General features: G+C 47.2%; 1 protein-coding gene, 1 non-coding gene and 1 pseudogene across 2 annotated transcripts; all 3 read right to left on the bottom strand.

Moving 5' to 3' along the window:
* Positions 1-20,654: 20,654 nt before the first annotated feature.
* Positions 20,655-20,774, bottom strand: LOC134946889 (U5 spliceosomal RNA). The gene has a single exon (XR_010182462.1). It is a non-coding gene; the product is annotated as a U5 spliceosomal RNA (small nuclear RNA).
* Positions 20,775-24,944: 4,170 nt separating this feature from the next.
* Positions 24,945-142,524, bottom strand: JPT2 (Jupiter microtubule associated homolog 2). The gene is made up of 5 exons (XM_063934636.1): positions 142,325-142,524; positions 44,645-44,793; positions 33,130-33,272; positions 29,034-29,082; positions 24,945-27,020 (listed from the first exon to the last, which is right to left on the bottom strand). Exons 1-5 carry the CDS (start codon positions 142,378-142,380, stop codon positions 26,845-26,847), a joined length of 573 nt encoding a protein of 190 aa, XP_063790706.1. The 5' UTR covers positions 142,381-142,524; the 3' UTR covers positions 24,945-26,844.
* Positions 142,525-152,070: 9,546 nt separating this feature from the next.
* LOC134947347 (5S ribosomal RNA) lies at positions 152,071-152,189 on the bottom strand (annotated as a pseudogene).
* Between the last annotated feature and the right edge of the window lie 92,286 nt (positions 152,190-244,475).

The following is a 244,475-nucleotide window of genomic DNA, read 5'->3' as shown; positions in this document are numbered from 1 at the left end:
TGCTGTGTGATTACACAGGACCCTTAGTGTTACGGCTCATTATTAAAGTATTATATAATAAGTCCTAAACTAGGGTAAGCAAAAAACAAACCTGTAATAAAATTCCACTTAATGTAATTGTGCCAAGATATTGCCTTTGCAGTAATCCTAACCTGCCCCTAGATGGCATTGCAGCATCCAACAGTTATTCTATTGTATGCTGTCAATGCTATCAAGTGTGCCTGATGCATTACGGAGACAATAACATATTTGAGAAGTGTTCAGGTCTTGGTGTGAAAAGATGGGTTTACTTTATTTTCTTACATTATTTACATAGTGCCTAAACATTCAGCAGTGCCTTTCAGAGAATAACGCACATCCGTCTTAGCTCTGCTTATAATCTCTATTCTCTACCACATGGTTAATTTTGGCAAGAGCCAAGTAATCTAGCAGCAGGTCTAATGGGCCCTACAGACATGGCGATCTGGCGCCGAGCTGCCCGACCACCGATACGGCAACCTGGCAGCAGGGGAGGAGTGAAGTTTCTTCACTCCCCCCGTCTCCATACAAGTGCAGGCAAATATGGAAGAGATTGTCCATATTGGCCTGCATGCACAGCCGACGGAGCACTAGCGATGAAAGAGCGCGGGGCCACACATCGTTCATCGCTGGTGACTCCACACTGAAAGATATGAACGTTATCTCGTTCAATAATGAACGAGATCGTTCATATCTTTGAGGAATATCACCCAGTGTGTAGGGCCTATAAGAGTGTTGGAGGAAATAGATGTTGGGTGCAATCATAGCCATGACCCCACTGAAGTGTGGTAGTAACGCTAATCACTGTGCCACCATGCTGGGATTTATATTACCTATCAATAACTACTACTGCTAATACTTGGGCAAGCCAGACTTACCAAGGATAATTATTAATGGCACACCAGCATAGTCCTGCAGCTGCAGGCAATGCAACTTGTTTTTTTGCAGAGGGGACTGTAAGAACCTTTTGCTGGTTACATGTGCTAGATCCTACTACTCAGCATAAAGACATGACTCAAAACACTAGCCCAACCCAGGAAAGCCAAGGGACAGTTTACAGTCAGTATTGCTGTAGTAGAAGTTTTATCTGCTGTGAAAAAAAAAAAAGCACTTTACAGTGATATGTGTGAGAAATGCAGGGGAGAATTTGTCCTGTCCCTATAACGCCCATTGGTTTTACACTACATGCTCTGGAAGGGGCATGTTCTCACCAGTACCTGCATTGCTGATATGGAGGGGAATCTAAGCCATCTCTCTACTAAACCTGGGCTGAAGCTTGTCTCCCTGTCTACACTCAAGTTGGGTACACATTAGCCGATAATGCCCCTCCCCGTCAGCAAGTGTGTATGCCTTTACTGAGGTTGGCACCCTTGCTGGGTCTCTTGCTACTGATCTCGGTGGGTACACAGTTTAATTTTACCCAGCTTTAGATCCTGAAAGCTTCATCTTAACTTCCAGGACTCTTGTTCTTAGGGAATTTGGCGCCATGGTTGCAATCCTGAAGTCAAAAGCTCCAACAATCCTGGTAGAGCATAGCAGAGGCACAGGTCATTAGAATCTTTCCAGGGTTACTGGCCCCTGCTCTCCACTTGCAGCAGCATCTGTCCCCTTCTCGCACTCATCTTCTGGTATTCCCTATCTGGACTTCTGTCCTCAGGATGGTAGAGTGCCGCCCACTCACCAGAGGGGACTGTGAATCAACTGAACCAGGGGTAGGCAACATCGTTCTCTTTGGTTGCCAGGCATTCAACACATACTAGTATTTATAAAAGTTACAGATAGGTACTAAAGTGGTAACCCTTCCTAGTTTGCTCAGATTAGGTTGATTAGCAGTCTAGAGATGAAGACCTGCTTTAGGAGCTTGCCAATCCCTGCAATATGTAGGTGATGGAAGGATCCCTGCCAGTGTCCTAGCTTACACTACTGTATAGGGAGAACGGTCAGTCACATGCATTCTGTAAGCAACCGCCAGCCTGCAGAATATTGATGATTATGAACTATAGAACCACCAAACTACTTTCTGCAGAGGAAAGCTGAACTCTGCTGCTGCACATTTATAGCATCTGCCGAGTTCCTGTACAACATGGCTGCCAGGTAGGGCTCGCATCTATTCTGAACATAGTTTAGAAAATAACCATAGGCAGGCATGACTGAAAGCCATTTAAAGAATACATTTGCAATTTTATTGTTAGCAAGAACAGCCATCAGTTTGGGGGTGTTATCTATAGTGTAGGATTGGGGCAGGTTTTTAATCTGCGCAGTGTGCAGCACTTTGCTATAAAGTGGTCACCTCTATCGCATGATCTGTGGCACAGGTTCTCAAACTCTGCCCTCATTACCCCACACAGTGCATGTTTTACCGGTAACCCAGCAGGTGCACAGGTGTATTAATTACTCACTGACATTTTAAAAGGTCCAGAGGTGGAACCAATTATTTCACTTGTGATTCTGTGAGGAGACCTGCAAAACATGTACTGTGTGGGGTCCTGAGGACCGAGTTTGAGAACCTGTGATCCTATGGGGAAGGTCTGTGACAGTCAGGCCTGGCACAGGACAAGTGGAGGTGCCATTTAAGGAACTGTGATAAAAGCATTAAGCACAATTCTCGTAAAACCCATTGCCCATTAATTTGTGTTATTTGTTTTGAACGCCCATGCACAATATTTCTCTTACGGCCTAGAGGATGCTGGGGACTCCGTAAGGACGGGCTCCACAGGAGACATGGGCACTCTAAAGACTTTAGAATGGGTGTGCACTGGCTCCTCCCTCTATGCCCCTCCTCCAGACCTCAGTTAGATCCTGTGCCCAGAGAAGACTGAGTGCACTGCAGGGGAGCTCTCCTGAGTGTCCCTGAAAAATACTTTTTGTTAGGTTTTTTATTTTCAGGGAGCACTGCTGGCAACCTGCATCGTGGGACTGAGGGGAGAGAAGCAGACCTACTTAAATGATAGGCTCTGCTTCTTAGGCTACTGGACACCATTAGCTCCAGAGGGTCGGAACGCAGGTCTCACCCTCGCCATTCGTCCCGGAGCCGCACTGCAGTCCTCCTCACAGAGCTGGAAGATAGAAGCCGGGTGAGTATTAAGAAAGAAGGCTTCAAAGGCGGCAGAAGACTTCAGATCTTCACTGAGGTAACGCTGCGCGCCATTGCTCCCACACATACACACACAGCGGGCACTGTGAGGGTGCAGGGCGGGCGCAGTGAGTGTATTTATATATTTATATAAAAGCGCTGTACTAACTGGGATTTTATACCAGTGTCCGGTGGCGCTGGGTGTGTGTGCTAGCATACTCTCTCTCTGTCTCTCCAAAGCGCCTTATTGGGGGGGGGACTGTCTCCATATAGATATATCCCTGAGTGTGTGGGGGTGTCGGTACGTGTGTGTCGGCATGTCTGAAGCGGAAGGCTCATCTAAGGAGGAGGTGGAGCAGATGATTGTGGTGTCTCCGTCGGCAACACAGACACCTGATTGGTTGGATATGTGGAATGTTTTAAATGCAAATGTGTCTTTATTACACAAGAGACTGGACAAAGCAGAGTCCAGGGATAAAACAGGGAGTCAATCCATGGCTTTGACTGTGTCACAGGGCCCTTCAGGGTCTCAGAAACGTCCACTGTCCCAAGTAGCAGACACTGATACCGACACGGTGTCTGACTCCAGTGTCGACTACGATGATGCAAGGTTACACCCAAGGGTGGCCAAAAGTATTCATTATATGATTATTGCAATAAAAGATGTTTTGCATATCACAGATGACCCCTTTGTCCCTCACACGAGGGTGTGCATGTTTAAGGAAAAGAAACCTGAGGTAACCTTTCCCCCATCTCAGACACAGCAGCCCTCAAGGATCCTGCTGATCGCAGACAGGAAACTACCTTAAAATCAATTTATGCACATACGGGTGCCTTGCTCAGACCGGCAATAGCGTCGGCTTGGGTTTGTAGCGCTGTAGCAGCTTGGGCAGATACCTTGTCAGCTGACATTGATACCCTAGATAGGGATACCATTTTATTGACCTTAGGTCACATTAAAGACGCAGTCTTATATATGAGAGACGTTCAGAGACACGTTGGGCTGCTAGGTTCGAAAGCCAACGCCATGGCGAGCTCTGTGGACCCGCCAATGGACGGGTGATGCCGACTCAGAGGCATATGGAAGTTTTGCCTTACAAGCGTGAGGTTTTATTTGGGGAAGGTCTCGCGGACCTGGTTTCCACAGCTGGTTCCTGGTTTCCCTAAACCTGTACTTGAAAAAGTTCAAATTCAAGATGAAGTCGCTTCGGGCAGTTATCTCCAGCCTGGAAAGGGGGGGGGGGGAGATTTCTCTGACGTCCTAGTGGATGCTGGGACTCCGTCAGGACCATGGGGATTAGCGGCTCCGCAGGAGACAGGGCACAAAAATAAAAGCTTTAGGACTAGGTGGTGTGCACTGGCTCCTCCCCCTATGACCCTCCTCCAAGCCTCAGTTAGGTTTTTGTGCCCGTCCAAGCAGGGTGCAATCTAGGTGGCTCTTCTAAAGAGCTGCTTAGAAAAAGTTATTAGGTTTTTTATTTTCAGTGAGTCCTGCTGGCAACAGGCTCACTGCAACGAGGGACTTAGGGGAGAAGAAGTGAACTCACCTGCGTGCAGGATGGATTGGCTTCTTAGGCTACTGGACACCATTAGCTCCAGAGGGATCGAACACAGGCCCAGCCATGGAGTCCGGTCCCGGAGCCGCGCCGCCGACCCCCTTGCAGATGCCGAAAAGTGAAGAGGTCCAGAAACCGGCGGCAGAAGACTTTTCAGTCTTCATGAGGTAGCGCACAGCACTGCAGCTGTGCGCCATTGTTGTCAGCACACTTCACACCAGCGGTCACTGAGGGTGCAGGGCGCTGGGGGGGGGCGCCCTGGGCAGCAATGATAATACCTTGTTCTGGCTAAAAATACATCACATATAGCCCCTGGGGCTATATGGATGTATTTAACCCCTGCCAGGTCTCACAAACACCGGGAGAAGAGCCTGCCGAAATAGGGGGCGGGGCCTATCTCCACAGCACCATTTTCCTGCACAGCTCCGCTGCGAGGAAGGCTCCCAGCACTCTCCCCTGCACTGCACTACAGAAACAGGGTAAAAAAACAGAGAGGGGGGGCACTTTTTTGGCAATATTGATATATTAAGCTGCTATAAAGGAAACACTTCTGTAGGGTTGTTCCTATATATTTATAGCGCTTGGGTGTGTGCTGGCAAACTCTCCCTCTGTCTCCCCAAAGGGCTAGTGGGGTCCTGTCTTCGATAAGAGCATTCCCTGTGTGTCTGCTGTGTGTCGGTACGTGTGTGTCGACATGTATGAGGACGATGTTGGTGTGGAGGCGGAGCAATTGCCGGTAATGATGATGTCACCCCCTAGGGAGTCGACACCGGAATGGATGGCTTTGTTTATGGAATTACGTGATAATGTCAGCACGTTACAAAAAATCAGTTGACGACATGAGACGGCCGGCAAACCAGTTAGTACCTGTCTAGGCGTCTCAGACACCGTCAGGGGCTGTAAAACGCCCTTTACCTCAGTCGGTCGACACGGACACCGAATCTAGTGTCGACGGTGAAGAAACAAACGTATTTTCCAGTAGGGCCACACGTTATATGATCACGGCAATGAAGGAGGCTTTGCATATCTCTGATACTGCAAGTACCACAAAAAGGGGTATTATGTGGGGTCTGAAAAAACTACCTGTAGTTTTTCCTGAATCAGAGGAATTGAATGAAGTGTGTGATGAAGCGTGGGTTAACCCCGATAGAAAACTGCTAATTTCAAAGAAGTTATTGGCATTATATCCTTTCCCGCCAGAGGTTAGGGCGCGCTGGGAAACACCCCCTAGGGTGGATAAGGCACTCACACGCTTATCAAAACAAGTGGCGTTACCGTCTCCTGAAACGGCCGCCCTCAAGGATCCAGCTGATAGGAGGCTGGAAACTACCCTGAAAAGTATATACACTCATACTGGTGTTATACTGCGACCAGCCATCGCCTCAGCATGGATATGGATGTGCTGGGGTGGTTTGGTCGGATTCCCTGACTGAAAATATTGATACCCTGGATAGGGACAGTATTTTATTGACTATAGAGCAATTAAAGGATGCTTTTCTTTATATGCGAGATGCTCAGAGGGATATTTGCACTCTGGCATCGAGAGTAAGTGCGATCTCCATATCTGCCAGAAGAAGTTTATGGACGCGACAGTGGTCAGGTGATGCGGATTCCAAACGGCATATGGAAGTATTGCCGTATAAAGGGGAGGAATTATTTGAATTCGGTCTATCGGATTTGGTGGCCACGGCAACAGCCGGGAAATCCACCTTTTTACCTCAGGTCCCCTCCCAACAGAAAAAGACAGTCTTTTCAGCCGCAGTCCTTTCGTTCCTATAAGAACAAGCGGGCAAAAGGACAGTCATATCTGCCCCGAGGCAAAGGAAAGGGTAAGAGAGTGCACCAAGCAGCTCCCTCCCAGGAGCAGAAGCCCTCCCCGGCTTCTGTAAAGCCCTCAGCATGACGTTGGGGCTTTACAAGCGGACTCAGGGGCGGTGGGGGGTCGACTCAAGAATTTCAGCGCACAGTGGGCTCACTCACAGGTGGACCCCTGGATCCTGCAGGTAGTATCTCAGGGTTACAGGTTGGAATTCGAGAAGTCTCCCCCTCGCCGGTTCCTAAAGTCTGCTCTGCCAACGTCTCCCTCAGACAGGGCGACGGTATTGGAAGCCATTCACAAGCTGTATTCTCAGCAGGTGATAGTCAAGGTACCCCTCCTACAACAGGGAAAGGGGTATTATTCCACACTATTTGTGGTACCGAAGCCGGACGGCTCTGTAAGACCTATTCTAAATCTGAAATCTTTGAACCTGTACATACAAAAATTCAAGTTCAAGATGGAGTCACTCAGAGCAGTGATAGCGAATCTGGAAGAAGGGGACTTTATGGTGTCCCTGGACATCAAGGATGTTTACCTGCATGTCCCAATTTGCCCTTCACATCAAGGGTACCTCAGGCTCGTGGTGCAAAACTGTCATTATCAGTTTCAGACGCTGCCGTTTGGATTGTCCACGGCACCTCGGGTCTTTACCAAGGTAATGGCCGAAATGATGTTTCTTCTGCGAAGAAAAGGCGTATTAATTATCCCTTACTTGGACGATCTCCTGATAAGGGCAAGGTCCAGAGAACAGCTGGAGGACGTAGTAGCACTAACCCAAGTAGTGCTGCAACAGCACGGGTGGATTCTGAATTTTCCAAAATCTCAATTGACCCCGACGACACGTCTGCTGTTCCTGGGAATGATTCTGGACACGGTTCAGAAAAAGGTGTTTCTTCCGGAGGAGAAAGCCAGGGAGTTATCCGAACTTGTCAGGAACCTCCTAAAACCAGGAAAAGTGTCTGTGCATCAATGCACAAGAGTCCTGGGAAAAATGGTGGCTTCTTACGAAGCGATTCCATTCGGCAGATTCCACGCACGAACTTTTCAGTGGGATCTGCTGGACAAATGGTCCGGATTGCATCTGCAGATGCATCAGCGGATAACTTTGTCTCCACGGACAAGGGTGTCTCTTCTGTGGTGGTTGCAGAGTGCTCATCTGTTAGAGGGCCGCAGATTCGGCATACAGGACTGGGTCCTGGTGACCACGGATGCCAGTCTGAGAGGCTGGGGAGCGGTCACACAGGGAAGAAACTTCCAGGGAGTGTGGTCAAGCCTGGAGATGTCTCTTCACATAAATATATTGGAGCTAAGAGCGATTTACAATGCTCTAAGCCTGGCAAAACCTCTGCTTCAGGGTCAGCCGGTGTTGATCCAGTCGGACAACATCACGGCAGTCGCCCACGTAAACAGACAGGGCGGCACAAGAAGCAGGAGGGCAATGGCAGAAGCTGCAAGGATTCTTCGCTGGGCGGAAGATCATGTGATAGCACTGTCAGCAGTGTTCATTCCGGGAGTGGACAACTGGGAAGCGGACTTCCTCAGCAGACACGATCTACACCCGGGAGAGTGGGGACTTCATCCAGAAGTCTTCCACATGATTGTGAACCGTTGGGAAGAACCAAAGGTGGATATGATGGCGTCCCGCCTCAACAAAAAACTGGACAGGTATTGCGCCAGGTCAAGAGACCCTCAGGCAATAGCTGTGGATGCTCTGGTAACACCGTGGGTGTTCCAGTCAGTGTATGTGTTTCCTCCTCTGCCTCTCATACCAAAAGTACTGAGAATTATACGGCAAAGGGGAGTAAGAACGATACTCGTGGCTCCGGATTGGCCAAGAAGAACTTGGTACCCGGAACTTCAGGAGATGCTCACGGAAGATCCGTGGCCTCTACCTCTAAGACGGGACCTGCTTCAGCAGGGACCGTGTCTATTCCAAGACTTACCGCTGCTGCGTTTGACGGCATGGCGGTTGAACGCCGAATTCTAAGGGAAAAAGGCATTCCGGAAGAGGTCATCCCTACCCTGGTAAAAGCCAGGAAGGAGGTGACTGCACAACATTATCACCGCATTTGGAGAAAATATGTTGGGTGGTGTGAGGCCAGGAAGGCCCCGACGGAGGAATTTCAACTGGGTCGATTCCTACATTTCCTGCAAACAGGATTGTCTATGGGCCTCAAATTAGGGTCCATTAAGGTTCAAATTTCGGCCCTGTCGATTTTCTTCCAGAAAGAATTGGCTTCAGTTCCTGAAGTCCAGACTTTTGTAAAAGGAGTACTACATATACAGCCCCCGGTTGTGCCCCCAGTGGCTCCGTGGGATCTTAATCTAGTTTTGGATTTTCTCAAATCCCATTGGTTTGAGCCACTCAAATCGGTGGATTTGAAATATCTTACATGGAAAGTAACCATGCTACTGGCCCTGGCTTCAGCCAGGAGAGTGTCAGAATTGGCGGCTTTATCGTATAAAAGCCCATATCTGATTTTCCGTTCGGACAGGGCAGAACTGCGGACGCGTCCTCAGTTTCTGCCTAAGGTGGTTTCAGCGTTTCACCTGAACCAGCCTATTGTGGTGCCTGCGGCTACTAGCGATTTGGAGGATTCCAAGTTGCTGGACATTGTCAGGGCATTGAAAATATATATTTCAAGGACGGCTGGAGTCAGAAAATCTGACTCGCTGTTTATACTGTATGCACCCAACAAGCTGGGTGCTACTGCTTCTAAGCAGACGATTGCTCGTTGGATTTGTAGCACAATTCAACTTGCACATTCTGTGGCAGGCCTGCCACAGCCTAAATCTATCAAGGCCCATTCCACAAGGAAGGTGGGCTCATCTTGGGCGGCTGCCCGAGGGGTCTCGGCATTACAACTCTGCCGAGCAGCTACGTGGTCGGGGGAGAACACGTTTGTAAAATTCTACAAATTTGATACCCTGGCTAAAGAGGACCTGGAGTTCTCTCATTCGGTGCTGCAGAGTCATCCGCACTCTCCCGCCCGTTTGGGAGCTTTGGTATAATCCCCATGGTCCTGACGGAGTCCCAGCATCCACTAGGACGTCAGAGAAAATAAGATTTTACTTACCGATAAATCTATTTCTCATAGTCCGTAGTGGATGCTGGGCGCCCATCCCAAGTGCGGATTGTCTGCAATACTTGTACATAGTTATTGTTACAAAAAAATCGGGTTGTTATTGTTGTGAGCCGTCTGTTCAGAGGCTCCTACGTTTGTCATACTGTTAACTGGGTTCAGATCACAGGTTGTACGGTGTGATTGGTGTGGCTGGTATGAGTCTTACCCGGGATTCAAAATCCTTCCTTATTGTGTACGCTCGTCCGGGCACAGTGTCCTAACTGAGGCTTGGAGGAGGGTCATAGGGGGAAGAGCCAGTGCACACCACCTAGTCCTAAAGCTTTTATTTTTGTGCCCTGTCTCCTGCGGAGCCGCTAATCCCCATGGTCCTGACGGAGTCCCAGCATCCACTACGGACTACGAGAAATAGATTTATCGGTAAGTAAAATCTTATTTTTATGATGTCACTAGACAAAGGATGCATAGCTCCATGTCCCCATATATCCCCCTCATCAGGCGTACCTGAGATTCGCTGTACAGGACTGTCATTACCAGTTTCAGATGTTGCCGTTTGGGCTTTCCACGACCCCCGAGGATTTTCACCAAAGTAATGGCGGAAATGATGGTGCTCCTGCGCAGACAGGGAGTCACAATTATCCCGTACTTGGACGATCTCCTGATAAAAGCGAGATCGAGAAATCAATTGCAGAAAAGCGTGTTGCTCTCCCTGAGAGTACTACAGCAGCATGGCTGGATTCTAAATCTACCAAAGTCACAGTTGATTCCAACGACTCGGCTATCTTTCTTAGGCATGCTTCTGGACACAGAACTAAAGAAGGTTTTTCTCCCAATGGAAAAAGCCCAGGAACTCCAGAACATGGTCAGAGACCTGTTAAAACCGAAAAGAGCGTCAGTCCATCAGTGTACTAGAGTACTGGGAAAAATGGTGGCGACCTACAAGGCCATTCCCTTCGGCAGGTTCCATGTGAGGACGTTTCAGTGGCACCTTCTGGACAAGTGGTCGGGATCCCATCTACAAATACATCGGAAAATAAGCCTGTCCCCCAGGGCCAGGGTGTCTCTGTGGTGGCTGCAGAGTGCTCACCTTCTCGAGGTTCGCAGGTTCGGCATTCAAGACTGGGTTCTGGTGACCACGGACGCGAGCCTCCGAGGATGGGGAGCAGTCACACAAGGAAGAAATTTTCAGACTATGGTCAAGCCAGGAGGCTTGTCTACACATCAACGTACTAGAATTGAGGGCCATATACAACAGCCTACGACAAGCGGAGAATCTTCTTCGCGACCTACCGGTTTTGATTTAATCAGACGTAGTCACAGCTGTGGCTCATGTAAACTGCCAAGGAGCAGAGTGGCTATGGCGGCAGCCACCAGGATTCTTCGCTGGGCGGAAAATCACGTAAGCGCTCTGTCAGCGGTCTTTATTCCGGGAGTGGACAACTGGGAAGCAGGCACGATCTCCATCCAGGAGAGTGGGGACTTCATCAGGAAGTTTTTGCAGGAGATAACAAGTCAGTGGGGACTTCCACAAATAGACATGATGGCATCACACCTCAACAAGAAGCTTCGGAGGTATTGTGCCAGGTCAAGGGACCCTCAGGCAGTAGCGGTGGACGCCCTGGTGACACCATGGGTGTTTCAGTTGGTCTATGTATTCCCTCCTCTTCCGCTCATCTCAAAAATACTGAGAATCATAAGACGAAAAAGAGTGCAGACAATACTCATTGTTCCAGATTGGTCTCGAAGGGCCTGGTATTCAGATCTTCAGGAAATGCTCACAGAAGATTCGTGGCCTCTTCCTCTCAGGGAAGACCTGTTGCAGCAGGGGCCTTGCGTGTTCCAAGACTTACTGCGGTTACGTTTGACGGCATGGCGGTTGAACACCAAATCCTAGCGGGGAAGGGTATTCCGGAGGAAGTCATCCCTACTCCGATTAAGGCTAGGAAGGAGGTGACGGCGAAACATTATCACCGCATCTGGAGGAAGTATGTATCTTGGTGTGAAGCCAAGAATGCTCCTAGTGAGGATTTCCATCTGGGCAGTTTTCTCCACTTTCTACAGACAGGAGTGGATATGGGCCTAAAGTTAGGCTCCATTATGGTACAGAGGTTGGCCCTATCAATTTTCTTTCAGAAGGAATTGGCTTCTCTCCCAGAAGTCCAGACTTTTGTAAAGTGAGTGCTGCATATCCAGCCTCCTTTTGTGCCCCCAGTGGCACCATGGGACCTTAACGTGGTGTTACAGGTCCTAAAATCTCACTGGTTTGAGCCTCTTAAAACAGTTGAATTAAAATTTCTCACTTGGAAGGTGGTCATGTTGTTGGCCTTGGCATCTGCAAGGCGGGTGTCCAAATTGGCGGCTTTGTCTCACAAGAGCCCCTATCTGATTTTCCATGTGGATAGAGCAGAATTGAGGACTAGTCCTCAATTTTTGCCAAAGGTGGTTTCATCTTTTCATATGAACCAACCTATTGTGGTGCCTGTGGCTACGGGTGACTTGGAGGATTCCAAGTCCCTTGATGTAGTCAGGGCCTTAAAAATTTATGTAGCCAGGACGGCTCGGGTTAGGAAAACAGAGGCACCGTTTGTCCTGTATGCAGCCAACAAGGTTGGCGCTCCTGCTTCTAAGCAGACTATTGCTCGCTGGATCTGTAACACTATTCAGAAGGCTCATTCTACGGCTGGATTGCCGTTACCAAATTCGGTAAAGGCCCATTCCACTAGGAAGGTGGGCTCTTCTTGGACGGCTGCCCGAGGCGTCTCGGCATTACAGCTTTGCCGAGCGGCGACTTGGTCGGGGTCAAACACTTTTGCTAAATTCTACAAGTTTGATACCTTGGCTGAGCAGGACCTCATGTTTGCTCAATCAGTGCTGCAGAGTCATTCGCACTCTCCCGCCCGGTCTGGAGCTTTGGTATAATCCCCATGGTCCTTACGGAGTCCCCAGCATCCTCTAGGACGTAAGAGAAAAGAAGATTTTAAACCTACCGGTAAATCTTTTTCTCCTAGTCCGTAGAGGATGCTGGGCGCCCGTCCCAGTGTGGACGAAATTCTGCAAGACTTGTATATAGTTATTGCTTACATAAGGGTTATGTTACAGTTTTGATCAGTCTCTGGCTGATGCTGTTTTGTTTCATACTGTTAACTGGTTCGTATGTTCCAAGTTGTACGGTGTGGACTGGTATGTATCTTGCCCTTAGATTAACAAAAATCCTTTCCTCGTACTGTCAGTCTCCTCTGGGCACAGTTCTCTAACTGAGGTCTGGAGGAGTGGCATAGAGGGAGGAGCCAGTGCACACCCATTCTAAAGTGCCCATGTCTCCTGCGAAGCCCGTCTATACCCCATGGTCCTTACAGAGTCCCCAGCATCCTCTACGGACTAGAAGAAAAAGATTTACCGGTAGGGTTAAAATCTTATTTTATAGTGGCTAAGTGTGAGTGGAGATGGAGGCAACAGTTCACTGACAGCTACATACATCACTGAACAAGTTAAGTTAATATTTTATTGTTCTTACAATGGGGATATAGTCACAATGTTGACATTTTGCACGGAGCGGCAGCAGAGAGTCAGTTGTTGGTACTTGGAGCAGGGTTATCCATAATCACCTCAAAGTGCCACCAGAGTTCATCATGTTCTGAAAAATTCCACTCGAACCACCTGACTTATGCTGGGTACACACTAGGCTGACAGATCTGCCATCCGGCAGAGCCACCGACGTATCTTGATGATCAATAAGTGCATACACACTTTCCAATGCGTTGTGCCTAATGTCACAACGGGGCAGATATTTATATGTGCTCCCCTACTTGTGCTGTCAGTCACCAGCAGCCTTTACAGACATTTCATGAAGAATGTCAACCAAAATATACCACACCCTTACAACGGTGTTTCTCCATAACAGATTAATGAAAGCTGGATAATACACAGACAAGCAGCACGTGGACCTCAGATCAGGCACGGATACAGAGGGGGGCGGTGGGGGCGATCGCCCCCCCTAGCACACTTCTGCCTACAGACAATCTGTCTGTGAAGTCCTGCTCCTTAACCCCTTCCTATCTCAGCTGGCCGTCAGCTATAGTCAGTCAGCTATAGTCAGTGGTGTGAGTCGCAGCAGCTCACAGCGGGTGCCCCTTCCTCCTCACTCACCCTTTTGGCCTGCACGGCAGTTAATCAATCAACATAGTTTGTTGATTGAGACTGCTTTCATCTCCCCAGCGTCTCCTTGCTGATAACAGATCCAGGAAGTGTGGCTGTGTGTTGGGGGCGTGGCTTCACTTATAAGACAGGCTAGTGGGCTAATACAAACAGTATACTATAGTGTGTTTACTTTTTTCCACACTGAGAGCATGCTGCATTCCTGCACCCAGAGACCAGCCAGAGGGACTTTCCTGCCAATCTGTGCCATTGACCAGCCTGTGGAAAAGGGACCATCTTACCAGCCTGTTGCAGAGGAACCAGCCAGTAAGAGATCTTCTTGCCATATTCCCTAGGCAGGGTATTACAGGTTGAGTCTCACATATGTGCGATACAGTAGAACAGAGGATGTCTGTAGTAGATGCACTTATAGGTTTTAAAATATTCCTTGTATTTCATAATATTAAACATTACATATCATGTCCTGTCAGTGAAATACTAAAATAATAGAGAGATGCGTGTAAAAGTACAGAAAATGTGTATAAAAATGCTATACAAGAAATATGGTGTATGCTAATCTGTCCTCTATTTGGTTACTTTCTCATAACACCATACTCCTTCTACAAGGTATCAACTCGGAATTGTCCTCACCGTGTAATTCCCCTACAAGGTGCCCTCACTATAGCCTCACAAATGAGTATTAACGTCTTCAAGTTCCTGTATAGCATTGGTCCTATAATGTGCATCAGTTTATATATCAGTGGGAGAGAACCCTTGATTATAAATGGCACCCTAATAGCTGGTAGGGATATATTGCAAGATAAGCAGGTAAAGGATTTGTTAGTGGGTGTTTGGTATAATAATCACTTCTACAACACATCAAATCAAAGTCCCCCAATATAACATCTATCCAAATCCCTAGAAATATTTCAATTGCTTGATATGGTGCGTCCTCGGGAGCCTCACTCTCTTATAACTGATGTCATTACAGACAAGGGGCCTAATTCACACCTGATCACTGCTGTGCATTTTCTCACAGCAGCCGTTCAGGTTTGAACTGCACATATACGCTGGTGCATGCCAGACAGCCGACGGCCATCTCAGCCCTGCCAGGCAGAGGCGGACGCTGGGCAGGAGGGTGCGGGCCGGTGGCGTTTTGCTGCCTTTTTAGGGGTGCGGTCCAGGCAACGCAGGTGTGCCCGGACCGTGCGGGGGGCAGGCTGCTGCGTGACGTCACACGCAGCCGCTGTGACCCGGTCAGTGACTAGTAGCTCCCTGCCTGTGCGCAGGAGCTGCGCTGGTAGGGAGCTACTCATCAAGTACAAAAGCATTGCCGCTGTGCGATGGTTTTGAACTTGTACGGTGGGGAGTCAGACATGCGGGGCGGACTAGCCTTGTGCTGGGTCCCCCCCCGTCCCCCCCCCCCCCCCCGCATGTCTGAGTAACTGATCGTAGCTGCACGGCTACGATCAAGTTTGAATTATGCCAAATGTCTTGTCACTACTGTTGCCACAAATGCCGTATTTTGATGGCCCTCTATTATACCATCCATATGTTCATCATAATTTATGACACGTCCTGTACAGTTGTGATACCTACAGTATACAAAGTTGTAATTCCCTAATATTGGGGTATAACAAAAAAATATTAAATTAAAGCAGAATGTCTGGATTAATTATGATTGACTTATTCTATATCAGCACCTCATATTAACATGAGAAACATTAACAATCTGATAATAGATTTATAAAATAGACAATCCTAGCAGTGCGCACAAGCAGAAAAAAAGCAGCTCGGTGAGCTCAATATTTTACTTAAAGGTATCCTCACATCTTCACCAAATATGTGCCAAAAAAGGTTGAATAGAAGTTATCCAGCGCTACTGCATACAGTATGTAGGTCATTCATAAATATACCACTTCAGATACAGCAGATGTCATATCTCACAGTATACTTCTTATTAGGCTCATTCAGATATACCCAAAATGTAAGAGATAAGCAATTATAGTGAAACACTGTTTAATAATTGTAAGATTTAATATGAGAAAAACGAAAACATATAAACTCCACACAGATCACATGTATTTCCAAGTGGCCAAATTTTGACAATTCCAGCTAGACATGAACTGTTATTTAAGCAGTTCAGAATGCACTTGAAACAGTGCAAGTCCTGGGTTCTCCCACTGGTGCAGGCTCAGGTTTGGCTGAAATTTACAATTATTAAACAGTACTTCACTATATTTGCTTATCCCTTTCATTGGAGATAGCTGAATGAGCCTAATAAGAAGTATGACATCTGCTGTATCTGAAGTGGTATATTTATGAACAACCTACATATGCAGTAGCACTGGCTAAATTCTATACAACAATGTGATAATACCTATAATTCCTTAAATTAATTGTATCAATCAGATAACTATGGTATACTTGCAACATTTTTCTGGAAAAAAAAGGGTGGTGGGGGGATTTCCCAAACCTATGTGGCACATAGATGCAAAAGGGATTTTAATCTACAGGTGAACTCCTGCGAGTATTACGTACTCTCACTTAATCCTGGTTAGTCTCAAACTCCATTATTGGACAATTACAAATGTGGAATTCATCTATTAGGGTTGGCAAGTGTTGAGTACTGTGTGGGATTATCAAATAATTGGTCTAACCCCCCAAGACTCTGTGCCTAAAATCCCCTTGGTACTATTCAGCAGTTCCCCTTATTATAATAATATAACAGGGTATTATAATGTGTCTTCCATTCCTGGTTCAGTAACACATAAAATGCCAGTTGTTACCATTTGTATCCATAAAAGTTGCTAGTATCCCAAAGAAAGGAATTATAGGTATTATCACATTGTTACTGTTTCTCATTTTAATATAATGCGCTTATATAGATTCAGTCAATCATCAAGGTTTATGATAATACTGTATTTCATAACGACGTTGACATATAAACCTTGATGATTGACTGTCTCTATATCAGTACCTCATATTAAGATGAGAAATAGCTGCAAATAATTACTCCAGACATTTTGTTTATATTTAATTTTCTTTTGCTATACCCCAATATTAGGGGATTATAACTTTTTATACTGTAGGTATCACAATTGTACATGACGTGTCATACATTATGATGAACATAAGGAGGGATTTGGATAGATGTCATATTGGGCAACTTTGCTTTGATGTGTTGTAGAAGTGATTATTATACCTAACATCCACTAACAAATCCTTTACCTGCAATTATACCTATTTGTGTGATGGATGAATTTGGACGGGAGAGGGGAGGAGTCAAGATGGGAGGGGTCAAGATGAGAGGGGTGGAGTCAAGACGAGAGAGGGGAGGAGTCGGGACTGGAGAGGGGAGGGGTCAAGATTAAACCGTAAACCGCCCCCCCTAAAAGAAAAGTCTAGATCCGACCCTGCCTCAGATGGTAGGCAAGTGTGACATGCTTCTCAAAGCATTTAGGGGACTCTGGCTGTATAACTCAACATGGTAATTCATAATGGTTAGTTATACTGCCAGCAGGGGTAAAATGCTTTAAGTAGCATTTCCCCCCCTTTTGACATTCCAACACCATAATGCTTGTCAACATACGGATAGTAAACAGGCAAACTACATCCCACATATAGACACCCAGCTGTTACTGTAATGGGCTGCATTGCAGAGGTTTTCCTTGGTTTTGTAGTATCATACAGATGTGTCCTCATACATCTTGCCTCAATACACCATGCAGCAGGAAAATGCCTGGCGTGAGTCAGCTGGCAGCTCCGCTAACAGCATCTTATTTACATCGCTGTGTGACTAGGATGCACAAGCAGCTTATGCTGATTAAAATGATGTGGCATGTATATATTCTGTATGCGTCTGCATACTGAAAGCTACGTTGCAGTGATTTCCAGGAAGACACTAACATAGGATTTCGTATGCAGATCTGCAGTCAGACACAGAATATCATTGTAATCAACATAAGCTGCTTGTGTCCTAATCACATAGCAATGCGACTTAGACACATTTAAATGGAAAAAGTTGCACAAAGACTATCTGTGCTAGAGTCACGCTACATAATGGTGTGACTAGAGGTGCTGTTTAATGTAACTGCAGCAAAAATGTAGGACACATCTGTATGTGTAAATAATTACTATTTTGAGACAAAAAAAAACAAGTACACAGTGTAGATTACTTATTGCACAATAGTGTTCTCTTCTGAGACTTGGGTCAAAAAGTCTGCTCTAATGTAGGGTGATCTCAATTTCATATTTATTACAAGCTAAAATGAGTGAGCAGAAAGCCGTTAACAGGTGAGTGTTGCAGTTTCCATCAATACAATGCGTTTCATGGGTTGCTGCCCACTTCATCAGGTATGGAAAACATACTATAAATGTGATTGTACTGCTGTCATTCCAGAAAATTGTTTAATTAGAACTGTCCACTCCGTTACCTTATGGTTTTCTACTCTTCTTTGACCCAAGAGTCTCCTACAAGAATTACACAAAAATAACCTACCCCTTATACTTGGACTGATAGGTGCAGTTAAATCAGGGAACCTAGGAGAATATTTGCTTCTTGTTTTATCTAAGGGAATTCTGGATTCCCCTTTATCTATAAAAGGCAGCAACACCAAGTAGGACGCTATAGGAGTGGCATGGTGCTCATATCCTAATCACTACTAATAGCACCATTATAAAAAAAAAAATAAATAAAAAAAAATAGGATTTTGGTACTTACCAGGTAAATCCTTTTCTTTGAATCCATAGGGGGCACTGGAGTACTCTTGGGATATGGACGGGCGTAGCCGAACAAAGGCACTGAATATTCAAATTTAGGACTCTCCCCCCCTCCATATCCCCAAGTACCTCAGTGTACTTTGCCAGTGTTTTTTACTGAGCGAACAGGATATAGAGAGGTTGACAATGGAGAATACCTATAACATAACGGACAACAACAAAGTTGACCTATAACCTTATTGTCAACTACACAGTTGACACCATAACCATAACATAACGGACAACAACAATGTTGACCCATAACCTTACTGTCAACTAAACAGTTGACCCCATAACCGATAGAACTTTATAATTTGAACCAATCGGTGAAAATGTGTTATTATAAGCTCCTCTGAGCTTAATATCAATGAAGTAAACTTGTTACCCTAAGCTCCCTTGAGCTTAAAACAACCCAGGTAAAACTGCTCTGGGTGGGCGTCCAGTGCCCCCTATGGATTCAAAGAAAAGGATTTACCTGGTAAGTACCAAAATCCTATTTTCTTTATCATCCACTAGGGGTCACTGGAGTACTCTTGGGACGTACCAAAGCTTCCCTCGTGGGCGGGAGAGCTGTTTGATACTTGTAACAGTAGGCAGCCAAAGCTAGATGCTGACGGCGCCACCATTCATAACGTGTAAAAGTGCACAAACGTGGTGCACTGAAGGCTATGTAGCCGCGTCGTAGACGCTCCACGACCCGCTGGGTCTGACATTCCCACAGAACCTGTGGGATGAACTATTACTGACGTAGGCGATTGTAACTTAGCCTTAAAGTAAGCCTGACTTGTAGTCATTATTATCCAACTGGATAATGTCTGCTGAGAAACTGGCTAACCCCAGTTCGCAGTATCATATAGAACAAACACCGTATTCATATCACGTACTGTAGACGTTCGGTACATATATAAACGCGTAATGCGTGTACCACATTCAGAATTCTAGAATGTGCTGTCCCCACAGGAACCACTATTGGTATATTGATGTGAAGAATACGAAAGCGGATTTCGTCCGAAGATCTGCTTTGTCATGAGAAACTCAAATACGGTGGTTTGGAATACAAGGCACCCAAATATGAAAACAAAACCCTTGCCGAAGCACCCTTGCCGACGACAAGGCTAGAAGAAAAATGTTTTCCAAAGTGAGAAACTTAATTCTCATTTGTTGTAAGGGTTCAAAAAATATGAAACTTAATTCCCATTTGTTGAAAGGGTTCCAAAATATGAAAACTGTAATAAATCTGAACCCAACCTCAAATCGCCTGGCGCTGTAGGTGGGATAAATAGAGTCTGAACTTTGGTGACACCTTGTAGAAAGATGTTTACCGACGCAAATAGAGGCAAACGTCTTTGAAAATACGTTTACCACACAGATACCTGCACACTTAGTGCAGATGAACGCAGTTTTCCATCCCACCCTGTTTAACAGAATACGGGTAACTTGAAGTATGATGTTGGAAACTTCCGAGGTTTACAACCTATGTAAACACACTAAATTTTTTTAATAATGAGCTGCCTTAAGCGGCTTACTATTTCGTAACATGGTTGGTATAACCGATACTGTAATGCTCTATTTTTTAAGAGGGCGGTCTGAACCCTCACCCCGTCAACCGCAGCTGCGGTACATAGATAATAAGTATATAGATAAGTATGGGTAAAAGAACGTTCCCTGATGTAACAGGTTGGACGTATTATGAGCGGGCCAAGATCGTGTGCAAGTATTCCTTGAAAATTCGAGAAGCAAACTTCTACGAAATCCATGAGATACCACCAGTATGACTGTGACGAACTGTCTTCTGATCCGTTTTGGCAACGGAGAGAGAAACGGAAAATGGCGGAGCCAGATACACGATGCTGAATGACCCCATGAATGTGAGAGACTTCACCGCCACTGCCCTTGTGATCTGTTTTGTACACATACTGAGCTTTTGTAATTGTGGCGAGATGCCATCATGTATACTTGAGGGTAACCTCCTTCTGTGGACTCAGATATGAAACACCTCTGGATTTAATGTCCAGTTTTGAAGATCCAAATGCTGACGGGTGAGATCATCTGTCTAACAGATGTCCACTCACGGATTGATCTCTTGACATTTTCACATAATGGCGTTCTGAGCCATTGAAGATTTGAGTTACCTGCCGCATTGCCATGCGGCTTCTTGGTTCTCACTGGTTGTTGTGTATGCAACTGCCGTTGCTTCGTTTGACTGCTTAAGGCCAGCGTGAGCCAGGCATGAAAAAACAAAATTACATGAAACTCACGGTCGTTTCTCTCCACGAAAATCTTTAGTAAAAAGCGAAAGATTTATTCGTTCTGAAGAGAAACCAGAGTCTATCCCTGGTCAGACTGAAAGTGAATCATTTATTGCATTGTAAAATGCACAGAGTTCTAGGACATTTATCGACAGCAATCTGTCGTGTTTTAGAACCTTTGCGTTGATTTTAACTACAAATCCTGACTCTCTGTGACTGTCGTCCAGAGTATATGCACCCTTGTCCCTCTGTGGGTACGCGAGTGAAGGGTGGCGAACTAAATTGAAAACACATCTTTATTCTTAATAGATGAATACACCAATGTACCGCTAGTGTGCGTGTACTTTTGTTCTTGCTGGTGTAGTAGGTAAAAGTATTTGATTTACCGTATTCATAATGTTACCTAGGAATTGACATCGTTTAGACAGACTTAGATGCGATTGTTTTCGAACTTGATCTGCTACCGCAGTATACCTTAGTAGCGCAAGCTAGAGGAACTTTGTTGATACATAGTTTTTATGTGAGATGAGCTATCATCCCAACATCACTTTGGTAAATACCGGGAGCGATAAGCAACGGTAGAAATGAAATGGTTAATGGTGATGAAGAAACCGGACTGGGTAAATACGCATTGTGAAGATCAAATGCAATTATACAATTTTGTGGCTCCAATAAGCAAAAACTAACTGCAGAAAATCCATTTTCTAACTGTAGTAAATGACTTGCTGATTGATATTGCAACGGAGCTGTTTGGTTTTGCCCAAACAGAGGAGAATAAGTAACTCTGACTGTGTTGGCGTACTATTGCCTGGTTTATAACCCAGCAAAGACTAAATGACAACCTGCCAAACCGTTCGACAGAAGCAGTTTTGTACTCTAAGCTGTAAATAGCTGAGACATATATGAGTTGAAGTCCTGAAACCTCGCAAATGTAACATGAAAAGACGCGCTTCCACAATTGTAAAAGAGGTCATCAAACCACTGGCTTGCTGACTGTAACGTCATGTCGTTACAAAGCGTGACTGTTTCGTATAAAGGTATAAAACGCCGTTACAAGTATACTGTATGCGCTAATGGCTGAATATCCTAAAGGGATAAAATGCCGTTACCAGTATATCAAATGTAGGAGCAAACAAGCTCTGGCCTTGTCGCGCTTAACTAGCGACCATGAAAATAACCGGCGTTAGCAGAAGCTTTACAGATATACTCTGCAGCTTCTTTTAACAGTGATCGGCATGGTTTCATACATAGATTCTAGTGACCCAATGGGGTTTTTATAATGTTTGACAGAAACGCATATACCAATGGCGGATCGCGTCCTTTTGGAAACGATTATGTATGGTTGTCCAAAACCCCGCACTATCTGCGTGCTGGACTAATGTACCCTTCTCACTCGTAGTTATCTGTGTGAGATTTGACATAGAATCGTGCCTTAAATTATAAGACCAGTGAAATAAACACTCTGGTACCCAAAGGAAAATTGGCCCTTCGGAAAGACTGTCTTTTGTTAGCGCTGGCGGAGTCATTCCGAGACTCCGATTACCGCTGTTTTAATTTGAATTGCCAATGTTAACAATTTTAGTCTGCACTAGAGCCTTATCCGCTATGTAGACAGACATCATAATAGGCAACAACCAGACACTTGCACGACTTAATAAAGTTATTATATGGCATATATATCTATATATATATGTTATTGCTGAACAGCATATTTATTAGGAAACTAAAATGTTCTTTATGTGAAAAGCAGTTCACATGGGCATGAAACCCGAACCAAATTCCTACCAACACCCCTGCGCCTTCTGGTGGCTTAAAGATGTAGGGCAGGAATGTTCTAGAATAATCCTGAACTAAAAATTCCCACTAACACCCCTGCGCCTCCTTGTGGAGCAGAGGTGTATGGGCGGAATGTTCTGGAATTATAAGCTGGAAAAACAGCAATGATTAAAATGGCCCTCATGCCATGCTTTCACAGAAAATCACAGTACAGGTTACCTGCTGCAGTGTTAATATAGGCTGAACAGCCTATTATACAGTTATTATAGGCTTAATAGCCTATTATACAGTGATAACACAGGTGTAGGATACAGTAAAATACATGCATTTAGTTAGCCTTCATTAATATGAACACTGCCTGCAGTGCTATTATCTTACAGCCTTAACAGAAAATATGGTTAAACCTGCAATAGGCTATGCCAGTGATAGCCTATTGCCAGCCAAAGCCTCATATATATATTATATATATCAAATGTGCTTAAACATATAATCACAGGTCATACTGATATCATGCCAGCAAAAAGCTTCATTATATATCATCTATATAAAAATGTGCTGAAACATATATAATATACATAGTCTACAGTGTTATAACCCATGACACTGTTTACAACGCTGCGCTGCTTGTGAGGTAGCTGAGCAGCCTATTTAGTAACCCATGCAGCCTTTTGCTGCTGCTATGGCCATTACTTCCCCTCCCCCCCCCCCCCTGCATCCCCATGTTACCTGCAACGTACGGGGATCGGGTGCAGGGAGCAGGAGAGCGCTGTATATAGCGTCCGGGGATCGAGTGCAGGGAGCAGGAGAGCGCTGTATATAGCCGGGAACCGTCCGGAAGAGCGGGCAGCGCCTTCCTACAACAGTACACAGTCCTGTGTCCGGCATCAGCGGCGTGCGGTGTTCCTGGCAGAGCGGGCGGCTTTGTTATCACACGGAGCCCTTCCCCTGTCTCGGCGGCGCCTCTGTAGTGGTGCCGGGCAATCAGCGCTGTGAGAGCGGCCGGCGTCTGAGTGACGTGCGGCCGCTCTGCGCGTAGTTCAGTGGGCCCTCAGCGGCGGCTTCAGCGGCGGCTCCAGCACACTTTACACACAGCAGGGCGGCAGCGTGAGCTGACCGCCCTAACATACCTTGTTCCATGTGACGGCTTTTCTCCTGGCTGTGACGGGGCTTCTCTCTGCAAGCTCCGTTTCAGCCTCCAGCTTCACATGTTGGCTGTCACTGGGCTTCTCTCTGCAAGCTCTGTTTCAGCCTCCAGCTTCCTTTCAGCTCTCTGTCTCATCCTGGCTGTGACGGAGCTTCTTCCTGTAAGCTCCGTTCAGTTTGCAGGAGACAGTGGCTGCCTGTGGCTGTGAGGGTGCTCTTTGTGAGGACCGACACGCCATGCGCTGCCTTATAGCGCCTGTGGCTGTGAGGGTGCTCTTTGTGAGGACCGACACGCCATACGCTGCCTTGCAGCGGCACCATCCCGGACCCATGTTTTTCAGAAACTGGGTGGGAAGTGTAAAAATTAAAAAGAAAAAGAAAAAATCTTCTGAAATGTGGGCTCATTCCCACAAGCCGATGTTCATCTGTGAGCACCGAAAAAACACTGGCAAAGTACACTGAGGTACTTGGGGATATGGAGGGGGGAGAGTCCTAAATTTGAATATTCAGTGCCTTTGTTCGGCTACGCCCGTCCATATCCCAAGAGTACTCCAGTGACCCCTAGTGGATGATAAAGAAAAATGGGTTATTAATCATTCAGTCATGGAGCAGAGTTTCACGAATACCTCAGCAATAACACCAATGGGGGGTAATTATGAAATCTAATGGTGCTACCCAAAAACAAAAAAATACAAAATTCAGTTTGCAAAATAAGAACATAGTGGCTATACCCCAGACAAGTTTTTTTGCAGTGGGATTTTCATAGTTTCCTAATTCTTTATTATTAACATTTATTTATATGGCGCCACAGCGCCTAAACAAAGTACATAAACAAACGGGCAAAACAAGAAAACAGTGCCTTACAGACAATGTAGTACATTGTATATGAACATTACTGCCGACATGCAAAAATAAGCATCAGGGTGACAGAAACAAGAGAGTTATGTGCTATTGTAGGGCGTATGGAATACAAAATAGTATAAGTAAGGGAAGGAAAAGCATGAGGAGAGCGAGAGAGAGGGCCCTGCTGTTTATAGCTTACAGTCTCAAAGGAGATGAGCATACAGGGGTGACACAGATGTGTCAGACAGTGAGCATGGAACAGAGGGTTAGGAGAAGACAACTGGGTTTGATGAAGAAGTGGGTCTTGAGAACCTGTTTGAAGTTTTGTAGAGAATTCCGGAGACAGGAGGAGGTAGGCAGGAGCCTAGTGAAAAGGGCAGACACTTGGAAAACTGCCATGAATGGAGTGCATGTGATCCTATTATGTTATTTTAGGTAATGTTATACAGGAAAGTTTTTCCCCCCCCTAAATAAAGTTACTTAAAACCATTAAATGTTGCATTTCTTTTTATTTCTTAAACTTGACATTTTACACAAGCCAAAGTCATTAACAAAATACATTGTTTATTAAGAGATGCATTAAGGAAACAGTATAAATGGCATCGATTTGATAATGCAAAAAGAGATGAAGCCTGCTGCAAAACCTCATAACGGCAGGACCTGTACATTCAGTATATAGAAAAGAAAGATAAAACCCTATACCAGCCCAGGGAGTCTAAGGCCTCAAACTGAACAGATGTGTACCGGCTGCAACAGCTAGGTGGTGCTGTATGTTATGTCTTGGAAAGGGCTGGTTTGTATTATTGGTATAGAAATTCCAGCGTAACAACTGAACCAATGTTTGCTCTTTTTAGAAACATCTACAACCACATTATGTGAGGCATTGATCCGAACAGCCAAATCACATCCTTGTAACAATCTCTACTGCCCCACAATGTTGTTATACTTTAAGTGCTGAAGTCAAACAATCCTGCTTGCTTAAGTCATTTTACAAAAATCCCCCTTTAAAAGTGAAATTAAATAAGGGATATCATTTTTAAAGAGCATATGCATAGGTTTTATAATAAATAATTTTTGCTGGAAAAAGTAAAAAAAAAAAAAAAACCCCCATGACTCCCTATCCTAGCACCATTGCAGCTTTACTGGCTGTACTGTGACGCCATCAGACTGTATAAGGACTCCTTAAATAGCACTATCTTGCAAGAAAACATACATTTACTCATGGAGGTGTTTCAGCATTTCCCTGTACTGGTGCAGAGAACAAGTGAGGTGTCAGACCAGTCCAAAACTGGCTATATACATTCTAGTCTCCCACAATGTCTACATTTACTACAACATCAAACTCCGACAGACACAGCTTCAAATTTCTAAAAACAGAATTGCTAGCAAAAGTGGCACCTTAATATTGGCATTTAAAGTAATCGCTATGATTACCATGTGCAAATGGCCAAGCTCCAGTTTCCTGCCAAGTGGTGATACGCGCTCAGATCTGGAATCGCACACAAGATTGTGATTTCCTTTCAAAAGACAATATTTTAACCAAAGAATGATTCATTGTACAGTCTCAAAAACCATTTACCTCAAACCTACACAGTGCAGGCGGCCATTTTGTGGTTTGAACCAATATTCACTGGGACAGCGAGAGTTCCCTGAGGCATGAGCTATAGGATAACTCAGTCACTGCCACTACTAGACACTTCTGCATTCTCATTTAGATTGGTCAAGCCCACAAAATGGCTGCCTTCACAAAGTACACTTTAATGTCAGTCATCATAGATTCCCCAACACCCAGGCATCACTTGGGTATAATTTAGCAAAATTAAGAACCAGTCATGTTTTGCCATCAGAAACTTTGAGATCTTCGATTTATATCTGTGGTCACTGAGTGCTTGTGTTGTTGGGAGATCCTCAAGGAGTATTAATGCAGAGCCAACAAAATGGCTGTCCACACTACGTATCAGTAAGAGATCACTGACAATAAGGGAGAGGGAGGGGGAGGAGGAGGGGGGGGGGGGGGAGGAAGGGGGAGGGAGAGGAGGGAGGGGATTCAGAAAGCTTCTGTAATTCTCCTAAAACAATACACCGCCACAGGACTGGATAACACTATGCGTCATGGAAAAAAACAACAAAAAACAAACAGTTGCGTAATCTTCGCCTGTTTGCAGCCATAACAAGGGTCCCACAGTACAACGCTGAGCTACAGTGTGGATTGCTGAAAGAAACTACCGTATAATTTGAAGGAGCTTTCATTTGGTGGCAAGTATGTCTGCATTTGGAATTGGTATTTTAGACTGCTAATGGACCCTTCAAGCCCTCTCGTGATCTAATAGAGGTACAATGCGATCGACATGTGTAGGGTCATCCTGTTAACTCCGTTACACCCCGGCAGTTAATAGAAGGTGACGCTGGATTTGCCGCCTGGCGGGTTCAGAACTCTGTTGTGAGACCGTGGCCTCGGTCCGAGGTGTGGCTCGTGTGCAGCGAGGGCCGGGTCCGGCACCACAACACGCTCTTTGGCAACGGGCGTCTTTACTTCCGGTTTTGGAGCAGGCGGGTCAACTTTTACTGCAAGAGCATTGACAAAAAAAACCTAGCTGTTATTCGAGCATAGGAAGAACCATCACTAGGCCGTTGCCAAACACACAGCACAATAAGATGATACAGCTAGACACAAATACATAGTTTTGATACATTCAGGGAGTCACAGCAGAAAACATTAATGTTTTATAACCAACAGATGGTAATTTATTTTTTTTTACCTAATTTTCAAGAAGCTGCTATGTAACACGGAAAAGTTATTGTTACCATATGTGCAGCATGCAATGGCGCTGAGACCGTAAGATGTGGGGATATACTGAGTGAACCAAAGTGGTTTGGAATACAGTACATTTATTACAATAAAAATATATGGACATGCATGAACAATTAATGGGTTAAAAAATTAAAAACATTTGGACAAATAAAGTACATCATGAGTGCAGCTTGGACTGGGAGACAGTGTCTTTATCAAAAGTGCTCGTGCAATGAGATGGTAATGAATCTCTCACCATCTGTTGGCCCCGCGGTGGGCTAGCTTTAAGAAAAGCAATGCTGGTCCGGCGCTGATATAGCCCGGCACCACCGCATGGGGCAGTAATCAGCTTTTGGATCCTTTACCACGAAGTCACCGCTCCTTTGTCCAGTCCTCAATCCAGATACTAGTATCTGGATTGAGGACTGGACAAAGGAGCGGTGACTTCGTGGTAAAGGATCCAAAAGCTGATTACTGCCCCATGCGGTGGTGCCGGGCTATACAGATGGTGAGAGATTCATTACCATCTCATTGCACGAGCACTTTTGATAAAGACACTGTCTCCCAGTCCAAGCTGCACTCATGATGTACTTTATTTGTCCAAATGTTTTTAATTTTTTAACCCATTAATTGTTCATGCATGTCCATATATTTTTATTGTAATAAATGTACTGTATTCCAAACCACTTTGGTTCACTCAGTATATCCCCACATCTTACGGTCTCAGCGCCATTGCATGCTGCACATTGTTGTCATTTTTCAAATTTATAGGGATTTGTGTGTTTATCCCCCCCGATGCAGTAACAAGGCTGCTTAGTCTGTTTTTATTGCGCAACTCTTGTCAGTGTACACCCATTTTTCTGTCATTGTTACCATATGTGGAAGAATAACTACTCCATACTCTATACTGATAAAGTTCACAAAATGAGTTCTGGGCCTGATTTCTTCACAAAATAGATCTACAGGTCTGGAGCATATAAAATGGCTGCCTCAAATAGTGCCCTTGGTGTGCTCTTTCTGAGCAGGTCCAGCTATTATAGACTGGATATATATTCACCTATTACAGCACACAGTCTGATTACATAACGCTACAGGTCTTATAGGGCCCTGGATATGTGCCCTATAGAGAGAAAGTTTCACCAATGATGCTTTTATTAAGCTTCTACTCATGCAACACACTGCCGATTACTGCAGCAAATGTAAAATATGGGAGAAAGGACCTGTAAGTCTTCAACATAAATATGTAAATTCTCACCAACTTACATTAACAAGGAAAGGACAAAGCATACAGAAAAGAGAAAATGCAGATGCACACTAAGTACTAACACTGCTAATCAGAACAATTATAATTAACTCTAATTTAACATGGAGTGAAATTGAGGTTCTTAGCATAATTTTGGCCAAACATGGGTTCATCTACCACGACCAGGTGACTTGATCAGGTGGGTCCCTAACATTTTTAAGTTAAGTCCAGCGCGTGAGACTTAACCTTAGGCATGTTGGGGACCCACCTGATTGCAGTAGGTGGGCCCATATTATTGGCAAAAACCTCGATTTTACTCCATGTTAAACTACATTTAATTATTATTGTTCTGATTAACAGTGTTCTTAGTACTTTGAGTGTGCACCTGCATTTTCTTTCTTCTTTGTGGTGCTACAAGTCCAAGCATTGTAGCGCCTCTTATGTTTAGCAGTGCAGCCCCCCAGAACAAAGCAGAGCGATTGTATGCCCTAAACAACCCAATGACACTTACATGTGTGCTAGTCAAGAGGCAAGTGGTACCTACCTGGGGTTGCTGTTTTTGTAACTTCTGGTTCTTTTAGAGTGATGTTATCCTGCAAAATACAAGGAATCAACATTTTGTAAGTGAAGGGGGGGAGGGAGAGAATCAACAAGTGCAAAAGGTTCTAACAGTCACGCATGTGGCTATGGATGGAAAATGCACTTGGTCTACTCACTACTCATAATAGGATTTTAAATTACCTACTGGTAAATAAGTTTCTCGTAGTCCGAAGAGGATACTGGAGTCCACATTAGTACCATGGGGTATAGACGGGTCTACTAGGAGCCTTGGGCACTTTAAGAAATCAATAGTGTGCACTGGCTCCTCCCTCTATGCCCCTCCTACCAGACTCAGTCTGGAAACTGCCCAAGGAGACTGACATATCCTGAGGAAGGATGTAACAGAACAGTGGTGAGATTCGAACCAGCACACACAACCAAGAGGAAAGCCATGCTAACCAAACTTGAACAGGAACAGCAACAGCTGAACTAAAAACATTACTTAACGAAGTAACAGTGCAGGAAGAACGAAGCACTGGGCGGGCACCCAGTAACCTCTACGGACTAGGAGAAAACGATTTACCGTAGGTAATTAAAATCCTATTTTCTCTTATGTCCTAGAGGATACTGGGGTCCACATTAGTACCATGGGGATGTACCAAAGCACCCAAATCAGGTGGGAGAGTGCTGAGGTTCCTGCAGAACTGATGAACCAAACTGAAGGTCCTCAGAGGCCAAAGTATCGAACTTTTAGAACTTAGCAAACGTGTTCGTACCCGACCAAGTAGCTGCTCGGCAGAGCTGTAAAGCCAAGACACCCCAAGAAGCCGCCCAGGAAGAACCCACCTACCTAGCAGAGTGGGCCTGTACTTTAAGAACCAGCAATTCTGCCATAGAATAAGCCTGCTGGATAGTAAGTCTGATCCAGCAAGCAATAGACTGCTTTGAAGTAGGACACCCAATTTTCTTGGGATCATAGAGAACAAACAGCGAGTCAGATTTTCTGTGACGAGCTGTCCGCTTCACGTAGATGTTCAAAGCCCTCACAACATCCAAGGACTTTGAGGTAGCAGAGGTGTCAGTAAGCACCGTAACCACAATAGGTTGGTTGATATGAAACGCAGATACCACCTTAGGAAGAAATTGCTGACGAGTTCCGAGTTCAGGGCTATCTTCATGAAAAATCAAATAGGGGCTTTTCTGAGACAACGCCCCCAGTTTCGACATACGCCTTGCCGAAGCTAAGGCCAACAGTGTAACAGTCTTCCCTGTAAGAAACTTTGTCAACCTTCTGTAAAGGCGCAAACCATTCCGATTGTAGAAACTGCAACACCACGTTAAGATCCCAAGGTGCCGTGGGAGGCACAAAGGGCGGCTGGATGTGCAGAACACCCTTCAAGAACGTCTGAACTTCAGGGAGGGAAGCCAATTGTTTCTGGAAGAAAATGGATAAGGCCGAAATCTCGACTTTCAAGGAGCTCAAACGTAGGCCCACATCCACACCTGATTGTAGAAAAAGGAGAAAACGTCCTCCACTGCTAGAAATTTCCTGTTTTCACACCACAAGACATTTTTTCCCAAATACAGTGGTAATGTTTAGACGTTACCCCTTTCCTGGCTTGGATTAAGGTTGGAATAACCTTGTCCGGAATGCCTTTCCGGGCTAGATTCTGACGCTCAACTTCTATGCAGTCTAACGTAGCAGTGGTAAGTCTTAATAGACGAAGGGCCCCTGTTGCAGAAAATCCTCTCGAAGAGGTAGAGGCTACGGGTCCTGTAGGAGCATCTCCAGTAGATCTGCGTACCAGGCCCTTCTTGGCCAAGCCAGAGAAATGATAATTTGGTTGAACCTTTTCCCTTTTTATTCTTTGGCTCAAAGGAAGAGGTGGAAACACGTAAACCATCTGGTAGACCCATGGAGTCACCAGAGCGTCCACCACCACTGCTTGTGGGTCCCTCGGCCTGGAACAATACTGCTTTAGCTTCTTGTTGACACAAGAGGCCATCAGTGGAGTTCCCCACCGACGTGTTAAGGACTCGATCACCTGTGGGTGAAGGCCCCACTCTCCTGGGTGGAGGAAGAGTCTGCTGAGGAAGTCCCCTTCCCAGTTGTTTACTCCCGGAATAAAGATTGCAGACAGCGCCACCGCGTGTCTTTTTGGCACGGCAGTGGTGCGTGCGTTGAGCAAGCCAATTTCCTTTACGGCCTCCACCATAAAGTTAGCAGAGTCTTGAATATGCTGTAGGAGTAAAATTATCTTCCCCCTGGGTAAGGAATCTAATCAGTCAGTCAATTAGCAATGCCCTTCGTGATCCAAGCACAAGCAATAGTGGGTCTCTGGGCCACCCCAGCAGCAGTGTATAAAGATTTGAGAGTGGTCTCAATCTTGCCGTCAGCTGTGTCCTTTAAGGATGCGGCCCCAGGAATAGGTAAGACTATCTTACGCGACAACCTAGACACCGATGGGTCCACAATCAACGGGTTTTCCCATTTCTTTATATCTTCCAGAGGAAAGGGAAAGGATGTAATTAATCTTTTAAGGATCTGAAACTTTTTGTCAGGATTAGCCCAAGTTTGTTCAAACAGGGCATTCAATTCCTTTGATGCAGGAAAAGTTGCTGAGGATTTCTTTTTTTACATTAAAATAAGATTTCTCCTCTACCTCCGCCACCCTGTCAGGAATGTACAGGACATTTCTGATAGAAGCTATCAGGGCCTGTATTCCCTGTGACAGGACAGCATCCCCCTCACTCGCATCCACCTCACCCTCCTCTGGGTCTGATGTATCGTCATCAGTATCAGCCTGCATGAGCTGGGCCAGAGTACGCTTTTGTGGGCAAATGGTGGGAGCCTGAGACACTGATATGGAAACTGAATCTCTATTCATCAGGTCCATCCATAGACTGTCTTAAGAATTGCGCATCTTTCTCAGTATGGGATAATTTAGTAGAAATACTGGATATCATCCCTTTAATGGAATCTAACCATGGGGGTTCAGCCCCACTAGCACAAGAATGTGCACTATCCTAAGTACAGGGTAGTGAGTCTCCGGGAGAGGACAGGCACTCTGCTGTGCAGGAAACAGTCCCTGGACATGGTAACATGAAGGGACACACACAGAAGGTGAAAACACAGGTTTAACCCACACAGAGCCCGCAGGGAGACACAGAAAATGGAGCCAGCCACACAGGGCCCTTGTAGCCAAGTAAAAAACAAAAACAAAAAAACTCAGCTGGGTCACCACACTAATAGGGGTTAGTACACTACAACACCCCCCCCCCCCCCCCCTTCTAAGACCCCCTGGTACCGCTGAGGAGCCGCGGAGTCTTTGTGGAGGAGCTGTGGTTCCTGTCAGTGTAAGCTGCAGAGGGAAAATGGTGCTGGTGAGCTGCTGGATCCGCTCATAGTGAAGCCCCGCCCCCGTAATGGCACGCAGCTTCCCTTTTTTTTTATTTTTATACTGGCCTGAGGTATTAGTGTGCATAACAGAGGGTTAAAACCAGTTAGGTCTGTTGGCCAGTGTGGGTAATCATTGGTGGCTCAGCGCGCCCCTCACAGCGGGACACAATTTTGTGTATATCCTCCTGAGCCCCCTGTTTTTCTCTATAAGACAGACCTTATTAATGTGTTCGACACAGCATATGGTTCTGAAAACTGTGCTAGAACCTGGGTCGCATTCATTTGTAAAATGAAAGCAAGGCTGTCCACTATTAGTTACACACATTTTTATAGCAGTCACAATACTTACAACTTTCCTACTCGTTTCTAGGGGATCAGTAGGTTATCCCAGCGGTCAGGATACAGATGCCAGGAACCAGACATCCAGAATCCCGGAAGAGCTGGCGGGCTCGCCACGCTTTGAGCCCAATGGCGACTATTTCCCCTTGGGTGGTTGCGTGGACCACCACCCAAGTGGGAATACCGGGCTTAGGTCAGGATTCCAACTGCCAACATTTCCCCAGCTGTCGGGATTCAAGCGTCGGTATAGCCAGTAATTTAACCACATACCATTTCTAGGCATACATTGGGGGTTTCCTACAATACCCATTACAGAGGGACCCTTAGAATGAAGGGAAATGATACAGTAATTAGGGGATACCTTAGGTTTATTTGGATGTGCCTTGGGGCTCGTTGGCATCTGTCCTTCACCAAAAATGTTATTGCCCTTTCCTCCTGATGGGTTCTGCCGTGGAGCTGCATGTACTGGGCCTGGGTCCTGGAATATACCACTCGTCTTCCCACCTATGGAAACAGACCATAAACACAAGTCAGGAAGAGCTCCTTCCTATTCAATAACATATTGCATTTTCCCATCATTCAGAAAGTCACAAGCCCCCTGAACAAAGCAACTACAGACACTTTTTAAACAATTTGACAGATAAAAAAAAATACAAACAAGAAAAGCAAAAACAATAAAACATAACACTGTCAGTCTGCGTGGTCTCGTTCATTAAACAAAATACTCAGTACTCCTTTTACAAAAGGTGTACACTCCAATATTCATCACTGGAAATCAGACTGCGGCTGGCTGTAGATACACTTCAGCCACGTAAGACAATTGGGGGGTGTGGGGGTAGTCATTACGTGCAAAAATATATATCTACATATCTTACCACTTCACCCCACAGCCAGCTCTAATGATAGACGTTATGAACCAGCGGAGTGAGGAGAATCTAGCCATTTAGCCTGGATAGACAAGTATTTTTTCTCTGCCTTTCTGGCTAGGTACACAAATTTCTCATGCAAGACTTTTTTTTTTTTTTTTTAACCAAGGAGATCCAAGATTGAGGGGGTCGGGGTTTCTTTAGCTAGTCAGAGCCTGGCAATACAAACCTTAGCAAGTGCACACGTTAATAAGATATCGCCTATTCGGTGCATCAAGTACCTCTTCATCAATAGCCGATAATGTACAAGCCATGGGTGTGAAAGCATCCCTCAGAATACCAGTATTTACTATAGGGTTAATTATACTATCCCAAAATAGAACCAGTTGGGAACATGACCACAACAAGTGCCAGAAGCTTCCCTTGGGGGCACATTTAGGACAGATCAGGGTATTAGTATCCCCTATACGGCACAGCCATTCTGGTGTGATCTAGATCCTATGGAGTATAAAACATTGAATTTGTTGATACCTAACTGTTGTAGTTGGAGGAGCGCGGGATACCTAAAGCGGTTTCTTAAGTCCGATTCATTTAATTCTAAGCAAGGGCAGACTATTTTATTACCAGTTATTTATATAGCGCACACATATTCCGCAGCGCTTTATAGAGAATATTTGGCTACTCACATCAGTCCCTACCCCAGTGGAGCTTACAATCTATATTCCCTACCACATGTACACACACATTTAGGGTTAATTTTGTTGGGAGCCAATTCACCTACCAGTATATTTTTGGAGTGTGGGAGATAACCAGAGCACCCGGAGGAAACCCACGCAAGCACGGGGAGAATATACAAACTCAACACAGTTAGGGCCATGGTGGGAATTGAACCCAAGACCTCAGTGCTGTGAGGCAGTAATGCTAACCATTACACCGTCCGTGCTGCCTATCATAGTGCCATTTGAATGGTTAAGTAAATACCGGAAACCAAATGACAGTTTGTTCTATCTTGCAGCATTCATTTAACTGGAGAGTCACTAAACACTGGAGGAGCCTCAATAAATTGTGCATTAATAGCATGTCTCAGTTGGAGATATCTGTAGAAAAGAGTTTGGCACAGAGAAATCCAGCTGGAGCTCCTGAGACGATTTGAAGACGCCTCCATTATATAAATTCCCAAGTGTATGAATACTCCATCGACCCCAGGTTTCTCTAACTTGCAGGTAGAGAGCTCCAGGAGCCCATATGCATTATTTAAAAGGGGAATTGGGATCCCATCCCTGACCATGCATCACAATATGTGTTGACTTCCAAATACAAAATTGCTTGTTTGATTATAGGGACTTTAGACAAGTTAACGTTCCCACAAAGCAGTACCTGCAATAGATTCAGACCCGGGAGGACCTGCGCCAGCATCTGACAGTGCAAGGTTGAGGAATCAGACACATTCAGCCAGTCCCAGAGGTGTGCTAGCTGGGCAGCATAGTAACTACAGACACTTTTGCAGACCATTATGTTTCAGTCCCCTAAGGAGTTAAACATCTTTAGGATTGCACCTTACTGCTCGGCTATTGGTAGATAACCCTGCCCCTCTCTCCCTCTATCATTCCACAGGCTGAAATCCATCTACAGACAGTATATGGATCTGTCCCCACTTTATGGCTCCCATGATATCTGCACATCTGGTCAGTTCCCTGCCTGCATTACATCCAACCACATGTCCATACACCGGAGGCAATAGGATGCAATGTTTGTGACATACATGGCACACACCAATGTCAATGAGAAATGTACTGCATCACCACTCACCGCTCACACATTGCCGGTTGCCCCGTCAGTCACCAACAAGCTGCAAGCATGACTCCGGTAATGCTGCAAATTGTGTCAGGTAAAACGTACTCCACTTATTTAACCTGACAGCAACCCGATAGTGGGAATTATTATACACAATACCAAACAGATAACACTGTAGATACATCATTCCACATGCAGGGGACTAATCACACAGTGTATGACACATGCACTGGGAACAAGTCCATCTTCCCTAGCGGCGCAAGACCAAGTTTCGGATAGCCCTTCCAATCCCCAGCTGTCTGCGGCACAGCCATCCCTTCACCACCGGGAAGCCACACACTGAGGGATACCAAACCTGACCTCTTAGCACAGCGCGCCTGTGGCCGACAGTAACCCAGGCCACCAGTGGTTATCCTTGTTTTTTGCTTGACCTACAATTGACAGCATGCCAGTCTTGCAGAATCACAAGGAGAGGCAGCTTCAAGTATACAGCATCCCTCTGTCACGGGAGCCTAAAGTCAGACAACAACATTGGGGGCGACTCAATTGTTTTTTTCCCCCAAATGGGTTTTTTCCCCCCTGTTTGCAACGCACCCAAATAGACCGGGTTTATCCGCAGAAGCAGCTAACCAGTCTACACTAATGGGCACGACACAAAATGTGCTGTTTGGGCAGCTAAACTGGCGACTTCACACATAGCCAGCTTGTCACCTCAGAAGACTGAGAGTTGAAATGATTCCCCGCCAACCCACTCCAGCTATTTGAGCCTGAACAGAGCAACAATTGAATTGCTCCACACAGCGCCATTTAGTGGCAGCTGCAGAGAAAAGCAATTGAATTCCCCCCATTTAATGTGCTCTGTATGCAGGGAACGGATAGACTTTACCAGTGAGTACATGTGGAGGCTTCTGACAGCTTGGAAGACAAAGCCGAGGCCTTATCATAAGGGATGTGCAGTAACATTAACCTAGTACAGGAGAACAGCATCTGCAGTAATATGTACTACTTCCCCAGAGCCACACCTAACATACAGGATTAAGCGCGACAGAAGACCCTTCTCATGTTACTACACAGGCTAGTCCAGTCAAGTCTTCCTCACAGATCATTCAGCACGGTCATTTATCCAATTTGTTCTGAGACAGGAGTGTCATTCATCTGCATTCATACCAGGAAGCACCTTTATATAAGCCCTGTAGCCCTGCTGCATCTACTGTATGAGGTGGCTTCCTAAGGCATTGAATTATATCCAGAAATAGCCAGCTTGCTAAAGGTGGGGATCATTATATAACTAAAAATACGATCATAGCTAATAAACAAAACCCCCAAATGTACAGTCATGTAATGGGCCCTATACACTGGCAGATAAAATGCACGATCTGAACATTCTCGTTCATTAAATGCAGTGCTATGGAGCCGGGTGATGAGGGGGGGTGGGGGAGGGAGAAGTGAAGAAACTTCACTCACCCCCGCCGCCGGATTGCCAGTCGGCCGTATCCACCATCGGGCAGCTCGGCGGTGGATTGGTAAGTGTGTAGGGCCCATAAGTCTGGGTTTACACAAACTGCTGACACTCATGGAATTGTACTGCCCCTAGTTTTACCTGCTGCTTCATATAACGCAGACACAGAAAAAAAAAAAATAAGAATTTACTTACCGGTAATTCTATTTCTCGTAGTCCGTAGTGGATGCTGGGAACTCCGTAAGGACCATGGGGAATAGACGGGCTCCACAGGAGACTGGGCACTCTAAAGAAAAGATTAGGTACTATCTGGTGTGCACTAGCTCCTCCCTCTATGCCCCTCCCCCAGACCTCAGTTAGGGAAACTGTGCCCGGAAGAGCGGACATTACAAAGAAAGGATTTTTGGAATCCAGGGTAAGACTCATACCAGCCACACCGTACAACTTGTGATAACCTTACCCAGTTAACAGTATGAACAACTGAGCCTCACTCAACGGATGGCTCATAACAATAACCCTTATTTAAGCAATAACTATATACACGTATTGCAGAAAGTCCGCACTTGGGACGGGCGCCCAGCATCCACTACGGACTACGAGAAATAGAATTACCGGTGAGTAAATTCTTATTTTCTCTGACGTCCTAGTGGATGCTGGGAACTCCATAAGTACCATGGGGATTATAACAAAGCTCCCAAACGGGCGGGAGAGTGCGGATGACTCTGCAGCACCGAATGAGAAAACACAAGGTCCTCCTCAGCCAGGGTATCAAACTTGTAGAACTTTGCAAAGGTGTTTGAACCCGACCAAGTAGCCGCTCGGCAAAGCTGTAAAGCAGAGACCCCTCGGGCAGCCGCCCAAGTAGAGCCCACCTTCCTTGTGGAATGGGCTTTTACTGATTTTGGATGCGGCAATCCAGTTGCAGAATGAGCCAGCTGAATCGTGCTACAGATCCAGCGAGCAATAGTTTGCTTTGATATATTTGCAAAGCCCTGACTACGTCCAGCAACTTGGAGTCCTCCAAGTCCCGAGTAGCCACAGGCACCACAATAGGTTGGTTCAAATGAAACGATGATACCACCTTTAGGAGAAATTGGGGACGAGTCCTCAATTCTGCCCTGTCCATATGGAAGATCAGATATGGGCTTTTACATGACAAAGCCGCCAATTCCGACACACGCCTAGCCGATGCTAAGGCCAACAGCATGACCACTTTCCACGCGAGATACTTTAGTTCCACGGTCTTAAGTGGCTCAAACCAGTGGGATTTCAGGAAATCCAACACAACGTTAAGATCCCAGGGTGCCACTGGTGGCACAAAAGGGGGCTGAATATGCAGCACTCCCTTAACAAACGTCTGAACCTCAGGCAGTGAAGCCAGTTCTTTTTGAAAGAAAATGGATAGGGCCGAAATCTGGACCTTTATGGACCCCAATTTTAGGCCCATAGTCACCCCTGACTGTAGGAAGTGCAGGAATCAACCCAGCTGGAATTCCTCTGTAGGGGCCGTCCTGGCCTCACACCAAGCAACATATTTTCGCCATATACGGTGATAATGCTTTGCTGTCACGTCCTTCCTAGCCTTTATCAGCGTAGGAATAACTTCATCCGGAATGCCTTTTTCCGCTAGGATCCGGCGTTCAACCGCCATGCCGTCAAACGCAGCCGCGGTAAGTCTTGGAACAGACAGGGCCCATGTTGCAGCAGGTCCTGTCTGAGAGGCAGAGGCCATGGGTCCTCTGTGCGCATTTCTTGCAGTTCCGGGTACCAAGTCCTTCTTGGCCAATCCGGAACAATGAGTATTGTTCTTATTCCTCTCTTTCTTACTATTCTCAGTACCCTGGGTATGAGAGGAAGAGGAGGAAACACATATACCGACTGGTACACCCACGGTGTCACTAGGGCGTCCACAGCTATCGCCTGAGGGTCCCGTGACCTGGCGCAATATCTTTCTAGCTTTTTGATGAGGCGGGACGCCATCATGTCCACCTGTGGCAGTTCCCATCGCTTTGCAATCTGTGTGAAGACTTCTTGATGAAGTCCCCACTCTCCCGGGTGGAGGTCGTGTCTGCTGAGGAAGTCTGCTTCCCAGTTGTCCACTCCCGGAATGAACACTGCTGACAGTGCTTGCACGTGATTCTCCGCCCACCGAAGAATCTTGGTGGCTTCCGCCATTGCCATCCTGCTTCTTGTGCCGCCCTGGCGGTTTACATGGGCGACCGCCGTGATGTTGTCTGACTGAATCAGCACTGGCCGGTTTCGAAGCAGGGGCTCTGCTTGACTCAGGGCGTTGTAAATGGCCCTTAGTTCCAATATATTTATGTGTAAAGAAGTCTCCAGACTTGACCACAGCCCTTGGAAGTTTCTTCCCTGAGTGACTGCCCCCCATCCTCGGAGGCTTGCATCCGTGGTCACCAGGACCCAGTACTGTATGCCGAACCTGCGGCCCTCGAGAAGGTGAGCACTCTGCAGCCACTACAGAATAGACACCCTGGCCCTTGGGGACAGGGTGATCAGCCGATGCATCTGGAGATGCGATCCGGACCACTTGTCCAACAGATCCCACTGAAAGATCCTTGCATGGAACCTGCCGAAGGGAATGGCTTCGTATGAAGCCACCATCTTTCCCAGGACTCGCGTGCAGTGATGCACCGATACCTGTTTTGGTTTCAGGAGGTCCCTGACCAGAGATGCTAATTCCTGGGCCTTCTCCACCGGGAGAAACACCTTCTTCTGTTCTGTGTCCAGAATCATGCCCAGGAAAAGCAGACGCGTCGTAGGAATCAGCTGCGACTTTGGAACATTCAGAATCCAGCCGTGCTGTTGCAACACTTCCTGAGAGAGTGCTACGCTGATCAACAACTGCTCCCTGGACCTCGCCTTTATGAGGAGATCGTCCAAGTACGGGATAACTATAACTCCCTTCTTCCGAAGGAGTATCATCATTTCGGCCATTACCTTGGTAAATATCCTCGGTGCCGTGGACAGGCCAAACGGCAACGTCTGGAACTGGTAATGACAGTCCTGTACCACAAACCTGAGGTACTCCTGGTGAAGTGGATAAATGGGGACATGCAAGTAAGCATCCTTGATGTCCAGCGACACCATAAAATCCCCCTCTTCCAGGCTTGCAATAACCGCTCTGAGCGATTCCATTTTGAACTTGAATTTCTTTATATAAGTGTTCAAGGATTTTAAACTCAGAATGGGTCTCATCGAACCGTCCGGTTTCGGTACCACAAACATTGTGGAATAGTAACCCCTTCCCTGTTGAAGGAGCGGGACACTGATAATCACTTGCTGGAGGTACAGCTTGTGAATTGCCGCCAGTACTACCTCCCTTTCCATGGGGGAAGCTGGCAAGGCTGATTTGAGGTAACGGCGGGGGGGAGTCGCTTCGAATTCCAGCTTGTATCCCTGAGATACAATTTGTACAGCCCAGAGATCCACCTGTGAGCGAACCCACTGGTTGCTGAAGTTTCGGAGACGCGTCCCCACCGCACCTGGCTCCGCCTGTGGAGCCCCAACGTCATGCGGTGGACTTAGTGGAAGCAGGGGAGGACTTTTGTTCCTGGGAACTGGCTGCATGGTGCAGCTTCTTACCTCTACCCCTGCCTCTGGCAAGAAAGGATGCGCCCCTGACCCTCTTGCCTTTCTGAGAACGAAAGGACTGCATTTGATAATACGGTGCTTTCTTAGGCTGTGAGGAAACCTGAGGCAAGAAAATCGACTTTCCAGCTGTCGCTGTGGACACGAGGTCCGATAGACCGTTCCCAAACAATTCCTCACCCTTATAAGGCAAAACCTCCATGTGTTTTTTAGAATCAGCATCTCCTGTCCATTGCAGAGTCCATAAGACCCTCCTGGCAGAAATGGACATAGCATTAATTCTAGAGCCCAGCAGGCAAATGTCCCTCTGAGCATCCCGCATATATAAGACGTCTTTTATATGGCCCAGGGTTAGCAAAACAGTATCCCTGTCGAGGGAATCTATGTCGTCTGACAGAGTATCTGTCCATGCTGCTACAGCACTACACATCCAGGCTGAAGCAATAGCAGGTCTCAGTAGAGTAACAGAGTGTGTATACACTGACTTCAGGATAGCTTCCTGCTTTCTATCCGCAGGCTCCTTTAGGGCGGCCGTATCCTGTGACGGCAGGGCCACCTTTATAGATAAGCGTGTCAGCGCCTTGTCCACCCTAGGGGATGTTTCCCAACGTAACCTGTCCGTTGGCGGGAAAGGGTACGCCATCAGTAACCTCTTCGAAATCACTAGTTTCTTATCAGGGGAACTCCACGCTTCTTCACATAATTCATTTAATTCATCAGATGGGGGAAAAGTCACTGGCTGCTTTTTCTCCCCAAACATATAAACCCTCTTGGTATTAACAGGGTTAATCTCAGAAATGTGTAATACATCTTTCATTGCAATAATCATGTATCGGATGGCCTTGGTCATTTTAGACTGTAAATGTGCCTCATCATCGTCGACACTTGAGTCGGACTCCGTGTCGACATCTGTGTCAACCATCTGAGATAGAGGGCGTTTATGAGCCCCTGACGGTTTCTGAGTCGCCTGGGCAGGCGCGGGCTGAGACCCCGGCTGTCCCAAGGCTGCAGCGTCATCAAACCTTTTATGTAAGGAGCTTACATTGTCGTTTAAGACCTTCCACATATCCATCCAATCAGGTGTCGGCCCCGACGGGGGCGACACCACACTTATCTGCCCTTGCTCCGCCTCCACGTAACCCTCCTCATCCAACATGTCGACACAGCCGTACCGACACACCGCACACACACAGGGAATGCTCAGACTGAGTTGAGGACAGGACCCCACAAAGTCCTTTGGGGAGACAGAGACAGTATGCCAGCACACACCACAGCGCTATATAACACAGGGATTTTCACTTATAATAAGTGATTACCCAATAGCTGCCTTATAGGTTTTATTTGCGCCTAAATTTATGTGCCCCCCCTCTCTTTTTTACCCTTCTTGTACCTGGATACTGCAGGGGAGAGCCTGGGGAGCTGCTTCCAGCGGAGCTGTGAAGAGAAAATGGCGCTGGTGTGCTGAGGAAGAAGGCCCCGCCCCCTCAGTGGCGGGCTTCTGTCCCGCTTTCTGTGTAAAAAAATGGCGGGGTTTTTTACATATATACAGTGCCAGACTGTATATATGTATTTTTATTGCCAAAAGGTACTTCAATTGCTGCCCCCCAGTGCCCTGCACCCTACAGTGACCGGAGTGTGTAAGTGTGCTGGGAGCAATGGCGCACAGCTGCGGTGCTGTGCGCTACCTTAAATTTAGACAGGAGTCTTCTGCCGCCGATTTCGTCGTCTTCCAGCTTCTGTTCTTCTGGCTCTGCGAGGGGGACGGCGGCACGGCTCCGGGAACGGACGATCGAGGACAGGTGCCTGTGTTCGAACCCTCTGGAGCTAATGGTGTCCAGTAGCCTAATAAGCACAAGCTAGCTGCAAGCAGGTAGGTTTGCTTCTCTCCCCTTAGTCCCACGTAGCAGTGAGTCTGTTGCCAGCAGAAGCTCACTGAAAATAAAAAACCTAATAAATACTTTCTTTACTAGTAAGCTCAGGAGAGCCCACTAGGAGCACCCAGCTCTGGCCGGGCACAGATTCTAACTGAGGTCTGGGGGAGGGGCATAGAGGGAGGAGCCAGTGCACACCAGATAGTACCTAATCTTTTCTTTAGAGTGCCCAGTCTCCTGCGGAGCCCGTCTATTCCCCATGGTCCTTACGGAGTACCCAGCATCCACTAGGACGTCAGAGAAATAAAAAATCTTTACTGCAAACAGTCTACACCAAACAAGCGTACCGACACCACACACACAGGGAATGCCCTTTTTGAAGACCGTTCCCCCACAAGGCCCTTAGGAGGGACAGAGAGAGAGTATGCCAGCACACACCCCAGCACTATAAACCCAGGAATAACACAGTAACTTAATGTTAACCCAGTAGCTGCTGTTTATATATTGTTTTTTGCACCTAATTATGTGCCCCCCCTCTCTTTTTACCCTCTTCTACCATGTATCTGCAGGGGAGAGCCTGGGGAGCTTCCTCTCAGCGGAGCTGTGGAGAAAAAATGGCGCTGGTGAGTGCTGAGGAAGAAGCTCCGCCCCCTCGGCGGCGGGCTTCTGTTCCGCCTAAATATGCAATTTTTGGCGGGGGCTCATACATATATACAGTGCCCAGCTGTATATATGTTTAACTTTTGCCAAAAGAGGTCCCAAATGCTGCCCAGGGCGCCCCCCCTGCGCCCTGCACCCTTACAGTGACCGGAGTATGTGAGGTGTGTGGAAGCAATGGCGCACAGCTGCAGTGCTGTGCGTTACCTCCGTGAAGAACGGAGTCTTCTGCCGCCTGTGAAGTCTTCTTTGCTTCTCATACTCACCCGGCTTCTGTCTTCCGGCTCTGCGAGGGGGACGGCGGCGCGGCTCTGGGATCGGACGGCGAGGGTGAGATCCTGCGTACGATCCCTCTGGAGCTAATGGTGTCCAGTAGCCTAAGAAGCAGGACCTAGCTTCAGAGAGTAGGGCTGCTTCTCTCCCCTCAGTCCCACGATGCAGGGAGTCTGTTGCCAGCAGAGCTCCCTGAAAATAAAAAACCTAACAAAATACTTTCTCTCAGCAAACTCAGGAGAGCTCACTAAAAAGCACCCAGCTCGTCTGGGCACAGTATCAAACTGAGGTCTGGAGGAGGGGCATAGAGGGAGGAGCCAGTGCACACCAGAACCTAAATTCTTTCTTAAAGTGCCCATGTCTCCTGCGGAGCCCGTCTATCCCCACGGTCCTTACGGATTCCCCAGCATCCACTAGGACGTTAGAGAAAAAATATATCCTTACGCTGCTTGGTCACTTCTTACCAGCACATCGCGCACAGAATCCCGTATAATTGCTAAAGGTCTATGGTGTTGCAAACACTTTCTGAGATAACATGAACAGGTCAGGATTCTTGTTAAAGCTGGCACCAGTGAATTAAACAAACGCCCTTATCCAAGCAGTTACCCTATATGACCCTGGAAAACGTTACCCTGTGGGATTATTTCAGGGAAGTTTTCAGAATCAGTTTTCATACAGGAATCTAGAAAAAAAAAAAAAAAAGAAGCGACAGACACAGCTTGGTCTGGTGGTAACCATAGCTATAGGTGTGTCCCATAAAAATGCTTGAATTCTTTTACCGTACGAATCTTCACATTTCCTTCCTTTAGGTGAAACACACTCAGCTCATACAGCCTATGTACCATCTCAGCAGTCCTTCTCTGAAATTTAACTCATCTCCACCTCAATCCTCTTCATCTGTTCTTCATGCTCACTCTTTCCCATTTACTCACATCTTCACTTTCTTTAAGAAAATTGTCCATCTCGCTCTTTTTGCTTTGAAAATCATGATGCTCATTTAGAGTTGGGAGAAGAGAAGAGTTCAAGCAACAGTCTATACCTGGACAAACCAAGGTTTCGCCAATATGTAAAGTTACTTGATTTTCCTGCTTTGCTAACAGCTCAGAACCAGACCCCACACTTGTCTTCGCTGCTGTATGTAATCATGCATTTCTGGAGGCTAATGCACTATGGCTGCACTCCCACCTTCCACCCTGCCAGACTCACGGAAATGATTTCTCAATCGCCTGAAGTCAGATTTGATAAAATCTAACACCTAAGTCTTGTTGCAGTACTTTAGAGGACTCCTTACCTGGAACTTCTGTTCTGTAAGTCATAGGGTGTGAGCAGCCTTTCTAGAGAACTCACCTGGTGGGTTGGACTTCCTTGGTGCATTTTCTTGTTCTGGTGCTGACCCAAATATATTGTTTGACGCCTTTTGCTGTCGTCTTGGTGCAGAAACTTCCTCAGCATTGCCAAAAATGCAGCTTGAGCCCCCACCTGGTGGCTTCAACACCCTAAACAAGGACATGAAGGAAACACGGATTAATCATTCTGCAACGTTGGGTATAGATAACACATGAATAATTTTGCAGTCACACTGAGCGCTGAGAGTTCTTGGGTGTCAGATATGAATATCTAAATGTCCTCCTCTATGTCGATAAAATCACAAGAAAAATCCATAAAAAACAGAGGCCAAGTGCTGAAGAGTACTGAATGGACCAGCCATGCAGTTGGTTTCTCAGCCATCTACAGACAAACACAACAAAATGCAAACTAACTCTCAGAGGGGAAAAACCATGACTTACATGGTAGAGAGATGGCGGCCACTCCTACAACATAGAAATCAACTTTATACACTATACTTGCTTTCCCATCAGCTGTAGTTCGGGGGCAATTCAATTAGCCCTTAAACTGGATTTCTTCCTCACCCTCCTGAGGTGCAAACAGTTATCCACCAAACGTGCAATAGGCCATAGTGCCAAGGTTAGGTGCCCAGAGCTATGCAATTACTGTCTGCAGTAACATTGCAACTGGCACCGGAAGAACTAGCTACCGTGGATAACTATTTGCACCTCAGGAGGGTGCGGCACAAATCCATGTTAAAGGGGCAGTGAGCTTAGTGCTAGCAATAACCAAATAGCTCTGGGCACTTAACCCAAGAAGTAAAAGTATGAGGTAATTCCCGTGGCTAATTAAATTGTCCCATAGATTATCATGAAAAAATAAATAGATTTTAATTACCTACCGGTAAATCCTTTTCTCGTAGTCCGTAGAGGATACTGGGGTCCACATTAGTACCATGGGGTATAGACTGGTCCACTAGGAGCCTTGGGCACTTTAAGAAATCAATAGTGTGCACTGGCTCCTCCCTCTATGCCCCTCCTACCAGACTCAGTCTAGAAACTGTGCCAGAGACAGACCTATCCTAAGGAAGGATGTAACAGAACAGTGGTGAGATTCAAACCAGCACACACAAACAAGGCGAAAGCCATGCTAACCAGAACTGAACAGGAACAGCAATAGCTGAACCAACAATATTACTTAACAAAGTAACAGGGCAGGAAACACGAAGCACTGGGCGGGCAACCAGTATCCTCTACGGACTACGAGAAAAGGATTTACCGGTAGGTAATTAAAATCCTATTTTCTCTTACGTTCTAGAGGATATTGGGGTCCACATTAGTACCATGGGGATGTACCAAAGCTCCCAAACCAGGTGGGAGTGCGCTGAGGTTCCTGCAGAACTGATTGGCCTCTGAGACCTTCAGTTTGGTCAAAGTATCGAACTTGTAGAACTTAGCAAACATGTTCTAACCCGACCAAGCAGCTGCTCGGCAGAGCTGTAAAGCCAAGACACCCGGGCAGCCGCCCAGGAAGAACCCGGCGACCTAGTAGAGTGGGCCTGTACTTTAGGAACCAGCAATCCTGCCGTAGAATAAGCATGCTGGATAGTAAGTCTGATCCAGCGAGCAATAGACTGCTTTGCAGCAGGACACCCAATTTTCTTGGGATCATAGAGAACAAACAGCGAGTCAGGTTTTCTGCGACGAGCTGTCCTCTTCACGTAGATCTTCAAAGCCCTCACAACATCCAGGGACTTTGAGGTAGCAGAGGTGTCAGTAAGCACCAGAACCACAACAGGTTGGTTGATATGAAACGCAGACACCACCTTAGGAAGAAACTGCTGACTAGTTATGAGTTCAGCTCTATCCTCATGAAAAATCAAATAGGGGCTTTTGTTAGACAACGCCCCCAGTTCGGACACATGCCTAGCGGAAGCCAAGGCCAACAATGCAACAGTCTTCCACGTAAGAAACTTAACATCAACCTACTGTAAAGGTTCAAACCAGTCCGATTGCAGAAACTGCAACACCACGTTAAGATCCCAAGGTGCCGTGGGAGGCACAAAGGGCGGTTGGATGTGCAGAACACCATTTAAGAACATCTGAACCTCAGGGAGGAAAGCCAATTGTTTCTGGAAGAAAATGGACAAGGCCGAAATATGGGACTTTCAAGGAGCCTAAACTTAGGCCCACATCCACACCTGACTGAAGAAAAGGAGAAAACGTCCCAGTTGAAATTCCACTGCAGGAAATTTTCTGTTTTCACACCACGAGACATTTTTTTCCAAATACGGTGGTAATGTTTAGACGTTACCCCCTTCCTAGCTTGGATCAAGGTTGGAATAACCTTGTTCGGAATGCCTTTCTGTGCTAAAATCTGACGCTCAACTTCCATGCCGCCAAACGTAGCCGCGATTAGTCTTGATAGACGCACGGCCCCTGTTGCAGAAGATCCTCTCGCAGAGGCCACGGGTTCTCCAGGAGCAACTCCAGTAGATCCGCGTTGGCCCTTATCGGCCAATCTGGAGCAATGAGAATTGCTTGAACCTTTTCCCTTTTAAGTCTTTTGAGAATTCTTGGGATCAGAGGAAGAGGTGGGAACACGTAAATCATCTGGTAGACCCATGGAGTCACCAGAGCGTCCACCGCCACTGCTTGTAGGTCCCTCGACCTGGAACAATAGCGTTTTAGCTTCTTGTTGAGACCAGAAGACATAATGTCTAACTGTGGAATGCCCCACCGACTTCAGGATTCGAACACCTTTGGGTGAAGGCCGTGTCTGCTCAGGAAGTCCGCTTACCAGTTGTCTACCCCCGGAATGAAGATTGCCGACAGCGCCACCGCATGTCTTTCTGCCCAGAGGAGAATTTGTTACCTCTGACATTGCAGCCATGCTCTTCGTTCCACTTTGTCGGTTTATGTACGTTACTGCCGTCACATTGTCTGACTGAACCTGAATAGCTTGATCTTGAAGAAGTTGCGAAGCTAGAACAAGGGTGTTGTATATGGCCCTTCGTTCCAGAATGTTGATCGGAAGAACGGTTTCCTGACTTGACCACTTTCTTTGGAACTGTTCCCCTTGGGTGACTGCTCCCCAACCTCTGAGGCTTGCGTCCGTTGTTAGCAGATTCTACTTTTGAATCCTGAACAGTCAACCCTCAGTCAGGTGAGCAGTCTTGAGCCACCACAGAAGAGAAAATAAGATTTTACTTACCGATAAATCTATTTCTCGTAGTCCGTAGTGGATGCTGGGGACTCCGTCAGGACCATGGGGATTAGCGGCTCCGCAGGAGACCGGGCACAAAAATAAAGCTTTAGGATCAGGTGGTGTGCACTGGCTCCTCCCCCTATGACCCTCCTCCAAGCCTCAGTTAGGATACTGTGCCCGGACGAGCGTACACAATAAGGAAGGATTTTGAATCCCGGGTAAGACTCATACCAGCCACACCAATCACACCGTACAACTTGTGATCTGAACCCAGTTAACAGTATGACAAACGTAGGAGCCTCTGAACAGACGGCTCACAACAATAACAACCCAATTTTTTTGTAACAATAACTATGTACAAGTATTGCAGACAATCCGCACTTGGGATGGGCGCCCAGCATCCACTACGGACTACGAGAAATAGATTTATCGGTAAGTAAAATCTTATTTTCTCTGACGTCCTAGTGGATGCTGGGGACTCAGTCAGGACCATGGGGATTATACCAAAGCTCCCAAACAGGCGGGAGAGTGCGGATGACTCTGCAGCACCGAATGAGAGAACTCCAGGTCCTCTTTAGCCAGGGTATCAAATTTGTAGAATTTTACAAACGTGTTCTCCCCCGACCACGTAGCTGCTCGGCAGAGTTGTAATGCAGAGACCCCTCGGGCAGCCGCCCAGGATGAGCCCACCTTCCTTGTGGAATGGGCCTTGACAGATTTAGGCTGTGGCAGGCCTGCCACAGAATGTGCAAGTTGAAATGTGCTACAAATCCAACGAGCAATCGTCTGCTTAGAAGCAAGAGCACCCAGTTTGTTGGGTGCATACAGGATAACAGCAAGTCAGTTTTCCTGACTCCAGCCGTCCTGGAAACCTATATTTTCAGGGCCCTGACAACATCTAGCAACTTGGAGTCCTCCAAGTCCCTAGTAGCCGCAGGTACCACAATAAGCTGGTTCAGGTGAAACGCTAACACCACCTTAGGAAGAAACTGGGGACGAGTCCGCAGCTCTGCCCTGTCCGAATGGACAATCAGATATGGCTTTTGTGAGACAAAGCCGCCAATTCTGACACTCGCCTGGCCGAGGCCAGGGCCAACAGCATGGTCACTTTTCATGTGAGATATTTCAAATCCACAGATTTGAGCGGTTTAAAATGTGATTTGAGGAATCCCAGAACTACGTTGAGATCCCACAGTGCCACTGGAGGCACAAAAAGGGGGTTGTATATGCAATACTCCCTTGACAAACTTCTGGACTTCAGGAACTGAAGCCAATTCTTTCTGGAAGAAAATTGACAGGGCCGAAATTTGAACCTTAATGGACCCCAATTTGAGGCCCATAGACACTCCTGTTTGCAGGAAATGCAGGAATCGACCGAGTTGAAATTTCTTCTTGGGGCCTTCCTGGCCTCACACCACGCAACATATTTTCGCCACATGTGGTGATAATGTTGTGCGGTCACCTCCTTCCTGGCTTTGACCAGGGTAGGAATGACCTCTTCCGGAATGCCTTTTTCCCTTAGGATCTGGCGTTCCACCGCCATGCCGTCAAACGCAGCCGCGGTAAGTCTTGGAACAGACCTGGTACTTGCTGAAGCAAGTCCCTTCTTAGCGGCAGAGGCCATGAGTCCTCTGTGAGCATTTCTTGAAGTTCCGGGTGCCACGTCCTTCTTGGCCAATCCGGAGCCACGAGTATAGTTCTTACTCCTCTACGTCTTATAATTCTCAGTACCTTGGGTATGAGAAGCAGAGGAGGGAACACATACACCGACTGGTACACCCACGGTGTTACCAGAACGTCCACAGCTATTGCTTAAGGGTCTCTTGACCTGGCGCAATACCTGTCCAGTTTTTTGTTCAGGCGGGACGCCATCATGTCCACCTTTGGTCTTTCCCAACGGTTCACAATCATGTGGAATACTTCCCGATGAAGTCCCCACTCTCCCGGGTGGAGGTCGTGCCTGCTGAGGAAGTCTGCTTCCCAGTTGTCCACTCCCGGAATGAACACTGCTGACAGTGCTATCACATGATTTTTCGCCCAGCGAAGAATCCTTGCAGTTTCTGCCATTGCCCTCCTGCTTCTTGTGCCGCCCTGTCTGTTTACGTTGGCGACTGCCGTGATGTTGTCCCACTGGATCAATACCGGCTGACCTTGAAGCAGAGGTCTTGCTAAGCTTAGAACATTGTAAATTGCCCTTAGCTCCAGTATATTTATGTGGAGAGAAGTCTCCAGACTTGATCACACTCCCTGGAAATGTTTTCCCTGTGTGACTGCTCCCCAGCCTCTCAGGCTGGCATCCGTGGTCACCAGGACCCAGTCCTGAATGCCGAATCTGCGGCCCTTTAGTAGATGAGCACTCTGCAGCCACCGCAGAAGAAACACCCTTGTCCTTGGCGACAGGGTTATCCGCTGATGCATCTGAAGATGCGATCCGGACCATTTTTCCAGCAGATCCCACTGAAAAGTTCTTGCGTGAAATCTGCCGAATGGAATCGCTTCGTAAGAAGCCACCATTTTTCCCAGGACCCTTGTGCAATGATGCACTGACACTTTTCCTGGTTTTAGGAGGTTCCTGACTAGCTCGGATAACTCCCTGGCTTTCTTCTCCGGGAGAAACACCTTTTTCTGGACTGTGTCCAGAATCATCCCTAGGAACAGCAGACGTGTCGTCGGAAACAGCTGCGGTTTTGGAATATTTAGAATCCACCCGTGCTGTCGTAGAACTACTTGAGATAGTGCTACTCCGACCTCCAACTGTTCTCTGGACCTTGCCCTTATCAGGAGATCGTCCATTTTCTTTGAAGAAGAATCATCATTTCGGCCATTACCTTGGTAAGGACCCGGGGTGCCGTGGACAATCCAACCGGCAGCGTCTGAAACTGATAGTGACAGTTCTGTACCACGAACCTGAGGTACCCTTGGTGAGAAGGGCAAATTGGGACATGGAGGTAAGCATCCCTGATGTCCCGGGACACCATATAGTCCCCTTCTTCCTGGTTCGCTATCACTGCTCTGAGTGACTCCATCTTGATTTGAACCTTTGTATGTAAGTGTTCAAATATTTCAGATTTAGAATAGGTCTCACCGAGCCGTCTGGCTTCAGTACCACAATATAGTGTGGAATAATACCCCTTTCCTTGTTGTAGGAGGGGTACTTTGATTATCACCTGCTGTGAATACAGCTTGTGAATTGTTTCCACTACTGCCTCCCTGTCGGAGGGAGACGTTGGTAAAGCAGACTTCAGGAACCTGCGAGGGGGAGACGTCTCGAATTTCCAATCTGTACCCCTGGGATACTACTTGTAGGATCCAGGGGTCCACTTGCGAGTGAGCCCACTGCGTGCTGAAACTCTTGAGACGACCCCCCCACCGCACCTGAGTCCGCTTGTACGGCCCCAGCGTCATGCTGAGGACTTGGCAGAAGCGGTGGAGGGCTTCTGTTCCTGGAAATGGGCTGCCTGCTGCAGTCTTCTTCCCTTTCCTCTATCCCATGGCAGATATGACTGGCCTTTTGCCCGCTTGCCCTTATGGGGACGAAAGGACTGAGGCTGAAAAGACGTTGTCTTTTTCTCCTTTATACGGCAATACTTCCATGTGCCGTTTGGAATCTGCATCACCTGACCACTGTCGTGTCCATAAACAACTTCTGGCAGATATGGACATCGCACTTACTCTTGATGCCAGAGTGCAAATATCCCTCTGTGCATCTCGCATATATAGAAATGCATCCTTTAAATGCTCGATAGTCAATAAAATACTGTCCCTGTCAAGGGTATCAATATTTTCAGTCAGGGAATCCGACCAAGCCACCCCAGCACTGCACATCCAGGCTGAGGCGATCGCTGGTCGCAGTATAACACCAGTATGTGTGTATATACTTTTTAGGATATTTTCCAGCCTCCTATCAGCTGGCTCCTTGAGGGCGGCCCTATCTGGAGACGGTACCGCCACTTGTTTTGATAAGCGTGTGAGCGCCTTATCCACCCTAAGGGGTGTTTCCCAACGCGCCCTAACTTCTGGCGGGAAAGGGTATACCGCCAATAATTTTCTATTGGGGGAAACCCACGCATCATCACACACTTCATTTAATTTATCTGATTCAGGAAAAACTACAGGTAGTTTTTTTCACACTCCACATAATACCCTTTTTTTTTGTGGTACTTGTAGTATCAGAAATATGTAACACCTCCTTCATTGCCCTTAACAAGTAACGTGTGGCCCTAAAGGAAAATACGTTTGTTTCTTCACCGTCGACACTGGAGTCAGTGTCTGTGTCGACCGACTGAGTTAAAAGGACGTTTTAACGCCCCTGACGGTGTTTGAGACGCCTGGACAGGTACTAATTGGTTTGCCGGCCGTCTCATGTCGTCAACCGACCTTGCAGCGTGTTGACATTATCACGTAATTCCTTAAATAAGCCATCCATTCCGGTGTCGACTCCCTAGAGAGTGACATCACCATTACAGGCAATTGCTCCGCCTCCTCACCAACATCGTCCTCATACATGTCGACACACACGTACCGACACACAGCACACACACAGGGAATGCTCTGATAGAGGACAGGACCCCACTAGCCCTTTGGAGAGACAGAGGGAGAGTTTGCCAGCACACACCAAAACGCTATAATTATACAGGGACCACCTTTATATAAGTGTTTTTCCCTTATAGCATCTTAATATATATAATCATATCGCCAAATAAGTGCCCCCCCTCTCTGTTTTAACCCTGTTTCTGTAGTGCAGTGCAGGGGAGAGCCTGGGAGCCTTCCCACCAGCATTTCTGTGAGGGAAAATGGCGCTGTGTGCTGAGGAGAATAGGCCCCGCCCCCTTTTCGGCTGGCTTCTTCTCCCGTTTTTCTGAGACCTGGCAGGGGTTAAATACATCCATATAGCCCCAGGGGCTATATGTGATGTATTTTTTAGCCAGAACAAGGTATTCTCATTGCTGCCCAGGGCGCCCCCTGCAGCGCCCTGCACCCTCCGTGACCGCTGGTGTGAAGTGTGTGACAACAATGGAAAAGTCTTCTGCCGCCGGTTTCTGGACCTCTTCACTTTTCGGCATCTGCAAGGGGGTCGGCGGCGCGGCTCCGGGACCGGACTCCATGGCTGGGCCTGTGTTCGATCCCTCTGGAGCTAATGGTGTCCAGTAGCCTAAGAAGCCAATCCATCCTGCACGCAGGTGAGTTCACTTCTTCTCCCCTAAGTCCCTCGTTGCAGTGAGCCTGTTGCCAGCAGGACTCACTGTAAAATAAAAAACCTAAAAACTTTTTCTAAGCAGCTCTTTAGGAGAGCCACCTAGATTGCACCCTGCTCGGACGGGCACAAAAACCTAACTGAGGCTTGGAGGAGGGTCATAGGGGGAGGAGCCAGTGCACACCACCTGATCCTAAAGCTTTATTTTTGTGCCCTGTCTCCTGCGGAGCCGCTATTCCCCATGGTCCTGACGGAGTCCCCAGCATCCACTAGGACGTCAGAGAAATCCTGGCTTTTGGCGACAGACATATCCTCTGGTGCATGTGGAGATGCGATCCGGACCATTTGTCCAACAGATCCAGCTGGAATGGACTTGCATGAAACCTTCCGTACTGCAGAGCCTCGTAAGAGGCTACCAGAAGGCGAATGCACTGATGCAGATACCCGGGTTAGTTTTAGGACATCCCGCACCATTGACTGGATTACCAATTCCTTTTCAAATGGAAGGAACACCCTTTGTTCCTCCATAACCAGGATCATTCCTAGGAACGGCAGCCTCTGTGTTGGTTCCATGTGGGATCTTGGCAGGTTTAGAATCCACCCGTGATCCTGGAGAAGTCGGGTTGAGTGGGCAATGCTGTCCAACAGCCTCTTCCTGGAAGGCAATTTTATCAGCAGGTTGTCCAGGTATTGTCAAAGTCAGAAAAATATCACGATGCACACTGCCATATTTGCACCTCATACATGTCCGCTCTGCGCATGCGTACACTCTCCCGTGCGTGCGCATACACGCAGTTGCGTGCACCCGCAGGCGCACGGTATGGGCATTTACGGTAGAGATTGTATGCGTCTAGCGGGCGACTCTTTCGTTACATATTTTCACCATATAATGTATTTTGTAGATTATGGTCCCTTTGATAGAATCTGAAAGTTTGGTTAATGTAGAATGTTCATGGACAGAGAAATCCCTCTTTGTTTGATACGAAGGGTCAGACAGGAGTAATACAGTGGTGTTTAGTATCCATCGGAAGAGTATTTAATTAGCAATATTCCGGTGTTGGTTTGAAGCGGATTAATCGCTCGTGCGAATAGTTATGGACATAAGAAGTTTATGTCCATTTACTATTATTTGCACTTACTTATCCATGCGGCGGGAAACCTAGTTTCCCACCCACCTGAGCAGTTGGAAATCGTCACAGCCCACCTGTATGAATCAACCTATGACCTTTTGTTATAATGCGAGGAGGAATTCCTGTGTCCAATGAACAATGAGATTGTAGGGACCATTGAATTGTATTGTGTGTGGGGCATAAATAGACAAGCCGATCACATCCAGCTCACTCTTCAACGGTTCTCATTGCTGAAAATCGGGAGCTGGATGTCCAGAGGCGCATGCGATCGTTTCCTTTGTGCGTAAGTTTTCTCCGCAATCATATTGTCTTTCTTGTTGTTGTGGGCCATTTCTCTCTCTCTCTCTTCTCCCCTTTCTCTCTTAATTTTCCTGCAAACGTAATTGTATTATATTGTATTTCCTGTGTAGTTATCTGGTTAGTTAGTCTATGTTATATTGTAGTGTGTGACTTGTATTGTTTTATTCCTTTTGCAAGTATAACATTCATAATATATATATAAGGCGTTGGACCCTAAGCCCAGGTATCTGTGTATTTCTTATAGTGTTAAGTATTCTCAGAGCGTCGGTGACGCTCAAACAGCTTTTAAGTTAATAAGGTTACACTGTGTTGCATCTACACCCTATCTCTACACTAAGGTTTTACTGCACATTACATTGTTTATGGTTTAGATATAAAGGTTTAACATTGTGAGCGTCTGCGCCGCTGGTGATCTCCTCGTGGTCCCGAGCGGCCGCTACGCTATAGCGAACCATTACGTTAGTCAGCAGCCAATAGAGTGCCTGCCTGTGATCTCTTGGCCATGAGCGAACGTGACGCTTGAGCGTCTCGACCACGGCTAAGCGATTGTTACGCAACGTGCGTACCCTTACGGTACTCCATACGTGAATTGCGTACAGTGTTCTTAGACCTCATAAAGGGTTTTATATAAGATAAATATTTAGCTTTATCAATTGGCGGCTCGTCCTGTCCTTCACATATCTCTGCTAGGTAATTTCAGCAGACATTATCCATCAGCAAAGGGCGGGAGATCATATTCTTCGCAGTGCTGACGGGATAAGCGTCTGCTTCGCTTAGTAAAGGGTGCTGAAGGAATCCGGAACCGGAGGTAAGAACAACACACTAGTGTCTTTTAAAACTGTTTATTTCTGTCTTGCGTACACACGCACATATCTGCATTTCTTTTTCATTCGTGTATTTTCATATATCACTCTCCTGTTTGCCATTTTATAATTGATAAAACGTGCTAAGAGAGATTTGTCGCTATTTCATAGTTAAAGTGTAAAAGTAATGCGTTAAGGGATAAAGTGTAAAGCACAAACGCAGCTCTACCTAAAGGTAAAAGGAGAGATTGGTGTGTTGCGCGGTAGACGATCGAGGATCATCTACATTGATAAACGTGTTAGTTGTGTTACGGTGGACATTGGTTTTGTGTACACGTGTCTCTAACAAAGGGCTGAGACTCGCGTACGCAAAGGCCGACGCACGCAGCGTAAATTATGCAACGGAGCGTCTGGGTACGCCCACGTAACTCAAGTCACACGATAGTGTTGATTTTTAAAAAAGGCGATAAATAGCGCAACAGGCGATAAATAGCGCAACAGGCGATAAAGAGCGCAAATCTATTTTAAATCCGAAATTTAAATTAACAGATCCTTCTCCAAATTTACAACACATCTGGTCTAAAGAAAAATTTCTGCGCAGAAATAGAAATAAAAGTGTGTATGTGGTGAGTGTTTGTTTTTACAATTTTGGGGATTGAACCACAGAAATCATCGAGTTCTCGTGAAGGTACATACGTGTAAGTGACATACATGGTGGCTAGGGAGGCATCTCTGGTTAAACATAAAATTTGAGCATTAGAGTGTAGCAGACCAGGAGGTCATACTGTAACACACCAGGAGGTCAGACCAGGAGGTCGCATAACAGACCAGGAGGTCCAGGTACAGCAGACAAGGAAGTCCGCTATAGAGACAAGGCACAACACCAAGAAGGGTTGGTGCAACACCCATATAGGCCATAAAGCTCAGGCTGAAGGAATTCGCAGCTGCTGAATGTCGATTCCACTGGTCGCTCCGTACATAAGATTAGTTGCTTATGTACTGAACGATTGTACCGCACGTAATTGTGTGCATTAGTTAGTAACCTGACCAGTACCATTTGTGTACAAACCCGGTCATAAACGCTATTTGTACATTCTAACGTGATTTGTGTAATTTTTTATTTTATCAAAAAGGGAAGTTCGCTGGTCACTCAGGAATTATCCGACAACCCCACCTTTACTGGAAAGGGTTAATGCTCTTCGGATCACACTCACATGTTCCAGTAAACGAAGGTTAATAGGGGCCCTGGGTCGAGTACGCCAGCACTATATCAGTGTGTGGGCATATTGGTCGGCGTGGGCGAGTGAGTGAGGTGCTCGGTAAACTTCACCGTCAGCCTATCTTTGAATATTTTGGTTTTTTGTAAGGGTTCGCTGAAGACCCTGATATAAAGGTCAGAGGTAGAGCAAGCAACACCTGCAAATTATGGGGGCCAGTTGTTCAGGAAGGGGGCGATCAACCTCGGTTCGGGTTGATTCTGTAAACCGACCAGTCGGGTCGGCAAGGTATGTAATGTGTGAAAAATACGGAAGGCACACAGAAATTTTATGTGATGAATGGGAGAAAATGACTGTACATGACGGGGAGAAATTCCCAAGAGTAGGTAGCTTCAGCCCAGAAGTGTTAATGAATTTAAGGAGAAGGATATGTCTCATTAAATCAACAAAGAGACGAATCCAACATTATGATTATTTGCAGCTATGGCAACAGGAGGGTGAAATACAGAGAGGATTGGCTCAGGCGGCAGGATCTGGTCCTATCAAGAAACTGATAGCCACGGCCCCGCCGCCACCATACATATCAGGAGAGAAATTGGTTGCGGAGAATGACGCATTAGGGTGTAACAAACAGGCACTTAGCAACTGTATAAATGTTAAGGATAATGTTAATAAGTTAACCAATGCAAGTATTAACCCGTGCAAGTTGTACCCTGTTTTGAACTTTCCCCAGGAGTGTGATCAAGAGGACGAATCGGCAACAATATCGGCGCTCTCTCTAGCAGCCACCGTATCAGAAACAGTAGGCACGGCCCAACCCATAAGATTAGTAACAAAGCCCCCTAGCGGAGGGACAGGTGAGGTCGTATCAACGGGTAAGTACGGCACCATACACTATGCTGAGACTATTTCACCACAGGCTGTAGAACCTACACAGAATGATGTTGTTAGAATTAATCCTGTTAAGGTAATAGTAGTGCCAAATGGGAAAACGGACACTCCAGGAGTCACTCCTGTTAGGAACATTGCCATGTACAGCCCGTTTTCCCGAATGGAATTAAGGACCATAGTGTCTGAATTCCCTGACCCCAGAAAAGATTTAGTTGCTAGCCAGAAATACATCAGAGACCTAGGAAACACTTTAGAGCCCAATAACAAAGATTGGCAGGTATTGCTGAGGGCTTGTTTACCCTCCAATGTCGACGCAGCTCAATTTTTAGCTGACTGTGGACTGGATCAGGATGTACCTCTTACAGATGTGTACAACAAAGATAACGTAAAAAGAATAAATTCACAGTTAAAGGAGTATTTCCCAGCTGTAGCCAAATGGAATAGAATTTTTTCCATTAAACAAAAAGAGTCAGAAACAGCTGCTGATTATTTTCACCGGGCATTATTAGAAATGGCAAAATACACTGGATTAGAGGACATTAGGACCAATGCAAATCATCAAGAAGTAGCAGTATCTGTGCTAATGGATGGTTTAAAAGAGGCATTAAAGACCAGGGTACAGACCACACAACCATGTTGGCGAGGTCTGTCGGTGGCTACTTTGAGAGAGGCTGCTATTGATCACGACCGGAATATCACCAGACACAGGGAATCACAAGGTGATAAGTTAATGTCAGTAAGTATACAGGCCCTGACCACAAAACAAAACAGCCTGTGTTTATCACCAAACCCTGTGGGTAAGTCAAATGTGGTAACATGTTATTTTTGTCATAAACAGGGACACATAGCACGAGACTGTAGAGCGAAAAATTCGCAAAGATCATACCAACCCCCTAGACAACGACACGACACACGACATTGGGAGCAAGGTCCGCAGAGACTGAGTTATGAGCCACATACAGGGGAAACAAAAAGATACCCCCCGAACAGAGACTGGCAAGCCACTGGTAGTTCCCATTTAACCCCTTCACAAGTAGTTGCTGCCAGCGGGATTCAGGGAGGTCACCATACCCAATAGGGGTGTGGCCATACCTGTAATCTGCAGCCAGTAAAATTGATTGCAAGTCTTGGAAGTGAACCCGAAATTGCAATCAATGTAGCTGGTAAATCATTAAACTTTCTTGTAGATACAGGGGCGGCCAAATCAGTGATAAATTCGACAGTGGGCATGAGAACCACTGGTAAGACAATTCCAGCCATGGGAGTAACAGGAGTAGTCCAGCACTACCCTGTTAGCAAACCAGCCGAGATTACAGTAGGGCCGTTACATACCAAGCATTCCTTTTTGCTGGCTGCATCGGCACAGACTAATCTCCTGGGAAGAGACTTATTGTGCAAAATGGGGTGCGTCATTTATTGTACTCCTGAAGGTGTATTCTTGGACATACCTGAGAATCACGCTCAGGAAGTGCGAGACATGTTAGACTCCCCATCAAAATTAATGTCACATACCATTATGACAAATAGGACTCCATCCCAAGTAGAGGAAATGACATCCCAGATACCAGAGTCACTTTGGACTAAAGATGGACAGGACACTGGATTAATGGCAAACGTAGCTCCGGTAGTTGTACAAGTAAAAGATGGTAGGATAGCTCCAAAAATCCCACAGTACCCTCTGAAGCCAGAGGTGGAGTTAGGAGTGTATCCCGTAATAGAGCGCTTGCTACAACAGGGCATTCTGGTAAGAACGTCCAGCACTGCCAATAGTCCCATCTTCCCTGTGAAAAAGAGTGGGGGGAGGGGTTACCGGCTAGTGCAGGATCTAAGGGGGATTAACAAAATAGTTGAGAGTCAGTTCCCCGTAGTGCCAAATCCAGCTGTCATCCTTATGCAAATCCCTCCCACTGCGAAATTTTTCACTGTTATTGACCTCTGCTCCGCCTTCTTTTCGGTACCTCTGCACCCTGACAGCCAATATTTGTTTGCATTCACATACAGAGGAGTCCAATACACATGGACTCGATTACCACAAGGTTTCATAGACAGTCCAAGTATATTTTCCCAGGCTTTGCATGATTGTTTACAGTCTTTCCAACCAGAGAGTGGATCAGTATTAATACAGTACGTGGATGATCTACTACTGTGTTCTGATTCATTGGAAGCATCCCTGAAGGATACGAAACAGCTCCTGTTTCATCTTTCAGACACAGGACACAAGGTTACCAAAGACAAGTTGCAATTATGCCAAACTAAGGTAAAATATTTGGGACACTGTCTAACACAAGGACTGAGACACCTGACCGCTGATAGAATTCAAGCAATTAGAGACATGACTCTGCCACAAACCCAGCAACAGATCAGAACATTTTTAGGAATGTGTGGGTACTGCCGTAACTGGATCCCAGGGTTTTCCATTCTAGCGTTACCTTTGCAGGAGATGGTTTCCTCAAACAAACCTGATCGGATTTCGCATACAGACGAGTCCGAGATGGCATTTGAGAGACTTAAACAGTGCCTAACGCAGGCACCAGCATTAGGTATGCCAGACTATGGGAAACCCTTTGAGCTGTACGGAACAGAAAGTGCTGGTTGCGCGGCAGGCGTCTTAACCCAAAAGCACGGTGATGCCAGCAGGCCAGTAGCATACTACAGCGCTCAGCTAGACACGGTAGCGCGATCCCTCCCCACATGCTTGCGAAGCGTTGCTGCGATAGCATTGCTAGTAACGAAAAGCGAAGATGTAGTGCTAGGTCACAACCTCACAATTCATACACCACATGCAGTGTCAGCCTTGCTAAATTCTGCCCAAACCAGGCACGTCTCATCAGCGCGGTTTACAAGATGGGAATTGGCACTAATGGCCCCCGTAAACATCACCATAAGGAGATGCAGTGCATTAAATCCTGCAACATATCTCCCAGGTGTGCCTGGACAGGCACAAAGGGTGGAGGATGAGAGTGGTGGGGAAGGAGAATTTAACACAAAGGAAGACACACATGATTGTATGGAATATTTGACCCAAAATTTTACCGCAAGGCCTGACATCAGTGACAACCCACTGGAAGATGTAGATCTAACTTTCTACACGGACGGTAGTTGTCACAGACAGTCAGACTCGGGAGATTTGTGTACTGGATACGCAGTCGTAGATGACCAAGGCACCATAGAAGCGGAACCGCTAGGCCCACCTCACTCAGCCCAGGTTGCTGAACTGGTCGCCCTAACCAGAGCATGTGAATTGGCTAAGGGCAAATCAGCCAATATCTACACCGACTCTAGATACGCATTCGGGGTAGTCCATGATTTCGGAGCCCTATGGCGCCTCAGAAATTTCATGACGGCAGCTGGTACACCGGTAGCGCATGCAGCTCACATCAAAAGGCTTCTAACAGCGATACAGGAACCCGACAGAGTGGCTGTTATCAAGTGTAAAGCACACACATATAGCCAAGACCCAGTATCACTTGGTAACAGCCGAGCAGACGAAGCAGCTAAGTTAGCAGCTGGGACCCCCAGACAGACAGACACCACACAACTGATGGTATTTAATACCATCAACACACAGAAGTTGTGTGAAATGCAAAATTTGTGTTCCACACAGGAAAAGGCAGTCTGGAAGGCAAAGGGATATGGCCAGGAGTCCTCAGGACTCTGGACGGATGGACAAGGTAAACCGGTGGCCCCCAGAGCATATCTTCCATGTTTAGCTGAGGCAGCACACGGGCTGACTCATCTGGGCAAGGAAGGAATGTGCAAGTTGGTAAGAGCATATTGGTGCGCCCCAGGATTTTCATCTCATGCAGGTAAGAGAGCAATGTCATGCCTTACCTGTTTGAGAAAGAACATCGGAAAGGCAATACCAACAGAACCATCTCATATCCCACCTGCAGGCGGCCCTTTTCAGGTAATACAGATTGACTTTATTCAATTACCCCCTTGTCGAAATTTGAAATATGTACTTGTTTGTATAGATGTGTTCTCAAATTGGGTCGAAGCATTTCCTGCGGCCACAAATACCGCTATGTTTACTGCTAAGAAAATTGTGCAGGAATTTGTATGTAGATATGGTATCCCTAGAATAATTGAAAGTGATAGGGGTACCCATTTTACAGGTGATGTCTTTCAAGGAATGTGTAAGTTGATGGGAATTAATAGCAAGCTGCACACTCCATACCGTCCACAGGCGAGTGCGAAGGTGGAAAGAGTGAACAGCACTATTAAAAAATAAACTGAGCAAAGTTATGGCAGAGACAGGATTGACATGGCCAGAAGCTCTACCCATTGTACTGTACAGCATCAGAACCACTCCCAGGTCCCCTCTTAATCTGTCTCCCTTTGAAATCTTGTTTGGTCGACAACCGCATGTTATGATTAACCCTCAGGATGATTTGAAGTGTAACAATGAAGTGACTGTAAAATACTTGATTAACATGAGTAAACAGCTAAGGAATCAAAATGATAATTTGAAGTTAGTGATTCCTGATTTACCAGATAGTAATTGTCATGACATTGAACCTGGGGATTATGTAATGATACGGAATTTTCTACGCTCAGGTTGCCTTATTGACAGATAGGAAGGACCATACCAAGTCTTATTGACTAGCACTACAGCATTGAAAGTTGCCGAGAGAGAGACTTGGGTTCATTCGTCCCACTGTAAGAAGGTTGCTGATCCAGAGAGGTCCCGTGATAAGGAACAGACGGTAGAGGAAGTTGTATCACTGGAGTGTCTGTTCCAGGAGGACTGAGGCGGCACCTGAGCATTGAGAATCACAAGATCAAAAGCAGTTGTCGATTCCCTGTTCCCTTTTATTGTTTTTCTCCACTTCCCATCCCCTCTCCCTCAAATTATTTTTTCCCCCCTTCTCATTCTTCTTCGTTTCCTCCTATAAGATGGACTTGCCCCAAGAGACTGTGATCCGGATTTTCCTGTTGACCATGATGTTGACCAGAGCAGTCTGTTCCGGCGAGAGTACCATGGAGGTCAAGAGAGGTTCTGGAATGGGTTCTGATGACAGAGATGGAGGCGTAGTTTCCCAAGAACAACATAATCAACAAGCAAAGGCGAGTATCAGAAAACGATCCGATAGCATTGACCATAGAAGGAATTGTGAAGGATTGTTAGCTGAAGAAAACTGTATCTGTAGGCTCTGTGACAACGTAGTTGAGGATGGGTGCATCAAGAAATGCCAATCCAGTTTTAATATCCACATGGACCGGCATCCCTTGAGTGACTATCACTCCTTAGTGGGTAGTGTGCTAAATCAAACAGATTGTTGGGTATGCTCTCAAGTACCTCAAGGTCATAGCAAATCAGGACTAGTACCATTTCCTTTAACGATAGGGGAGGTACTTGAGCTAAGTGGTGGGAGGCCGGTGGACAGGAGGTTTAATATCTCCAGTCCTCCTAGTTTGAAGCTCCACCAATATCATGTGGATAGATCCCTCATATGTTTTAACATTTCCAATCCCCGAAAGCCGGGAAATTGGGAAGTGTCATGGAGTAACCAAACCATGACCTTTTCATATAGAGCAGATAGAATGCCGACAGATACAGAGCTTATACGCCACATAGCCAGTAGAGGAAAATCTTTCCGATATAGGTATACCCTAGGAAATAGGATTACGAGAGTTGGAGAGGTATCACCAGGATACTGTGCACATATCGTACAAGCTGATACGTGTACTAGACAGATGGGAGAATTAGGGTTAGGAGAATTCACATGGAAGATGTGTAATATGGTTATGTCCTACTCCGTCCCATATGTTCTCCCCGATGATGCATATTTCATATGCGGGAGGAAGGCGTATAAGTGGCTTGCCCCAAACTCTGAAGGATTGTGTTATATTGGAAAAGTACTGCCTGAAGTAATGACTGTATCACATGCCAAAATGAAAGATATACACCGTGTTGCCCAAGCTCCTTATACTCACACCCATTACGAGCACGTAGTTAAACGGCACCTGATAGAAAGAACAGAGCATCCGGCCTCTGACATGATTCATGAATCCACCGGGATTCAGTTTCTAATCGCGTTAGATTTCACTCGCACCGCCAGAGGAGTGTTGAATTATAAATACATATCTGCGCTCGCAAATTTGTTAGACAATATCACAGAAATGTATGATGACACTTTTAGGTATACTGGAAGAGAGCTTCAAGCTTATAAAACAGAACTGGTTCAGCATAGAATGGTTCTCAATTATCTCACGGCAGTGACAGGTGGATATTGTGTCACACTGGCAACGCAGTACGGCGTGAAATGTTGCACATATATTACAAATAGTACCGAGGACCCGGTCGAGGTCATAGACCAGAAGATGGACGATATTCTCCAATTGAAGTGGGAATTTCGCAGGAGACACAATCTCACTCTTGCTGCTGTAGGTAATGAGCTGACTGGTTGGGTGTCATGGTTGAACCCGCGAAATTGGTTCTCTGGTTTAGGAGAATGGGCTCAAGGAGTCATAATGGATGTTGGGAAGTTTCTCCTATGTATCTTAGGTGTTATCATAACGATTGGCTTGATATTTAGATGCGGTCAGGCTTTAACGAAGTGTAAACGAAGTACCAGGGTGATGAGTTTAAGGAGTGAGGAAATTGTAATTCCAATGGATTTGATTTATGACCCAAATGTAGAAACAATGATGTGATGAAAATGCGATTTCTACGGTCCGTTTCTTTCACCTGTTTTTCCGTTTTCTCCAAGGTAAAAAGACCCACTTGGACGAGGAATTTGATGATCCTGTATACAGACAACTGATGGATTAAAGAAGAAGTTTTGACAACCTTATACACAGATATTTGATGAACTTTGCCATAGACCCCCAGTTTCCCTAGAAATTTTAAAATTACGCTAGCCCAACACTTTTGTAAGTCTATGGACATTGACAAAGCTTTTTGCCCACACGCCTTTTGGCAAAAGCACAAAGACGACTGCATTCAACAGACACCGAACAAGACTTCAACCGACAAATGTTCATTTACCTGACATAGAATACCACTGCATTTACCGTAATTATGTTTCTCTGACGTCCTAGTGGATGCTGGGACTCCGTCAGGACCATGGGGAATAGCGGCTCCGCAGGAGACAGGGCACAAAAGTAAAAGCTTTAGGATCAGGTGGTGTGCACTGGCTCCTCCCCCTATGACCCTCCTCCAAGCCTCAGTTAGGTTTTTGTGCCCGGCCGAGAAGGGTGCAATCTAGGTGGCTCTCATAAAGAGCTGCTTAGAGTAAAAGTTTTGATAGTTTTCTTATTTTCAGTGAGTCCTGCTGGCAACAGGCTCACTGCAATGAGGGACTTAGGGGAGAAGAAGTGAACTCACCTGCGTGCAGGATGGATTTGCTTCTTAGGCTACTGGACACTAGCTCCAGAGGGACGATCACAGGTACAGCCTGGATGGGTCACCGGAGCCGCGCCGCCGACCCCCTTGCAGTTGCCGAAGTAAGAAGAGGTCCAGAAACCGGCGGCTGAAGGCTTTTCAGTCTTCATGAGGTAGCGCACAGCACTGCAGCTGTGCGCCATTGCTCTCAGCACACTTCACACCAACGGTCACTGAGGGTGCAGGGCGCTGGGGGGGCGCGCCCTGGGCAGCAATGTTAATACCTTTTCTGGCTAAAAAGAATACATCACATATAGTCCCTGAGGCTATATGGATGTATTTCACCCCTGCCAGGTCTCAGAAAAACCGGGAGAAAAGCCCGCCGGAATAGGGGGCGGGGCCTATCTCCTCAGCACACAGCGCCATTTTCCCTCACAGAACTGCTGGTGGGAAGGCTCCCAGGCTCTCCCCTGCACTGCACTACAGAAACAGGGTTAAAACAGAGAGGGGGGGCACTTATTTGGCGATATGATTATATATTAAGATGCTATAAAGGGAAAACACTTATATAAAGGTTGTCCCTGTATAATTATAGCGTTTTGGTGTGTGCTGGCAAACTCTCCCTCTGTCTCCCCAAAGGGCTAGTGGGGTCCTGTCCTCTATCAGAGCATTCCCTGTGTGTGTGCTGTGTGTCGGTACGTGTGTGTCGACATGTATGAGGACGATGTTGGTGAGGAGGCGGAGCAATTGCCTGTAATGGTGATGTCACTCTCTAGGGAGTCGACACCGGAATGGATGGCTTATTTAAGGAATTACGTGATAATGTCAACACGCTTCAAGGTCGGTTGACGACATGAGACGGCCGGCAAACAAATTAGTACCTGTCCAGGCGTCTCAAACACCGTCAGGGGCTTTAAAACGCCCATTTACCTCAGTCGGTCGACAGACACAGACACGGACACTGACTCCAGTGTCGACGGTGAAGAAACAAACGTATTTTCCTTTAGGGCCACACGTTACATGTTAAGGGCAATGAAGGAGGTGTTACATATTTCTGATACTACAAGTACCACAAAAAAGGGTATTATGTGGGTGTGAAAAAACTACATGTAGTTTTTCCTGAATCAGATAAATTAAATGAAGTGTGTGATGATGCGTGGGTTTCCCCAGATAGAAAATTATTGGCGGTATACCCTTTCCCGCCAGAAGTTAGGGCGCGTTGGGAAACACCCCTTAGGGTGGATAAGGCGCTCACACGCTTATCAAAACAAGTGGCGTTACAGTCTCCAGATACGGCCGCCCTCAAGGAACCAGCTGATAGGAGGCTGGAAAATATCCTAAAAAGTATATACACACATACTGGTGTTATACTGCGACCAGCTATCGCCTCAGCCTGGATGTGCAGCGCTGGGGTGGCTTGGTCGGATTACCTGACTGAAAATATTGATACCCTTGACAGGGACAGTATTTTATTGACTATAGAGCACAGAGAGATATTTGCACTCTGGCATCAAGAGTAAGTGCGATGTCCATATCTGCCAGAAGATGTTTATGGACACGACAGTGGTCAGGTGATGCAGATTCCAAACGGCAATTGCCGTATAAAGGGGAGGAGTTATTTGGGGTCGGTCCATCGGACCTGGTGGCCACGGCAACAGCTGGAAAATCCACCTTTTTTACCCTAAGTCACATCTAAGCAGAAAAAGACACCGTCTTTTCAGCCTCAGTCCTTTCGTCCCCATAAGGGCAAGCGGGCAAAAGGCCAGTCATATCTGCCCAGGGATAGAGGAAAGGGAAGAAGACTGCAGCAGGCAGCCCATTCCCAAGAACAGAAGCCCTCCACCGCTTCTGCCAAGTCCTCAGCATGACGCTGGGGCCGTACAGGGCCCCTGGATCCTACAAGTAGTATCCCAGGGGTACAGATTGGAAATTCGAGATGTCTCCCCCTCGCAGGTTCCTGAAGTCTGCTTTACCAACGTCTCCCTCCGACAGGGAGGCAGTATTGGAAACAATTCACAAGCTGTATTCCCAGCAGGTGATAATCAAAGTACTCCTCCTACAACAAGGAAAGGGGTATTATTCCACACTATATTGTGGTACTGAAGCCAGACGGCTCGGTGAGACCTATTCTAAATCTGAAATATTTGAACACTTACATACAAAGGTTCAAATCAAGATGGAGTCACTCAGAGCAGTGATAGCGAACCAGGAAGAAGGGGACTATATGGTGTCCCGGGACATCAGGGATGCTTCCTCCATGTCCCAATTTGCCCTTCTCACCAAGGGTACCTCAGGTTCGTGGTACAGAACTGTCACTATCAGTTTCAGACGATGCCGGTTGGATTGTCCACGGCACCCCGGGTCTTTACCAAGGTAATGGCCGAAATGATGATTCTTCTTCAAAGAAAATGGACGATATCCTGATAAGGGCAAGGTCCAGAGAACAGTTGGAGGTCGGAGTAGCACTATCTCAAGTAGTTCTACGACAGCATGGGTGGATTCTAAATATTCCAAAACCGCAGCTGTTTCCGACGACAATTTGCTGTTCCTAGGGATGATTCTGGACACAGTCCAGAAAAGGGTGTTTCTCCCGGAGAAGAAAGCAAGGGAGTTATCCGAGCTAGTCAGGAACCTCCTAAAACCAGGAAAAGTGTCAGTGCATCATTGCACAAGGGTCCTGGGAAAAATGGTGGCTTCTTACGAAGCGATTCCATTCGGCAGATTTCATGCAAGAACTTTTCAGTGGGATCTGCTGGAAAAATGGTCCGGATCGCATCTTCAGATGCATCAGCGGATAACCCTGTTTTCAAGGACAAGGGTGTTTCTTCTGCGGTGGCTGCAGAGTGCTCATCTACTAAAGGGCCGCAGATTCGGCATTCAGTACTGGGTCCTGGTGACCACGGATGCCAGCCGGAGAGGCTGGGGAGCAGTCACACAAGGAAAAAAATTTCCAGGGAGTGTGATCAAGTCTGGAGACTTCTCTCCACATAAAACAATGCTCTAAGCTTAGCAAGACCTCTGCTTCAAGGTCAGCCGGTATTGATCCAGTGGGACAACATCACGGCAGTCGCCCACGTAAACAGACAGGGCGGCACAAGAAGCAGGAGGGAAATGGCAGAAACTGCAAAGATTCTTCGCTGGGCGGAAAATCATGGGATAGCACTGTCAGCAGTGTTCATTCCGGGAGTGGACAACTGGGAAGCAGACTTCCTCAGCAGGCACGACCTCCACCCGGGAGAGTGGGGACTTCATCGGGAAGTCTTCCACATGATTGTGAACCGTTGGGAAAGACCAAAGGTGGACATGATGGCGTCCCGCCTGAACAAAAAACTGGACAGGTATTGCGCCAGGTCAAGAGACCCTCAGGCAATAGCTGTGGACGTTCTGGTAACACAGTGGGTGTACCAGTCGGTGTATGTGTTCCCTCCTCTGCTTCTCATACCCAAGGTACTGAGAATTATAAGACGTAGAGGAGTAAGAACTATACTCGTGGCTCCGGATTGCCCAAGAAGGACTTGGTACCCGGAACTTCAAGAAATGCTCACAGAGGACTCATGGCCTCTGCCGCTAAGAAGGGACTTGCTTCAGCAAGTACCATGTCTGTTCCAAGACTTACCGCGGCTGCGTTTGACGGCATGGCGGTGGAACGCCGGATCCTAAGGGAAAAAGGCATTCCGGAAGAGGTCATTCCTACCCTGGTCAAAGCCAGGAAGGAGGTGACCGCACAACATTATCACCACATGTGGCGAAAATATGTTGCGTGGTGTGAGGCCAGGAAGGCCCCACAAAGAAATTTCAACTCGGTCGATTCCTGCATTTCCTGCAAACAGGAGTGTCTATGGGCCTCAAATTGGGGTCCATTAAGGTTCAAATTTCGGCCCTGTCAATTTTCTTCCAGAAAGAATTGGCTTCACTTCCTGAAGTCCAGAAGTTTGTCAAGGGAGTACTGCATATACAACCCCCTTTTGTGCCTCCAGTGGCACTGTGGGATCTCAACGTAGTTCTGGGATTCCTCAAATCACATTTTAAACCGCTCAAATCTGTGGATTTGAAATATCTCACATGAAAAGTGACCATGCGGTTGGCCCTGGCCTCGGCCAGGCGAGTGTCAGAATTGGTGGCTTTGTCTCACAAAAGCCCATATCTGATTGTCCATTCGGACAGGGCAGAGCTGCGGACTCGTCCCCAGTTTCTCCCTAAGGTGGTGTCAGCGTTTCACCTGAACCAGTTATTGTGGTACCTGCGGCTATTAGGGACTTGGAGGACCCCAAGTTGCTAGATGTTGTCAGGGCCCTGAAAATATAGGTTTCCAGGACGGCTGGAGTCAGGAAAACTGACTTGCTGTTATCCTGTATACACCCAACAAACTGGGTGCTCTTGCTTCTAAGCAGACGATTGCTAGTTGGATGTGTAGTACAATTCAGCTTGCACATTCTGTGGCAGGCCTGCCACAGCCAAAATATGTAAATGCCCATTTCACAAGGAAGGTGGGCTCATCTTGGGCGGCTGCCCGAGGGGTCTCGGCTTTACAACTTTGCCGAGCTGCTACTTGGTCAGGAGCAAACACGTTTGCAAAATTCTACAAATTTGATACCCTGGCTGAGGAGGACCTGGAGTTCTCTCATTCGGTGCTGCAGAGTCATCCGCACTCTCCCGCCCGTTTGGGAGCTTTGGTATAATCCCCATGGTCCTGACGGAGTCCCAGCATCCACTAGGACGTCAGAGAAAATAAGAATTTACTTACCGATAATTCTATTTCTCGTAGTCCGTAGTGGATGCTGGGCGCCCATCCCAAGTGCGGATTGTCTGCAATACTTGTACATAGTTATTGTTACAAAAAAATCGGGTTATTATTGTTGTGAGCCATCTTTTCAGAGGCTCCGCTGTTATCATGCTGTTAACTGGGTTCAGATCACAGGTTGTACAGTGTGATTGGTGTGGCTGGTATGAGTCTTACCCGGGATTCAAAATCCTTCCTTATTGTGTACGCTCGTCCGGGCACAGTATCCTAACTGCGGCTTGGAGGAGGGTCATAGGGGGAGGAGCCAGTGCACACCACCTGATCCTAAAGCTTTTACTTTTGTGCCCTGTCTCCTGCGGAGCCGCTATTCCCCATGGTCCTGACGGAGTCCCAGCATCCACTACGGACTACGAGAAATAGAATTATCGGTAAGTAAATTCTTATTTTTTTCTTCATCTCTACAACCTTCAGGTAATTACACACATAGTATAGGGAATACAGGCACAGATATCAGCAATCACATATTCCGCCATTCATGTATCATCAACTAAAATGTGCTCCCCATTTTGTTACAACCACAGCCGAAAAGAGCTCGGTAAAGTTTGACAGCCCATCCACAGACCCGTACCACGGGATAAGAAGGAATTCAAATGTATACTTCGCAATGCCTCGAAGCTTGATTTAAAACACGTACGGCACGATGATACATGACCCCCAAGCACGGATTCATACCCACATGCTTCTGCTATCTCACTAGGTCATACCCTTTTCCTACCTTCTCCTCTCCTCCCCTACCCAACCATGTAAATGTATTAACCCCTGACATATTTTTCTCTTTTTGAAATGTTTTAGGAAGTGGCAGTTATTGTTGACTGCCAAAGGGTGGACTGTCAAAGTCAGAAAAATATCACGATGCACACTGCCATATTTGCACCTCATACATGTCCGCTCTGCGCATGCGTACACTCTCCCGTGCGTGCGCATACACGCAGTTGCGTGCACCCGCAGGCGCACGGTATGGGCATTTACGGTAGAGATTGTATGCGTCTAGCGGGCGACTCTTTCGTTACATATTTTCACCATATAATGTATTTTGTAGATTATGGTCCCTTTGATAGAATCTGAAAGTTTGGTTAATGTAGAATGTTCATGGACAGAGAAATCCCTCTTTGTTTGATACGAAGGGTCAGACAGGAGTAATACAGTGGTGTTTAGTATCCATCGGAAGAGTATTTAATTAGCAATATTCCGGTGTTGGTTTGAAGCGGATTAATCGCTCGTGCGAATAGTTATGGACATAAGAAGTTTATGTCCATTTACTATTATTTGCACTTACTTATCCATGCGGCGGGAAACCTAGTTTCCCACCCACCTGAGCAGTTGGAAATAGTCACAGCCCACCTGTATGAATCAACCTATGACCTTTTGTTATAATGCGAGGAGGAATTCCTGTGTCCAATGAACAATGAGATTGTAGGGACCATTGAATTGTATTGTGTGTGGGGCATAAATAGACAAGCCGATCACATCCAGCTCACTCTTCAACGGTTCTCATTGCTGAAAATCGGGAGCTGGATGTCCAGAGGCGCATGCGATCGTTTCCTTTGTGCGTAAGTTTTCTCCGCAATCATATTGTCTTTCTTGTTGTTGTGGGCCATTTCTCTCTCTCTTCTCCCCTTTCTCTCTTAATTTTCCTGCAAACGTAATTGTATTATATTGTATTTCCTGTGTAGTTATCTGGTTAGTTAGTCTATGTTATATTGTAGTGTGTGACTTGTATTGTTTTATTCCTTTTGCAAGTATAACATTCATAATATATATATATAAGGCGTTGGACCCTAAGCCCAGGTATCTGTGTATTTCTTATAGTGTTAAGTATTCTCAGAGCGTCGGTGACGCTCAAACAGCTTTTAAGTTAATAAGGTTACACTGTGTTGCATCTACACCCTATCTCTACACTAAGGTTTTACTGCATATTACATGGTTTATGGTTTAGATATAAAGGTTTAACATTGTGAGCGTCTGCGCCGCTGGTGATCTCCTCGTGGTCCCGAGCGGCCGCTACGCTATAGCGAACCATTACGTTAGTCAGCAGCCAATAGCGTGCCTGCCTGTGATCTCTTGGCCATGAGCGAACGTGACGCTTGAGCGTCTCGACCACGGCTAAGCGATTATTACGCAACGTGCGTACCCTTACGGTACTCCATACGTGAATTGCGTACAGTGTTCTTAGACCTCATAAAGGGTTCTATATAAAAGATAAATATTTAGCTTTATCAGTATGGTATTATGTTTACTCCCTGCTTGCAGAGGAGAAACATCATCTCTGCCATTACCTTGGTGAATACCCTCGGTGCCGTGGAGAGGCCAAATGGCAGGGCCTGAAACTAGTAGTGACAGTCCTGCAGTGCAAACCTTAGATACGCCTGATGAGACTGCCAAATTGGAATGTGAAGGTACGCATCCTTGATATCCAGAGACGCTAGGAATTCGCCCTCCTCCAGACCAGAGATCACCACTCTCAGAGACTCCTTCTTAAATTTGAACACCCTTAAATACGGGTTCAGTGATTTGAGGTTGAGAATGGGCCTAACCGAACCGTCCGGTTTCCAAACCACAAACAGGTTGGAGTAATAACCCTGGTTTTGTAGTTGAAATGGAACTGGGACAATGACCAGAGTCTGAACCAGTTTTTGAATTGCTGCCTGTAAAGACACACTTGCTTCCGGAGAAGCTGGTAAACCTTATTTGAAGAATCTGTGAAGTGCGAGTTACTGAAACTCTAGTCTGTATTCCTGGGCGATAAGATCTATGACACAGGGATCCTGGCAATATGTTGTCCAAACGTGACTGAAATAACGTATCCGAGCTCCCACCTTCCTGGAACATACATAACCAGTTAACAGTATGAACAAACAACAGTAACGGTCCAAGACCGATTCCAACTGTAACATAACCCTTACGTAAGCAACAACTATATACAAGTCTTGCAGAGTTTCCGCACTGGGACGGGCGCCCAGCATCCTCTACGGACTAGGAGAAATAGATTTACCGGTAGGTTTAAAATCTTATTTTTTCTTACGTCCTAGAGGATGCTGGGGACTCCGTAAGGACCATGGGGTTTATACCAAAGCATCCAATCGGGCGGGAGACTGCGTATGACTCTGTAGCACCGACTGAGCAAACGCTAGGTCCTCATCAGCCAGGGTATCAAACTTGTAGAATTTAGCAAAAGTGTTTGACCCCGACCAAGTCGCCGCTCGGCAAAGCTGTAATGCCAAGACGCCTCGGGCAGCCGCCCAAGAAGAGCCCACCTTCCTAGTGGAATGGGCTTTAACTGAATTTGGTACCGGCAATCCAGCCGTAGAATTAGCCTGCTGAATCGTATTACAGATCCAGCGAGCAATAGTCTGCTTCGAAGCAGGTGCGCCAATCTGATTAGCAGCATACAGGACAAACAGAGCCTCTGTTTTCCTAATTTTAGCCGTTCTGGCTACATAAATCTTTAAGGCCCTGACTACATCCAGGGATCTGGAATCCTCCAGGTCACTTGTAGCCACAGGCGCCACAATAGGTCGATTCATATGGAATGAAGAAATCACTTTAGGCAAAAATTGCGGACGTGTCCTCAATTCAGCGCGATCCACATGAAAAATCAAGTAGGGGTTCTTGTGTGACAAAGCCGCCAATTCAGACACTCGCCTTGCTGATGCCAAGGCCAACAGCATGACCACCTTCCAGGTAAGAAATTTCAACTCAACCTTGTTAAGCGGTTCAAACCAGTGTGATTTTAAGAACTGCAACACCACGTTCAGGTCCCATGGTGCCACTGGAGGCACAAAAGGGGGCTGGATATGCAGCACTCCCTTTACAAACGTCTGGACTTCTGGAAGAGAACCCAATTCCTTCTGAAAGAAAATCGAGAGGGCCGAAATCTGTACCTTAACAGAGCCTAATTTCAGGCCCATATCCACTCCTGTCTGTAGGAAGAGAAAACGACCCAGATGAAAATCTTCCGTAGGCGCATTCTTGGTCTCACACCAAGACACATACTTTCGCCAGATACGGTGATAATGCTTAACAGTCACCTCCTTCCTAGCCTTTATTAAAGTAGGGATGACGTCTTCCGGAATCCCCTTTTTCGCTAGGATTCGGCGTTCAACCGCCATGCCGTCAAACGTAACCGCGGTAAGTCTTGAAATACACAGGGCCCCTGTTGCAACAGGTCTTCCCTCAGAAGAAGAGGCCAGGGATCTCCTGTGAGCATCTCTTGTAGATCTGAGTACCAGGCCCTTCGAGGCCAGTCTGGGACAACGAGTATTGTCTGTACGTTTCTTTGCCTTATGATCCTCAACACTTTTGTGATGAGAGGAAGGAGGAGGAAACACGTAGACCGATTTGAACAGCCACGGTGTTATCAGAGCATCTACTGCCACTGCCTGAGGGTCCCGAGACCTGGCACAATACCTCCGAAGCTTTTTGTTGAGGCGTGACGCCATCATGTCTATTTGAGGAGTTCCCCAAAGACGTGTTATGTCTGCAAAGACTTCATGATGAAGACCCCACTCTCACGATGGAGATCGTGTCTGCTGAGGAAGTCTGCTTCCCAGTTGTCCACTCCCGGAATGAAGACAGCCGACAGAGCGCTTACATGATTTTCCGCCCAGCGAAGAATCCTTGTGGCTTCCGCCATCGCGACTCTGCTTCTTGTCCCGCCTTGGCGGTTCACATGAGCCACTGCTGTGACATTGTCTGATTGAATCAGAACCGGTAGGTTTCGAAGAAGACTCTCCGCTTGTCGAAGGCCGTTGTAAATGGCCCTGAGTTCCAACACATTGATGTGTAGACAGGACTCCTGGTCTGACCAAAGACCCTGAAAAATTTTTCCCTGTGTGACCGCTCCCCATCCTCGGAGGCTCATGTCCGTGGTAACCAGGATCCAATCCTGAATTCCGAACCTGCGACCCTCCAGGAGGTGAGCACTTTGCAACCACCACAGGAGGGACACTCTGGCCCCTGGGGACAGAGTTATTTTCCGATGTAAGTGCAGATGGGACCCGGACCACTTGTCCAGAAGGTCCCATTGAAAAGTCCTTGCATGGAACCTTCCGAAGGAAATGGCCTCGTAGGCCGCCACCATTTTTCCCAGAACTCGAGTGTATTGGTGAACTGACACCCTTTTCGGTTTTAGCAGGTCTCTGACCATGTTCTGGATGTCCTGGGCTTTCTCTATTGGGAGGAAGACCTTCATTTGTTCCGTGTCCAGTATCATACCTAGAAACGGTAGTCGAGTTGTCGGAATCAACTGCGACTTCGGTAGATTTAGAATCCAACCGTGTTGCTGGAGCACTCTCAGAGAGAGCGCCACACTGCTCAGCAATTTCTCTCTGGATCTCGCTTTTATCAGGAGATCGTCCAAGTATGGGATAATTGTGACTCCATGCTTGCGTAGGACCACCATCATTTCCGCCATTATCTTGGTGAAAATCCTCGGGGCCGTGGAGAGTCCAAACGGCAACGTCTGAAATTGGTAATGACAATCCTGTACAGCGAATCTCAGGTATTCCTGATGGGGTGCATATATGGGGACATGAAGGTATGCATCCTTTATGTCCAGAGACACCATAAACTCCCCCTCCTCCATGTTGGCTATTATCGCTCTGAGAGATTCCATTTTGAATTTGAATCTTTTTATGTACAGGTTTAGGGATTTCAGATTCAAAATAGGTCTGACCGAACCGTCCGGTTTCGGGACCACAAATAGGGTTGAGTAGTAACCTTGATTATCACTTGCTGTATACACAGCGTTTGAATTGCAGCTAACACTATATCCCTTTCCGATGTGGAAGCTGGTAGGGCCGATTTGAAAAATCGGCGCGGGGGCACCTCCTCGAATTCCAATTTGTAACCCTGGGAAACTATTTCCAACACCCAGGGATTCAGGCCCGAACTGACCCAGGCCTGACTGAAAAGACGAAGACGTGCCACCACCGGTGCGGACTCCCTCAGGGGAGCCCCAGCGTCATGCTGTGGGTTTTGGAGCAGCCGGGGAGGACTTTTGTTCCTGGGCACCTGCCGAAGCAGGTGCTCTTTTGCCTCTGCCCTTACCTCTGGCGAGGAAAGGATCCCCGACCTCTTCTGGACTTGTGCGACCGAAAGGACTGCATCTGATAGGGTGTTACTTTCTTTTGCCGTTGGGGAATATATGGTAAAAAATTTGATTTACCTGCTGTAGCTGTGGAAACCAGGTCCGTCAGCCCATCCCCAAACAATACATCACCCTTATAGGGTAGTACTTCCATATGTTTTTTGGAATCCGCATCACCCGTCCATTGGCGAGTCCATAAGGATCTTCTCGCCGAGATAGACATGGCATTGTCCCTAGAAGCTAGCAATCCAATGTCCCTTTGAGCATCCCTCATAAATAAGACTGCATATTTTATATGGGCTAGAGTTAGGAATATAGTATCCTTATCCATATTATCAAACTGATCTGTCGGCTCATCTGTCCAAGCTGCAATTGCGCTACACACCCATGCCGACGCAAATGTCGGTCTTAGCACAGCACCCGTATGAGAATAAATACACTTTAAGGTAGTTTCTTGCCTGCGATCTGCAGGGTCCTTATGGCCGCTGTGTCAGGAGACGGTAGCGCCACTTTCTTGGACAAGCGCGTCAGGGCCTTGTCCACAGTGGGGGACGATTCCCAAATCTCCCTGTCCTGCTTAGGGAAGGGGTATGTCATAAATTCCTTTGGGGATCTGCGGTCTCTTTTCCGGAGTCTCCCAAGCTTTTCCAAAGAAATCATTTAATTCATGAGATGCGGGAAAATTAATAATCTGTTTCTTTCCCTTAAACATGTGTACCCTTGTGTCGGGGACCGAGGGTTCATCCTCAATATGCAACACATCCCTTATTTCCACAATCATACACTGAATGGTTTTAGTCACCATAGGGTGCAATTTTACGTAGTCGACACTGGAATCAGAATCAGTGTCGGTAGTAGTGTCTTGTGTTAAGGGACGCTTTTGAGACCCCGACGGGCCCTGTGAGTCGGTCCAATCCGAGGATTGACCCCCTGATGTCCCCCCTAATTCAGCCTTATCAAGCCTTTTATGTAAAGATGCCACACTTGCATTCAACATATGCCACATGTCCATCCAATCCGGAGTCGGCACAACCGACGGGGACACACAACTCATTTGCTCCACCTCATCCTTGGAGAAGCCTTCCGCCTCAGACATGTCGACACACACGTACCGACACCCCCCACACACACAGGGAATAACCTATAAGGGGACAAAACCCCAACCAGGCCCTAAGAAGAGACAGAGAGAGAGTATGCCAGCACACACCAGCGCTTAAAAACACTGGAAAAAATATGACCAGATAGCGCTTTTTTATATATAAAATATACCAATTCCCACTCACTGCGTCGCTAATGTGCCCCCCTCCTCTTTTTTCCAGCCCCGTGAAGTTTAGCAGGGGAGAGACCAGGGAGCCAGCGTTCATGCATGCAGCTTCTGTGGAGAAAATGGCGCTGGTTAGTGCTGAGGATCAAGCCCCGCCCACCCGACGGCAGGCTTCGGTCCCAGTGACTTTTCTATTAAAATGGCGGGGGATCTTAGATTTACTGCCTCCGCAGCCTGATCTATCTGAATTTGCCCAAAAGTGAGGAATATTGCTGCCCAGGGCGCCCCCCCCCTGCGCCCTGCACCCTTCAGTGCTGCTGTGTGTGTGTGTGACTGGGAGCAATGGCGCGCAGCTTACCGCTGCGCGCCTTACCTCATGAAGATCTGATGTCTTCTGCCGCCTAAGATGTCTTCTGCCTTCTCATACTCACCCGGCTTCTATCTTCGGCATCTGTGAGGACGACGGCGGCGCGGCTCCGGGACGAACCCCAGGTGAGACCTGTGTTCAGACTCCCTCTGGAGCTAATGGTGTCCAGTAGCCTTAGAAGCAGTGCCCAACTTGACAAGCCAGCTCTGCTTCTCTCTCCTCAGTCCCACGATGCAGGGAGCCTGTTGCCAACAGGACTCCCTGAAAATAAAAAACCTAACAAAATTCTTTTTCAGCAGAAAACTCTGGAGAGCTCTCTGCAGTGCACCCATTCTCCTCTGGGCACAAGATCTAACTGAGGTCTGGAGGAGGGGCATAGAGGGAGGAGCCAGTGCACACCCATAGTCAAAGTTCTTTTTAGGTGCCCTATCTCCTGCGGAGCCCGTCTATACCCCATGGTCCTTACGGAGTCCCCAGCATCCTCTAGGACGTAAGAGAAATATTAGATATTTCTTTAATGGAAGCTAACCATGTGGGTTCTGCCCCACTAGCCTGAGAATGGACACTATCCTGAGTACAGGGTAGTGAGTCCCCAGGGGAGGAAAGACACTCCACTGTGCATGACACGCAGCCCCTGGACATGGTTGTGAAGGGACACACACACACACACACACACACAATGGGAACACAGATTATCTTTACAGAGTCTTAGGAAGACACAGAAGTCAGAGCCAGCCACACAGCGCCCCTTTAGCCAAAGCAAACATTTTAGCTGGGTCGCGATAGTAGCACCTTAATAGGGCTTAGTATACTATCACTGCTCCCCCCCTCACGAAGACCCTCTGGTACCACTGAGGAGACGAGGAGTCCTTGTAGAGGAGCTGCGCTTCCCTGTATATGTTGCTTGTACAATCTGCAGAGGGAAAATGATAAGCTGCTGGATCAGTTCAGTGAGAAGCCCCGCCCCCTTAATGGCGTGTGGCTTCCTGCACTTTATTGAAACCGACGCAAGGTAATTTTTGTGAACAGCGGGTTAAAACCCCTGTTATGTCTGTAGTCAGTGTGGGTAACAGTGGTGGCTCAGCGCACCCCTCAGCAGCAGGACACCTACTGTATATGAAAATGTCCTTCTGAGCCCTCGGAGCGCAGCATGTACTCAGAGTTGCGCTCCTACTCTTGTGCTGCCATTCCCGCCGGCAGCCCGCTAACCGAGACGCCGGCGTACTCACCACTCTTCTGGCTATGTTAGGGGGTGGCGGCGTGTTGCGGGAGGGTACGCTGCGCTGTGGCTTGCGAATGGCTCCCTCAGGAGCTCCGTGTCCTGTAAGCAGAGAAACGGGACCATTAACTCTTTAGGAAGTTGGGCCGTTCTCCCCCCTAAGTCCCACGAAGCAGTCAGGCTATTGCCAAACAGCCCTGACTGAAAATAATAAATAGAAAAATAAAATGTAGAACTCTTCAGGAGCTCTCCAAAGTGCGACAGGCTCCTCTGGGCACATTTTCTAAAACAGAGTCTGGTAGGAGGAGCCAGTGCACACTATTAATTTCTTAAAGTGCCCAAGGCTCCTAGTGGACCTGTCTATACCCCATGGTACTAAGGTGGACCCCAGTATCCTCTAGGACATAAGAGAAAAAAAAAAAAAAAACCATAGTTAAGTCCAGGCTCACAAATAAGCATCCATGGATAGTAAAAAACAAACAAAAAAAAAAAAAAAAACGACATTTTGTCCAAAGTTTGTTAGAATGGTCTGTGCCAGTGATATTAAGCAAAAAAAAACATTACACCACATGTGGATGTTAAACCACCCGTTAGTGCAGCGGTGGCCAACCCGCGGCTCTCGAGCCGTAAGCGGCTCTTTTATATGCCGCATGCGGCTCGAGCAGCTCCTGGCCACGCCTTTCCGGCGGCGGTGCCTCTCTTCATACGGCACCGGCCCGTAAGCCAATCAGCGCTCGCGGACCGGCAGCTAAGGCTCCTGATTTGCTGCCGGACCGGCGCCTAATTCAGGAGAGACGCCGGAAAGTGAGCAAAGCACTGAGCAGCAGCAGCGCGGTGAGCGGGGGCTGGTGAGCACTGGGGGGACATGTGTAGCTGGCACTGGGGGGACATGTGTAGCTGGCACTGGGGACATACAGTGGGGATCGAAAGTTAAGGCATCCCAGGCAAAAATTCATTTTAATGTGCAAAAAGACAACAAGTAAAGATGGAAAAATCTCCAAAAGGCATCAAATTACAGATTAGACATTCTTATAACATGTCAAAAAAAGTTTGATTTTATTTCCATCATTTACACTTTCAAAAGAACAGAAAACAAAAAATGGAGTCTGCAAAAGTTTGGGCACCTTGCAGAGTTAATACCTTGTACTGCCCCCTTTGGCAAGTATCACAGCTTGTAAACGCTTTTTGTAGCCAGCCAAGAGTCTTTCAATTCTTGTTTGAGGTATCTTCGCCCATTCTTCCTTAGAAAAGTCTTCCAGTTCTTTGAGATTCCTGGGCTGTCTGTGACGCACTGCTCTTTTAAGGTCTATCCATAGATTTTCAATTATGTTGAGGTCAGGAGATTGTGAAGGCAGCCTCTCTAACTTCAGCTTTTTCACAGATGGCATCAAGTTAGCGTCCAAAATTTGCTGGAATCTTATTGAATCCATTTTTCTTTCTACTCGTGAAATGTTCCCTGGGCCACTGGCTGCAATACAACCCCAAAGCATGATTGATCCACCCCCATGATTAACAGTTGGACAGAGGTTCTTTTCATTAAATCCTGTGCCCTTCCTTCTCCAAACGTACCTTTGCTCATTCCGGCCAAAAAGTACTATTTTAACCTCATCGGTCCAGAGAACTTTATTCCAAAATGCATCAGGCTTATCTATATGTTCATTTGCAAACTTCAAACGTTGATTTTTGTGGTGAGGACGTAGAAGAGGTTTTCTTCTGATGACTCTTCCATGAAGACCATATTTGTACAAGTATCTCTTTATAGTGGAATAGTGTACCACAACTCTAGTGTCTGCCAGATCTTCCTGGAGGGATCGTGCAGTCAAACGTGGATTTTGACTTGCTTTTCTCACAATCCTGCGAGCTATTCTGTCTAATATTTTTCTTGGTCTTCCAGATCTTGCTTTAACTTCCACTGTTCCTGATGACTGCCATTTCTAAATTACATTCCGAACAGAGGATATGGGCATCTGATAACGCTTTGCTATCTTCTTATAGCCTTCTCCTGCTTTGTGAGCGTCAACTATTCTCAGTTTCAGTGTTCTACACAACTGCTTAGAGCAGGGGGCACACACAGTGCATGTTTTGCAGGTCTCCTCACAGAATCGCAGGTGAAATAATTAGCTCCACCTGTGGACCTTTTAAAATGTGTCAGTGAGTAATTAATACACCTGTGCACCTGGGTTACCTGCAAAACATGCACTGTGTGTGCCCCCGAGGACCGAGTTTGAGAACCTCTGGCTTAGAGGAACCCATGGTGCTGATTGTTGGAGCAAGGTCAGATGAGTCTGGGCTTTTACAACCTTTGAGATTGACATCACCTGGTCTTTCCAGACAATGATTGAGAACAATCCATGACACTGCCAGGTCTCAGCTGTCCAAAGGGGGCAGTACATAATTCTGCAGGGTGCCCAAACTTTTGCAGACGCCATTTTTTGTTTTCTGTTCTTTTGATAGTGTAAATGATGGAAATAAAATCTAACTTTTTTTGACATGTTATAAGAATGTCTAATCTTTAATTTGATGCCTTTTGGAGATTTTTCCATCTTTCCTTAGCTTCTTTTTGCACATTAAAATTATTTTGCCTGGGGTGCCTAAACTTTCGATCCCCACTGTATGTATCTGCACTGGGGCATAGCTGGCACTGTGGGGACGTGTGTATCTGCACTGGGGGCATAGCAGGCACTGTGGGAACATATATGTATCTGGCACTGTGGGGACATATATGCCCCCACAGTGCCAGATACATATGTGTATCTGGCACTGTGGGGACATGTGTATCTATCTGGCACTGTGGAGGCACCCATTTTTTGGCATTTTTATATGTACTGTACTGGGGCATTATATGTATGTGGCACTGTACAACATGACGGAAAAAAAAAATAAGATTTTACTTACCGATAAATCTATTTCTCATAGTCCGTAGTGGATGCTGGGGACTCCGTCAGGACCATGGGGAATAGCGGCTCCGCAGGAGACAGGGCACAAAAGCAAGCTTTTAGGATCACATGGTGTGTACTGGCTCCTCCCCCTATGACCCTCCTCCAAGCCTCAGTTAGGTACTGTGCCCGGACGAGCGTACACAATAAGGAAGGATCTTGAATCCCGGGTAAGACTTATACCAGCCACACCAATCACACCGTACAACTTGTGATTTGAACCCAGTTAACAGTATGATAACAATGAAGTAGCCTCTAAAAAAGATGGCTCACAACAATAATAACCCGATTTTTTTTGTAACAATAACTATGTACAAGTAATGCAGACAATCCGCACTTGGGATGGGCGCCCAGCATCCACTACGGACTATGAGAAATAGATTTATCGGTAAGTAAAATCTTATTTTCTCTAACGTCCTAGTGGATGCTGGGGACTCCGTCAGGACCATGGGGATTATACCAAAGCTCCCAAACGGGCGGGAGAGTGCGGATGACTCTGCAGCACCGAATGAGAGAACTCCAGGTCCTCCTCAGCCAGGGTATCAAATTTGTAGAATTTAGCAAACGTGTTTGCCCCTGACCAAGTAGCTGCTCGGCAAAGTTGTAAAGCCGAGACCCCTCGGGCAGCCGCCCAAGGTGAGCCCACCTTCCTTGTGGAATGGGCATTTACATATTTTGGCTGTGGCAGGCCTGCCACAGAATGTGCAAGCTGAATTGTACTACAAATCCAACGAGCAATAGTCTGCTTAGAAGCAGGAGCACCCAGCTTTTTGGGTGCCTACAATATAAAACAGCAAGTCAGACTTTCTGACTCCAGCCGTCCTGGAATTATATATATATATATATATTTTCAGGGCCCTGACAACGTCTAGCAACTTGGAGTCCTCCAAGTCCCTAGTAGCCGCAGGCACCACAATAGGTTGTTTCAGGTGAAACGCTGACACCACCTTAGGAAGAAACTGGGGACGAGTCCGCAGTTCTGCCCTGTCCGAATGGAAAATCAAATATGGGCTTTTGTAAGACAAAGCCGCCAATTTTGACAATCGCCTGGCCGAGGCCAGGGCCAACAGCATGGTCACTTTCCATGTGAGATATTTCAAATCCACAGATTTGAGTGGTTCAAACCAATATGATTTTAGGAATCCCAACACTACGTTGAGATCCCACGGTGCCACTGGAGGCACACAAGGGCTGTATATGCAATACTCCCTTGACAAACGTCTGGACTTCAGGAACTGAAGCCAATTCTTTTTGGAAGAAAATCTATAGGGCCGAAACCTGAACCTTTATGGACCCCAATTTGAGGCTCATAGACACTCCTGTTTGCAGGAAGTGCAGAAATCGACCTAGTTGAAATTTTTTCGTGGGGCCTTCCTGGCCTCACCCACGCAACATATTTTTACCACATGTGGTGATAACGTTGTGCGGTCACCTCCTTCCTGGCTTTGACCAGGGTAGGTATGACCTCTTCCGGAATGCCTTTTCCCTTAGGATCCGGCGTTCAAACCGCCATGCCGTCAAACGCAGTCGCGGTAAGTCTTGGAACAGACAAGGTCCCTGCTGGAGCAGGTCCTTTCTTAAAGGCCGATGCCACGGTTCCTCTTGGAACAGACATGGTACTTGCTGAAAGCAAATCCCTTCTTAGCTCCCGAGGCCATTAGTCCTCTGTGAGCATCTCTTGAAGTTCCGGTTACCAAGTCCCTCTTGGCCAATCCGGAGCCACGAGTATAGTTCTTACTCCTCTATGTCTTTTAATTCTCAATACCTTGGTTATGAGAAGCAGAGGAGGGAACACATACACCGACTGTTACACCCACGGTGTTACCAGGACGTCCACAGCTATCGCCTGAAGGTCTCGTGACCTGGCGCAATACCTGTCCCATTTTTTGTTCGGGCGGGACGCCATCATGTCCACCTTTGGTCTTTCCCAACGGTTCCCAATCATGCGGAAAACTTCCCGATGAAGTTCCCACTCTCCCGGGTGGAGGTCGTGCCTGCTGAGGAAGTCTGCTTCCCAGTCGTCCACTCCCGGAATGAACACTGCTGACAGTGCTATCACATGATTTTCCGCCTAGCGAAAAATCCTTGCAGTTTTGCCACTGCCCTCCTGCTTCTTGTGCCGCCCTTTCTGTTTACGTGGGCGACTGCCGTGATGTTATCCCACTGGATCAATACCGGCTGACCTTGAAGCAGAGGTCTTGCTAAGCTTAGAGCATTATAAATTTGCTCTTAGCTCCAGTATATTTATGTGGAGAGAATTCTCCAGACTTGATCACACTCCTTGTGCGACTGCTCCCCAGCCTCTCAGGCTGGCCTCCGTGGTCACGAGCATCCAATCCTGAATGCCGAATCTGCGGCCCTCTAGAAGATGAGCACTCTGTAATCACCACAGGAGAGACACCCTTGTCCTTGGATATAGGGTTATCCGCTGATGCATCTGAAGATGCGATCCGGACCATTTGTCCAGCAGATCCCACTGAAGAGTTCTTGCGTGAAATCTGCCGAATGGAAGCGCTTCGTAATAAGCCACCATTTTTTACCAGGACTCTTGTGCAATGATGCACTGACACTTTTCCTGGTTTTAGGAGGATCCCGATTAGCTCGGATAACTCCCTGGCTTTCTCCTCTGGGAGAAACACCTTTTCCTGGACTGTGTCCAAAATCATCCCTAGGACCAGCAGACGTGTCGTCGGAACAACTGCGGTTTTGGAATATTTAGAATCCACCCGTGCTGTCGTAGAACTACTTGAGATAGTGCTACTCCGACCTCCAACTGTTCTCTGGACCTTGTTCTTATCAGGAGGTCGTCCATTTTCTTTGAAGACGAATCCTCCTTTCGGTCATTACCTTGGTAAGGACCCCGGGGTGCCTTGGACAATCCAACGGCATCGTCTTGAAACTGATAGTGACAGTTCTGTACCACGAACTTGAGGTACCCTTGGTGAGAAAAGGCAAATTTTGGGACATGGAGGTAAGCATCCCTGATGTCCCGGGACACCATATAGTCCCCTTGTTCTTTGCTATCACTGCTCTGAGTGACTATCTGGATTTGAACCCTTGTAAGTGTTCAAATTTTTCAGATTTAGAATAGGTCTCACCTAGCCTTCAGTACCACCATATAGTGTGGAGTAATACCCCTTTCCTTGTTGTCGGAGGGGTAATTTTATTATCACCTGCTGGGAATACAGCTTGTGAATTGTTTTCAATACTGCCTCCCTGTCGGAGGGAGACATTGGTACAGCAGACTACAGGAACCTGCGAGGGGGGAAACCTCTCGACATTCCAATCTGTACCCCTTGGATACTACTTGTAGGATCCAGGGGTCCTGTACGGTCCCAGCGTCATGCTGAGAACTTGGTAGAAGCGGTGGAGGGCTTCTGTTCCTGGGAATGGGCTGCCTGCTGCAGTCTTCTTCCCTTTCCTCTATCCCTGGGCAGATATGACTCTTATAGGGACGAAAGGACTGAGGCTGAAAAGACGGTGTCTTTTTCTGCAGAGATGTGACTTAGGGTAAAAAACGGTGGATTTTCCAGCAGTTGCCCTGGCCACCAGGTCCCATGGACCGACCCCAAATAACTCCTCCCCTTTATACGGCAATACATCTTTGTGCCGTTTGGAATCTGCATCACCTGACCACTGTCGTGTCCATAAACATCTTCTTGCAGATATGGACATCGCATTTACTCTTGATGCCAGAGTGCAAATATCCCTCTGCGCATCTCGCATATATAGAAATGCATCCTTTAAATGCTCTATAGTCAATAAAATACTGTCCCTGTCAAAGGTATCAATATTTTTAGTCAGGGAATCCGACCAAGCCACCTCAGCTCTGCACATCCAGGCTGAGGCGATCGCTGGTCGCAGTATAACACCAGCATGTGTGTGTATACTTTTTAGGATATTTTTCAGCCTCCTATCAGCTGGCTCCTTAAGTACGGCCCTATCCGTAGATGGTACCGCCACTTGTTCTGATAAGCGTGTGAGCGCCTTATCCACCCTGAGGGGTGTTTCCCACCGCGCCTTAACTTCTGGCGGGAAAGGGTATACCGCCAATAATTTTCTATCGGGGAAAACCCACGCATCATCACACACTTCATTTAATTTATCTGATTCAGGAAAAACTACAGGTAGTTTTTTCACCTCACACATAATACCCTTTTTTGTGGTACTTGGAGTATCAGAAATATGTAACACCTCCTTCATTGCCCTTAACGTGTGGCCCTAAAAGAAAATACGTTTGTTTCTTCACCGTCGACACTGAAATCAGTGTCCGTGTCTGGGTCTGTGTCGACCGACTGAGGTAAATGGGCATTTTACAGCCCCTGACGGTGTTTGAGACGCCTGGACAGATACTAATTTGTTCGCCGGCCTTCTCATGTCGTCAACCGGCTTGCAGCGTGTTGACATCGTCACGTAATTTCCATAAATAAGCCATCCATTCCGGTGTCGACTCCCTAGAGAGTGACATCACCATTACAGGCAATTTGCTCCGCCTCCTCACCAATATTTTCCTCATACATGTCGACACACACGTACCGACATACAGCACACACATAGGGAATGCTCTGATAGAGGACAGGACCCACTAGCCCTTTGGGGAGACAGAGGGAGAGTTTGCCAGCACACACCAAAAGCGCTATAAATGTATATAAACAACCCTAGAAGGTGTTGTTTACTATATATGCGCTCTTAATATATAAATATCGCCAATTTATGCCCCCCTTCTCTTTGTTACCCTGTTTCTGTAGTGCAGTGCAGGGGAGAGTCCTGGGAGCCTTCCTCACCAGCGGAGCTGAGCAGGAAAATGGCGCTGAGTGCTGAGGAGAATAAGCTCCGCCCCTTTTCCGGCGGGCTTCTTCTCCCGGTTTTTAATAAACTGGCCTGGGTTAAAATACATACATATAGCCTTAATGGCTATATGTGATGTATTTATTTTGCCACTAAAGGTAATTATATTGCTGCCCAGGGCGCCCCCAGCAGCGCCCTGCACCCTCCGTGACTGAGTCAGTGAGCCGTGTGACAACAATGGCGCACAGCTGCAGTGCTGTGCGCTACCTTCATGAAGACTGTGGAGTCTTCTGCCGCCTGTTTTCCGGACCTCCGTTCTGCCGTCTCTTCAGCGTCTGTAAGGGGGATCGGCGGCGCGGCTCCGGGACGAACCCCAGGCTGACCTGTGTTCCGACTCCCTCTGGAGCTAAGTGTCCAGTAGCCTAAGACTCCAATCCATCCTGCACGCAGGTGAGTTGGAAATCTCTCCCCAAAGTCCCTCGATGCAGTGATCCTGTTGCCAGCAGGAATCACTGAGATTGAAACCTAAAAAAAAACTTTTCTAAACAGCTCTTTAGGAGAGCCACCTAGATTGCACCCTCTCGGACGGGCACAAAAACCTAACTGAGGCTTGGAGGAGGGTCATAGGGGGAGGAGCCAGTACACACCATGTGATCCTAAAAGCTTGCTTTTGTGCCCTGTCTCCTGCGGAGCCGCTATTCCCCATGGTCCTGACGGAGTCCCCAGCATCCACTAGGACGTTAGAGAAACAGGGTTATGATGTGGTCATACTCCTACAAACGTCATACCGAAAGGTGTGCGCACAAAAATGGGGTGTGGCTTTGTGACAACTATGCCACGCCCCCATTTTTGCACGCACGCCATAGTGGCTCTTACTTTTGACTACAGATATTTTCTGGCTCTTCGCTTCTGATTGGTTGGCCACCCCTGCGTTAGTAAGTACCCTAGAGAGGTTCCTTTCTTCCAAACTCTCCTTTGCCTGACATTTGTGTATTTTATATCAGACTCTCACATTTTTGAAGTGGGAAAAGAGGGACAACCATGTAATCTTAGCACGACTTAGGCCAGAGCTCGACAAATCCCAGGGGCCAGGTCACCATGGTGTTGTTTTCCCAGGGAGGGTGCTTACCGAGTGCTGGTTTGCCAGGGGGCACCCCCTTAGCTATGTGGCTGGTTTCCTGGTGGGTGGGGGAAAACTGCTCAGTAATGTGGCTGTGGGAGGGGGGCGATTTTATTTTTTGGGGGTGGGAGGTTGGCCGGATGTATGGTGGTCGGGCTCCACCACTTTCATCCTGGCTCCTAGATTTTAGAAAAAGTTGTCAAACCCTGACAGGCCATAAAACACACCGTTCATCTGGTGCCAGAACACATCCACACTGACCCAGACAGCTTCTATTAATCAGGAGTTTGAATAAAAAGTGCAAAAGGAGTTAAAAAGGAGTACATAATTTGTTGGACTGTCCCAGCAAAAGAAGAGCATTAGAAGGCACAATGGGGCTCCAATCCGCAGCGCCTGAGATAATAGCTACGTATAAAGTGACTGCAGAGTGATGTGCTGGCAGTCATGTCACAGTGTAATAGAAGCTCTAGATATTAGCAGCAGAGAGCTGGGGATCGCTGCCAATGTACATCCACTGATTATGTGGGGGAAGCAGAAGAGGCCACAACACACTGTACAAACATGCCAAGTCCAGGACAAAGTTGTTATATTTATCACTTCTTCTAGAACGCCATTTTAGGGGGGAGAATATATGAATAATACATACACAAAACTTTTCCACTTTCCCTGTGGTTACTTGGCGGCTCTGGAATTGCATGCTAAGGGAGACATCCTTGATCCATTCTCCTATATTAGTGCTACCATATTAAGCACTGCCCTACAGAGAATGTTTTAGAATTCATGGCTAAATTCTCCATTCTGCTAAAAATGCAGTTTGAGAGTGTTCCATAAGGGCAATTTAATGTAATGTGCCACCGATCATCACCGGGTTCTCATGTTACTACCCATTACATTAGACAATATTCACCTAATTTCCTGCGCTACTCTATGGCGTGTGAGGAAAAAAGGAAAAAAAAAAACAAACAAAAAGATATTGCTTGCAAATGGCAGTCACTCCACCGATCAGGAACCTGTAACGACCCTTCCCTGCAGCTCAGTGTCCAGCTAGAAGCAGCTGTGTACTGCAGTGCAGACTGAGCTTTAAAGCGCACATTTCACAAACTAGACCAATCTTGGCGATACTACAATGAATTTTCCTGGCTATAACATACACTGACTGCACAGTACGTACTTATTGGCAGGGTCCCCTATGGACGATCTATCCCTCATAGATAACAAGGGAGAAAGTGCAACAGACAGCGTGGCGGAATTACACACAAGCTGCCATGTAGAATTCCAATGGTGACACAGTGTCAGGTCCTTGTCCTGAAGTCACAGGGTAAAAATAACTAATGTGTCAGTGATGGTGAAACAGCAGGGCAGGAAATATCTTAGCGATATCAAGAACCTCATTAAAAAAAACCTAAAAATAGTGCCTTGTGTACACATGACAGGTCAATACAGGGAAGTCCAACAAATACTGACAAAGCCAGTAATATAAGAACGCCACACATACTCAGGAAGACTGATCTTTCATGTATTTAACGTTTTTCCCGGCATATGAATAATGGGGACATCAAAGCAGCTTGTAAATGGGAACTAAAGTATAAGCACAATGGGGGCAATTCAGAGTTGATCGCAGCAGCAAATTTGTTAGCAGTTGGGCAAAACCATGTGCACTGCAGGTGGGGCAGATATAACATGTGCAGAGAGAGAGTTAGGTCTGGGTGGGGTGTGTTCAAACTGAAATCTAAATTGCAGTGTAAAAATCAAGCAGTCAGTATTTATCCTGCACAGAAACAAAATAACCCACCCAAATCTCTGCAAATGTTATATCTGCCCCCACCTGCAGTGCACATGGTTTTGCCCAACTGCTAACAACTATGCTGCTGCGATCAACTCTGAATTACCCCCATGTTACTCCATCAGAGAGGATAGTAATAATAAGAATTTACTTACCGATAATTCTATTTCTCGGAGTCCGTAGTGGATGCTGGGGTTCCTGAAAGGACCATGGGGAATAGCGGCTCCGCAGGAGACAGGGCACAAAAAGTAAAGCTTTAGGATCAGGTGGTGTGCACTGGCTCCTCCCCCTATGACCCTCCTCCAAGCCTCAGTTAGGATACTGTGCCCGGACGAGCGTACACAATAAGGAAGGATTTATGAATCCCGGGTAAGACTCATACCAGCCACACCAATCACACTGTACAACCTGTGATCTGAACCCAGTTAACAGTATGATAACAGCGGAGCCTCTGAAAGATGGCTCACAACAATAATAACCCGATTTTTGTAACTATGTACAAGTATTGCAGATAATCCGCACTTGGGATGGGCGCCCAGCATCCACTACGGACTCCGAGAAATAGAATTATCGGTAAGTAAATTCTTATTTTCTCTATCGTCCTAGTGGATGCTGGGGTTCCTGAAAGGACCATGGGGATTATACCAAAGCTCCCAAACGGGCGGGAGAGTGCGGATGACTCTGCAGCACCGAATGAGAGAACTCCAGGTCCTCCTTAGCCAGGGTATCAAATTTGTAGGATTTTACAAACGTGTTTGCCCCTGACTAAATAGCCGCTCGGCAAAGTTGTAAAGCCGAGACCCCTCGGGCAGCCGCCCAAGATGAGCCCACCTTCCTTGTGGAATGGGCATTTACATATTTTGGCTGTGGCAGGCCTGCCACAGAATGTGCAAGCTGAATTGTATTACACATCCAACTAGCAAAAGTCTGCTTAGAAGCAAGAGCACCCAGTTTGTTGGGTGCATACAGGATAACAGCAAGTCAGTTTTCCTGACTCCAGCCGTCCTGGAACCTATATTTTCAGGGCCCTGACCACATCTAGCAACTTGGAGTCCTCCAAGTCCCTAGTAGGCGCAAGACACCACAATAAGCTGGTTCAGGTGAAACACTGACACCACCTTAGGGAAAGAACTGGGGACGAGTCCGCAGCTCTGCCCTGTCCGAATGGACAAACAGATATGGGCTTTTTTGAGAAAAAAACCACCAATTTGACACTCGCCTGGTCCAGGCCAGGTCCAAGAGCATGTTCACTTTTCATGTGAGATGCTTCAAATCCACAGATTTGACTGGTTTTAAACCAATGTGTTTTGAGGAATCCCAGAACTACGTTGAGATCCCACAGTGCCACTGGAGGCACAAAAGGGGGTTGTATATGCAATACTCCCTTGACAAACTTCTGGACTTCAGTAACTGAAGCCAATTCTTTCTGGAAGAAAAATCGACAGGGCCGAAATTTGAACCTTAATGGACCCCAATTTGAGGCCCATAGACACTCCTGTTTGCAGGAAATGCAGGAATCGACCGAGTTGAAATTTCTTCGTGGGGCCTTCCTGGCCTCACACCACGCAACATATTTTCGCCACATGTGGTGATAATGTTGTGCGGTCACCTCCTTTCTGGCTTTGACCAGGGTAGGAATGACCTCTTCCTGAATGCCTTTTCCCTTAGGATCCGGCGTTCCACCGCCATGCCGTCAAACGCAGCTGCGGTGAACAGACATGGTACTTGCTGAAACAAGTCCCTTCTTAGCGGCAGAGGCCATAAGTCCTCTGTGAGCATCTCTTGAAGTTCCGGGTACCAAGTCCTTCTTGTCCAATCCGGAGCCATGAGTATAGTTCTTACTCCTCTACGTCTTATAATTCTCAGTACCTTAGGTATGAAAAGCAGAGGATGGAACACATACACAGACTGGTACACCCACGGTGTTACCAGAACGTCCACAGCTATTGCCTGAGGGTCTCTTAACCTGGCGCAATACCTGTCCCGTTTTTTGTTCAGACGGGACGCCATCATGTCCACCTTTGGTAATTCCCAACGGTTTACAATCATGTGGAAAACTTCCCCATGAAGTTCCCACTCTGCCGGGTGGAGGTCGTGCCTACTGAGGAAGTCTGCTTCCCAGTTTCCATTCCCGGAATGAAACACTGCTGACAGTGCTATCACATGATTTTCCGCCCAGCGAAAAGTCCTTGCAGTTTTTGCCACTGCCCTCCTGCTTCTTGTGCCGCCCTGTCTATTTACGTGGGCGACTGCCGTGATGTTTTATCCCACTGGATCAATACCGGCTGACCTTGAAGCAGAGGTCTTGCTAAGCTTAGAGCATTATAAATTTACCCTTAGCTATATTTATGTGGAGAAAAGTCTCCAGACTTGATCACACTCCCTGGAAATTTTTTCCTTGTGTGACTGCTCCCCAGCCTCTCGGGCTGGCCTCCGTGGTCACCAACATCCAAAACTGAATGCCGAATCTGCGGCCCTCTAGAAGATGAGCACTCTGTAACCACCACAGGAGAGACACCCTTGTCCTTGGATATAGGGTTATCCGCTGATGCATCTGAAGATGCGATCCGGACCATTTGTCCAGCAGATCCCACTGAAAAGTTCTTGCATGAAATCTGCCGACTGGAATTGCTTCGAAGGAAGTCACCATTTTTTTTACCATGGCCCTTGTGCAATGATGCACTGATTTTAGGAGGTTCCTGACTAGCTCGGATAACTCCCTGGCTTTCTCTTCCGGGAGAAACACCTTTTTCTGGACTGTGTCCAGAATCATCCCTAAGCACAGGAGACTTGTTGTCGGGATCAGCTGCGATTTTGGAATATTTAGAATCCACCCCTGCTGTTGTAACAGTATCCGAGATAGTGCTACTCCGACCTCCAACTGTTCCCTGGACTTTGCCCTTATCAGGAGATCGTCCAAGTAAGGGATAATTAAGACGCCTTTTCTTCGAAGAAGAACCATCATTTCGGCCATTACCTTGGTAAAGACCCGGGGTGCCGTGGACAATCCAAACGGCAGCGTCTGAAACCGATAGTGACAGTTCTGTACCACGAACCTGAGGTACCCTTAGTGATAAGGGCAAATTTGGGACATGGAGGTAAGCATCCCTGATGTCTCGGGACACCATATAGTCCCCTTCTTCCCGGTTCGTTATCACTGCTCTGAGTGACTCCATCTTGATTTGAACCTTTGTAAGTGTTCAAATTTTTTTTTTTTTTTTTTAGATTTAGAATAGGTCTCACCTAGCCTTCTGGCTTCAGTACCACAATATATAGTGTGGAGTAATACCCCTTTTCTTGTTGTAGGAGGGGTAATTTAATTATCACCTGCTGGGAATACAGCTCGTGAATTGTTTCCCATACTGCCTCCTTGTCGGAGGGAGACCTTGGTAAAGCAGACTTCAGGAGCCTGCGCAGGGGAAACGTCTCGACATTCCAATCTGTACCCCTGGGATACTACTTGTAGGATCCAGGGGTCCTGTACGGTCTCAGCGTCATGCTGAGAGCTTGTCAGAAGCGGTGGAACGCTTCTGTTCCTGGGAATGGGCTGCCTGCTGCAGTCTTCTTCCCTTTCCTCTATCCCTGGGCAGATATGACTCTTATAGGGACGAAAGGACTGAAGCTGAAAAGACGGTGTCTTTTTCTGCAGAGATGTGACTTAGGGTAAAAAACGGTGGATTTTCCAGCAGTTGCCGTGGCCACCAGGTCCGATGGACCGACCCCAAATAACTCCTCTTCCTTTATACGGCAATACACCTTTGTGCCGTTTGGAATCTGCATCACCTGACCACTGTCGTGTCCATAAACATCTTCTGGCAGATATGGACATCGCACTTACTCTTGATGCCAGAGTGCAAATATCCCTCTGTGCATCTCGCATATATAGAAATGCATCCTTTAAATGCTCTATAGTCAATAAAATACTGTCCCTGTCAAGGGTATCAATATTTTTAGTCAGGGAATCCGACCAAGCCACCCCAGCTCTGCACATCCAGGCTGAGGCGATCGCTGGTCGCAGTATAACACCAGTATGTGTGTATATACTTTTTATGATATTTTCCAGCCTCCTGTCAGCTGGCTCCTTGAGGACGGCCCTATCTATAGACGGTACCGCCACTTGTTCTGATAAGCGTGTGAGCGCCTTATCCACCCTAAGGGGTGTTTCCCAACGCGCCCTAACTTCTGGCGGGAAAGGGTATACCGCCCATATTTTCTATCGGGGGGAACCCACGCATCATCACACACTTCATTTAATTTATCTGATTCAGGAAAAACTACGGTAGTTTTTTCACATCCCACATAATACCCTCTTTTGTGGTACTTGTAGTATCAGAAATATGTAACACCTCCTTCATTGCCCTTAACGTGTGGCCCTAATAAGGAATACGTTTGTTTATTCACCGTCGACACTGGATTCAGTGTCCCTGTTTGTGTCTGTGTCGACCGACTAAAGTAAACGGGCGTTTTAAAACCCCTGACGGTGTTTTTGAGACGTCTGGACCGGTACTAATTGTTTGTCGGCCGTCTCATGTCGTCAACCGACCTTGCCGCGTGTGGACATTATCACGTAATTCCCTAAATAAGCCATCCATTCCGGTGTCGACTCCCTAGAGAGTGACATCACCATTACAGGCAATTGCTCCGCCTCCTCACCAACATCGTCCTCATACATGTCGACACACACGTACCGACACAGCACACACACAGGGAATGCTCTGATAGAGGACAGGACCTACTAGCCCTTTGGAGAGACAGAGGGAGAGTTTGCCAGCACACACCAAAAACGCTATAATTATATAGGGACAACCTTACATAAGTGTTTTCCCTTATAGCATCTTTTTTATATATTTCTAACGCCAAATTAGTGCCCCCCCTCTCTGTTTTAACCCTGTTTCTGTAGTGCAGTGCAGGGGAGAGCCTGGGAGCCTTCCCTCCAGCCTTTCTGTGAGGGAAAATGGCGCTGTGTGCTGAGGAGATAGGCCCCGCCCCTTTTTCGGCGGCCTCGTCTCCCGCTCTTAACGGATTCTGGCAGGGGTTAAATATCTCCATATAGCCCCCGGAGGCTATATGTGAGGTATTTTTAGCCAAAAATAGGTTTTCATTGCCTCCCAGGGCGCCCCCCTTCCAGCGCCCTGCACCCTCAGTGACTGCCGTGTGAAGTGTGCTGAGAGGAAATGGCGCACAGCTGCAGTGCTGTGCGCTACCTTAAGAAGACTGAGGAGTCTTCATGCCGCCGATTTTGGACCTTCTTGTTTCAGCATCTGCAAGGGGGCCGGCGGCGAGGCTCCGGTGACCATCCAGGCTGTACCTGTGATCGTCCCTCTGGAGCTAATGTCCAGTAGCCAAAGAAGCCAATCCATCCTGCACGCAGGTGAGTTCACTTCTTCTCCCCTAAGTCCCTCGTTGCAGTGATCCTGTTGCCAGCAGGACTCACTGTAAAATAAAAAACCTAAGCTAAACTTTTCTAAGCAGCTCTTTAGGAGAGCCACCTAGATTGCACCCTTCTCGGCCGGGCACAAAAATCTAACTGAGGCTTGGAGGAGGGTCATAGGGGGAGGAGCCAGTGCACACCACCTGATCCTAAAGCTTTACTTTTTGTGCCCTGTCTCCTGCGGAGCCGCTATTCCCCATGGTCCTTTCAGGAACCCCAGCATCCACTAGGACGATAGAGAAATCCCTATTCCACTTAGCACGGGTCGCAGCCGTGTCGCCTGACACGGCTGCGACCCGTGCTAGAGCCCCCTTTTGAACAGCGCTCACCAACCCGGCATATTGCCGGGTTGGTGACGCTGTTACTGACGCGGCGCTGGGAGATCACATGATCTCCCAGCGCCACCCTCCCTATACACGGAGTGTCGCCTCGACATGGCTCCCGTTCACACTAGACAGCTACACGTGTTCAACCCAGCTAGCTACCCGGGTAGGATTCCCGGATCACTTGATCCGGGAATTTGCCGGGGGACCCTTTTCCACTAGGGAAAAACACGGGTAAATGCACGCCCCTGCACATTTACCCGTGTTTCTAAGAGCTAGTGGAAAAGGGTATAAGTCACACCTTTGTGTTACTCATCCTCTATGCAACGGACATGTACTCTATATACTATTACAGGTTGAGTATCCCATATCCAAATATTCCGACATACGGAATATTCCGAAATACGGACCTTTTTGAGTGATAGTGAAACCTTTGTTTTTTGATGGCTCAATGTACACAAACTTTGTTTAATACACATTATTAAAAATATTGTATTAAATGAGCTTCAGGCTGTGTGTATAAGCTGTATATGAAACAAATGAATTGTGTGAATGTACACACACTTTGTTTAATGCACAAAGTTATAAAAAATATTGGCTAAAATTACCTTCAGGCTGTGTGTAGAAGGTGTATATGTAACAAATGTATTCTGTGCTTAGACTTAGGTCCCATCTCCATGATATCTCATTACGGTATGCAATTATTCCAAAATACGGAAAAATCCCATATCCAAAATTTCTCTGGTCCCAAGCATTTTGGATAAGGGATACTCAACCTGTATATACGTCCCTCCTTGGGGTGCCAGGCATGGCAGGGGCTCTTCCTGCATTTCTCATTTTACAATAATTGATAGTTCCATGCACGATACACTACTAGAAACTGCATGCACCATAAGGAGGGGTAAATGGCCTCAAATACTACACAGCTTATACAGGGAGCATGCGACTGTATGCAAGGTTTATAAAGACCAACAAGATTTTTTTTTTCTTCTTTAAGTTGAAATAAGAAAATTCTTGTAACATTCATAAAGAATGTGAAAAATGTTTCCATACAATTACGGAACTTAAAATTCATGATCTTTCATAAAACTATCAAAAGTTCCCTGACCATCCCCTGCAACAAATCCGTTTGGCAGTAAAAGGCGACTTCACATTCACATAGGGATAGGAGCGATGCAGGGACACCGACGACTGTGTGTGGTAGAATACAGATGTGTTACATGGCATAGTGCAGATGGTCAGAGTGCCTTAGGCCAGGTACACACTAGAGCGATGCATACCCGGACAACATGGCAGCTGACGGGCCAATATATCTTCTCTACAGTACACATCAGAACAATGAGCACGAACGGACCAATTCCGGTTTGAAAAATGGCAGTTAGGAGCCGATTGGTTGGTACTTTACCTCTCTCCAAGCATTAATAATGGGATGTGTTTAATTTGCCAGCTGTCAGGATCCCCACCGTCAAGATACACTGCCGCCAGCCCGATTCCCGGTGCAACAGGCCTATTTCCACTTGTGGGTGTCCACGACACCCATAGAGTGGGAATAAATCCTGTGGCGAGCGCAGTGATCCCGCAAAGAAACTCCTTGCGTTCGCCTTGCTGCCGGGACTCTGGCAGGTGGGATGCCACTGGAATATTGACAGCCGGCATCCTGTCTGCCGGTAAATCATACTGGATCCGTAATAACTATCCCTATAAAAGTGGGATATGCTCAGTGGAGGCCTGAATCCGTTTTAGGGGGTGTAGTATGGTATGCCGGCGGCCGGGCTCCCAGCGACCAGCATACCGGCGCCGGGAGCCTGACCGCCGGCATACCAACAGCGTGGCGAGTGCAAATGAGCCCCTTGCAGGCTCGCCGTGCCACGCTATTTTATTCTCCCTCCAGGGGGGGGGGGGGGGTCGTGGACCCCCACGAGGGAGAAAAGGTGTTGGTATGCCGGCTGTCGGGATATCGGCGTCGGTATACTGTGCGCCAGGATCCCGACAGACAGCATACTGAAGACCACCCATTTTAGAGTAGGGGAAAATAAGAATTTACTCACCGGTAATTCTATTTCTCGTAGTCCGTAGTGGATGCTGGGGACTCCGTAAGGACCATGGGGATTAGCGGCTCCGCAGGAGACTGGGCACAACTATAAAGAAAGCTTTAGACTACTGGTGTGCACTGGCTCCTCCCACTAAGACCCTCCTCCAGACTTCAGTTAGGATACTGTGCCCGGAAGAGCTGACACAATAAGGAAGGATTTTGAATCCCGGGTAAGACTCATACCAGCCACACCAATCACACCGTATAACTCGTGATACAATACCCAGTTAACAGTATGATAACAACTGAGCCTCTCAACAGATGGCTCAACAATAACCCTTTAGTTAAGCAATAACTATATACAAGTATTGCAGACAATCCGCACTTGGGATGGGCGCCCAGCATCCACTACGGACTACGAGAAATAGAATTACCGGTGAGTAAATTCTTATTTTCTCTAACCTCCTAGTGGATGCTGGGGACTCCGTAAGGACCATGGGGATTATACCAAAGCTCCCAAACGGGCGGGAGAGTGCGGATGACTCTGCAGCACCGAATGAGCAAACACAAGGTCCTCCTCAGCCAGGGTGTCAAACTTGTAGAATTTAGCAAACGTGTTTGACCCCGACCAAGTAGCTGCTCGGCAAAGTTGAAGAGCCGAGACCCCTCGGGCAGCCGCCAAAGAAGAGCCCACCTTCCTCGTGGAATGGGCTTTCACTGATTTAGGATGCGGCAGGCCAGCTGCAGAATGTGCAAGCTGAATCGTACTACAGATCCAGCGAGCAATAGTCTGCTTTGAAGCAGGTGCACCCAACTTGTTGGGCGCATACAGGATAAAGAGCGAGTCAGTCTTTCTGACTCCAGCTGTCCTGGAAACATAGATTTTCAGGGCCCTGACTACATCCAACAACTTGGAAGCCTCCAAGTCATTTGTAGCCGCAGGCACCACGATAGGTTGGTTCAGATGAAAAGCGGATACCACTTTGGGGAGAAACTGGGGACGAGTCCTCAATTCTGCCCTATCCATATGGAAAATCAGATAAGGGCTTTTACATGACAAAGCCGCCAATTCTGATACACGCCTGGCCGAAGCCAAGGCCAACAACATGACCACTTTCCACGTGAGATATTTCAAATCCACGGTTTTCAGTGGCTCAAACCAATGTGACTTTAGGAAATCCAACACCACGTTGAGATCCCAAGGTGCCACTGGAGGCACAAAAGGGGGCTGAATATGCAGCACTCCCTTAACAAAAGTCTGAACTTTAGGTAGTGAAGCCAGTTCTCTCTGGAAGAAAATCGATAGAGCCGAAATCTGGACCTTAATGGAACCCAATTTAAGGCCCATAGTCACCCCTGACTGTAGGAAGTGCAGGAAACGGCCCAGCTGAAATTCCTCCGTTGGGGCCTTTCTGGCCTCACACCACGCAACATTTTTTCGCCATATGCGGTGATAATGGTTTGCGGTAACTTCTTTCCTAGCTTTAATCAGCGTAGGAATGACTTCCTCCGGAATGCCCTTTTCCTTCAGGATCCGGTGTTCAACCGCCATGCCGTCAAACGCAGCCGCGGTAAGTCTTGGAACAGACAGGGCCCCTGCTGCAGCAGGTCTTGTCTGAGCGTTAGAGGCCATGGGTCCTCTGACAACATTTCTTGAAGTTCCGGGTACCAAGCTCTTCTTGGCCAATCCGGAACAATGAGTATAGTTCTTACTCCTCTTCTCCTTATTATCCTCAGTACCTTGGGTATGAGAGGAAGAGGAGGGAACACAAACCGACCGGTACACCCACGGTGTCACTAAAGCGTCCACAGCTATCGCCTGCGGGTCTCTCGACCTGGCGCAATATTTTTCTAGCTTTTTGTTTAGGCGGGACGCCATCATGTCCACCTGTGGCCTTTTCGAACGGTTTACAATCATTTGAAAGACTTCTGGATGAAGTCCCCACTCTCCCGGGTGGAGGTCGTGCCTGCTGAGGAAGTCTGCTTCCCAGTTGTCCACACCCGGAATAAACACTGCTGACAGTGCTAACACGTGATTTTCCGCCCATCGGAGAATCCTTGTGGCTTCTGCCATTGCCGTCCTGCTTCTCGTGCCGCCCTGTCGATTTACATGGGCGACCGCCGTGATGTTGTTTCTTCCCTGTGTGACTGCCCCCCAGCCTCGAAGGCTGGCATCCGTGGTCACCAGGACCCAGTCCTGTATGCCGAATCTGCGGCCCTCTTGAAGATTAGCACTCTGCAGCCACCACAGCAGAGACACCCTTGTCCTTGGAGACAGGGTTATCGGCTGATGCATCTGAAGATGCGATCCGGACCACTTGTCCAGCAGGTCCCACTGAAAGGTTCTTGCATGAAACCTGCCGAATGGAATCGCTTCGTAGGAAGCTACCATCTTTCCCAGGATCCGCGTGCAGTGATGCACCGACACCTGTTTTGGTTTTAGGAGGCCTCTGACTAGAGATGACAGCTCCTTGGCCTTCTCCTCCGGGAGAAACACTTTTTTCTGTTCTGTGTCCAGAACCATCCCCAGGAACAGTAGACGTGTCGTAGGGACCAGCTGTGACTTTGGAATGTTTAGAATCCAGCCGTGCTGTAGTAGCACCTCCTGAGATAGTGCTACCCCGACCAACAACTGCTCTCTGGACCTCGCCTTTATCAGGAGATCGTCCAAGTACGGGATAATTAAAACTCCCTTCTTTCGAAGGAGTATCATCATTTCGGACATTACCTTGGTAAAGACCCTCGGAGCCGTGGATAGACCGAACGGCAACGTCTGGAATTGGTAATGACAATCCTGTACCACAAATCTGAAGTACTCCTGGTGAGGATGGTAAATGGGGACATGCAGGTAAGCATCCTTGATGTCCAGTGATACCATGTAATCCCCCTCGTCCAGGCTTGCAATAACCGCCCTGAGCGATTCCATCTTGAACTTTAATTTTTTTATATATGTGTTCAAGGATTTCAAATTTAAAATGGGTCTCACCGAACCGTCCGGTTTCGGTACCACAAACATTGTGGAATAGTAACCCCGTCCTTGTTGAAGTAGGGGTACCTTGACTATCACCTGTTGTGAATACAGCTTGTGAATTGCCTGTAACACTGCCTCCCTGCCTGAGGGAGTGGTTGGCAAGGCAGATTTGAGGAAACGGCAGGGGGGGGGGGGGGGGGGGGGGAGACGTCTCGAATTCCAGCTTGTACCCCTGAGATACTATCTGAAAAATCCAGGGATCCACCCGTGAGCGAGCCCGCTGATTGCTGAAATATTTGAGACGGGCCCCCACCGTACCTGGCTCCGCCTGTGAAGCTCCAGCGTCATGCTGTGGACTTAGAGGAAGCGGGGGAGGACTTTTGCTCCTGGAAACTGGCTGTATGCTGCAGCTTCTTTCCCCTACCTCTGCTTTTGGGCAGAAAGGACGCGCCTTTAACCCGCTTGCCCCTATTGGGCCGAAAGGACTGTACCTGATAATACGGTGCTTTCTTTGGTTGTGAGGGAACATGGGGTAAAAATGTAGACTTCCCAGCTGTTGCTGTGGAAACGAGGTCCGAGAGACTATCCCCGAACAACTCCTCACCCTTATAAGGCAGAACTTCCATGTGTCGTTTGGAATCTGCATCTCCTGTCCACTGCAGAGTCCATAACCCTCTCCTGGCAGAAATGGACATTGCACTAATTTTGGATGCCAGCCGGCAAATATCCCTCTGTGCATCCCTCATGTATAAAAGTGCGTCTTTTATATGCTCTACGTTTAGCAATATAGTGTCCCTGTCTAGGGTATCTATATTTTCTGACAGGGAATCTGACCACGCAGCAGCAGCACTGCACATCCAGGCTGAAGCAATAGCCGGTCTCAGTATAACACCTGTGTGTGTATATATAGATTTCAGGATAGCCTCCTGCTTTCTATCAGCAGATTCCTTCAGGGCGGCCGTATCCGGAGACGGTAGTGCCACCTTCTTTGACAAGCGTGTGAGCGCTTTATCCACCCTAGGGGATGTTTCCCAACGTGACCTATCCTCTGGCGGGAAAGGGTACGCCATTAGTAACCTCTTAGAAATTACCAGCTTTTTATCAGGGGAAGCCCACGCTTCTTCACACACTTCATTTAACTCTTCAGATGGAGGAAAAGCTACTGGTAGTTTTTTCTCTCCAAACATAATACCCTTTTTTGTGGTACCAGGGGTAACATCAGAAATGTGCAACACATTTTTCATTGCCTCAATCATGTAACGTGTGGCCCTATTGGAAGTTACATTAGTCTCATCGTCGTCGACACTGGAGTCAGTATCCGTGTCGACATCTGTGTCTGCCATCTGAGGTAGCGGGCGTTTTAGAGCCCCTGATGGCTTTTGAGACACCTGAGCAGGCACAGGCTGAGAAGCCGGCTGTCCCACATTTGGTATGTCGTCAAACCTTTTATGCAAGGAGTCGACACTGTCGCGTAATTCCTTCCACAGCACCATCCACTCAGGTGTCGACCCCGCAGGGGGTGACATCACGTTTACAGGCATTTGCTCCGCCTCCACATAAGCCTCCTCATCAAACATGTCGACACAGCCGTACCGACACACCGCAAACACACAGGGAATGCTCTGACAGAGGACAGGACCCCACAAAGCCCTTTGGGGAGACAGAGACAGCACACACCAGAGCGCTATATAACACAGGGATTCCACTATAAATGAGTGTTTTCCCTTATAGCTGCTTTTTTATATATTATATATCTCTATACTGCGCCTAAATTTAGTGCCCCCCCTCTCTTTTTTACCCTTCTGTAGTGTTCAGACTGCAGGGGAGAGCCAGGGAGCTTCCTTCCAGCGGAGCTGTGAGGGAAAAATGGCGCCAGTGTGCTGAGGGAGATGGCCCCGCCCCTTTTTCGGCGGACTTTCTCCTGCTTTTTCTGGAATACTGGCAGGGGTAATTTTACATCTATATAGCCTCTAGGACTATATATGATGCAGATTTGCCAGCCAAGGTGTCATATTGCCCTCAGGGCGCCCCCCCCCCCAGCGCCCTGCACCCATCAGTGACCGGAGTGTGAGGTGTACATGAGGAGCAATGGCGCACAGCTGCAGTGCTGTGCGCTACCTTGGTGAAGACCGAAGTCTTCTGCCGCCGATTTTCCGGACCTCTTTGTTGTTTCTGGCTCTGTAAGGGGGACGGCGGCGCGGCTCCGGGAACGAACACCAAGGTCGGGTCCTGCTGTCGATCCCTCTGGAGCTAATGGTGTCCAGTAGCCTAAGAAGCCCAAACTACCACCTGTTAGGTAGGTTCGCTTCTTCTCCCCTTAGTCCCTCGCTGCAGTGAGTCTGTTGCCAGCAGATCTCACTGTAAAATAAAAAACCTAAATATACTTTCTTTCTAGGAGCTCAGGAGAGCCCCTAGTGTGCATCCAGCTCAGCCGGGCACAAGAATCTAACTGAAGTCTGGAGGAGGGTCTTAGTGGGAGGAGCCAGTGCACACCAGTAGTCTAAAGCTTTCTTTATAGTTGTGCCCAGTCTCCTGCGGAGCCGCTAATCCCCATGGTCCTTACGGAGTCCCCAGCATCCACTAGGACGTTAGAGAAATTCAGTGATAAGAAAACGTCTTTTGTTGGGATATAGCAGTGTGTTTAAGGTTATAGATCAGACTGAGGTTAGACAAATTCTGATCCTCCAAAGCAATTAGGAAGTCTCCCCTGGGGCAACGATCTCTATGCACACATGCCTGATTCTCTAATATAGGGGTAGGCAACCTGAGGCACTACAGGCACATTTAGGTTGCCCTAACAGGGCATGCAGAGATATGTTGTGTCACAGGTCGACCCACCCATATTCTAGTACATCAGCTAGAAACCATTTGTTCCTGTAATCATACTGTGAAACGACCCCAATACCTGCAGGTAGCTCTGGAAGGCTCCGGACAGTTTTCAAAAGGATTCATACATGTAGGTAAAGAGAATTGTGTGCGTCTCTGAGAAAGGCAGCAAAGACAGGAACTCTAGCATAAACAGATAACCGTTTATAAACCCTTGGATTGTAGAATTTGATGGTTTAAGACTACAGGGAGGGCTGTAATTTATTAAGAGCAACAAATAATCAAGTGTAATAAGGTCACACCATGCCGCAATTGTCAGAATTTCCCAGAAGGTAAATGAACCACAAAGGAGGTCACTTCTGGGGGTATGTATAGGGCCATACACACTGGGCGATTTTGAACTGAAAGAAGCTCACCTTTGGCGTGTTCACCAGCTTTCAGCTCAAAGCCGCCTAGTGTGTATGCCCCAGCGATGAGCGCTGATGTGCGCTCCCGCTTCAACGCTGTTCATCTGCTGGTATCGCTGGGCATCGCTCGGCAGGGGGGGGGGGGGGGGAATAAAAAAAAAAAAAAAAAAAAAAAAAATCGCTCAGTTTGTATGCACCTTATGAGCTACAATACGATACAATCATAAAATCTACTGACTAACCGGTAAGTAATATAAGGTGAGCAGCAATACAGCTTATATTAGGGCTTTTGGGATTAAGGTCCTGAGTTATAAAACCAGACACTATTTGTTACCAACACGTTCTTCTTTCCTCCCCAGCTCATATAACTTACTAGGTGACCACCACAAAGGGCTTTATATTTTATAACTTGTATTATGTTCCCTCACAACCACTTTACTGGTTTCAATTTTCAAGCCAAAGCAGAATATCACTTCACTGAAGACCGTGCTAATATCCAGGCTTCATACAGACCCTTGTGGTTGGTGTCTTTTCCCTGATGTGCTATCTACTAAAGGGCAATGACCAGCTGGATGGGGAGATGAGCAGGGGCTGCAGAAACAGTCAGAAAACATGAACATAACTTGCATACAACCTGAGCTGTGTAAAACGTGACTAGCACATGCTCAGAGGGCCATGAAATCGGAGACTGGGGAATATCCAGGAAACTCATTAAAAACCAACTATGTGCAGCTAACCCTAGTCAGGATATAAAGTACAGCAGCAAGCTGCAGAGGACAGGACAGGGCCCTGCAAGAGAGGAAGGTAAAGTGATCCCGTAGGGATCAGGTGTTTCCATGTACTGAGGATGCTCTACTTACAGCAGGGAGGGTTCTCTACAGGCAGGAGTGCTGTGTAACCGAGCTGTCATTAATAGCCAAAGACACACGAGCTATAGGGGAGATACAGGACTAGCCTGGTAAAGAGACACCTCGCCTCACGTGGAAAGTTATTGTTGAATCCATTCTGCCAACTCTGACGAAGTGTGTCCTGTACTTGTGTGATACAACCATTGCAGGATATCAGCCTATATAATCCATTAGGGCTCAGCAAAAGTAATTCAGCTGTTTCCACATTTAAGACAGAATTAAGTCCGACACCGTTTTATTAACGCTATTAAGTGTGAGATATCGGAGATTTCCCCTGCATTGCGAGCAGCGATAGTTACTAAGCTGTGTGATTGTGGTGGGCTGGAGTAACCGTTATTGCAAGTTTCCTGCTCTGCACACGTGAAGTTTCAAGGCAGACTCCAAACCCATAAAATAATGTAATAAACTGTAACTTTCTACTGACTGTCAGGACATGCTGTTATTGGAGCCCGTGTCCCGGAGATCTCTACCCATGACAAGAAATGTTACTTATACCCCTTTTCCACTTACGAGCACGGGTCGCAGCCGGCAGCCTGACACTGGAGCTGCCCCCTGCTGCGACCCGTGCTCGGCCCCTTTCCCATCAGCAGTCACAACCCGGCATATGCCGGGTTGGTGACGCTTCTAGTGACGCGGCAGGGGCGGCGCAGGGAGATCACATGATCTCCCAGCGCCGCCCTTCCATACAGTGTAAATGGGAGCCGTGTCGCATCGACACGGCTTCCGTTTACACTACAACCCTACCCGGATCAGTCCCGTGTCCTACCCAGGTAAATAGCCGGGTAGGATTCACGGGTCACTTGATCCGGGTTTACCCTTTCCCACTTGCAAAAAACACGGGTAAATGCGCGCCCCCGTGCATTTACCCGTGTTTTTTGAGCTAGTGGAAAAGGGGTATAAGGTTTTTGTTATTTCAGTTATTTTATTTGCACTGCATAATTCCCTCTGTGCAATAGCCCCGGAATATCACGTCCGTGTAAATGATACTATCACACTGTCCTAAAGAATTTTACACAGCTTTTTTTGAATAATAATTCAACTCACAAAATGTGTCTCCACTTTCTAGGAAGGAGCCTAGAATCATTTATTCCACTACATCAGTGTATTTAGGAAGTTAAACTGAGCAGACAAGTCACATGGCTGTGACCTGTATATGCCAAATCCAGCAGCTCAGTGACAGAAGAGACTGAACCAGATCCTGTAGCTAGTTATTTCACAGGAATGTTATGGTGGGTACACACAGATATATCTGCAGATATATCTATGGACAGATCGGGCAGTGTGCTGTGCATACACACTGCCCAATCTGTCAGGGACTAACGTCATGAACTGGGCGGGCGTGTACACACGCCCGTCCAGTTCAGCTGTCAATCACCGCCGGCTGCCGCAGCTTGTGTACGGTCGGTCGGCTGGTCGCCCATACACACACAGCGATGCGCCAATATGCCGTCGGCTGTGCTGCAGGGCCGACGCGATATGTCTGAACGACGGAGTTCACAGACATATCGCCCGTACACACTGGCCGATGGACCCGCAATATATCCGCCGTTCAATAGAATGGCCGATATATTGGTGGATACAGTGTAGCGATATGTAGGACAGATGCCGTACAGATGACCCTAACACAGGAGTGTTACAGTGCACTATGGTACAGTGTAACGATATGTAGGACAGATGCCTAGTGTTCACTCTAGGCTGTTTTAGCAGGGCGCCGCGCCCTGCCCGTTTTTTACAAGGCAAAACCCGCCCTGCCCCTTTTTGCGGTGCCCTGCTAGAACAGCCGCCCGCTTCCTGCCCTCCCAGCGTGTAAAGATGCCATGCGCATAGCATCCATTCACGCATTGGGAGAGCTGGGGGAAGCCCAGCACAGACGGAGGTTTTGGGCACGCCCCCAAAAGTGACGTCGCCGGCCACAGATGCCCTCTACAGTAGCGTCTGTGGGCCGCACCGCCAACTAAAATTACAGGGGCGTTGCCACGCCCCCTAATTTGCATGTCCGCGCCCCCATTTCAGCCGCACGCGCCAATGTGCCACGAACTCCGGCGCCCTGCCCCAACCTAGGGGGAACACTAGATGCCCCTAACACAGGAATGTTATAGTGCACTGAGGATACAGTGTAGTGCTACGTAGGACAGATGCCCCTAACACAGGAATGTTATAGTGCACTGAGGAGACAGTGTAGTGCTACGTAGGACAGATGACCCTAACACAGGAATGTTATAGTGCACTGAGGAGACAGTGTAGTGCTACGTAGGACAGATGACCCTAACACAGGAATGTTATAGTGCACTGAGGAGACAGTGTAGTGCTACGTAGGACAGATGACCCTAACACAGGAATGTTATAGTGCACGGAGGATACAGTGTAGTGCTATGTAGGACAGATGCCCCTAACACAGGAATGTTACTAGTGCACGGAAGATACAGTGTAGGGATATGTAGGACAGATGCCGTACAGATGACCCCAACACAGGAATGTTACAGCCTGCTGTGAATACAGTCTAGTGTAGTGATACATAGGACAGAGACCTGAACAACACAGAGAAAACAGTGTATATACACATACAGTCTTGGAACATTGAGGCAGAAGACTTGTTTGTTAAGCAACTCATCACTCATTTAGCTAATACAGGTGTACATATTTTTGTAGTTGGAAATCTGGTACAACTAGGTGCACATTCAAACGGATATCATTTGTGTTGCAAAACAGGAACTGCCAGGTATAAGGCAATTTACTGACCTAATTCTTACTCAAATTCAAATCAAGTCTGTATTCTCCGTTTATAAACAGATTACCAAATGAATTATTGTGTTAATTGAAAAACATAATACGTAGTCTTTAAAAACAGGCTAAGAATTAGGCTTATGTTGTTCACATAGATAGCAAACTAAGCAGCAGTACCCAAAGTAGGATTGCAGCAATGAAGGCTAACAAGGTATTAGCATGTATAAAGCGGGGAATTGACATAAGGGATGAGAGTCTTATACTTCCATTATAGACATCCCTAGTGAAGCCACATCTTGAATACTGTGCACAATTTTGGGCACCATACTACAAGGAGGATATCCTGGAACTAGGAAAGGTTCAGAGGCGGGCGACCAGGCTAATTAAGGGGGATGGAGACACTCTGGAATACGAGGAAAGGCTTGCAAGACTAGGCATGTTTACACTGGAAAAGAGGAGACTAAGAACATGATTAACATCTACAAATATATAAGGGGACAATACACAGAGCTTGCGGGGGAGAGGAGGAGATTTCACACACAGACATAAAGGTTACTTCACAGTAGGGACAATACGCGTTTGTGATTCCCTGCCTGAGAGAGTAGTAATGGCGGACTCGGTCAACACATTTAAGAATGGGCTAGATAAGTACCTAATGGATAACGATATACAGGGTTATGGTGCGCAGTCACGCACTGTAGTTATTAAAGAAAACAACAACAACAACAACGAGAGGAATAAACACAATAGCAGACACTAGAAACAGGAAAAAAAAAAAAAAAAAAAAAAGTCCTAAAAATAAGACAGCGTAGGTCCTGGAGACCACAAATAGGTTGAACTGGATGGACAAATTGTCTTTTTTCAACCTCAAAAACTATGTTACTATGTAAATTGTCAGCTTGTTGCTTTGAGAGATGTGGCCCAGGAGTAGTTATAGGATTAAAAAAAAAAAAAATTAATAATAATAATAATAATAATAATAATAATAATAATAATAATAATAATAATAATAATAATAATAATAATAATAATAATAATAATAATAATAATAATAATAATAATAATAATAATAATAATAATAATAATAATAATAATAATAATAATAATAATAATAATAATAATAATAATAATAATAATAATAATAATAATAATAATAATAATAATAATAATAATAATAATAATAATAATAATAATAATAATAATAATAATAATAATAATAATAATAATAATAATAATAATAATAATAATAATAATAATAATAATAATAATAATAATAATAATAATAATAATAATAATAATAATAATAATAATAATAATAATAATAATAATAATAATAATAATAGAGAGAGAGAGAGAGAGAGAGAGAGAGAGAGAGAGAGAGAGAGAGAGAGAGAGAGAGAGAGAGAGAGAGAGAGAGAGAGAGAGAGAGAGATATATATAGATATATAGAGAGATATATATAGATATATATAGATATATATATAGATATATTTATTTTTTGTAATATACGGAGACGCACATTTCCCACACAGGAAAGAAATACGCTGCATAACTGTCACTAATCTAGTAACATTACACAAACAGATTTCTTATTATACAGCCCATAACTCCTGATAAAGGGCATTTGTTTCTAAACAATTCATCTGGTAACAGAAAGGTCCATACTGTCAAGTACAAAATGACGACATCACCCAAAGTGGAAACATTCCAGATGTTACACACAAATGCTGAATATTACTTAGCTACGGCTCAGCGATCCCCGTTTTAAAGTTTTCCCATAGATGTTCATTGTGTTATAATTAGAGATGTGCACCGCACCATTTTTGCAGGCTTTTGTTCCAACTCGTCGTCCAGTTTTGGGTTTTGGTCGCGACTGGTTTTGGATTTATAAATAAAAGCTAAAATCCCATAATTTGGGCCTTTTTTGTATCTAGAGTATTAACCTCAATAACATCAATTTCCACTCAATTATGACCACCTCACAATATTGTTTTCACCAATATTGGGCAAAGGCTACAGAGAGCTGGCTGGTTACTAAGCAACAAAGCAGCGGCACAAACACACAGCATTGGCAGAAGTGAAAAGTGGTGCATGAATGGTGGCAACAGCTGCAGTATTTGGTTGCTGTTCTATAAACGGACAGTTATCCATTTTTTCAATTGGCAGATCACTGCGTGGCATCGCAAGGCTTATAGATGCATGTGACAAAGCACACAAGGGTAAAAGTGCGCCAAACAGTACAAACAATAGAAGAATATCCGACAGTGAGAGTCACACAATACACAATGTAGTGTCCCCTTTTTGCCAACTATATACAGAGCACAGCCACTTGTAAGTCTGGACAGTAGACACAGCACAACCAATACAACAGTGTGCCCCCCTATACGCTGACTACATAGAGAGCACAGCCACTTTTAAGTCTGGACAGCGAACACAACTCAGCAGAATACAGCAGCAAAACAGAGAGAGTGAAATGGCTCCTTACATAGAATCCAAAACCCACAAGAAGCAGACACCAGGAGGACGACGTTTTGCCTCGAAGTGGAATCAGAGTCTGGTGGGAAAACCAAAGTTGCTGCTCGGGAAGACTTGGATCCCAGAAGTTCGGAGCTCATCTCTAGTTCTAATGAACTATGGGGCAGATGTATTAACCTGGAGAGGGCATAAGGAAGTGATAAACCAGTGATAAGTGAAAGGTGATAAACGTACCAGTCAGCTCCTGTCAATTAGCATATTGGAGCCGACTGGCTGGTGCCTTTATCACCTTGCACTTGTCACTGATTTATCACTTCCTTATGCCTTCTCCAGGCTAATACATCTGCCCCTATCCTCTGTAAAAACAGAAGTCATGCTGCCACAGAAATTTCAGTTCCGGACATACTATTTCTACACAGTCATCACAATGTCCTTTAATCTTCTCTAGCGCAGACCTCCCATAAATCACGTAAAACCCAACACTGAGCTGCATAAATAAGGCAAATCGTCATAATTATACCACTTGTGAGTTTATGGGACACATTTACTAATTATCAGGTTTCAGACCCAATAGAGAAACTTTCCTATTGCCGCTGTTTGAGACCAGAATTTTACATTTGCCACAATTTACTAAAAATCACAGGGGCTCTGAAAGGTGCCTGTTGCGGTGATTTGCAAAGGACAGAAATGATCACAGTAGCAATCATTTCGCTACTATGGTCGGGAGCCGGGGCCATTCTGCGGAAGCAGCAAGTGTGGCGATCATTGTTGTGGAGAGTTTCAGAGGAACACTCTCCCTGTGAATTCTGCAAAATAGTAGCCCATAGGCTACTATAGGATAACCATCTGGAGATCGAGTTATCCTATCAGGGCCAAGCTCCACTTGGTAAATATCCCAACTTCGCAGCCACCATGTAAACCTAGTATACTCACTAGGCTACTTGAGTGGGGCACAGCACCCTACCAGATTGTAAAATTACACAATGAGTCTTCCCCACCCACGTGCCGCAGTGGCCAGCAAGTGTGAAAAGTTGCGGTTTAGCAATCACCACGGGTAAATAGTAGCGCTGCCTCTATTCACTATGAGTGGAAGGCTTAGGCATATTTGTAATGCTAGGTACGCCCCCTACTATGATGAACATGGGGGCATGTCACTAGACAGACGCCTCTTCCTTTTCTGGAGCACACACAGAACTACCACCTCTTCCCAGACAGAGCCCTGTCCACAGTTCACCTAGAGTGAACATTAGAAACCTACACTACTGTCAGATATCTGCTGTGTACCCTCCATAGCACATTTGGGAGATGCTTAACATTTGCCAGTATTCCCCGAAAACAGGTGTTTTTTGGGGAATATCCCACAGACAATTCTTTGATAAATGGGCGTAAAACGTGTCTATTTGGAAGCAGACTGGCATTACGTAAAACGGTGCAGTCTAGTGTAAACTCATACATAGAGCCTCATTCATTAGTCACACAATATAGGCTAGATGATATGGTCAGACCACACACACATACACAGACCAGTCTATTCCCCACTCCACACCTAGACATGGTCCAGAGGACTACATGAGCTCCTTTCACCCAAATAAGATTTTACTTACCGATAAATCTATTTCTCGTAGTCCGTAGTGGATGCTGGGGACTCCGTAAGGACCATGGGGATATAGCGGCTCCGCAGGAGACAGGGCACAATAATAAAAGCTTTAGGATCAGGTGGTGTGCACTGGCTCCTCCCCCTATGACCCTCCTCCAAGCCTCAGTTAGGATACTGTGCCCGGACGAGCGTGCATAATAAGGAAGGATATTGAATCCCGGGTAAGACTCATACCAGCCACACCAATCACACCGTACAACCTGTGATCTGAACCCAGTTAACAGTATGATAACAACGAAGGAGCCTCTGAAAAGATGGCTCACAACAAGAATAACCCGATTTTTGTAACAATAACTATGTACAAGTATTGCAGACAATCCGCACTTGGGATGGGCGCCCAGCATCCACTACGGACTACGAGAAATAGATTTATCGGTAAGTAAAATCTTATTTTCTCTGACGTCCTAGTGGATGCTGGGGACTCCGTCAGGACCATGGGGATTATACCAAAGCTCCCAAACGGGCGGGAGAGTGCGGATGACCCTGCAGCACCGAATGAGAGAACTCCATGTCCTCCTCAGCCAGGGTATCAAATTTGCAGAATTTAGCAAACGTGTTTTCCCCTGACCAAGTAACTGCTCGGCAAAGTTGTAAAGCCGAGACCCCTCGGGCAGTCGCCCAAGATGAGCCCCCTTCCTTTTGGAATGGGCTTTTACCGATTTTGGCTGTGGCAGGCCTGCCACAGAATGTGTAAACTGAATTGTATTACAAATCCAGCGAGCAATCGTCTGCTTAGAAGCAGGAGCACCCATCTTGTTGGGTGCATACAGGCTAAACAGCGAGTCAGATTTTCTGACTCCAGCCTTCCTGGAAACATTTTTCAGGGCCCTGACAACGTCAAGTAACTTGGAGTCCTCCAAGTCCCTAGTACCCGCAGGTACCACAATAGGTTGGTTCATGTGAAAAACAGAAAACACCTTAAGGAGAAATTGAGGACGAGTCCTCAATTCTGCCCTGTCAGAATGAAAAATTAAGTAAGGGCTTTATATATGATAAAGCCGCCAATTCTGACACACGCCTGGCTGAAGCCAGGGCTAATAAAATATCTCACATGGAAGGTGACGATGCTAAGTCCACAGTGGTGAGTGGTTCAAACCAATGTGACTTTAGGAAACTCAAAACAACATTGAGATCCCAAGGTGCCACTGGGGCACAAAAGGAGGCTGTATATGCAGTACCCCTTTTACAAACATCTGAACGTCAGGCACTAAAGCCAGTTCTTTCTGGAAGAAATTCGACAGGGCCGAAATTTGAACCTTAATGGACCCTAATTTTAGGCCCATAGACAGTCCTGTTTTCAGGAAATGTAGGAAACGACCCAGTTGGAATTCCTCTGTAGGGGCCTTCTTGGCCTCACACCACGCAACATATCTTCGCCAAATGCGGTGAAAAAGTTTTGCGGTTACATCCTTCCTGTCTTCGACCAGGGTAGGGATGACTTCATCTGGAATGCCCTTTCAGGATCCGGCGTTCAACCGCCATGCCGTCAAACGCGGCCGCGGTAAGTCTTGGAACAGACAAGGCCCCTGCTGGAGCAGGTCCTTTCTTAAAGGTAGAGGCCACGGGTCTTCCGTGAACATCTCTTGAAGTTTCGGGTACCAAGTCCTTCTTGGCCAATCCGGAACCACGAGTATCATTCTTACTCATCTCCCTCTTATGATTCTCAGTACTTTTTGTATGAGAGGCATAGGAGGGAACACATACTCTGACTGGTACATCCACAGTGTTACCAGAGCGTCCACCGCTATTGCCTGAGGGTCCCTTGACCTGGCGCAATATCTAGTTTTTTGTTCAGGCGGGACGCCATCATGTCCACCTTTGGTTTTTCACAACGGTTTACAATCATGTGGAAGACTTCCCGATGAAGTCCCCACTCTCCCGGGTGGAGGTCATGCCTGCTGAGGAAGTCTGCTTCCCAGTTTTCCACTCCCGGAATGAACACTGCTGAGAGTGTTATCACATGATTTTTCGCCCAGCGAAGAATCCTTGCAGTTTCTGCCATTTCCCTCCTGCTTCTTGTGCCGCCCTGTCTGTTTACGTGGGCGACTGCCGTGATGTTGTCCCACTGGATCAATACCGGCTGACCTTGAAGCAGAGGTCTTGCTAAGCTTAGAGCATTGTAAATTGCCCTTAGCTCCAGTATATTTATGTGGAGAGAAGTCTCCAGACTCGATCACACTCTCTGGAAATTTTTTCCTTGTGTGACTGCTCCCCAGCCACTCAGGCTGGCATCCGTGGTCACCAGGACCCAGTCCTGAATGCCGAATCTGCGGCCCTTTCATAGATGAGCACTCTGCAGCCACCGCAGAAGAAACACCCTTGTCCTTGGAGACAGGGTTATCCGCTGATGCATCTGAAGATGCGATCCGGACCATTTTTCCAGCAGATCCCACGTAAAGGTTCTTGCGTGAAATCTACCGAATGGGATTGCTTTGTAAGAAACCACCATTTTTCACAGGATCCTTGTGCAATGATGCACTGATACTTTTCCTGGTTTTAGGAGGTTCCTGACTAGCTCGGATAACTCCCTAGCTTTTTTCTCCGGGAGAAAACATCCTTTTCTGGACTGTGTCCAGAATCATCCCTAGGAACAGTAGACGTGTCGTCGGAAAAAACTGCGATTTTGGAATATTTAGAATCCACTCGTGCTGTCGTAGAACTACTTAAGATAGTGCTACTCCGACCTCCAACTGTTCTCTGGACCTTGCCCTTATCAGGAAAGCGTCCATATTTCTTTTAAGAAGAATCATCATTTCGGCCATTACCTTGGTAAAGACCCGGGGTGCCGTGGACAATCCAAACGGCAGCGTCTGAACTGATAGTGACAGTTCTGTACCACGAACCTGAGGTACCCTTGGTGAGAAGGGCAAATTTGGACATGTAGGTAAGCGTCCCTGATATCCAGTGACACCATATCGTCCCCTTCTTCCTGGTTCGCTATCACTGCTCTGAGTGACTCCATCTTGATTTGAACGCTTGTATGTAAGTGTTCAAATATTTCAGATCTCACCTAGCCGTCTGGCTTCAGTACCACAATATAGTGTGGAATAATACCCCTTCCCTTGTTGTAGAAGGGGTACTTTGATTATCACCTGCTGGGAATACAGCCTGTGAATTGTTCCCAATACTGCCTCCCTGTCGGAGGGAGACGTTGGTAAAGCAGACTTCAGGAACTTGTGAGGGGGAGACGTCTCGAATTTCCAATGTACACCTGGGATACTACGTGTAGGATCCAGGAGTCCACTTGTGAGTGAGCCCACTGCGTGCTGAAACTATTGAGATGACCCCCTACCGCACCTGAGTCCGCTTGTACGGCCCCAGCGTCATGCTGCGGACTTGGCAGAAGCTGTGGAGGGCTTCTGTTCCTGGGAATGGGCTGCCTGCTGCAGTCTTCTTCCCTTTCCTCTACCCCTGGGCAGATATGACTGGCCCTTTTGCCCGCCTGCCCTTATGGGGACGAAAGGACTGAGACTGAAAAGACTGTGTCCTTTTCTGCTGAGATGTGACTTGGGGTAACAAAAGGTGGATTTTTCAGCTGTTGCCATGGCCACCAGGTCCGATGGACCGCCCCTTTATACGGCAATACTTCCATGTGCCGTCTGGAATCTGCATCACCTGACCACTGTCGTCTGGCAGATATGGACATCACATTTACTCTTGATGCCAGAATGCAAATATCCCTCTGCGCATCTCGCATATATAGAAATGCATCCTTAAAATGCTCTATAGTCAATAAAATCTTGTCCCTGTCAAGGGTATCAATATTTTCAGTCAGGAAATCCGACCAAGCCCCCCCAGCACTGCACATCCAGGCTGAGGCGATTGCTGGTCGTAGTATAACACCAGTATATGTGTATATACTTTTAGGATATTTTTCAGCCTCCTATCAGCTGGCTCCTTGAGGGCGGCCGTATCTGGAGACGGTAACGCCACTTGTTTTTATAAGCGTGTGAGCGCCTTATTCACCCTAAGGTGTGTTTCCCAACTCGCCCTAACTTCTGGCGGGAAAGGGTATACCGCCAATAATTTTCTATCGGAGGAAACCCACGTATCATCACACACTTCATTTAATTTATCTGATTCAGGAAAAACTACAAGTAGTTTATTCACACCCTACATAATACCCTTATTTGTGGTACTTGTAGTATCAGAAATATGTAACACCTCCTTCATTGCCCTTAACATGAAACGTGTGGCCCTAAAGGAAAATACGTTTGTTTCTTCACCGTCGACACTGGAGTCAGTGTCCGTGTCTGTGTCGACCGACTGAGGTAAATGGGCGTTTTTACAAGCCCCTGACGGTGTCTGAGACGCCTGGACAGGTACTAATTTGATTGCCGGCCGTCTCATGTCGTCAACCGACCTTGCAGCGTGTTGACATTATCACGTAATTCCTAAATAAGCCATCCATTCCAGTGTCGACTCCCTAGAGAGTGACATCACCAATACAGGCAATTTGCTCCGCCTCCTCACCAACATCGTCCTCCTACATGTCGACACACACGTACCGACACACAGCACACACACAGGGAATGCTCTGACAGAGGACAGGACCCCACTAGCCCTTTGGGGAGACAGAGGGAGAGTTTGCCAGCACACACCAAAAACGCTATAATTATACAGGGACAACCCCTTATACAAGTGTTTTCCCTTATAGCATTTTTATATATGTAATCATATCGCCAAATAAGTGCCCCCCCTCTCTGTTTTAACCCTGTTTCTGTAGTGCAGTGCAGGGGAGAGCCTGGGAGCCTTCCTCACAGCAGAACTGAGCAGGAAAATGGCGCCGTGTGCCGAGGAGAATAGGCCCCGCCCCCTTTTCGGCGGGCTCTTCTCCCGGAGTTTGTGAGATCTGGCAGGGGTTAAATACATCCATATAGCCTCAAGGGCTATATGTGATGTATTTTAGCCATAAAAAGGTATTATACATTGCTGCCCAGGGCGCCCCCCCCCAGCGCCCTGCACCCTCAGTGACAGTTGGTGACTGTTGGTGAAGTGTGCTGACAACAATGGCGCACAGCTGCAGTGCTGTGCGCTACCTTATGAAGACTGAAAGTCTTCTGCCGCCTGTTTCTGGACTTCTGGACCTCTTCAACTTCGGCATCTGCAAGGGGGGTCGGCGGCACGGCTCCGGGACGAACCCCAGGGTGAGACCTGTGTTCCGACTCCCTCTGGAGCTAATGGTGTCCAGTAGCCTAAGAAGCAAATCCATCCTGCACGCAGGTGAGTTTTCTTCTCTCCCCTAAGTCCCTCGTAGCAGTGAGCCTGTTGCCAGCAGGACTCACTGAAAATAAAAAACCTAACTTAAACTTTTATTCTAAGCAGCTCAGGAGAGCCACCTAGATTGCACCCTTCTCGTCGGGCACAAAAATCTAACTGAGGCTTGGAGGAGGGTCATAGGGGGAGGAGCCAGTGCACACCACCTGATCCTAAAGCTTTTATTATTGTGCCCTGTCTCCTGCGGAGCCGCTATATCCCCATGGTCCTGACGGAGTCCCCAGCATCCACTAGGACGTCAGAGAAATTGAGATAGCTATATAGGAGTAGGTAAGAACTTGATAGATCTGAAACAGCTATGGGACTGGCACAAGTGTGAATGACGGGAGAAATAGATCTACCAATGAAAACGCATGCAGATAGATGTTTGACAAGATCAGTCTGTCACAAACCAACCTGGTGTTATGCTGGCCATACATCAGAATGACCAGCATTAGATGCGAGTTATGTCACGACTTCCCTTGAACTACCCCGGCAGCTCCAGCCTCACAATTTGGTGTTTTATGACACATGATGTGCTAATGACCCGTCGTTAAAACAATTGAACATGTGCCTCTCAAAAAACAAAACCCCCCCAAACACCAAAACAGAGAGCCGTCACTCAAAAGGACTCATCGTATGTGCATTAAATCATTGTACAATGTACATATGATTACGACGGATAATATGGGCTGCACGTATGATCACTGGATGCGACGTTTTATCCCTCTGGACCGCGCATCGCATTGAACACAATGTACGATGCATCGTACTTGGCGTCCAAATCGTGTATTCGTACGCTATATCATCCTAGTGTAGATATTCAACTTGCGGGTCTCCAGCTGCTGCGGAAGTACACATCCAGCATGCCATTCCTCAGGATTTGTTAAAACTGTGGCAGGGCATGCTGGGATGTGGAGTACTACAGGAGCTGGAGAGCCACATTGAACACACCTGGGATAAAGCAATGTATATAGTAAGTGATGAGCAGAGAGATAGAAGAGGGTCAGCGAGTTGTGTAGACTACTGTTGTGCTTCTTCCTAGCTGCAGCTAGAGCCCAGGGGCTAAACACAAACTGTTTAACTTTCACATTGTAGCCAAGGCACAAAAAGATCATTGTAAAACCCCAAAGTACAACATGTTGCCTTTTCTTTTCTCAGGGCTCTCTTTACTTTGTTACATTTTAATGTAATATATGTACCGACATTACCATAAGAGAACACATCTTTCATACCAACTTCCCACTTTAGAGATGCCCGAGTGCAATGCCTTTTACCCTCCCTCCCTAGGGGAACTGTCCCACCCTGGCTCTTGTTGATATCTCCTGGAATAGATTCCTAGATGTGGTGCATTAACAACCCCTATCATTTCCACTTCTGCACCCTGTCCGTCACCCGTGTCTGCACTTGGTCTATTCATATGTGATTGTAAGAGACTCCCCGGCAGCTTACAGAACAATGATGAGGACATGTAGTTGATGGCCGAGTGGTGCCAGTAATATTGGCCTGTCTCAGTCCACTTAACATGTATTATAAATATGGAGCATACACTGCTCTGTAATACAGTATGTGGTCACACCTGCATGCTAATTTCTTGATTTTAACAGTACAGGTGAGCAAAGTATCCCCATATAGTTTCAGATAGGGGATGTAATCATTTTGTCAACAAAACTCATTTTAGGGTTGGTATTAAGCATAAAATTGTATGCCGACATTAGGTACCAGTCAACATTTTGACTGATGACATGGCGTAGATCTATACTATAACTGTTTGAAAAATGTACGGATGGTGTACGAGCAGCACAGATGGCGTAATGGTTAGCATTACTGCTTCACAGCACTGGGGTCATTGACTGTGTGGAGTTTGTATATTCTCCCCTTACTTATGTGGATTTTCCCCGGGTGCTCTGGTTTCTTCCCACAATCCAGAAGTATACTGGTAGGCTAATTGGCCCCCAGCAAAACAAATTAACCGCAGCGTAGGCCAGAGTAGATGGGCCAAGCGGTTCTAGTATGCCGTCACATAGGTTTCTAAACTGTATGATGTAATGATTAGCATTACCGCCTCACAGCACTGAAGTCTTGGGTTCAATTGCCACCATGGCCTTAACTGTGTGGAGTTTGCATATTCTTCCCATGCTTGTGTCGGTTATATGTATGAACTGTACAAATAATTAATACTAATCCCTTCAGATAGAAGTATTTGACTTTCTTACCAGACATGTGTTTAGAGTGGAGGGAGGAGAAGTTACGACTGCCTGCTGTGTGCAAATAACTCACTGTCTCCTCTATAAGTGTCTTTAGCCAGAGACAGAATAAGTTTACCTTTTAGTGCTGCTGCTTCTACTTGAGACCCCACAACATGCGGCTTCAGAACAGAGGGATGTTTAATAGATTCCCCACCCTCCTGCACTTCTGCCATAACACAGATCTTTACAGATTTACTACTTTTCCATTTACATAATCATTCTCCCCATAAATCATCCCCGCCAGTGGGTTTAAGTAACATTAACTATCTGGCCCTAGAGCAAAGGGATCTTTTCCTACATTAAACACAATCAGTATCCCTTCATTACTCTCAGCACTGCTCATGTGTCCCTTATGGAGAAATAATTAAGCAGAGAAGGCTCGGCCACAGAAGAGCTTGATAAGCACATGGCATTTACACGCAGAGAAAAATGGGAAGTGTCTTTACCACAATCTAAAAATATACTGCAGAGTCCGGCCGCAGCTAGGACTGAGAAACACAGCACCTTTATTCCTGCCACGGTGCCAGCCACACCCAGACGTCTCCTGCCAAGGGTGAAGCTAAACCTCCCAGAGCGTGCTAATGCATTAGAAACAAAAAGCTGTGTGTAACCTGACAGGGGGCGAGACCACTGCCTTGTCATTGTTCTGTCAGATGCCATTGTTACCAAGCAGAGGAGTCTGATGGACTAGCTGTTGACTGCAATACTGTAATTAGCTGTAACAATGCCCAAAATACACCACAGCAGACGACAGACAATAAAACTTCAGGGTGATAACACAGAGGGCCAATGTGTCAGTACTAGCCAGGGGCTCTCAGTGAATTATCTCCTGGGTTACAAGTAGGATACATGACCCAAACCTGCCACTCAAACAAAACGGCTATTAACTGTGGGTGGCCAAATCAGACAAGACCTAGCCCAATCAGCCTCTCAGGAGAGAACGGCAGACAGGCCCACAGTTGCAATCTTCCAGTCACACGTCACAATGACCTTCCCAATTGTGAAGGGATCATTACTGGGACGGAGGTTGTTTTCAGGACAAACACTGACGGAACTCTACCAAGAATTACCAGTGACTATATATAAGCCACCTATAAAAGACGCACCACATCCAGATTCCTTTGGGAAACATTGGAGCAGTTCTCACTTAAACCTGGCCAAACAGGGGAGGTCCAAGACATTTGACTAGGCTCAGCCAATAAAGGGTGTGTTTTACATTCACACAAGTGGTGTAACTAAGAATCACCCACTGACATAATGCTCTAGTTTTTAATAGCCATAACGCATAATATAACGCTATGATAGAGATAGATCGATACATACATACAGCCTTGCTAAAGTATTCACATCCCCTGGCTTTTTACATCTTTTTGTTACATTACAACGTGTAATTTAATTACATATTTTTTTCCTGAATTTTATGTGATGGATCTGCACTAAACAGTCTAAGTTGGTGAGGTGAAATGAGAACAAATAAAATATATAAAACATAATTTTTATAAATAAATATCTGAAAACTGCATATATATTCACCCCCTTTGCTATGAAGCTCCTCAAAAGTTCTGGTGCAACCAATTACCTTCAGAAGTCACAGTTAGTGAAATGAAGTCCACCTGTGTGCAATCTAATGGGCCCTACACATTGGCCGCTCCGCCACCGAGCTGCCCGTTCCGGCGCCGGGGGGGTGGGGTGGGGGGGGGCAGTGACGAAGGGAGTGAAGTTACTTCACACCCCCCCGTCACACGGCTCCATAGAACTGCAGGCAAATATGGACGAGATCGTCCATATTGGCCTGCATGCACAGCCGACGGGGCACCAGCGATGAACGTGGCATAGCAAATACACCAGGCCTATTTCTGTCCGTCTTCTAAAGGGCCCTACACACTTTGGCGATGTAAGTGATTTGGACGATGAGCGATCTGAATGATGATAGTTATCGCCCAAATTGACTTGCAATGAAAAATGACGGAAACCAACGATGAACGACCGAGGGGAAGCGCATCGTTCATTGTCTGTGTAGCCACACTAAACGATATGAACGCTATTTCGTTCATTTCTGAACAATATCGTTCATATCGTCCGTCAACGTTACTAAGTGTGTAGGGCCCATTACTGTACATTACCCAGTCCCCACTTTACATAAATGCATGAGGACAGACTTGTTACTGCATTCATAGAAGTTGCACTATGTTTCTATGACATGCTGAATAAAAGGTGCAGCCTTCTCCCTATATTTAGGACAACTACATGCAACAAATCTCTGCCTCCCTCAATCTCCTCGTACATGTTTGCGGATACCTGTCACAATAAGCTCTCACTTCATTCGCAGAACATTTATCTTACTGTGTAACTAATCTCATAGAAACTATTCTTAGGGTGTGGGGGATTAAATCCCCCGGCATCGATGTGAATTGCTGTGTCGGGATGACACAGTGGGGTAGATGTATTAACCTGGAGAAGGCATAAGGAAGTAATAAACCAGTGTTAAGTGCAACACTGCACTGTAAATTAACATGCGCCAATCAGCGCCTGTTAATTTACATATTGGAGCCGATTGGCTGGTGTGTTTATCACCTTGCATTTATCACTTCCTTACGCTTTCTCCAGGTTAATACATCTGCCCCATTGTGACTTTCTGCATAGAAAATTTTCACTTGCACCCAAATAGATGCAATGGAAAACTTGCAATACTGGCACCACCATATCTGGCCAGTTTGAGCGCAGTCGGGCATATGTGGTGACATCATACACAAGTGAATTCCACCCTTATAGTACTGCAATAGTAATGACATGCAACTCTGCAACAGTGTTGTACTCCGGCAACAAAACAGGAAAACTAATTCCCATAAATACTGTACTTGAGGCACTTGGGAATCAACGCTCCACGATATACTTCACATACAGGTCAGGTAAAGGCATTTTGTGACTAGTAAAAATCCGGATATATTTTCCGCTACCGTGTTAGGCAGAAAAAATAAGATTTTACTTACCGATAAATCTATTTCTCGGAGTCCGTAGTGGATGCTGGGGTTCCTGAAAGGACCATGGGGAATAGCGGCTCCGCAGGAGACAGGGCACAAAAAGTAAAGCTTTTTCCGATCAGGTGGTGTGCACTGGCTCCTCCCCCTATGACCCTCCTCCAGACTCCAGTTAGGATACTGTGCCCGGACGAGCGTACACAATAAGGAAGGATATTGAATCCCGGGTAAGACTCATACCAGCCACACCAATCACACCGTACAACCTGTGATCTGAACCCAGTTAACAGCATGATAACAGAGGAGCCTCTGAAAAGATGGCTCACAACAATAATAACCCGATTTTTGTAACAATAACTATGTACAAGTATTGCAGACAATCCGCACTTGGGATGGGCGCCCAGCATCCACTACGGACTCCGAGAAATAGATTTATCGGTAAGTAAAATCTTATTTTCTCTATCGTCCTAGTGGATGCTGGGGTTCCTGAAAGGACCATGGGGATTATACCAAAGCTCCCAAACGGGCGGGAGAGTGCGGATGACTCTGCAGCACCGAATGAGAGAACTCCAGGTCCTCCTTAGCCAGAGTATCAAATTTGTAAAATTTTACAAACGTGTTCTCCCCTGACCACGTAGCTGCTCGGCAAAGTTGTAATGCCGAGACCCCTCGGGCAGCCGCCCAAGATGAGCCCACCTTCCTTGTGGAGTGGGCCTTTACAGATTTAGGCTGTGGCAGGCCTGCCACAGAATGTGCAAGTTGGATTGTGCTACAGATCCAACGAGCAATCGTCTGCTTAGACGCAGGAGCACCCATCTTGTTGGGTGCATACAATATAAACAACAAGTCAGATTTTCTGACTCCAGCTGTTCTTGCAATATATATTTTTAATGCTCTGACAACGTCCAGTAACTTGGAGTCCTCCAAGTCACTTGTAGCCGCAGGCACTACAATAGGCTGGTTCAGATGAAATGCTGACACCACCTTAGGGAGAAAATGCGGACGAGTCCGCAGTTCTGCCCTGTCCGAATGGAAAATCAGATATGGGCTTTTGTAAGATAAAGCTGCCAATTCTGACACTCTCCTGGCAGAAGCCAGGGCTAGAAGCATGGTCACTTTCCAAGTGAGATATTTCAAATCCACCTTATTTAGTGGTTCAAACCAATGAGATTTTAGAAAATCCAAAACTACATTGAGATCCCACGGTGCCACTGGAGGCACCACAGGGGGCTGTATATGCAGCACTCCCTTAACAAAGGTCTGGACTTCAGGGACTGAAGCCAATTCTTTTTGAAAGAAAATCGACAGGGCCGAAATTTGAACCTTAATAGATCCCAATTTGAGACCCATAGACAATCCTGATTGCAGGAAATGTAGGAATCGACCCAGTTGAAATTCCTCCGTCGGAGCACTCCGATCTTCGCACCACGCAACATATTTTCGCCAAATTCGGTGATAATGTTGCACGGTTACTTCTTTCCTTGCTTTAATCAAAGTAGGAATGACTTCTTCCGGCATGCCTTTTTCCATTAGGATCCGGCGTTCAACCGCCATGCCGTCAAACGCAGCCGCGGTAAGTCTTGAAACAGACAGGGACCCTGCTGAAGCAAGTCCCTCCTTAGAGGTAGAGGCCACGGATCTTCCGTGATCATCTCTTGAAGTTCCGGGTACCAAGTCCTTCTTGGCCAATCCGGAACCACTAGTATCGTTCTTACGCCTCTTTGCCGTATAATTCTCAATACTTTTGGTATGAGAGGCAGAGGAGGAAACACATACACCGACTGGTACACCCAAGGCGTTACCAGCGCGTCCACAGCTATTGCCTGCGGATCTCTTGACCTGGCGCAATACCTGTCCAGTTTTTTGTTGAGGCGAGACGCCATCATGTCCACCATTGGTCTTTCCCAACGGGTTACCAGCATGTGGAAGACTTCTGGATGAAGTCCCCACTCTCCCGGGTGAAGATCGTGTCTGCTGAGGAAGTCTGCTTCCCAGTTGTCCACTCCCGGGATGAACACTGCTGACAGTGCTATCACATGATTCTCTGCCCAGCGAAGAATCCTTGCAGCTTCTGCCATTGCACTCCTGCTTCTTGTGCCGCCCTGTCTGTTCACATGGGCGACTGCCGTGATGTTGTCCGACTGGATCAACACCGGTTTTCCCTGAAGCAGAGGTTCTGCCTGGCTTAGAGCATTGTATATTGCTCTTAGTTCCAGAATGTTTATGTGAAGAGACGTTTCCAGGCTTGTCCATACTCCCTGGAAGTTTCTTCCTTGTGTGACTGCTCCCCAGCCTCTCAGGCTGGCGTCCGTGGTCACCAGGATCCAATCCTGTATGCCGAATCTGCGGCCCTCCAATAGATGAGGACTCTGCAACCACCACAGAAGAGACACCCTTGTCCTTGGAGACAAGGTTATCCGTAGGTGCATCTGAAGATGCGACCCTGACCATTTGTCCAACAGATCCCTTTGGAAAATTCTTGCGTGGAATCTGCCGAATGGAATTGCTTCGTAAGAAGCCACCATTTTTCCCAGGACTCTTGTGCATTGATGTACAGACACCTTTCCTGGTTTTAGGAGGTTCCTGACAAGCTCGGATAACTCCTTGGCTTTTTCCTCCGGGAGAAAAACCTTTTTCTGAACCGTGTCCAGAATCATCCCTAGGAACAGCAGACGAGTTGTCGGTATTAACTGGGATTTTGGAATATTCAGAATCCACCCGTGCTGTTTTAGCACTTCTTGAGACAGTGCTAATCCCATCTCTAGCTGTTCTCTGGACCTCGCCCTTATTAGGAGATCGTCCAAGTATGGGATAATTAATACGCCTTTTCTTCGAAGAAGAATCATCATCTCGGCCATTACCTTTGTAAAGATCCGAGGTGCCGTGGACAATCCGAACGGCAGAGTCTGAAACTGATAGTGACAGTTTTGTACAACGAACCTGAGGTACCCCTGGTGTGAGGGGTAAATTGGAACGTGGAGATACGCATCCTTGATGTCCAAGGATACCATAAAGTCCCCCTCTTCCAGGTTCGCTATCACTGCTCTGAGTGACTCCATTTTGAACTTGAACTTCTTTATGTACAGGTTCAAGGACTTCAGATTTAGAATAGGCCTTACCGAGCCATCCGGCTTCGGTACCACAAAAAGAGTGGAATAATACCCCTTCCCTTGTTGTAGAAGAGGTACCTTGACTATCACCTGCTGAGAGTACAGCTTGTGAATGGCTTCCAAAACCGTCTCCCTTTCGGAGGGGGACGTTGGTAACGCAGACTTCAGGAAACGGCGAGGTGGATCTGTCTCTAATTCCAACCTGTACCCTTGAGATATTATCTGCAGGATCCAGGGATCTACCTGCGAGTGAGCCCACTGCGCGCTGTAATTTTTGAGACGACCACCCACCGTCCCCGAGTCCGCTTGAGAAGCCCCAGCGTCATGCTGAGGCTTTTGTAGAAGCCGGGGAGGGCTTCTGTTCCTGGGAAGGAGCTGCGTGTTGCTGTCTCTTCCCTCGACCTTTGCCTCGTGGCAGATATGAATAGCCCTTTGCTCTCTTATTTTTAAAGGAACGAAAGGGCTGCGGTTGAAAAGTCGGTGCCTTTTTCTGTTGGGGAGTGACTTGAGGTAGAAAAGTGGATTTCCCGGCTGTAGCCGTGGCCACCAAATCTGATAGACCGACTCCAAATAACTCCTCCCCTTTATACGGCAAAACTTCCATATGCCGTTTTGAATCCGCATCGCCTGTCCACTGTCGCGTCCATAAAGCTCTTCTGGCCGAAATGGACATAGCACTTACCCGTGATGCCAGTGTGCAGATATCCCTCTGTGCATCACGCATATAAAGAAATGCATCCTTTATTTGTTCTAACGACAGTAAAATATTGTCCCTGTCCAGGGTATCAATATTTTCAATCAGGGACCCTGACCAAACTACCCCAGCACTGCCCATCCAGGCAGTCGCTACAGCTGGTCGTAGTATAACACCTGCATGTGTGTATATACTTTTTTGGATATTTTCCATCCTCCTATCTGATGGATCTTTAAGTGCGGCCGTCTCAGGAGAGGGTAACGCCACTTGTTTAGATAAGCGTGTTAGCGCCTTGTCCACCCTAGGAGGTGTTTCCCAGCGCTCCCTAACCTCTGGCGGGAAAGGGTATAATGCCAATAATTTCTTTGAAATTATCAGCTTTTTATCAGGGGCAACCCACGCTTCATTACACACGTCATTTAATTCTTCTGATTCAGGAAAAACTATAGGTAGTTTTTTCATACCCCACATAATACCCTGTTTAGTGGTACCTGTAGTATCAGCTAAATGTAACGCCTCCTTCATTGCCAAAATCATATAACGTGTGGCCCTACTGGAAAATACGGTTGATTCGTCACCGTCACCACTGGAGTCATCGCCTGTGTCTGGGTCTGTGTCGACCGACTGAGGCAAAGGGCGTTTCACAGCCCCTGACGGTGTTTGAGTCGCCTGGACAGGCACTAATTGATTGTCCGGCCGCCTCATGTCGTCAAACGACTGCTTTAGCGTGTTGACACTATCCCGTAGTTCCATAAATAAAGGCATCCATTCTGGTGTCGACTCCCTAGGGGGTGACATCCTCATATTTGGCAATTGCTCCGCCTCCACACCAATATCGTCCTCATACATGTCGACACACACGTACCGACACACAGCAGACACACAGGGAATGCTCCTAACGAAGACAGGACCCACTAGCCCTTTGGGGAGACAGAGGGAGAGTTTGCCAGCACACACCAAAAGCGCTATATATATATATCAGGGATAGCCTTATAATAAGTGCTCCCTTATAGCTGCTTTGTTATATCAAAATATCGCCATAAATGTGCCCCCCCCTCTCTGTTTTACCCTGTTTCTGTAGTGCAGTGCAGGGGAGAGACTTGGGAGCCGTCCTGACCAGCGGAGCTGTGAGAGGAAATGGCGCCGTGTGCTGAGGAGATAGGCCCCGCCCCTTTTCTGGCGGGCTCGTCTCCCGCTATTTAGAAACATTAGGCAGGGGTTAAATATCTCCATATAGCCTCTAGGGCTATATGTGAGGTATTTTTAGCCATTATAGGTAATCATTTGCCTCCCAGGGCGCCCCCCTCCCAGCGCCCTGCACCCTCAGTGACTGCCGTGTGAAGTGTGCTGAGAGGAAAATGGCGCACAGCTGCAGTGCTGTGCGCTACCTTATGAAGACTGCAGGAGTCTTCAGCCGCCGATTCTGGACCTCTTCTGATTTCAGCATCTGCAAGGGGGCCGGCGGCGTGGCTCCGGTGACCATCCAGGCTGTACCTGTGATCGTCCCTCTGGAGCTTGATGTCCAGTAGCCAAGAAGCCAATCCATCCTGCACGCAGGTGAGTTGACTCCTTCTCCCCTCAGTCCCTCGCTGCAGTGATCCTGTTGCCAGCAGGCATCACTGTAAAATAAAAAACCTAGCTAAACTTTTTCTAAGCAGCTCTTTAGGAGAGCCACCTAGATTGCACCCTTCTCGGCCGGGCACAAAAATCTAACTGGAGTCTGGAGGAGGGTCATAGGGGGAGGAGCCAGTGCACACCACCTGATCGGAAAAAGCTTTACTTTTTGTGCCCTGTCTCCTGCGGAGCCGCTATTCCCCATGGTCCTTTCAGGAACCCCAGCATCCACTAGGACGATAGAGAAATAAGATTTTACTCACCGGTAAATCTATTTCTCGTAGTCCGTAGTGGATGCTGGGACTCCGTAAGGACCATGGGGAATAGCAGCTCCGCAGGAGACTGGGCACAACTAAAGAAAGCTTTAGGACTACCTGGTGTGCACTGGCTCCTCCCCCTATGTCCCTCCTCCAGACCTCAGTTAGGATACTGTGCCCGGAAGAGCTGACACAATAAGGAAGGATTTAGAATCCCAGGTAAGACTCATACCAGCCACACCGTATAACTCGTGATACTATACCCAGTTAACAGTATGAAATATAACTGGGCCTCTCAACAGATGGCTCAACAATAACCCTTTAGTTAGGCAAAAACTATATACAAGTATTGCAGACAATCCGCACTTGGGATGGGTGCCCAGCATCCACTACGGACTACGAGAAATAGATTTACCGGTGAGTAAAATCTTATTTTCTCTGACGTCCTAAGTGGATGCTGGGACTCCGTAAGGACCATGGGGATTATACCAAAGCTCCCAAACGGGCGGGAGTGCGCGGATGACTCTGCAGCACCGAATGAGCAAACTCTAGGTCCTCCTCAGCCAGGGTATCAAACTTGTAGACTCTTGCAAAAGTGTTTGAACCCGACCAAGTAACAGCTCGGCAAAATTGTAAAGCAGAGACCCCTCGGGCAGCCGCCCAAGAAGAGCCCCTTTCCTCGTGGAATGGGCTTTTACAGATTTAGGGTGCGGCAGTCCAGCCGCAGAATGTGCAAGTTGAATCGTGCTACAGATCCAGCGAGCAATAGTCTGCTTAGAAGCAGGAGCACCCAGCTTGTTGGGTGCATATAGGATAAATAGCGAGTCAGTTTTCCTGACTCCAGCCGCCTGGAAACATTTTTCAGGGCCCTGACTACGTCCAGTAACTTGGAATCTTCCAAGTCCCAAGTAGCCGCAGGCACCACAATAGGTTGGTTCACATGAAACACTGATACCACCTTAGGAAGGAAATGGGAACGAGTCCTCAATTCTGCCCTATCCATATAAAAAAAAAAAAAATCAGATAAGGGCTTTTGCATGATAAAACCGCCAATTCTGATACACGACTGGCCGACGCCAAGGCCAACAGCATGACCACTTTCCACGTGAGGTATTTTAGCTCCACGGATTTAAGTGGCTCAACCCAATGCGACTTCAGGAAATCCAACACCACGTTGAGATCCCACGGTGCCACTGGAGGCACAAACGGGGGCTGACTATGCAGCACTCCCTTAACAGAAGTCTGAACTTCAGGCAGTGAAGCCAGTTCTATTTTGGAAGAAAATCGATAGAGCCGAAATCTGGACCTTAATGGAACCCAATTTTAGGCCCATAGTCACCCCTGACTGTAGGAAGTGCAGAAATCGACCTAGCTGATATTCCTCCGTTGGGGCCTTCCTGGCCTCACAGCACGCAACATATTTCCGCCATATGCGGTGATAATGGTTTGCGCTCACTTCTTTCCTAGCTTTAATTAGCGTAGGGATAACTTCCTCCGGAATGCCCTTTTCCTTCAGGATCCGGCATTCAACCGCCATGCCGTCAAACGCAGCCGCGGTACGTCTTGGAACAGACAGGGCCCCTGCTGCAGCAGGTCCTGTCTGAGCGGCAGAGGCCATGGGTCCTCTGAGATCATCTCTTGTAGTTCTGGGTACCAAGCTCTTCTTGGCCAATCCGGAACAATGAGTATAGTTCTTACTCCTCTCCTTCTTATTATTCTCATTACCCTGGGTATGAGAGGCAGAGAAGGGAACACATACACATACACCGACTGGAACACCCACCGGTGTTACCAGAGCGTCCACAGCTATCGCCTGAGGGTCCCTTGATCTGGCGCAATATCTTTTTAGCTTTTTGTTGAGGCGGGACGCCATCATGTCCACCTGTGGCCTTTCCCAACGGTGTACAATCATTTGGAAGACTTCTGGATGAAGTCCCCACTCTCCCGGGTGGAGGTCGTGTCTGCTGAGAAAGTCTGCTTCCCAGTTGTCCACTCCGGGAATGAACACTGCTGACAGTGCTAACACATGATTTTCCGCCCATCGGAGAATCCTTGTGGCTTCTGCCATCGCCATCCTGCTTCTTGTGCCGCCCTGTCGGTTTACATGAGCGACCGCCGTGATGTTGTCTGACTGGATCAGCACCGGCCGGTGTTGAAGCAGGGGTCTAGCCTGACTTAGGGCATTGTAAATGGCCCTTAGGTCCAGAATATTTATGTGTAGTGAAGTCTCCCGACTTGTCCATAGTCCTTGGAAGTTTCTTCCCTGTGCGACTGCCCCCCAGCCTCGAAGGCTGGCATCCGTGGTCACCGGGACCCAGTCCTGTATGCCGAATCTGCGGCCCTCTAGAAGATGAGCACTCTGCAGCCACCACAACAGCGACACCCTGGCCCTTGGAGACAGGGTTATCCGCCGATGCATCTGAAGATGCGACCCGGACCACTTGTCCAACAGATCCCACTGGAAGATCCTTGCATGGAACCTGCCGAATGGAATTTCTTCGTAAGAAGCTACCATCTTTCCCAGGGCTCGCGTGGATTGATGCACCGACACCTGTATTTGTATTAGGAGGTCTCTGTCTAGAGACGACAACTCCTTGGACTTCTCCTCCGGGAGAAACCCTTTTTTCTTGTTCTGTGTCCAGAACCATACCCAGGAACAGTAGACGCGTCGTAGGAACCAGCTGCGACTTTGGAATATTCAGAATCCAGCCGTGCTGTTGTAGCACTTCCCGAGATAGTGCTACTCCGACGAACAACTGCTCCCTGGACCTCGCCTTTATAAGGAGATCGTCCAAGTACGGGATAATTATTTCGGCCATTACCTTGGTAAATACCCTCGGTGCCGGGGACAGACCAACGGCAACGTCTGGAATTGGTAATGACAAACCTGTACCACAATTTTGAGGTACTCCTGGTGAGGAGGGTAAATAGGGACATGCAGGTAAGCATCCTTGATGTCCAGTGATACCATGAAATTCTCCAGGCTTGCAATAATCGCCCTGAGCGATTCCATTTTGAACTTGAACCCTCGTATATAAGTGTTCAAGGAGTTCAATTTTAGAATGGGTCTCACCGAACCGTCTGGTTTCGGTACCACAAACATTTTGGAATAGTAACCCCGGCCTTGTTGAAGGAGGGGTACCTTGATTTCACCTGCTGGAAGTACAGCTTGTGAATTGCCGCCAGTACTACCTCCCTTTCTCCGAGGGCAGCAGGCAAGGCTGATGTGAGGTAACGGCGAGGGGGAGTCGCCTCGAACTCCAGCTTGTATCCCTGTGATACTACTTGCAGAACCTAGGGATCCACCTGTGGGCAAGCCCACTGGTCCCTGAAGTTCCCGAGACGCGCCCCCACCGCACCTGTCTCCACCTGTGGAGCCCCAGCGTCATGCGGTGGACTCGGAGGAAGCGGGGGAAGATTTTTGATCCTGGGAACTGGCTGTCTGGTGCAGCTTTTTCCTTCTTCCCTCGTCTCTGTGCAGAAAGGAAGCGCCTTTGACCCGCTTGCTTTTCTGAAGCCGAAAGGACTGTACCTGAAAATACGGTGCTTTCTTAGGCTGTGAGGAAACCTGAGGTAAAAAAAATTTCTTCCCAGCTGTTGCTGTGGATACGAGGTCCCAGAGACCATCCCCAAACAATCCCTCACCCTTATAAGGCAGAATCTCCATGTGCCTTTTAAAGTCAGCATCACCTGTCCACTGCCGGGTCTCTAATACCCTCCTGGCAGTATGGACATTGCCTTAATTCTGGATGCCAGCCGGCAAATATCCCTCTGTGCATCCCTCATATATAAGACGACTTCTTTAATATGCTCTATGTTAGCAAATATTATCTCTGTCTAGGGTATTAATATTGACAGGGTATCAGATTACGCTGCAGCAGCACTATTCATGCTGAGGCAATTGCAGGTCTCAGTATAGTACCCGAGTGTGTATATACAGACTTCAGGATAGCCTCCTGCTTTTTATCAGCAGGCTCCTTCAAAGTGGCCGTATCCTAAGACGGCAGTGCCACCTTTTTTGACAAACGTGTGAGTGCCTTATCCACCCTAGGGGATATCTCCCAACGTGACCTATCCTCTGGCGGGAAAGGGTACGCCATCAGTAACTTTTTAGAAATTACCAGTTTCTTATCGGGGGAACCCACGCTTCTTTACACACTTCATTCACTCATCTGATGGGGGAACAAAACACTGGCTGCTTTTTCTCCCCAAACATAAAACCCCTTTTATGTGGTACTTGGGTTCATGTCAGAAATGTGTAACACATTTTTCATTGCCGAGATCATGCAACGGATGTTCCTAGTGGATTGTGTATATGTCTCAATCTCGTCAACACTGGAGTCAAACTCCGTGTCGACATCTGTGTCTGCCATCTGAGGTAATGGGCGTTTTTTGAGCCCCTGATGGCCTTTGAGACGCCTGGGTAGGCGCGGGCTGAGAAGCCGGCTGTCCCACTCCGATGTCGGCCCCACAGGGGGCGACATCCCATTTATCGGCCTCTGCTCCGCCTCCACGTAACCTTCCTCATCCAACATGTCGACACAGCCGTACCGACACCGCACACACACAGGGAATGCTCTGACTGAGGACAGGACCCCACAAAGTCCTTTGGGGAGACAGAGAGAGAGAGAGTATGCCAGCACACACCAGAGCGCTATATAATGCAGGGATTAACACTATAACTGAGTAATTTTTTCCCCCAATAGCTGCTTGTATACACATATTGCGCCTAAATTTAGTGCCCCCCTCTCTTTTTAACCCTTTGAGCCTGAAAACTACAGGGGAGAGCCTGGGGAGCTGTCTTCCAGCTGCACTGTGAAGAAAAAATGGCGCTAGTGTGCTGAGGGAGTTAGCCCCGCCCCTTTTTCGGCAGACTTTTCTCCCGCTTTTTTCAGGAATTCTGGCAGGGGTAATTTGTCACATATATAGCCCTGGGACTATATATTGTGATGATTTGCCAGCCAAGGTGTTTATATTGCTGCTCAGGGCGCCCTGCACCCATCAGTGACCGGAGTGTGAGGTGTGCATGAGGAGCAATGGCGCACAACTGCAGTGCTGTGCGCTACCTTGTTGAAGACCGAGGTCTTCTGCCGCCGATTTTCCGGACCACTTCTTGCTTCTGGCTCTGTAAGGGGGACGGCGGCGCGGCGGCTCCGGGACCGAACGATCGAGGTCGGGTCCTGTGTTCGATCCATCTGGAGCTAATGGTGTCCAGTAGCCTAAGAAGCCCAAACTATCTCCAGTCAGGTAGGTTCGCTTCTTCTCCCCTTAGTCCCTCGCTGCAGTGAGTCTGTTGCCAGCAGATCTCACTGTAAAATAAAAAAACCTAAAATATACTTTCTTTCTAGGAGCTCAGGAGAGCCCCTAGTGTGCATCCAGCTCAGCCGGGCACAAGATTCTAACTGAGGTCTGGAGGAGGGTCATAGTGGGAGGAGCCAGTGCACACCAGGTAGTCCTAAAGCTTTCTTTAGTTGTGCCCAGTCTCCTGCGGAGCCGCTATTCCCCATGGTCCTTACGGAGTCCCAGCATCCACTTAGGACGTCAGAGAAAATTGGGGCTATGCGCAGCCAGACACTGCTGCAAAACAACGCCAATGTAAACAGAAAACGTTCACTTTTTAGCATTCTTTCCTAAAATAGTTCTAATATTAAACCTAGAGCTTAAACCATGTGAACGTGGCACCCAAACACAGGAGAGTGATTAGACACCGTGGGGGCAATCACTTTAGGTGCTGAATTTAAGTCACCCTATGGAATCACAAAGAACTAGGGATATCATGCCTGGGGGGTGGGGAGGTCAGGGTTAGGTTGCGGGGAGGGGGGATTACAGGCAGGTCAGAGGGAGATCGTTTTACCTCCCCTTTGTAAGGATTTCAACTATTGGAACGCCAGCTTTGGTAGTCCGACCGCCAGCATATTATCATACTGAACCCAGAAATGTAATAGGGTGGGAGAATCAGGAAGCGAGAGATTGACAGGTCTCCTTTGTGTTTTTTTTTTTTTTTAATTAAAGTGGAAAACATGTACATGGCAAAACCAGGTTGATTTTGTCATGTAAATTATTGCCACTTTAACAAACGAACAGAAAACCTGGAGTCTCAAAAAGCCTCTCAATTCCTGATTATCACACCCCAATACATTCTCCCCCATTAGTGTTTTTCAAATAATAATAATAATAATAATAATAATAATAATAATAATAATAATAATAATAAATTCACTGCATTCTTCAATGACGCATTAGCACTGATGGCACAACCAGCCTGTTTTGTTGCAACATACTGGTCGATGGTTACGTCATCACTGGTACTGCATGTTTCATAGAGAACATGTGATATACACACTGCTAAAGATACAAACAGAATAAGAGGCCCTCATGCTTCCACTAAGTTTTTGTAAAGTGAGCAGACTAATCTTCTGTACAGACCCGCAGCAGAGGACTAAGGTGTGCAGAAACAAATGAGGCAGGGACTACGGTGCACTCAGGAGTATGCAAAGATCAAAATGTGTTGTAAACCAATTTATCTCGTATTTATTACTAACCTAAAGAGGACCTATCATACGGTCTTAATAACTAAATATAACATTAACAGTACAGCCTGAACAAAAAAAAAAAAAAAAAAAAAAACTAAGCTGTGATGTACAGCTATTAATGCAAAACAAGAACCTAGACCAGAATAGAAATATATCTATATATATTTATCTATATATCTAGACAGTGGTACCCGGCACTCTTGGTCCCAATGCAGTACAGTTGTCTGGGTGCCCTCCAATATAAGTGGAGATAAGTAGTCAAAGAAATGGCGTCACCTATTGAGGATTTTACACTTTAAAGACCTGGAGGGACACCATTTCTTTGGGGGGGGGGGGGGGGGGGGAATTAAATTTTTTAATATATATATGGTGTCCAGTAGCCTAAGAAGCCCAAACTATTTATAAATAAATATAATCGCAGGAGACATGGGCACTTTAAGAAAGAATTTAGGTTCTGGTGTGCACTGGCTCCTCCCTCTATGCCCCTCCTCCAGACCTCAGTTAGAGAAACTGTGCCCAGCAGAGCTGACAGTACAAGGAAAGGATTTTGGTAATCCAGAGCAAGATTCATACCAGCCACACCGTATAACATGTGAAAACAACCAGTTAACATCATGACAAACGACAGAGCATCAGGTCAAACCCTAATGCAACCATAACATAACCCTTATTGAAGCAATAACTATATACAAGCATTGCAGAAGAAGTCCGCACTTGGGACGGGCGCCCAGCATCCACTACGGACTACGAGAAATAGATTTACAGGTAAGTAAAATCTTATTTTCTCTAACGTCCTAGTGGATGCTGGGGACTCCGTAAGGACCATGGGGATTATACCAAAGCTCCCAAACGGGCGGGAGTGCGTGGATGACTCTGCAGCACCGATTGAGCAAACAAGAGGTCCTCCTCAGCCAGGGTATCAAACTTGTAGAACTTTGCAAAAGTGTTTGAACCTGACCAAGTAGCCGCTCGGCAAAGTTGTAATGCAGAGACCCCTTGGGCAGCCGCCCAAGAAGAGCCCACCTTCCTAGTGGAATGGGCCTTAACTGATTTAGGCAGCGGCAGTCCAGCCGCAGAATGAGCCTGCTGAATCGTGTTACAGATCCAGCGAGCAATAGTTTGCTTTGAAGCAGGAGCACCAAGCTTGTTGGATGCATACAGGATAAACAACGACTCTGTTTTCCCGACCCTAGCCGTTCTGGCTACATAAACCTTCAAAGCCCTGACCCCATCCAGCAACTCGGAATACTCCAAGTCAGTAGTAGCCACAGGCACCACAATAGGTTGGTTTATATGAAAAGATGAAACCACTTTCGGCAGAAATTGTGGACGGGTCCGCAATTCTGCTCTAGCCACATGGAAAACCAGATAGGGGCTTTTATGTGACAAAGCCGCCAACTCTGACACACGCCTAGCCGAAGCCTAATAGCATGACCACCTTCCACGTGAGATATTTCAACTCCACTGTTTTAAGTGGTTCAAACCAGTGAGATTTCAGATAACTTAACACCACGTTAAGATCTCAAGGTGCCACAAAAGGAGGCTGAATATGCAGCACTCCCTTTACAAACGTCTGAACTTCAGGTAGAGAAGCCAACTCCTTTTGCAAGAAAATGGATAGGGCCGAAATCTGGACCTTAATGGAACCCAATTTTAGGCCCAAATTCACTCCGGACTGTAGGAAGTGAAGGAAACGGCCCAGCTGGAATTCCTCCGTAGGAGCATTCCTGGCCTCATACCAAGCAACATATTTTCGCCATATACGGTGATAATGTTGAGCTGTCACGTCCTTCCTAGCCTTTATCAGCGTAGGAATGACCTCATCCGGAATGCCTTTCTCTGCTAGGATCCGGCGTTCAACCGCCATGCCGTCAAACGCAGCCGCGGTAAGTCTTGGAACAGACAGGGCCCCTGCTGCAACAAGTCCTGTCATAGAGGAAGAGGCCACGGGTCCTCTGTGAGCATTTCTTGCAGATCTGGATACCAAGTCCTTCATGGCCAATCTGCAACAATGAGGATTGTTCTCACTCCTCTTTTTCTTATTATCCTCAGCACCTTGAGTACGAGAGGAAGAGGAGGAAATACATAGACCGACTGGAACACCCACAGTGTGACCAGGGCGTCCACAGCTATCGCCTGAGGGTCTCTTGACCTGGCGCAATACCTCTGTAGCTTTTTGTTGATGCGGGATGCCATCATGTCCACCTGTGGCAGTTCCCACCGACTTGTAATCTGTGCGAAGACTTCCTGATGAAGTCCCCACTCTCCCGGGTGGAGGTCGTGTCTGCTGAGAAAGTCTGCTTCCCAGTTGCCCACTCCCGGGATGAACACTGCTGACAGTGCGCTTACGTGATTCTCAGCCCAGCAAAGAATTATGGTGGCTTCCGCCATCGCCACCCTGCTCCTTGTGCCGTTTTGTCGGTTTACATGAGCCACTGCGGTGATGTTGTCTGACTGAAGCAGAACCGGTTGGTCGCGAAGCAGGGTCTCCGCTTGACATAGGGCGTTGTAAATGGCCCTTAGTTCCAGGATGTGGATGTGAAGGCAAGTCTCTTGAATTGACCACAGACCTTGGAAATTTCTTCCCTGTGTGACTGCTCCCCAACCTTGGAGGCTTGCGTCCGTGGTCACCAGGACCCAGTCCTGAATGCCGAATCTGCGGCCCTCGAGAAGGCGAGCGCTCTGCAGCCACCACAGGAGTGACACCCTGGCCCTGGGGGATAGGGTGATTAACTGATGCATCCGAAGATGTGATCCGGACCACTTGTCCAGTAAGTCCCATTGAAAGGTCCTCGCATGGAACCTGCCGAAGGGAATGGCCTCGTATGATGCCACCATCTTTCCCAGGACTCAAGTGCAGTGATGTATTGACACCTGTTTTGGTTTTACAGGTTGAGTATCCCATATCCAAATATTCCAAAATACGGAATATTCCGAAATACGGACTTTTTTGAGTGAGACTGAGATAGTGAAACCTTTGTTTTCTGATGGCTCAATGTACACAAACTTTGTTTAATACACAAAGTTATTAAAAATATTGTATTAAATGACCTTCAGGCTGTGTGTATAAGGTGTATATGAAACATAAATGAATTGTGTGAATGTACACCCACTTTGTTTAATGCACAAAGTAATAAAAAATATTAGCTAAAATGACCTTCAGGCTGTGTGTATAAGGAGTATATGTAACATAAATGCATTCTGTGCTTAGGTCCCATCGCCATGATATCTCATTATGGTATGCAATTATTCCAAAATGCGGAAAAATCCGATATCCAAAATACCTCTGGTCCCAAGCATTTTGGATAAGGGATACTCAACCTGTAATAGGTTCCTGACCAGTGTCATGAGTTCCTGAGCTCTCTCTATCGGGAGATGAACCCTTTTCTGGTCTGTGTCTAGAATCATGCCCAGGAAAGGCAGACGAGTCGTAGGAACCAACTGCGACTTTGGAATATTCAGAATCCAGCCGTGTTGCCGTAACACTTCCAGAGAAAGTGCGACGCTGTTCAGCAACTGCTCTCTTGATCTCGCTTTTATGAGAAGATCGTCCAAGTACGGGATAATGGTGACCCCTTGCTTCCGCAGGAGTACCATCATTTCCGCCATTACCTTGGTAAATATTCTCGGTGCCGTTGAGAGACCAAACGGCAACGTCTGAAATTGGTAATGACAATCCTGTACCACAAATCTGAGGTACGCCTGATGAGGTGGATAAATGGGGACATGAAGGTATGCATCCTTTATGTCCAGAGACACCATAAAATCCCCCCCTTCCAGGCTTGCGATGACCGCTCTCAGCGATTCCATCTTGAACTTGAACCTTTTCAGGTATATGTTCAGGGATTTTAAATTCAATATTGGTCTGACCAAACCGTCCAGTTTCGGGACTACAAACATGGTCGAATAATAACCCCTTCCCTGTTGAAGGAGGGGAACCTTGACCACCACCTGTTGAAGATACAATTTGTGAATTGCAGTTAACACTATTTCCCTCTCGTGGGGGGAAGCTAGTAGGGCCGATTTGAGGTATCGGTGAGGGGGCATCTCTTCGAATTCCAGTTTGTATCCCTGAGACACAATTTCTATCGCCCAGGGATCCACCTGGGAGTGAACCCACTTGTGGCTGAAATTCCAAAAACGTGCCCCCACCGGGCCTAGCTCCGCCTGTGGAGCCCCAGCGTCATGCGGTGGATTTTGTAGAGGCCGGGGAGGACTTCTGTTCCTGGGAACTAGCTGTGTTGTGCAGCTTCTTACCTCTGCCCCTGCCTCTGGCAAGAAAAGACGCACCTCGGACTTCCTTGTTTCTTTGTGATCGTAAGGACTGCATTTGATAATACGGTGCTCTCTTAGGCTGTGAGGGAATAAAAAGGCAAAAAAATGTGACTTTCCAGCTGTAACTGTGGAGACCAGGTCCGAGAGACCCTCCCCAAACAATTCCTCACCCTTGTAAGGTAAAACCTCCATATGCCTTTTTGAGTCGGCATCACCTGTCCATTGCAGAGTCCACAGGACCCTTCTGGCAGAAATAGACATAGCATTTATTCTAGAACCCAGTAGACTAATGTCTCTCTGAGCATCTCTCATATATAGGACAGAGCCTTTAATATGCCCCAGGGTCAACAATACAGTATCCTTGTCTAAGGTATCAATTTCCTCAGATAAGGTATCCGTCCATGCTGCTACAGCACTACACACCCAGGCCGACGCGATTGCCGGCCTCAGTAAGGTACCTGAATGTGTATAAATGGACTTCAGGGTAACCTCCTGTTTGCGATCCGCAGCATCTTTGAGGGTAGCCGTATCCTGTGACGGCAGGGCTACCTTCTTGGATAAGCGTGTTAAAGCTTTGTCCACCCTAGGGGAGGATTCCCAGCGTAACCTGTCCGTTGGCGGGAAAGGATACGCCATAAGAATCCTTTTGGAAATCTGCAGTTTTTTATCTGGAGATTCCAAAGCCTTTTCACATAACTCATTTAGCTCGTGTGAGGGGGGGAAAAGGTTACCTCCGGCTTCTTTTCCCCATACATATGCACCCTCTTGTCAGGGACTGGGGTTTCCTCTGTGATGTGCAACACATCCTTAATTGCTATAATCATATAACAGATGGATTTAGCCAATTTTGGCTGTAACTTTGCATCATCGTAACAGACACTGGAGTCAGAATCCATGTCTGTATCTGTGTCAACAGTTTGGGATAGTGGGCGCTTCTGAGACCCTGACGGCCTCTGCGACATAGGATCAGGCATGGGTTGGGACCCCGACTGTCCCGAGGCTTCAGCTTTTTCTAACTTTTTATGCAAGGAATTAACATTATCATTTAAAACCTTCCACATATCCATCCAATCAGGTGTCGGCGCAGACACCACATTCATTTGCTCCCGCTCTGCTTCCACATAGCCTTCCTCATCAGGCGTACCGACACCACACACACAGAGAATGCCCTCTCTGAAGACAGTTCCCCCACAAGGCCCTTTGGAGAGACAGAGAGAGAGTATGCCAGCACACACCCCAGTGCTATAAACCCAGGAATAACACAGTAACTTAATGTTAACCCAGTAGCTGCTGTTTATATTGCTTTTTGCGCCTAATTATGTGCCCCCCCTCTCTTTTTACCCTCTTCTACCGTGTATCTGCAGGGGAGAGCCTGGGGAGCTTCCTCTCAGCGGAGCTGTGGAGAAAAAATGGCGCTGGTGAGTGCCGAGGAAGAAGCCCCGCCCCCTCGGCGGCGGGCGTCTGTCCCGCTTAAATATGCAATTTTTTTTGGCGGGGGCTCATACATATATACAGTGCCCAGCTGTATATATGCTTTACTTTGCCAAAAGAGGTCCCAAATGCTGCCCAGGGCACCCCCCCCCCCCCCCCGCACCCTTACAGTGACCGGAGTATGTGTAGGTGTGTGGAGCAATGGCGCACAGCTGCAGTGCTGTGCGTTACCTCAGTGAAGAACACGGAGTCTTCTGCCGCCTGTGAAGTCTTCTTTGCTCCTCATACTCACCCGGCTTCTGTCTTCCGGCTCTGCGAGGGGGACGGCGGCGCGGCTCCAGGACCGGACGGCGAGGGTGAGATCCTGCGTACCGATCCCTCTGGAGCTAATGGTGTCCAGTAGCCTAAGAAGCAGGACCTAGCTTCAGAGAGTAGGGCTGCTTCTCTCCCCTCAGTCCCACGATGCAGGGATTCTGTTGCCAGCAGAGCTCCCTGAAAATAAACAACCTAACAAAATACTTTCTCTCAGCAAACTCAGGAGAGCTCACTGAAAAGCACCCAGCTCGTCTGGGCACAGTATCAAACTGAGGTCTGGAGATGGGGCATAGAGGGAGGAGCCAGTGCACACCAGAACCTAAATTCTTTCTTAAAGTGCCCATGTCTCCTGCAGAGCCCGTCTATCCCCATGGTCCTTACGGAGTCCCCAGCATCCACTAGGACGTTAGAGAAATATGTATATGATATACGGCATGGGTGAACTATTATCTGGAATAACAGGTACACTTTTAGACTCTGATATATAATGAGATTCTTCCACCAAGCAATGGTAGATGTACAGTCAGCCTGGAAAAGTGATAATGTTGAAAGTGACAATGCACCAGAGTATTGTACATTGATCAGTCCTAACAGGCAAGGCTGTAGATACCAGACCTTCCCCTATCCCTCCCTACCCATAGGGAAACCCTTGAGAATGTTGCCATTTTGATGAAACAGGGTTTCCTGTTATCAAAAGGGGAAGTCCTCTCTTCCTCTACATAGCTGAATACTGCGCTCACTATGACGGCTACGTACAACGATTTGATAGTTCACGGCCATATTACAGGAGTCCATGGTTCTCATTTAATGGTCCACCCACTGGTGATATAAATATACAGCTGGCAGCATGTATCACCTAAATTCCTCAGCAACTTTGCATTATAGGAGACAGTTTATGGTAGATTTCTTCTGATGAGCATCTTAAAATCAATGCAAAATGAAATGGATGAGGGAACAATGTAGTTCCTCCTCACTTACACAGTGCTCCACAATGCGCTAAAGAACTTGCCCCAACGCTTCCATGCAGCATTCACAACGGTCAAAGGCGTTCTGAAAAATGCTTGCCAAGTGCTGTATTAGAGTTGCTGTAACGTAACATTTCTCATGTGCATATAATGCCGCACGCAACACTGAAATTGTTCAAAAGTAAATCATGAAGGGGGCTCATACTTAGCGCAATGTCTGTGTGCGCGCTAACCTATTCATCTTATATTGTCAGGCAATCTGCATCACAGGGCATTTACTACGCTTGAAGGACACCAGTTACAAGCTTTTCTATAACACCCATATGTGTAACGCCTTAAATGAAAGGGAGGAATGGATTACTGCACTGGATCTAATCTTTCAACTTTATTTTAAGAGACAGCAATGTAAAAACCAAACAGGTTAACTAAGTGCAGCTTCCAAGCTGTTTAACCCCGGAAATAGTATATATGAGGGCAGGAGGCCTATTACATTGTGTAAACACTGATGGCAATGATTTGTGTATCCGCAGTAGTGGGTGTAATGGTTAGCATATGCAAAATGCACTAGGCTTTCCAGCAAACAGGTCTGGCTTTTCAGAAATTAAATATTAACAAAAAATGTACAGGGAACCAGACACATTGTTTCCACTTTGACTTGCTGACATGTTGGTACATCACTTGGCTTACCTATTCCTTCCAACAGGTTTCAAAAACATTTTAGTGGGCCAAGCCAGTTTACACAAAGACAAATGGAACAGTGCCAAGGCTTTATTAACTCTGCAGAACATGCATTTGATGTGGTGTGATGACAGGCTCTCCAGTGCACACATCAATCACACCCTTACCATGCCGGCCTTCCCAAACTGCACACAAAGCACATTATGAAGCTATAAGAAAGAACACTAATCTGCCCCTGTCACCGTGCAACCTCATAGCGGCAATTTCCTACAGGAAATGGAAGATTTGCATTGTAAAGGGAGTTTTATAGCAGACTCTGTATTAAGGGTCCATTAATAAGGGTACCTAGAAGCGCCACATTTATAGCAAACCACATCTGAAGATGAGCTAGGCGTGGCCCTGCAGTATAGAGCATAAATGGAACCAATTTACACAACATGTATTGTGTGTCTAATACAACCCAGATAGATATATCTCACATACACTGATCAGATCCAGCCCTTCCACAAGCTAAACATAGAAGGACTCCAGCCTGTGGGAGCCAGAGGTTTCTGCCAGCAGATAGGACATATTTGCAGATGCACCATAGGGGCAGTAATATGCAGCTGCAGTCAGACTGTCAGTGGTTAGCATTGGCCAGGGCTGCAGAGAGCTGTCCCCCATCACACACACCTAGTGCAGAACAAAGCCTGGCGGCGGCAGCAGCTACTCTGCACATGGCCACCAGGAAGGCTCTGCTACCATTAACCCTCTCATCGCCCTACAGCAGCCAATATCCGGGTTACAGCAACCCATGCTGGGACTCTTAGTTCCCCAGCCAATAGGGCAAGGCTGGCTGTCAGTGATGAATCAGCATGCCACACTGCCTGGGCATGCGAGGACTTGTAGTCCCACCACCACCAGACAGCCACAGGTGCCGGCAAGGAGCGGTCAGGGAACGCTGGGACTGCTGGTTCCACAGAGGGCGGACCTAGCGCAAACGGACATAGCTACACGAGGATAGCAACCACGGTGGGAAGCCGCCCGAGACCTAAGAGCTGACAATTAAAGGCGATGTGTTCCCTCTGGGGGAGAGCTGACACCACGGGGCGCGATAACGCAGTCACCCTGCGCTGACAGGGAGCACCGCGGACTGTCAGGCACAGTAGCCGCCTTACCTGGAGCTAGGCTTGCTGTCAGACTCCAGGCCGAGGAAGGTGTGTGTGGAAGTCATGTCCGCGCCTGACTGCAGCTGGAGGAACTAATAGGTACAGACACTCAGACAGCGCCTGCCGACTGCCAGTGCTCATAGCCAGGGAAAGCGCACGCAGGCAGCGCGGGCTGCGGCGCGATTGGATATTCCAGCTGCCTGTAAGCCTTCCAACCAATCAAAGCCCAAGTCTACGGAGACGATCCCCTTTTCAATGTCAGTCACTGGTTCCGGCATTATCATTGGACAGAAGACCATACGGAGGCGGGGCTTTCATCCTGCTTTAACGCTGCGGCAACTGCAAGCCTCCACCACGGGGACTGCCGGGAAAACTCACATTTAGCCGGTTTGCACCCAGCCGGCTACTGTAGCCCTGGCAAGAAGAACCGGGAAAACCAAACATTAGAGGGAAGTAAAGATGGGCAGCCCACGGAAAACAGAATTGTCCGGCTTGTTTAACGGCTCTGCAGCTCTTGCAAGGGCAACAACAACCGCAAACTCACACAGTCAGGGGATTAGGTGATGAGGTCGCTGCTGCTCCGGGGAGCAAGGTAGATGCTAGAAGATCCATGTCAGCCAACTGCACCCGGCCTTCTATCTGAGCAGCCTGCCCGGAGCAGCAGCGACCTCATCACCTAATCCCCTGACTGTGTGAGTTTGCGGTTGTTGTTGCCCTTGCAAGAGCTGCAGAGCCGTTAAACAAGCCGGACAATTCTGTTTTCCGTCGACCGCCGGCAAACAGAAGACCACCCTTGCGCCCCAGCCCCACGGGTAGTGCAGGACTGAGAAGCATGCTGGTGCATGTAGTCCGACTCCTACACGATGTCATGAAGATAAGGATTGGTATATCTTGCACGTGAATTAGTCTCCGTTAGTAACATGAAAGACCTTCTACAGTATTTGCGTAATAAGAGCCTTATAAAGTGCAGGGGGTCATTAGACTGTCGGTGGTGCTCCCCTGGGTGTGAGTGCAGCAGTATGCTGGAGTGTCTTAGTACATTGCCACACATTTCTTTCTCATACGTCCTAGAGGATGCTGGAGTCATCATAGAACCATGGGGTATAGATGGGATCCGCAGGAGACATGGGCACTTTAAGACTTAGAAAGGGTGTGAACTGGCTCCTCCCTCTGTGCCCCTCCTCCAGACTCCAGTTTTAGAATTGTGCCCAGTGATGACTGGACGCACTACAGGGAGCTCTACTGAGTTTCTCTGAAAAATACTTTTTGTTAGGTTTTTTATGTTCAGGGAGGCTGCTGACAACAGTCTCCCTGCTTCGTGGGACTTAGGGGAGAGGAGTATGACCCACTTCCAGTGAGTTCAAGGGCTCTGCTTCTGGCTACAGGACACCATTAGCTCCCGAGGGTGCTGATCGCTGGGTACGCCTAGATGCTCACTCCCGCAGCCTGCCGTCACCCCCCTTACAGAGCCAGAAGTCAGAAGACTGGTGAGTAGCTGAAGAAAGAAGACTTCAGTGACGTCATTCTCTGAGGTACCGCACAGCGCGTGGACGCTGCGCGCCAAGCTCCCGCATATACACAGCACTACAGGGTGCGGGGAAGGGGGGGGGGGCCGCCAGTATAATCATAGAAGAAGCGGGACGGAAGCGCGCCATTAAGGGGGCAGAGCTTCGTCCTCACAGCTCACACGGCGCCATTTTCTTTCCATCAGGCTGCAGAGACGCTGGTCCTTCCTTCACACTGACAAGTATCAGAGAGCAAACCGGGGGGGGGGGGGGGGGGGGGGGGGGCACTGGCTAATTTGGTGAAATATAAAAGCGCTAGAGGTCTGAGGCATTTATTGGGCGCTTCAGAACCGCTGATTGGGCGCTGCGGTGTGAGCTGGCAAATCCCCTCTGTGTCTCTCCTAACAGGCTTTACTGTGGGTCTGTCCCCTATAGGCCCGGTGTGTCTGTGGGTGTTTGGTGCACGTGTGTCGACTTGTCTGAGGCTGAAGGCTCTTCCCAGGAGGAGGCTGTATTAGGGACTCAAACGGCTGCGGGGGTGACCCTGTCGGCACCGCAGACGCCGGATTAGATAAATGTGTTGAACGCCTTGAATGCTAATGTGGCTCTTATTAGTAAGAGGCTAGATAAGTCTGAGTCTCAGACCCAGACATGGAAGAAATCTGTAGAAGATATGTTATTGCAAAGTCAGGTCCCCTCAGGGTCACAGAAACTTACACTGGCCCAGTTGGCAGACACTGATACCGACACGGACTCTGATTCCAGTGTCGACTATAGCGATTCCAGATTAGATCCAAAATTGGCAAAGAGCATTCAGTACCTGATTGTGGCGGTTAAAGAGGTACTACATATCACTGAGGACCCGGCTGTCCCTGATAAAAAGGTCTGTATGTATAAGGAAAGGAAACCTGAGGTAACGTTTCCCCCCTCTCATGAACTGAACACGCTATTTGAAAAACTCTGGTAAGCTCCTGACAAAAAGTTTCAGATTCCCAAAAGAATTACGGTAGCTTATCCATTTCCCTCGGCGGATAGGGAAAAGTGGGAGTCACCCCCCCACCGTGGACAAGGCCCTGTCACGTTTGTCTAAAAAGGTGGCTCTCCTGTCACCTGACACGGCGGCCCTTAAGGATCCTGTGGATCGTAAACAAGAAACTACGTTAAAGTCCATTTATGCGACCACAGGTACGCTACTCAGACCTGTCATAGCGTCTGCGTGGGTAAGTAGTGCTATCGAAAAGTGGGAAGACAACTTGGCTTCTGAAATAGATACCCTAGATAGGGCTAGCGTCCTGTTGATGCTGGGTTATATCAAGGACGCTGCAGCATACCTTAAGGAAGCTGCAAGAGATATTGGTCTTTTGGGATCAAAGGCCAATGCCATGGCAGTCTCAGCTAGACGAGCGTTGTGTATTCACCAATGGAATGCTGATGTTGATTCCAAGAAAAGTATGGAATCTCTACCATATAAAGGTAAGGGTTTATTTGGTGACGGCCTTGATGATTTGGTATCTACAGCTTCCGCGGGTAAGTCTTCCTTTTTGCCTTATGTTCCTCCACAACAAAAGAAAACGCATCACTATCAGATGCAGTCCTTTCAGCCCAATAAATACAGAAAGTGCCGAGGTTCTTCCTTCCTTGCTACTAGAGGAAGGGGAAGAGGTAAACAATCACCAGCCTTGTCAGGCTCCCAGGAGCAGAAGTCCTCCCAGGCTTCTGCCACTTCCACCGCATGACGCTGGGGCTCCTATGCGGGAGTCCGTACCAGTGGGGGCACGTCTAAAACTCTTCAGTCAGTTTTGGTCTCGTTCGGACCTAAACCCATGGGTTTTACAAATAGTATCCCAAGGGTACAAGCTGGAGTTTCAAGACGTTCCCCCTCGCCGGTTTTTCAAATTGGCCTTACCGGCTTCTCTTCCGGACAGGGAGGTGGTTTGCGACGCAATACAAAAGTTGTGTCAAAATCAAGTTATCATCAGGGATCCCCAGTCACAACAGGGAGAAGGCTTTTATTCGAGCCTGTTTGTGGTTCCGAAGCCGGACGGTTCGGTCAGACCAATCCTAAACCTGAAATCCCTAAATTTCAACCTAAAGAAATTCAAATTCAAGATGGAGTCTCTCCGAGCAGTGATCTCTAGTCTGGAGGAAGGGAATTTTATGGTGTCGGTGGACATAAAGGATGCCTACTTACATGTTCCCATTTATCCTCCGCATCAGGCTTACCTGAGGTTTGCAATTCAGGATTGTCATTACCAATTTCAAACGTTGCCGTTTGGTCTGTCCACGGCTCCGAGGATTTTCACCAAAGTGATGGCAGAGATGATGGTTCTCCTTCGCAAGCAAGGAGTCATGATTATCCCATACTTGGACGATCTCCTGATAAAGGCGAGGTCCAGGGACAAGTTGGTGAAAAAAGTTGCACTCTCCCTGATAGTTCTTCAGCAACATGGTTGGCTCCTAAACTTGCCAGAATCAGTTGATTCCGACAACGCGGTTGTCGTTTTTGGGAATGATATTGGACACAGAACTACAGAGAGTCTTTCTTCCAGTGGAAAAGGCTCTGGAACTTCAGAGTCTGGTCAAACAAATTCTGAAGCCAGCAAGAGTCAATCCATCAATGCATTCGGTTGCTGGGGAAGATGGTGGCGGCCTACGAAGCCATTCAGTTTGGCAGGTTCCATGCCAGAGTGTTCCAGTGGGACCTGTTGGACAAGTGGTCCGGGTCCCACCTACACATGCACCGGAAGATAATCCTGTCTTCCAAAACCAGGGTATCACTCCTGTGGTGGCTGCACAGCTCTCACCTCCTAGAGGGGCGCAGGTTCGGGATACAGGACTGGATCCTAGTGACCATGGATGCAAGCCTCCGAGGCTGGGGGGCAGTCACAAGGGGAGAAAACTTCCAAGGAAGATGGTCAAGTCAGGAAACTTGTCTCCACATAAATGTTCTGGAGTTAAGGGCCATTTACAACGGCCTTCTGCAAGCGGAACATCTTCTTCGAGATCTACCTGTACTGATCCAGTCGGACAATGTAACAGCAGTAGCGTACATAAACCGTCAGGGCGGAACGAAAAGCAGAGTGGCAATGGCAGAAGCCACAAGGATTTTCCGTTGGGCGGAAAAGCATACAAGTGCTCTGTCAGCGATATTCATTCCAGGAGTGGACAACTGGGAAGCAGACTTCCTCAGCAGACACGATCTCCATCCAGGAGAGTGGGGCCTCCACCAAGAAGTCTTCGCAGAGGTGACAAGTTGTTGGGGAGTTCCTCAAGTAGACATGATGGCATCTCATCTCAAGAAGAAGCTTCAGAGATATTGTTCCAGGTCAAGGGACCCTCAAGCAATAGCAGTGGATGCCCTGGTGACACCGTGGGTGTTTCAGTCGGTGTATGTATTCCCTCCACTTCCTCTCATTCCAAAGGTTCTAAAGATCATAAGAAGAACAAAGAGCCGGGCGATCCTCATTGTCCCAGACTGGCCAAGGAGGGCTTGCTATCCAGATCTTCAGGAATTACTCATAGGAGATCCCTGGCCTCTTCCTCTGCGCAAGGACCTGTTACAACAGGGGCCATGTGTGTATCAGGACTTACCGCGGCTACGTTTGACGGCGTAGCTGTTGAGCGCAAAATCCTAGCCCGTAAGGGTATTCCCAGTGAAGTTATTCCTACACTTATTCAGGCCAGAAAAGGGGTAACATCTAAACATTACCACTGTATTTGGAGAAAATACGTTTCTTGGTGTGAATCCAAGGGGGCTCCTATGGAGTTTTGGCTAGGACGGTTTCTCCATTTTCTACAAGCAGGTGTGGATGCGGGCCTAAATTGGGCTCAATTAAGGTACAGATTTCGGCCTTATCGGTTTTCTTTCAGAAACAATTGGCCTCCCTTCCAGAAGTTCAGACTTTCGTGAAAGGCGTGTTGCACATCCAACCTCTATTTGTGCCTCCAGTGGCACCATGGGATCTTAATGTGGTGTTGCAGTTCCTTCAGTCACATCGGTTTGAACCTTTACGGAAGGTGGAGTTGAAATTCCTCACTTGGAAAGTGGTCATCCTGTTGGCCTTGGCATCTGCAAGGCGGGTGTCTGAGTTAGCGGCCTTGTCTCACAAGAGCCCTTATTTGATCTTCCATGAAGATAGAGCTGAATTGAGGACACGTGAACAATTTCTACCGAAGGTGGTTTCCTCTTTCCACATGAATCAACCTATTGTGATGCCTGTGGCTACTGACGCCTTCGCTGAGTCAAAATCTCTGGATGTGGTCAGAGCTTTGAAGATTTATGTCGCCAGAACGGCTCAGATTAGGAAAACGGAGGCTCTGTTTGTCCTGTATGCTCCCAACAAGGTTGGGTGTCCTGCTTCCAAGCAGACCATTGCAACCTGGATCTGTAACACGATTCAGCATGCTCATTCCACGGCTGGATTGCCGTTACCGGAATCGGTAAAAGCCCATTCTACTAGAAAGGTGGGCTCATCCTGGGCGGCTGCCCGGGGGGTCTCGGCATTGCAACTTTGCCGAGCAGCTACTTGGTCGGGGTCAAACACTTTTGCAAAGTTCTACAAGTTTGACACCTTGGCCGATGAAAAGGATATACCAGTAGGTATTAAAATCCTATTTTAGCATAGATATACAGAATCCGTTACACTATCCAGCGCAGTGTCTGTATAAGTGTGTACATAGTACGAGATGCACTTAATATACCGGCTGTCGGATTCCTGGCGTTCACGAGACAAACGCCGGAATCCTGACAGCTGGTGAAATGCCGCCGGCCAGAATCCCAACAAACACGGGGTATTCCTACTTGATTGGTGGGTTCACGCCAACCTGAGGCGAGCGGACTCGCTGCCGGGATTCCAACAGTCGAGATGCTGCTGTTGGTATAGGACAGCCGGTATAAGGAACATCTGATTTTATATCAAAATAGGCATGATTAAAATTTGTATCATTCTGATTGAAGTATCAATGCACCAATATATTATACCAGTTAAATGTCTTTGCATGTCATGGTAGAAAGTTAATTGATCTGCTGGTATTTCATTATAGTCACAGAACTTCAGAGACCAGATGCTAATCAGCCCTAAGATTTTGTTTATGGGACAGGCATGTGTGAATAAGCACAGCAGGGGTTAAGCCTGTAGTTTAATGGAGGCACCCTGTCTACCCAGGTGTTAAGGTCTCTCTGACCAGAGCTAGTTGGATTACCCAGGAACCAGATCTATGGCCAGAAGGGTGTGACCTGCTCTTCCTGGGACTCTGTTGTAAAGGCTAGGATATTTACACAGGCCTCATACTACAGTTGTAAACCCTAGCCCAGGGCTTCAAACAATTAAAAATAAGGCCACTCTCCCCTGCTAATAGACCCCACAGTGCAAGCTGAATCTCACTACACTTTGGTTGGGAGGGTTTAAGGAATCCCAAAAGGGAGGGGTGCTGGGGGGTGAGCTGCAGCAGGGAGTTTAAATATGGGACACGCTCTCTCGCATCCGTTCATTATTGCGAAGGGGTCAAGATGATCATAACGAAACCTATCTACCGGAGAGACTTCACCTCAAGTGTTCAGCCCTGCCTAGGTGACCTGAACGTTGTACCTTTTTTTTTACACCTATTTTTATTTCTTGAGATTGTAATCGCTTATGTGACTATTTAAACTATTATTTCTCTTACGTCCTAGAGGATGTTGGGGTCCATATAAATACCATGGGGTATAGACTGGTCCTGTGGAGCCTGTGGCACTATAAAATCTTAATAGTGTGGGCTGGCTCCTCCCTCTATGCCCCTTCTCCAGACCTCAGTTTAGAAATTGTGCCGAGAGAGCCGGACACACTTCCAGGGAGCTCCACAGAGGGAGTTCTGGAAAGTATATTTCCAAGTTGTAATATACAGGGAGGCTGCTGGCAACAGCCTCCCTGCTTCGTGGGAAGCAGGGGGAAGGAGCAGGAACCAACTTCCTGAAGAGTTAATGGCTCCTGCTCGCGCTGAGAGGATACCATTAGCTCCTGAGGGTGATGATCGCATAGCCCCCGATGGCGAACCCTCACTCCCGGACAGAAAGGAGAAAAGAAGACTCTTTTTTGGGTGCACTCTTAACATGTCATAAGACTGATAGTATTGGAAATAAAGATCGACAATTAAAATCAATCAAATTTGATTATCTTCATAGTAAAAATAAGTAGTTTAGTGTATACACCAGGGGTGGCCAACCAGTAAGAGGCAAAGAGCCAGAAAAGATCCGTAGTAAAGGGCAAGAGCCACTAACATGCGCGCGCCTACGGCGTGCGACCAAAAATGGGGGCGTGGTCTAGTTTTCACAAAGACACACCCCATTTTTGAGCACGCACCTTTCGGTATGACATTTGTAGGAGTATGACCTTGTGTCATAACCCCGTTTTTAGTCATGTTGTACAGTGCCACATACATATAATGCCCCAGTACAGTGCCACATACATATAAAAATGCCAATGAATGGGTGCCTCCACAGTGCCAGATACATATACCCCCCTCCACAGTGCCAGACACATATGTCCACACAGTGCCAGATAAATATATGCCTCCAGTGCCAGATACACATGCCCCCACAGAACCAGATACACATGCCCCCACAGTGCCAGCTATGCCCCCAGTGCCAGATACACATGTCCCCACAGTGCCAGCTATGCCCCCAGTGCCAGATACACATGTCCCCACAGTGCCAGCTATGCCCCCAGTGCCAGATACACATGCCCCCACAGTGCCAGATATGCCTCCAGTGCAGATACACATGTCCTAACAGTGCCAGATATACCCCCAGTGCCAGATACACATGCCCCCACAGTGCCAGATATGCCTCCAGTGCAGATACACATGTCCTAACAGTGCCAGATATACCCCCCCAGGTCCAGCTACACATGTCCTAACAGTGCCAGATATACCCCCAGTGCCAGATACACATGTCCACACAGTGCCAGCTATGCCCCCAGTGCCAGATACACATGTCCTAACAGTGCCAGATATGCACCCCCCAGTGCCAGCTACACATGTCCTTACAGTGCCAAATATACCCCCGTGCAGATACACATGTCCGCACAGTGCCAGCTAAGCCCCCAGTGCAGATACACATGCCCACACAGTGCCAGCTATGCCCCCAGTGCAGACACACATGCCCCCACAGTGCCAGCTATGCCCCCAGTGCAGATACACATGCCCCCACAGTGCCAGCTATGCCCCAGCGCAGAGACTCATGCCCCCACAGTGCCAGCTATGCCCCCAGCACAGATACACATGCCCTCACAGTGCCAGCTATGCCCCCAGGGCAGACACACATGCCCTCACAGTGCCAGCTATGCCCCCAGTGCAGATACACATGCCCCCACAGTGCCAGCTATGCCCCCAGCGCAGATACACATGCCCCCACAGTGCCAGTTATGCCCCCAGCGCAGACACACATGCCCCCACAGTGCCAGCTATGCCCCCAGCGCAGATACACTTGCCCCCACAGTGCCAGCTATGGCCACAGTGCAGATACACGTCCCCACAGTGGCTCGCCTCCCCCCCCCTTCCCCCATGTGCTGCTCACCATGCTGCTGTGAGGGGAGGCGAGGAGAGCGCACGCCTCTCCTGTTCCTCTGACTCCGGTGGCAGTGTATATCTTCAATACAGCGCCGGCCCGTGAGCCAATCAGAGCTCGCGATCCGGCAGCCAATCAGAAGCCTTAGCTGCCGGACCGCGAGCTCTGATTGGCTCATGGTCCGGCACCGAATTGAAGCTAGACATCGCCGCAGGAGTCAGGGCAGGAGAGGCACGCGCTGCGCTCTCCTCCCCTCTCCTCACACGCCACTGAGACTCCATTGAAGTAGCGCAGCGGTGGCCGGGAGCGGATCGAGCCGCATGCGGACGATGAAAGAGCCGCATGCGGCTCGAGAGCCGCGGGTTGGCCACCCCTGGTATACACTGACAATCATAAACAAGAAATAACAAATGACCAATATTCATGAACATAGAATAAACAAATCTATACTGTCTGGGATAAATCAAAGTAGTTACACTAGTTATCCTTGATAGGAAAATACAATAAATTTACGTGTTTGTTTAAGCCCTATACCTGTACAAAATGTACAGAGTCAGATGTAGAAATTTGCCTGTGTGTTATAGCATCAATTATAAATGTATGGTAGTTTAAACTATGATATCGTCAACCGGCACACATACAAGATAATGAACAGGATAGTACCAGATGAGAAAAAAGGTGAACCTGCTGTCAATGTTAGGCACTGTACTCTACTATACTGGGTCTTCCTCGGGAGTCTCCCACCTGAGTACTGACTCAGCCCAACACTGATTAGCTTCCAAGATTGGATGGATTCGGACGTTTCCAGTGTGGTATGGTAGTAGAGTTGAAGTGGAATAATCTCTGTTATCTGGGATCACTGATGAGAGTTCACGAAATATCAGAGGAAGATATGAGTGAGATGACAGAAAGAGTTGATTGGAATTAGAATGAGTGGATCTGCTGCTAGTGTTGGGCAGAGGTTGGATACCTCTGAATCACTAGTGAGAGTCCTGAATAGATAAGATGATAGAGAAATTAATGAAGTAGGTGGACCCTAGTTACACAATGAATGTGTATGATCAAACCGGAATACTATAAGCATGAGTGACTGCCCTGGAAGCTATTGATGAGCTATAATTTAGGGAAAGGATATAAGAAAGGTTTTATCCTGGGCTAAAGTTAGCTGCTGATTCCGGCTCATGTGCTGACTACCACAATATACTGTGCACATGCAAAGAAGAAAGAAGGAAAAAGAAGAGCAAAATGGCAGTAAAACTAATAAATGTATTGCAGACTATTCCATATAGGATCAATGCAGTGTATGAATCGATATCCACAATGAATCACTTACACAAAAAGAGGATAAGAAAGGAGCATAAAAATGCTGGTAACTTTATAACAATTGGCTGTGCTACAAATTATTTTCTGTATGATAGACTAATCTAGTTTATGCAAAGGTACCCAAACTGTGTGCCGTGGCTCCCTGGGGTGCCTCGGGACACTTGCAGGGGTGCCCTGGGTTGGTGGTCCAGGACCAATTCAAATTATTCATGGTCAATATAATAGGCAAAACCAGTGCTGGTGGCTGCCAGTAATAAAATGTGGCCAAACTGAAGCAAATCTTGTCCCTCACCACACAACTGACTCTAAGGATGACATATAAACGCGATCTACTTAATGTAATATTTCTTTCTAAATTTCTCAATAAGAAATTTTTGGCCTAGGGGTGCCGTGAAAAAAATTCTGATATTCTAGGGCGCCGTGATTCAAAAAAGTTTGGAAACCACTGAGTTTATGTATAGGTAGCCACAGTGAATCTTTTTCAATAGAAACAGGAATGAAATGTTCAGCCCAGAGTAAAAAGTATTGTGCTAACTGATGCAATGTATAGTGCACTGCACATATAGTATAAGTTCAGGACTGCAGCGATACAAATGACTGAATTGTCTTATTAGACTACACCTGCAAATGTTACATCAATATGATAAGATGATACAATTTATCTCAGTATCCACAGTTCATTTTTTTTTAGCTGCAAATAGAAACCTAGCTGCGGCTAACCTATAAAGAAGGTGAATTTAGCTACAGATGAGTGTGGATAGTCCAAGCATTGAATGCAAAGTAGAAATGTGAACAAAATAAAAATTGGCCAATGTAATTGTGACGATAATAGGGAAAACCCAAAAAATGCATACAATTATGTCATGATGGGGATAATATAAATTAATCGTCCACTGAGAATGGAGGGATTTTACCCGTTGGTCAGAAGAATGGCCGGGGGCCGGAAGGTGAGTGCAGAGGTGTATCGGTGCTGGAGGATGCAAGGCTCATGCAAGCAGGAAAGGTGGATGCCCGTGGTCCAAACAGCGGGAGACGGAGGTCTAGATGCGGCTGACCCATTGGCCAGAGGAATGACCGGGGGCCGGAGGGTAAACCAATGCGAGCGGCGGTGCTTGGAGACGCAAGGTTCAAACAGGCAGGAGAGGCAGATGCCTGTAGTCCCAGACAGCAGAGGACGGAAGACGCGTTTCGCCTGGTGTACAGGCCTCCAGCCTGTACCCCCTGGACACTATATCCTGTACCCAAGGGTCCAGGCCAGACGACATCCAGACGTGGCTGAAATGCCGGAGTCTTGCTCCCACCTGACCTTCCTCCAGGCTGTGCTGTCCACCATCATGCGGAGGACTTTCAGGTACCAGAAGGTCTTGGGAACCTGCGGGAGCAGGCTTTTTTCCTTTAGCACGACCGTCTCTGAAGAAGGTGTGAGAAGGCTTGTTCTTTCTAGGCCTCGCGGGCCGAAAGGACTGTGACATGGCTGGTGTAAAAGGCTTCTTCGTAGCCGGTGCAGCTGAAGGGAGAAAAGGAGACTTACCCGCGGTAGCCGTGGCAATCCACGCATCCAGCGCCTCCCCAAAGAGAGCCTGACCTGTATAGGGTAGGCGCTCCACACTTTTCCTGGATTCCGCGTCCGCAGACCATTGGCACAGCCAGAGACCCCTGCGAGCCGAGACGGACATGGAGGAGATCCCCGCAGCCATGGGACCTAGGTCCTTCATGGAATCTACCAGGAACCCTGCAGAATCCTGAATATTACATAAAAATACATCAACGTCACCTTTATCTATCGCAAGTCCTCCTGCAGAGTGATTGACCACCTTGCTATAGCTTTAGAAATCCATGCACAGGCAATATTAGTCTGCAGTATAGCCCCTGAGGCCGTGTAAATGGATTTGAGCGTAGCATCCACCTTGCGATCTGCCGGGTCCTTCAACGCGGTAGAACCCGGGACTGGTAAACCACCTGTTTTTACAGCCTGGAGACAGAGGCGTCAACTATCGGTGGAGACTCCCACTTCTTTCTATCTTCCTCTGGGAAGGGAAAAGCAACCAAGACCCTCTTAGGGATCTGGATTTTTTTCTCCGTATTTTCCCAGGCTTTTTCAAAGATAGCATTTAATTCTTTAGATGCTGGGAAGGTGAGAGGGGCCTTCTTACTGTCCGTGAAAAAGGCCTCCTCCACCTGCTCAGGAGTTGTGTCAGAAATGTGCAACACATCCTGTACGGCCTCAATCATCAACTGCACCCCCTTTGCAAGTGATGCCGTCCCCCTCGACAACTCCCCGTCACCATCTGCAGTGTCAGAATCGGTGTCCGTGTCATCCTGCATAATCTTGGCAAGTGCACATTTGTGAGAATGTACTGCAGGGGACCCTGAGGGAGCAGTATTTGACCATACAACCATAGAGGATTGCAAAACCTGAGTTGCATGCTTAGTTCTTGCAACCCTTTCAGAAATCTGAGAAATAGTCCCCCTAAGAGAGGCTAAGCACTCTGGTTCTTTAGCTGGGATCTGCGCTACAACAGTGCAATCCTGATTACATGGGATGGGATCTTCCTGAGAAGATAAATCCTCTGCAGCATATGAAACAGACCCTCTAGACATGTTTGCTAATACACACCACTCACCCCACATACACAGGGTACTGGGCAGACAGTGTTTTCCCCCCAAGAATGGCAGAGAGACACAGAGATTGGAGCCAACCCACACACAGCACAATTACAGGTATAGGGAGACCCTAAACCAGCGCTGACTGTGTCCCTTAATAGGTGACACAACCTGTACACAGCCTCCCCTCCCTTCTACAAGCCCCTGGTACCGTACAGATAGCTAGAGTTGCACTGGAGGGACTGATCTTCCACTTGCATCCGACTGCAGGCAGGAAAATGGCGCTGAAACGCTGCTGGGTCCGCTCTGAGGAGAAGCTCCGCCCCCTTAATGGCGCTGTTTTCAAGATTATACTGGCCTGAGGTTTTTGTGTGCTGGCTGAGATCCGCAGACTCCGACAGGCTGAAATGGTCAGTGTAGGGTCAGGCGCTGGCTCAGGGCGCCCCTCACAGTGCCGCACCTATGTACCGCTTAGCCGTCCGGGAGCGCAGTTAATACTGTGCTCCTACCCTGAAGCCGCCATCTTCACACCAACCCCCCGCTTGTTAGGGGGGACTGTGACTCACTCGCCACACTTTAGCTCTGCAAGGGGGTGGCGGCATGCTGCTGGGGTGAGCGTTCCCCTGTGACGGGGAGCGATCTATTCCCCCTGGAGCTCAATGTCCAGTCAGCGGAGACAGTGGCTCAGACTCTGCAGGCCGGACACTGCTTTCCCCCTCAGTCCCTCGATGGAGGGAGGCTGTTGCCAGCAGCCTCCTTGTAAAATAAAAACTCTAATAAAACTTTTACTAAGAAAGCTCTGTAGAGCTCCCCTAGCTGTGACCGACTCCTCTGGGCACATTTTCTAAACTGAGTCTGGTAGGAGGGGCATAGAGGGGGAGCCAGCCCACACTATTAAACTCTTAAAGTGCCAATGGCTGCTGGTGGACCCGTCTATACCCCATGGTACTAATATGGACCCCAGCATCCTCTAGGACGTAAGAGAAATACGGATATACTCAGCTGAAATCCTGGACCTCTGCAAACTCAGACCATATTACATTTCCCCACTGGTGTATTGAATTGTATTTTATTCCTATTGTATTTTATATACTTTTTGTATTTATGCATTAATGTTGTTTAAAAAGCAACCTTTGTAAATGTCTATGAAAAATAGACAGGCAATCTCAACTGAAATCCCAGACCTCCGCAAACTCAGACCCTATTAAATTTCCCTGCATATGTCCGTTCTATGGGGGTAATTCTGAGTTGATCGCAGCAGCAAGTTTGTTAGCAATTGGGCAAAACCATGGGGGTAATTCCAAGTTGATCGCAGCAGGAAATTTTTTAGCAGTGGGCCAAAACCATTGGGGTAATTCCAAGTTGATCGCAGCAGGAAATTTTTTAGCAGTTGGGCAAAACTATGGCCCTCATTCCGAGTTGTTCGCTCGTTCTTTTTCATCGCATCGCAGTGAAAATCCGCTTAGTACGCATGCGCAAAGTTCGCACTGCGACTGCGCCAAGTAACTTTACTATGAAGAAAGTATTTTTACTCACGGCTTTTTCTTCGCTCCGGCGATCGTAATGTGATTGACAGGAAATGGGTGTTACTGGGCGGAAACACGGCGTTTCAGGGGCGTGTGGCTGAAAACGCTACCGTTTCCGGAAAAAACGCAGGAGTGGCCGGAGAAACGGTGGGAGTGCCTGGGCGAACGCTGGGTGTGTTTGTGACGTCAACCAGGAACGACAAGCACTGAAATGATCGCACAGGCAGAGTAAGTCTGGAGCTACTCAGAAACTGCTAAGTAGTTAGTAATCGCAATATTGCGAATACATCGGTCGCAATTTTAAGAAGCTAAGATTCACTCCCAGTAGGCGGCGGCTTAGCGTGTGTAACTCTGCTAAATTCGCCTTGCGACCGATCAACTCGGAATGAGGGCCTATGTGCACTGCAGGGGGGCAGATATAACATTTGCAGAGAGAGTTATATTTGGGTGGGTTATTTTGTTTCTGTGCAGGGTAAATACTGGCTGCTTTATTTTTACACTGCAATTTAGATTTCAGATTTAACTCACCACACCCAAATCTATCTCTCTCTGCACATGTTATATCTGCCTCCCCTGCAGTGCACATGGTTTTGCCCAACTGCTAACAAAGTTCCTGCTGTGATCAACTCAGAATTACCCTCCATGTGCACTGCAGGGGGGACAGATATAACATTTGCAGAGTGTCTCGTAGTTTCTGTGTGGTAAGTGCTCACAGTGTGAAGTCTGTTTAGAAGCCTGCCAAGGTCAGCAGCCAAATGTATATAGATGTAGAAGAGACATACAGAGCCCTTCATGCATTTCACTCTCCATAGAGCTTTCTCAGAAGGTTAGCTTCCGTCCAGAACTTTGTCAAATCTCAGTGATGAAATGTATAACTCAGGTCTTACAGCTTTATACCTTTGTGCGGGACTATAGCCTCAGTTCTGACGCTTTAGCCGGTTTGTAGCTAATATATAGGATAGCTGTGTTGCTTGGTGTGTAAGTCCTATGTCATGTAAAATACTGTCTTCCATAGTCTATAACTGAAGGGGTCTCCAAAGCCTCATTTATGTCGTAAGATGGAAACATGGGATATCTGAAACATTTCAATAGTCTTTAACTTTTTCCCTCAAAACAAAGACACTTTTATGGAGTTTGTATTTGTCACATAGGTACTACTGCTAATACATCCTTTTAGAATGTAAGCTCTCAAGTGCAGGGCCCTCAACCCTCATGTGCTCATCCTTCTCTTACTTAAACCATCCTCGACGGCACCTAATCCCACGGTTTTCTGCCCTCCTGATACTTATGTCAGTGTTATTTACCCTGTACTTATCCTATATTGCCTTCAACTGTAATGGGCCCTACACACTTGGCGATGTTTCCGATTTGGACGATGTTCGTTTTCAGCGGATTGAAGACCATCGTCTAAATTGATTTGCTATGCTAAATGAGTGAAAGCCAACGATGAACAACCACGGGGATGCGTATCGTTCATTGTTGGTACCTACAAACTAAACGACATGATTAATATATCGTTCACTTATGAGCGATATCGTTCATATCGCCCGTGTATGTCGCCAAGTGTTTAGGGCCCATATGTCACTATTGTCCCGTTTAGATTTTTCATTTTTGTACTCAGTAATTTGGCGCTGCGGATCCCTTGTGGCATGATATAAATAAAGGATAATAACTAAAAATAATAGAGGAGAGGACAAGCGGATGATCCCAGATCATGCTCCCACAGCCCAGTCAGTGCAAAACACTGGTGCGCAAAGTACAGAGGAAAATGGAGACACCAGAAGATACGCAGATGCGCCCGGATCACACTCGCACAGCCCAGTCAGTGCAAAACACGGCACCGGGGATCGGTGCTGGGCCCTCTAGACGTCCACGTCATGTGCAGGTGAGATATTCTATGCTTACCTTAAGCATATTGTCTTCTGTACACAGGCCATCACACTAAAATGACATGTAAAGGATAAAGGGTGCACTGCGCTCAGCTGCTGCAATATTTCCTGCAACAGATTGAAATAATATAAGGTTGTCCTAGATCAGGGGTGGGGAACCTTTTTTCTACCAAGGGCCATTTGGATATTTATAAAATCCTCCGGGGGCCATACAAAAATTATTAATTTAAAAATGAGCCTGCCCCCAGTAGATATGCCCCCAGTAGTTATGCCCCAGTATAGATATGCCCCCAGTCAGTTGTTATGCCCCCAGTCACTTGTTATGCCCCATTAGATATGCCCCGTCACTTGTTATGCCCCATTAGATATGCCACCAGTCAGTTGTTATGCCCCATTAGATATGCCCCGTCACTTGTTATGCCCCATTAGATATGCCACCAGTCAGTTGTTATGCCCCATAAGATATGCCCCCTAGTAGCGACGCTTACACACACACATTAAAAGAAAATAAAACCACAGTACTCACCAGCCCCGCTCCTGCTTCCGGACCGTTGCCCTCCTCCTGGCCACTCGCTCTTCAGCACTATGGGAGAGAAGTCATAACATCTCTCCCATAATACCACACAGCAGCACACACACACTGCCAGAGCTGGAAGCCGGAGCTCAGGAGTGAGCTCCTGCCTCTGGATGCTACTGAGGGTAAGAAGCCAGGCGCTTACTAGTAACAAAATCTCAGCGGGCGCCCGGCTAGGTGAGCCTGGCCGGGCCGGATCAAGTGGCCCTGTGGGCCTTATACGGCCCTCAGGCCTAAGGTTCCCCACCCCTGTCCTAGATGGTAAAGACTGAAATATCTGTCCACTGGCATAAAATGTAATCTTTTACTTACACACTGTCGCAATAATAATAAGTAGCAGAAGCAATGTATCAATTGTATTTAAATGCAGCATTTAGTGTTCTGTTGTCATGGCTGTAACCATTTGCCTCGTGTGGTCGCATCTGCCAGACTGTGCCGCACTGACATTTGATGTGACAGTGTTACAAATGCCCACCAGCGGCTGCTGGAAGGTAATCTTCCATTAGCCACCAGGTTCTGTACACCCGGTCAGCCTCTCATTTACGGCAGAAACACCCCCACAGGATCAGCTTCCCAGCTGGGTAAAGAAGGTGAACTTAAAAGGATCACCCACCTGCAGCTGCAGGAAGAGAGTCTCCCTGCATCCCGAGCTCGGGGACAGTGCAGCTTACCTTTTCTACCCTGGAAACACAGCGACTGCAATAGGCGATCCTAACAGGACCGCCCAGAGTTTGATCCCACTGCCTCCCCAGCTCTCAGTGGGGTAACTTTACTAAGGTGGAAGTATTTTAGAACTGTTGGTGCTCATAGTAACCAATCAGATTCTACTTAACATTTATCTAACTGCTTCTAGAAGATAATAGATAGAATCTGATTGGTTGCTATGGGCAACATCACCAGTTCAAAAAAACCCTCCCACCTTAGTAAATTTGGGATCCGGTCTCTAGGTCGACACTATCTAGGTCGACCAATATTGGTTGACAGTAACTAGGTCGACATGGTTTCTAGGTCGACAGGGTCTCTAGGCCGACAGGTCAAAAGATCGACATAAGGTTTTCACGATTTTTTTCTTTTTTTGAACCTTTTCATACTTAACGATCCACGTGGACTACAATTGGGAACGGTAACCTGTGAGCCATGCGAGGGGACACGGTGCACTAATTGGGGTTCCCGGTCACTCTACGGAGAAAACAACACAAAACCACCCATTAAAAACTCATGTCGACCTTTTGACCTGTCAACCTAGAGACACTGTCGACCTAGTTACTGTCAACCAATAGTGGTCGACTTAGACACTGTCGACCTAGTTACTATCTACCTTCCATACCACACCCGTAAATGTACCCCTCTGATGGGTGATCCCCTAGAACACGGCTATGATCTAGAGGTGTGTGAGCAGTGCCACTGTGCAGAACACATGGTTATGTTGGCAGCACAGCTTTATAGATGCTCTCTCATTATTTATCTGATAATCATCCATGTGTAGAGTTTATTACCATAACTGTTGTCTTTTTTTTTTTTTTCTGATTTAGACCATACAATAACCGAGGTGGAAGAGCTTGCACTGAATTGTAGAAAATGCGTAGCAAAAAAGCAATCCAGCATAAACTGAAACACCTGTTGTAATACAGGTTGAGTATCCCATATCCAAATATTCAGAAATACGGAATATTCCGAAATACGGACTTTTTTGAGTGAGAGTGAAATAGTGAAACCTTTGTTTTTTGATGGCTCAATGTACACAACCTTTGTTTAATACACAAAGTTATTAAAAATGTTGTATTAAATGACCTTTAGGCTGTGTGTATAAGGTGTATATGAAACATAAATGAATTGTGTGAATGTAGACACACTTTGTTTAATGCACAAAGTTATAAAAAATATTGGCTAAAATTACCTTCAGGCTGTGTGTATAAGGTGAATATGTAACATAAATGCATTCTGTGCTTAGACTTAGGTCCCATCGCCATGATATCTCATTATGGTATGCAATTATTCCAAAATACGGAAAAATCCGATATCAAAAATACCTCTGGTCCCAAGCATTTTGGATAAGGGATACTCAACCTGTACTACGTTATATACAAAGCTATACCCCCTGCTATAATCTTACGTTGTATACAGTACAAAGCTATACCACCTGCTGTAATCCTATATTTATACACAGTACAAAGTAAAGCTATGTAATCCTACTTTCTCTAACGTCCTAAGTGGATGCTGGGGACTCCGTAAGGACCATGGGGAATAGCGGCTCCGCAGGAGACTGGGCACAAAAGTAAAAGCTTTAGGACTACCTGGTGTGCACTGGCTTCTCCCCCTATGACCCTCCTCCAAGCCTCAGTTAGATTTTTGTGCCCGAACGAGAAGGGTGCACACTAGGTGGCTCTCCTGAGCTGCTTAGTGAAAAGTTTAGTTTTAGGTTTTTTATTTTCAGTGAGACCTGCTGGCAAAAGGCTCACTGCACCGAGGGACTAAGGGGAGAAGAAGCGAACTCACCTGCGTGCAGAGTGGATTGGGCTTCTTAGGCTACTGGACATTAGCTCCAGAGGGACGATCACAGGCCCAGCCATGGATGGGTCCCAGAGCCGCGCCGCCGGCCCCCTTACAGAGCCAGAAGACTGAAGAGGTCCGGGAAATCGGCGGCAGAAGACGTCCTGTCTTCAATAAGGTAGCGCACAGCACCGCAGCTGTGCGCCATTGCTCTCAGCACACTTCACACTCCGGTTACTGAGGGTGCTGGGGGGGGGGGGGCGCCCTGAGACGCAATAAAAACACCTTAGATGGCTAAAAATACATCACATATAGCTTCTGGGCTATATGGATGCATTTAACCCCTGCCAGTTTTTCCTTAAAAAAGCGGGAGAAAGGCCGCCGAGAAGGGGGCGGAGCCTATCTCCTCAGCACACAAGCGCCATTTTCCCTCACAGCTCCGTTGGAGGGAAGCTCCCTGGCTCTCCCCTGCAGTCCTGCACTACAGAAACAGGGTAAAACAAGAGAGGGGGGCACTAAATTTGGCAGATTAATAATACAGCAGCTATATAAGGGAAAAACACTTATATAAGGTTATCCCTTTATATATATATAGCGCTCTGGTGTGTGCTGGCAAACTCTCCCTCTGTCTCCCCAAAGGGCTAGTGGGGTCCTGTCCTCTATCAGAGCATTCCCTGGGTGTGTGCTGTGTGTCGGTACGTTGTGTCGACATGTATGAGGAGGAAAATGGTATGGAGGCGGAGCAATTGCCTGTAATAGTGATGTCACCCCCTAGGGAGTCGACACCTGACTGGATGGTCGTATGGAAGGAATTACGTGATAGCGTCAGCACTTTACAAAAGACTGTTGACAACATGAGACAGCCGGAAAAACAGTTAATACCTGTCCAGGCGTCTCAAACACCGCCAGGGGCTCTAAAGCGCCCGTTACCTCAGATGGTCGACACAGACCCAGACACGGACACTGACTCCAGTGTCGACGGTGAGGAAACAAACGTATTTTCCAGTAGGGCCACACGTTACATGATCACGGCAATGAAGGAGGTTTTGAACATTTCTGATACTACAAGTACCACAAAAAAGGGTATTATGTGGGGTGTGAAAAAACTACCCGTAGTTTTTCCTGAATCAGATGAATTAAATGAGGTGTGTGATGAAGCGTGGGTTTCCCCCGATAAAAAACTGCTAATTTCTAAAAAATTATTGGCATTATACCCTTTCCCGCCAGAGGTTAGGGCGCGTTGGGAAACACCCCCTAGGGTAGATAAGGCGCTCACACGCTTATCAAAACAAGTGGCGTTACCGTCTCCGGATACGGCCGCCCTCAAGGAGCCAGCTGATAGGTAGCTGGAAAATATCCTAAAAAGTATATACACACATACTGGTGTTATACTGAGACCAGCAATCGCCTCAGCCTGGATGTGCAGTGCTGGGGTGGCTTGGTCGGATTCCCTGACTGAAAATATTGATACCCTGGACAGGGACAGTATATTATTGACTATAGAGCATTTAAAGGATGCATTTCTATATATGCGAGATGCACAGAGGGATATTTGCACTCTGGCATCAAGAGTAAGTGCGCTGTCCATTTCTGCCAGAAGAGGGTTATGGACGCGACAGTGGTCAGGTGATGCGGATTCCAAACGGCATATGGAAGTATTGCCGTATAAAGGGGAGGAGTTATTTGGGGTCGGTCTATCGGACCTGGTGGCCACGGCAACGGCTGGGAAATCCACCTTTTTACCCCAGGTCACCTCTCAGCAGAAAAAGACACCGTCTTTTCAGGCTCAATCCTTTCGTCCCCATAAGGGCAAGCGGGCAAAAGGCCACTCATATCTGCCCCGGGGCAGAGGAAGGGGAAAAAGACTGCAGCAGGCAGCCTCTTCCCAGGAACAGAAGCCCTCCCCCGCTTCTGCCAAGTCCTCAGCATGACGCTGGGGCCTTACAAGCGGACTCAGGTACGGTGGGGGGTCGTCTCAAGAATTTCAGCGCGCAGTGGGCTCACTCGCAAGTGGACCCCTGGATCCTGCAGGTAGTATCTCAGGGGTACAAATTGGAATTCGAGACGTCTCCCCCTCGCCGGTTCCTGAAGTCTGCTTTACCAACGTCTCCCTCCGACAGGGAGGCGGTATTGGAAGCCATTCACAAGCTGTATTCCCAGCAGGTGATAATCAAGGTACCCCTCCTACAACAGGGAAAGGGGTATTATTCCACGCTGTTTGTGGTACCGACGCCGGACGGCTCGGTGAGACCTATTTTAAATCTGAAATCCTTGAACACTTACATACAAAGGTTCAAATTCAAGATGGAGTCACTCAGAGCAGTGATAGCGAACCTGGAAGAAGGGGACTATATGGTGTCTCTGGACATCAAGGATGCTTACCTCCATGTCCCAATTTGCCCTTCTCACCAAGGGTACCTCAGGTTTGTGGTACAGAACTGTCACTATCAGTTTCAGACGCTGCCGTTTGGATTGTCCACGGCACCCCGGGTCTTTACCAAGGTAATGGCCGAAATGATGATTCTTCTTCGAAGAAAAGGCGTCTTAATTATCCCTTACTTGGACGATCTCCTGATAAGGGCAAGGTCCAGGGAACAGTTAGAGGTCGGAGTAGCACTATCTCAAGTAGTGCTACGACAGCACGGGTGGATTCTAAATATTCCAAAATCGCAGCTGATTCCGACGACACGTCTGCTGTTCCTAGGGATGATTCTGGACACAGTCCAGAAAAAGGTGTTTCTCCCGGAGGAGAAAGCCAGGGAGTTATCTGAGCTAGTCAGGAACCTCCTAAAACCAGGCCAAGTGTCAGTGCATCAATGCACAAGGGTCCTGGGAAAAATGGTGGCTTCTTACGAAGCGATTCCATTCGGCAGATTCCACGCAAGAACTTTTCAGTGGGATCTGCTGGACAAATGGTCCGGATCGCATCTTCAGATGCATCAGCGGATAACCCTGTCTCCAAGGACAAGGGTGTCTCTCCTGTGGTGGTTGCAGAGTGCTCATCTTCTAGAGGGCCGCAGATTCGGCATTCAGGACTGGGTCCTGGTGACCACGGATGCCAGCCTGAGAGGCTGGGGAGCAGTCACATAGGGAAGAAATTTCCAGGGCTTGTGGTCAAGCCTGGAGACATCACTTCACATAAATATCCTGGAGCTAAGAGCCATCTACAATGCTCTGAGCCTAGCAAGACCTCTGCTTCAAGGTCAGCCGGTGCTGATCCAGTCGGACAACATCACGGCAGTCGCCCACGTAAACAGACAGGGCGGCACAAGAAGCAGGAGGGCAATGACAGAAGTTGCAAGGATTCTTCGCTGGGCAGAAAATCATGTGATAGCACTGTCAGCAGTGTTCATTCCGGGTGTGGACAACTGGGAAGCAGACTTCCTCAGCAGACACGACCTCCACCCGGGGGAGTGGGGACTTCTCCAGAAGTCTTCCACATGATTGTGAACCGTTGGGAAAAACCAAAAGGTGGACATGATGGCGTCCCGCCTCAACAAAAAACTAGACAGATATTGCGCCAGGTCAAGGGACCCTCAGGCAATAGCTGTGGACGCTCTGGTAACACCATGGGTGTACCAGTCAGTGTATGTGTTCCCTCCTCTGCCTCTCATACCCAAGGTACTGAGGATCATAAGAAGGAGAGGAGTAAGGACTATACTCGTGGCTCCGGATTGGCCAAGAAGGACTTGGTACCCGGAACTTCAAGAGATGCTCACAGAGGACCCGTGGCCTCTACCTCTAAGAAAGGACCTGCTCCAGCAGGGACCCTGTCTCTTCCAAGACTTACCGCGGCTGCGTTTGACGGCATGGCGGTTGAACGCCGGATCCTGAAGGAAAAAGGTATTCCGGATGAAGTCATCCCTACCCTGATCAAAGCCAGGAAGGATGTAACCGTACAACATTATCACCGTATTTGGCGTAAATATGTTGCGTGGTGCGAGGCCAGGAAGGCCCCTACAGAGGAATTTCAACTGGGTCGTTTCCTGCATTTCCTACAAACAGACCTGTCTATGGGCCTAAAATTAGGGTCTATTAAGGTTCAGATTTCGGCCCTGTCGATTTTCTTCCAAAAAGAACTGGCTTCAGTTCCTGAAGTACAGACGTTTGTCAAGAGGGTACTGCATATACAACCTCCTTTTGTGCCTCCAGTGGCACCTTGGGATCTAAATGTAGTTTTGGGATTCCTAAAATCACATTGGTTTGAACCACTTTCCACTGTGGACTTAAAATATCTCACATGGAAGGTGGTAATGCTGTTAGCCCTGGCTTCAGCCAGGCGTGTCTCAGAATTGGCGGCTTTATCCTATAAAAGCCCTTACCTAATTTTTCATACGGACAGGGCAGAATTGAGGACTCGTCCTCAATTTCTCCCTAAGGTGGTTTCAGCATTTCACTTGAACCAGCCTATTGTGGTGCCTGCGGCTACTAGGGACTTGGAGGACTCCAAGTTGCTGGACGTAGTCAGGGCCCTGAAAATATATGTTTCCAGGACGGCTGGAGTCAGAAAATCTGACTCGCTATTTATCCTGTATGCACCCAACAAGCTGGGTGCTCCTGCTTCTAAGCAGACTATTGCTCGCTGGATTTGTAGTACAATTCAGCTTGCACATTCTGTGGCAGGCCTGCCACAGCCAAAATCTGTAAATGCCCATTCCACAAGGAAGGTGGGCTCATCTTGGGCGGCTGCCCGAGGGGTCTCGGCTTTACAACTTTGCCGAGCAGCTACTTGGTCAGGGGCAAACACGTTTGCTAAATTCTACAAATTTGATACCCTGGCTGAGGAGGACCTTGAGTTCTCTCATTCGGTGCTGCAGAGTCATCCGCACTCTCCCGCCCGTTTGGGAGCTTTGGTATAATCCCCATGGTCCTTACGGAGTCCCCAGCATCCACTTAGGACAGCCGTGGCCAACCTGTGGCTCTTGAGCCGCATGTGGCTCTTTCTTTATTCAAATGTGGCTCCCGACACTCAGTCATCTGACCACAACAGATCCTGAAAACTGGTGCGCTCCAGCCAGACACACAGCAGCACTACGGTGACTGAAAACTGAGGGAGCCAGATACTGGGCTGTAGTGACATATGAGGGTGGGCTGGAGTGACACAAGGGGGAGCTGGCTGAAGTGACACAGAAGAATCCTGGAGACATAATGGGGGAGCTGACTAGAGTGATACAGAAGGGGGGGCTGGAGTGACACAATGGGGAGTTGGCTGGAGTGACACAGAAGGATCCTGGCAGGAGAGACATAATGTGGGAGCTGACTGGAGTGGTACAGGAGGGTGCTGGCTGGAGTGACACACGAGGGTGCTGGCAAGAGTGACACAATGGGGAGCTGGCTGGACTGACAAAGGAGAATCCTGGCAGGAGAGACACAATGGGGAGCTGACTGGAGTGACACAGGAGGGTGCTGACTGGAGTGACACATTGACACATGGGGGAGCTGGCTGGAGTGACACATGAAGGAGCTGAAGTGTATTATGTGAATATGGCTTTTTCAATATATTTTATGTGGATCTGGATTTTTTTTATTTTATGTGGAAGTGTCTTTTTTAATGTATTTTATGTTGATTCTGGCTTTAAAATGTATTTTATGTGGATCTGGCATTTTCATTGTCTTTTATACCAGGGGTGTGGCCTAGCAGGCACAAGGTCACACCCCATTTTAGCACACGCACCTTCTGCTTGATGTCGGCTCTTTGACGTACCTAACAAGAGTTTTTGGCTCTTTGTCTCTGACTGGTTAGCCACCCCTGACTTAGGACGTTAGAGAAAATAAGAATTTACTTACCGATAATTCTATTTCTCATAGTCCGTAGTGGATGCTGGGCGCCCATCCCAAGTGCGGATTGTCTGCAATACTTGTACATAGTTATTGTTACAAAAATCGGGTTATTATTGTTGTGAGCCATCTTTTCAGAGGCTCCTCTGTTATCATGCTGTTAACTGGGTTCAGATCACAGGTTGTACGGTGTGATTGGTGTGGCTGGTATGAGTCTTACCCGGGATTCAATATCCTTCCTTATTGTGTACGCTCGTCCGGGCACAGTATCCTAACTGAGGCTTGGAGGAGGGTCATAGGTGGAGGAGCCAGTGCACACCAGGTAGTCCTAAAGCTTTCTTTAGATGTGCCCAGTCTCCTGCGGAGCCGCTATTCCCCATGGTCCTTACGGAGTCCCCAGCATCCACTACGGACTATGAGAAATAGAATTATCGGTAAGTAAATTCTTATTTTATATACAGTACAAAGCTATACCACCTGCTGTAATCCTATGTTATATACAGTACAAAGCTACGCCACCTGCTGTAATCCTACTTTCTATACAGTACAAAGCTATACCACCTTCTGTAATCCTACGTTATATACAATACAAAGCTATACCACCTTATTTATTAAAAGATCGCTTTTCATTGTCAATGTCAGTGTTTTTGCAGTTTGTAAATGCTCCTCTCCTGGTCTTCAGTGAGATGATTATCTAACTGCACCACATTGAGAAGAGAGGGTAATATTTAAGAGAATGAAGGAATGAAAGGGGAGAGGGCCATCCCCAGGTCTACTAGTACCAGAATTTTATTATTAGAAAAACACATATACTTGTTTTGTAAATGGGAAAAATTACTTTTTTTAATAGAGAAACAAAAATACAAAAGTCACTCAACAATATAGTGCAAAATATTACTTATATAATAGCCAAAAATCAGTTGTGGAGTCACTATCCAGTAGCTGTGACAGCTGTTCTCCTAACGTCAGCGTGCACGTGTATACCGTTCAGTTGATGCTTGGTGAGATCCTGGAACGTTGGGGCTCTGTTTGAAAAATATACACTGTTCACCAGTCAGGCTGTGCATGTAAAATAATGCAATCTAGATACCTTAGGTGTATCCTGTAGAGCTGGGGTGGCAAACCAGGCAGAAACTAAGAGTCCCAAACATCTACAAATACTACAAAGAACCTCCCATCAGACCTAACTGCATACCCATAAAATATCCCTACAAAATTATCCACCCAAATCTAACTCTCTCTGCACCAGGGACGTGCAGTCAGGGGAGGCAGTGCCTCCCCTGTCATTAATGAGTAAAATAATACAAAGAAGATACTTATGACACATAAGTATCTTCTTTATTATTTTACACATCATTAAAGTGTGCATAATTAGTTTGGGAGGCACCAATCGTGGTGCCTCCCGTAGTGATTGAGAAAAAATATGGGAGCAGGGGGCGGGCGCGGGCGGGGCCTAGCAATGGGCAGGAAAAGCCCATTGAAATTGCATGGGAAAGCGGCACCATTAGAGGTGCCGCTTTCCTACAGGGACGTGCTTTCAACCTATGAAAGCACGTCCCTGTGAGTGAGGCCACAGTGATTGGCCAGCGGATCCGTCACTGGATCCGCTGTCAATCACTGTGTGGGCGTCGGTGGCGGCGGAGGTGCGGGCGGCGGAGGTGCAGGCGGCGGAGGTGCGGGATGCGGCGGGCCGGGTGGAGGAGGTGCTGGCGCTGGAGATGCGGGCGGCGGTAGCGGCGGCGGGACGCGGCAGTACGGACAGTTCTGCAGAGTTTGGCAGCGGAAGCGGTATCCATTTAAAAAATGGCGCCTCAGCGTCATTTTTTAAATTCAAGATGGCCGCTGCGAGCCAATCATGGCTCGCCGCGTCATCGCCCCGCCCCCTCCGCTGACTTATATAAGTCAGCACGAGGCAGCGGCTGTCAGTCCGACTGCGGAGGAGGAGCTGAGAAGAGCTCCTGAAGACCGAAGACGCCGTGGAAGTCCTGGATGGGCGGCTATGCAAAAGAGCTTAGCAGCCGCCGCCCACCAGGTGAAGACGCTGGAAGTCCTGGGAAGGCGGCGGCCTTTAAGCTCTTTTGCATGGCCGCCGCCTTCCCAGGACTTCCAGCGTCTTCACCAGGTGAAGACGCTGGAGGAAGACGCCAGAAGCCCTGGGGAGGTGGTGCCCCCCCAGGTGAAGACGCCGGAAGCCCTGGGAAGGCGGCGGCCACGCAAAAGAGCTTAAAGGCCGCCGCCCCCAGGTGAAGACCCTGTTTAATAAAGGTTTTTTTAAAGTACGTGTAGTGTGGTTTTTTTATATTTTCTTTACAGGTGGACTACAGGTGCCAGCGGGCCCTTTTTGTTTGGGCATGCTGGCACTTGTGGTTCTCCAAGTGCCAGCATGCTGGGGCAGGCTTGCTGGGACCTGTAGGCCACCTGTAAAGAACAGTATTAGCATACAATGAACCTCGCACCCACCGCCACCAGGGGTGCGGGGCATAGCACTGAGCTATCAGCCCAGTGCTGGTTATTGCTCGGGAGGGGGAACCCATTTTCATTTTTTGGGGGCCCCACTTTCCGAGGAATTCCAGCCCTGGGCTGACTGGTTTGGGGGGTGTTTAATGGCATGGCAGGGGGACCCCACACTGAGTGTCTCCCCTGCTATGGCATTACCCCCCCCTGGCTGGTTCTGCCTGGTGCTAGTTTTATCGGTGTGGGGGGACTGTACTTTTTTTTCCGGGGGGGGGGGGGGGGGGTTGGGTGTTTAGCTGCAGTGCCTCCCCAGCCCCAGACCTCACCGCACGTCACTGCTCTGCACGTTATATCTGCCCCCCTGCAGTGCACATGGGGGTAATTCCAAGTTGATCGCAGCAGGATTTTTGATAGCAATTGGGCAAAACCATGTGCACTGCAGGGGAGGCAGATATAACATGTACAGAGAGAGTTAGATTTGGGTGGGGTGTGTTCAATCTGCAATCTAATTTGCAGTGTAAAAATAAAGCAGCCAGTATTAACCCTGCACAGAAACAAAATAACCCACACAAATCTTACTCTCTCTACACATGTTATATCTGCCTCCCCTGCAGTGCACATGGTTTTGCCCAATTGCTATCAAAAATCCTGATGCGATCAACTTGGAATTCCCCCCCTGGTTTTGCCCAACTGCTAACAAATTTACTGCTGCGATCAACTCTGAATTAGTCCCTTTGTGTCTCTGAGTTTCCCCCCTTCACTCTGTGCCTCTCAGCCTCCACCTCCCTTCATTCTGGGTCTAGTGGTGCCAACAGTAGCAGTGCCCACAGCAGTTGTGCCCCTTACAAGATGCCCACAGTAGTAGTGCACATTGCACAATGTTTATAGTAGTAGTGCCCCTTACACAATGCCCATAGTAATAGTGCCCCTTACACAATGCTCACAGTGGTTGTGCCCCTTACATATTGCCCACACAGTGGTTTTGCCCCTTACATAATGCCCATAGTAGTAATGCCAATTACACAATGCCCACAGCAGTTGTGCCCCTTACACAATGCCCACAGCAGTTGTGCCCTTAAAAAATGCCCACAGTAGTAGTGCCCCTTACAAAATGCGCACAGTAGCAGTGCCCTTGCACAATGCCCATAGTTGTGCCCCTTGCACAATGCCCATAGTTGTGCCCCTTGCACAATGCCCATAGTACTAGTGCCCCTTATACAATGCCCACACAGTAGTGGTGCCCCTTACACAATGCCCACACAGTAGGGCCCCTTACATAATGCCTATAGTAGTTGTGCCCCTTACACAATGCCCATTTGTAGTAGTGCCCCTTACACAATGCCCATAGCAGTAGTGCCCCTTACACAATGCCCAATAGTGGCAGTGGCTCTTACACAATGCCCAATAGTGGCAGTGGCTCTTACACAATGCCCAATAGTAGCAGTGCCTCTTACACAATGCCCAATAGTAGCAGTGGCTCTTACACAATGCCCATTTGTAGTAGCGCCGTCTGAAACTCCTTGCACTTGGTACTATGGGAGAAACGTCATGACGTCTCTCCCTTCACACACTGCGGGAGAAGGAAAGTGGAAGTAGGAGCTCAAGAGTGGGCTCCACCAGCCTCCAGCTGCAGTGCACGCGGGGAGGGGGGGGGGGGGACAGGATCGTGCCTGCAGCTGCAGGCGTGCCGTGTGTGTAAGGGGGGGGGATGCCTGTGCGCACCAGGCACCCCCGTGTGCACGCCTATGTCCAGCTCTGTATGTAGCGGACACATTATGCAGCACTTTGCAGAGACCATGTAAGCCATTCACATAAGTCCCTGCCCCAGTGGAGCTTACAATCTATATTCCCTACCACATAGACACAAACATTCTTTTTAGGTTATGTGTGTTTTTAATATTTATTTAATTAACCTACCAGAGAAAACCGGAGCATCTGGAGGAAACTCATGAAACAAACATGGGAACAACATACAGTACATATATGTACATATATGCAGTCAAAAATACACATGGGCATTGTACAACAATACATTAAAGAGTAGAGCTGTGCTACATTGCACCAACATACTGTATATCATGAGTTCTGCACTGAAACCATCCATTGGACAGAAGTGCGATGTTCTGGATATGTGATCCTTACTTATGCGTTGTTTCACCATCCAGTGGAATTGCATTCTGTGCTGTATTTGGATTTCACATGTTGGCCCTCATTCAGATGTGGTTGCTGAGCTGCTTCTGGAACCTCTTTCCGTTCACTAGAATGATTTGTTGGGAAGATCAAACATATTTGCTCTTCCCAGCTAGTTGGGCCAACCGTTTTTGTGGGGCGTTTTTCAGGGTGTGGTAGCAAACGAGTGATTATCATTTGATCCCATACACTGCCAGATTATCATTCCAACAAGACAACTAATTGACTGGTTAGAGTACTGATGATTGGCCAGCATCACAGTCTATAGGAAAATAGGAGCTTAAGGCCCAGATTTATCCAGCCCTGGAGAGTGATAAATTGATAAAGTACCAACCAATCTGCTCCTAACTGCCATGTTACAGGGTGTTTTTGAAAAATGTCAGCACTGATTGGATGGTACTTTATCACCGTGCAATTTATCACTCTCCAAGCCTTGATAAACCTGGGCCTAAGTGCCTAGCTTTGCATATTGGTTCTGACAGATTACAATACAGAAACATGTCTAGTAGGGCTAAATGAGTAACAATACACAGTGAGACAAGCAATACACACATAATATGAGTAAAGTATATTGCATTTACAGCCGCAGAGAGGATCAGCTTTCCTCATCTCAGGTCCCCATGCAGTTCTTACCTGCTCATTTAGTTTAAAACTCAAATACATTAATGAGAACCAAGCAGTGAACTTTAAATAGGAATTTTCTGGCCCTGAACTAATCAGCTTTCTAATTATAGTGTAACGAGGTGTTTATAATGAAGCTGCGGGTGAGAATTAGCAGAGCATGACTCCTGGGGGAGAGCGAACCTAGATTTCCAGTCTAGGGTGGAAATGTGTAACTGTCAGGGGCAGAGTGAGCAGGTCATTAATATTTATGTAACAACAGCTCTGTGTCTAGTGAGCAGCTTGAACACTCATTTGTGCTCAATAAAACATTCAGGGGGACATAAACAAAGATCAGCATGGACAGAGTACTGAGAGGAGAGGGGTGGGGAAAGATGAGAGATGTGGCACAATGAACGTGTGCACATTGTTAACAAGCAGGGGCAGATTGGGATGGAAAACCAGCCTAGGACATTTCTGGAAGCAGCCTTAATACGGGGTGTGGTCTGATAAGGGGCGGGATCCCTCCTCATAGGGCCTGATGGTATGCAATTGCGGCCTTCCTTGCGTCTTTTGCTGCAGTTGTGTCTGAGTCCAGGGGTGGATTGGGAACTAAAAGTAGCCCTGTAAAATGTTGTAGAAGTGACCTGACATGGGCAGCACAAGAGGTATAACATACCGTGTAGCCATGGCAGCATCACTGCATGGTAGAGTTTCTGTACAGCAGAGATGGAATAACAGAATGAGAAGGGACAATGCAGTGTACTGGGTGCAGTGGTCTGCCTGTAATGTGGGGGGAGGGGCCACATTGCAATACACATAACAGGCCCCACAGACACATTGGCCTACCAGTAATCTTCCTGATGAGCCCTATGGCCAATGCGCCCCTGCTTACAAGTACTGAAGGCAGCCATTTTTATTGCCCGAGCCAATGTTCAAAAATACAGATTGTCCATTTGTGAGGTGTCTCATGCCTACTAATGAATAATTGGTTGCAGTCTTATGGATATTGAAATAGCCCTCTGCAGCTGTATCCTTAATGGTGTCTAAAAACAGTATTTAGTGAAAGATATCAGTGTATGTCTTAGGTAGGGTGACCATATTATCCCTTTTACCTGGGACACTAATGGATTACACAGGTTCTGTGGCTGGCTGACTTAAAGCCTACATTTCAGCTGGTTTTAATCAGCCACAGAACCTGTGTAATCCATGAGCGTCCCAGGTAAAAGGGATAATATGGTCACTCTATCTTAGGTCTGTTGCAAGGATTGTGTGACCGATGCTGCTTCCAGGGCACAAGGCAGAGTTGGCAGCACCATTACTTCCCAGACATAGCCTTTTTCCTGCTTGTGGGGATCCTGGAGAGCACCCTGCTGCTTAGAAAGGCTCTAGGCTTGTCCTTAGGACATGTCCGGAAGCCATCTTCCTGCTCCTGCCACCTTTGAGTGATGTCACACTGGTCCCAGCAGCATGTACAGCCCGGCCATCCTAAGTAACCAGAGGTCACACAAGTGATCTGATGTTGTCTTTGGACGCAGCAGTGCATCACACAAGCATGCAGGAGGTGTCTATTTAGACAAGACACCACCTGCTGTATTTGCATATTTCTGCAGCGGGGTACACTGGTATTCCACAGGGAATAACATCGGGGTGTAGAGTTGGATCTTGATCCGAGGCACCAACAGGCTAAAGCTTTGACTGTTCCCAGGATGCACTGCACCGCCTCCTCTATATCCCCACCTCCAGGCACTGGAGCTCAGTTTGTAAGTTGATGTCTGCAGTGCAGGCAGGGAACGGAGGGCTGCGCTAGGCAGCCCTGAAAAGAGCTTTTCTGACAAGAAAGAAGACTTCAAGGGCCACAGCATAGGCACTTGGTGCTATATGTCATACTGACATATCGTGCTGCGGCTCCCTCACCTCCCCCAGCGGCGCTGTATACTCCCGCGCCCTGGTTGCCGGGTACTTACAGCGGAGGTGCTCCGGTCTCATCAGGCACACATACCGCCGCTGCTCTCCTGGATCGCGTGGCCGCACGATAGGGAGGAGTTAAAAGGGTCACCCGGTCGCGGTCTCCGGAGACAGACTGCGCCGCTGGTGTGGACACTGTGGCCGTGCAGGGATCCCACTATATCCACCAGGGCAAGGAGCACAGATCGGATTTACTATAATCTGTTTAGTAAGGCTCCATAGTACCCGGTGGTGAAGTCCAGCAGAGGGGATAAGGCTCTGACCTGTAGCCCCTCCCCTATCTCCAGGCACCATCTACAGCAGATATTCCCGCCCTTGAGCTGCATCTCTCTCTCTCTCTCTCACTCCCTGTCAGCGTTTGGGTGCCATTACACAGAGCTGCACTGTTTCTGGGACTGCTGGGCACTGTCTCCTCTGTAAAGCCGCCTGCCTTATCAGCGCTTGCATTTACAGGACACTTAAGTATTCTACATGTCATTTAGACAGTGTTAGTTAAGAACAAGTGCATAACTATAGGTATATTTAGTACAAGTAACCTGTGATATAGATCTAGTATTTACTGTGCATTGTTATATCTGTATACATTACATACATAGCTTTACTTAATATTGCTAGTCCAGTCCAGTTTTATTGTTGTTTGTAATAATTTCTGCATTGTACATGTGACTGTGTGTGCCAATAGCTGCTGTGTGGTTCCTATTCCGTGTATCTCACACATATTGGTATCCCTATATTCTGTACCCGGACAGGGGCTAAGTGCATCAGGGTCCTATATATATAGTGTTTCACAGGATATACTGTTTGGTATTTTTCTCTGTGTAGTTCAGTCACCTTATACCACTTAAATCCTCTGTTTGCGATCTGCATTGCAATCACACTCCACAGGGGTTTTTTGTGAGGTACTGTGTCTGGCTGTATTGTACTGTTACACCCTAGAGCTACATTCTTCAATAATGTCTGTGTCACAGGGCGGAAGATCTGTGGCTGATCCTGCGTCATGCAGTGCTGACGCTGCGGACTTATCTGAGGAAAATATTCCAGCTGAAGGTCCAGGTATTGGGGGTTCTGTACCCCTCGGTCAGCCTGCAGCACCGGTGGCACACCAAGACCCACCTTGAGCTGCTTTTTCTAATTTACTGACTACGCTAGTAACGAGACTTGCACCCCCTGTGGGACCTCCTGTGCCTGTACAATCACATATTGTCCCTCTTGTAAATCCACCATGGGTGGATTCTCTGTGGACTCAGTTACAGCAGTTAAATCAGTCCTTGGTTAAACAAAAGCCTGACCCTCGCCCCCCTAGGACCAATGGGTCATCTAAGTGGGCCATTTCTTCCTCACAATCCACGCATGTTTTGTACTTCATCCGATGAAGATGGCGTATATACTGACCCATCAGACACCGATGCAAATGCTTCTGATGGGGATTCTACAACACAGGTGGATGTTCCTGACCTCTTGGAGGCTTTCAAACTGATTCTTCAGATCGATGATGAAATTGAACCTCCAGATTCGTCTAAGAAACCTGATAAGTTCAAACGTCAGAAGGTTACTAAATTAGTTTTTCCACATTCAGACCATTTAGTTGACATACGTCAGGAACCCTGGGAGTCTCCAGGAAAGAAATTCTCCCTGTCTAAAAAGATGCTAGCTCGTTATCCCCTTGCTGCAGAGTTAAGTAAAAATTGGGAAACACTGCCGCCGGTGGACTCGCATGTCGCACGTCTGGTGGTGTCTTCTACTATGCCTATCACTACCGTCACCTCTCTGAAGGAACTGACGGATAAGCGTGTGGAGGGTTGCTTGAAGTCTATTTACACTCTTGCGGGTGCTGTGCATAGACCTACTATAGCGGCTTCTTGGGCTGCAAAAGCTATTGAAGCCTGGGTTCAAGAAGTTGAAGCGGAGCTACCTCTTAATTTTTCTGATAATGCCAGACAGTGTCTTTCATATACTACCACAGCCTCTCATTACATTCAGGAGGCGGCCTCTGATGCCGGTGTGCTGGCAGCCAAAGCATCTACTATGTGCATTCTGGCTCACCAGATTCTGTGGTTGCGGTCCTGGTCTGTGGATCTGGACTCTAAAAAGACCTTGGAGGTGATCCCTTTTAAGGGAAACATCCTTTTTGGGGAAGATCTGAACAAGATTGTTGCTGACTTAGCATCTGCTAAAACTGTATGTCTGCCGAGTACTAATCCTTCGGCCCCAAAGGCTAAAAGTACCACCTTTTGTTCCTTTCGACCTCCAAGTAAAGCAAAGGGTCAGGCATACCTGAAACAGGCTCGCACTTCCAAAACCTCTAAGCCCAAACTTAAACGTTCCTGGGCTGCCCGTCAGCCTGCTTCCAAACCAGACAAGCCTGCTGCATGATGGGGCGGGCCTCCCCCTGGAGGGACCCCAAGGTGGGAGGCCGACTTCTGCGGTTCACCCAGGTATTGTTACAGACCACTTTTGACACCTGGGTGAGGGAAGTCGTCACGGATACGCCATCTCTTTAAAGAAACGTCCCCCTCGCCAGTTTTGCTCGACAAATATGCCTTCGGTTCCGTTGAAAGCAAAAACTCTACAATTGGTGGTACAATCCCTCCTGGACACAGGAGTGATAGTGCCGGTGCATCTGGCTCAAAGAGGCAGGGGGTACTATTCAACGCTGTTCCTAGTTCCAAAACCAAATGGATCCTCAAGGCCCATTCTCAACCTCAAGTCTTTGATCATATTTGTGAAGGTTCCAAATTCCGTATGGAAACTCTTCACTCTATTGTTCTGGCCTTGGAGCCCAAGGACTATATGGTATTCCTGGACATACAGGATGCTTACCTACATATACCTATTGCCATGGCGCATCAGCAATATCTGCGGTTTGCTATTGGCAACCTACATTATCAATTCCAGGCCTTGCCTTTTGGACTGACCACGGCTCCGTGAATCTTCACCATGGTCATGGCGGTCATGACGGCCCTTCTCTGCCATCAGGGTATCAGGATCCTGCCGTATCTGGATGACTTATTGATCCTGGCGAACTAACCAGAGGTTCTCCTCCATCATCTGGAACTGACGGTCCAATTCCTGCAAGCCCACGGTTGGCTCATCAACTGGAAGAAATCCTCGCTGGATCCTGCTCAGAGCATGGTACACCTGGGGGCATTACTAGACACACACAAGCAACAGTTGTTCTTGTCTCCGGAGAAGGTCCTGAAACTTCAGGACAGGATACAATGCTTCCTCTCTCACCCTCGTGTGTCGATACACTCGGCGATACAAGTACTAGGCCTCATGGTGTCAGCTTTCGACATGGTAGAGTACGCTCAATTTAATTCTCGCCCTCTGCAGTGGTTAATACTTTCCAAGTGGGACGGCCTGCCTCACCGGATCAGGTCTCACATGATTTCCTTGACTCCGGAAGTTCGTCGGTCTCTGAGCTGGTGGCTCCAGGACCAACAATTGAACAGGGGTTGTCCCTTGTGGATCTTCAACTGGGTCCTCCTAATGATGGATGCCAGTCTGCGTGGTTGGGGCGTGGTGTTGGAGCAACACTCTCTTCAGGGTCAGTGGACCAGGGAGGAATCTCTCCTTCCGATAAACATTCTGGAGTTGCGGGCAGTGTTCAATGCTCTGAAACTGGCCCTGCCTCTGGTACAGAACAGGCCTGTTCAAGTACAGTCGGACAACGCCACCATGGTGGCGTACATAAATCATCAAGGCAGCACTCGGAGCCGCATGGCTATGATGGAAGCGTCAAAGATTCTTCTATGGGTGGAAGCCATCTGCCAGCCATATCGGCAGAGTTCATTCCGGGGGTCTTCAACTGGGAAGCGGACTTCCTCAGTCATCAGGACGTACACGTCGGAGAGTGGAGCCTTCATCTGGAAGTCTTTCAACTCCTAATGGACAAGTGGGGCCTACCAGATGTAGACCTGATGGCGTCTCGACACAATCACAAGGTTCCGGTCTTCAGAGCAAGGACAAGGGATCTTCAAGCAGCGTTCGTGGATGCCCTGGCTATTCCATGGAACTTTCGGCTGCTATACGTGTTCCCTCCGGTGTCACTCCTGCCCAGGGTAATAAGGAAATTCAAGCAAGAAGGAGGATTACTATTTCTAATCGCTTCAGCATGAGCCAGATGGCATTGGTTCTCAGACCTGCAGGGTCTCTCGATAGAGCGTCCTCTTCTACTTCTGCAACGCCCAGACCTCCTTGTTCAGGGCCCTTGTGTCTACCAGGATCTGGCCCGACTGGCCTTGACGGCTTGGCTCTTGTAGCTTCAGTTCTGAGGGCTAAGGGATTTATTATAGGGTCTGGAATTCTTACTTCACCTGGTGTGCAGCTAAGAATTATGATGCGTACAAGTTCAGTACTGCCAAACTTTTGGCTTTTCTGCAACAGGGCCGGGACTTAGGCCTTTGTCTGGCCTCCCCCAAGGTTCATATTTCAGTCTTGTCGGTATGGTTTCAGAGAAAATTGCGACTCTGTCTGACGTTCATACTTTCACTCGGGGCGTTTTACGGATTCAACCCCCCTATGTCCCTCTTGTGGCTTCTTGGGATTTGTCGGTTGTTCTGGATGCCCTACAAGAGTCTCCGTTTGAACCTCTTGAGCCTGTAGACCTTAAATGGCTTAAACTTTAGGTCTTATTTTTGCTGGCTATTGCCTCTGCTAGAAGGGTTTCGGACTTGGGTGCCTTATCCTGTTGGTCACCCTTTCTAAGATTTCACCGTGACCGTGCGGTTCTTAGAACTCACCCCCTGGTTATCTGCCCAAGGTAGTGTCGTCTTTCCACCTTAACCAAGAGATTGTGGTTCCGGCCTTTATCTCTCCTGGTTTGTCCTCCAAAGAACGGTCTTTGGATGTGGTACGGGCTGTCCATATATATGTGAAGAGAACCGCCTCTCTTAGGAGATCTGATTCTCTTTGTCCTTTTTGGTTTTCACAAATGTGGCTGGCCTGCGTATAAGCAGACCTTGGCCAGATGGATTAGAATGGAGATTGCACAAGCTTATGTACAGGCTGGACTTCCAGCTCCTGCTACTATCAAGGCCCATTCTACTCGGTCTGTTGGACCTTCATGGGCGGCCTGCCGTTGTGCGTCCCTAGAACAATTGTGCAAGGCGGCTGCGTGGTCCTCAGTGAACACGTTCATCAGGTTCTATGCCTTTGATACTTCCGCCTCCCAGGATGCTTCCTTTGGATGCCTGGGTTCTTGTACCCACTAGAGTGCGTCCCCTCCCATGAGGAACTGCTTTAGAAAATCCCCGATGTTATTCCCTGTGGAATATCAGTGTACCCTGCTGCAGAAAAGGAGATTTATGGTAAGACTTACCATTATTAAATCTCTTTCTGCGAGGTACACTGGATTCCACAGGGCGCCCACCCTGACGCACTTAGCTTCTTTGGGTTTGTATGGCATTAGCCGCTGGTACCTTCTCCTGTCGTGAGAATGTGGTTGTCTGTGGCTACTAACTACTGTCGTTTCTTTTACCTGCTACAGCATTGGAGTGGTTAACAAAACTGAGCTCCAGTGCCTGGAAGCGGGGATATATATATAGGCGGTCCAGTGCAAAGGAACCGCCGGCTGGGTCTTCTGCAACGAGGACGCGGCCAACCAGCTGACGGGGAGGTCAGATCTGCACAGCCATCCGTATACAAGCGGCTACAGCTTCCCGTGCTCTGTTGAGCGGACGTAGACGGGTGAGAGACAGCACCACATACCGCTGAGTGCAGCGCAAGATCCCGCAAAACAGCCAGTTGGGCTGCAGTGGTAAGCTGCCATACACTGCACATAAGCAGCAATCACATTACGGGACAAGTGCTCTCAGGATCGTTTGCACATAACGTGGGACACCATACTTAGTGCCACTACTTGTATATACAAGAGACTGCACCTTAAAACTGAAAAGCATACGAGTGTGCAAAAGTTTTCATACCATTTTAAGAAACATATATATCATGAAATAATAAACTGTGTGCATACAGCATATGAGTGGTAACCACAATTTGGGATAGCATCTTTAAACACAGTTGTTTCTACAATATCTATATGGATAACATTTTAAAGTTAAATTGCACTTTTTTATGAAAGATGTATACTTAAGATTAGAGATGAGTGGGTTCGGTTCGTCAAGATACGAACCCCCCGAACTTCACCTATTTTACACGGTTCCGAGGCAGCCTCGGATCTTCCCGCCTTGCTTGGTTAACCCGAGCGCGCCCGAACATCATCATCCCGCTGTCGGATTCTCGCGAGATTCGTATTCTATATAAGGAGCCGCGCATCGCCGCCATTTTCACTCGTGCATTGGAGATGATAGCGAGAGGACGTGGCTGTGTTCTCTCAGTTTCTGTGTTCAGTGTGCTGCAAATATCTGTGCTCAGAGTGCTGCAAATATCTGTGCTCAGTGTGCTGCAAATATCTGTGCTCAGTGTGCTGCAAATATCTACGTTCTCTGCCTGAAAAACACTCCATATCTGTGCTGCATTGTAGTATATAGTAGGAGGACAGTGCAGAATTTTGCTGACCACCAGTATATATATAGCAGTACGGTACAGTAGTCCATTGCTCTACCTCTGTGTCATCAAGTATACTATCCATCCATACCTGTGCTGCATTTTAGTTGTGCGCAGTATATAGTAGGAGGACAGTGCAGAATTTTGCTGACCACCAGTATATATATAGCAGTACAGTACAGTAGTCCATTGCTCTACCTCTGTGTCGTCAAGTATACTATCCATCCATACCTGTGCTGCATTTTAGTTGTGCGCAGTATATAGTAGGAGGACACTGCAGAATTTTGCTGACCACCAGTATATATATAGCAGTACGGTACAGTTGTCCATTGCTCTACCTCTGTGTCGTCAAGTATACTATCCATCCATACCTGTGCTGCATTTTAGTTGTGTGCAGTATATAGTAGGAGGACAGTGCAGAATTTTGCTGACCACCAGTATATATATAGCAGTACGGTACAGTAGTCCATTGCTCTACCTCTGTGTCGTCAAGTATACTATCCATATCTGTGCAGCATTGTAGTTGTGCGCAGTATTATAGTAGGAGGACAGTGCAGAATTTTGCTGACCACCAGTATATATATAGCAGTACGGTACAGTAGTCCATTGCTCTACCTCTGTGTCATCAAGTATACTATCCATCCATACCTGTGCTGCATTTTAGTTGTGCTCAGTATATAGTAGGAGGACAGTGCAGAATTTTGCTGACCACCAGTATATATATAGCAGTACGGTACAGTAGTCCATTGCTCTACCTTTGTGTCATCAAGTATACTATCCATATCTGTGCTGCATTGTAGTTGTGCGCAGTATTATAGTAGGAGGACAGTGCAGAATTTTGCTGACCACCAGTATATATATAGCAGTACGGTACAGTAGTCCATTGCTCTACCTCTGTGTCATCAAGTATACTATCCATCCATACCTGTGCTGCATTTTAGTTGTGCGCAGTATATAGTAGGAGGACAGTGCAGAATTTTGCTGACCACCAGTATATATATAGCAGTACGGTACAGTAGTCCATTGTTCTACCTCTGTGTAGTCAAGTATACTATCCATATCTGTGCTGCATTGTAGTTGTGCGCAGTATTATAGTAGGAGGACAGTGCAGAATTTTGCTGACCACCAGTATATATGTATATATATATATTATATGTATATATTTATCTCTGCATCATGTGCTGTTTGGGGACTATTTTTTTAAGTGCCATCCTGTCTGACACTGCAGTGCCACTCCTAGATGGGCCAGGTGTTTGTGTCGGCCACTTGGGTCGCTTAGCTTAGCCATCCAGCGACCTTGGTGCACCTCTTTTTTTCTTTGCATCATGTGCTGTTTGGGGACTATTTTTTTAAGTGCCATCCTGTCTGACACTGTAGTGCCACTCCTAGATGGGCCAGGTGTTTGTGTCGGCCACTTGGGTTGCTTAGCTTAGCCATCCAGTGACCTTGGTGCACCTCTTTTTTTCTTTGCATCATGTGCTGTTTGGGGACTATTTTTTTAAGTGCCATCCTGTCTGACACTGCAGTGTCACTCCTAGATGGGCCAGGTGTTTGTGTCGGCCACTTGGGTCGCTTAGCTTAGCCATCCAGCGACCTTGGTGCACCTCTTTTTTTCTTTGCATCATGTGCTGTTTGGGGACTATTTTTTTAAGTGCCATCCTGTCTGACACTGCAGTGCCACTCCTAGATGGGCCAGGTGTTTGTGTCGGCCACTTGGGTCGCTTAGCTTAGCCATCCAGCGACCTTGGTGCACCTCTTTTTTTCTTTGCATCATGTGCTGTTTGGGGACTATTTTTTTAAGTGCCATCCTGTCTGACACTGCAGTGCCACTCCTAGATGGGCCAGGTGTTTGTGTCGGCCACTTGGGTCGCTTAGCTTAGCCATCCAGCGACCTCGGTGCAAATTTTAGGACTAAAAATAATATTGTGAGGTGTTCAGAATAGACTGGAAATGAGTGGAAATTATGGTTATTGGGGTTAATAATACTATGGGATCAAAATGACCCCCAAATTCTATGATTTAAGCTGTTTTTGAGGGTTTTTTGTAAAAAAACACCCGAATCCAAAACACACCCGAATCTGACAAAAAATTTTCAGGGAGGTTTTGCCAAAACGCGTCCGAATCCAAAACACGGCCGCGGAACCGAATCCAAAACCAAAACACAAAACCCGAAAAATTTCCGGTGCACATCACTACTTAAGATTGGATACTATCTAGAGTGTGCATAAGTATTCATACTACATGTAGTAATATATATCAGGTGTTTTCCATTGTTATAGCAATTAGGAAAAGTATTTGATGACTTGTACACATGAATTCTATATAGTAAAAGCAGAACGTTACCCAATCTTTTTATATAAATCTTTTTATATATATATTTTTTTTATTGAATAAATTAATCAGATGGTTATATATTATACAGGAGTTTTCATTCTTATATGCACCATTTAATATTTTAGCGCAAAACAGTCATTTTTTGGTTCTTTGGTTTGCTTTAATTTCTGAGGCGGAGATCTGTGGCTCTTCATCATCACTAATTAAAATAGCTGTGTGCACACAGACACAGCTGGACTGGTTTTTTGCGGCTCATAGTATAAAAACTAATTGAATTTATACAATTTAAAAACATACAGCGCCTGAATTGTGATTTTTGGAGAGAACGCAACCAGCAAAGTAGCATACACGATTCTGTGCACAGAACTATTTACACTAAGGACCAATTCAGACCTGATTGCTCCTCTGTGTTTTTGCAGAGGTGTGTGATCAGATAGTCGCCGCCAGAGCCGGCCCTAACCAATATGATGCCCTAGGCAAGATTTTGGCTGGTGCCCCCTAGCACCACTGCTAGTTCAGCCTATGACCCTGCACCACTTTCCCAGCACCATCACCCCTCACCCATAGAGGTCCTTATTTTGGTGTTCCTACTATATTTTAAATAGGAACAGTGCGCCCAAAAAGGGGTGTGTTTTTGCAGGCAAGGGGCATGGCCACGTAATAGTACCCCCAATTGAAATTACGCTACACATTACTGCAACTTTATTATGACACTGAATTGCTCCTTATTTACATTACACCAACCATATTGCTCTTTATTCACATTAGACCAGAAAGTAGTGCCCTTTCTATACGTAACACCACACAGTAGAGCACCTTATATACATAATGCCAAACATTAGTAATGAATTTATACACATAATACCACACAGTAATTCCCCTTACACATATAACACACATTATTAATGTCCTTATAAACATAATGCACCTTACACATTATGCTGCACATTATTAATGCCCTTATACACATAATGTCCCTTACACATATGATGCAATTATTATTGCCCTTATATACATAATGTCCCTTACATATATATGTCGCACATTATTAATGCCCTTATACACATGACACACATAGTACCCCTTACACATATGCCGCACATTATTAATGCATTTATACACATGACACGCATAATGCCCCTTACACATATGCCCCTTACACATATGCTTACACAACCAGCCCACTCACACACAGCGCTCACACGGCCATTTACACTGTGACCTCTGCTTGGATACAGATGTGTCCTCATAAATCTTGCCTCGATGCATCATGCAGCAGGAGATGCCTGGTGTGGGTTTAATGAAAATGCATCTTATTTGCATTGCTATGTGCCTAGGATACACAAGCAGCTTCTGCTGATTAAAATGATATGCGGCATGCCTATATAGTGTGTGTGACTGTGGCTGTATCTACATATGAAATGCTACACAGAGAATATAGGCATGCCACATATCATTTTAATAAGCAGAAGCTGCTGGTGCCCCTAGGCATAGCAAACGCCGTAGGCATTTGCCTAGTTTGCCTATGCCTAGTGCTGGCTCTGGTCTCCGCCCTGAGAGAGTGAAAACTGCAAGTGTGCGAATGCATGTGTACGCCATGCGAAAACTTCGCCTGACAGCAGACAGCTGCAAATCCGTTCACAACTCACTCACCATCGAATGATTTTTCCAGTCTGTGTAGCCTGTGCGCAGCCCAGGACTTTCTCCTACAGTGCGATACAAACAGGCTGATCGGGGCCGGAGCTGATGTCACACATCCGCCCTGAAAACACGTTTTTCCTGACACTCCCAGAAAATGGCCAGTTACAACCCACAATCGTCACCGTCCTGTCAATCACCTAGCATATGCCTAGTGATCAATTTTTTTTCACCATCCTGTGGCTGTTTGGTGACATGTGTACGCATTGTGGTGCAATGCATTCAATATCAGTCACATTGCTGAATCCAACAATCTAATTATTGTTTCTGAAATGTATTTAAAAACTGAGTAGGAGTAAAAACGAAATAATATTTGTCAGTTTGGTTAAGAATTGTAAAACATATTCAAGCAATCCTTTCTGTCAGTGTAGTGGTAAGGCCGTACGTGCAAGTTTACAGTAGGCAGTCCCTGACTAGAACCATTTCTAGTTGTTGCAGCTGATAATCACAGGTTCACAAGCAAAAAATTCATCTAGATGCGCAGGGGGATACGCATCACTATTATCTCCTCCCATCCAGTGGCGTCACAAGCCGGTTGCGGGGGGTGCGGACTGCACCTGGGTGTGACGCCTAGAAGGGGTGACACCACACTGTGGGCTCCTCCGCAGTGACAGGAGCCGAGCGCTGCAGTGTGAAAGTCTGCTACAGCACCCGGCTCCTGTCATAGCAGAGGAGCCGACAGTGCTGCAGACAGTCTCCGAGGGCAGCCCAGCATCTCCGGAGATGCTGGGCACGCCCCCGGAGTGACAACCCAGCAATACCACGCCCCCTTTGTTAGTGGCCACACCCTTTTTTTACCACGAACGCGCCCCCCCCCCCCCCCCCCGGCGCGCTGGGATATGAAGGGTGCGCACGGGGTGTCACCACACCCGGTGATGCCACTGCTCCCATGATCACTTTATGGTGAGTGTGACAATCAAAGAAGTATCAACCCCACATCTCTGTACCTCTTTTACCACTATCAGTCACCCAGGGCAACAACTGTGCAAGTAGTGTCACCTCCCAGGGCACAGGGCCTAGGGGTCAGCATCTGCCTTTAGCTTGTTGGGTGCCCCATGGTGTGACATCATAGCATCATCTGCTCAAGGAGAGGGGGGCGGTGTTTGGGGCTAGCATAAAGTGGAAAATCGCTCTGCTAAAGGATTGCAGTCACTAAGGAGTTTGACATGGATTGAAGTACTGGCGCCAGGATCCCAAACGAACGTCTGCCATTACTCTGCACTGGTATGCCGCTGGGGTGGTGGTGGTAGGGGGTTTGGATGGGTTAGGTTAGGCTGCGGGGGAGAGAGGTAGGGTTAGGCACCCCAGGGGAGGGTTAGGGTTAGGCTGCAGTGGAAGAAGGTTCAGATTTGGGCTGCGGGGAAGGGGAGGTTAGGGTTATCCACCACCAGGGAGGGTTAGGGTAAGGCTGAAGGGAGGAGGTTAGGGTGAGGCTGTGGGGAGGGAGGGTTAAGGTTAGGGATAAGGGATAGTATACTCACCACTTAGATGTTGGGATGCTGCTATATGTAATCTGACTGCCGGCATCCCAAGCGCCGGGTTCCCGATACCACCAGTCACTAAGCTCCTCACGCAAAGTGCAATAGGAAGAGTATGGTGATATGTATGGCTGTGATCTTCCTGCAGCATTACATTTAGAGGCTGTAAATCCTATTGTGCCTAGGGATTAAAACAGTTGCACCTCCTCTCATGGAGGGAATCAGTGCCGTATCAGGGCACTAGGCCGATCTGGGTTGGCCCTGACGCCCCCACATAGAAACATAGAATTCGACGGCAGATAAGAACCACTTGGCCCATCTAGTCTGCCCCTTTTTTTCCCCTTTAGGTAATCTCAACCCTTTTTGAACTTTCATTCTTTGTAAGGATATTCATATGCCTGTCCCAAGCATGTTTAAATTGCTCTACCGTCTTAGCCTCTACCACCTCTGATGGGAGGCTATTCCACTTATCCACTACCCTTTCTGTGAAGTAATTTTTTCTTAAATTTCCCCTGAACCTGCCTCCCTCTAGTTTCAGTATATGTCGTCGAGTTCTAATACTTCTCTTCCTTTGAAGAATGTTTTCCTCCTGAACTTTGAATATTTGAAAGTTTCTATCATGTCCCCGCTTTCCCTTCTCTCCTCCAAACTATACATGTTAAGATCTTTTAGCCTTTCCGGGTAAAATTTGTGATGTAGGCCAAGCACCATTTTAGTTGCCCTTCTTTGTACACTCTCTAATGTATTTATATCCTTCTGGAGATATGGTCTCCAAAACTGGACACAGTATTCCAGATGGGGCCGTACCAATGACCTATACAGTGGCATTACTACTTTTTTTTTCCCTGCTAAAGATTCCTCTCCCTATGCAACCAAGCATCTGACTTGCCTTTCTCATTGCTTTGTTGCATTGCTTTCCTTCAAGTAACTTGAAATAGTGACTCCTAAATCCCTTTCCTCCTCAGTAGTTTCCATTATAGTACCCTTGATACTATATTTAGCCTTTGGGTTTTTGAGACCCAAGTGCATGATTTTGCATTTTTTAGCATTAAACTGTAGTTGCCACGTTCTTGACCATTTCTCAAGCCTACCTAGGTCATCAATCATTTGTTTTACCCCTCCCGGTGTGTCTACCCTGTTGCATATCTTTGTATCATCTGCAAAAAGGCATACTTTCCCTTCAATACCATGTGTAATGTCACCAACAAAGATATTAAAGAGAGCTGGTCCAAGTACAGATCCCTGGGGTACTCCACTGGTAACATTTCCCTCCATAGATTGCACTTCATTTACTACGACTGTCTGTTTCCTATCCTGCAACCAGGTTCTTATCCATTTAACTGTTTTATAATCCACCCCTATGCTTTCAAGTTTATTTAGCAGTCTGCGATGTGGGACAGTGTCAAATGCCTTACTAAAGTCTAGATATGCTACATCTACAGCTCCCCCTTGATCTATTATTTTCGTCACAGTCAAAAAAGTCAATAAGATTTGTTTAGCATGATCTCCCACCAGTAAATCCATGCTGTTTTGGATCCTGTTATTTGTTTTATTTAAGATATTCCACAACTCTTTCTTTTAATAGTTTTTCCATTACTTTCCCTACTACTGATAAGGCTTACTGGTCTGTAGTTACTTGCTTCTTCCTTGCTTCCACTTTTGTGCAGTGGAACTACATTTGCTCTTTTCCAGTCCTCTGGAATGGCACCTGCATTTAGTGACTGGTTAAATAATTCTGTTAAAGGTGTCACCAGCACATCTTTTAGTTCTTTTAGTATCCTTGGGTGTATCCCATCTGGCCCCATTGATTTATCCACTTTTAGTTTTGAAAGTTCTGCTAGGACCTTCTCCTCTGTAAATATACTTTCATCTACCTTATTTTTATGAATGTCCTTGCAGCTTAACTGTGGCCCCTTCCCTTCTCCTTCTGTAGTAAATACTGAGCAAAAATAATTATTTAGGTGATCTGCTATTGCCTTGTCTCCCTCTTCCAAATGCTCACTCTCTGTCTTAAGTCTTATTATTCCTCCATTTGATTTTCTCCTTTCACTTATATACTTAAAAAAAAAAGTTTTGCCCCCTTTATCTACTGACTGGGCCATTTTCTTCTCAGCTTCTGCCTTTGCACATCTGATCATTTTCTTAGCATCCTTCCGTCTGTCAAGATACACCTCTTTGTCGTTATTATTTTGAGTCTGTATTTTCTAAAAGCCATCTTTTTTGCTTTCACAATAGTTGATATTTATTTTGTGAACCACACTGGCTTCCTTTTCCTGGTGCTTTTCCTAACCCTTTTGATACAAAGGTCTGTTGCCCTTAGTATTGCACTTTTTAGTTTTTCCCACCTCTCCTGCACTCCTTCCAAGTCCCTCCAGTCCGCCAATGAATCACTTAAACATCTCCTCATTTTTGCAAAGTCAGCATTTCTAAAATCCAACACCTTTGTTTTTGTTTGACAGGAGTTGGATCCTGTCTTTATACTAAACCATACTGCTTGATGATCACTGGATCCCAGGTGCTCACCCACATATATGTCTGATATCCTGTCACCATTTGTAAGAATGAAATCTAATATTGAGTCTTTGCGAGTGGGCTCTCTCACCAATTGCTTGAGAGAAGCTCCCTGTAAGGAATGTAGAAATTTGCCACTTGTAGTTGAACTTGCAAAAGACCCCTCCCAATTTACATCAGGTAAATTAAAGTCTCCCATGATTATGACTTCTCCCCTTAAAGCCATTTTAGTGATGTCCAACAATAGGTTCCTGTCCAAATCCTGGCCTGATGGTCTATAGATCACCCCAATGCGAATAATGTCCTTCTCCCCAGTTTCTATGGTGACCCAAAGGGCTTGTCACATGTGTCTTAAGGATACATTGGGTGGCTATCCAGGTTGCAGGCACCATTCCAAGCACCCTGCAAGCCAAATACAGATGCCACATGGGCAACTACAGTGCCTCACCCTTGGCCTAGCGCCACTACCTGCACACCCCTCGTTATGGCCCTGGAAGGAATATTCAAGTATATTGTGCATTGTTACTGTTATGGTCATTTGCATGCATAGGGGAAAGCTGCAGGGATCAGTGATTGGCCTAATGTTTTCTATAGGAAATGTTGGCACTTATAGATAAGACGCACAACAGTATTAGTTTTCATGGCAGATGAGAAACTATGTTATGTTAAGTTCTCAGTCAACAGCTGTAGTCGTTTAGTAGTAATGCTGTTATTGTATAACTGAAATAAAGGACATAAAGTGGAGCTGCGACTAATAATGCCTATGGGGGTAATTCTGAGTTGATCGCAGCAGAAATTCTGTTAGCAACTGGGCAAAACCATGGCCCTCATTCCGAGTTGTTCGCTCGGTAAATTTCATCGCATCACAGCGATTTTCCGCTTAGTGCGCATGCGCAATGTCCGCACTGCGACTGCGCCAAGTAATTTTGCTATGAAGTTAGGATTTTTACTCACGGCTTTTTCTTCGCTCCGGCGATCGTAGTGTGATTGACAGGAAATGGGTGTTACTGGGCGGAAACACGGCGTTTTATGGGCGTGTGGATAAAAACGCTACCGTTTCCGGAAAAAACGCGGGAGTGGCTGGAGAAACGGAGGAGTGTCTGGGCGAACGCTGGGTGTGTTTGTGACGTCAAACCAGGAACGACAAGCACTGAACTGATCGCAGATGCCGAGTAAGTCTGAAGCTACTCTGAAACTGCTACGAGGTGTGTAATCGCAATATTGCGAATACATCGTTCGCAATTTTAAGAAGCTAAGATTCACTCCCAGTAGGCGGCGGCTTAGCGTGTGCAATACTGCTAAAATCGCCTTGCGAGCGAACAACTCGGAATGAGGGCCCATGTGCACTGCAGGGGAGGCAGATATAACAAGTGCAGAGAGAGTTAGATTTGGGTGTGGTGTGTTCAATCTGCAATCTAATTTGCAGTGTAAAAATAAAGCAGCCAGTATTTACCCTGCACAGAAACAAAATAACCCACCCAAATCTAACTCTCTCTGCACATGTTATATCTGCCTCCCCTGCAGTGCACATGGTTTTCCCCAGTTGCTAACAGAATTCCTGCTGCGATCAACTTGGAATTACCCCCAATGTGCACTGCAGGTGTAGCAGATATAACATGTGCAGAGAGAGAGTTAGGGTGTGTACACATGGTGAGATATTTTCTTTCGATTTTGACTATATAGTCAAAATCGCAAGAAAAGTTACTGCAGATCGCAAGGTGAAATCACCTTGCGATCCCGAATCGATCCAGATGCGCGGTCGCGCCAGGTCTGCATCGCAAGAAAAGATAGACTGTGCAGGCAAGTCAATCCTTGCTAGATCGGTGTACTATCTAGTTCATCTCACATGTCAATGACATCTCACATAAGCCAAAATCTCACATAAGCCAAAATTGTAAGCACACATAGTCCATATCTCAAGGAAAGTTAGTCAAAATCTGTGCCATCTGGGCTCCAGGGAGTTCAAGGGAAATCGCAAGTGAAAATCGGGCATAGCAATGATCTCACTGTGTGTACACACCCTTAGATTTGGGTGGGTTATTTTGTTGCTGTGCAGGGTAAATACTGGCTGCTTTATTTTTACACTGCAATTTAGATTTCAGTTTGAATACACCCCACCCAAATCTAACTCTCTCTGCACATGTTATATCTGCCCCCCCTGCTGTGCACATGGGCCCTCATTCCGAGTTGTTCGCTCGCTAGCTGCTTTTAGCAGCATTGCACACGCTAGGCCGCCGCCCTCTGGGAGTGTATCTTAGCATAGCAGAATTGCGAACGAAAGATTAGCAGAATTGCTATTACATATTTCTTAGCAGTTTCTGAGTAGCTCCGGACCAACTCACAGATTGCGATCAGCTCAGTCCGTTTAGTTCCTGGTTTGACGTCACAAACACGCCCTTCGTTCGCCCAGCCACTCCCCGTTTCTCCTGCCACTCCTGCGTTTTTCACTGGCATGCCTGCGTTTTTTAGCCAACACCGTGAAAACGCTGAATTGCCACCCAGAAACACCCCTTTCCTGTCAATCACTCAACGATCATCAGAGCGACTGAAAAGCGCCGCAAAGGCAACAGCAAATCTACCTAGTTTTTAGTTAAATAACTAAGCGCATGGGCACTGCGTACCATGCGCATGCGTATTTAGCAACTAATCGCAGCATAGCGAAAATCGGCAACGAGCGAACAACTCGGAATGACCCCCATGGTTTTGCCCAATTGCTAACAAACTTGCTGCTGCGATCAACTCAGAATTAGGCCTTATGACTTTGCTTCACCTTTGCTCGCGTATGGGCCCTCATTCCGAGTTGGTCGCTCGCTAGCTGCTTTTAGCAGCAATTCAAACGCTAAGCTGCCACCCTCTGGGAGTGTATCTTAGCTTAGCAGAAGTGCGACCGAAAGGATCGCAGCATTGTTACAGAAAAGATTGTGCAGTTTCAGAGTAGCTCCGAGACTTACTCCTAGCTAGCGATCACTTCAGACTATTTAGTTCCTGTTTTGACGTCACAAACATGCCCTGCGTTCGGCCAGCCACGCCTACGTTTCCCCAGCCACTCCTTCATTTTTATCCGACACGCCTGCGTTTTTACACACACTCCCCGAAAACGGTCAGTTACCACCCAGAAACACCCACTTCCTGTCAATCACTCTGCGGCCAGCAGTGCGACTGAACAGCGTCGATAGACCTTGTGTGAAACTGCATCGGCTTTTGTGAAAGTACGTCGCGCGTGCGCACTGCGCCCCATACGCATGCGCAGAAGTGCCGCTTTTTTACCTATTTGCTGCGCTGCGAACGAATGCAGCTAGCGATCAACTCGGAATGAAGGCCATGCTCCGCTGCAAAGCATGGCCAGTGCGAATGCATGCAAAACATTCTCCACAAACCAGCATACGTTCAGTTCTGCATCCTCTCCTACTACATCCCTGAGTTCACAGAACATCATTTCCTTTTCACAAAGTCTTTTCTCTTACTGATTTTTTCCTTAAATGAAAGGAATACAAAAATGTAACAGAATTATGTGAAATCCATCATGTTGCGTATAAACCACACTTAACTATGGGGAAAATGTAATAGGATGCGAGAATCAGAAAGTGAGAGATTTTGGTAAAATTCTCTAGTTTTTTTAAAGTGGCAATCATTTACATGGGAAAACCAGGTTGATTTTTTCATGTAAATGATTGCCACTTTAAAAAAAACAGGAGAATTTTACCAAAATCTCTTACATTCTGATTCTCACACCCTATTATATTTCCCCCTATATGTTTTTTTTTTTTTCAAATACGTCATTTGAAGTTTTTTTATTATTTCATGTAGTCAAGAATATATATTTAAAATGTATTTAACCATTTTAGTAATAAAAAAAACAGATACAGCAGACTCCTAAGGGCATAGGAGAGATTGGCCCACACATCAGGAGGAATCAGGATGAGTCCCCCATGAGTCAGCAGAGAAGGTCATTATATTTGCCTCAGATGAATACACCATCAGGTGTTTATTTATATTTCTGCCTAGAATTTATCACAGGACTATGGGGTCTGCTATCCCGGGGGTCCCTGCATTCTGATAAAAAAAGTCATATTAAGCTGCAGTGATCAGCTATAGACACTTGTGCTGGTCACTGATTATTGCTTACATCACATGTTATATCACAGCACTGTCTAATGCTGCTCTCCTGGCTGACATTGTACCCAATATAGGCGCCGCTTCCCATATCTCCAGTGTTCATTTTTTTTCTCAGAGTTGGTAAAAGTTAGAAATTCAATCTTAAACCAAACAAAATCCGGCATGTAACATTTCTTGTGGTTTCAGGGATGACTTTCTTTAACTTAAAAGTGACAAAGTTCCACAGGAATAAAGGAAAGAAAGAAAAATCCCCCAAATTTTAATATGTTGAATATTACGTCTAATATTAATATGTTGAATATTACGTCTAATATTAATATTGACGTCTCTGCATCCAATTTCCAGGCAGTTCTGTTCATTAGTCCAAACTTGTTCACCTCTGAAACCTGGAACATAAAAAATGACTTTATTGTAGTATGTAATACTAATAAAGGGATCCAGCATATGCCTTGTCACCTCAGTCTGCCCCCACTCCAGACCTGGTCCCACCCCACCTTTGGTACCACCCCCCTATACTTACCCAGGCTAAGTGTTATACACCCGTTATATAAATCACTAGTGAGGCCACACCTTGAATACTGTGTACAATTCTGGGCACCATACTACAAAAAGGATATCCTGGAGCTAGAAAAGGTTCAGAGGTGGGCCAAACTAATTAAGGGCATGGAGACGCTGGAATACGAGGAAAGGCTTGCAAGACTAGGCATGTTTACACTGGAAAAGAGGAGACTAAGAGGGGACATGATCAACATCTACAAATATATAAGGGGACAATACACAGATCTTGCGCAGGACCTGTTTTTGGTTAGATCAACACAGAGAACTCGTGGACACTCGCTCAGGTTAGAGGAGAGTAGATTCCGCACAATACGGCGTAAAGGCTTTTTCACGGTAAGGACGATACATATTTGGAATTCCCTGCCTGAGGGAGTTGTAATGGCGGACTCAGTCAACACCTTTAAGAATGGGTTAGATAAATTCCTAATAGATAAGGATATCCAGGGTTATGGTGCATAGTCACACACTATAGTTATTATAAAAAGAGGGATAAAACGTAACGGTAGACATCAGCATCAGTCAAAATTTTAGACCAAATAATCCTGCATAGGAGACCACAAATAGGTTGAACTCGATGGACAATTGTCTTTTTTCAATCTTAGATACTATGTTATGTAAACGTCGGTTTTACGTACAGGACTAAAAGCACTTTAAATGGAGCCTCTGCGGCCGCTGTTATTAATCCTTATCCTACGTACTTTTTACACCATTAGCGTACAGAGCCCCGTACCGTGTACGTACTTTGCGTACAAACGCCGCGCTGGCCGTACAAAGTACACGCAGTGCGTACACACCCAAAGATACTCCGTGAGCACTTAGCAGCTACACGTGTGACTGTAATACACTTATAACCTTAGCAGGGAAAGGAGACATGACACCAGATTGTATTTAATGCCGGGTTCCGACACACCAACATATAATTACTGAAAGGGGGTTACAATAACAATACAATACAATAGAATAATGGCTACAGTCAATGGTACATACGTGTTTGGTTTCGCCTGCGCTTCCCAGTCTGGTCCTCAGTCATCAAGGTAGATGACCTTCAGAGTCTGTGTGTGACCGGGTATGCAGCTGGCTCTTTTATACAATAGTCCAAAACCTAACACAATGAATACTGTAATCTCTTTGTCCATTGGACACATGGATGGTCATTTACAGTACAGGAGAGGTCATAGGTTGGTTTGAATAGGTGGGCGATGTCTGCTCCAGGTGCACTTGCAGATGTTCTCCTCTGGGTTCCCGCCGCAGACCAAATGTACAGTAAATACAGTTAATATTTATATTCTGCTCCTGCGCATAACTATTCGCAGGAGCGTGCGATCTTCTGCAAACCAACACCGGAATATTGCCCTTAAAGTACACTACAGCTGGATACCAAACACCACCTTATAACTTAATTCTGTCCCCTCCTATCCTGTAAAGGTGAATCCCTTTGTTCTGATACCATTTAAACTATTGTAACTTGCTGGTGTGATGCAGGGAGACTATGTGTACCTTGTGCACTATTTGGATTAAATGTGTAATAACTCTACCGTAATTACCCATACCACGCGCTAATACGCAGGACCGCAGGAGCGACCATACGCAAATTGAGAATATGTGCACGCACTGCAGAACAAGTACGCGCACGGAGGCCATCTGTGTGTAGTTTGTACGTGATGAGTGTACTGCAATATTTTTCCACTTCGACAGTTACTATGTTACTATGTTAGGACAGTTACTATGTTACTATGTTAGGTCTGTCCCGTCTCACTAACAGCCCGTCTCACTGGGGCTCGTGCCCCAGGTACTCCTGCAGACGCATGTTGGAGATGGGACATGTTGAAGCTGGAGAGCGCTATTATGCATACTCCCTTATGGCTCCTTTAGAGAGGCTTCAATCCCTAACCAAGATGGCCACCTGGCCCCAACCATCCTTCTGCACGCTCATGGCACTATCTTGTCACCGTGTTAGAGTGCCATGGACATCTTCCACTAATATACTCAGTGATACCCTGTGATTACCACAATCGACAACGCCTTTAGAGTTGATGAGACGGCTTGCATCTTGCACCGCTACCCAGCTGTATGATCTGCTCCATGACAAGTGTCTGTATAACTCTGAGAACGGCTGTACCGATCACAAAACTGCTGAATACAGCACTCCACCACTGGTTAAATACTGGACTGTTCATGTTTCAGGGCATCCGCTGGTGTGTTCCTACACTCTGCTATACCACCACCACACATACTGCAACAGGGCAGACCATACACAGTTATTATATAATTATTCAGTATGTATACAAAGACATTTAAATGTATTACAGTATGTAACAGCCTGTATTCTGTATATTACATAATTTCCTCATTAGAGAAGTGCAGTTACACAAATGAGGCTGTAGATGGCGCCATGTCTACACTAATTTTCCTACAGTATGCTTTGTATTTTCAAGTCTGTGAAATGTTTCTCAAAGCAATTTGTGTATTAAAGCAAAATGCATGGTCAATAGTTGTTTTACAGGTATGCACATAAACAAATGCCATTGCTTTCTCAGGGAGTTACTCATGAGATGCGTGGAGTCTGTGGAAGAGACTGCTTAATGCGCTATGAAGACATCTGCAGCACCCAGAGACCTGTGCAATACAAACATCATGATAGTGTACCCTTAACTGACTACAAAGTAAGGGGCTGATGTACAAAGTAAAGGTGGGTACACACTGGTAGATATATCTGCCGATCAATTGATCGGCAGATATATCTATGGACAGATCGGGCAGTGTGTTGAGCATACACACTGGCCGATCCGTCGAGGACGTCATGAACTGGGCGGGCGTGTACACACGCACACCTAGTTCAGCTGTTAATCACCGCCGGCTGCCGCAGCATGTGTACGGGCGGTCGGCCGACTGCCCGTACATACACAGCGACGAGCCAATATATTGGTAGATATTTTGGCTGTCGGCTGTGCTGCGAGGCCGACGTGATGCATCTGTGAACGACTAAGTTCACAGACGTATCGGCCGACGGACCCGCAATATATTGACTGTTCAAGAGAACGGCCAATATATATCGGCCAGTGTGTACCCACCTTTAGTGGCTGACCACTAACTGAATGTACAACAGTTTCTATAGCGTGCTGATCAATGATTATGCACAGAAAGCTAATGCATACATGCACAAGAATTGTACACATCTTGTGTATATAGGGGCTCTCCCTCTCAGCATATAGGACTGACTGCATATCCATCAGCACGCTGCTAAAAGGAGTTTTATGTACATATCTAGCCGAAACTGTGTATTACCATTGTTTGGGACTTTACTTGTTTTTCCGCATAAGATGGGTTTATTTCCCTAACAATGTTGGCAGTAATCTATTATTTAACAATTATCTTGCATTATCTTTCCTACTTCACCTTACACACGACACAGACACCCAGGTACCACACTGGTGTAGTGCCGGCACACGGGTGTAATATAATTTGTCAACATTCAGTGCGTCAACATGAGATTCTCAACATGGTCGTAATATCAACATGCAGCATGTCAACATTGACCACGTCTATATTCATTATGTTGATATTAATAAAATGTTGACATGCTTATAGACTTGGTGGTCTAATGGTGACATACCTGTTATGATGGATCCGGTGGCTCCAGTGGTGTCTTCCTTGTCTAGGGGTGACATCAGAATGACTTCCGGCGGATCCTCTGCTGCTTCTGGTATTAGGTATGGCCAAACCTTACCCTAACCCTCCCCCTAGTGCCTAACTCTAACCTTCTCTCCTGTAACCTAACCCTAACCCACCACCTAGGGGTAAATTTACTAAGGTGGGAGATTTTTAAAACTGGTGATGTTGCCCATAGCAACCAATCAGATTATATCTATTATCTGCTAGAAGCAGCTAGATAAATGGTAAGTAGAATCTGATTGGTTGCCATGGGCAACATCACTAGTTCTCAAAATCTCCCATCTTAGTAAATTTACCCCCTAGTGTCTAACCCTAACCTCAACTCCCGTAACCTAGACTTAACTCTCCCTCGAGTGCCTAACCCTGACCTTCCCTCCTGCAGCCTGACCCTAATTTTCCCATTACTGCCTAACCCTTCCCCCAGTGTTTAACCTTAACCTACCCTCCTGTACCCTAACCCGCCCCCTAGTGCCCAACCCTAATCTACCCTCTTGTAGCCTGACCCTTCCTCCCCTACTGTTTAACTTTATCCTTCCCTCCTGTAGCTTAACTCTCCACCTAGTGCATAACCCTAACCTCACCTCCCGTTGCCTTACCCTGACCCTCCCCTAGTGCCTAACCAAAACCTCCCCTCCCATAGCCTAACCCTAAACCTCCCCCTAGTTCCTAACTGTTGACATTGTGATATTGACATTGTAAATGTCAATATTCTGATTACATCCCACTGGCACTAACCCCTTTTTAAGCGTCATGTTTATTAGCTGCATCGTTGTGCTACAACCTACTAGGTAGGGGCGTGTCAAGAGAGGAGGGGGCCTGAGTGCAGTCTCCGACCTGGTCCCCTCCCCTCCTTCTAGCCAGCAGTGCTGCTCAGTGGTCTGAGGACTAATAGACTCTGGGGCTGTGCCAGTCTACTGTGCATGCGCAGGTCTCGGGGAACATGGCATGGTGGCCATTTTCCCAGTTATTTTCCTACTGCGTATGCGCAAAAGGCTGCGTGGCCGACACTTGACTCCGGAACGGTAAGTATAGAAGAAACAAGTGCAGGGTGTGTGGTGTGGGGCCTTTCTGGACGTAGGGAACCAAGGGCCTAACTCATTGGGTGATTCAGACCTGATCGTAGCTGTGCTAAATTTAGCACAGCTACGATCATCCACACTGACATGCGGGGGGACGCCCAGCACAGGCTAGTCCGCTCCACATGTCAGGCTCGGCCCCACTGCTCAAGTACAAAAGCATCGCACAGCGGCGATGCTTTTGTACTTGAAGAGTAACTCCCTAACAGCGCAGCTCCTGCGTGCTGGCCGGAAGTTACTCATCGTTGTGATGGTCGCAGCGGCTGCGTGTGACGGCACGCAGCCGCTGCGGCTCGCCCTCCCGCATGGTCCAGCCACGCCTGCGTTGGTCGGACCGTGCCCACAAAATTGCGTCCAAACACCACCGTGCTGCCCCCTCCCGCCCTGTGACAGCCTCAGCCTGTCAATCAGGCAGAGGCAATCGCTGGGCTACAACAGCCGTCAGCTGTCTGGCATGCACCTGGCGCACTGCGGCGCCGGCGCATGCGCACTTCTGACCTGATCATTGCGATGAACAGCAGCGTGTGATCAGGTCAGAATGACCTCCTCAGACCTGATCGTAGCAGCATATTTGTTAGCAGATGGGCAAAGCCATGGGGGGTCATTTCGAGTTGATCGCTAGCTGCCGTTGTTCGCAGCACAGCGATCAGGCTAAAAAATGGCATTTCTGCTCATGCATATGGGCCGCAATGCGCATGCGCGTTGTACGGGTATAAAGCCTGTTGTGGTTGTGCACAGGTTGTAGCAAAGTTTTCAGTCGCACTGACGGCCGCAAGAAGATTGACAGGAAGAGGTCGTTTTTGGGTGTCAACTGACCGTTTTCAGGGAGTGTTTGCAAAAACGCAGGTGTGTCTGAAAAAACGCAGGTGTGTCTGAAAAAACGCAGGTGTGTCTGAAAAAACGCAGGTGTGTCTGAAAAAACGCAGGTGTGTCTGAAAAAACGCAGGCGTGGCTGGATGTTCGCTGGGCAGGTGTATGACGTCAAATCCGGACACGAACAGGCTGAAGTGATCGCAAGCGCTGATTAGGTTCAGAGCTACTCTGAAACTGCACAAACTGTTTTTTGCAGAGCTCGGCTGCACAAGCGTTCGCACTTTTGCTAAGCTAAAATGCACTCCCCAGTGGGCGGCGGAATAGCGTTTGCATGGTTGCTAAAACTAGCCAGCGAGCAATCAACACGCCCCACCCAAATCTCTCTGCACATGTTATATCTGCTCCCCCCTGCAGGGCACATGGTTTTGCCCAACTCCCAATAAATTTGCTGCTACGGTCAGGTCTGAAGTAGGCCCCATGTGCACTGCACACACTGCACCCATTATAGGTACCTGCTGGGTGTCTTCTTTCTGCAGGTCCATTGGCTTTGTAGAATATCATTAAAGGCGCATCTTTTGCTTACTATGGGCCTAATTCAGAGATCAACGGAAACCCTATGGTTTGCATACATCTCTGATTGTTGTTGTACTGTGCAGAATGGGTCCTGTGTTGTCAGATGCAGTGCAGCTGTAGATGTCAGGTAAGTGATAGGCTGCAGACATTTATGGGTGGGGAGGGGGCCAGGAACTACTTCTTCTGACACAGCTTCACTGGTTCCAGCAACGTGAATACACATACTACTCTGAGTAACCTGAGGGTTACTCAGATGACCGATGGTCACAAAGATGATCTTATGCAGCATCTTCAACCGTCAGGAGGCAGCGTTTTACACAAGATGCCACCTACAGCATTAAAATATTTTGGCACAGCAGCATTGTCCAAAGATGCAGCTGCTGTGGGAACTGCTCGGCATCCATCAGGACCAATATACATATATCATACCTCCCAACTGTCCCGTTTTTTTTTAACTGTCCCACTCGCAGGACGCAGTGTCCCGCGGTGGGGGGGGGGGGGGGGATGGTGCAGTTGGGAGGCTCCTGTCACTGCTGCCCTGCTTAGCAGAGCCGCGTTTATAGATGCTGTGCGCATGCGCACAACATCTATTCACGAGAAGACAGAGAGAGAGGGGGCATGCCAGTAGCTCACAGAGCACTGGGCATGCCCCCTCAGTGAAAACGGGAGGGGGGGGGGCGTAGCTCGCAATCGTGGGCCCTCCTGTGAAGCCACACACCCTTTTCCATAGGCCACGCCCCATTTCCAGGCGCGCGTGCTAAGCGCGCAAAGATGTCCCTCTTTCAGGTAATTAAATGTTGGGAGATATGAATATATTTCTCTGTATTATGGTATTCCTCAAATGAAAGTAAAATTAACATAATGTATAAAATGTTTGCAGTGATAGCTGAACAAATTCACTCTTCTGTATTACAAAATCTTTCTGCTGCTACATTTGTAAAAGGTTAATTATCATGAGACATGTGATTTTGGATTTTCATTTTAATTCAGGCATGAAATGGTCCGTTCAGCCCTGCTACACTGTATAGCAATTAGCATGTGCAAAGAAACGGGCGGCGACTGGCTTCAATCTAAGGGCATAGGAGAGATTGAATTTAACCCCAGGGCCCCAGGCCCACACACCAGGTGGAATCAGGAAGAGTCCCCCATGAGGGAACAGAGGAGCAGTGCTGCAAGCGAGGGAAGGAGAGCGTAGCGTGTGCCTCTCCTGCTCCTCAATGCTCAATGAAGTCCAGTCTCCAGTGGCGGCTACGGCGTGAATCTCAAATGAGGCGCTGGTTCGTTAGCCCATCAGAGCTCGCAGACTGACAGCCGCGGCTGCTGATTGGCTGCTGGTCCGTGAGCTATGATTAGCTAACGAACCAGCGCCTCACTTGAGATACATGCTGCCAAAGACCAGACTTCACTGAGCATTGAGGGGCAGGAGAGGTGCACGCTGCGCTCTCCTCTCACACAACAGTGGCAGCAACAACAGCAGCGGTGAGCATCACAGGGGGGAATATTCACTGTGGGGAATTTCTGTATGTGGTGCTGTGGGGCATATGTGTATCTGGCGCTGTGGGGCATTTGTGTATCTGGCACTGTGGGGGCATACGTGTATCTGGCACTGTAGGGCATATGTGTATCTGGCACTGTGGGGGCATATTTGTATCTGGCACTGTAGGACCATATGTGGCACTGCTGGGGCATATGTTTACCTAGCACGGTGGGGGCATATCGGGCACTGTCTGGGCATATGTGTATCTGGCACTGTGGGGGCATATGTGTATCTGGCACTGTGGGAGCATATCTGGCACTGTGGGGCATATGTGTATCTGGCACTGTGAGGGCGTATCTGGCACTGTGGGGGCATATGTGTATCTGGCACTGTGGGGGCATATGTGTATCTGGCACTGTGGGAGCATATATGGCACTGTGGGGGCATATGTGTATCTGGCACTATTGGGGTCATATGTGCATCTGGCCCCCATATGTGTATCACACCCTCATTTTCTTTGGCCACGCACTGTGTACCACTAAGAATTTTTTTCTACTTGCACCACTGCAGAGGAGGTCATTAAATTAGCTGCAGATGAGTACACCATCAGGTGGGAGTGTGGAGAACAGTACCAAGGGCAGCAGCAGCAGCAGCTTCATATTCCCCTGCTTCACAATGCTCAAGTATGGGGCCAGTCTCATTAAACTACCCCAGAACATAAGGGGGAGAGGAGGGTAAATTTGTGTTTTATTTACATTTATGTCATCTATAGACACTTGTGCTGGTAACTGAATATTGCTTTCATCACATTTCATATCACAGAACCATCTTATGCTCTCTCTCATGGCTGACATTGTACCCAGATGGGTGCCGATCCCGTAGGCGCCAATGGTCAGGGATAACTTCTCTGTCAGTCTTTAGCGTAAAAGTGACAAAGTTCCACAGGAATAAAAATAAATCCTCCAATTTTTAATATGTTGAATGAACACCTCCCCCAAAGTCCTCCTAATTGACGTCTCTGCATCCAGTTTCCAGGCAGATCTGTTTATTGTTCCAAACTTGTTAACCCCTGAAACCTAGAACTTAAAAAATGACTATATTGAAATATGTAATACTAATCATGGGATCAGGCATATGCCTGGTCACCTCAGTCTGACCCCGCTCCTGCTCTGTCCGAACCTGGTCCTACCCCACGCTTGGTACCACCCTCCTATACTTACCCAGACTACGTCTGTCCCGTCTCACTGCAGCTCATGCCCCAGGAACTACTGCAGATGCATGTTAGAGATGGGACATGTTGAAGCTGGGGAGCGCTATTGTGCATACTCCATTATGGCTCCTTTAGGGAGGCTTCAATACCTAACCAAGATGGCCACCAACCATAATTCGACGCGTGAATGGCATCATCTTGTCACTTTGTTAGAGTGCAACGGACATCTTCCACTAATATACTTAATGAGATCCTGTGATTACCACTATCCACGACACCTTTAGAGACGATGAGATGGTTTGCATCTTGCACTGCTACACAGCTGCATGATCCACTCCATGACAAGTGTCTGTATAACGCTGAGTACGGCTGTACCGATCACATTACGGCTGAATACAGCACTTCACTGGTTAAATACTGGACAGTGCATGTCTCAGGGCATCCGCTGGTGTGTTCCTACACTCTGCCATACCACTGCCACTTGTATACACATATTGCAACAGGACAGACCATACAGTACTGTAACAGGGTCAGGAGAACAGGTACCATCTCTTGGGGCAGATGGCAGGATGCAGCAGCTGAGAGATCACACAAGCCGGTTGGTTTGGTGCAACTGGCCTCAACCAGTTTTATTGTGCAGCTCCCTAACTATTGTGCAGCTCCCTAACTATTGTGCAGCTCACTAAGAAAAATACAAGAAGGTTTTATCAGGCACAGCACACAGGTTTTCAATCAGCAGGTTCTCTCACACAGACTCCATAGTGTCTCTTTTTCCCCAGGCAGTGTGAGAGACAGATGATCAGGCTGATAGCCTAATTAACACACACCTGCAGCTGAAAGCCCTAATTAGCTTTCTGTGAGGCTAATAGCCCAAACTGGGCCTAAATGGATGGAGAACTGTCCCTCTCGTCTCACATCCAACCCCAGGACCCTTATCCGGATCTTACCAAAACCCTCAGCAGAACCAACACAATATTCCTGGGGTTTTAAAACAACATAGGTAAGAAACCTGGGGCAAATATATCTGCCTTCCACCACTATTCCAGTGACCTTGTCACAGTACACAAAGACATTTAAATGCATTACAGTATGTAGCAATCTGTATATTACATTGTTGCCCCCCACAGATTTTGCCTTCTGTATTTTCAGGCTAAAATGATGTTTCAGCAGAATTCTGCGGCCTTTTCTACAAAGCAAAGAGCAAAACCTTGCTGAGGAGCAGCACAAATTGCTCCTTGATGGCTGTGCCCTATTTGTTTGGGTGTGCCTAGCTTTCCACCAAAGCCCTGGATTTACGGAGCAAGACAGTGGCATCTGTGGAAAAGTAGACATTTGCATTGAGTTTGGGTGGTCAAAGCTGAGTATGGAGGAGGCTTATTGGTGTGCAGAATTTTGTGGAGCCTCCAAAGTTTGAATTGTAGAAATGAAGTGAGGGGTAGAAGGGACATTGCTTGTTGTACAGAGGAAAAACAATTTGTGTTCCCTAATGCACACTGAGTGAGAAATAATACTACATAATAATCAGATAATACGGATATCTTAGTTGTGTATATCTGCAGATATAGGGTTAAGCCCCCAGGCCGATCGACAAGGCTTCTCCGTCACTGGGGGTCCCTAATACTAGGTATGGGTCCGGGGTGCAGGACCCCATCACGTCGGCACAGGTCGGCTACCCCAGGTCAGCACACAGGTGAAAATTAATAAGGGTTAATAAGAAGCACAGAAGTGCTATGTAAGTGGTGTGATTAAAATAATACAAAAATATATACAAAGTGATAGGGAAAATCATAAGTGTTAATAAAGTGTTAGGGTGTGCCGACCTGAAGCCGCCCAGCCAAACCAACACAGAGGCCACCGCACCCCACACCCACCCCATAAATAATTACATATATGTCTGGGTCTAAATCCCAGTGTAAGGCCACATGATAATGGCTCCTACAGCATCTGAGAGCCAGCTTACATGGAGAGACCCCTAACTTCTCCAATGGCACTCTGGAGTCAGCAATCCCCCCTAATGCTGACCCATCCATGCCTCTCATGTTGTGCAGAGGGGAGCACAGGCATTTCCACTCTGGTTTGTGGGATGATGTTTGCAGCAACCTTCAGTTTTTGATGGAATGCATTTTGGATCCTCCAGTTGCACAATTGTATGACAAATGCCAATATACAAAAGCTACCACATGAAATAAAGGCAGTCCTAGGCATCTAAGTTGCAGAGATATCTCCTGAGGATAAAATCGCATGTATAAATCATCTAAGCCACCTGCTACGCAACCAATGTATACCAGGTATATATTATATATGGTCTTGTGGCTGTACAGTATTTATGGACATATTTTGCCTTGCCTCTACTGTATGTCTTGAAGTATTTATTTATTTATTATTTATTACAAGTTATTTATATAGCACACACATATTCCGCAGCACTTTACAGAGAATATTTGGCCATTCACATCAGTCCCTGCCCCAGTGGAGTTTACAATCTATATTCCCTATCACATGTACGCACAGACACATTTACACTAGGGTTAATTTTAGTTGGAAGCCAATTCACCTACCAGTATATTTTTCGGATTGTGGGAGGAAACCGGAGTACCCAGAGGAAACCCATGCAAGCACGGGGAGAATATACAAACTCCGCACAGTTAGGGCCATGGTGGGAATCGAACCTATGACCCCAGTGCTGTGAGGCAGCAATGCTAATCATTACACCATCTATACTGCCCAAGTATCTCTTCATTATATGTCTCCCAATGGTTCTGTTGAACAAATTATTTCACTTATCAGCAGGATTAAGCAAGCGGAAAATAGTTGGAGTTATTGTACTATGTAAAATAGTAATTGTTTTCCCTCATGTTTTACTGAATATTATAATACATGTTCATTATATATGGGAAAAATAGGATAATTTTAACACATTCTTGTTATTTCCTATAAATCATGACTGGGACATAGCTATACCGGGATATACTTTATTTAGGAAGAACGGAATGGGAAAAATCAGAGGAGGGTAGCAATGTATATATAAAAAAGCATAAATACTACCTTAATGCAAAGTATTGAAGAAAAAACTGAGGCCCTTTGGGTGACCATAGAAACAGGGGAGAAGTTGATTATTCGTATTGGCGTGATATACAGGCCACCAGGACAGGAAGAAGAACTGGACAAGAACCTATTGCAGGACATAACTAAAATGGCATTAAAAGGAGAAGTAATAATCATGGGAGACTTTAATCTTCCGGATGTAAACTGGGAGGTGTCTGTTGCTAGTTCCACTAGAAGTAGAGACATTTTAAATTCCCTTCAGGGAGCATCCCTCCACCAATTGGTGAGGGAGCTCACTCGGAAAGACGCAATATTAGACTTAATACTTACAAATGGAGACAGAATATCCAACGTAAAAGTGGGTGAAAACCTGGGATCCAGTGATCATCAAGCAGTATGGTTCAGCATAAAGACAGAGACTGACTCGTCCCATACAAAAACAAAGGTGCTGGATTTTAGGAAGGCTGATTTTGTATGGATGGGAGAATGTGTAAGCAATTCTTTGGCAGAGTGGAAGAACTTGGAAGCAGTGCAGGAGAGGTGGGAAACATTAAAAAGTGCAATATTAAAGGCAACTGATCTTTGTATCAAAAGTGTTAGGAAAAACACAAGGAAAAGGAAGCCAATGTGGTTTGCGAAAGAAGTAGCAAATATTGTGAAAGAAAAAAAAGATGGCTTTTAGGAAATATAAGCAGACACAAAATAATGAAGACAAAGATATATATCTTGTTAGACAGAAGGAGACTAAGAAAGTAATCAGATGTGCAAAGGCACAAGCTGAGGAGAAAATGGCCCAGTCAGTGGGTAAAGGAGGCAAAACTTTTTTTTAGGTATATAAGCGAAAGGAGAAAAACAAAAGGCAGAATTATAAAACTAAAGACAGAGACTGGGAGTCTTGTTGAGGGAGACAATGTAATAGCAGATCATCTTAATAATTCTTTTTGCTCAGTATTCACTACTGAAAGAGAGGGGAAGGGGCCACAGTTAAGTTGCAGGGATATTCAGGAAAATGAAACAAGTACATTTACAGAGGAGAAGGTCCTACCAGAACTCTCAAAGCTGAAAGTGGACAAATCTATGGGGACAGATGGGATACATCCAAGGATACTAAAAGAACTTAAAGGGGTGCTGGTAGCACCATTGACAGAATTATTCAATCAGTCATTAGCTACAGGAGTAATTCCGGAGGACTGGAAAAGAGCGAATGTAGTCCCACTGCACAAAAGTGGAAGCAAGGAAGAGGCAAACAACTACAGACCAGTGAGTCTTACATCAGTAGTAGGGAAATCGATGGAAACACTCTTAAAAGAAAGAGTTGTAGATTATCTCAAATCCAGTAATTTACAGGATCCAAAACAGCATGGATTCACTGGGGGAAATCATGTCAAACAAATCTTATTGACTTTTTTGACTGTGTGACTAAAGTGATGGATAAAGGTGGAGCCGTGGATATAGCTTATCTAGACTTTAGTACGGCTTATGACACTGTTCCACATAGCAGACTGCTAAATAAACTTGGAAGCTTGGGATTGGATACCAGGATTGTTGAATGGATAAAATCTTGGTTGCAGGATAGAAAACAGAGAGTTGTGGTAAATGGAGTGCATTCACAAGAGGGAAATGTTACCAGTGGAGTACCCCAGGGATCTGTACTTGGACCAGTGCTTTTTAATATCTGTATTGGTGACATTGCAAATGGTATTAAAGGGAAAGTATGCCTTTTTACAGATGACACAAAGGTATGCAACAGGGTAGACACACCAGGTGGGGTAAAACAAATGATTGAGGATCTAGGTAGACTAGAGGAATGGTCAAGAGTGTGACAATTACAGTGTAATGCCAAAAAATGCAAAATCATGCACTTGGGTCTCAAAAATCCAAAGGCTAAATGTAGTATTAATGGCACTATACTGGAAACTACTGAGGAAGAAAGGGATCTGGGAGTCACTATTTCAGGTGACGTAAAGGCAGGTAAGCAATGTAACAAGGCAATGAGGAAGACTAGTCAGATGCTTGGCTGCATTGGGAGAGGAATCAGCAGCAGAAAGAAAGAAGTAATAATGCCACTGTATAGGTCATTGGTATGGCCTCATCTAGAATACTGTGTTCAATTCTGGAGGCCATATCTTCAGAAGGATATTAATACATTAGAGACTGTACAGAGAAGGGCAACTAAAATGGTGCATGGCCTACATCACAATACATACCCAGAAAAGACTAAGAAATCTCAATGTGTATAGTCTGGAGCAGAGGAGGGAAAGGGGGGACATGATAGAAACTTTCAAATTTATCAATGGTTTTAACAAAGTCCAGGAGGGAAACATTCTCCAAATGAAGAGAAGCAATAGGACACGAGGACATGCACTGAGACTGGAGGGGAGGGGGAGGTTCAGGGGAAATTTGCGGAAAAATTACTTCACAGGAAGGGTAGTGGACAAGTGGAATAGTATCCCATCAGAGGTGGTAAGACAGTAGAGCAATTTAAACATGCATGGGATGTAAGGATATCCTTACAAAGAAACAAGAATCAAATAAGGATTGACCTAAAAATATGGTAAAAAAAAAAAAAAAAAGGGCAGACTAGATGGACCAAGTGGTTCTTATCTGCCGTCATATTCTATGTTTCTATATCTGATTATTGTTAGTTATTCTACCAAATAATTTCAGAACACTAGAGATGTGCAGTTCCACAAAGGAGGCTGTAGATGGCGCAATGACAACACTAATTTTTCTACATTATGCTTTTTATTTTCAAATCTGTGAAATGTTTCTCAAAGCAATTTGAAAGCAAAGCAAAGTGTATTAAGCAAAGTGGTCCAAATGCAAGGTAAATAATTGTATTACAGGTATGCACATAAACAAATCCCATTGTTTTCTGAAGGACTTACTCTTAAAATGCGTGGAGTCTGTGGATGAGACTGCTTAATGTGCAATGAATGTCACAACGTACTTTGGGCCTCATTCCGACCCGATTGCACGCTGCACTTCCTCGCAGCGGTGCGATCGGGTCTGGAATGCCCATGCGCGGCATGCGCATTGCGCACGCGAGGCGACTTCGGTCGCCAGGCAACGACGCTGACAGCGGAGAAAGCGACCGCAAGAAGATTGACTGCAGGAAGGCGTTTCGGGGCGTCAACTTTCAGGCCATTTTCGGGGAGTGGTAAGAAAAACGCAGATGTGTCCAGGCGAACGGAGGGCAGCCCTGCTATGCTAAAATACACTCCCCATAGGCGGAGATTAGTTGATCGCACCAGCAGCAAAAAGTTGCTTGGTGCGATCAACTCGGAATGAGGGCCTTAGTCCTATTTTACACATGGCTCTGTAGTTCTGTGGAGGAAGCCGACTGCAGCCCCCAGAGAGCTGTGCAATGCAAGCATCATGATTATGCACCAATAACTGACTTAGGATTGTATGTGCTAAGCTTTGAACAGAGAAAAATGAACAGAGATAAAGTACCAACCACCAGCTTCTAACTGACATTTTTCAAACAAAGCCTATACCATGGCAGTTAGGAGCTGATTGGTTGTAACTCTCTCAAATGTATCACTCTCCAAGGCCTAATACATAATACCATACTAATAGTAATACATGATCCATAATACCTTACAACTATAAAGGTTGATCTCATGTACAGTACCGAAAGATCAGTAAGGGTATATTGTAGTTACCAACCTTCCTGTAATTTTCAGGAGATTTCGGGATTATTGGTAGCATACTTGCCTACTTAGAAAAAGCATTTCAGGGAGATTGTGACAGTAACGTCTATGAGCGCGGACGTATACTGCTACATCTGAGAGGCGTGTCATGAAAATGACTTACTCCCAAATGGAAATGAGCCCCAAAGTTAGTAAGAGCTACTTGTAGAAGAAAAGACACTGATATTTGCAGGATTTGTTCATGTATTGTGTTTTACAAGAGGTTCCGTATACTGTAAGTGGCCATGAGAAACCTTATTTAAAATGCATGTAGCCATAGAGATCATTGTGCCTTATAACCAATGCAGGGAAAGGGCACTGATGAGCACATTTAAATGTATATATCTCTTATTCCCCCCCCCAAGAATATAAAGGGCCCCATACACTACAACGATATGTCTGAGGCTGAAGTCGGAGGCGATTTCCCTTGAACTCTCCCGGGAGCTTCCTGGGAGTGGTTCCAAACGATTCCATACGATTTGGTACATTTTGCATGTGATATATCGTATGCGATCCCAGCCATGCCTGCGGGAACCGACATATCATGAGTGCAGCACTAACGATCTAGGGGAGCCGATACGACCCTCACGGGAGTGCGCATTGGATCGGAAACACTTCCAAAATGGAAGATTTCACCCAATACATTGGAGCGAATGCCCGAAATTGGTTGAAATCGGGCATTATCGTTCTAGTGTATGGGGCCTTTAACAGTTACATAATGGGGGTAAGGTGCAATCCGGGAGATTGCTGGACTATTCAGGGAGTCAGGGAGATTGCTACTATTTCAGGGAGTTTCCTATAGAATGAGGGAGGGTAGGCAACAATGATTGGTAGACTTATTGGACTTCCAATTAGGTAGGCAAATCTCCTGCATTTCAGTGACCCCCACTGCTGAAATGTCTGTACTCACTTGCTTCAGTCCACTGATGTGGCAGGGTGACGCAGGGTGACCTATGCCGGATAGGAGATACAAGCTCCTGCTGGCTGAAACATTACAATGGAATACTCAATAAGTATCCCATCCACAGGGAAGACAAAGAGAAATGATATCCGATATTATCACCTACCAGTAGGATTCAGAGCTTTTCGGCACTTGTTTGGGAGGAATATGGTTAAGATGCTGGCTTTCAGGATCCTGGCCATAGCCAGATTAAGGGGGGCAGGAGGGCGTGCAGGGAATACTGTACCCCGGGCCAGGGCCGTCATCAAGGGGGTGCCCTGTGTACAGTAGTCCCGGGCCCGGCCACTCTGACAGAGTGGAGGGCCCGGGCTGCACACACAGCCAGCCGTGGATATTCCCAGCGGCAGCCGCCACTGCAGACAGTGAGTCACAATGACTCACTGTCTACAGCAGCGGTGGCCAGCAAGCGGCTCGATCCGCTCCCGGCCACCGCTGCCCGGCGCGCACTGACGTCTCCGGTGGCAGTGACTATCTTAAATTCGGCGCCGGGCCGTGAGCCAATCAGAGCTCGCGGACCGGCAGCTGAGGCTCCTGATTGGCTGCTGGACCGTGAGCTCTAATTGGCTCATGGGCCGGCGGTGAATTGAAGATAGACACCGCCGCTGGAGAAGGATGGGTAGGAGAGGCGCACGCTGCGCTCCCCTCCCCTCACAGCAGCAGGTGAGAAGCGGAGGGGGGGAGGTACTGTGGGGGCATGTGTATCAGCACTGGGGGCATATCTGGCACTGTGGGAGGCACTGTGGGGGCATGTGTATCAGCACTGAGGGTATATCTGGCACTGTGGGAGGCATGGTGGGGGCATGTGTATCAGCACTGGGGGCATATCTGGCACTGTGGGGGCATGTGTATCAGCACTGGGGGCATATCTGGCACTGTGGGGGCATGTGTATCAGCAGTGGGGGCATATCTGGCACTGTGGGGATATATGTATCTGCACTGGGGGCATATCTGGCACTATGGGGGCATGTGTATCAGCACTGGGGGCATATCTGGCACTGTGGGGATATATGTATCTGCACTGGGGGCATATCTGGCACTATGGGGGCATGTGTATCAGCACTGGGGGCATATCTGGCACTGTGGGGATATATGTATCTGCACTGGGGGCATATCTGGCACTGTGGGGATATATGTATCTGCACTGGGGGCATATCTGGCACTATGGGGGCATGTGTATCAGCACTGGGGGATATCTGGCACTGTGGGGATATATGTATCTGCACTGGGGGCATATCTGCCACTGGGGGAACATGTATACCTGGCACTGGGAGCATATCTGGCACTGGGGGGACATGTGTATCTGACACTGGGCGATATCTGGCACTGTGGGGGCATTTCTGTATCTGGCACTGGGGGGCAATGTATATCTGACACAGTGGGGGCATTTGTGTATCTGGCACTGTGGGGCAAAGTGTATCTGGCACTGTGAGGCAATGTATATCTGGCACTGTGGGGCAATGTATATCTGACACTATTGGGGTCATACATCTCTCCCAACTGTCCTGATTTTCGCGGGACAGTCCCGTTGTTGGGGACTGTGCCGCTGTCCCACCCACGGGCTGCAGTGTCCCGCGGTGGGGAGGGGCAGTTGGGAGGCTCCTTCACTCGTTTGAATAGACGCTGTGCGCATGCGCACAGCGTCTATTTACTGGAGTCAGAGGGAGAGGGGGCATGCCAGCGGCTCACAGAGCGCTAGGCATGCCCCCTTAATGATGAAAATAGAGGCGTGGCTCGCGATCGTGGGTCCTCCACAAAGCCACGCCCCTTTTCATAGGTCACGCCCCATTTCCGGGGAGCGCCGCGCGTGTGTCCCTCTCTGCAGTAATGAAAAGTTGGGAGGTATGGGTCATATGTGTATCTGCCCCTCCCCCCATATGTGTATCATGCCCCCATTTTCATTGGCCACGCCCCATGTGGCATTTGACCACACCTATTTTTTGGTGCGTGCGCCGAAGAGGGGGGGGGGGGGCTGCCTATTTTTTCAGTCCCCACAATTTCTGGTGGCAGCCCTGCCCCCGGCCTCCCTCTGTTAGGGGCCCTTTGAGCCAGAGCCCACTGACGTCACTAGCTGTCCTTCATGTGCAGCAGCAGAACCACACAGCCAGAATGAGAGCAGCACAATATGAAGTGCAGGCAAAAACACAGGAGTATTAGGTTTCATGAGCTACTGATGCAGCTTCCCGACCAGAGGAAAGATAGGAGGGTGAGATAGCTGCAAGGGACCCAGAGATCCCAGCTTCTCCTCCTCCCCGCCAGGGTGCCTGGGTCCGGTGAACCTGTTATCTAATGACACCATTTGAGTCCAGAAAGAGAGACACACAGAGAGTCCTTTCCCAGTGTAAATGAAAAATAATTATTCATAGATAATCTGCGCAATTAAATCAATGGTGCAGCTATAACCTAAATCAAATAGTGCTTCCTCACTGCACTAAAGAGACATTCAGCAACTGTAAAAGGTGAGATATAGGTTACAAGCGCTCCAGATAACCCACTTTACCAACAAATCACCACAAGGTGAATGAATAAAGGAAAAAATACAGTTTTTAAGTATCTCACATTCATAAAACCAGATGATATTCCAATCAATCCTTTAGGTGAAATCTGTAACAGAAATGTGGGCTAGATGCATCATTGCTTGGAAAGTGATAAAATGGAGAGTGAAAAAGTACCAGCCAATCAGATCCTAACTACCATGCTACAGGCTGTGTTTGAAAAATGGCAGTTATGAGCTGATTGGCTGGCACTTTTCACTCTCCATTTTATCACTTTCCAAGTGATGATGCATCTGGGCCTGTGTCCCCTTCATATATAGCAGAACTGTTTAGCGCATAAAGGGGTACGTACACAAGAGGAAATGACATAGTGCAAATTATCATTCTAAAAAACATGAATTTAATGATACAGCACACTTACAAACAAGGTAGATAAAAAGCACATAATAAGTATCCCTTCCAGGGCTGCCACCAGAAATTGTGGGGCCCGGGACTGAAAAAATAGGCAGCCCCCCCCCCTTTCCCGCCCACACTTTTACAAAAAATATTTTAGGCAGATATTTTGGCCAAAAATTATCAAGTCAGATATGCCCCCAGTGCCAGATATGCCACCAGTGCCAGATATGCCACCAGTGCCAGATATACCCCCAGTGCCAGATACAGAAATGCCCCAGTGCCAGATATACCCCCAGTGCCAGATACAGAAAAGCCCCCAGTGCCAGATACAGAAATGCCCCCACAGTGCCAGATATGCCGCCAGTGCCAGATATACCCCCAGTGCAAGATACAGAAAAGCCCCCAGTGCCAGATACAGAAATGCCCCCACAGTGCCAGATATGCCCCCAGTGCCAGATATACCCCCATTACCAGCTACAGAAATGTCCCCAGTGCCAGATATACCCCCAGTAGCAGCTACAGAAATGCCCCCACAGTAACTGCCAGATATGCCCCCAGTGCCAGATACAGAAATGCCACCAGTGCCAGATATGCCCCCAGTGCCAGATACAGAAATGCCCCCCCAGTGCCAGATATGTCCCCAGGCCAGATACAGAAATGCCCCCCCCAGTGCCAGATATGTCCCCAGTGCCAGATACAGATATGCCCCCAGTGCCAGATATGCCCCCAGTGCCAGATATGCCCCCACAGTGCCTGCCAGATATGCCCCCAGTGCCAGATACAGATATGCCCCCACAGTGCCAGATATGTCCCCAGTGCCAGATACATATATGCCCCTAGTGCCAGATATGCCCCCAGTGCCAGATACAGATATGCCCCCACAGTGCCTGCCAGATATGCCCCCAGTGCCAGGTACACCGTGTCTCCCCCCCCCCTTCAGAGAATAATACCATTTATATTATATTGCCAGCCCCGGGCTCTCTTCTCACAAACACAGACATACTTACCTTTCCGAATCCGTCCTGAGAGTCCTCTCTGCTCTCTCTCGCCCATGCTGTCTGCTGCTGGCCTCCGTCCTGTTCCTAGCTCTTCAGCACCGCGGCTCCTCTTCACCCGACGCTGCGCCGCATCCGGATAAAGAAAAACATTATTAAACAGCAAGCTGCTGCTTGCTGATTATGATCGGCGGCAGACGACAGCGGCAGCGGGTGGGTTGGCCGGGCAGCCCGCGGTGATAGCTGGCTTGGCCCACACTCAGCAGAAGGGGAGCGCCGGCGGCTGGCGGGATATGAAGGGCAGCCGTGCCGGTCTCACCAGCGGTGGCCGCCACCAGGAATAGCCATGGCTGGCTGTTTGTGCAGCCCGGGCCCTCCACTATGTCAGTGGCTGGGCCCGGGACAATTGTGCACAGGGCACCCCCTTGATGGCGGCCATGATCCCTTCCCAGGCAGTAGCAGCAACAATCAGAGATGTCCTGGTAGGTAGCACCCTGATGGCTCTGGGTTCACTGAATAATCGGGCTGTGGAACCGGATTACAGAGCAGGACCTCCTAGGTAACAGCAACCTTTCAGCGGGAAAATAAAGAGAGGAGAGCAGTACGCAGTGTGTAAGTAGTACAGTGGCTGCTGCTATTCTTGCATGTGACAAGATAAGTTATTGATTTTATTTTTCTATGTGAATTTTAAGGTTTAAATTATAAAATAGTTAGGTGGAGCTATAAACAGTACCCAGGCATTATTAAACTATTAGTTTAAATCTAATATAAACAATTGAGTTACATTTAATATACACAATCCATATCTCCCATTACAACCCATTCCAGGAGGAACAAAATGCTCTCTTCCTGGACTTTCCTCTTAATTCATGATTGCAATCACCACTGTTGAACTATCTTTCTTATCAATTAAATAGTTCAACACAGATGATGCCAATCATTTATTAAGAGGGAAGTCCAGGTAGAGAGCATTTTGTCCCTCCTGGAATGGGTCATGTTGGGAGGTATGCACAATCTCATATACACCCCCCCGGGCCCCCTTGTCTTAAGTGCCCTAGCCCCCCCCAAGGTTTAATCCAGCCCTGATCCCGGCAGTCGGCATACTGACGCCGGAATCCCGACAGAGTCAGGAGACCGACGCCAGTGTATCACTGACCTGGTTTGAGAGTGTTGTGGACTCGGGGTTTCTTCCGGTGACCGGGAAGAGGAACCGCAACTGGGCCGCAGCAGAGATGGCCGGATGTAAGTTTTCCTCATGCAGGATCAGGTCGGCAGACAGGAGGCACGTGTGGACGCTGAAGGTCTCCTGAACTACAGAACTTGAAAGGTGCTGGTGAATCAGAGAAGAATACTAGGTGCTGGAGGCACAACTGCGCAAACGTGCACTGGGGCTTGGAGACACTGAAGTGTTTGTAGGCGCTGAAGTGCTTGGAGGCGCTGAAGCGCGTGGAGACACTGAGGTGCCTAGAGGCACTAAGGTGCTTGGAGGCACAGAGGTGCTTGGAGGCACGGAGATGCTTGGAGACACGGAGGTGCTTGGAGGCACGGAGGTGCTGGAGGCACGGAGGTGCTGGTGGCACGGAGGTGCTCGAAGGCACGGAGGTGCTTGGAGGCACGGAGGTGCTTAGAGGCACGGAGGTGCTGGGGGCACGGAGGTGCTTGGAGGCACGGAGGTGCTTGGAGGCACGGAGGTGCTGGAGGCACGGAGGTGCTGGAGGCACGGAGGTGCTTGGAGGCACGGAGGTGTTTGGAGGCACGGAGGTGCTGGAGGCACGGAGGTGCTTGGAGGCACGGAGGTGCTGGAGGCACGGAGGTGCTTGGAGGCACGGAGGTGCTTGGAGGCACGGAGGTCTGGCGATCACCACTCCTGGGGAACTGATGATACTCAGGCACTGATACAGCGCCTGATGCCTGAATTTATACTTCCCACCACCAGCTGGTTGGTGTGAAGTACCTGATGACGTCACCCGCCCAGACGCTGGGCCGAGCGACGGGAGCCGGGAGCCGCCAGCGAGGACGGCCGCAGAGAGGACCAGCGCGCCCGGAGAGATAAGGAGCTTGGGGGGGCAGCGTGACAGTGCCCCCTCCTCTAGGGGTGGCCCCTGGACACTTACTGGGGTTTTGTAGGGTGCTTGGCGTGGAAGATCCGGATTAGTCGAGGAGCTGAGACCTCAGAAGCTCCTATCCAACTTCTCTCCTCAGGACCATAACCTTTCCATTCTACCAGGTATTGCAGGATCTTATGAAGATAACGAGAGTCCAGAATAGTTTTGATCTCGAAGTCTGTCCCAGTTTCAGTTTCTACCAGAGTAGGGTTTGAGGGCTTAGAATGAAAACGATTAAGGATGAGAGGACGAAGGAGAGAAACATGAAAGGCATTCGGTATGCGTAGGTGGGAAGGTAATCCCAACTTGCAGACCACAGGATTCAGGATTTGTAGCACAGGGTATGGACCGATGAACCTTGGGGCGAACTTCATGGTGGGTACCTTTAGCCGAAGGTTACGTGTGGAGAGCCATACCCTGTCACCAACCTTGTATTGAGGAGCGGCTCGCCGTTTCTTGTCCGCGAAGAACTTGTATCGGACAGAAACCTTTTTAAGACTAGCATGAACCTTACTCCAAATTTGTCTGAAGTGTAGTAGAGTGGAAGTCACAGCTGGAACCTCCCCTGTTGGCAGAATTGGTAATTCCGGAACCTGTGGGTGGAAGCCATAGTTGATGAAGAACGGAGATTCGCCAGTAGAGGAATGAAATGAATGATTATGTGCAAACTCTGCCCAAGGCAATAACTCTACCCAGTTGTCCTGTGAAGGGGATAGATACAGGCGGAGGAAAGTCTCCAAGTCTTGATTGACCCGTTCCGTTTGCCCATTAGTCTGGGGGTGATAAGCGGATGAAAAGTTAAGTTTAATTTGTAAGGCCGAGCAGAGAGCTTTCCAAAACCTTGCGGTGAACTGTACCCCTCGATCAGAGACTATTTCTTGAGGCAACCCATGCAACCGAAAATGTTCTCGGACAAATATTAGAGCTAATTTAGGAGCTGTCGGCAGACCAGTCAAAGGAATGAAATGCGCCATCTTCGAAAAACGGTCGACGATCACCCAGACAGTGTTGAACCCTTTGGAACAGGGCAAGTCAGTGACGAAGTCCATGGAAATGTGCGTCCAGGGTTTCATAGGAATGGACAGAGGACGAAGTAACCCAGCAGGAGGTAGACGGGGAGATTTATGCTGTGTACACTGGGGACAGGAATTAACGTAATCCTGTACATCCTTCCGCATGGAGTCCCACCAGCAAGATCTTTGCAGAAACTTGTACATCTTCTGGGCGCCGGGATGACCGGAAAACTTGGAGATATGGGCCCACTGTAGTATCCTCGACCGGAATTTAGCTGGTACGGACATTCTTCCAGGGGGAGGACCTGGAATAGTTGAGGCAGCAGAGACAGAAATTGGATTCAGAATTAAACTCCGTTCAAAAGAATCCTCTTCATCTGTGGGAGTTTGTGAACGGGACAGTGCATCCGCTTTAGTATTGAAAGTCCCGGCTCGGTACTTGATAACAAAAGAAAATCGAGTGAAGAAGAGTGCCCATCTAGCTTGGCGAGGATTCAAGCACTGTGCGGTTTTGATATACAACAAATTTTTGTGATCAGTGTAAATGGTAATCACATGTTTGGCCCCTTCTAAGAGATATCTCCACTCTTCCAAGGCAGATTTAATCGCCAAGAGTTCCTGGTCTCCAATAGTGTAATTTCGTTCAGCCGGAGAGAATTTACGAGAGTGAAAGCCGCACGGATGTAATTTCTTATCTGAGGCGTACTGAGAGAGAACGGCCCCAACTCCGACTGAGGATGCGTCGACTTCTAGGAAGAAAGGTTCCTCGAAATTTGGTTGTTGGAGTACTGGAGCGGACATAAAAGCCGATTTCAAGTGGGAAAAGGCCTCTATGGCTTCAGGAGGCCACAAACCCGGGTTGGAACCCTTTCTCGTCAAGGCAGTAATGGGTGCGACAGTGGTGGAGAAACTTCTAATGAACTTTCTATAATAGTTCGCAAAACCCAGGAATCTTTGTATTGCTTTCAAGGAGAGTGGCTGTGCCCATTCCCGAATGGCGGAGAGTTTCTCCGGGTCCATGCGAAGCTCTATCCCCGAGATGATATAACTGAGGAACGGTATTGATATTACTTCGAAGGTACACTTGGATATCTTGGCATAGAGCTGATTCTCACGTAGACGGCGGAGTACCTCTTTGACCTGTATCCTGTGTTCAGCAAGGTCTTTTGAAAAAATCAGTATGTCATCCAAATACACCACGACACTTAGGTATAACATGTCTCGGAAGATTTTGTTGACGAATGCCTGAAAAACAGCAGGAGCATTGCTAAGACCGAACGGCATCACCAGATACTCATAATGCCCATCCCGGGTATTGAAGGCGGTCTTCCATTCATCTCCCTCTCTGATGCGTATAAGGTTATAGGGCACCCTCAAATCGAGCTTGGAAAAAACGTGGGCACCACAAACTCTATAAAATAGCTCTGTGATTAGAGGCAAGGGGTATTTATTTTTGATGGTAATATCATTTAGGCCACGGTAGTCGATACATGGTCCGTCCTTCTTTTTCACGAAGAAGCCCGCTCCAGCCGGGGAGATAGAGGGGCGGATGAATCCCTTGTGAAGATTGGACTTGATATAGTCTGACATAGCTTGTGTCTCTGGAAGGGACAGAGGATAAATGCGACCCCGAGGCGGCATTTTCCCTGGGATAAGGTCAATGGGGCAGTCCCAAGACCTATGGGGTGGTAACTGGTCAGCCGCCTGTTCCGAGAATACATCCTTGAACTCTTGGTACGCCTCTGGGATAAGTTCTTCCTCCGCTTAGAAGAAACACGAAGCGGACAGACAGGGGTGAGACAGTTAGCGTGACAAAAAGAACCCCAAGACCGAATCTGTGCGGTCTTCCAATCGATATGGGGATTGTGAATTTTGAGCCAAGGTATTCCGAGAACCAGATCGTGATGCATTTCCGGAATCACCAGGAACTCCAAATATTCTTGATGTAGAGCCCCGACCTGTAATTTAACTGGAACCGTGCGTTCTGTTATGATACCCTTGGATATCATAGTACCATTGATAGCTGTCAAGGAAATTGGCCGTTCGAGGGACCGTACTTCCAAATTCAGGCTTTGGACACAGAGGGAAGAAACGAAATTCCCCGCAGCCCCTGAGTCCAACAGGGCTTCAAAAGACTTGGAAGTAGCCTTGGTGATTAACGTTACAGGAAGCAAACAGTCCGAAGTCGGAGAAGATTTGGTCGTAACCCCCAACTTGACTCCTCCGGAACAAGCTAGGCCTGCCCGTTTCCCGGACGGGATTTGCAGGACTTGATGAAGTAACCCGCAGCTCCGCAGTACAGACAGAGCTTACCCTCATGACGACGCTGTCGCTCCTCCGGGGACAACCGGGATCGGTTAATCTGCATGGGTTCGTCCAGACTTGGGACCACCGCTTGCCTTGCAGGAGGAAGCCGGAACCTAGAACGATCCGATCGACTACGTTCACCTCCACGTTCCTGTATCCGGAGATCTACCTTGACACAGAGAGAGATCAATTCCTCTAAAGAATCCGGAAGCTCTCGAGTGACCAACTCATCCTTCAGGCGATCAGAAAGACCGTTCCAGAAAGCGTCTCTCAGAGCCTCATTATTCCAGCGAAGTTCAGAGGCAATGGTTTGGAAATTAACCACATACTGACCCACGGATCGGGAGCCTTGACGGATGCGGAGCAAGTCAGAAGAGACCGAGGTCATCCTGCCGGGCTCGTCAAAAATTCGTCGAAAAGACGTGATGAATTCGGAGTAATTGTAAACCAGTGAATCAGAACGTTCCCATAATGGAGACACCCAATCCAAGGCAGATCCTTCCAGCAGAGAAATAATATATGCCACCTTGGACCGGTCTGTAGGAAAGTTGTGTGCAAGTAGCTCGAAATGTACCTCGCATTGGTTTAAAAAACCACGACAATTTTTAGGATTCCCATTATAATGGGACGGAGTAGGCAGCTGAAGGCGCGGAGTAGCACCGGCCGATGGTTGGACATTGCTGGAAGCGGCAACTGGTGCGGCTACTGGAACTGGTGCCGGAATTACCGAGGCTAGAGACGCCTGAATCTGATCCAGAGGCCCGGACAACTCCTGGAGGTACTGCATCACCTGACCTTGTGCCGCTTCCTGACTTTGTACTCGGGAAGCCAGGTTCTGGATGGCACGTGAGTCCGTGTTCCGATCTCCCGGGTCCATGGGGCCTGAGTATACTATCACTGACCTGGTTTGGGAGTGTTGTGGACTCGGGGTTTCTTCCGGTGACCGGGAAGAGGAACCGCAACTGGGCCGCAGCAGAGATGGCCGGATGTAAGTTTTCCTCATGCAGGATCAGGTCGGCAGACAGGAGGCACGTGTGGACGCTGAAGGTCTCCTGAAAGACAGAACTTGAAAGGTGCTGGTGAATCAGAGAAGAATACTAGGTGCTGGAGGCACAACTGCGCAAACGTGCACTGGGGCTTGGAGACACTGAAGTGTTTGTAGGCGCTGAAGTGCTTGGAGGCGCTGAAGCGCGTGGAGACACTGAGGTGCCTGGAGGCGCTTTGGCGCTTGGAGGCACAGAGGAGTATTACGTGCATGTACATTTCTAGCCGGAACAATGTATTACCATTGTTTTCTACTTGTTTTTCCGCATAAGCTGGATTTATTTCCATAACAATGTTGGCATTAATCTATTATTTAACAACTATCTTGCGTTGTCTTTCCTACTTCACCTTACACACAACACAGACACCCAGGTACCACACTGGTGTAGTGCCGAGTCTGCCGACACAGGGGTGCAATATAATTTGTCAACATTCATCATGTCGACATGAGAATCTCAACAACATGGTCGTAATATCAACATGCAGCATGTCGACACTGACCACATCTACATTAATTATGTTGACCCTGATAAAATGTCAACATGACTATCGACATGGTGGTCTAGTAGTGACTTACCTGTTATGGTGGGTCTGGTGGCTCCAGTGGTGTCTCCCTTGGTTTAGGGGTGACTTCCGGCGGATCCTGTGTCTTTTTCATAGCTAAGTATGACTGACCCTAACCCTACACCTAGTGCCTACACCTAACCTCCCTACTCATAGCCTGACCCTTACCCTCCCCCTAATGCCTACACCTAACTTCCCTACTCGTAGCCTGACCCTAACCCTCCCTCTAGTGCCTACACCTAACCTCCCCACTCATAGACTGACCTAACCCTTCCCCTAGTGCCTACACCTAACCTACCCACTCGTAGCATCTCCCTAACCCTCCCCCTAGTGCCTACACCGAACCTCCCCACTCATAGACTGACCCTAACCCTTCCCATAGTGCCTACACCTAATCTACCCACACATAGCCTCTCCCTAACCCCCCACCTAGTGCCTACACCTAACGTCCCCACTCGTAGCCTGACCCTAACCCTCCCAATAGTGCCTACACCAAACCTCCCCACTCATAGACTGACCCTAACCCTCCCCCTAGTGCCTAAACCTAACCTCCCCACTCATAGCCTGACCCTAACCCTTCCCCTAGTGCCTACACCTAACCTACCCACTCATAGACTAACCCTTACCCTCCCCCTAGTGCCTACAGCTAACTTACCCACTCGTAGCCTCTCCCTAACCCTTCCCCTAGTGCCTACACCTAACCTACCCACTCATAGACTGACCCTAACCCTCCCCCTAGTGCCTACACCTAACCTCCCCACTCATAGCCTGACCCTAACCCTCCCCCAAATGCCTACACCTAACCTCCCCACTCATAGACTGACCCTAACCCTCCCGCTAGTGCCTACACCTAACCTCCCCACTCGTAGCATCTCCCTAACCCTCCCCCTAGTGCCTACACCGAACCTCCCCACTCATAGACTGACCATAACCCTTCCCCTAGTGCCTACACCTAATCTACCCACACGTAGCCTCTCCCTAACCCCCCACCTAGTGCCTACACCTAACGTCCCCACTCGTAGCCTGACCCTAACCCTCCCAATAGTGCCTACACCTAACCTCCCCACTCATAGCCTGACCCTAACCCTCCCCCAAATGCCTACACCTAACCTCCCCACTCATAGACTGACCCTAACCCTCCCGCTAGTGCCTACACCTATCCTACACACTCATAGACTGACCCTAACTCCCCCTAGTGCCTAACCCTCCACTGCTGGAGTGTGCTGACATGTTCAATGCCGACCACCTGTTGACGTATATTTCAACTGTTGATGTGATATCGACATTATGAATGTCGCTATAGCTACATCCCACTGTTACTAACCCCTATCAAGTTTAATAACTACTAGGTGTCTCCTTTCTGCAGGTCCCTGGGCTTTGTATAATACCATTAAAGCTGCATCTTTTGCTTACTATGGGCCTATGGCGTGCATACAGTACAGGGGTGGCGATGGGTTCTGTTTAACAGAAGGAGGCCGTGTCTGCCCTATTTTTTAGGTGTGCAGGGGCCAGGATCTGCTTTGTCTGGCCCAGCATCACTGGCCCCCACAATGTGAAAACATGGGCCATCTTGAAAAACTTGAGGGTTACTCAGATGATGAATATTCATGCAGATGAACTGATGCTGCGTCTTTGGATCAGAGAAGCCAGCAGGAGGTGTCTAGTTACACTAGATGCCTCCTGCAGCATTAGCATATTTTGGCACAGCATGTTTGTCCAAAGACGCAGCTGCTGTGTGAACTGCTCGGCGTCCATCAGTACCAATGCTGTCTGTATTTGTCTGTATTATAGTCTTTCTCAAATTAAAGTTAAATGAACAAAAGGGAGTCATTCAGACCTGGACTCAGCCGCGCTTTGGCACGAAGCAGCCGTGACCCTAAACCTTGCGTCCGCATCATCCAAGTGCCAAATGGGGTGGGGGGGGTGGGGGGGGGGGGGGTGTCCGCAGCATTTTTGGGGCGTCTGCATGATGTCACCTGCAGCTGCTCTGAAAAAAAATATGGCGGCAAACCCCCTGCCAGCACAGCCACAAATCGGACGCATCGTGAGGCGGCACCTCACGTGCTGGGCGCACCCTCAGCAATTGAGGAGATGGACGCAGATCTTGCTCCAAGATGTATAAAATGTTGCAGTGATAACTGAACAAATTCACTCTTCTGTATTACAAAATCTTTCTGCGGATACATTCCTTAAAGGTTAATTATCATCAGACATATGATTTTCGCTTGTAATTTTGTTTCAGGCATGAAATCTCAGTTTTCTGCAACCTTTGAATGGTCGCTTCAGCCCTGCTACACTGTATAGCATTTAGCTAGTGCGTGCCTATCACAATCCTCCTCTGGTGGCATGCTGCGCACAGTGCTGCCACTTTCACCTGCTGTTTCTGGACACACTCATGAACTGCAGTAACCTGTGGCATGGGGTTGGCATTGAAATGTTGATGGTCGGGATGCCGGTGATCAAAATACTGACCGCAGCATCCCGATGGTGAGAATCCTGGCAGGGGTAAGGTAAGTATACTTACCTACCCCAAATGGCCCCTAACCCTTCCTTCTAGCAGCCTAAACCTAACCTTCCCCCTGCAGCCTAATGCCCTTTTATATAACACATGTAACTGACAGGGAAGGTGGCCCGTCTCAGCTCTGGGCCCCATAGCAGCTGCAGTCCCTGTACTTATGGTAACTATGCCCTTGTACATATACAGATGGAGCCACTCTCATCTAGTGCGTCTCCATCGCAAACGTGCACTCCTGGCAGGAATAGGTGATCCGGCGCCTAGCCCCGCTATGGTAGTGCACAGGGATGCTTCCATTGTAGTGAATAGGGCACGTGCGCATCTCACATGCACATTCACAGTGATTGGCGGGACTCCATGGGCGCGCTGGGGCGCAGACGAAGCCACGATTAGCGTGACTCCATCTGTAACACATGTAACTGTGACAGGGAAGGTGGCCTCTCTCAGCTCTGGGCCCCATAGCAGCTGCACTCCCTGCACCTATGGTAGCTACACCCTTGTATATAACCCATGTAACTGTGACAGGGAAGGTGGGCCCCTCTCAGCACTGACCCCATAGCAGCTGCACTCCCTGCACCTATGATAGCTACTCCCTTGTATATAACACATGTAATTGTGACAAGGAAGGTGGCCCCTCTCAGCTCTGGGCCCCTTTGGGCTGCACTCCCTGCACCTATAATACATACATGAATTTTTTTCTGATATCACGTTTGTGACATTGCTAGATGTCAGTGCTATAAACTTTCTGTGTTTTTCTCATTACCTCTGATTGTCAAACGTGAACAGGACACGGAGACACAGGATGACAGAATCATATAGTCGTATTTTATAATTACTGTACATAGAAACATACTGTAGAATTTGACCACCGATAAGAAACACACATGTACACATACATCTACACACTGGGGGTAATTCTGAGTTGATCGCAGCAGCAAGTTTATTAGTAATTGGGCAAAACCATGTGCACTGCAGGGGGGGGCAGATATAACATTTGCAGAGAGAGTTAGATTTGGGTGGGTTATTTTGTTTCTGTGCACGGTAAATACTGGCTGCTTTATTTTTACACTGCAATGTAGATTTCAGTTTGAATACACCCCACCCAAATCTAACTCTCTCTGCACATGTTATATCTGTCCCACCTGCAGTGCACATGGTTTTGCCCAATTGCTAACAAACTTGCTGCTGCGATCAACTCAGAATTACCCCCACTATAGTTATTTTTTGGTTGGGAGCCATTTCACCTGCCAGTATAGTTTTGTATTGTGGGAGGAAACCGGATTACCCAGAGGAAACCCATGCATGCATGGGAAGAATATACAAACTCCACACAGTTAGGGCAGTGGTGGGAATTGAACCCATGACCACAGTGCTATGAGGTAGTAATGCTGACCATTACTCAATCCGTACTGTCCTAAGCTTTACTTTGTATAATTTTTCATTATCAATACAGAGGGGCTGCAATGTAACAGTGTATCACACCAGAATAACAAATAGCAATAAACCAGGAACAGATGTAGAATGTTTTGTTCCAGCACCATATGTGAGCATCGGGAGACAGTTATGTTTTGCATACAGTAGTTACTAGTGTTGAGAGACGCATTACCACAGGTACAGTAACTGCCTTTTCCACAAAAACAGTAACAGCTTCCCTTTTCTTTATCAAAGGAGGAAATCTGAATGTGAAAGAAAGGCATTTCAACCTAGATGCCGGCTTATCTGTCAGCTCGGAAAGTCTGGTTTACACTTCTCAAAGAAAAGTGTGACTCTTATATAAACAGACTAAAATAGGCGACACTGCTGATACTCAAATACAAAGTGAGAGCAGGCCTTGTGTGCGAGGGCAGTAATTCAATGCAAGTGAAATACTAGTTATTGTGTAGCAAATTGTCCTTGCTGTAACAGAGCATTTGATGCTCATTAACAGCACTTCCGAAATGTGTTACCTTACGCTTCCCAGCAGCGTAGCATACAGAGACATGCAGTACTTACTTGTCTAATGTCCTGGAATTTGTATGCACCCAGGAGAGTAGATAGCCCTCACACATCCTGTCCACCGCCCAGGGCCGTCTTTTCGTATGGGCTCAATGGGCACTTGCCCAAGGGCCCCATGAGTACAAAGGCCCTAGGCTGTTAGCTGAGGGTCCCCTCTTTCCAATGGTACCAGATTTTTGAAAATCGGCCCAGGAGAACCGGAGATATCCAATGTCAAAGCAGTGATCCCCATCCAAGCCTGTTAATTTCTCTTCCCAACCAGATATCTCGGGTTTTTTCTGACTTAGAGTTTTTCTGAGGGTATACTCCAAAAGCTGCGACTCTCCCCTTTCGGTGGACACTGGCAACTTGTCTCTACTATGCTTAGAACCAGAGATATCAGCCTTCCAGCAGCTGGTCCCTACTCCAGCTCCACACGCCTAATATGCAGTTTTATCTTTTCATCGGCTCCTAAACTCTGATCTCCAAGTCCCTAGTACCTCCTGAAAGGTGGGACTCTCCTATTTTTTTTTTTTATCCCATTCAAAGTTAAGAAATCTATTTCCAGGAACTTGAGATATCTGCAGTCAAGCAAGATGCCCTCCCACCAGAAAATGATGAATATTAAGTCCAGTCCACTATCTACCCCTTCCATGTGTATTAAACATCCCCTACCACACTGGAAGTCATGTACCAGGGCCCCTTCATTCAGCACAATGCCCCCTTCTACAGTTTAGTGTTCTCCCTCCCGCCCCATCTCCCACCACCTGTGCAGTAAAGGAGTAATTAGCAGAAATTACTGCTCCAGGTCCTACATGCTGAGCGGAAGATAGAACACCCCCAACGCCCGCGGGACCAGGGCTTAAAGTGGTCCTGGAGAGGTGGGGGAACTCACCTCGCAAGCAACCCCTCCTGCTTAGCGCGCGCCGAAGGCGCGCCCACCGCATAACGGGGTGTGGCCTCACAAGGAAGGGGCGTGGCCACACCAAAGTACCACATTGCCCGCCCCACATGCTAGTGCCCTTTACACACACAATGCCCACAACAGCAGAGCCACTTACACACACAATGCCCACAGCAGTGCCCTCCCCCTCCGCATTTTAGATTTGATTCACAATATAGCAGTATATATTGAACAACCTTTGCTCACCTCTTATGTCTTCTATCTGTCCCTTCTGCTTTCTTGTTTCCTTTGTCTGTCACTCTCCTCATGAGTCCATACATTTTAGCGCTGTGTGCAAGAAACAGCATCGCCCCCCCATATTTAAAATAGGACCAATGACAAAAATATAGGGGGGAAATACAAATACCACAAAATACCACAAAATAATACCAATTCATATTACGCTGCACAGTAATCTATATTATTCAAATCACGTTGCACAGTAGCACCACTTACATACATTACACCAGGTAGAGCCCCTATCACGCATTACGCCAGGTAGAGTACCCTTTTACACAGTACGGCAGCTAGAGTCCCATTTTACACAGTACGGCAGGTAGAGCCCCCTCCAGGGGCAAATGCAGGATTTTATGAGGGGGTTTTCCAGATAGATAATATATATATATATATATATATATATATATATATATACATACATACAAACAAATATAGAAAACCACAGCACTCGTCACCCCAGAAGCGGGGTGCAGTGTCTGCACTCACCACTCATAGGGTGGGGTGCATGCAGCCCATGGCCACCTACCCAAATACATACAAATAGAAAATTCAGCACTCACTATATATATATATATATATATATATATATATATAGAGGCACTCAGTTTTGATAAAGTGCAAAAAGGTTCTGTTTATTGAAATAAGCAGCAGCTTTTTGCACTTTATCAAGTCTCCGGGTGCCGTCATGTTACAAGCATATACTGCTTATGAGCACGGCAGGTGCTGGATATTTCTATAAAGAGAGAGAGACATGAGGAGGGAACAAGACAAAGAGAGAGAGAGAGACTTGGGGAAGGAGAAACATGGCCAGAGAGAGACATGGGAAGGGAGGGAGAGAGATAAATGGGAAGGAAGACAAAAAGAGTGACATGGCAAGAGAGGGTGAGAGAGACATGGAGATAGAGACATTGGGGGTAATTCCAAGTTGATCGCAGCAGGAATTTAGTTAGCAATTGGGCAAAACCATGTGCACTGCAGGGGAGGCAGATTTAACATGTGCAGAGAGAGTTAGATTTGGGTAGGTTATATTGTTTCTGTGCAGGGTAAATACTGGCTGCTTTATTTTTACACTGAAAATTAGATTGCAGATTGAACACACCCCACCCAAATCTAACTCTCTCTGCACATGTTAAATCTGCCTCCCCTGCAGTGCACATGGTTTTGCCCAATTGCTAACTAAATTCCTGCTGCGATCAACTTGGAATTACCCCCATTGCGCGAGAGAAAGAGACACGTGGCAAAAGAGAGAGAGACATTGCAAAAGAGAGAGAGATGAGGGGGAGACATGGCAAAAGAGAGCGACATGGGGAGAGAGAGAGAGAGAGCGCAACATGGAGATAGAGAATATCAGCAGCAGCAGAAAGACTGGGCACCCAGAGCTGTGAAATGTAGCAGCAGTTACCTGGAGGTCTTCATGTGGAGGGCGAGTTGTCTCTCCTGCCAGACGCCGCCCAGGGGTGTGCCACGGTTAGGATAGGGCCGCGACCATCACTCACTTGCAGACTGCGATCCAGTGGAGGTGGGGAGGGCATTACAGTTTGCGGGTCACTAAGCTTAGGGCGTACTTGCCTACTTTTGAAAACTAGTTTCAGGGAGATTGTGGGTGTAATCAGAATGCGCCGCGCTGTGCTGTGTACAGAGGGCGTGACTTCAAGGAAGGTTCATGGCCTCGTGGCAAGAAACCGTTTTTGTCACTCCGGGGTCCTGGAGATGTGGGCTGCCCCCAGAAACTGCCTGTTTGTAGTGTGGGCTCCTGCATTGTGACAGGATGTTGGTGTAATGTTACAGTAATAATAATTTTATCTGTCATCGCACTTTCTCCAATAGGACTCAAAGCACTTAAGGGTGAGGGTCAAGGTAAGAGTATTAGGGTGTTTGGACTAAGGGTGAGGGATAGGGCATAGAATTAGTGTTAGGATAAAGGATGAGGGTTACATAGACACATGTGCTTGCAAAGTCATTATGCAGGAGCAGTGACCTGTAATCACAGAAACACATAGTGGTCTCATATTGCTAACACACCTACTCAGCATCTACTTGGTGCCAATTTCCAGCAATGCCACCATGCACACCATCCATGCGCGCTGCTTGATTTGAGTTACTTACATTTCAAACATGCCTCCTGGAGGGGGGGCAGTGGAACTAAAGAAGCCACCACTGCTATGCTGCTGCCACACCAGCCGTCGCAGACACTTTAAACTAGCCACCGAGGGTTAGACCGGCCACAACTGCTGTGCTGCTGCCATGCCCACCGGGTGGGTAAAGAGGCCTCCGTTTCCGCCGGTGCTGACACTTCCGCTCTGCGGCTCTGCTTACAATGTCACCCGTCATAACATCCCCGAGCAGCTCTTCCCCTGTCTCTACAGACTGACGCATGCACAGTCCGCATTTTTTTTTTTAATCCGGAGGACCCAGAGCATTTGTGGAGCAACGGGTGGCTCACATTTTTTTACCTGAGCTGAACGCGGGAGAGTTAGCAAGCCTGGCTTAGGAGTGGGGTGGACTTTAAGCTGCTGCACTGGCAGGGAGATGGGGAGTGGGCACGTGCATTACTGGCCTCACAGTAAACTTCGGCGGCTGCGGAGGGATCGGGCGTTACAGCCCGCGGCTCACACTCCGGCGGCTGCGGCAGCGGGGGAGATCAGGCACTGTAACCTCCCTGGCAGGGGTGGGGGGGGGGGGGGGAGAGGGCACTTTCAATAGCGCCGATTGTGCGCCACTCACGGCTCCCGGGCCGCCAGCTAATGAGAAGCGGCCACTTGGCAGCTTCTCATTGGCTGGCGGTCCGGGAGCCGTGATTGGCTCACGCCAGATTTAAAAAAAGCCTCCCCTTCGTTTGTTTGGTGCTGCAGCTGGTCCGCGAGCCGTGATTGGCTGGCGGCCGCTGCCACCTTTACAGTGGAGCAGGGACCTGATGCTGTGGCCTGATGGAGGCGGAACTGGTTCCGCCTGCAATTAGAGGTGACGGAATGCAGTTCCGCCCCGTTCCGTCCCACTTTAACCACTGCGCGGGACATCAGAGCTGCCGCTGATAGCACCCCCCACCCCTACGACTGGAGGATGGGTAGGGGCCCTAGTGCATTCCTGTGCCCAGGGGCCTACACTGCTGTTAAGACGGCCCTGCCACCGCCCCAGTGAAGTGAGCTGTCCAGGGACACAGGGACGTAACTCCCAGAGGCAATGGAGACGCCTGCCTCCGGGCGCAGGACCTGAAGGGGCAGCAGCATGTACAGCAGCACCTGTGTGGTTCACAGCAGGATCCTAGTGTGACCGCTGATCTTCCAATGGAGTTTTGCAGTGCACCGCTGCTGCAGAGATAGAATACTCTCCCCCAGGAGCCCTGCTAACACCTGTAACAGGGGACAGGACAGCCCCTGCCTGGTACCGTTGTCTGCGCTGCAGCAAGCGACGAGTGCAGGACTGTCAGATGGGACCCACTGGTGATCGCTGATTCTGCATGCTGCAGACATGTGAATCTCGTGAGTCTGACCCTGTCCCACCGACCATTGTCACACAGCGTAGCTGGAGTTCTGCCAATTCACTGTAGGCTCCGGTCTCTGTAGACCAGCTGAGAGCGCTATCTATATAATTATGTAAACACACATACACACACCATACCTCCCAACTTTACAGTTACCTAAAGAGGGACACACACCCGAAAAGGGGCGTTGCCTAAGAAAAGGGGGCGCGGCTTCGCGGAAGACCCGCGATCGCGAGCCAAGCCCCCGTTTTCATCACTGAGGGGGCATGCCCAGTGCTCTGTTAGCCGCTGGCATGCCCCCTCTCCCTCTGAATCCAGTGAATAGACGCTGTGCGCATGCGCACAGCGTCTATTCACCGCTGCCCTGCTAAGCAGGGCAGCAAGACACAGAGACTCCCAACTGCTGCCCCCCCCCCCCCCCCCACCGCGGGACACTGCGGCCCGCGGGTGGGACAGCGGGACAGTCCTCAAAAAACGGGACTGTCCCGTGAAAATCGGGACAGTTGAGAAGTATGACACACCATAATTGTTTTCCCTTTTTGGTTTTTCAAGGGGGGGGGGGGAGGGCAGCTCCAATTTGCCTCTGGGGGAGTGGGATGAACTTGCGCCCCTGCAAGGAAATGATGAGGCAATTTGCACTTTCTGTCTGTATGCGGACCTGGCAGGGCCGCAATGGCGCGATTCAGAATGACCCATCACACATCTCCCACTTGGATATATGCCTGCCAGAGGCACCAATAATAAGTAGGTAGGTATGAGAAAAGCACATACATCCTGTGATTTACAGTACATTCTGTACAGGCATGCTTACTTCAAAACACAGGATCTGGAATTGTAAGTATCTGGAGAGGGCAGGAAATTCTTTGCGTTGATTTTTGTTGGCAGTTTGACTTACTTAAAGTTGAATTTTACAGCATTGTAAGGCTTACAGTGTTTATCTGGAAAGTATTCACAGCGCTTCACTTTTTCCACATTCTGTTATGTTACAGCCTTATTTCAAAATGGAATAAATGAATTTTCCCCCTCAAAATTCTACACACAGTGGGGGTCATTCCGAGTTGATCGCTCGCTAGCAGTTTTTAGCAGCTGTGCAAACGCTATGCCGCCGCCCACTGGGAGTGTATTTTAGCGTAGCAGAAGTGCGACGCATGTGCAGCCGAGCTCTACAAAAACAGTTTGTGCAGTTTCAGAGTAGCTCTCAACCTACTCAGCGCTTGTGATCACTTCAGCCTATTCGTGTCCGGATTAGACGTCATACACCCGCCCAGCGAACGCCCAGCCACGCCTGCATTTTTTCAGACACGCCTGCATTTTTGCAAACACTCTCTGAAAACGGTCAGTTGACACCCAGTAACGCCCCCTTCCTGTCAATCTTCTTGCGGCCATCAGTGCGACTGAAAACTTTGCTACAACCTGTGCACAAACACAACGGGCTTTGTACCCGTACAACGCGCGTGCGCATTGCGGCCCATATGCATGCACAGAAATGTAAATTTTTAGCCTGATCGCTGCGCTGCGAACAACAGCAGCTAGCGATCAACTCGGAATGACCCCCAATACCCCATAATGACAATGTGAAATATTTTTTTTAGATTTTTGCAAATTTATTAAAAATTAAAAACTAAGAAATCACATGTACATATGTATTCACAGCCTTTGCTCAATACTTTATCGATGCACCTTTGACAGCAATTACAGCCTCAAGTCTTTTTGAATATGATGCCACAAGCTTGGCACACCTATCTTTGGGCAGCCAATTAAGCTGCAGGAACATCTCAAGGATGATAAGTGTAAACAGGATGCACCTGAGCTCAATTTTGAGCTTCATGGCAAAAGCTGTGAATACTTATGTACATGTGATTTCTTAGTTTTTTTATTTTTTACTAAATTTGCAAAAATCTCAAAAAACCTTTTTTCACATTGTCATTATGGGGTATTGTGTGTAGAATTTGGAGGGAAAAAAATAATTTATTCCATTTTGGAATAAGGCTGTAACATAACAAAATGTGGAAAAAGTGAAGCGCTGTAAATACTTTCCGGATGCACTGTATATTACAATGCACAAAATGGTAAGCTGCTCATTCAGATTGTATATTACAACTGTATATTACAACTGATTCACCGTGAAGGTTGTGGCGTAGGGATGGCCATTGACCATTGATGATTTCAAATCATCAATAGTTTTTGGGCGATGGTAAGTACTTTTGCCATCGATGGTATCTGTACACCCGATGTTTATTATTTTATTTTTTACTACAATGTGCAAGGACACGGAGCATAGCTCCACCCCCTGACACCACTGAAGACCCACCCCCAGGTTCTGATTGGCCCACAGGTGAGTCAGAAAAAAAGCAGGGATGACCATCGATTTGTGCAACCATGGTTAATATATGGATGGCCATACCTATTGTGGTGGCTAGAAGGGAGTGTACCAGATGACAAGTGTCACATATCTAAAACTAGCAGATTGAATTCCAGGAGCAAAGTGACACAGCAATATGACAACAGGAAGAAAGCAACCAAAATGTAAATATATTTCTTGCCTATTAGATGGCTTCTGGATATCCACCCCTGGACTAGTGTGATAGGTAGTGAGATTAGATGGCACCACATAGGAAGTTAGATGCAGTCCAAAGCAGACAAAAGGTTCAGAGTTTAAACAATAGCAGGGACAAATCAGGGTCAGGTAACAGGTATCCAACAAATAGAGGGCACAGGTCTGGGACAAATTCAGGTCAGGAACCAGGTATCCAATAAAGAGAGTTTGGGCTAAAGCACAGAAGTTAGGGACCAAGGCATCTGCAAGGATCACCTAACACCTGTTGTTAGGTGAAGCTTCCATTAAAAATGCTGCATTGGGAGGACTTTTAATAACGGTCCGTCGTAACTTCTGCTGTGCAGGTGCCCCAACTTCTGGCTCTTGTATTCCAGCTGCCAGAAATATCAGCACTTCTGTGCAGGCTCTTGGACACAGGAGCCCTGGGGCAGCAGCCTGCTTGTAGAGACAAACTGCAAGTGTTGTCAGAGACAACAAAAGCATTGGATTAACCCATTGGTGTCTCAGCTCTCTCTTATCTTCATGGAATTGCAGTAGCAGTCCAAAAATATCAGAATTAGCAGCTACAGCCACTTTTGATGTGTTCCTGTAGCTTGTGCTACTGTACATTATATCGGTAGTGGAGAATATGCTGGTAAAGGTAAAATTAAAGTAATTTATTATTGCAACATGTAACTTGTATTCCCCATCATATTATATTTTGAAATAGATATACTATAAAGAACCCCAGGCTGCAAACAAAACATACAGTATATTAAAGACGAATGGGGATCCCAGGACTTATATTATAATATCACAACATAAGGAATAATATCACATACTAAGGAATATTATATTATAATATCACTTCATAACATATATATATATATATATATATATATATATTCAAAGCACTGGAGGCAATCAGACAGAAATAATGGACAACACCTTTGCCGGTACGCCAACGTTTCAGGGATCTCTCCCCTTTATCAAGACACAACCAGCCATTACAGACATTGCAATATAAATACACAAACATAAGAAAGTCCCTTGTTTAATACTTGGACTTCTGTAGTACTCAGTTCTCTAGATGAGAGGGTAAATACTATGTTTTCTTGGGCACAGCTTTTCCTTGCTTCCCTTTTGTTTTGGCCCACCCTGCGTGTCCGGGCTCGTTTTTCTTGCTCGTTTTTTGAGCGAGTAATGACTCCTGCGGGCAGTTTCGAAGAGGCAGAAGTTGAAGCACATTCTGTATCACTGGACGATGGTGCAGTGCTAGACTGATCCGTTTCCAGCGCAAATTTCTTAGGTTTCCTTTGAAACCTGGATTTTTTAAATTGGGCTGGTGCTTTACAGTAGGCCCAGCTGTATACTTGATTCAAGTCGTAGTCCCTATTAACAGTAATTCTCTTAGATTTCTTGAAATTAATTAGGTCCACCTTATATTTATCAATTTGTGTTGATAATGTTTCCAGACAATCCGGCGGCACCTCCGCCTCTATTTTAGCTAAATGTGTGCTTTCAAATGCAATAATTTTGTCTTTAGTGCTCTCTAGCTCTCTTCTAGATTCAGCTACCACCAGGAGGATCAAGTCAAATGAGCAGCGATTTAATACAGCTGCCCACTTTCTACAAAACTCAGGGTTCTGTAGTCGGAACATTTCTTATTTTGAACCCTCGTGGTATCCTTTTGTCCCTGAAGTACTCGGAAAGAGTGACACCATGAAGTAAAAAATCTATCTCTCGCTTCTTTAATTTGGTGAGAACCGAAATGAGGTGATCAGTCGTATCCACATTAGTGGCAGATATAAGGTCTTGTGAAAACAAAATTGCCTCAGCCTCAGTATCAGTGTGGGTCAGGGTTTCCCCTTCTGGCAGCGTGGGAATGCACAATCCTGGTAATTCAATCAAGGTAGACATCCTAAAAGTCCCGTGCTCTTATATATACAGTGTGTTCCTCCCATTCGCTGTGTCAGGTAAAAGTCAATGAAACAAATACAGCAGGTGCCCCAGCTAGTAGAATCAATACAAATTACTCTCTAAAGATATAGGCAGAATATGCTTGGCACTCACGCTTGTCTATGAACAGCAGGGTCCGGTGCGCAACCTCTCATGTGAGTATGTAGATTCAAAGCAATGGAGGCACTCAGACAGAAATAATGGACAACACCTTTGCCGATACGCCAACGTTTCAGGGATCTCTCCCCTTTATCAAGACACAACAAGCCATTACAGACATCAGTGACCCGTCAGATGCCACTCCCCCGGATTGCGATCACGTGGTGTGTGAATCTACATACTCACATGAGAGGTTGCGCACCGGACCCTGCTGTTCATAGACAAGCGTGAGTGCCAAGCATATTCTGCTTAAGGTACTGAATGTGTGGTTTGAAGGAGAAAAGACATGTCCAGGAGGAAATAGCAGAGAATCTGCTGGATATATGAGTTATGAAAGAGGGGGAAGGTCAGGGGAGGAGCGGTAAATCTGTCATCAGATTAGAGATTATATTGGAGGCCAAAACAGCTGATGTACAGAGGGAGAATAGTATAGGTCCAAGAACAAAACCTTGGGGGATACCTATTGGAAGAGGAAGTGGAGCTATGAGAGGAGACAGGGAAAAAACAGTCAGAGAGGTAGGAGGACAGCCAGGAGAGGGTGGTATCATGCAGACTGAAGTAGTGAAGTATTTTCAGGAGGAAAGGGTGGTCAATATTGTCAAAAGCAGAAGATAGGTTGAGTAAAATGAGCAGAGATTAGCATCCCTTGGATTTAGCAGCAATGAAGGAGGTCAGTGCTGACTTTAGTGAATGCAGTTTCTGTGGAGTGGAGAGGACAAAAGCCAAACTGAAATGGCTCAAGCAGGGAGTGAGAAGATAGAAACGTGTTTGTGAGACAATACACTCAAGTAGTTTGGAAGCAAATGGGAGGAGAGAGATGGGGCAGTAGTTGGAGAGAGTGTCAGGATCAAGGATGGGTTTTTAAAAAAATGGGGCAGACAAGGGTATGCTTGACTGTAGAGGGCACAATGCATGATGAGAGGGAGAAATTGAAGAGATAGGAACAGACAATCCTACCTCTGTCTGTCTGTTTTTGCCCAGTTTTATGCTATTACTGTTGTTCTAATTGTAAAGCACAATGGAATATGCTGTACTATATAAGAAAATGTTAATAAATAAATAAATAATAATATGAGAGAGGGAGTGGTGGAAGCTGGAGGGCATAAGGTGGAGGGAGGAGGTGGAAGGGAGGAGGAGCAGATTAGGGCTTTGACTTTATCTCCAGGTACTGGGAAGAAAGAAGTCCAAATTGGTAAAATTGATAGTGAAGCTGGGGAGAGTCATGCTGAAGGGGATGAGGTGCTGAGGGTCTGGTGGCATGTGATGTCCTGATGAATGGATTGCATTTTAGATGTGAAATAATTGGCAGTTGAAGGTCAGGGGCAGAAAATGAGTAGGGGAGGCTTTAGGGGGGTCTGAGAGAGAGTTACAAGTGTGAAAAGATTACAGGAGCTGTTTAGAGAGGGAGAGGGCAGCACTGTAGTTTGATTTGAAATGTAGAAAGTGTGATTTCCTCTCCCAGAGGAGAGAACCATGGAAGAAGTTATCTGAAGGATAAATCTAGGTTTCAGTGATGGTTAGGGGATTTCAGGAGTTGGAGAGGTCATGGATGAGTATCAGCTTAATACCAACAGATCTGGCATTCCAAAGAGCACAAGAGAGAGGAACCAAACTGGTGGGAGAGATGTGAATGAGATTAAAAGGGTTGCTGTACCGTGGAGGTGAGATTACTTGGGAGGACAAAGATGGAGAGAGTGTAGTGATGCTGCGGGATCCTGAGTGAGTATGGGGAACAACAGGTAGTGGGCAGGGAGGAAGTTTAGCATGATGTGAATCGAGGTGAGGAGAAGTGACAGAGAGAAAATGGAGTGAGTAGGACTTAGTTGTGGGGTAGTAGAACCATGGAGGGAAAGAAGTGAATAAAAATGAAGGAATGAGAGAGGTGTGGGAGGGAAGCAGAGGGGTTTTTGCTGTTGGGGTTACAGTATTGCTAATACTAAAGTATATTTAATTTGAATCTAAACCCCCCCCCCCCCCCCCCCCCTGTTTTTACCAGTGCTGTGAGATTTTGTACTATGTTATTGTGTGCTGTGTTACTGTGTTCTGTATTATTGTGTGAATGGATATGGGGGTAATTCTGAGTTGATCGCAGCAGCAAGTTTGTTAGCAATTGGGCAAAACCATGTGCACTGCAGGGGGGGGGGGCAGATATAACATTTGCAGAGAGAGTTAGATTTGGGTGGGTTATTTCGTTTCTGTGCAGGGTAAATACTGGATGCTTTATTTTTACACTGCAATTTAGATTTCAGTTTGAATACACCCCACCCAAATCTAACTCTCTCTGCATGTTATATCTGTCCCCCCCCCTGCAGTGCACATGGTTTTGCCCAACTGCTAACAAATTTGCTGCTGCGATCAACTCAGAATTAGGCCCATGGTACTGTGTGCTGTGTTATTATTTGTTGTGTAGTTATATTTATTTTAGTTTGGAAACAGGGGCAGTGAGCTACAAAGGAACCAGGAGTGTTTCTCTATATGTGTCTTACTTGCTTGATTAATTTCACTGTTCTCCAGCCTGGTATAGCTGAAAGCATGTGATTGGGAATTTTTACCGATCAGGGCACGCCATTCATTTCCAGGCTCATGTAAGATATGTGTCAGCTGCTAGGGTTGAAAACCCTCCTCACTTCTGTTTACCATCCACAAATGGATGGGCTAGGGAAAGGTTTAATAAGACCCTGAAGCATATGATCAGAAAAGCAGTGGCGCAGGAAAGAAAGGATTGGGACACCCTTCTTCCTTGCCTATTGTTCTCTGTCAGTGTAGCCCTTTTGAGCTACACTATGGTATACAACCCCGAGACATTCTGGATATGCTAAAGGAGGGTTGGGAACAACAGGGGCCTACTGTAGAGAACCAAATGTGTTTTCATTTGTTTGTACCAAATGTATGAGAAGTTGGGGAAGATAAGTTCTTTGGTGCACCAACACTTAAAAGAAGTGCAAAGTCAACAGAAAAAAAAATGCAATAACCCAGCACTTCTGTCCCAGGAATAAAGTCTTTGTTCTAGTACCAACCCAAGAGAGTAAGTTCTTTGCTCAGTGGCAGGGACCCTATGAGGTGGTAGAGGCAGCTGGCCCTGTGAACTATAAGGTCTGGCATGCCAGGAGGAGGAAGGAATAGCAGATACTGTATATCATGTAAATGTATTGAAACCATGGCATGATGAAGATTCAGTGCCAGGGTTGTTGAGTCTGGTAGTAGAAAGGTCCTTGATTACCATAGAACCTACGGGTTTTCTTCTGTGCCAGGGTCCACAGCCTTGTTTGAACATGATATTATCAAGCCTCCTGGGGTAGTAGTGAAACAAAAACTCTACCAGATAACTAAAGCTAGGTGAAGTGCGGGGGTGTGGATTATTAGATCTAGACTAAAAAGACCTACAGTCAATAGGTCGACCACTAATGGTAGATATGCATTAGGTTGACAGGGTTAAACGGTTCACATAGAATAGATAGACAGTAGAAAAGGTTGACATGGCCAAAAGTCGACAGGGTCAAAACGTCGACATGGAAACGGTCGACACAATTTTTTGTTGTTGGGTGTTTTGTCACTTTTCTGCCACAAACAAGCTACATTAGTGTACCACGTTCCCATGCATGGCTCGCTTTGCTCACCATGCTTTGGACAAGGTGCCACGCTGTGCTCGGCACAGCTTACTATTCCCAATCATAGTCCACGGCGACCATATGTGTGTCAAACATTGTCACATCGACCGTTTCACCCTGTGACCCATCTAACGTCTACATGTCAGTCTTTTAACCCTGTAGACCTTTTGACCCTGTTGACCTAATGCATGTCTATCATTAGTGGTCTACCTATTGACTACAGACCTTTTTAGTGTAGCTCTATATACCGGACATCGAAGTGTGGTTAGAATTTAGGTGGAGAGCATGGTCCAACTTGGAGTAATTGAGGAGTCTACCAGTGAGTGTTGTAACCCGATTGTGCTGGTTACAAAACCCAGTGGTAGCTTATGGTTCTACAATGACTTTAAAAAGTTAAACAGCGTATCCCAGTATCCAATGCTGTGGGTGGACAAACTGGTGGAAAGTTTGGCCTGCAGCAAATATCTAACCACTCTTGATCTCACAAAGGGTTACTGGTAGATTCCTCATAGCCACAGCCAATGAAAAGACAACTTTTTCTACCCCTGAAGGCCTTTACCAGTACAAGTTCCTAACATGTGATTTGCATGAAGGGCGCACTTTCAAGAGGGTGATGAACAGGGCACTGAAACCCCATACTGCCTATGCGGCTGTAGATGACAGTTATACACTCACAAGACTGGGAAATGCATCTTCCTAAGGTTGACACGGTACTTGCATTATTGAGATTTGCAGGTTCACAGCTAGCCCTAAGAAATGTTCAGTGGCCCTAAGTATTTGGATTACATAGTTGGAGAAAGTCAGGTGAAACCTCAGGTAAGAAAGGTTGAGGCAGTCAAAAACTGGTTGAAGCCTAAGACCAAGCTGCAGTTGAATACCATTCTGGGCTTGGTAGATTACTATAGGCGGTTTATCAGACACTTTGTGACTAGAGCGGCTTCATTAACAGACTTGCTAAAACAAAAACCCTGTCTCAATCAGCTGGAGTGGACCAGTCTCACTGAAAAAGCATGGGCAGATCTCCGGCTGGTCCTTTGTACCTCTCTGATACTACTGCTACCTGATTTTGCCTGCAGATTCTTCCTCCAAACAAATGCCTCTGATGTTGGCTTAGGTGCAGTTCTGTCCCAGGAATCCAGGGGGTAGAACACCCTGTATTGTACTTGAGCAGGAAGTTGTTGACGAAGAAGCAAAAATACTTTATGGTAGAGAAGGAGTGCCTGTCCATAAAGTGGGCCATAGAGGCACTTTGGTACTATTTGCTTGGGAGAGAATTCTCCTTAATCATGGTCCATACTCCATTACAATGGATGCAGAGAAACTGAGAGGTGAACACCAGAGTTACCAGGTGGTTCCTGACTCTACAACCTTTTCAGTTTACAGAGGAGCATAGGCCTGGAATCCTACACAAAAATGCAGATGCCCTGTCCAGGAAATTTGCGTTCCTTGCGAGGTCCATGTCGACTGACACTAGGGGGAGGGATATGTGGAAATAGGGGTAATATGCTACAAAGGAACCAGGGGTGTTTATTTGTTAAGCCTAGTAAAACCATGCATTTGGAGGATAGAAAATGTGTGTCTTACCTTTTTCATTAATTACAGTGCAGTGCTCCAGCTTGGGGAAGCTGAAAGCATGTGATTAATCAACCAGAGCAGCTATAAAGAGCTCCCTTTTAAATGCAAGATGGGAACATTATTTGCCTGTCAGTCTTGCAAGGGGAGGAGGAGTCCAAGGTATAAAAAGATTGTTTAGGGGGATTCATGTTGATGACTGATACCAGGAAAGCTGGCTGGTGACTAAGGAGTAGATGTCTGCTAGTCAGTGACAGGCCCATGAGAATTTTACTGTGTAATGATTGTTGGTCTGTTGTCATCCTCAGGGCCTGATCAACCAATATGCTGTGACATTACCTCTCTCCTGCTACCCCTCCTCTATGCCAAAGTACCATTTCCCCTTTACTTTCTCTCTCCTAGGACTCCTCATCTCTGCCATGACACCTCCTCCCCTCTTTGCTAGGACCCCTCATCTCTGCCATAACACCCCCTCTCTCCTAGGACCCCTCATCTCTGCCATAACACACCCCTCTATCCTCAGACCCCTCATCTGTGCCATGACACCACCACTCTCTCCTAGGACCCCTCATCTCTGCCATAATACCTCCCCCTCTCTCCTAGGACCCCTCATCTCTGCCATAACATCTCCTCCTCCCACTCTCTCTCTCTCTCTCTCTCTCTCATAGGACTCCTAATCTGTGACATAACAACCCCTTTCTCTCTCCTGGGACCCCTCATCTCTGCCATGACACCTTTTCCTCCTTTCTTCTCAGACCCCACATATCTGCCATAACACCCCCTCTCTCTCCTAGGACCCCTCCTCTCTGCCATGACACCCCCACTTCTCTCCTAGGACCCCTCATCTCTGCCATAACATCTCCCCCTCCCTCTCTCTCTCATAGGACTCCTCATCTCTGACATAACACCCCCCTCTTAATCCTAGGACTCATCTCTGCCATGACACCTCTCCCTCCTCTCTACTTAGACCCCAGATATCTGCCTTAACACCCTCTCTCTCTCCTAGGACTCCTCATCTCTGGTATAACCCCCCTCCTAGCACCCATCATCTCTGCCATAACTCCCCACCTCCTAGGGCCCCTCAATTCTGCCATGACACCTCTCCCTCCTCTCTCCTCAGACCCCTCATCTCTACCATGACACCCCGCTCTCTCTCCTAGGACCTCTCATCTCTGCCATGACATATCCCCCCTCTCTCCTAGGACCCCTCATCTCCACCATAACAACCCCTCGCTATCTTAAGACTGGGTGTAGTATGGTATGCCAGCGGCCGGGCTCCCGGCGGCCAGCATACTGGCGCTGGAATCCTGACCGCCGGCATACCGACAGCTGGGCAAGCGCAAATGAGCCCCTTGCGGGCTCGCAGTGTTCGCCACACTGCGCTCACCACGCTGCGATCACCATGCTGCGGGCACGGTGGCGTGCCACGCTATCTATTCTCCCTCCACAGGGGTTGTGGACCCCCAAGAGGGAGAAAAGGTGTCGGTATGCCAGATGTCGGGATTCTGGCGCTGGTATACTGTGCGCTGGGATCCCAACAGCCTGCAAACTGAAGACCACCCCTTGAGACTTCTCATCTCTGCCATAACACCTCCCCCCTCTCTCACTCCTAGAACTCCTCATCTCTACCATTTCACCCCCCATAACCAAGAACCCCTCATCTCTGACATGACACCTCTCCCCCCTCGCTCTTCTCAGACCCCCTTATCTTTGCCATGACACCTCCACTCCTCTCTCTCTCTCTTTCTTTCTTAGGACTCCTCATCTCTGCCATGACACATTGTCTCCTCTACTCTCTTTCCTGGTACCCCTCCTATGTGCCCTGGCACCATGTCCTCTCTCCTTTCTCTCTTCTGGGACCCCTCTTCTTTGCCCATCTTCTGTCCCTAAGACGCTAAGACCTCAGCTCTAGTGCTCTAGTGTTCAACTATTTATTTATTGTTCCATCCCTGGCAATATGTTGCAGTGGCATGTATTTTTTACAATGATTGCAGATGTATATTTTAGAGATGAGCGGGTTCGGTTTCTCTGAATCCGAACCCGCCAGAACTTCATGTTTTTTTTCACGGGTCCGAGCGACTCGGATCTTCCCGCCTTGCTCGGTTAACCCGAGCGCGCCCGAACGTCATCATGACGCTGTCGGATTCTCGCGAGGCTCGGATTCTATCGCGAGACTCGGATTCTATATAAGGAGCCGCGCGTCGCCGCCATTTTCACACGTGCATTGAGATTGATAGGGAGAGGACGTGGCTGGCGTCCTCTCCGTTTAGAATTAGAATAGATTAGAGAGACACTTGATTTACTAATTTTGGGGAGCATTAGGAGTACTCAGTAGTGTACAGTGCAGAGTTTTGCTGATAGTGACCAGTGACCACCACTTTTATTTATAATCCATTCTCTGCCTGAAAAAAGCGATACACAGCACACAGTGACTCAGTCACATACCATATCTGTGTGCACTGCTCAGGCTCAGGCCAGTGTGCTGCATCATCTATTATCTATATATAATATTATATATATCTGTCTGACTGCTCAGCTCACACAGCTTATAATTGTGGGGGAGACTGGGGAGCACTACTGCAGTGCCAGTTATAGGTTATAGCAGGAGCCAGGAGTACATAATATAATCCGTTCTCTGCCTGAAAAAAGCGATACACAGCACACAGTGACTCAGTCACATACCATATCTGTGTGCACTGCTCAGGCTCAGGCCAGTGTGCTGCATCATCTATTATCTATATATAATATTATATATATCTGTCTGACTGCTCAGCTCACACAGCTTATAATTGTGGGGGAGACTGGGGAGCACTACTGCAGTGCCAGTTATAGGTTATAGCAGGAGCCAGGAGTACATAATATATTATATAGTGAGTGACCACCAGACACACAGTGCAGTTTATTTAATATATCCGTTCTCTGCCTGAAAAAAGCGATACACACAGTGACTCAGTCAGTCACATACCATATCTGTGTGCACTGCTCAGGCTCAGGCCAGTGTGCTGCATCATCTATATATATTATATATCTGTCTGACTGCTCAGCTCACACAGCTTATAATTGTGGGGGAGACTGGGGAGCACTACTGCAGTGCCAGTTATAGGTTATAGCAGGAGCCAGGAGTACATAATATTATATTAAAATTAAACAGTGCACACTTTTGCTGCAGGAGTGCCACTGCCAGTGTGACTAGTGACCAGTGACCTGACCACCAGTATATAATATTAGTAGTATACTATCTCTTTATCAACCAGTCTATATTAGCAGCAGACACAGTACAGTGCGGTAGTTCACGGCTGTGGCTACCTCTGTGTCGGCACTCGGCAGCCCGTCCATAATTGTATATACCAGTGACCTAACCGTGGTTTTTTTTTCTTTCTTTATACATACATACTAGTTACGAGTATACTATCTCTTTATCAACCAGTCTATATATTAGCAGCAGACACAGTACAGTGCGGTAGTTCACGGCTGTGGCTACCTCTGTGTCGGCACTCGGCAGCCCGTCCATAATTGTATATACCACCTAACCGTGGTTTTTTTTTCTTTCTTTATACATACATACTAGTTACGAGTATACTATCTCTTTATCAACCAGTCTATATATTAGCAGCAGACACAGTACAGTGCGGTAGTTCACGGCTGTGGCTACCTCTGTGTCGGCACTCGGCAGCCCGTCCATAATTGTATATACCACCTAACCGTGGTTTTTTTTTCTTTCTTTATACATACATACTAGTTACGAGTATACTATCTCTTTATCAACCAGTCTATATATTAGCAGCAGACACAGTACAGTGCGGTAGTTCACGGCTGTGGCTACCTCTGTGTCGGCACTCGGCAGCCCGTCCATAATTGTATATACCACCTAACCGTGGTTTTTTTTTCTTTCTTTATACATACATACTAGTTACGAGTATACTATCTCTTTATCAACCAGTCTATATATTAGCAGCAGACACAGTACAGTGCGGTAGTTCACGGCTGTGGCTACCTCTGTGTCGGCACTCGGCAGCCCGTCCATAATTGTATATACCACCTAACCGTGGTTTTTTTTTCTTTCTTTATACATACATACTAGTTACGAGTATACTA

Source organism: Pseudophryne corroboree, chromosome 7 (assembly GCF_028390025.1).
Source record: "Pseudophryne corroboree isolate aPseCor3 chromosome 7, aPseCor3.hap2, whole genome shotgun sequence".
Classification (NCBI taxonomy): domain Eukaryota; kingdom Metazoa; phylum Chordata; class Amphibia; order Anura; family Myobatrachidae; genus Pseudophryne; species Pseudophryne corroboree.
Note: the sequence above shows the minus strand (reverse complement) of the source record. Positions and strands in the feature narration are given on the sequence as shown.

Coding starts and splice junctions, on each gene's coding strand:
- JPT2 (XM_063934636.1), bottom strand. CDS start 142,380: ATGACTTCCACACACACCTTCCTCGGCCTGGAGTCTGACAGCAAGCCT. Junction 44,794..142,324: donor GACAGCAAGCCTAGCTCCAG/GTAAGGCGGCTA, acceptor GTCCTTGTTTAG/GGTGTTGAAGCCACCAGGTG. Junction 29,083..33,129: donor CACATCCAAATAAACCTAAG/GTATCCCCTAAT, acceptor TGTATTTTGCAG/GATAACATCACTCTAAAAGA.